This window comes from Vigna unguiculata, chromosome 7, assembly GCF_004118075.2.
Source record: "Vigna unguiculata cultivar IT97K-499-35 chromosome 7, ASM411807v1, whole genome shotgun sequence".
Lineage (NCBI taxonomy): Eukaryota > Viridiplantae > Streptophyta > Magnoliopsida > Fabales > Fabaceae > Vigna > Vigna unguiculata.
This window is the reverse complement of record NC_040285.1, coordinates 40464192-40743163: the sequence shown is the minus strand read 5'-3', so window position 1 is coordinate 40743163 and position 278972 is coordinate 40464192. Positions and strand designations below refer to the sequence as shown.

Here is a 278972-nt window from a genome sequence, read left to right as displayed (position 1 = left end):
AAGTACCACAACACAGCCCATGGCCGCATCAGAATCTGGTTTGGAATTCGACAAATCATGAACTCTACTCCTCGCTTGCTTATCGAAACAAGAGATGCTGCAACACAACTCAAAACTGGAATACACATGGTACCCACTCCTTTTCTTTTCTACAAACCTTTTACGGAAAAACAAGAACAATATAACCACTTCATTCTCTAACTTTTAGATCGAGTTGGGTGGGGCTGTTTTCATCAACAACATTAATTTGATTATTCAAAATGGCCTATACAATAATGGGAGGAGTTCTAAATCATTACCATTTATTTTTTTATTCATACTAGCAAGTGGTGTATTAAACTAGCCAGCGCAATACTTATCCACCAATGTCCTCACCTGACATGCAAAACTGTTAGCATGTTGCAGAGATACCGTATGAGAACCAACTAGTCAGGGATGTTCACAAAGTAGATCACGGAACTGTTACATACTTGGACAAGATAGATTTCCTTCAAAGCAATCTGCTAGCAGCTCACTCAGTTTGGCTTGATAATAACGAGGTAAATTTTTGCCCCTTTAAACATGATTATACCTCTTTCAACAAAACCTAATTCTGTTCTTAAATTTCTATTATTTTCTAACTTGTGGTGAGTTCAATTTTGGGTGATGCTGATATGCAAGCAAACACCCATGACTGTTTATTTCTTGATATGCACCACGACTAACTAAATACTTTCTTATTTCAAATTCTATCTCACAACTTCATTTGGCTTGCTTCAGATCCACATGTTTTGGGTTTCTCAGGATATCTTCCTGCCTGGTAGTTGAGAGACTGATTCCCACAATATAATTGAGACTCTTGTTATTTTTTCCCCATATCCAGTGGATTTTGGATCGAAACCAAATCCCTCTTTGTACTTAGGCAGACAGATTCCATCATTTACCTCTTTCCCGTTATAAGGATTTTATTCCGAGTTATTTTTTAGTTGGAAAGACAGAAGAGACAGAAAGCATAAACATAACCTTTCCTCTGCCACATTTAAAAGTTTGTTGGAATAGTAACCAATCCTCGAGTTAGTGTGATAAACAGTAATTATTCCTGCATAATATTTTTTCAGATATCTCTTCTTTCAAGATCAGGGGTCAAAGTGTCCCACTGTCCTGCTGCTGCAATGCGAATGCTTGGATTTGCACCTGTAAGGGAGATGCTTGATACTGGCGTTTGTGTCTCTCTGGGAACTGATGGGGCCCCATCAAACAATCGCATGAGCATCGGTTCATCTCAACTCTAAACTTTTGAATTCATTTTTACTTGCTTTATAATTGCACTAGATTCAACAATTTCGCATTAGTATTTAAGCAGTTTCTTCCTACACCTCATCATTTTGGATTTTACTTTTCGGAACGCATTAAATCATCCGGCAGACACTCACTACTGTACTCCTATTCTGAAAAAATATTTCCGGAATTGATTTAGTGCGGAAAATAAAATTTGGAATGATGAGTACAGGGAGGAATGCATGAAGAAACTGCCTAGTATTTACTATTTAGCTGACCCAAGTATGCAAATTTAATTTGTTATGTGAAGAATTTTTATTTACTTGTGTGAAGAACTTTTATTTTCAATATAGTATTAAATAGACCACAGAAGCAACCTACTCTCTCAAGGCAGGACAGGTTCATCTAAGATAATGAACACCAAACCCTCACCTGAACGTGAAATAGTGGGAGTCTCTAGCCGCATGGAAAATGTACACTTTTAGTGGATTGAAATTTTCATTTCTAAATTGTATTTGCAGTTGATGAGATGTACCTAGCTTCTCTAATTAATAAAGGACGGGAAGTTTATGCTAATGGAACTACAGATCCAACAGCATTGCCAGCTGAAACTATTCTTAAAATGGTTACAGTTAATGGTGCAAAGTCGGTATTGTGGGATGACGAACTAGGTTCTCTTGAGGTTGGGAAAAAGGTTCGTATTGGTTCACATCATTCGTAAAGTGTAATTATTATGATTTTTTTCTCTCCCTTCTAACTTTTTTCTTTATGTTGAAATATTCCCCTGTTAATCGGAACCGAAGCTGACAGTGTTTGTGATTGTGATTTAATAGGCGGACATTGTTGTAGTCAATCCTTCCTCTTGGACTATGGTTCCTGTTCATGACTGGTACGAACCCATTACATAATTGCTACTTCTGTTAATTATACAGACATTTTATGAGCTTATGAAATAATGTATTGGCTGGCTGCATTCAGCTCGCTTTACTATCACACCTTTCAAAGACCTTTTCAAGTTAGTACATTTACTGTCTACACAATGTGCAGCATTTCCAGCATAGTGTATAGCATGCGATCAGAAAATGTGGTATCTGTCATGTGCAATGGCTTATGGATAATGAAGAACAAGAAGATTATAAACGTGGACGAGGTATTATATTGGATAGTTTTTCTTATGTGGAATGTGAATCAATTCTATATTAGATTGAGAATCCATTCAATAATATTAATTGGCTTAATGAACTAACACTTAAATTGAATAAGGAATGAAGAAGGAATAAGAAGAAAGAAAATAGAAAGAATGAAAAAAGAAGATAAATAGAGTAGAATAAATGTTGTTTCACTGGTTAAAATGACAAATTAAAACTCCATTTATCTGGGTGAGTGAAAAATAGATAAATATACAAAAATCATCTTAATTAATCAAAATCCAAATTTAATTTATTATAAATCTATTAATTTTTAACATATAATTGCTCTTGATTTTTTTTTATGCTTTAAAGAATTGTTTTATTCTTTTTAAAGAAACTATAACATAAGAAAGGCTTCCGCTATCTCCTACTTTGCATGCCTTGAGATGAGTATTTCTTACTCCTCCTTTTCCTTTACTTTCTTCTTGAACTTGACACACGTAATTTCGCTTGATAAACTTACTAAAAAGATCATATAGAGAGCTCATATCAATTATGTTTCAATTGGCCAAGTGTTTCTTCTTTTTTCATTACTCGTCGGTCGCTGGAGAAGTTTAATTTGTATTCCATGATGACAGGAAGAAGTTATTTTGAAGGCAAAAGAAGCTTCTGTTGAACTTCTGAAGAGGGCAGGCATAACATTACGAAGCAGAATGAACATGATTTGAATATGTGGTAGTGAGTATATACACATTGTCTATGATAAGCGCTTGATGCAACACAGGAAATAATGTAGACATTACAGTATCTATGAACTTAGTTGTATGGATGATGATCTTACAGAGTGAGCGTTAGAGCTCTCAAAATATGTTGGAACTCGCAAGCCAATCCGGCTCATCACGGGTTTGGGCCGGGTTGGATTGAAATTTTTTTACAAATTTCAATACGGGTTGATTTTTATCCGGCTCATTTAGAACCCGGCTCATCCGGTTGAACCCGTGGTGAGTCGGGTTGGTGCTGATAAAAGGGTTACATAAGTCTTTTTATTTTTTTATTAAGTTGACTTTACATTTGGGTCATGTTAAGGTGTTTTTTTATTCAATACATAAATAATTTGTATTTTTTTATTTTGGTTTGTATTTGAATTGTATAAAAGTTTATTTAGACTTTAATTATAATTACAATTTAGTTTTGACTAAAAAAAATAAAAAAATAATTTTTTTTTAATTAAGTGAATCCGTGAGCCAACTTATTTAACCCGTCAATCCGTGGTGGATTGGGCCGGATTCGAATTTTTTTGGCTCGCTAAAAAGTGAGTCAGGTTGGGTTGGTTCACTAAATCATCAATTCATTGTGGATTGAGTCGGATCAGACCGGATTATCCGTTTTGACAATTCTAATAAGCATGCATTACTATGTAATTTGGTAAAGAGAGAGATTGTATCTTTGAAAATTATTTAGTTTTTCAATTATCTTTTACCTACTAGTTGTCAAAATCTCAACATACAATTACAATAAGAATACAAAAATTCCATACATGTATTTATCAATTAAACAGGTTATTAATTATTATTTTTAAATGAATTTCAACGACTATAACCGAAAGGAACAAAAATAGTCTATATAAAACTAAAATGACAAATATTGAATTAACAGGACTAGAATAAAAGTTTTTAAAACTAAGCCATAATACAATAAATAGTATTTCGATTTTAATACAATGAATAAAATTATAACTTTTGTAAGTTTTAAGATCATTAATTTTGTTTGAACTTCAATGGTTGATATAATTGATATTTAATGTTAAAAGGAATTCAAGAAACTTTTTACTCTTCATTAATTTTCTATTTCAATAAACACAATTATGTGTTCAATGAAGTGGTAACACTTCTAATAAAATTAAGGGATAAATAGTTTTGTTTTAAAATTATTTTTAAAAGTGATGCTTCGTATTTAAGCTAAATTTATACATATTTCGTTCATGTATTTTATAAAAGTACGTAAAGTATTTCTTATGTATCAAAGGAAGTTTCATACATTTGAATATATTTTACATGATTCTTTGTGTAATGTACAAAGATAAAATAGGTATATAATTTGATTTAAAATAAAAACACAAATGTTCGAAATAAATTAAAATTAAAACATATTTAATCTTAAAATGAATTAAAATTGTAAAGTTGTGGAAATAAGATTATGGTTTTTTAAGAGGATGGGATGAGTTGGATTGGAGGGATAGGATAGTAATTTGTGTGGTGACGGAGTAGAGTTTAAGATAGTAATATATCTGTTGTTAGATTGAGAGTGGCAGTGGCAGTTGCAGACTCAATCCATGGCAGCTGCATTTGCATCTTCGACTACCACATTCAGACCGGTAATCACTGCTATTCTCTGGTCCAAATCAACATTATTATTATTATTAGTAGTAGTATTAGTATTTATTATTTATGATATGATTCGCTTGTGTTTGCTTTGTCAGTCAAATCTTGCAGATATCAAAGGTTTGCATCTACCTAACCCTAATCCTAATATCCTCAAGCTCAGGACGCGGAGGTCTGGGTTTGGCGGTTGTCATGGAGTGACATTGAGTGTGAAAGAAAGGGGAGTTGATAGGGGTTTGAGGGTTCGGGCGAGTTCTTCTTCGGTGGAGGACGCAAGTGTTCAGGCCAAAGTGACTCAGAAAGTATTCTTCGACATCAGTATCGGAAATCCAGTTGGGAAGCTTGTCGGAAGGGTTGTGATTGGACTGTACGGCGACGATGTTCCCCAAACAGCCGAGAACTTCCGAGCCCTCTGCACCGGAGAGAAGGGCTTTGGGTATAAGGGCTCTACCTTCCATCGTGTTATCAAGGATTTCATGATTCAAGGGGGCGATTTTGACAAGGGAAATGTATCTATCTATCTATCTATCTCCCTATCTCTCTTTCTTTCTTCTCTTTCCCATTTTCCCATTCTAATTATTTTCTAACCATCATATATTTCAGGGAACCGGAGGCAAGAGTATATATGGTCGCACTTTCAAAGATGAGAATTTTATTTGTCAGTTCCTCACTCCCTTACTTCCCACTTTACATTTATTTCCCCTTCCTGCTTTCAATTTCTAAACACCTCGTAATTTCACCTGCCTTTCTTTTTCCAACTTTTTCTTATTCTTATTATTTAACAAATGCCCCTGCAACCTCTTCTCATTAGATTCCTCCATCTCCCCGCATATTATTGATATTGCAAATATATATTAATAATACTCATATCTACAATATCTCCAGTGTCTCATACTGGACCGGGTGTTGTTAGCATGGCAAATGCAGGTCCCAACACGAATGGGAGTCAGTTTTTCATATGCACTGTCAAGGTATATTCCTCTTCTTCTATATTTTCCAATTATCTATCTTCTTCTAATGAAACTCCAACCCACCACACCTAGACAGATAAGTTTGAGCCATAATGTTGTCTAACACTATGCTGTCTTTCAATAAACAGCTGTGCTACATTTCTAACACGAAGACTGTTTTTTAACTTTTAAGATTCCTGCCTTTACAAAACAAAAACGCTTGTTCTGCAACTCGTATCAACTTCTAACTTTATTGGCAACTTTTACGTATAATCTTTGCATATTATTCTGTGAAATTATGTTAAAAATCATTGGTTTCATATGTGAAAACCCCAAATGTAGAAAATAGCAATTTTAGATGTATTATAATCAAGGTTGTCAAGGTTACCATTCTACTTAGGATCAAGAGGGGATGCAAGATCATGAAATGTAGGATCGTAGTATCCTACCAAAATGTAAAGTTATACATTTATACTGATACCGAAATGGAAAAGAAATTATAAATGACAACACTAGAGAAGACTTAAAACTGAAATTTCATAACCTTAAATCCCTAGCATCCAAAACTAGTCGCAGTAATCACTTAGATATTAGATAAGGTTTGCTGAAAAATAATCCTGAGCTGCATCTTCATTAATCTCATCGCCACTTTCTCAAGCATTTGAACACCAAATTCATCAATAGGTGCAGCTGATACAGTAGAAGCACTACTAGCGTTCACGGTTGAAACAGAAAGAGGGTTGAGACTTGAGAGACTTAGAGATCTGATTGCTGGATAGACAGTACGCACATTCGCAGCAAGTCTGAATGCACAGCAACAAACAAATTCAGAAATCAGAAACTAGAGATTGAGAGAGATGGGAGGGAGTGACCAAGAGACAGAGAGAATTGGGTTGGCCGTGTAAGGTTCTTAGGTCTGATACTGAGAGAGAACAAACTGATTCAGGGATGAAAGTAAGGTTAAAATGCATTCAGGCAAATCGGCTTCGCATGATCAGAATGAAGTCTGATTCCGCAATCTTGCTCCAATCCTACTACAATGGTCCCACTGATGGATTTTAGTAATGATCCAGCTAGGGAGCAGATTTATAAGGTCTTGAAATGGAGCTAGTCATGGTTTAGCTAGTGATCCTGACAGCATTAATTATAAATTATACTTAAAAGAACTACGTGGTGTCAACAATCTAAAATTTATTAATACTTATGATGAAATGTTAGAAAACTCTTGATGTTTACTTATCTGAAATTGTTTCTGTTCCTTGGTTTTGATATAATCAATTGATTTGATGAATTGGCAGACACCATGGTTGGATCAGAGACATGTTGTATTTGGCCAAGTTTTGGAAGGTATGGACATTGTTAGGTTGATCGAATCCCAGGAGACAGATAGGGGTGACCGTCCTATAAAAAAGGTGACCATCAGCGACTGCGGTGAGCTTCCAATTGCTTGAGGTGATTCTTGTGTATTTTGTTGGTCACGGTCTTTTTCTTCTATTAACTTGTTGAGATTGAGAAAAAACTCCTGCTTTATGGAAATTTTTGTTCGACTATTCTTAAGAGAATCTCAGTAACCTTTTTTTTCATGCTGAACCTAAAACTTTTAGCAGTCACCTGTGTTCTGGTAGAATTACGGTCAAGTTCGAAAATTTAATACCTGTTTGAGTGGTGTCTCCTTAAGCCAAAGTGCAGATTTCATGGGGAAATGGATGTCAAATTAATATCGTTGCAAGTGACTTGTGCGAGACTTTTTTGTGACCGATTTTTGTGTTATCATCGAATTTGGATTTACTATCGGCCCTTGAAGAATGTCATATAATTCTACCCATGGATGGATATCCTTCTCTTGAGTTGTAACAATTTTATATTTTGGATTAATAATGAAATAAATATAAAATAATTAGCAGGAAAAAGATTTAGAGAGGATAAAAATAAAAGAATAAAGGGAAAAACCTGTGTTTTGAATCACAAGAGAAGGAATGAAATACTTTTTCCACCTGTGTGGATGAATAAGTTAAAAGGGGAAGGAAAATAAATTTCGTAAATGTTTTTCGTATCAAGTAAATTAATTTTGTACTGTTGTTTTTGAGCAAAATTATATTATTATTTTATAAAGTTTTTATATTATAAAAGAGTTATTTAATTTTTAAAAATATTTCAGTTACAATTTCTGCTGTGAGAAGAAATATAAGTCGGTGAATTTTAGATTCTAATTTTTTTTTCTCCTTTTAAATCACCCAAAACAAAAGTGAAGCCATTTTAAATGATTACCTTCTCTTGTTGAACCAAGTTGCTGCTGCTGCCGTTTCTTGTAGTCATTGTTGTTACTCTAACTTCTTCATTGCAGTTCTAACTGAACTTTCATTATTCACTAGATTCTCTGAGAGGAAAAAGAATAAGAACGTAAAGAATAAAACGTTGTGTTTCTAGTATTTTTCCTTTTTTATATTATAATAGATTTTTTGTTTGTTTTAATTTTCATATTCTTAATAATTTGTATATAAATTATTAGTCTAATTGTTATATTTTATTTTCTCTGCACTATTCAAAATTATATAAAATAAATATAAACATTAGTTTAAAATCAAGAATTATATGTTAATTTTTTATTTTTTATTTTGAAAAACATTAAATTGCATTTTAAATAAACTTAAAAACCAAATATTCGATTAAAAGAAAACGTTGATTTAATAAAAACAATAAAGATATCATGCGTACATGCATGCTTTGTAAAAAGTAAAAACAAAATTAGAAACATAATTTAAAATAAATATATTAAATAAATTAAAATTATGTTTCTAAGCACAATTTCAATAAAAGAAAAAGGAAAATGTTTGAAAGCAAAATTTTGCCAATGAAAAACAAATTAAATAAAACACGTGTTTGGAAGAATAATTTCTTTATTATTCATAAAAATTATAAAATTTGTCTATTTTAATAGTAAAAGAAATAAATTACAGCTCTCTGGAAAGAGAAAAAATGTGACAACAACATAAATTGATTGATAGCCACAGGTTAAGAAATTAGCAGTTAAATGATGTTTTGCAGATGTTTGTTGTGGTTGTCTTTAATATGCAAATATGCTATCACAATTAATGGAGCTACCCAACCTATGCTTCCCTATTCTATTCTAACCTACACATCCACTACCCCCATCATTTCCTTCTCTTCACCCCTTTTTTACGGAATTCAAAACTTTACCTAAAATCATTTTTAGATACGTTCATGTTTGTTTACATCATATCATATGAAACGATTCATTTAGGTTAAATATATTTTTATCTTTTAATTTTAAGTGAAAATTAAAATTAATTTTTTTTAGAAATTTTGAATCATTTTAGTATCTTATTTTTTAAAATGTGTAAATTTAATTATTTAAATTAATTTTTTTTAAATTTATTTGACATTTTAAACGTGTTTCTAAATTAATATTGAGGTTAACACGTGTCAAATCGTGTAAAAAAACTAAAATACTATAATAAAATGTATTTAAAATGTCAAATAAACTTAATAAAATTTGGTTAAAATGATTAAATCTATACATTTATAGAGTTAAATGACTAAATTGTTTCAAGATTTATAATAAGAATTATTTTCAATTTTCACTAAAAATTGAAAAACAAAAAATATATTTAACTCAAATTATCAATATTAACGTTGGATAAAAGTTGAGATCAGTGCGATTATTAGTTTTGGAACTCATGGTCTCGTATTCAACCTAACTATTGTAAAGGGTTCACAAAAACAAACTTACCCAATTCATGGCCTCACTCAAACCACTTAATTGGAATTAAGTAAGGTTGATTGGTTGGATTCTTATCAAGATTCATTGAAAGATAAAACAATCACCACTCTTGCTTCAAAATAATTTCTTTAAAATTAATAATTTTATAAATTTATTATTAGTTAGATGGTAATTAAGATTTGTTTATTTTAATAATAAATTATACGATCACTTTATTTAATATATATATATATATATATATATATATATATATATATATATATATATATATATTCAAACAATAATATATCATTTTATTATTCGACTCCTAAAGTTGCACGCCTGTACATGTATTTAGTTCCATCACAGTTTTCAATATAAACAACAAAGAAAAAGTATATTTGTTTACCTATTGCTCTCAATACTTTTGGAAAATTTGATGAAAAACGTTTATGACGGCAAGTGTTTGATATTCATTATAAAACAAAACAATAGAACATTGACTAAATATATGGAGAGTTAGTTGATATTTTTAGGGAATTGGTCCCTGATAGGGTAGTCATGAAAGGCCTATCTTTCTCAACAAGATTTTTTGATGACATCATAATCAAATATTTATTTTGGTGATCAACTTATATTTAGTGCGAAAATTGAACTTAAAAAAATAATTTTTAGATTTTGTAAAAGTTTGTGCTTCCGACTACATTATATATTATTATATTATATTATGATTATGAAAAAAATTTCGTATCTCATTATTTTATTTAAATATTTTTATTGTTTAAAAAATAAAATAAAAAATTAATTTAATAGATGTCGATTAATAAAAATATTAAAGTCATCAAAAAAAATTAAAAATTAAAAAAAGAGTTTAGTATTATATTATTATTGAAGTATGTTAAATTTATAATTCTCCTATTATGATTTTTTTTTTACCAAATTAGTATGAATCATAATTATGATTTTAGATACTTTTTTGTGAAATTGACATGAACAATAATTATATTTTTTTCTTAAATTAGTATAACCTTAAATTATAAAATTTATAAATTTTTGTATTTTTCTCTATGCTAAAATATGTATAATTTTATACATTATCTTGGACTATGAACATCACTCCACAAAATTAATTAGTTTAAGTGGAGGAGATGAAGAATTTTTTTATTTAATTAAAAAATAATTTATATATTAAAAATATAATTTGTCCAAATTTCATTAAAATCTTTAAGAGAAATTCACTAGGAGGATTCAACAACAATAATAATACTTGAATTTGACTCAGATAAAAGATTCTGACTATCTCCAACAAAAAAAAAAATTAAGACGATGAGTTTGACTGTTATTTCTTATGTATCGTGAAACTTTTTCATATCCACTTAATATGAGACTTCAACTCATAAATGTAAATTTTTCTATTATTTTCTTCTACTGATATTTAATTTTAATGTAATATTTTCTTCCCCTAATATTTATATTACCAAAATAAATTATCCTTAACCTCATTGATATGATATGTTAAATATATTGTGGTACTCTTCTTGATTTTTTTTTTCTTATCACGTATAAGAGAAATTTAATAGATAACCTAATAAATTTTAGTTCAATTTGAACTAGTTTCACGGTCTAAGTCTCCCTGTTATAAAATATATAAATTAATTTAAAAGGTTTTAGTTTTAATTAATTATCAATCTTTTGAATAAACTTTTGGTTACTTTTTTTAACAGTTTGATTATGAACACCCGCTAAATATATGTTGATAGAGAAATAAATATTAAAGGAGATTAGTATATGATTTAATAAGTTTTTTCTATCATTAAAATTGGATAAATATATTGAATATAGATTCATACTTACTTCACCCCTCTCACGTACAATACTATGTCACCCATCTTATGTGTATTTATATTTACATTGCAGTTCAAACTCGTTATTTAAAATCAAAGTTGCTGTCCTAAATATATGGATAAACTATTTATATTCTTTAGTGCTAGAAAATTCGCACTCACAAATTTAGTTAAAAAAAAAAAACACATCTATCCTCATTTTTTAACATTCCTTAATTTATTAATGTTTATACGGAAAAGATATTAGAGAACTTAAATATTGTCATACCTCAATCCTTAACTTCTTGAGCTGGTTCTTTCTCGACCTCTACATGTCATCTGCTAGCAGAAAGTCTCTCAAAGTCAAATCTCAGAGGGGATTAATGAAAAGCGTCTCTTTAACTGCTGAGGTTCACGTGTATTTATAGAGTTATTAATTATGTTTATCGTCTTTTGTGGGCTGGACTAATGTTTGGATTCTAGATGGGCCTGGACTTGGCCCAGATCCTGTGTTAGTGTTCGTTGGTACTAGGGACCTTGTTTGTGACATTCTAAGTTTGGTATTATCGACTTATTATTACATATTGTACTGGACGGCTTGGGCCACTATGTTATACTTAAATGGTTATCGATTTATTAATTTTATTTGTGGGACTATGCCTAGACAGTCTTGGCCGTGTACTTGCCTTAGTCCGCCTAGATATAGTACAATTAATAAAAGTCGGCCTTCATCTTTATACTTCCAATAAACTAACACTTACTTCACTTATTTTATTTTAAAATAACATATTTACTAAAACATGAATAAACAATTTATACAAAAACAAATTTTAAAATTTAAAATTGTTCTCGTATTTCCTAACATTGTATTTTAATATAAATTTCAAATTAAAAAAAATAAAATACACTAAATTTGAATTGTTTAATTTTTTTAAAACATTTTATTTGAATAAAATAATAAGTTTATTAAATTTTGATTTTATTATTTGAATATTAATTATAAAAAAAAGAACAATTATAGAAATTCACAAAGTACTAGTTTATGCTATTTCTTAAAACAATTGTTGCCAAAACATTTTTTTTAGCTACCATTGATAAGGGTTTCTTTTTGTTGATGTTGATCATAGTTGTTTTTATTGATATTAATCTATGTTGTTATTTTTTTAAGTCGTTGGTCAAAATTATTTTTTTATCAATTTTATAAAAAAGTTTCAAAGTATAGAAAACAATCTTCATCATGATTGACTAAAATTATTTTCCTAAAACATCAAAGAAAACATTATTAACTTTGATTAAAAATAAGTCTAATTTACACAGAAGGATTGACATCACCCTTAATTCAAAACCTTAAAATAATGAATTTATAAATCTTCATCCTTATATAATACTCAACTTTCTTAATTTGATTCAATATAAGACTTAGATTCACACTTAAATTTCTAATAATAAATAATATCTGCAAATATCGACAACCGAAAACTATAATCCTAATAGGTGTAAAAAGAACACAGTTGGTATTGGTTGAAAAATAATTTTATGAACATTGGTTGAAACAAATTCAGTAACATCAATAAAGAGCTAATTTTTATTCACTACAATGGATAAATAATCCCAACTGGCATCAGTAAAAATTTACCCTAGTTGATATAAACTTGAAAATTTGTATTTAATATTGATAAGAAAAAAACACTTTTGAGGTTGATATAAAAAGCTTTGATCAATGTTAATAAAAAATAATATTGGTTTATATCAATAATCATGAGATATTGACCGAAAAAATAATCATAATTGATTGTAATTGGAAAGAAACTCTAGCTAATATCAATTCAAAAATATGTTGATCTAATAATGTTTCGACCTTGATCGAACCAACGACATCTCAACCGAAATCATAAAATATAACCGAAATCATAAAATATATTTCAATCTTGATCAAGTTCTTACGAATAAATATAAAGAAAATAAACATACATATAGAGTAAATATGAAAAAAAAAATCTTATCTTTTAAATAAAATTTAAATTTTATAATTTAAAATAATTAAATTACTTTTAATTTTATCAAATTACATTTTTTTAATTTAATCGTTCAATTAATATTTTTTTTCTTCATAAACCATTTCAAACTCTTTCATTTTATGAAGTTCCTTTAAGAATTTTTCATCCAACACAATTTAAGATAGAAACAATCCACACTACAGAAAGTTTAGAGTCAATAATAGTAAAAAAAAAGAAAATCTTACATTGCACAAATATATTTTTTACACTTGCCAACTTACAAAAACAGTAACATTCTTGTAAGTTATTAATAACAAATATAATGAAGAAAGCATGTGGGTCAATCAAATTATTTCCAAAGACATAATGAACCCCGTCTCAGGAAACAATTAAGCAAAAATCTGCTGTTATTAATTCGTTGTGACCATCTTGTCGGTAAGCGGAATAATAAAGAAGAAATTAAAAGCTGATTTAAGGTCACCATATCCATCTCTGCAACTAGGTTACACTAAATTAACAATGCTTTCAAACTTTATTTTATCATAGTAACAAGCGTATTTAATAAAATTACTTTTTAATATAAAACTTAAATTATATAACTAATTAATAATATATTTTATATACAAAATGAATTTTATTTATACAATAAAACTTATGAAAGTATTTTAATTTACCAACTTAGAAGTTTATCATAGAAAACAATGAAAAGATCCTCATCAGTGGATTATGAGCTAATAACACAACAAAACTTACATTACCTTTTATTTATATATATTAATATATAGTTAGCTAACTTTTGAGATCTAATTTTCCGAACACTTGTGTTGTTGAAAAACAAATTTTATCAAACTATCGTAATTCCTTAAAGTAAGATTGTAAGGAAGAACTTTCCAACGTTTTTTTTATGATAATTCAAATAGAGTATAATGTGGTTAGTACCTTTACATATACCTCATTAATTTTGTATATAGTATTAGATTAAGCAATTGGTGAATTAAAAAATTGATAGAAAACAACATAAGGAGTTGATGGTTATGAATGGTAGTTTTGAAAAGTTGATGTTGGGTGGGTAAGTAGTTGAAGGTGAAGGAGATGAAGCTAGGCAGATAGTGTTAAAAGTTGTGTGTGTGAAGGAAGAGAGAGAGAGATTTATTTCCTTAATTATATGATACAAATAATAATAATGCATGGGTTGGGGGCAAACACATTAACTTCTGGGTCTGCTAATGTACAACACGCCACACCACACCACACCTCACACACATATACATAGCCATATGATATGCATGTGCATGCATGCATTGTGAAGTTAAAATGGAAAAGGGGAGGCATTTGGACTCAACAAATCAATCGGAAACTGAATTTTACTTACATATATATGACCAAACATCGATGGATATATGAATTATTATGTGCCTCACAGTTATTGTCCACCTTCCACATGATCGGATTAACATTGTTTAGGACCCCACAACCCATAAGGTTATGTGAATGTTGACATAGAATAACAAACAATCTTGTAACTATCTCTATGTTTTTCTCCTTTTATCACATACACATAATAACCAACCTCCCTTCTGGAATGCATCATTTCTTTCTCTCATCACTTTTCCTCACAACTCTCTCAAACAAAGGATGAAGGTGAGTAAAGATAATGAATTATTGTAGGATTATGCACGTATAATATTTTTCTAATTCTATACTCACCCACTTTTCTTTGCTCCAGTTACTTGGGTGGATGCACAGAAAATTTCGTCAGAATACCGCTGAACCCTTCAAAGACTTGGTCATCGGTAACTTTCGTTTCATATCATTCGGCTACAATTTTCACTCTACTTTGATTAATTAATTACATCTGCTTTTGTGTTAAAGGGACTTGTGATGATGAACACAACTACCCGAATCCCAAAGGAAGCTTTGGGAATTACAAACATGTGAAACAAAGTCAGAAAGAGCAGACGATAAGAAAATCTTTCGCTGGTGTGGAAGACGATGAGTACGACGAAGATTCAGCGGGTGCCATGTACGAGCTCTTCCACGGCTTCCTGGCGATTGGAACCCTGGGTTCGGAGCCCTCAACAACGCCAACATTTGCCATATCTGTGGAGAACATAACCGAAAAGGAAGATGAAGTCACTGAGAACGAACTGAAGCTGATAAACGACGAGCTGGAGAAAGTTCTGGGAGCGGATGATGAGTCGTCGTGTGGGAGAAACAGCCATGTGAGCAATGGGAGAAGCAGCCATGGAAGCATAATAACGCTGAGCGGGAAGCCGTTGTTGGAAGGTGGAGGAGAGTCAAACGGGAATGGAAGTGCCGTTTGCCCACTTCAGGGGTATCTGTTTGGATCGGCGATTGAGTTGTCAGAAACCACAACCGTGGCTGTGGCAAAGCAGAAGGAGCACAGGACTTCGCTCGGCGAGCTGTTCCAGCGAACCAAGCTGGCTGAGGAGAGCATTGGAGGAAATAATAAGGATGATAACAAGAGAACTGAGAGGGAAGCAGACAAATCTGCCATGCATCTCATGAAAAAAAAGCTCAAGAAAAGAATGCTTCACACTTCTTCCCGAACCTCCTCCACTGCACAACCTCCTGTTGATTCTGCTTCAGCTGAGAGAAAACTGCATAAGGTGCACTTTCACATTCTTCTTTCTCTTCTTCACACACACACACACCTATTTCCTCTATACTTTCTTAAGCAACGGCACTTAATTCAATGTTTTCCGATTGTGGGTCGCAGATTCTGCATATGTTTCACAGAAAAGTTCATCCTGAAAATTGTACGGGTGCACAGAAGTGTGATAAATACCAAAAGAATGAGAACAAGAAGAAAACAATGAGTGAGGTGGTGCAGGGAGAGGACGATATAATGATACACCCCAAAAGAGCAGTGTCAAAGGAAAACATCATGCGACAATATTATAAGATCCAACCAAATCCATTCCACTTTGCTCTTGGCTGTGAAGATTCATCTGACAATAAGGAGCACTGGATCAAAACAGATGCTGATTGTAAGAATGCAATTACGAATATCATAAATTATAATTCTGAAATACGTATATCATGAATGAGACTTTTAATTATACTGCAGACTTGGTGTTGGAGCTCTGAAGATGGAAGACTGATGTTGGGCTGCAGCAGCAATATATGATATGATATGATATTGAAAAGAGTACGTTTGGGAGAAGAAGTAAATAAGAGAGGTAGTCCCTCTAATTACCTCTTAGTAGTGTATACAATATAGTAATAATTAATAATAGACAGTATCTGTGGTTGAAATAAAATTGTGAATGATGTATAAATGAAGTATATAAAAGATAATGTATGTATATGGTGTGCAATGCAAGGACAAAAGAAACATTGGAGATTGAAAGGAGTGGTAGAAGACCATTATATATGTGTGTGCAGAGTATCTCAGTTGTTTATTTCTATGGATCTTTATGTTTGTTTCAAACTTACAACCTTATGTGTTTGGCTGCCTAGTCCTACATTCAATTCCATTCTATTATCTATTCACTATTCACTCCATATATAATACATTCCAATAAATAGATCATAAAACATTCATTATTAATTAACATTAATTATATATATGCTTAATTATTTATTACTAAATAAAGTCAAAATTATTTTTTCATAATATAATTCCATTACATTGATCTTTCTATTTAATATGTTTGTTTGATCTTTCTATCTTATACCATCTCTATAAAAAAAAGTCATCATCTTTCCATTACATTGATCTTTCTATTTAATATGTTTGTTTGATCTTTCTATCTTATACAATCTCTATAAAAAAAAGTCATCATCTTTCCCATCCAGATATCCAAATTCAACGGGTATAAAATTTTTATCTCATCCCCATCCCATGGGTAACGGGTATAATCTCTTACCCATACTCGTACCTGTTTTCTAACTACTTCAATATTAATCTTTATAAAAGAAAAAAAATTACTGTAAAAAAAACATAATATTATCAAATCTTCAATATTAGGACGACGATCGTTTCTTCCATATCAAATACTTTGAAATAAATTATAATTGTTTACATTTTATATTAGAATACCAAATAAAATTTCATGAGAACCAAAACATTTATTAAATTTGCAAACTACAAACATTAATCAAACTTAGTTGATAAAATTAAAAAATATTTTAAAAAATATATAAAAAGGAAAACAAATATTCAAATTAAAATATATTTTAAATGTTTGTTTACTTCAATTTTTTAAATTCTAATGAATATCTTTTTTATACACTAATAAAAATTATAATACATCACTTGATCAAAATGACACAGAACAAATAATAAACATAATAATAAAATTTTGACATAGATTTTGTATCTTCTGAACTACAATATATGTTGGATAGTGACAAAAAAAATTTATGGCAATTACATTAAATTTTTATATTATAGTAAATAAAAGTTATTTATACAATTAAAGTGAAAAAATTACAGTATGATTGATAATGAGTTAGGAAATAAAAAATAATTAGATATAATATGTCAAAATATTATTCTACATGATGAAAATAAATAATAAATAAAAATATTAAAAATTTAACAAATGTGTGTCTTAGACATAATTTGAGAGACTATTGAAAGAAATCGCACAAAAGGAATCAAATGTATAATTAAGGGTATAATAAAATGAAAAATATTTTAGAGATCTAAATTTTTTTTTCAAATATCAACATACATACTCAAGGTTGAAAAAAAATGAAAATTATTTTAACAAAATAAAAGAGTTCTTCAAATTAAACAAAAATTAATAATAATAAGTAAATAAATTTTTTTATATTACCTTAAATTGACAGTATTAAACATTCTCATGTGAAAGGAAAATATATAATAAAGAAAAATAGTAAAAAATAATAGAAATATTCAAATGTGAGGTGTAAATTTTTTTTAATTGACATACATCATTTTAACATAATTACATAAAGGTTATAATAAGATAAAAAATATATTGGAGATGTGAATGAGTTTCATGACAAACCAAATAATTAAAAAAAATAAAAAATAGAAAAAATATATATAGGATTATTTAATTAATTGTGAATATTTTAATAATTTAAACCAGAACAAAAATATGACGGGGACAAGTATTGTGGCGGGATATGTACATCCCATACTCATCCTCATACCCAATTGAAAAAGTTGGAGATTCTCCATACCCATACTCAGTCAATGCGGGGATTTTCCATCAAAACAGGGACGGGTTTGGACAATATCCACAGGGACGAGTTTATTTGTCATCTTTATCCATATTATTTTGTAAAAAATAATTAAACAAAATGTACCATAATCCACTACCTTACGTATAAAGTTTGGGATGTATTTAATTGAAGAGAATTTATCTTTGTAAATTTTACGTTAATAAATTATTATTTAAATATTATAATTATTTATTTATTTTCAAAGTTTAAATATCAAAATGTATAAATTTCGAGACTAAGAACGTATTCAAAAGATTAAGATTTATTATAAAGATAGTATAATATTTGTGTTAAAGTTGTTATTGCTTTTAAAATCTGAATAAAACACTTATTTAAAAGTTGTAAATACTTACTGGAGGATGAAGATGATAACGAATATTTATACATAACTCCATCCTGCCGTATATCATCGCTTTCAATCACTAAAATATTATATAATATTCATATAATTATATTTTTTTTAAATTTGAAATAGAAAAATGAAATTATATATTATTTTGACATTAAATATATAAAAATATCATATTTTATTTATTATTATTTTATTAATATTTTAAATATTGAAGAGGTAGATAAGAATGAAAGTAATAAACATATCTCTTGATAGGAACGAGGTGAAAAGATCTATATCTTTTACATATAAAAATGTGAATGCATTTTTACAAAAATACAATTTTTTAATTTACTAAAATGACAACTTTTAAAAAAAATAAGTGATATGAATAAGTTGTGTCTCGATTTTACTGTGAGGAAGTTATTTATAATAGGATGACACAACATTAATACAATATTTTTAAATTGATGTTATATTAATGTAGTATAATTTTAGTTCAGTATATATTAAATTAAAATTTTGTCAGAATTAAACATCTATATTTCATTTTTGGTATAAGTCATGTGAGAGTGACACAATTTCAACTTAAAATTATACAAGATGACATAACTTTAACTTTTAAAATGCTCTAAGGTAGAATTATTAACGTCGACACGACTTTTTTACAATAAATTCATGTCATATTGACATAATTTTTTTATAATAAAATTATATCACTTTAACCTAACTTGTTTACATAAAGTTGTCTAGCCTTAAAACAACTTGCTGGTATATATAATATTTTTAAAAGTTGTTTATTTTAATAAATTTTGTAGTATTTTTAAAAGTTATTTATTTTAATAAATTTTAAAAGAATCACATTACTTTAGTAAAATAACATAAGAAGAACGAAAGAATTTAGGTTAAACAAATATTATTTCAATCCATTTAAACATTACTTGTATTTATTATTTTAAATATCTACAAAAACGGAATCTGATAAATCAAAAGAATGTTAAAAGTGCCATTAAGACATTAATTAAGGAATCATTAATCTATATTAATATCATTATTTTTACATTAAAAACTGAAATAATGAAATACATTAACTAAAATAGCATAAATGCATATTACATATTTTTTTAAAGACAAAAATATATTTTAAAATTTTAGACAATAATTTTTTATACAAAATAAGGATTTTGGAATTTTTAAAGTCTTTACTCAAATTAATACTTTAATTATTTCTTCTTTTATAATTTTAGATGTTCAACATTATTTTTTTTCTTATTTTTCTATTAATATAAACTTTCTTATGTTTAATTATATTTAATTTTTAATAATATTAAAATATATTTATTTTATTATTTAATTTTTATTAATAAACATTAAATAAAATATAGAACATACTGTATAACATTTATGAGTATTTTTATCATTTAACTAAAATAAAATTGTATCAATAGTTTGTTAAATCAAATTTTAATTAATATTACATTTAATTATGTATTTTTATAAGATTTTGTATGTATTAACTATTCTTGACCGGCAGGTCAGCGAGAGCAATCTCGAAATGAAATGATGGAAATGTTTCTCGTGGCCTCCCGCAAAGAGAATAATAAATAATTAGTGGGCAAGGCCTGGCCCAAATAAAGATAGTGGGCAAGGCCCAGGCAATTCATTATTAGTCTCTTAGTTACGAAGGCTAAGGCGGCGCGGTGGTGGTGGTTAGCGGAAGAGAAATGCCGAAGAGAACAACGCACACGTACTCAAGCGAGGATGCGGCTCCGGAGGGTCCACACTCCGATCTCTTCGTCTATTACTGCAAGCACTGCGCTTCCCATGTCCTCATCACTGGTTCGTTTCTTCCGTTCTCAATTCTCAATTTCTCCGTTTCGTATCTCTGTCTCAATTCCTCTTTCGTCCACGCGAAGATACCCAATTGCAGAAAATGCCCAAAAGGAAAACCGACAAAGCTTATGTACTCGACAAGACCAAACATCTCGCCCGATTCAACATTCACCACGCCGGAAAAGTTCTCCTAAAGAGAGGCGAGGGCAAATTGGAGAAACAATACCGCATGAACTGTATGGGCTGTGGTCTTTTCGTTTGTTATCGCGCCGAACACGATTTCGACTCTTCCTCTCTCATCTATGTCCTTGATGGTGCCCTCAGCACTGTTGCTGCCGAAACCAACCCCCAGGATGCCCCCGTTCCACCTTGTATATCGCAGCTTGAAGGAGGCCTTGTTCAGGTTGCTATAGAAGTTGAAGATCGTGCACAACGTTCAGCAATCACCAGTACCCTTTCTCTTCCCTAGTAATTTCATCTACATATGCTCCACATCCCACTTTCTCTGCTTTTCGGGCTACATATGCAAATCTCTCATTCATTATCTTTTGAAAACCCCATGTGCTTCCATATTTCTATGCTTCCCACCCTCTCATATTTTCATGGATAGATTAAGAAACAGTATGGTATTATGGAACAATGATGTTTTGGAGGCCTTAATTAAGAAGAGGAAATCAAAATGGAGCTAAAATGAGAAATTTAAGAATAAATGCGCACATTTTCATCCACATTCTACCATAGAGTTGTAACTTGCTCTATATAATGCAATGCTTGCAGTACATTTACTGTGGAATGTCATATAATTTCTTGATAAAATCCCCGATGAATCTTGAGGATTAAATTTATATTGTTTTTTTGCTGTATCAGGAGTAAATGCCGATGATGTTCGAGTCACTGTTGCTGCTCCTGCTGCCCGTGGAGAGGCCAACAACGAACTTTTGGAATTTATGGGAAAAGTATATTTAAAACCCTCTTTGTTTCTTTTTTTATTGGATGTGGGTTTTGTCTTAACATCAAGGTTGTTTACCTTGTGACTCTGTGGTCACGGGATCCGGTTGCAAAGATGGCCTTTCTTCTTAGCTGCCTAGTGCCTACACTACACATGATCCTCCTTGAACTCTCAGGACTTTTTTTGTGGCCCTTTTATGTTATTTTGTCTCTTTGCTCAATCTTTCCCTTTGGCAGAAGACAACTGTAGCACTGACAACTTTCTGCTACACATTTTTTACATAGGTTTTGGGTTTGAGATTGAGTCAGATGACTCTTCAGAGAGGATGGAATAACAAATCAAAGCTCCTTGTGGTGAGTTACATTATTATCAAGTATACCAAGCATTCACATTGATATGAATTTGGGCTTCTTTCCAAACGATTCTATTCTGAATAATCTTATCAATTCCACTGGCTTAATTATTCTTGTTTCCCTCCTATAACATTGTCCCTTTGTAATTATTTTCGCATTTGACGACCGTTTCAGGTGGAGGATTTGACTGCTAGACAAGTTTATGAGAAGCTTTTGGAGGCTGTGCAACCTTAACGTTGTTTGTTTAGCTTTAGTATCCATGGTATCTGTCTGGCTTCTGTGAGGTTCATTTGCATTTCCCATATTAAGCCAGGTTGAATCTCATTTTTTATGCAAAAACGAGTGAGGTTTAACTTTTTCAGTTGTAATGTTGTTTATTAGATTCTCAACAAAGCATGGCTACGGTGCAATAGAAACCTTATTTGTCATGCTCATGTACTATAAACACTTGATTGGACGGCATTAAGTGAACAAAATCTACCTGGTTAAGAAACGCATCAATATCTTTCTCTTTTTTCGAAATATCAAGGGTAAATTATGTATTGCACTCTACTTTCACAGTTTGTTAAATATTTTTTAATAAGGTAATATTTTGACACATTTTTAACTCATTATCCTAATTAATTTTTAATTATCTATTTTGATTATTTTTAGTGGTGTGATATAATAATTAAAGGATGATTAGAGTAGTGGATTAAATATGGATAAAAAAATATCAAAATATCATTATTTTTATAATTTGGGTCACTTAATTTTTTTCTTCTTAACGTTGGTTTATTGTAAAATATTATTTAGTTTTAATTATTGTTGTTTATCTAGCTCATGTCAATAGAATTCAGTATGATATAGGAGAACTGTCCAAATTTAATTTTGATATGTTATCTGCGTAGTTTTTATATTATTTACTAATTAGAAATTGTTTTAAAAATTGTAATTTGAGCTTGTCGCATTCAGATTCTTTAAGTTTACCATTTGAGTTTTATAAAGAAATTTCGGTGGAGCATGTGAAGCCTGTAGAATTTAAGACTCTTATACTGTACAAAATAGTATCTTAAATTGTAAGTAATTTTTCAAGTTAAAATATAAGTACAAATTATAAAATTATAAGTTTTATAGATTATTTTATCAATAGAAGACCTAATAATCTTAAGTTTTTATAAATCTGAATTTTTTAATTGAGTTCTAAATAATTATTTTTAATTTATCGAGTATTTGGAATTTTTAAAATATTAGAAGACAAAATTTCTAATGGATTTAAATAAATGTAAGTTTACAACACATAAGTTAATTAATTATTTTAAATTATAATTTACATTTTTTATTTTTGCAATCAATAATTTTATTATTAAACAATTTAAAATGTTATTAATTTTAAATCACAAATTTTATTATACAAGAAATTAATATTTTTAAAAATTACAATATTATTTAATAAATAATTGTTACATGTTATTTTATGACCAACCACATCATAATGTAATTTATTATATTATTTAACATGTTATTTAATTAACGTAATAAATTATTAAAATTATTACGATATTTAATAAATTTGTAAAATTTTATCGCGAACTATACTACTTTGATTTATATTTACAAACTCAAAGTAAATAATTTATTTCAATAAATAGTGAATAGTATGTCATCTTAAATAAATTTATTGAAAAACGAGCTACTTTGAATAAAAGTTTAACTGTTATGTCATTTTTGTAATAAAATCAAATCCCAATTTATTTATTAGTTTTAGGATAACATTTTTATATACATTAGCAGGTTAAAAGGGGTTCATACAAAAATATTATTAATAGTTATCTTAATTTTAATGTATAAAAATAAGGTAATATTTTTGTTGTTTTTCTTCTATTTTTCTGCAATTTTTCTACCTACCGTAACTGAATTGTATCAATTAAAATATTGTAACTAACAATACTCATTATTTAAAGGAAATTATTTATAATTTCTTATTGTATAATATTTGCTAAAACAATGAAACTATCTGCATTTAACATTTTTACTAAAGTAAATTGTATTAATGATTAATTTAATCTCTGCTCAAATCTGTGATGTCTTTAAAATATAAATTGTTTAATATATAAAAATTAGTTTCTTGAAGATATACTAAGACAGAACGAAGCGATCTAATAAAAGTAGATAGTTTTATCATTTTTATGATATTAAAAAATGTTGGAAACCTTTATCGTTTTGTTATTTAATATTAAAAGCATGTATATTTATGTGGTAGGAACATTTATAATGAAGATTTAGAATAAATGAAGGTGGCATCCCATCCCGTGTTGTCTTCTTGGGGCACCAGTTGCAGTGTTGATGATAAGGAGATGTGTTTGAGCCTTGGAAGGGAAGGATATTTAGGGAAATTTAATAAAGTGTTTGGAGGCACGTGTTAAGGAGTTGAGAGGGAATGGGTGTGCACGTGTGTAATGCTCACACTCCAAAATATCATCATCTTCTTGATCTTGAGTAAAGAGGAAGAGGAGAAGGAAGAAGAAGAAGAAGAGTAGAAGTTAGTTTTACGTAATGGATTCTCTACGTGTGTATGCGTCTACCATGCGCCCATGCTTCTGTGTGTGTGCCCATCCCTCCACTCCCACTTCTTCCTACAAGACCCATCTCAGATTCGTTCTTCCATCGCTCCTTCCCCTGCGCCCTCTCCGTCTCCGCTTGCCTCCGCCAATCTCCGCTCTCTCCTCCCCCCAAACCCAAACCAGGTCATTCTCTCTCTTTAATGCTTCTTTTTATTGCTTACTCCTTCCAACTGACTACTCCCATCAATGCCAGGGACCAAGAACAAGAACAAGGAAACGGTAATCCTTCTTCCGTCTCCATGGACCGCAAAGTTCGTCTGCAAGTTCGATTAGATCACCAAGTTCAATTTGGCGATCACGTTGTCGTCCGAGGATCCGCCAAGGAATTAGGATCATGGAACAAGAATGTTCCCTTGAACTGGACCGAAAATGGATGGGTGTGCAACTTGGAATTTAGAGGGACCGATCACATTGAGTTTAAATTCGTCACTGTCAAAAAGGACTCAACTTTGGTCTGGGAAGGGGGGGAAAACAGAGTGCTGAAGTTGCCCGTGGCAGGTAATTTTACCACCGTCGCTACATGGGACGCAACCCAACAAAATTTGGAGCTGCAACCTTGCGATGACCAACCACAACTACAGGAGGAGGTAGGTAATGCATACGATGCTGCTACTTCTTCTGTTTCTGAAAAGGCAGAGCCAAGTCCCTTTGTAGGTCAGTGGCAAGGTAAACCTGTTTCTTTCATGCGATCCAACGAGCATCGATCCCATGAAACACACATGAAATGGGACACTTCAGGTCTTCATGGCGTGCCTCTCAAATTGGTTCAAGCCGACCAAAATGCCAGGAATTGGTGGAGAAAGGTACTTTACTTCATAATACTCCTTTCCCTCAGTGCCTTCTTTAGAAACCAGTACCTTTCCTTCTTAATCAGCATATTAACTTTATCCATAATTTTCACTTTGAAGCTTGATATCGTACGTGATATTATAGCTGAAGGTTTGCAAGGGGAAGATCGATTGGAGGCTCTCTTGTACTCAGCTATCTATCTAAAGGTCTTGTTCTGTCTTTTTCATTCAATCATCCATGTTCTTCTTTTACCATCTTCTGAGCCCTTCTTACATTATCTGTGCAGTGGATAAACACGGGGCAAATAACTTGTTTTGAAGATGGAGGTCACCACCGCCCCAATAGGCATGCTGAGATTTCAAGGCTTATATTTCGTGAACTAGAGCGACACACTACTCGGAAGGATATATCTCCACAGGTGATCTATTATTACTTTTGACTGTGGATCATGTGGTCCTGATTGCATTATAGATGTTGCCGATGTTTAACAAAAGTTATATGAGGGTGGGTATTTATGTCATAGGTTCTACATTGCAGTATATTTTACATGTGTTAGTGTATTTTACATAGGAGAAAAAAGTTGGATGAAAAAGTTATATAAACTTTTCTAGAAGTTCAAATTAATTTATGCATAAAGTTATCTCTTATCTGTTTTTTCTTAAACCTCTCTTTGCCTTGTACTTAAGTTAATCTTAATTTCTGTAGAAATTTATTTCATTGTTCTTGTTTTCTTCTCTTAAAAGCATTTATGGAGAAGTTTATTCAAACAAACTCTTATTTATATTTTTTGAGAATAGCATTATAGTTCAAAATTCAGTCAATTAGTTTCACATCTTCTTAATACTTTCCTTGTCTTTTTTGTTTTAAACTTTTGTAGCAATTGTTCTGATTTAAATTATTTGCTTAGTTCAGCCATGTCCTTTAAAATGTCTGACATACAATCAATGTTAGACGTCCGGGAATTGGAAATTTTTGTTTAAAAGTGTTTTTGAAAACTTGATATAATATTCCTATACATTTACCACCTTTTTTATATCTTGCTGTCCAGTAAAATTTAAGCCTTATTTCTTTCATTTACCATATTTTCATTAACATACAGGAAGTTCTAGTCATCCGAAAGATTCATCCATGTTTGCCATCATTCAAGGCAGAATTCACTGCATCTGTACCTCTTACTCGAATTAGAGATATTGCTCATCGAAATGACATCCCACATGACCTTAAGGTTTTTCTCTTCATAGTACATAAAGTATGAAATCTCATTGCCGTTCAATGTTAATAATAGGTCAACTTTTATCTGTGTTGTTTATTGCCCAGTTACAAATTAAGCATACAATACAAAACAAGCTTCACCGAAATGCTGGGCCTGAAGATTTGGTTGCTACAGAAGCTATGCTTGCTAAAATCACAAAAAACCCTGGAGAATACAGTGAACCGTTTGTAAAGGAATTCAAAATATTTCATCTAGAACTCAAAGACTTCTTCAATGCTGGCAGGTTTGACATGAATATGCAGAAGTTTTGGCTTCTTCTTCACATCAATTTCTCTTTTTATAATTTAAACATTATGTAGTTTTCTCTCAAAAACTCCCCATCATTATAATTTAAACTGCATGAACTTTTACTGTTAGCAGCAAAGTATTCATTATGAAGTAATCAGATTTTCCTTAAGTCAGAAAATCAACCGGTTAACACTATGTAATAGTTTTTCATTTTATGAGGTCCCATGTTCAATTCCGTTGGAAGCAACTTGCTGTAGAGGCTCCAATTAAAATGGTGATTAAATGAATTAGTCTCCTACATTGTAGAGCATGGGGAGTGTCGTACACTCCACATGTAGAGAAGCTGCTTTAGACTATAGAACTTGTAGGCTGTTCCAAGCAAGGTCACTAGACTAAATCTTCTTGTGCGAGGGCTTGTCATCTCTTGTGAATCCTGCAGTAGTTTGACAGGGTTTGGGGGGGAGGGTGGCAGAGGGGAGCCAACATTGAAGTATACTACATTTCCAGGATATTTTCAAATAATTTGGGTTTGTGTTTAATTAGTGACTGAAAGATCAGGATTGTTCACTTTTGAGTCAACATATTGTTCACTTTTGAGTCAACATAGTGTACTAAATTTCAAGGATATATTCAAATCATTTAAACTTGTATATACTAGTACTGGAAAATCATAATTTGATGCTTTCACGAATGGCTTCGTCATGTTGCGTGCAGTCTTGCTGAACAGCTAGAATCAATTCAGGAATCTATGGATGAATATGGCATTTCAGCACTTAATTCATTCTTGGAGTGCAAAAAGGTAAATTTTCCTGTTCTGATTTTCTTGCATTTATATTTCTTGATTTGGTCTCAATGTTTGCCACTAGAGTAAACTAATTATGGAGTAAGATGTCAGCTGACTCATGGTAGAATAATTAGTTGTTAGTGAGTTAGCATGTTGGGAGATGAGATACTCGGGAAATGATTAATTGCAATTTGTAGCCTTTCTGACAATTGTTGGGTTTTGATCTCTTGGGCTTCAATTGTGATAAGTGGGTCTCAAGCTTTCTTCCATTCATAATCAGGTCTTTTCATCTAGAATTCATCCAAAACTTAAAAAAATTAGTTGGTGCGGCAACCTACACATTACCCAAATAACCTGAAATGGAGCTCTAACTGCATTAACTCAATTGTCGTGTTGACAATGCTTGAGGGTAAATTATTGTTTTAAAGATAGCAATGAACGGCATAAGGAATGACTTAAATATTGAATGCAACTAGGATGGAGAGGGACTTGATTTTAAGCAGGAGAAACCTTTGAGGGACAAAATTGCACAATTGATGGCGGAGTAAGAATGTAATTAAGTAGTTAGAAAAATAAGTAATTTTTCATATAAATAAGAAAAAGTGTGTGCAAGGGAAGGACATGTTGTCAATTAGTGAGGGAATAGGATCTTTTGGGCATTCTGCGGTGTTTGTGTTGAAATTTGTAAACTGGGGAGTACTTCCTCACTTTCTAATAAATGATATTAGGTTCCTATCAACATTAATCAAAACTTTACACCATGTATTTCAACTGCAAATGAACAGTGTAATAATACTGACATTTTAGTTTTTTTCCTGAGAATCAAAAAGGCCCTAGGTAGTAGAACATGATGGGATGTTGGGATCCAATAGTAATTATGGTACTCTAGTCCACATTGGAGGTATGGAATAAGGTCTTGGACTCTCCTGCTGTAATGGATAACTTTTGTAGTGTGGTTCTTTCATAAGATTAGGAGTGTAAATTGATTGTATGCAGAAGCAATCTGACCAGTCTGTTATGGTGCTTGTACTGTAAGATTGAATTTTACATTTATAATTTTTTCCTCCAAAAGTCCTTATCCTCGTCCTTATCATTATTTTCATATCTTCAAGAATGGAACTTGAATTTACGATAGACGAATTGATTTAGGATAATACTTACCATATTCAATGATGCATTATCCTCTCAACCATTTTTCTCTCTCCATTCTCTTTAGTTGAAATACTTCTCAACAAATTATACATGTAGCATAAGAATCATGAAGGTAAAATTTTGAGGTTGTCAAGCTCTAGTTTGGATAAGAATCCTCTCTCCTTCCCCTTTTCATTGGGGGTGGGTGTAAATACTTAGCAATTATCTTATTCATGTGATTGTGGTTCTCAGTTGTTCTGATAGTGGCATATACTGATAAGGGACAATGTTTTGTAAATTTTCCAGAATATGGATACTGCAGCAGAATCAACCGCTGCCACAGAAGATGTAATTAAACTTTTATTTAAAACAATGGAATCTTTAAATGTTCTGAGAGAAACTATTGTAAAGGGTCTTGAAAGTGGCCTCAGGAATGATGCTCCAGATTCTGCAATAGCTATGCGTCAAAAGGTGACACTAGTTTGATTCAATCAATTAGCCAGACTTTGCATTTGATTTTCTTTAATAAAAATGATGGAACATCTTTTGATTCTCATCTTGTTTGGGGGAGGTACAGTGGCGCCTCTGTGAGATCGGGCTTGAGGATTACTCATTTGTTCTTTTAAGCAGGTTTTTGTCCTACCTTATTCTTAATTAAATTACTTTGTGAAATTGTCAGATACTCATAAGTTGAATGAATTTTTATGAAATATACGAAGGACACATGTTGTGAAAGGCATGGAGTACTTGTTAACTACTTAAACAGTAGTAGATAATACTAGAATATAGTGCATAATACTCAGTGCATTAAGATACATGTTTATTAGACCTCAAAGTTAGCTAAAGAATTATATAAATCATCTAATACTTTAAAAGGGCAAAAAATAAGGGTAAAATATAATAATGCAGTGAAGTCAAGCCACTTGATAAGGATGTATCATTGAACTGTGTAGAACTTCTTTGATGGACTTATGAAAATTTTCCAGCCAAAAGCTACTTGTAGATTGTATGACAAGGCCTTTCTATTAGTATCACATTAACTTCTAAACACATATGAATAGATTTCTCAACGAGCTTGAAGTTGTGGGAGGTGCTAGTTGGCTGGCCGCAAATGTGCAGTCAAAAAATGTAAACATGTGGAATGATCCACTTGGGGCCCTTATAATTGGAATCCACCAGCTGAAGTTATCTGGTTGGAAGCCAGAAGAGTGTGGTGCTATTGAAAATGAACTCATTGCCTGGAGTAAAAGAGGCCTTAATGAAAGAGAAGGTAACTTTCTTGGGTCCCTTCTCTGTTGTTTTTTAAAATCATTGTAAACAGTGTTGACTAAGTTTCATTTTAAATGTACTCCCTTTTATTCCAGGAAATGAAGATGGCAAGACAATTTGGACATTGAGACTGAAAGCTACTCTTGATAGATCAAAGAGGCTAACTGATGAATATACTGAAGAACTTCTTAAGATATTCCCTCAGAAAGTCGAGGTTAGAAAGTATTATTATGACGAGGATTTTAGTGGCCTGCAATTTCAATGCCTGGTGCCAAAGGATACTAAATAAATATGACATAAAATGAAGCCGAGATGCAACCAAGACCAGGGATTACACAAATTTAAAAAGTCTGCTCACTGGAAATATATAATTAAATAAGCATAGTTTGTTGGTCTTAATAACACCCTTAATAGTTGTGATGTGTGACCTAAAAATATTTTTGAAATAATTATTATACAACCTTTAGCCAGAAAGGAATCAGAACATGAGTGAAATTCAATTCAGAGAGAGGTATTTGGTTGTAGTTCTTCCTTCGTCTCAAAGTTAAATAATGTATGCCTCGTGATACTGGTACTGTTTAGTTTTCACAGTTGGACTCCTTCAATTTAAATGCATATATCTTGAAATACACAAACTTGTTGTTTTAAATGTTGCAGATACTAGGTAAAGCTCTTGGAATACCTGAAAACAGTGTCAGGACATATACAGAAGCAGAGATTCGAGCTGGGTATGTTAATGCATTGTCCTTCATATTTCTCTTTTGGTTACATTGTCCTTCAGGAAATATTCTAAAGCTTTTTCACCACTATCTGTGATTTTCCTTCATGATTATTCCTCAACTACAGATTTCGTTACCAAACTTAAGGAGTATATTATGAATATACATATTATCTGACTTTTCTGCTGTACATTTTCAGTGTGATTTTCCAGGTTTCAAAACTATCTACGCTTCTTCTAAAAGCTGTTAGAAGTACCCTTGGTTCTCAAGGTTGGGATGTTCTTGTTCCAGGAGCTGCTTTAGGAAAATTGGTTCAGGTACCACTACCAAGTTGCATCTAGAAATATCATGGACAATGCTATTATAATATTTACTGTGTTCTTCTGAGTATGAGAGAGAAACCTTTTACACAAAACCCTTAATGCATTTACAGAAGTAATTCATCCCTTGCGTAAATATCTTAAAAGGTAATTTATCCTTACACTAAAACTACTGCAAGATAGAGCTTAAGTGGTAATCCAGCATAACTTCAAGTCACAAATATTATGGTGTATTTTTTTTCATACATCAATACTTGACCATCAATATATTTTTTTACTGCAAAGAGAACTTGCAGCGTATAGCATATTTGTGTTGAAGTAATTGAACCGAAAGACAGATATCATATCTCTCCAGATCCTTCATTCCATAGTCTTTCATCACCCATCATGGATAAAAACCTCTGAAACTTCACTCTTTGGTTGATAAAGTCCACGAAAGCAGTTACTAATAAGAAGGAGACACATGGTGTAATAAAGAAATCCAAGAGATCAAGTAATTCCGTACTATCAATTATCATACAGAAGTCTGCAAGTTGAGGAAAGACGGAAAAAAAAAAAACAAATGGATACTAACAAGGGTAGGGATATCCTCATTCTTGACTAACATGAGTGTGGGTTTCTTTGAGCTAGGTTGAAAGAATTGTTCCTGGTTCACTACCATCATCAGTGGAAGAACCTATTATCCTTGTAGTTAACAAAGCTGATGGTGACGAAGAGGTAACTACATATATATTTGTATTTGAGAGTATATGGAAATATTAAAATATTAATATTTATAAGTTCATTACAATGACAGGTAACAGCTGCTGGGAGGAACATAGTGGGAGTTATACTTCAGCAAGAACTGCCTCACTTGTCTCATCTTGGTGTTAGGGCACGACAGGCCAGTCTTCTTTTTAAGTATCCAATCAATGATTTTAATGTTTGAATATCTACAATATGACATTCGTACTGCTATTGTTTATTACAGGAAAAAGTCGTCTTTGTCACATGTGAAGATGAAGAAAATGTTGCTGATATACAAAGGCTGATTGGGTCATATGTGAGGTTATATGTTCAGAAAATTTTCGCATCCATTATTAATTGTTTTTAAAACCGAACCATTTCTTTTTTGGTATTTTGACATGATCTTTTGAGCAAGATCTAACGGTATAATGGTTTCAATTTTCTCTCCTGCTTCAATTTAACTTTTCAGATTGGAAGCATCAACTGCCGGTGTTAATCTGAAGTTATCCTCTTTGGTTGGCACTGATGACAATTCTTCCATTAGAAGTTCTTCTGATGACAATGTTTCTGGAGTTGAAGTTCCTTCTTTCTCTTCTAGTAGAATCGCAAATTCTGATCAGGTAGAGAATGATAAATTATTCACTTTTTTTGGCTTTGTTGATATTTTAGAGATAACTTCCAGGTTGGTGCAAATGATGAGGTTTTCTTATGAAAAAGTATTTACTCTCTTTCTTATTCAAGTACCATTGTCTTAAATCTTCATAAAATTTGCCTCTGATGAATAATTATTCTTTTCAGATCAAGAGTGCTTCTTCTGGCGGAGTCATCTTGCTTCCTGATGCAGAAATACAGACATCAGGTGCAAAGGCTGCCGCATGTGGTCGCTTATCATCACTGTCTGAAGTTTCTGATAAAGGTGAGATTTTTTTAACTTAAAATGATAGTGCTATTATATTACTGTGTTGGCACCACAAACAAAAAGTTAAGATTCAATAAAAGCAACGAGTTGCATAACTATGTCTGACCATGGATATCGAAACGAGTAACTTCAACTCAAGTAGGGCCATTATTTTATCTTTCAGATGATATATTCGTTATGGAATAATACATTGTCCTGTTTAAGACATTTCTGAGTCTGATTTTTGAATGACAGTTTACAGTGATCAGGGAGTTCCTGCTTCGTTTCGAGTTCCTTCTGGGGCAGTTTTACCATTTGGTTCGATGGAATTGGAGCTAGAGAAGAGTAACTCCACCGAAGCATTCAGGTCTATCCTGGAAAAGATAGAAACCGCAAAACTAGAGGGTGGTGAACTTGATGATCTGTGCCATCAACTCCAGGAATTAATTTCTTCCCTCAAGTTACGGAAAGAAATGATTGAAAGCATTGGGAAAATATTCCCAAGCAATGCACATTTAATTGTTCGATCCAGTGCCAACGTTGAGGACTTAGCTGGAATGTCAGCAGCTGGACTTTATGAATCAATACCCAATGTGAGTCCTTCCAATCCAACAGTTTTTGCAAATGCCGTTAGCAAAGTATGGGCTTCACTGTACACTCGGAGAGCAGTGTTGAGCCGGCGTGCTGCTGGTGTACCTCAGAAGGAAGCTTCAATGGCAGTTCTGATCCAAGAAATGCTTTCACCAGATCTATCATTTGTGCTGCATACTGTGAGCCCAACAAAGCAGGATAATAATTTGGTGGAGGCTGAGATTGCTTCTGGGCTTGGTGAAACTCTGGCTTCTGGAACAAGGGGTACACCATGGCGTTTATCATCGGGTAAATTTGACGGGCAAGTGCAAACCCTAGCTTTTGCTAACTTGAGTGAGGAATTGCTGGTACGAGGTGCAGGGCCTGCAGATGGGGAGGTTATCCGTTTGATCGTTGATTACAGCAAGAAACCACTGACAGTTGACTCGGCTTTCCGTAGACAACTTGGTCAACGCCTCTGTGCAGTTGGGTTTTTCCTGGAGAGAAAGTTCGGTTGCCCACAGGATGTGGAAGGATGTCTTGTTGGAAAAGACATCTTTATCGTACAGACAAGGCCCCAACCCCTGTAGCTGTTGCTGGGAATCTCTTCCACTGCACATTCAATTCAATACAATACAATATAGAAAGCATATACATATTTGTTTATGGCACCAGGCTCCAGGCTCCAGTATTGTCGTCACTGCAATGGTTGAATATGAAGTGAAGTCACCCCTACCATTGTATCTGGTGTAAAATATGTAGATTTATTTCCTCAGAGACATTTTTCTGACTTCATACTAGCTCAAAACTTAGCCCCACCATAAATCTTAGTTTACTTTAAAGGCCTAGCTTTCATATTGGATACCTTGTACTCATTTATCGAAATAAAGTCTCGTTTTCAAATTTAATAAATAAAAAATATGTAAATGAGTGAAAATCTTTGTCGTACACTTGTCTTCATGTTATTAAAAAATCATTGGGTCATTCTTAAATATTAATAAAAAAAAGTTAAAAATATACATATTTATTTATCATTTCATTTTCTTTCTCTTATCATAACTTGTCTTTTTCTCTCCATTTAATTATATTAAGAGTGTAATTAAAAATATATTATCTTAAAATTTTAAAAGTGAAAGGTAAAAAAATGTAAATGTAGTTTTTATATTTATTTGCCAAAAGATAGTTTACTTTTAAAAAAAATGTAAATGTAGTTTGAAAAATAGTCAAGTTTTAGAAAAAAAATCGTTAAATTAAGAATAACTATTAAATTTAAAGAAAATAGTCATTTAAAAAATAAAATTAATAAAATAGTTATTTTAATTTAAAAAATATTAAAGCATAAAATTAGAAACTCTTTATGTAATAATAAAGATAGATAATGTTCAATAACTAAATAAGATACAATTACAAATGTGCATAGAGTAAATATAATTATAAATAACATAAGTAATTAAACAAAATAATATGAGAAACATTTTTTTGAACAAAGATAATTAGGAATGTAAGGTTTTTCTTGCTATTTTAATATTTTTCTCTTAGGTAGTGTTTGTTTCGATACTTGAACTATCGGTAAGAATAGATTTTTATTCGTTAAGAGTGTTTGTTTTAGATGATTCAGAAGGATATATGAAAGTAAATGTGAAGGGATAGAGACAAGAATTTAACTTGACATTTTAAAAAAATATAAATGAATGTACACTTCACTTTCAATATTTGATTAACATGACTTCTAGTAGTTGTATGTATTATTGAGGAGAAAACTCCTTAGAGGAAACCATAAACATGAAATATGTTAACAGTTTTGTACATTTCGAAAACTAATACGTTTCTTTAATTCCATTGAGAATAAAAAGTTGTTATAATAATAATAATAAATTGTTGTAATTTTAAATAACAATTTTAATTTTATTTTAATATAATTTTTATTATTTATATTTAAATTTATATCATCTTTATCTTCAAAATAAAATGATAATCACCTAAATTTATTTATTAAAACATTTTTTTTAACTTATCTCAAATCTAATCGAATCATATCATTTATCCTTTAATCTAAATATCAACATAATCCTTTTTTCATTTTCTGATATCCATCCATTCGTTCCTTCTCACATCCACTCTCTAATCCAAATAGAGTCTTTAATCCAAATCCAGTCTTAGAATGTTGGTTGAGATTCACATCTTCAAATTCACGACCACACAAACAAATCAAAAATTTACTTATTTGAATTTCCTTTTTTTTCTAAATTTGATTATTTGTTATTATTATGAATTAAAATAATAATAAAAATGATATATTTGAAATTAGAAAAAGTAAAAAATAGTAAAAAGAAGAATTATCCGAGTGGTAGTAGGAAGGTAATGTAGTTTTAGGTGGATAATGTTCTTTATCTGGATTAGGAAGGCACAACTAACTAACAAACTATGTAACGAACTATTGTAGTTTTAGCAGGATAATCTTCTTTATCTACATTGAATTGTTATAATTGGAAAAGGGTGGGCGAGAGTGGTAGTATAGGGCATGATATGGAAGATGAGGAGATTGACGCTGCAATGAGTTGTTTCTGTGCCAGGGATTAGGATTAGGTTATGTGTGGGCGTTCATTAGGATTGGGAAGAAGGAAGTAGCAGGGAGAAGTGTTGTGTTGTGTTGTGTTGCGTCGGAGTGTGTGAGAATGGGATCGTGCGTCTCCATGGCGGGGGCGCCATCATCGTTGCCTTCGAAGGAAGCCGGTGATGATGAGCCGTGGAGTGCAACAGCATTGTCGGAATATAGGATTGAAATGAGGGTCCACAGAGTTCCTGGCAGATTCTTCTTGAACGCTTCATCGCAGATTGCTTCCCTCTACGGCAAACAAGGCTGCGGAGGGATCAACCAGGATGCAATGCTGGTTTGGGAAAACTTCTGTTCCAATGACGACACCGTTTTATGCGGTGTCTTCGATGGCCACGGACCTAATGGCCATTTGGTTGCAAAGAAACTGAGAGATTCCTTTCCGTTAAAGCTGATGGCACAGTGGAATCCCCCAAAGTCTGACACCGCCAACACCAATACCAATTTCTTTAGCACATCCATCAACGACTTGGAACCTTGTACCGTTGCCCCGACCGACATGGCCAAGCTCAGACAATCCTTTTTCAGAGCTTGCAAGGTGATGGACAGAGACCTCAAACTGCAGAACAAGATCGATTGTTCCTGTAGTGGCTCCACGGCTGTAATCTTGCTGAAGCAGGTGATTATCATATCATATCCCATCCCTTCGCATTTTCTTCATTTTTTCATTCATTCATTCGTTCATTCATTGATTCATCCATACTTTTTAAGGGCCACGACCTCCTTATTGCTAATGTGGGTGACTCCAGAGCTGTGTTGGCTACCCAAGACCGCAATGGTTCCCTCACCGCCGTTCAGTTGACCACTGACCTTAAGCCGGATCTTCCAAGTACCTCTCTCTCTCTCTCTCATCTCTTTATTTATTATTTGCAAGGTGATGATCTTCTTACATTACAGTTTTTCATCCGTCAGGGGAAGCAGAGAGGATAAGGATCTGTAAGGGAAGAGTGTTCGCCCTTAAAAATGAACCGGGGATTTATAGAGTATGGCTGCCCAATGTTAACTCCCCTGGCCTTGCCATGTCAAGGTCTTTTGGAGATTTTTGTCTCAAGGACTTCGGACTCATCTCTGTTCCAGAACTCTCCTATCACCGCCTCACTCACAGGGATCAATTTGTTGTGTTAGCCACAGATGGGGTAATAACTCTTAACTCCCTTTTTTCATTTCTCAAACACATATATAAAGGATTTCTCTTATCATCTACATTCCTTCAAATCTCTTTAGGTATGGGATGTTTTATCAAACCAACAAGTTGTGTCCATTGTGTCATCTAGTCCACGCTCTTCGGCGGCTCGAATGCTGGTTGACGAAGCTGTTCAGGCATGGAAAACCAAGCTTCCCACTTCTAAGGTTGATGATTGCTCTGTAGTTTGTCTCTTCCTTGATTCCAACTCCGACTTAACACGATCAACTACCAACAACGACCGATCAAATGTCGTTGAGCTGTAACCACCACTACTTAGAGTGGAACCTTCACCAAAGTGCCCACAGTATCTACCTTTTATGTCAACCATCACTCTCTTTATTTTGAAGGACTATTTGGCTACATCCCCAATTTCAGAAATACACTCTCATCCTCTAAGGTTTAAATTTTCATTTGTCTCTCCCCAAATAAATCTCTCTCAATTTATATAACAAAATAGTTATATACTACCTATTAACACATGTCACTTGATCTTTTTTGATGCAGTTACAAGGATGAAGAGATGTAATGATGTAAATACATACGGAACACCAAGTATAATTTCATTAAACCTCAGGGGTGTGTGTGCAAAATGACATAATTTATCTTATATTTTTGCATGTACAGGGTAAAGGGATACTACCGTCTTTTTGTTTTTGCTGGAGACCTTTTCCCTATCTGTATATCCGGTAGATCTGAACTTCTGTATATTCAAGTCTCTAGATTTTGTTATGATGTATAGTTCATCCAGTGGGTTGCTTGAAACAAGAGAAATGAAAAGAATAAAAATCTTATTTGATGTTTCTGTTATTTATATTTTACCCTGTTAGTTATATTTTTCCCTTGTTATTTACTTTTTAATTTAAACACGATATTATAGCTCTGAACGTCTTGAGCAAAATGAGTATAACACATCGATATTATAAATTGGACATAGGAGAAATACACTTGATTTGTCATTTTCTGTCTATAATGATGCTGACCGGGTTATGAATCATAATTGGAGTGCTAGTAATTTAACTAAAACGTTTAAGGGTTGTAAGTGTAACACATGTATACTATGATACAACATACCCTAATGCCATGTACTGTCCCCTTGCTCATTCTCTGGTGTGGGTTAAGAGTCAAACGATTCCATTATCAGAAATGTTTTAAAACTTAAAAGGTCCAGCATGGCAACTGAATATTTTTTAGATAACTTTTTAATTACCACATCTAATATTGACTCAATATTTTTAAAACTTTTTTAAATGTGTGGATGTGTTGAACTGAGATTTTCACTTTATTACTTTTTATTTAGTAAATTAGAATTCGCGACTTTATTCGAAGTTAATTAAGTTCTATATAGCTTATCCAAGACCTTCGAAAAATGTCAAAAAAATAAAATATAAGATATAGAAATAAGAACCTTATGAAAATTTTAAAAAGCATATATTAGTTTTATTTATAAATAATACGAAGTGATCTATAAGGATAATATTTCATAATTTTAATAACACTCAAGAAGTGTGTTCTTAGATTAGGTTTATATAATTGCAATCTGTTTTAAATATCTACTTCACATGATCATATTTTATATATTTTCAAGGTAGTATGTCACCGTATCTGATAGTGCATCAGTGGATCATAAACAAAGTTAAAATCCTCAAACATAGTCATCAGAAGAACTTGTAATAGAAGAATTGTAATCAGTGTTCACAGAAGAGGATCACTACACCGCCGGTTAATGCTTCCGACCTGAAAAGTTAAACTGAAGCAAGAGAAAATCGAAACCATGGTACGATCTACTCACAAGATCATGTTAAAATATTTTTTAAAAAATGGTTCAGTATTAATGGTTTTAAGTGAAAGACAAATAAAAAACTTTTCACTGTTCTTCTGTGTACATTAGGGATTTTATCCTGTAATCTATTATACGGCTATTTTATTTTTCTTTTTTGAATTTCTCCACTATTTTTGTTTCTATTAATGGTCTTTCTTTAAAGACAAAGGGTAGAGTTTCTCCATAATGGCTTAAACTCGCAAGGAGGAGAATGGTAGAAAAAATAGAATGCAGAGCATGAACAGCAAACAAACACGTTTTAAAACTTCAATCCCACCAAGCAATTCATCTATATCAACAATATCGCACTGTAGCCCCCTTTTTATGTTACTCATCTTTTAGAGGTCTCTGAAACCTCTCACAAGTAAAATGAGTATAAATATTGCTATTAAAAATCAGGCAACGGAAAAATTCACCTTGTAATAGCCAGCCAGAATATTAATGTCATTTCCTGTTCTATAATTACGCTAATTGGGTTGAGTCATAACTGGAATGCTAGCAATTTAACCAAATCAGGGTTGGATGTCTAATACAGATTATGTCTTCAACCGGTAAACTATGCTACTACATACCCTAATACCATGTACAGATCACTCTTTTATCCAGATAGGTTCAAGAATAAGATATCATCAAAACATTAACTTTAGCAGAACATATGGCCAAGAGTCTTTGGTTCTAGTTATCCATATTGCAAAATCATTAATGGAAACTTTGGCCCCTTGCTCATTTTCCCATGTGGCTTAATATTCGGTTAATTATAACCTCCTTCTTTCCGGACATAGGAAGATTATGTGCGGTAAGATAAAATTTCAACTCCACCACAGTCAAGTCCTTTAACTGCAAAAAAATATCAAATGATTCCACATCAGCAATTTTAAAAGTTAAAGGAAAGAGCCGGCATTGCAAATGAAAATTTTAAGCCATTATTGCAACCCCCACCCCCACACCTGCTTATCCAAAATTTGAACTAAATTTCCACAAATAAGCACTGCATGAAAAAACTTCGAAGGATTACCTTTCCAGTATCAGCAAGCTCGCCCCAATCATATTGTTTACACTCTTTAATTGCAAACTCTACCATTGCTTTTCGTTTCTTTGAGGCTTCAGTTGGCTTCCCAATCTCATTCTCTTCATCATAATTATCCCCATATACCGCGGTTTTGAATTCTTCCGATGCTCTCACCACTCCTGGTCTGCAGGTAACACAAACTGGATTATCACTTCATACTAAACTCTTCATCAGCAAATAGATGAAAGGTCAAAGAGGACAGAACAGGTATACCTTCGTTCAGTTTCATTTTACAGTCTGCAATTCAGACTCAACAAAATGCTCAATTTATTATGAATAACTAGAGCTTACCTGGCCAAGCCTTCCTCGTCAGGTAATGTTTCATCTATCGGTTCTTCAACATCATCCTCTTCCAATGCCAATGCCTCCAGTACAGTATAGTGTCTTTGCAAGGCTGAAGATGAAAATTGCTTATTTTTTACCATCAGGAATCACAATATCTTTTCTTTTTTGTCAAATGGGAATAATAATTAGAGATAAACAAGACACAAACTGCAAGTAGCTAATGATCATACACTATCAAGGAATAAAATCAAAAATAAGTAAACACACACAAAACAGTAAAACGTTATTATCAAGTTAATATATTTCTAAATTTATTGATTTCATTGAGTAAAATTTCAACAAAAGGTCTAATTATTGGGTAAAGCTAATGGAATGGAGTATATAAATGCAATGCTTTTCAACAAAAAAATAATAATAATCTATCAGAGTTGAAGAGATGAAAATGTTGGGGTAGATGGGATGGGTTAAAAAGGATGAATCTGGCATATTAAGGAAAAGATGAGAGATTCTTGCCTTTGGTCATGCAAGGAGAAACCCTCAGAGGCCCAAGTAAGAAAAGCGAGTGAGATAAAAAGATTACCAAAAACAACTTTATGATTCATTGAACAAGCTCTTGATCTTTCCAAAAAAATAATGGTTTTTAAGATATAGCAAAGTGGCTTCATTTGATCAAGGTAACCAACCCCACCAAATGAGAATAAGCTTTTGATGCAATATATCAGGTTCAGGAATAAACTCTTCAATATATACATCATTAATATTTAAAGTCTGGTAACATTTAAAAAACATACAAGATCAGTAGAATATTTCTCCGAGCAAATGAATATTATATTTGGAGAAATTTTGCGTAACACTGCTACTTTTATTCGCCGTCAACCAGTCTTCATATAGAAATAACCAGCATGCTTAATCCTATATCTTTAAGTAAACTGTCCATAATTCAGTCAAGGTGAGTGTTTGTATTTAAGGTTTACTTAATGATGATGACAGAATGCAGCAGATGAGAGAATAAATTACTATAAAACCAATGAAGATTACTAGAAGTATATACAGAGTTGCCAAACACCAAGGAGACGGAGTAAACCAGAGAAAGGAAGAAGAGGCTTACCAGGGTTGGAAATTTGCAATACAGAAAAATCTCTCAAGTCAATATGGTTAATTAAATCAGCTGCCCTTTTTATTTGATCACTACTTGCTTTAGTCACCATCCCACTTGTATCTGAATAACGCTGTAAAAATCATACCCACCAAGATAATTTCTTATTTAAAATTTTCACTGTTTTAGACGTTTAAAGTTTAAACAAAGCCAAAATATTGCAATTTTCTACCTCTTCAACAAGTCTGATGTCATCAGAATATGGAAGATAAATCATCTGCAATCCAGGTGGCTCAATCTGACTACCTGATTGAATAACTTCTTCCTAATAATCATACATGAGGTGAGAATCCCATACAAGCACAATAAATGAATAGTTGAGATTACGATTAGATTGTATTGATTGCAAAAGTTTTATTGAGATCTTTTTAGAATAGATTAAAATTGTGTTAATTCAGGAGTTTGGAACGATTCAAAGTGGAGCGGATCACTGTGTTCTATATATGTTCTTCCAATCTTTGCATTTACTGATTTGTTTATATTGATAACATAATGATTGCATGTTATGATCATGATGGTATTGAATGCCTCAAACAAGAGAGTTTTGCTTCGAATTGAAGTAGCTCAGCAAAGGCAGGCCACGTATGTTCTGAATATTTAGGAGAGTGGCATGTGGATAACGAGTAATTTATTTCTGACAAATATGGTTTTAAATAAGTAATCTCATCTCATGGAGGAGTATACAGCAAAATGTTTTTGAGAGTTACAATGAAAAGGCATACTACCAGGCATGACCCTCACCACATATGGTCACGTGAGTGAAACAACTTCTTCATAAGTTACAATTTTGCAAAGGTATTGTTAAGTCGTCTTAATTGCCATAAACCCTAGCCCATCTTATTTGTCTTCTCTCTAGGGTTGTCTTGCAATCTTGAGGATGGTGATTTAGTCCCAGCTAGAAATATGGCTTAAATATAGCTTATAAAACTTAGGTTATTCTCACCTTACAAGTTAGTTTTAAAGGATTAAGGTAGCTTTACATGTATTTGCCACACTACAAGCATGTAGCCTGGGCATGACGAGAAATGTTGGAAAATCACCTTGACGGTAGCCCACCTCAGTTGTGATCTCTTTCGGTGCAGCACTAATTGTTAGTCTTAAAGGTAGAGATTCAGTCTCATTGATTAAAGATGATACAAATGAAAATTATAAAGCCTAGATTCAGTCGCAACCCCCACAACATGAATCGTTCGAAAACTCGTTTCCACTCCCAAATTAGTGTTGTATTTTTATCATTCATATCGCACTCGGAATCACAATTCTAACAAGAATCACAGCCTGATTTGTGTGTTAAACCAAATTCAGATCTCATGTCGCATGACCCGGTTTAAAGAAATCTTGAGCATAAGCATAAAGATCAATGACTAGGAAGGTATGAGTATACAAAAGAATGCAAGACACTTATAACAACAAAGTTGAGCTCTAAAGTTATTCAGAAGTTTAGAGACAATGCCATCAAACAGCTACGTCACATCAGCTTTTAAGCCAATAAAGCAATCATTCATTATAATGCCAAATTTCTAGCATTGAACATATTGTACCTGTGCAATGAGAGCAACTAATTGAGGGCAAGAGGAACTACCACTAAAAGCAACAGCAAAACTGCAAGAAAAATTAGATAATTACTTTGATTGGTAATTATTAGCATATGCTAGTGTCATTTAATATAGTCATGTTGCAACCACAAAAACTACTATATCAATCATGTAATACAAAATTAGCAATATTACAAGAGGATGCTTTATTTGTCACTTGTTTTTGTCACACTACCGAACTAGATTTCAGTTGCCGCTTTGACAATCCCTCTCTTTCCCTTGTCCAATTAACATTCATGCAACTGCCTCATAAATAGCAAAGATTTCTAGATGTAGAATTTGATTCAACATGCTACCACTTCAAACTCTGATTTGATAATAAGTAACATTTTAGGAAAAAGAAAATGCAGAGATACCCAATTGGAACGCACTTAGAATCAGACTACATTATTTAAGATATTAAATTTTCATAATCGCCAAAAACAAAGAATAAAGATGTTGATGTAGACATGAACAAAGGATGTGAAAGTGCAATTAAAAAAATCCATGAATCAAGGATACCGGTTGAGTTGTATCATGGACCTATGAAGGGCAATGAAAATGCACATGCTGCTGTCTGTACCCTGCAAAGCAAAAAGGCATCACAGAAGATTACTATGAAATAGAAAAAGTGAGAAACATACAAAAAACTAGAGAAGCATGTAAGATAGATTTGGTGCAACTATTATACAGGCCAGCATTTCGAAAAATACCAATAGACCACTAGATACAAATATTTTTTGATTTGTAATGGGGACACTATATGCATCCATTTGATGAGAGCAATTTATTGGTAGCAAAGTCATAGAAACAACTTGCATCAAAACAAGATTTCTGGTGACAAGATGAAGAACGCACATGATCTATGGACCAATGAAAGAAAATCACATTCTACCGAAATTACACATCAAATAGGGATATGACCGACATAGTCCTGATAAAGCTTGAGCAGTTGTTACCTTACTAACCAAATTTGTGAGGCTGATAAGCAAAATTTCTGAAAAGTGAGAACTTCCTTAAATCCTACAAGGACTACATTGATCATATCTCTAGCAGATATGATCTAAACACACCCATAATTGGTAATTTGGACATCTAGAACAAAGACAAATAAATGCTAAGAGTCAAACTTGACCCCTTTTAGAGATGTACATGTTAAACATTCAGTTATTCAACTGGATGTTAACTTTTCTGTTTTCTGCTATGTTTTTGTAACCTCTTTAGAGCCTATGTATGCTCAGCTTGTGTACTCTTTCTGTCATAAAGTCATACAGATTTCACAGATTTGTTGTAAATCCAGTGATTCCTTCGCACTTCCTTTTTGATGATGATAGTGTCTCAGGAACAACCAATCCTGCGCTATAAAGAATGGGAAGTCCAAGATCAAATCTTGCTTTCTTGGCTTCAAACAAACTGTCAAAGTCCTTCTTGTCTGGCGTTCTTGGAGCTGTTCACTTTTATCAGGTGTGGGAACAAATTCATGATCACTTCTTGGCCAAAAACAAGGCCCGTGCTAGACAGCTTCACACTGATCTTGAAGAAGCAGTGTATATGGTCCATCCTCCTGGATTTCAGGTCTCATAAATCTCAGGTCTACAGACTTAATAAAGTCATCTATGGCCTCAAGCAAGCTCCTAGATAGTGGTTTGACAAACTCAACACAACTTTTTTGAGGCATGGTTTTCGTTCTAGTTATGATCATTCCTTATTTACCTATCAACGTAACTCAAAAATTGCTTACATATTGGGGTATGTTGATGATATCATTATCACTTGTACATCTGTCTCTCTTACTTAGCAGCTTACTCACAAATTGCACTCTAGTATTTCTCTCTAGCAGCCGGGTAAACTTGACTATTTTTTGGGAACGGAAATCAACTATCGTTCAAACATGACTGTTGTCATGAATTAAAGTAAATATATTAGAGATCTTTTGCATAAAACTAATTTGATTGACGCTCAACCTATATCATCTCCTATGATCTCATTCTGCAAACTATCTAAAACCAAATCAGATTTATCTTCTGATCCCACTCTGTACAAGCCAGTTATTGGAGCCTTGCAGTATGCTACTCTTACAAGACCTCATATTAGCTAATCCATCAACAAAGTCTGTCAATTCAAATCAAACCCTTTGGATGATCATTGGACAGTGTTAAGGGAATCTTAAAGTATCTTAAGGGCATTATTTCTTATATACTTCATATGCAACCAGCCTCAAGAACTCAACCTTTTCCTATCACAGCCATGAGTGATGTGGACTGGGCCTCTGAGATCGACTACGAAGTTCTACTTCTGGATCTGCAATATTCTTGGGACTTAATCTCATTTTTTGGTGGTCCCACAAGCAGCGTGTCATTGCAGGATCAAAGACTGAAGTTGAGTATCGCAAATCTTCTTCAAAAATTCTCAAGATTCAAGATCTTTTGAAAGAACCATCTATTTCTTTCTCCACTCCTATCATGGTATGCGACTATCAAGTGTTGTTGCTATAGCACACTATCCTGTTTGTCACACGAGAACGAAGCATATAGAGATTGATGTCTTTTGTGTTCTTGACCAAGTGTTATCCAAACAAAACAACTTGAAGTTTATAATTTTCCTAGCTTGGATCAGTGGACAGATGTTCTTACCGAGCCTCTTCCTTCTGACCATTTTGAACTTCTTAGGCACAAACTCAATGTGCAGGTTTGTCTACAAAATTCCCTCACCTTGAGTTTGATGGCGTAATAAACAAACATATAAAACATTCAGTTATTCAACTGGATGTTAGCTTTTCTGTTTTCTGTTATGTTTTTGTAACCTCTTTAGAGCCTGTATATGATCAGCTTGTGTAATCTTTCTGTTTTAAGTGAAATAACATTCAGTCCTCCTTTTGTTAAGTTTTTCTCTATTTTTTCTTCGTATAGAAAATCGGATAACCCATAACCATATTGTAAGGTGAGAACTACCAAACCTTAGACAGCAAGGACTATATATGAAAAGTACCCAAACCTTGTATAAAATAAGGATTATATGTCAGAATTTCCGTTTTTCTGTCTTTTTAACTGATCATACCATCTATTAATATTACAAAGATATTCACAGCCATAAATTGCAGTATCGGCCCAATTATTCCAATTCCTATAATTAGGTAATCTAATGAATACACGGATTTCTAATTTAAAATAGACAGATTAGCCAGATTTCTAATTGTTTATTGACAATGTTGAGGTCTCATGTCAAATCTATATGAGCAATACAGTGTCAATCAGCACCAAGCACAAAAAGTTACATTTAAAATCCAACATTATGCATAACTAAAGATGCCATCAACAGTTCATATGAGACAAAAACCAGTAACCTCATGACTAGGATAAAGGAAAGTTGATGGCTTCAAGTTGTAATAATCTCTCAAGCAACTCAGTGGCTTGAACCCTAAAAGATTAAGCTGTCCGGTTGAAATTCTTTTAACTTCAGATAGTTGCTCCATCGAAAATATAACATTCTGGCTGAAAAAATAAATAAAATTATAATTAGAAAGAAAAGGAAACAACAGGATCTCAAGAAATAGAATAAGGGCATCTGAAGTATTTTTACAGGCATGCAAATAGAAATTTCATGTCAACCAGTCCAACAAAGCGATGCTTCCACAAATTTTCGGAGTTGCTTTGTACACTGTATATCCTACAGCTGGACTATGGTTGGTTATTCTAATCCCCTTTAAAAGCTGCAACTCTGCATCCATTTCAAACTACAAAAAAACTTCCACCTTTCTAAAATTATGGTCTCAATTTTAAATAAAAAACAACCACAAGAACATAATTTCCAGAAATTAAGTGAAAAAACACCAACTTTTCGACAACCAACTAAGCTTAGGTAGACCTGGGTAATGTTTGATCCCTTTTCTATTTTTCTTTTTTCAATTTAGTATATTTCACTTAGCATTACAGAAAAGACCACTTTATTTTCATTATTTCTTTAAAAATCCTAAAAATGAGAAACAAAATCAAAGAAAGATAATATTTAACATGTCACTTGAAAATGGAAACAGAACCAAAAAAAAAAACTAAGCCTTTTATTCAATCAACTAACACCAATTTCATTTTGTCAGTGACAGCTAGCTAGCTTAGTTTTGGCAGGCACCAAAAAGGGTTTGGTGATGGGGAAAACCCTTAATCCAGTTTAATTTTAGTCTACATAGAAGGAGATTGACAGAAGAGATGTTCTTATTCTTGATGATCACTGTGTTCTATAATTACTATCATCCAAAAACCAGATAGCAGACCATCCCCCAACCTCTCTGCAACTAGTGGCTTTTCTTTTAAGAACATACCCTCTCCTTAATCAAGCAAAAACATCTCAACAAGCATGATGATACATTACTACTCTTCCCTAGCACCACAGAAGAACACCTAAAAGTTTTCACCACCAAATCAGCAACCTCAACACGGATATAATAATTGTAAATGGAATTAAAGGTATTGGTGAACAAACCCAACTGAATATAACCAATGATAAATGGTCAACCATACAGCAAACCACCCTTCCAGCTACTCAAGTTCATAGATACCTTCTGAAGCACTGAATCCCAAAAATGAAAAATCCAATGCACTAAAACTCCCCCAAAAAAAATGTGATGATATTATTCACCCGTATATTTTCAAAAACTAAACAAAACAACCTAACATCTTCCTTCAAAAACATATTTGTCCCAGAACAAATAACTGGATATGTCGAGATCCCAAAAACTCCTGTTCTCAACAATGATAGCAATGCCTCATATGGTAGTTAATATAAGTTGTCAAAACAAATCTATATAGAAAAAATTGAAGTCCAGAAAATTGTCCAAACATGCAAACTAAATACAGATGAAAGCATAAAATGCATACTTTTTAACGTAAGAGTCTCTCTGAACAAGTGGCTCTTTTTAGAGAACCTAAACTTTCCTTAATCCAGCAAAAACCTCTTGACAACCATGATGCTACATTACTACTCCTTCCTAGCACTGCAGAACAATTCCTAAAACTTCTCACCATCAAATCAGCCACTTCAATTGGGATCTCCTAATTCTAAATGGATCAGAAGGTATTGCCGAACAAACCGAACTGAATATAAGCAACAATACATGGCCAACTACACAAAAAAAGCATCCTTCCAACTACTGCCGTTCTAAGATATCTTTGGAAGCCTTGAATCACAAAAATGAAAAAGCCCAAGCATTATCACTCAATAAAGATTGCAATGATACTTTCACCCCTATATTTTCAGAAACTAAACCATCTCACATCCTCCTTCAGTGACAGATTTGTCCCAGAACAAGTAACTGGCTATGATCGGATCCCAAAAACTCCTTTTCTCAGCAACGATAGCAATGCCCCATATAGTACAGTTAATATCATTTGTCAAATCAAATCCAAATAGAAAAAATTGAAGTGAAGAAAATTGTCCAAACATTAAAATTAAAAACAAATGGAAGTATAAAATGCATACTTTTTATAACGTAAAAACTCTTCAGTAGGTTCTTCCACCACTGCACCAGTATCAACACAAACGAAAGTTCTTTCAATCTGCATCATCAAACCAGTTTACAATTATGTTATACAGCTCTAAGAGCACTCAGCATTATGGTTTGACTAAAAGAATATAACCAATGGGAATTCAAGAACGTTGTTATTCCACAGATAAAATCATGTAACAAAAAAGGGAATGATTATAGAACACTAACAACAAGAAAAATAAGGCAGCAATTTAATTGCAGTAGCTTGATTTTCATGAAACTACCAGGAAGTCATAGAAAAAGTCCATAGAAAAATGAGGCTGCAATTTATTTGCAGTAAGAAACTACCAGGAAGTCAAAAAAGTCCATACACATTCTTTCTCCAAAGTAATGATAATAGTACACAAATGAATTTTAGAAAGCAGACTGATAGGATACGTCCTCCTACTACAAAGGTTTATGAAAGAAGAAATAAAGGAAATGGGAATTGAGCTATGTGACATAATTAAGTAGTTGGGAGTCAGTTACCATGACAGTAGAGCTAGCTAAAGAATAAGGGAGATTTGTAGAAATGCTTTTGGGGTATAGGGAAAAATGGAGGAAAAAAATTATGTGGGAGGATGCTGAACCCTTGAAGAGCCAGAGTTATTGTTTCTGTAATACTTTTCATTCACAGAAATATACGGTTTTGTCTGTTTTATCTCTGTAAACTTCATCTTCTATAAGTCTTCTGATCCAGTTTCCATACTCACCTATATCTTTCTTGGCAATCTATATACAATAGTTATGGATACGAGGATCATGTCCAATTTCAATAGGGAACATCATTTCATTGTTATGTAAATTCTACAAACAGAACAATATGAGTAAATTCTCAAATTTAAATTGTAACATTATACCATTCCCTGGAAATAGACTATTTTCAAATTTAGATTATCAAATTAATCACCTTCAGAGGACGATTAGTAACAGAATCAAGCCATGTGATAGCTCCTACACATCAAAAGCATGGAGTGTCATTAATTTAGGACAAGCTGAATATGTATAACCTATAATTTTCCAAGTTAAAAACTAAAGGAACCAATGAAAAAGCTTGCAGAGGCCACACTGGACATAACAAAATACTAGAACAATGAAAATGAATTATGCAAAAAATACCTTCTAAAGCAGAAAATGTATACAGTATAAATAAATTTCCAAGCTAAAAAACTTAGAAAGGACCAATGCAAAACAGGACAAAATAAAACAAAAAACACAAAACAAAATAATAACTTTTATAAGAGAAAGTGCCGTGAAATTCTTACCTGGGGCAGTGGGACGAACTAAAGCATAAGAGTTAAGTTCTATGGATATCCCATTAACTATGGTGAATTTAAGTCTTTTGACGATGCGCTTCTTAAACATGCGTTTTGTTAACTGATTTTTCATATACTCCAATCTGAAAGTCAAACACAAAAATTGAAAAAACCGAGACTTAAATTGAACTGCGCTTCAATAAACAATAACTTCTAATGTTAATCTAACTTTTAATTATTAGTTGCTCAACATCACAATCTCATTAAAAATATATAAATAATATTACAAAAACGTGAGCAGTTTTGTTCAGTGAATAAATAATTTCAAGAAATTCTACATGTTCATCCATTAAATAATTGAGACATAGAGCCTGTTTCCACATTGATATGTGGTTCACATTAATTAATTCCACCTCTTTTATTGGGGAAATACAAGTAAACTATAGAAAGATACCGATACACGCACCAATCATATAATCATATAGAAGTGTCCCTGATAATAAATTGGAGGATCAGCACCATAATGTCTGGTAATAAACCATGACTGTAAATAAATAACAAATCATATGCACCTGAAACCTACTTAATCATTTAGCTGACAGTTTTTTTATCATCTAAGTCTAACTATTTGATTTTATCGTTAACATCAATGTTTCTGCCATAACCCATTATGGCTTCCAATATATTTTCATAAAGGATGTTTGGGTTTCCTATATTTTTCATTATCCAATATTGATAACACTAATTGCATTTCAATAGATACAAACCTCAATTTCATTGAATCAAATAGTTTCTAAGGCATACATTTGACTATTTCTACTATTTTTTAATATTCTTATTTACTATTTACTATTTCCACATGCAAGCATCTAACTCTTGATCTCAAGTGTTGAAACACAAAAACTATTTGGTACTTTTTTTTTATATTTATGCAATTATTGTTTCTTTCTTTATATATTATATTGAAGAAAAGAACATATGTTAACCAATGGGGATGGGAAAACATTACATATTGATATGGGGATGAATTTTTACTTCGAGGATAGGCATGGGTCTACTCTTCTTAGCAAAACTTCTAGTTATTTCCACACATGTTCAAACTACCTACGGTAAGATTCTACCATCTTGTTTGCTACTTGTGAAAATTGATGGGTTTATATATTTTTTTCATATGGTTTGGTTATAATCATTGAGAGATTATGGATCTATATATATGACATTGATCTTACACATTTAAGACATTTAACACCACTTTTACCTCAAAACCTTAAGGCAATGGTGTTATGGACCTTTATTCTTATATAGTGTTTAACTTTGTCTATTTTATCTAATGTGGGACTTTGACTCACACTTGGACTATTCCCAACAATCTCCCCTCAAGGGTGAGTCCTTTTCTTTTTCTTTCATATGGTATATTTCCCTTCAGGCGTATGGTAACCCCTTTTTGGTTATGGTTATGTGGTCAATCACTTCTGGTGACCCCTTTTTTTTGTTATGGTTATGCGGTTAGTCACTCCGAACCCATCAGCTCTGATACCACTGATGAGTTTATATATTTTTTCATATGGTTTGGTTATAATCATTGAGAGATTGTGGTTCTATATATATGACATTGGTCTTACACATATAAGGCATTTGACACTACTTTTACCCAAAAACCTTAAGATAATGGTTTTATGGGCCTTTATTCTTATATAGTGTTTAACTTTGTCTATTCTATCCAATGTGAGACTTTGACTCACACTTGGACTATTCCCAACAAAAATCATGCTTCTCAATATATATTGTAGGAAGTCCTTTATTTTATCTTCGCAATAATTTTTATTTTTTATTATAGGTGTCTTCTACTATTAATACTAGGATTATGTATTTAAAAACAATCCCATAATTGAAGGGATTTGTTTCCTTAGAAATAGCTCTCTATATTTCCTAAAATAACCAGCAGGCTCATTTAGGTCCAATGGACTCATTATTGAAATATAAGAGAAATATATCACTCTTTCTAAATTTGAGACTACTATATAGGGGAATTGTTGGGCACTTAAGCCTGCATGTAAATACTCCTAGAACAGTGTTCTCCAGCAGTCATGCACTGTTATTTCTGTTGAGTGACTTTTCTGATGGTGCACTCTCTGCTGCACGACTGCATCTCATCCGTCAACTTTTCAGTTTCATTCTCTTGTGAGTATGCATACCTAATGGTTGTAACACAGATAGGACTGATACCTGGTTGAATAGGAATCAAATGGCCACTAGACCTCCTAGAAGGCAGACCCTTTGGCTCTTCAAATACTACCACAAACGCCAATTAGCAACTCTTTCAATTCTTGTTTTTTCCTGGTTATGTTGGTAACTGATTCATGTGATAAGGCTGATCTAACTTCTTCGGAGATAGTGTGTGCACACCATAAAATCAAAAATACAGCACAATCAAAAGCCCTTGGAAATTAGCTCATGCTGCTTCAGTAAGGCTTTTGGAGATACCTCGTTCCTATCTTGGGAACGAACCCCATCCAGCCATGCCTACTGTGCTGATTAAAGGTCATAGTAATTTTTTAGAGAGAGCCTTCCAATTTACCTTCATGTCTCCAAATGTCACCGACCATGAAATACCCAATACAATGTCCCTGCTGACACAAGGAAGTAGGTGAAAATCTTCAACCACTACAATCCCCTCCAGTTGCTTACAAAGCCCACTTGACTTTCTAATGTCCATCACCCAATCTGACTGTGAATAAATTCAAGAGTCCCCTCAACAAGTATCTTCAGAACCATAGCTAAGTCATGAAGCTCAGCTAGGAATGGGTCCACAGTCAACCATCACTACTACAGTCTTCTTTGTCACTACTCCTTACAACATCAGAGTGTTTGGCTGAGTAAAGCCTCCCATTGAGTACTAAATTCAATAGGTGGTGCTCCATCACAACTAACTACAGTTCTATATCCTCCTTTTTTTCTGCTCCTTTGTCCCCTATATTCTTCTTGTAATAGTTCTCTTCTTCCACCATACTCTAAATTGTCATTACAAACACCGGAGAAAATCTCCAAACTGTTGGGCACATAGAAAACACATGTCTGTGTCCGTCCATATATGTACCACTGGTATGATAGGTTACACACTCCTCTATCATGTTGCTCCTACTCATTGTAGTAAGTATCGTACGATTCGCGATACGAATTGTACGAAACGATACGATACAGGTGCATGGCGATACGAATCGCATGTTGTATCGTTTATGTTCATGAATCGTGTTCGATACGATACGATACAGGCCTGAATCGTACGAATCGCGATTCGAAACGCGATACGGGTTGAAATTGGTTTCTGAATTGGGTCAGGTCGACCCACCCATTTGAAACCCTAATTTTTTTTTCCCTTCTGTATTTTGGCGCGCTGATTCAGGTCATCTCCTTCACGTTGCCTACTCCCCTCGTCTCTCTTCTCTTCTCTCCTTGCTCGGACAAAGAAAGATGTCATTCCTTGGTGGGACATCTTGATGAAACAACTTATTTTTTGGATTGCTATAATATAGATTTTTTGTAGAAGCATATAGCCATAGTTAAAGGAAACTTATGCAACAACCACATTGTTTTTTGAAGGCTATGTTGCTGAAATTGTGAAATAATGTGGCATATACACATGTATACAATCACTCTATTTCACTATGAGGTTATTTTGTTCTTAATTGTCTCTTTGCATATTTTTATATCTTATATATTTAAGTATATGTTACATTTTTATAATGTTTTAAAATGTTTATGAATCGTACGATTCACGATTCAAAATTTAGGCTCTCCGATACACGATACGATTCACGATTCAACTACCATGCTCTTACTGCACGCAGTTGTTTCAATTGGAGCGATAGTTTACTGGAGAAATGTGCTCTGTGTTGGATCCGAGCATGGTAATGGGTTGTAAGTTGGTTGTTCTCCTCTCAACCTGAGTCCAATGTCACGGATCACATAACTCTGCTCCAAGCTCCCATTACCAACTCCTATCTTATCACAATACATCCCCTCTTTGATTTATATTTGATATATAATTCACAAACGGATCTGATGGGGATCAAGCAATAAGCATTGGGCCGGAAGAAAGGATTGTCCAAGAAGCATCCACAAAGCCCAAAGAGTGGATTGTTTACAAAAGAAAAGGGAAAAAATGAGCTGGCAAAAAAATTAGTTATAGAGAGAGAATAGAATCCCTTTTATTAAGGAGTACGAGAGTATGGGAAAGGAGGAGGAGGATTGACGTATTATGGTTGGACCGAGTAGTTGTTACGCTACTCTGTAAGGAGTTGTTGCTCTGGGGTATTAGAAGGAAGTATCCTTTCTAGTGCATGTTGTTCTTTTTGCCGATTTCGGCGATAAATAATACTATTCCCGTATCTATTCCACCTTTACCTAGTTCTTTTTCTATCTTTATATTATTTGATTGTGGCGGTCTGCATCAGGATCATTAGAATGTTGTTGATTTTCAGGACCCTCCCGCACAGGAAACTCCCAAAACTAAAACTCAACCTAAATTATCCCCATCTCCCCACCCCTAAAACTAAACCCTAAGCTCTTACCTTAAATTGAATTGAGAAGAATGTATACAAGTTTCTAACACCGACTGAAAATAAAACAACAGCCGGTAGGAATTGTACCCTCCAGGTTGTTGCCTTGATTCATCCGGGGCTTTTACTCTCCTCTTAATAACATTACCTTTTTATTTTATATATTCAGCATAAGTTATTACAATAATCCAACTCCAGAATAGATGCATTGCAAAACAAAACAGAACTCGGAACCAGAATTGTGCAATTGTTTAAGAACACTTGCTGACACCTCTGTAATTTATAAGCTTATGAAAAGTAAACCATTATTATGAACAAAATACAGGAAAAAAGTTCAAGCTCACTACCCCAACTAAGCAACAATTTATGTGCCAGAATTCAGAAGCATACATGTAAAACTAAAATGCCCAATTTCAATAACACGAGAGGAATAAGTCAGAGAACATCATAAATAGAAGGTCATACTTCTTTCCTGCTTCTGGCATAAAGTCAACAAGATCATCTCCTTCCAACCCAATCAAATCCTAAAAGGCATACAATTGACAAGAAAGCATGGAAAAATTATATAATCAGGATTGGTTTAGAGAAGAAATTTGGGGAGGGGGAAGCATAACAAATATATATAATAAATGTGCAAACATACAGCATAGAATTGAGATATTTTGAACACTTCATCGGTGGTGCAACTCAAGGGAAGAAGTTCAATAGAAATTCCAAGATCCTGTGCATCCTTAACAAACCAAAAAAAAAAAGTAATTATGAACCACTAGCATTCTTCAAACCTTATGGTTTTACCATCTATGCTATAAACAAAAGCATATGTTAATGGGTACTTTAGCTCTCTGCCGGGTCATTCTTATCATATCTGATTTTGCTGCCCCTTTGATACTACCAAAAGGATCATCATCATTTGTGAACAGAAGTATGCGTTTGTCAACTGTCTTTGCTGACCTGGTATAAATGTTTCCAATTATCAGTAACCAATACTCACATAAAAAAACTGTATGTAATGTGTGTCCATAGCCAATATAATACCCTTTACGAAGAAGTGCCTGAGCTGCCCAAATAGCATTGTACAGAGAATTTTCTCGAGTATCAGACACAATGCCATGCTGACTTCCAATGTGCTTTGAAAATGACTCTAGAGAAGATTGAAACAAACTATAGCCTCAGAATTATATAGTACATAATACACAAAACAAGACAGAATCTGAATAAGAAATTAATCCTATAAATGTATAATTCTCCATATCATACACTACATAGCAGTTCAGAAACTTACAAAAGCATTACATAAAGCTTATAAGGATTGAAAAAAGATAAAACATATACACTAATAATGTGTGTGTATCATGAGTTATTAGCAGACATAACCAGTGTAATCATAGGCTTCATTAAATTCACTACTTTACTTTTTCTTCAAAGTCGCATCCTCTCTCTAATTTACTCTGTCAATCATCAGAGTCAGAACAAAACTATTATATTATCCAAAAAAATGTCAAACCCTGGTTACAGATTCAAAAAATAAATTAAAACAGCAACAAGCAGCAACAGAAGTAACAAAACTTCAAAAGAAGGAAATTGGAATCAGGTAAACAATATTTTGCCCATGTTTGTACAATATCCTGCAGTATTTCATCTCGTCAGTTTGAAAACCAGTTAGTCAGCAAGCTAAAACTTAAATCATCTAGTCAGTGCTTGATGTGACAAAAATTAACAAATTTAACAAAAATACTACACCAAGTTCAATGGCATCTCTTATGAAAAGTAAATGAGTACAAGGTGGTTTAGGATAAATAAAGTCCACTAAAATGGTTCTCTATATCCACCACCACAACTGGAAAGCCCAAAAACTTACCCTCCAACTGTTCAAATTCTTTTATGAACCTTGCTGTTGGCCTGTCTAGAAACTCTCTTTCAGGAACATTAAATACATAAACGCCGTTTAAGTCTTGTAAATTCTTCTTCTCCCTCTGAAATAACAAATGGATTAAATAAGAGAGAGTGGAAAACTAGGTACACTGAATTAGAGTTTAGCCTTAGTAATATGCGCAATTGCCATCACATATTACTGAGGTAGCAAGGAGAAGAAATAATTATAATTGAGTTTTAAGATTTACCAAACTGAAAATAAGAAACCTAAACTTCTAATTTGTAATTTGTACCACACGTAAGAATCAAACCAAGTTTTGTGCAAGAAGCAAGAAGTGATGAGCAAACACTTACAGTATTGAAGAAGCATATGGCAACTTGGTCGTAGGAGTTGCTAATGATCTGAGTCTTCAATGCTTGATATATACAAGAGATGGCAATGTGGAAGTGAGATTCAAGCTCGTAGTCTTCTTGCTGCGGTAGCCATGGATAGTCAGTTTCTCATAGGCAAGAGAGTGAAAGGATCAAACGAAATAAATGAATGGAGAGAAAAGTAACCTCGGAACAATAGGTTTTGAACATTTTAGGTGAAGCATCGACCAAGTAAACCACGTATTCTTTGCTCGACTCATCTTTCTGATAAAAGGGGTTTCTTCTTAGTTGACATTTGAACAGAACACAACAGAACATAAAGAAAGGAAAAAAAGAAAAGAGAAAGTAATTTACAAGGACCGAGGCTTCAGCTTCGGTGTGGTCTTCGTCGTCTTTGAAGATATCATCAGCGTCCAACTCCATCTTGCACTGCCGTTTCGCTTCTCTTCTATTCTCAACTGTAATCAGCAAATCGAATTGAAACCCTTTTATCTCTCTCAAACACGCGCCCAAAACTTCATGGACCGTGGTTCTTGAAATTCATTCTATATTATTATTGTTTTAAATTACTTGTAGTTGCCGTTATTAAAAAAATATTTCATCTTCACAAATTTAACATGCATTTAATAAAATTTGTGTTATTTAATGTGTGAAATATATTTTTTTATACTATATTTTAAAATATTAAAAAATATTTAAATTGTATAATTTAGAATATAAATTTTATATTTTAAATTATATCTAGATTATATATTTTTAAATATAAAATAAATTTAGGATTGTACATTTAAAATACAAAATTTACATTTTAAATTAATACAAAATTATTGGGTGCAAAAAAAAATATATGAAAATGCATAATGAAATATCTAGAATTTTTTATTTTAATATTAACCAAAAACCAAATTACCTTATAATTGGTTTGATTAAAGTTTCTAAAAAGTAAAACATCAAATTGAATTGAACAAGGTAAGTAGATATGTATATAATTTAACTATTATATTTTAATTAATCACGAAAAACTTCATGTGCCAAATTAATTGAAAAAGATAAAATTCCAAAATAGATATGATAAAACTAAAATTGAAAAAAAAAATATCATAGAACAAGTATGTCAGTCAAATACGAATTATTTTTTAACCTTTATGTTAAATTATAACTGATAAAAAATAAGTAAGTGATAAGGGAGACCAAGAATGAACAACAAGTGACTGGAGATGAGAAACTGTGACAGAGAGGAAAAAATCGTTACCAAATATAAAAAATAGAGAGAGAAGATGAGAGGATAATGAAGATGACACAAGAATGACAGTAATATAGGAAGATAAATAAGAGTCAATTAATTTACCACTCAGATTAATTACTTTATTTGGATTTTTATTTATGGTACAATTAATTAGTGTAAAAAATATACAGTTGAAACAAAATATAAAATAAATTATAATTATTGAAATAAAAAAATATTAATAAATTCTAAAATATATTTATAAAAAAGCAACTAAAGAAATATATAAGTTTTATAATTCTTCTTCAAAATTTTAATTCAGTTTAGTCTTCTAATTTATAAGTGTGCGTATATTTAATTCTTTTAATCTTGTTAAATTATTTCAAACTTATCTCATTATAATATTTGAATTGAAAAAATATATTTCAAACATCAAATAAATTTTATAAAATTTAGTTAAAAAAGTTGTTCATTTTTAGAAATGAGGTACTAATTAATCAAAATTTTAAAAAAATAAAAATTTCAATTTCTAGGAAAAGTTAAGAAGAAAAATATATTTAACCTATTTTTAATTATCTATTATCTACCTGTATTTCTTTTTTTCACATAATTTTTTTCAATTTTACTTTTTAAATAACAATTACTTTAAACTAAATTTAATTATTTCTAATAAAAAATTATAAATTATTTACTTTTATAATTATTTTAAAAAATTATAAAATATAAATATTCTTTTACTAAAAAAACACATACACATACTACGTACACATATTTAGATGTTAAAAGATATTTAGAATTAATTAATTAATAATTAATTAATAAAATTATAAGAAAAAAAATCTATATTTTTGGTGCTACAGAAACTATAAAATAAAAAGTAAATTTTGGATTGTACATTATTGGGTGCAAGAAAAAATACATGGAAATACATAATAATGAAAAACTTTATTAAACGTGTCAAATTAAGTGAAGAAAAGAAAATTCCAACATATGATAAAACTAAAATTAAAAGTAAAAATATTAGAGTAAGAATGTTTAACCACAAAAGATATTTTCAATTAAATATTAGTTAGGTTGGGTTAACACACTCAAACAAGTTGAATTAGGTTTTAACCTTCATGTTAAGTTGCAAACAATAAAAATTAAGAATTAACTTTTAACTAACATAAAACATTTGAAGATGAATTCATATTTTAGAAACTCAATAAAAAGAGAACAGAAGAGAGAATATTATATTACAATGTATGTACCTATTTTTTCAACTCTTCTATGACTGTTAACTTCATTTCTTTTACATACATTGTATTACACACACACACAATATTAGATTCTAATATATTGTAATAAATGTAATATATTAAATATATATTTTCGGAATGTTGTTTATTTTAAGAAAAAATAGAAGAAACCTCATTACTGAGTAATCAACTTTCTATTTCTACAAACGCATTTTACAATAAAGCCATCCAAACATAAATGAAGTTCAATTAAACTCGCTTTTCACTGAACTTAAGTTACAAGGTTAAGTTTAACCAAATTTTTCTTCCTTTTCAACTAAAGTAAGGCCTCAAAGATCAAGTCAGTTTGAAGGGTAAAGTTCAAAGTTAAAAACTTGTACACAAAAAAATTATAAATATTATAAAAAAATAATATAACTGTTTTACAACGTGCAGCAAGCCACACTAGAAAGGCTTTGCACATCCCAAAACTGTTTTACTTTGGACTCAAAATTTTATACGACCAAAATGTAACTTAAAGAATTATGAAGTATTCCCCACCAAAAATTGCCCACAGAAGCAAGCCAACCTGTCTATGTGACAGGAGAGAAACGCCACAAAAACTCTCACTCATGAAGCCATTGCTGCACCAACCGAAGAACAGACAATGGTTGCCATAAATTGGAAACAGGATAACCGTCAACTCAACAAAATATAGAGACTTGAAGGGGGCGGACAATGAGAAGAATGGCCATTGGATAGCGCGAACCACCAAACTCCTCAATCCACATCCTCTGAAGTCAAAGAGAACTTCAGACCACCAAACTCACCTTATCAATATATCAAACCTGAAAACTCTTTTAAGTTCACAGGACCACTGAGCCAATAAATGCCTCACAAAAAAATATGTAACCATCTGCTTCTCTTACCAAGAACATACACACGCTAGAGCTAAGAATTCGTGACACCTGACGACTTCTCTAATTTTTCCTTTTCAATCTCTCCTCTTCTGAGCTCAGCATGCTGTGTAACACCATTTGCAAGAGCTTGATAAGAGAACTCGAGTGACTGGGTGAGGTTTTGAAATCCCAATGGATCTGATAATTGCATCACTACAGCCAAATTTATATTTAAGTCAGGCAAAAATTAAGGGACATTGATGAAACTTGTAACACGTTTTAAGAGACAGTGTCAGAATACCTTTCATCGTATCCACAAAGAAAACAAAAGGATCCACATCATCAATTGGAGAATGCAACTCTTCATCATCAGTAAAGTCATCATCCGAGTCGTCATCCTCATCCTCATCGTTGGGCCTAAATGTCTTTGTCTTCGGGGTGACATTGTAGAAAAGACAATAAGAATTAAAATTTCAAAAAGATACAATAAATTAAACTTCTATCCATAGTCAAAAACAATTTAGTAAACACTTATACTTAGTAAATACTCTATCGGCTGAAGATCACTTTATGCAAAAAGTGATTGACAGGGAATCAAACATTATCACCCACCAGCTGCTATAAAATGAAGCTGACAGTGCTAAAAAGTATAATGCAAGTCACATTATTTCACATTTATATTGAATCACTCAAATGTATCTATTAGAATGAATGAAGCTGACAGTGCCAAAAGTATAATGCAAGTCACATTATTTCACATTTTTATTGAATCACTCAAATGTATCTATCTATTTTAAACTAATCAATGGTATATGCCAACAAAACAAAAATTTATAAAATTAAAATGCTAAATGACTAAAAAGTATAATCTTACTTTTAACGCTCTATTTTTCTAGACACGGAATAACATCTTAAATTAAATTTCTTACCCACTGAACAATAAACTGCTCCCTTTTTTGTTTCAATATCTAGCTTGTTGCAAAAGAAAAAATAATAAATATTTTTGTAATATTAATCATGTTTCCGAATCAAATTGTGAACACTAGGATAAACATGTAAACCGCAAATTATTTATTCCTTATTGAATTAACACAGGCATAAAGAGGTGTTTAGGATTTTGTATCCACAAACCTGTTCAGCCAACTTCCTAAATTTACTACTGTCAGCTTCATCGCCGTCCTCAGCATCAATTCCCATTTCCTTCTCAGAACCATTGCCATCTTCATCTTCATCATCAGTTTGAAAGTCATCCATATCATCATCATCTTCAGCTTCTTCCTCTTTTGCAGCTTCTGCAAAGAAAGTGAAATTTCTGAGAATTGGATGATCATAAATCTCCTAAAAATAAAAAAATAAAAGTCTACTACTGGTGAACATGCAGTTGCAAGTCCCCAGTACCATAGTTACAGAGATAACATAAAGACCTGCAACTTGATCCTTGTATGCAACCAGAAGATCAAGAGTGGCCCGCAACACCTGGCCAAGAGCATCTCCAGGCAGTTGACCAGCCGGAAGTGCAAGTAATGATGTCAAACCAAGGCAACAAACCTTCTTGTCATGTTCCCTGCATAATTAGATATAGAGATATTGTCACACAACTTCTTTTGTTACAAAAAAGCATAGAAGGAGAGTGAAGAAAGGGGGATGGTGATGGGAGCGGGAAAATACAAACCTCTTAAAATTAGCACGCGTGCCATTCTTTTTTACTCCTTGCATCATATTAAACCAAAGATTGAAGATTTCTGATGCAACACCTAACTTTTGCAGTATACTGAGAGTCAGTGCTGCATTGTAGTAAAGAGCATCTGATATCTGCAGGAAGGAAGGTTCATTATTATGTCCTCTGAAATTGAGAAGTTTGGCTAAAGCACAAAAACAGATGAACTGAAGTCATTCTTATAGAAACAAAACCAATTATATTAGACAAAATTTTCACATATTTTAACTTACTAAATCATGCAAAGAAGTGCAATGTTAATAAGGAGAACATGGCAAGCTTCAGAAACTACTGGACAAAATTATACATATCCCATTTTTTAATAAACCAAGTAATGCATGTAACGTAAGTAAAGATTGGAAAACCAGAGTACTTCTGCATGGTTTCAATTAAGCTCCACAACAGAGGTTTTGGAAGAGAACAATAGTATAAACAGATCTAACGATCCAAAATTAATATAAGCATGTGATACCACAGTCATATCACAACATGAGGCCAATACTGGGAAGTTGTTGCACCATGTTCCCACAGAGCATCCACCACACATGCTTTCACATCCCAATCACACAATTTTGAAACTCGTCACAGCCATAATTGGCAAAGGAGGTTAAGAAAACCTTTGCCCCAGATTAACAGTGACCCATACCATTTTTGGGATGACAGCCATCAGACCCAGGATCTCAGATGCATTTCTATTTTTCAACCAACCCACAGGTTGAGATTCCAGCAAACCAACAGCTCTCTAGCAGCCTATTGTCTGTCTGTTCAGAATACAATCTGTTGTCTCTTGTTAGGACTTAAGCACACGAGTCTAATCTAAAATCTTAGTCTATTGGGTGCGAGAACCTCAAGTCGTAAGTATAATATCAAATAGTTTGCCTTACTAAATGTCAGAATCCTGACACTGTCACTTCCTTTAAGGACCAACGTCCACAGCAGCTTTCATTATATAGGTGGTAGACCTTTTCTCATTAAGGGCTCACACCAAACAATATTAAATTTACACCTATTTCAGCCTATAGTAGCCCTTTGTGTAGCCCAGCCCTCAACAAAAGCAATAGTTAAGCATGACGGGAAAGTGCAACCTAAAAGATTAGTCCACTAGGTGGGAGAACCTCTAGAACTAAGTACCACATCATGTAGCTTATCCTTCTCAATGTGAGACCCTAACATCTCTACTCCGTAGCTGTCTCTATTTTTCTTTATTCATATGCCTCTTATGTTTTTTCAATTCTCTGTGTTGTGTTCAAAGAGTCTTAAGTGGCTTTTTCTGGCTATATTTCTGTTTCCTTTCATGTTACTTGACCCTTGTTGTAATTCATTGTTTATAATGACTTACTACTAATTTTTATTGTCATCCATTGTAGGTCATTTTTTATGTTTGAGAATTTATATATAAATTTGAGCATCTATATATAAATTCCATGATAGCAGTCATCATGCAATCCACTATCCCATTATAGTAGTATTATTGGCACGGCTGATCCAGGCCACTATTCTCAAATAATGAATACAGAAAATCTAGCTGTTGAACATTTCAAAATGTCATAATTAAGGACAAGCAAATTATCTCATTCATGCATGATGTGTGTCAATATGGATCTTCATAACCCCTTACCACTTGCATGAGAAGACATTTCAAATGTGAATTTTCAGTTCGTTGCATGCGTTCAACTGTAACTCTGAGATATGGCTCAACCCATTGATCAACCTGCCCTTTGCAGTTCAGAAAGACAACTTCAACAAGCTTTGGAGCTGGTTCAATATCAGTGTCCTCCATATTTTTGTCTGCCATAACCTTCAATGTGAAATAAAAATCAGATACATATGTACAAGGAAAGAAGAAATATAAAATTCATTTTCAACATAAATCCTCTTAACAGGTGCTTGCTGAACTCATTCTAATTAGGCAAAGATAACTTACAGATGAAATCATATTCCATAGACTCTGTTGATAGTCAGGTTCTTTGCAAGTGAGGAAATGGGCAGTTCCCCTTGAAATATAATTGTCCAAAGGAACCAGAATATCTGAGGAAGAAACTAGACAAATAAATACAAAGAAAATACAAAAGTATATGGTTGCAAATTATAGACACAAACACCAATATAAACGTTGAGGCACTATAAGTGAACAAAACAGCCAAGCTATATAATTGAAACCAAAGATGTTCCCTGCCTTTGAATAGTATGGATATCAACTCCATACATAGAATCCATATTATAAAACAGCCAAGATATTTTATTGAATGCATAGCTGAGTTTATATTCAATATTACTGGGAGACACCAAAATAACTTAAGGTTCATATTAATGTATAAAAGGTATATCAAAAGATGGTTCAAACTACGTGCTAGACTATGGTAGAGCAAACAGAAATTGAGATGAATAGTGGCTAAAATGTAGTTGAGTGAGAAGCATACTTGGGAAGAAGTCAATCGCCCAATCTGCAAGTGCTTCCATCATCAGGGGCCAAAGAGTCCACATATCCAATGATATTGTTGGGGAGAAAAAGGTCATATATGATACAATCTCCAAAACTTCTTCAAAAACCTCTGCAAGCATTCACAACAGGTGATGAAAAAGAATCGAAGCAACCCAAGAGAAATTAAAATTTCAGAACAGCGTTTTACAGAATTTAACAACAAAAATGTGCATCTAATTTGAAAATCCAAGTGGAAAGTGCAAATTAAATCAGCATAAGTTGTTCTCAACATCACATTGTTTTAACACAAACTGAAGCATACTACTCCATATTAGCTAAAAGTACAACAGCTTTCCGAAAAAGTTAACACGGAGAGTGCTTATAATCACTTGATAATATAGCTTAGAACATCGAAAATACTCTCATCAGATTATTTTTAATACGAAAACCTAATGCATATATTCATGCAAAAGGTAAATGAAAGACATTATGACCCAAACCTTAAATTAGAATCACCTCTGCTTTAATAATGCGTATAAGTATATGAACACAAGACATTGACAAGAGGGGAGAAAAACATCATCAAAGTCGTCTGATACACATGATTCAGCAGGGAAAATACCTTGACCATCAGTTGTTAACATTCTCTGCATTATGGGAAGCAAGGTTGGCTCAAATTGAACAAATAGTTGAGGAAGACTGCTCACTGATTCAAGTATCGTGCTAATAGCCCGCAAACAACCCACAGCAGCAAGAGCACCTGGATCGTCAACTTCATCATCAGCTTCAGCGGTGTTCATGCACCTCCAAAATGCAGCTGCCTGTTGTAAGAAAGAAAATGACAATGATATAAAGCAGATACAACTTCATTGGAAGATACAAATGGTTAAAAAAATATATTACCAAATGTTGGCAAAGCCCGAGAGCATAAGGTGCCATTTCTTCCCCAAACTTGTCCACAATAGTTTCCAAAGTAAATACAAGGTCTTCATTCTCAATTTCATTCATAAGTTTGAAGAACTCTGGATGTATTTTTTGTCAGTTACTCCCACTCACCAAGCCAAATAATAAATGAACAAGAACAAACAATTTATTTCACATTCACCTACCATCAAGGAGTTGAGGAAGAATGGGTCGAATTTCATCCAAATCTGCATCAATACAATTGAAAAAACAAACATTATCAGTGCTAAGCTTTAGAAAGATTTATTGAAATCAAAAGTAGAAACGAAGACTATTAACCACCTTTGCAAGCCTCAACAAAAGAACGCAAGGCAAAAACAGAATCAATGCGAACAGGAAGCTCAGGATCTCGCATCCCACATACAACACACTGCAATGCCTTCCGGAAATTGTTCTGATCTGAGAAGCTAATGTGCGCATATTGTCCTGCAACCCATGCTGCCTATTTTTCACACAAAAGTCAACAGATAGCCAAAATCATCAAGAATAGAAATGGAAAACTTTACAACAAATGTCTGGTTCAAAATTAAAAATAATTACACACCAACTCACATAAATATTAAACTGCTACATAAATGTTTGTTTGGCTATAGATAAGTTATTTAGATAAGATTGCATCATTACCTACATTCACTGCCTATTAAAGTGATAGAGAAATGAAAAAAAAAGAGGATAAATTCTTCAATAGAGGCTCAAAACCCAAACAGGGGGGAGGATTGCAAAGAAAATAATAAGAGGACATTTCTTAGTATACATTTACTTTTTCAGCCAATAAATGTTGCATTTACATTATATTCTTGAAGAATTCATTTATAATAAATTTTAAAAGATGATACTTTCTCTGTTTTTTCTACAACATAAAACACTGAAAATATTAACACATTCAATTTCCCTTTTTAACGTCCTAGGATTAAAAGCCTAATATCATCCAATCATCCCTTACTCTCTGCCAAGTGAACCCAAGTGAAGAGAGTTTTACATTAACCATGCCATAAATAATAACTATTATGCTGATAAAGATATGTGTTACCTCTTATTCATGCAAATCCTTTACCTTCAAAAATTGTTAAACATGGGCAATTGTAAATCAAACTAGGGCTGCTTTTAGTATGGTATTCATTATATTATGCAATGCAAACTTAGCCTTTCCTAAAAACATTCTGCTATATGCCCAAAAGAAGGATAAAAAGAGGAGAGTGTCCGGCATGCAACAAAGTGTAATCATAAACTATATACAGAAAATGATACCTTGGCCCTAAGGTGGCCAACTGGACTGCTAAACTCGGGAAAGACATGTTGAACCAACATATGCTCAAGTTCTGACTTGTATGGCTCAGTGTGCTTTAATTTGTCACAAAGTGCTCCAATAGCAAGAAGTGCACCATCTTTCTGTCTATAGGATTTGTATTCAGGAGGTGCTTCATCATACCTAACAAAGTGAAAACCCAATTACAACACTATAAATCATCTAATTTATCAGAAAGCAATATATTTACCTTTTAAAAATTTCAACTATGAACTGAATAAACTTGTGAAGATTATCTTTCCCACGTTTTCGAATCAATTCACTAACAAAATCCATGGAAGCAGTTTTGGGACTATACAAGTCTTCAATAATGTCTGTAATTAAGAATTAGTACCTATAAGCATGTGCCAATGATTCACATGAAGTTTCATGTCATGTATAGACTTCAATGAGACTTACCGTAGCCTTTTCTCACATATTCATGAGGATCTTCATCCCAAAGCTTTTGATCATTATCATTAAAGCACATAAGAGGGAAAACTATTTCAAAAAGAAGAACATCAAGCCGAGGCTGCAGTGCAGCATACATGCTATTCTTCGAAATACTGCATACATCAAAAGAAATTAAGAGAAAATTAATTCAAGAATCATGAATATCCTGAAAAATATAAATAACAGCTTTCAACAAAAGATACTACTAATATTCTTAATATGTGCAAAGTGAAGACCTCAGAGAGGAGGGATGAGTGTATCAATGGACACAAAGCAACCCATTCACCTTTCCTTCCCTGAAATATGCCAAATGGGTAGGGTCTGGATACATGAACTTCAAGAAGTCATAGGTTCACAAGAACAGACTACCCGGTATTTTATTTCGGGGATGCATGTATATTTCATAACATCTCAAGATCACTATGACTTAGGTTTACAGGCATTAGTGGTTAATACTTATTTGGTTTAATAATATCAACCCAAACTCCAGAGGTTTTATATCTAGGGATATCAAGCATTGGGGCAATTGGGCTGGTCTCGTGTGAGAAATGGTAAAGAGGACTAGCAAAAATTAATTAATTAATTAATTAATTAATTAGGCAAAAAGATGTTGGTTAGCAAACATTAATGTATTAAATGGATAGAGAGAAATGATGAGTGGCACATTTCATGGGTCATGTTGAAAAACTAACACAAATTGTCAGCAAATTTAATGTTACTAACAACATGTAGCAATTCATAAACTAAGTTGATAGCAAAGCTCAAATATCCCAATAATAAAAAGATTTTATCGCGGATAGCTAAGTTAAGTCGAGAAAACTAATTAATGACAAAAACATGTAGCAATTCATAAACTAAACATGCGAGCATAATGCACAGAAACGCCTTCCCAGAATATGCATATCCCTTCGCAAATAAGAAAAAGATCAGACCTAAACACAAATAAATGAGCAAAAAATAATTGATGAGCACCTGTTGCTTAGATACTGAAGAACCAGGTTGATAACTCTATCTGGTAAATAGCCACCGAGTCGAACGATATTCAGTAGATTTAAGTAGCAGTCCAAGATCTTCCCAGCATAATGCTTCTGAAACATTTGGGCAAAGGCTTTGTTTTCCAGGTTTTGCAGCTTCAAGTCACCAAATCTAGAACAAGGTAATTTAAACACCAGTATAAATAGAAAATTAATCACTGGACAGTATAGCACATAATTGTCAACCAAATTAATTCACAACCTCAAACATACCGAGTATAGAGCCTATTTAGAATGTGAACTGTCCATTTTTTTACCTTCCACCAACCCCATGACTTGCGAAGCTCGGGATCGGCAGGCTGACCTTCCATGGGAACAGGGCTCTCTAAGACGTTTAAAAACAGCACCATCCACGCATTGAATACATTTTGATCAAACAAAAGCTTTGGCACCTCCAGCTGAATAAGTTAAAACAACGCACACAGAATTGCATTCATCAATTATGAACAGTTGGGAGGAGAAAAGGCATAAAAACAAGGAAGGCAACTGAAAGTGGCAATATCATCTCCCGTCGATTGAAGAGAGAGGGAGAGAGAAAAAACGTACATAGATGGAGGACCAGAAAATTTTACAGATAAGCTTGATCAAGTCAGCAACTTCGATTGAGGGATTGGCAATTTGGACTAAGGCGTTAAATATAGTGAGGAGCAGAGGAAAGGTCTGCTGGACAACGCCGTAAACCGGCGCCCGCTCTTCATCTGACTTGAACCTGCAGAGGGTTTTGTTATTAGTGATAGTAAGAGAAAGAAGAAGAAGTGAAACACAGAGATAGAGTGACTCACTCGTATTTTCTTGAAAGAATCCGCAGCACAAACAAAGCGGCGTGGAGTTGCTGTTGATCCTGTAAGTTCTGCTTGATCCAGTCGAGAAGATGAGGAAAGTGCTCCGGATAATCAGAATGGATAACTGTTTTGAGGCACTCACCGAGCTGCACCCTGTGGCAGAATAGAATGATGCAAAGAGGAGAAGGTGATAAAGAATGGTGAGAAGAGTGTACCTGAGGAGAGGAGGAAGCTGAGGGAGAAAGAGGAGGATGTGATTCCGGAGGAGGAGCTTATCGGCGGGTGCGATGGAGATTTCGGTCTGGTGATCGGGAGACCAATTCTTGGCGATGAAGTTCTTGAAATTGATGGCGGCAACTTGTCGAACGGCCATGTCGCGGTTGGTGTCGACGATGATTTGGAAGAGGCTCACCGGATGCTGTGGGGCGTACTGCATCTCCTCCAACCTCTGCTCAGCGCCCTTCCGTTCATCGGGATTCGGACTCAGAGCAGCCTGAAGTATGCTACCAAGATCCATCTTCTTCCCTTCGCTTCTGCTCTGAGTCTCTCCCTCGCTAGTCGCTACACACTCACACTAGGGTTTACCAACGCGCAAATGAAACCAATTTATGTGTTAGGGTTTACTAAGGTTTCAAATTACACTTTTTCACATTCACTTCCCATCTTTTTTATTTTTCACGATTTTCCAAATAATCTGTTAGGATATCGCTGTAATTTTACTCTCTCTGTTTTCATCCCACAATCAACGCACCAACCAACCCCGTTTAAGGATATCGGTTGGATAAGATTGCTCCTAAATCAATGTAAGTATAACATTTTATTCCATTAAGGTGGTTTTTATCTCAAGATCATACATCTTAAAGAATCATATTCTTGAACATTTCACTTCTTCCAAATTTTAGTATCCATAAGTTAAAATATCTGCATATTTTATTTTCACAACAATAATATTCAAATGAACAACTTTATTTCAGAAATTAAATGCATAATACATGTTAAATATAAAGAGTTGTCTAACAGGACTTCCAAAAGTTTAGAAGCATATTGGTTTTAAAATAATATTCTCTCAAATCTCATGATAAGTAATGCTAATACGAGAAAAGTGAAAGTAAAAAGTTTATCTAAAAATTGTTACTATAACTTAAATAGTTTTTTAAGTATATATGAGTTTAGATAATTGTGTCACTAAAAGGTTACAATTTTTAATTTAAAGTTATAATTTATTATATGACTTGTATCATTATATTTATAACAATATATAAAGTACTCTCTCTTTTCCATATTTCGTTATTTTAATTTTATAAGAACTAATTATTTTATAAATAGTTTACACGGTTAGCCTAAACATCACATTTGTCTTCAACTGTTGTTTTAAAAACCTCTCTTATATACATATTTTATTTTTTTAATTTTATATTTAATAACTATTTTAAAAATTCATTATATATTCTTTATATAAACTGAACCAAACCATATCGCATTGAACTAAACTGAACCGGACCAAATCGAATCGAACCGAACCGAATCGCATTGAACCGAACCGAACCTAAACGCACTGAACCGAACTGAACCACAATGAACCAAACAGGACCGAACTGAACTGAACATAACCAAACTGAATCGAACCAAATTGAACTGAACTGAACTGAAATACTCTTTAGTTTTGCTGAATTTTAAAATACCTTCAAAAAAATAGGAGAAATTTAAAGAAAATTTTTACACTTTCATAATTAATTAATATAAAACAAAAGGAGAGTCGCGTTGTAATGTGCGTAAAAAATGTCACACCCAAAAGTTTTTTCAGCACCAACACCACAATCGTGAGGTTCCTCTTAAATAATTGAAACATAATATTTTTCTCCAAATTAAATATAGCAAGTGTATAAATAATAACATGAACAAACTGTATACTTTCAATAAAAAAACATTCAAAGGACAAGCATAAATTTGTTTGTATTCATCTTTCACACAAACAACTATTTTGTCAAAGTGGATAACATAGAATTCCGAAATTGGTAAAAGCCTAAATATTTGAGAAAAATATTATAAGACGATAAAAAAAAGGTGAAATGGGAGTAGTGAAGCATTGAATACAAAAAAAATGCAAAAAAACATGTAAGAGAAAGATAAAATGTTAGTTAGGGTTTAGGTTAAAAAAAGACATACCAATTAGATGGAGTGCGAGATGTTAGAATTGCAGTACAGATGATAAGGTAGGATGACGAGAGCAAGGCAACATGACCTTATATAGTGGTGACGGGGATGAGAAGCTCACGATCATTGTCTCAATGGTGGTAATTGAATTAAATAATGGAGTGTACGCGATGTTTAGGATAAGAGGTCATTAAATAAAAATGAGAAAATAAAATACATAATTTAATTAGTGAGAAAATAACCCATAAAAGTTTAGTTTTTTAAAAAATAAACGATAAAAAAATATTATTTCATTTTTATTAATATTTTTATTATAAATAGTTTAGTTTTTTTTTGTTACTTTAATATAATACAAATAATCATAGCTAAACTTAGTTAAATTAATTGTTTTCATCTATAACAATATAAAAAGAGAATACCCTCTTTTGTGTTTATATTTCATTATTCCAATTTTACCCTTCATTATTATTTTAAAAACTAATTATTTTATAAATAGTTTACCTTTAAAAACTTCTCTTGTCTTCAACCGTTGTTTTAACAACTTCTCTTATGCACATATTTTATTTTTCTAATTTTAAATTTAACAACTAATTTAAAAATTCATTATAAATTTTATATTGAACTAAACTGAACCGAACCGAATCGAACTGAACTGAACCGGATCAAACCGAACTGAACCACACTGAACTAAACTGAATCGAACTAAACCAGACCAAACTAAATCACACTAAACCGAAACGAACCACACTGAACCAAACCGAACCAGACCAGACCAGACTGAACTGAACATAACCGCATTGAACTGAACTGAACCAAACCAAACCGAACTGAACCGAATCGAACTGAACCTAACTGAACCAAATTGAATTGAATTAAACTAAAATACTAATTAGTTTTGATAAATTTTAAAACACCTTCAAAAAGATAATAAAATTTAAAGGAAAATTTTACACTTTCATAATTAATTAATATAGAGCAAAGGAGATTCGCTTTCTAATGTGCGTAAAAAATGTCATCCCCAAATTTTTCTTCAGCACCAACACCACAATCGTGAGATCCCTCTCAAACAATTGAAACATAATGTTTTTCCCCCCACATAAAATATAGCAAGTGTATAAACAATAACATAAACAAAATGTATACTTTCAATAAAAAAAATTCAAAGGACAGGCTTAAATTGATTTGTATTCACCTCTCACACAAATAACTATTTTATTCAAGTGGAGAACATAGAGTTCCGAAATTGGTAAAAGCTTAAATATTTAAGAAAAATATTATAAGACGATGAAAAAAAAATGTGAAATGGGAGTAGTGAACCATTGAGTATAAAAAAATGAGAAAAATGCAAAAGACATATAAAGGAAAGATAAAATGTTAGTTAAGGTTAAAGTTAAAAAAAAAACATATCGGTTGGTTGGGGTGTGAGGTATTAGAATTGCAGTGAATGTGGTAATGTGGGATTACGAAAGCAAGGCGACATTACCTTATATAGTAGTGACGAGGATGAAAAGCTCACGATTATTGTCACAATGGTTGTGGTGGTGATTGAATTACAAAATGGAGTGTGTGCGGTGTTTATGATAAGAGGTCATTGAATAAAAATGAGAAAATAAAATACATAATTCAATTCAATTAGTGAGCACTTAATAGATAGAAGTTCAGTTTTTAAAAAAATAAACGATAAAACAATATTGTTTAATTTTTATTAATTTTTTTTACTTTAATATTTAATTTTTATTATAAATAGTTTAGGTTTTTTTGGTTACTTTAATATAATACAAATAATCATAGTTAAGTTTGGGTAGATTAATTTTTTCATTTATAACAATATATAAAGAGGATACCTTCTTTTGTGTCCTTATTTCGTTATTCCAATTTTACCTTTCATTACTATTTTAAAAACAAATTATTTTATAAATAATTTACTTTTAACCGTTAGTCTAAAAATCTTTTTTGTCTTCAACAATTGCTTTAAAAACTTCTCTTATGTACATATTTTATTTTTCTAATTTTACATTTAACAACTATTTAAAAAATTCATTATATATTCTTTATCAAACTAAACTAAATCGAATTGAACTGAACCGAACCGGACCAAACAGAGCCGAACCTCACTGAACCGAATCAGACCAGACCGAATCGAACTACACTAAACTAAATCGAACCACACTAAATCGAATCGAACCGAACTTAACAAAACCAAACCTCAATGAACCAGATCAAACCAAACTGAACCAAACCGGATCGAATCGAATCGGACCGAATCGGACCAAATCAAACTGAATCGAACCGAACTGAACCTAACCAAACCGAACTGAACCGAATTGAATTGAATTGAAATGCACTTTAGTTTTACTAAATTTTAAAACACCTTCAAAATAAAATGAGAAAATTTAAAGGAATATTTTACACTCTCATAATTAATTGATATAGAGCAAAAGCATAGTCGCGTTGTAATGTGCGTAAAAAATGTAACACCCTAAAATTAAATTTTTTTCAGCACCAACACCACAATTGTGAGGTCCCTCTTAAACAATTGAAACATAATGTTTTTTCCCAAATTAAATATATGAATTGTATAAACAATAACAGAAACAAATTGTATAGTTTTAATAAAAAAATATTCAAAGAACAATTTTAAATTGGTTTGTATTCACCTTTCACACAAATAACTATTTTGTCAAAGTGGAAAACAAAAAGTTTCAAAATTAGTAAAAGCCTAAATATTTAAGAAAATATTATAAGACGATGAAACAAAAAAGGTGAAATGGGAGTAGTGAAACATTGAGTATAAAAGAATGAGAAGAATGCAAGAATGCAAAAGACATATAAGAGAAAGATAAAATGTTAATTAGAGTTAAGGTTCGAAAAAAGACATATTAGTTGGGTGGGGTGTGAAGTGTTAAAATTACAGTGAAAGTGGTAAGGTGGGACGACGAGAGCAAGGCAGCATGGCCTTATTTAGTAGTGACGAGGTGAGAAACTCACGATCACTGTCTCAATGGTGGTGATTGAATTAAAAAATGGAGTGTGCGGTGTTTGGGATAAGAGGTCATTGGAGAAAAATGAGAAAATAAAATACATATAGTTCAATTAGTGAGCAGTTAAATGATATAAGTTTTGTTTTTTAAGAATAAACGATAAAATAATATTGTTTAATTTTTAATTTTTTTTTACTTTAATATTTAATTTTTATTATAAATAGTTTAGTTTTTTTGTTACTTTAATATAATAAAAATAATCATAGTTAAGTTTAGTTTGATTATTTTTGTCTTCTATAATAATATATAAAGAGATACCCTCTTTTGTGTCCATATTTTGTTATTCTAATTTTACCCTTAATTATTATTTTAAAAATTAATTATTTTACAGATAGTTTACTTAACAGTAACTCTACAAACCTTTTTTGTATTCAACAGTTGTTTTAAAATGTTAAGGTTAGAGTTAATGTTCAAAAAAATACATACTAGTTGGGTGGAGTGTGAGGTGTTAGAATTACAGTAAAGGTAGTAAGGTGAGACGTCGAGGGCAAGGCAGCATGACCTTATATAGGAGTGACGGGGATGAGAAACTCACAATTATTGTCTCAATGATGGTGATTGAATTAAAAAAATGAGTGTGCGCGGTGTTTAGAATAAAAAACCATTGAAGAAAATAAAATACATAATTTAATTAGTGAGCAATTAACTGATAGAAATTCAGTTTTTTAAAAATAAATGATAAAACAATACTATTTATTTCTTATTAATTTTGTTTACTTTGATATTTAATTTTTATTAAAAATAGTTTCTTTTTTTCTTACTTTAATATAATACAAATAACTATAATTAAGTTTAGTTAAATTAATTTTGTTCATTTATAAAAGATAAAATAATTTTATAAGAATGAGTATTCTTAAATTTAAAGAGAAAATAGAATAAACAAAAGATCATAACAAAAAAATAACAAAAATAACGTACAACTAAAAGAAGATATAAAAGATATTCATGAGACCTATCCTTAAATTTAAATTTATCATTTTTTTTTTCAAAACAACATATGCTTCCTTTTAATATCTTTTTATTTATTTATTTTTTAATTCCTTAAGTATTTTTTAACCTTTCATTACTTTTTGTTTTATTTCAAAATGTCCAAATTAAACTTTTTACAATCTTGATTCATCTTAATAATTTTTTAAGGATACATTTTTATATGATTGGTCGTACACATAATTCCATGTTATGATAAAAATAATCAAGTCTATTACTACTACGAGAGAGATATTAATCTATCCCAATGTAGATGTTAACTTTTGTCTAAAATAACTACAAATTTCTTCTACAATGACAAAATATTAAGGGTAAAGATCTAGAATTTATAAATCATTTTGAAAATTTCATTTAATAGACAACAACTAGATAATCAAATCAAAAAGATGAAGAAGCACATGACAAAGTTTATTTTCTTTTTCACCAAGCACGTGACAATGTAAATGTAATAAGTATGAAGGAAGGAAATCTCTAATACATTTAAAGGTTAATCAACAAGTAATTGTAAAATATTTACAAGAAGAAATAAAAAATACATTTTCTACTGTATTAAAATATCGTTAACTGATTATTGATTGTGTCTATTATTTACTAGTGTACACACAAACACTATTACATCTGTGTATGCACATTTTTTAAATATGAATGATACTATATTAAGTTAATATATAAAATAAATTTATATTATTAAAAATAAAGTGAGTGAATATAGAAATTAATTGTTCATGAATAAAAAAAAAAAGATAAAGAATTTTATAAAAAATAGGTAAAAATAATCGTTAATTTTATAATTTTTTTATTTACCATTAAATCAATTCATATTTTGAGGATCTTTCTAGTATTTTTGTTTTTTCACGATAATGTTTAACTCTAGATCCAAGTGTTCAATAAATAAATCCTTCGTTTACAAACTAATATGAAAAAATTATCCCTTCTATTATGTTATCATTAACTTTTGTTTAATCTCAATAACTTTTTTTTTTCTTAACAATTTTCATTATCTTTGAATAATTTGACTAGTTTCATATATGAAAAATTTTCTTACATATATAAGGTATTCTTATTTTATTTTACCCTTAGTTATATATATGTTTCTTTATGTGATTTTATTTGATAGTGTGTCAAATTGTTTCTAACACACATTTAATTATTTTTACTTATTTTTAATACTTTTATTTGTTACTTATTTTTATCAGATTGATTATTGTTTTAATATTTTTATATAATTTTTTTTATTTTTAAACTCATTATCATAAATTTAATTACTACAATATAACAATTTAATGCCGTTGTTATGCATTTTCTTTAACACAATCCAACATATATTGAAATTAAAAAGATAAAAAATCTATGCTAAATTTTTAATTTTTGTTCTTTGTATGGTTTTATTTAAATGATGTATAATAATTTTATTAGTATATAAATTCATTAGAATTTTAAAAATGAGGGTAAATAGACATTTAAAATGGTTTTAAATTTGAATATTTATTTTCTTTTTGTAACTTAAAAAAAATAAAAATTTTATCAAATTTGTTTCATTGATGTATGAAAATTTAATAAATGTTTTGGTTTTCATCGAATTTTGTCTGGTATTCTAATTTGAAATGTATATAATTATAATATTATTTTGGCCCTTGTTTTTGTCCATTAATGTTATTTTGGTCCTCTAATTTTTTGTTGTTGATAAGTTTTCTCCATTTTTAAAAAATGGCTTAATTTGTCGAATAGTAACCACTATTGTTTGGAAGTTTCAGATTGGTATTTGTTTTTTAAAAAGTTTCAATTTCGTCCAAACTTTTGAAAATGATAATGATATTTCAACTTACCTTTTTTGACCTATTTTTAATCTATCACTCTCATCACTCTTAAATAATTTATTTTGATTTTTTTAGTGATGTAATGTGATGATCTAAAAGTGACTGAGATGATGAGTTAAAAATGGATCAAAAAATGAGTTAAAGTATCATTGTCCTTTTGAAAAATTATTTTAATTAGATTATTTTTTAAAAAAACTATTAATGTTGTTAACATCGTGTCACGTGTCAACATCTGATTTTTTAATTTATTTTAATTTTTTTTGTCATGTGTCATAATGACTAATTTATTTCGAAATAAAATATTATGAAAAAAATCAAGGGTGAAATATGTTTTTGGTCCCTCAAGTTTCAGCGAAATTTGGAATTAGTCCCTCATCAAAACTTTTGACCAATTTAGTCCTTCATCTTTTAAAATGCGTGAATTTAGTCATTTTAACCAAAGTTTGTTAAGTTTATCTGACGTTTCAAGCGTATTTCATGATAGTATTTAAGTTAACATTGAAGCAAAAATGTGTCAAACAATATAAAAAATTTAAATACTATCATGAAATGCACTTGAAATGTCAGATAAACTTAACAAAATTTGGTTAAAAGGACTAAATTCACGTATTTTGAAAGATAAAGGACTAAATTGGTCAAAAGTTTTGATGAGGGACTAAACCCAAATTTCGCTCAAACTTGAAGGACCAAAAACATATTTAACCCAAAAATCATATAAGAAATAAATAAATTTTGAACTTAAAATTCTGTGAATTTTAGTTTTTGTTTTTTAGTTGACTTGGGACTTGTGCTTTCATTCCAATTAATGGTTAGATAGAAAAAGGTTAATCTGTGAGTTAAAGATGAGAATGCTTTTCATGAGGAGGGATTGAAGAGTAGAGAGCATGTGGATGGAAAGGCTATAAATAGGAGGGAGAAAGAATGGGAGAGACACAAGAAGCACCAGAAGTAGTAGAAGAAGAAGATGATGAAGATGAATGCAATAGTAGTGGCGGTGGCGATGATGGTAGCGATGGAGGTGCTGCTCACGGGGGCTGCCACTGACGCCATGGATTTGTGTGGCGTGCCGTCGTCGGATCTGATGAAGTGCTTGCCGGCGGTGACGCCTCCATCGCCGTCGGAACCTTCGAAAGATTGCTGCTCGGTGATCAACATAGTAGACCTGAAGTGTCTCTGCGGTTTCAAGAGTTCCCCTCTGTTGCCTGCGCTGGGAATCGATCCCAAACTCGCCCTTGAGCTTCCCGCAAAGTGCAAAATTGGCAAAACTATCCCCTGTTAGCTTCATCTCTCACTGTTCCCATTACCTTCTCTTTAATTATTAAATCATAAATAAAATACTTTTTTCTTTCTTTCATCTTCCATGTCGTTGGAACATTTAACCATTAGTGTAAGAAAGGTCCAAGTTTAATTGCTAACTAGATAATGGAAGATTATTGCATTATTTCGGACTACCTTTGTTGTTTCTGTAACAGATATATAACGTGAATTAACTTAAAATGAAATCCTCAATTTTAATATCCATACTCTTAAGTACAGATAATTATTTTATCCAAATCATAAGCTATAACTTAATTCATCAATATTAAATGAAATTATAAATTGTTTATTTATAAGTTAAAAAAAACAAGGATGTATATTAAATTTCAATATGAAACGTTTTAAAAATGGAATAATACCAGTTTAGATTATTTAATTTCAAATTGCCAGTTTAGATTAATTAACAATAATAGGACCAATTTATTAATTCATCAACATTAATGAGATTGTAAATTATTTATTTATAACACTAAAGTGTATCTAAAAGTAAGGATTTATATTAAATTTCAATACGAAACGTTTTAAAATTCAACAAGACCATTTTAGATTATTTAATTTCAAATTGTCAGTTTAGATTAATTTTAAGACTGATTTATTTTTTATAAATTTAATTATATTTTAAGTTTATGATAAATTTAGAAATCAATAAATTTTGTACTTTGTACTCAATAAATTTATTTATTTTAATTGAGTTATTGCTGTTAATTTCTTTTATCCGGATTATATAACTTTTAAGTGAATGATGTAGTTATTAGTTACCTTTTATCGTCACGTGTTATAATTTTATAATTTTATATATTTATAATTTTAATATTTTAATTTAAAATTTTGTAATTATAAAATCCTGATTTTGTGAAATATAAAAAATTATATTCAATTCTTACTTAAATAATAAAATCTTATTTTTATAATTATATAATTTTGAATTAAAATAATAAAATTATAAATGTCTAAGAATCACTATTTTAAAAATCGTTATTTTTTCATAAATATTATTTAGAAAAATTATACATGATAATTGATATTATAAATTTAAAAAATAAATAAATGTAAGTTATAAAAATATTAAATATATAACTACAAAATTATGATAAAATTATAAAATTACACAAAAATTAAAATTAAAAAATTTACAATTTAATAACTTAATAATTTCATATTTTTTAATTTTTATAATTTTGTAACTAGTTTTATAATTAATTAATATTATAATTTTTTATTTTTTATTATTTGAATAAAAATAAAACATATTTCATAATTTTATATTTCACAAAATCATGATTTTATAATTATATAACTTTAAATTAAAATATTAAAATTATGAAAATATAAAATTGTAAAATAATGACATGTGGTTAACAAGGTTACTTGATAAGATAATAATCACATTATTCACTTAAGATAATAATTTTTTAACCCACGTCTCTTGATCCACTTTTAATCCACTATTTAAATCACCTTTAGATTATCTATTCTGATTTTTTGTAGTGATATGTGTGATAATATAATGGTAATTAAAGTAATGAATTACAAATAAGTAAAAAAGTGGATTAAAATATCATTATCTATTCACTTAATAAACACATCATACCGCAATAGAAAAAGTTAATGACAAGAGCTCAATTGAAAAAATAGATTTATATGAGACAACAAAAATTGAAATCTCTTAATTTTATTAGGCACTATATATATATATATTATAAAAATAAGGATGCATAATATTTTCATAACTATTTTTCCAACATTTTTTATGTTCTATCGATTCCATCTTTACTTTCTAATATAATATATTAAATGGAAGGTAATAAAAAAAAAAAAGGCCAGGTAATGACTAAATATATAAAATAATTTTCCTTACTCTTTATTTGTTTATTTTTCTTTTTATCCCATCTCACAATTTTTAGAAATATATTTTGTACTATTTTTAATATATACTTTAACTCATTGTAGTACTAAATAATGACTGAAAGTACACAGGTAAACGACATATGTCTTATAAAGTAATTGTATAAATTATATATGTAAATGTTATTCATAAATAATAAAATGAGTATTTTTCTTCTAAATTTTACTGTTGTAACTTAAATACAATACCAAATTACTACTTAAACATTTTTATTTAATAAAAATAAAATATTCTTATGTAAAAGTAAACAATCAAATTAATGTATGTAGTTGGATGGAATTCATTTATTTTAATTCAATTTAACCTGAATCTCGAATAAAGTAATTGTAACAAATTTTAAAAGAAAAACATGAAAATAAATATTGTAAATGTTTATAAAATACAAAAGAATTGATATGATATAATTTTGTTTAGTAATGAAATTATTGAACAAGTAATAATTTAATTGAATTTACGTTAAGTGGGTATAGTGAATAAAGGCGAAAAGAAAAAAACAGTAAGAAGAAAAATTTAGAATGCATTAGCTGGAGAAGAAAGAAGGAAGAATGAAAGAATACAATAGATAGTTATAGTTATGGAAGAGATCCAGGAAGGAATGAATTGTGCGTACATTATTTCATTGGCTTTGGATCTAAACTTGGGGAGGCTGTTTGGCGTCGGGATTGGAGTTGCAGGAAGAAGGGTCTGCTTCGTAATTCCAAAGGATACTTAGCTCACCTCTTTTGCATCCCAGTACCACAGCCACTCCTGTCCATATATAAACAAATTGGCACCAAAAAACCTAACTAAATCATCACATCACAACCACTAAATTACTTACCTAGTGTGCACGGAACAAGGTACAGGAGTGCAGGTTGTCCATGACCGTTCATCAAATACAGCCCCAGATATGTGAAGAACAGCCCTGAAAAAGGAAACATACTCCCAGAATCTTAACTCATGTCATACCACCAAAATCAACAAACTTTCAACGCAAACTAACTTACCAAAGGCATAGCCAATTACCAACCAAAGAAAATATCCGCTTACCACCCCCTTTTTAAGAGCTTTGTCGAATCTGAGACAATCCAAACCCATAACATATGTTCAAAACAAGGCATCTTTTATAATGTACATTAAAAAGTAAAAACAAAAACCAAGGCCGGTATTGGAAATAAGTTTATAAATCTTCACTTATTAAAGTTTTTAACTGAATAAGAAATTCAATACCTACGAGAAAAGCAAACAAGCAAACCAGGAAACAGAATATCTCCAAATCCAATCATATCATAACCACCCCAAGGATCATTTAAACGAGGAAATCTCAAAAGCATAGGAATTGCTTCACCACCAGCCTTGTCACCCTTAGCAACCTACAAAATAAAACTCATAACTATAGGACACCTTTTCAGTGCAAAGACGTGAGGTAAGAATGAAAAAGTAAAAGAAAAACGTAGAATCTAAGGGCCTATTTCATTGCACTCAATAAAAATAGTCTGTATTTAGAAACTAAAAATTCTATATAAAATGTAATGATTTTATAAAGAATTTCAAAATAAATTAAAATTATACTTTTTTTTAATGATTGGATTATTTAGAATTAGAGAATTTTAAATTTTAACTAAAAAAAGAGTTTGAAATTCTTTAGTTTCTCAAATTCATGTCTTTTCTTTTTTTTAGTTTTCTTCTTAATTTTGATTAGGATGTAGTTAAATAAGACAAAAACATTGTTATAACTACTTTTCCATTTATGTCAAGTAGACATGTTTCTATTAATATTGATAGGACTTGGTCAATGTTGAGAAACTATCTTGAGAGATGTCCAATAATTTTGTTTTTATTGAAGTTTGATGTAGTACTATTTTTGTCTATGTCGAAGATGATTTTTTATTTATTTTTATCATCAACATTATTCTTGGTCAATAATTTGTTATGTTTTTTTTAAAATGTTGTGTGGAAAAGCTTGTGGTTAAATTAACTATGATAACAAAATTGACAAAATAACTTCAATAAACAGTATCGTATAAATAACCTCAATGATCATAAATAGTTCTAGTTGAAATTATCTAAAAACAATTTTGACTAACATCAATTGTGAAAAAGCCTCATCAATATCGGTTACAAAAAATCTTGATAAACTTTGACTAAAAATAAACAACAAACCAACTAATCAGTATTAATGTTTTCTAATTATAAACTATTGTTTGATATTTAAATAGGAAAAAAAAAAGATTTTTGACACTCCATCAACCACTTGACAAACCATTTTTAGGGGTAATATGGTCACAAAAAGAATATACCTTTGTATATGTAAAGAAAAAAAAAATGAAATGAAGAATAAAATAGCAAAGAAAAGTGAGTGTAAAAAATTATTGAGTGTCAAAATATCATTCTCCTTTAAATATTTGGTAACAATTGAAATACTTTATTTAAGAAGAAAATTAAAATAAATTCGAATAGCCTTCTCGAAATAAAATATTTGTAAAAGATTTGAAAAAGATCAATTTAAATGTCCTAAATATTGTGAAATGGTGAATAGTATAAAATAGTTTTTAAAACCAAAAACTGAAAAGATAATCTCAGTCTAGATATTTACAGCCAGATGAAAGACGGTTGTTGAATGAAATTGTATGTCTGTGACTTCAAAAAAATAATGACCGGAAAGGAATATGGTTTGGGTTAGGTGTATTGCAATGCATCAATCCAAGTTAAAGAACTACACCAGTATGAACAGAGACTTACCGTAATCATGACACTCTTTTGGAATATCACTGGAGATATGAATACCCAAAAAATGTCGTATACAAATGCACAACAAAGTAGGACCGTTGCAACCTACCATATCAAATTCATAAGTAAATAATGAGAGATGACAACAGATATATTGGAATAAAACGAGAAAGGAAACAACAGTTATAATATAAATACAAGGAACTCATTAAGGTACCTTAATATTAGGCAACCGAGCCATCTGTAATACTGTTATCATCAAACAGATGCCCTGTTAAGAATAAAGCCATATGCCAAGTAAGTTGCATAGAGCAAAACCCACAATTGAGACAACAAACAACTCTTTGGTGCAATGTCTGAGAAAGCTCACTACGGAATAAAAAGAGATACCAGTTTTGCTCTGATGTGAGCATTCATACATGTATATATGTAGAGAAGTTACTGTAATTAAATGTGAGCAGATTTTTTTTTTTTATAAAAATGAACATATCAACACTAGGCAGACACAAAGCTGGAAAGCACAGCAACTTATGCCATTGTTACAAAAATCAATTTCCTGGTTTCCTCTCGGGTTCTCTCAGCTCCTCCGATTAGAGACAGTATTCAGTGTCAACTTTCAAGAAAAGAGATTGGCATTCTTATCAAGCATCGCGATACCTTAAATTTCAATGTTTGCCTCACTGTCTTAAAGTTTAAATTTAGAAACAGAATGATGATAGAAAGACTTATGCACACGTACTAGATACTGGAACTCACAAGAAAATCTTGGCCAAACCATGCAAATGATTCGCGCCGAAATACAACCCATAAAACGGCAAACGTCACGCAGAATATCAGCACTGTCAGCGAGAAAATAGAAACCTCTCCAAATAAAGGTAAATTCACATTATTCTGAGCACAAGCTGGACGTTTCCTGCCCATATATTTGAGAAAAAACTTAAGAAAATGAAGATATATATAGCATGCAGAAAGAACATTGATTTCCCTTTTCATTAGAAGAAAGAAGATATCTATCGTACCTTAAAGCGAGGGTTACAATACAGTTGTGCATCCCCTGAAAATGGAAGCAAACTTCCATTAACGAAAAGAGGAATTTCAAACAAATAAGAAAAAAAAACAGATCAAATCCTTGTCAGCAGTTTATAGGTATTGGGTTTCAACTTTCTAAAAGATCAAAATACCAGTTAATGGAGAAGTGAAAGCACAGTCTCATGTATTTTTAAAAGAATAAGTGAATTTTATTAGACAGACTTAAAGATAAAATACAACTATAGCTAGAAGGTTAGGAGTAAAATTCATGAAAATGAGCAACCTTACCTCAACACCACCAATGCAGAAAAGTACAATCAGCACCCAGATAAACCAAGACGACATGAAGAAGAACAGTAGCACAAGAAAAGTAGATGCCGTAATGACAAACACGACAGCACCCTTTGTATCTATGTTAACTATTTCCTCAGCATCGTCTTTCCCTGCTTCCGATATGGCGCTCTATAAAAAAAACAAGAAGCTTATGTTACAGACTAATATAGCATAAAGATGTATTAAAATTGTAACAAGTAAACAAAATGAATGGAAGAAACCATTCTCTATGGCTTCGTTTAATAGTTAACTGACTGGAAGATCACTGGCTAGCAATACAGAAGGCAGTCAAAGATAAAAGGAAACGTAGGTTAGAAGTTAGCACGGAAGCCAACGTCACTCTTTAGTTACTGGTTACAAATGTCCCATTTGAATTGAACATTGTTGAATAATTGTTACTCACCGGAAGCACACCTTCGCATCATTAAGTAACTTAAATTACTTCAGTTACGTCAAACAACGAGAAAAGTTCAGATGGTTGCATTTGAGCACATATCATAAAGATTAAGATAGATAAAGGGTTGCATGGAAAAACCTTGGGAGACAACTCGTTATAGCGTTCATCGATTTGATCAGGAGCAGTTATATCTGCCCATAGTGAAGCACATATAACTGTTGCAACAGACATAAACCACAAAAATCCAACCGAGTAGGCTACAACTGGGCGTTTTGGAGTATATGGCAAAACCTCCACTGAAATGAACAACTCAGAATCAACCATCAGTATATTGTGCGAAACAAACTTGGCATGTAGCAGAAGAAATGCACTTGATATTGATAATGCAATAATACTTTTCTTTTATCTTATAATAAATGAGCATATGCATAGAAGAAACGCCTTGCAGTGCTAAAAGTTGGGTATTTTACCATTTACTGAATGTTTAATTAATTAATTCATCACAGAAGTGCATGTTAGGCAACATAAAAAAAAGTCCGTGACTTGGTATGAAACAGTATTCAAGTGCAATTGATTGCAACACGACACTTGCTACCAGCTTCATGGAAGGGAGAAAGTTCTTGATCAAATGGGGAAACCAAGGGTTCTATTCAGAAGTGGGTGAATCATACAACTTTTGACAAGGAAAACATAGCAGAAGGGCGTTCTTTGTCTGGAACAAAATAATAAAACTTTCAGTCAGGAGGATATTGACCGTCCAGGCACCCTTCTTGACACCTTGAGTTCTTTGAATCATGTTCCAGTACCAAGACGAGTAAGGGGCCGTTTGGTTTCGGAAAACATTTCCTATTTTCATTTTCATATGTTTAGGTTTAAGACATGTTTAGTTTGACTTTTTAATTTCTATTTTAAGAAAAAGAAAATATTATAAATGAATTTGATTAAACTATTTTCAGCAAATGTTTATAAAACACTTTTTTTATCAAGTTAACAAATAAAATTTCAATTATGAGACTATAATTATATCTTTATTAACGAACAGTTTGTGAATAAATAATTTTACATTATATCCTTAATTACAATATTATAAGTTGAACTTCGAGATCATAAATTACCATACAAATTATTCGAGTGTATAATTACCATTTATGTACTATCTCACTAAAATTGTGCATAAATAAATTCTTGAATTTCAAAGGATTAGGAATGAAGATTATTCTCGATTACCTCAAAGTTAAATATTAGGGTATTATGAAATTGTTTAGTGACAACAATTCCGTTATCAGCATTACCCATAACCCACTCCTCACAGAACAAAATACTTAGAAATAAGTGATACCAAACACTTCATCAAAGAGATGTTGGATGGAGGCACTATTGTTACAACACATTTGACTCTAAGCTCCAAGAGATAGATGTCTCGACTCTGGTTTAAGAAGTTGGAATTAATTGATATTCATTTATCAAGGAAAATATCCTAAATATCATAGGATATAGATGGTTTATCTATAGGATATTATGGAAGATTTATAAGGATAAACATATTATTTTATCTTAAGAATATCATGATATTTTAATTTCATTATTTTTTTTCAATTTCATGGTTATTAAAATCAGAATAGTTTAAGCAGGACCGTGGGGTTTGGGTTAAATTTTTTCCTTTTGATTTCCTTGCTCAAGATTTAAAAATCACAGAATCCTAAACAAGGAAATAGTAGGATGACATTTCTCTTGAAATCAAATTCGGTTTACTTCACTTCCGATCACAACTTTGGTCCAAACAAAAATTTATTTTTAATATATTTCTTGTATCCAAGTGGCGAAGGTCTTCACTAATGGAATTCCTATTGCTAGATTTCAAGAATTTGCAGGTAAACTGATGATATTCATTTACTAGCTTTTAAGGAAGAGAGTTATAAATATCATAGATAAATATCACAGTGAATCCGCACTTTTTTTTTCCTTAATTTTCTTTTTTCCCTTTCAAGGCACAATAGCTTACCCTATAAAAGAGAGATTAGAGAACGTAAGACACGCAAGTAAATGCAATTCTTTTCCTTTCAACTTAGTTGTTTACTTATTATTAGGATTTTATGTGCTAGAAAATAACTTATCTGGTTACTGTGCTCAATGTTAGGTTTTAACTTACTAGTTTATCTCTGGTTCCCTATTATATTATCATTACATGCATCTTAGACAAGTACGACAAAATGAAATAGAGACGTAAATACAAAATTCTTTCACAAAAAGCAGTAGTGGTATAAACAAACTACAAATAGAAGTTTAAGAAATCGAAGGACAGACCTTTCTTTTTAGATGTTAAAAGTTTGTTGAGAGCGTCTCCTACTGACTTTGTTATCTGCACAACTGGAATTGAAATCTTTATGCTTTTGTCATCGGAGCAGTCCATCTCAAAGAGTTCTGACATAAAATAAACAGCTAAATCTCAGACAAAGATGATCATATAAAACTTTATCAACATAGAAAGAAAAAAATGCAGTAAAGATAAGTTTCAGTTAGTGAATTGTAATTGTAATGCTAACACAATTAGGGGATCCTTTTTTCCTTTTTTTACTATATGTAACGGATTTAATAAAAACAAAATAATGCAACAATGCTTGTTATCATAGTTTCATTGCGAACTCCGATACAGGCTTCAGATGTGCAATGAGATTGGACTTCTTTTTACCGCTAACGTATTGCCCTGTTCCCTTTCTCATCTCCGTGGTTTTGAAATAGCATTAGAAAGAAAACATGATCAGTGATCATCCACTTTTGTACAGTTTATTATGTAAACCAATCTTTAATAAAAATTAGAGACAAGTAATATCAGGAAAAACAATGCAGACTGTTATGATAAACTACATGATTTAATTTTGGGCTATTGTCAGTGGAAAATATGATCAATCTAAAATCTAAAGGTGTCATGTGAACGCTCATTAATGTTTTTTATATATCTGAGAAGAGTCCATTTCAGCATGTAACATAATTCCACTCGTACAAAGCACTACCATTTAATGTATCTAAATTGGCAAAAGTAGTCCGATGATATTTCGCTTTGTTGTTTAGTGACAGTCTATTATGTTTCAATATTTTATAAAATTGAGCTATTTCCCTATTTTCAAGCACAAGAAACAAAGCAACACCTTATCCTTTCATAATAGCTTTACTGGAAAAAACGCATTAATATTTGTTCCTATACATCTGTATAAACTTAAAATCTTTATCCAGATCACAAGAAAGTGACAATAGTTGGCAATCGGAATTCAAACTATGCTTAACAACCCAGATTTAACCTTGCTACTGTTTATAAACCCCATGCTTAGATTCTGAGTACGCTCTATAGCATGCACGAAGAGATTTCATTTCAGTCTAAAGAAGAATCATGCGAGCAACCAAGCTGACAAATGACACCTCCTATACGTCTAATATACCTTCTTTAATATTCAGATTAAACGTAAAATGGAAACCATGTGTTTGAAGTGCTTAAATATACCATCCGCGTCGTTTATCATGAACACGGCAGCAGCACCTCCGGTCTGTGCAACTACAGCTTTAGCTGAGAAGTCACAAGTGCCTCGTACGCAGAGAGCTGCCGATCCAGATAACTGCAAAATGGAGAATGCAGAAGCACACTACTGAGGAAGCTGACATGTTATGGAAAGATTTTGAAATATAAACACGCGTGGAGTAAGAAAATGAATAAAGTTGGGGAAAACAGTTGATGCATGATATGAAAAAAGAGATTGAGAAAGAAACCTTTACGGTTGAAGCGGAACAGCAGTCCGCAGGATCGGCAAGAACAGCGGGAAGTTTGGTAGTTTCGACCGCTTCGACAGGCAAAATAGAGCCAAATTTTGCACTCATACCATTGTACTCTTCATCTTCCTTCCCATCAACCCAGCTCTGTGTCTTAACCTGCAATCACGTTCGATAATGTTATTAACCATGACACAAACACATCCAATAAGAGGCAGAGAATCGAAGAAACAGATATATTACCAATTGTGCTACGCGATTGCAAGAGTCTTCATCGGCGGCGGCCGCAGCGACGGCGAAGAAGAGAAGGAGGATTGCCGCCGGCAAAGACGAGGAGAGCATTTTTTATTACGAACTGAGGTGAGGAGAGATGGGAAGGATTGAATCTGTTCAGTTTTTTTTTTTTTTTTTTATTGTTTAGAGGTTTTGTGTCTACAATGACGATGAGAATGACATTTGCTTCCTCTCCTCTCCCTCGCTTGCTCGCATCCACGGAAATTTCGTGGCGCCAACAAAAAATTCTTTCATTGTTGGATTGTGCATTTTAAAATACTCTTCCCTCCTCTCTCTTAACCAACCGTTTCCACCTTTTTTCCACGTATCTTCTTCTTTTCTCATTTCCCAAACTTTTTTTTCTCTGCACCGTCAATTCCATACTTTCAAATTCAGCACAATCTTTTTTTGCCACAACCCTCAATTCCACGCCCAATAATTTCACTCTAATATTAGTTACCCACTTTCTTCACCTTGTCCCTTCACTTCACTCGCACTGGTAATTATCCTAATCTCTAATTTATTTCGGATTTAAATGAGATTTTTAACATAAAAAGAAAAAATATATAGAAATAAAACTGTGAAGTCAAATTCATTAACTATTAACAAAGAGAAATATCTATCAATTTCTATTTTTAGCTTACACAAATCATTACCTTCTTTATAATTGTTGTGTAATCGTTATTTTTGTTATCTATTTGGTAATTGGAAATCCAATTATCATCATCCCTAAAAAGTGGTATATGTTTAGTCAATGTGTATTCTTATTAATTCATACATGAAATCTAAAAATATTTGTTCATGCAAATTCAAAAAACTGTGATTATTTTTAAATTTAGAACATTTAAAATTACTAAATTTAGTTCCTATTATTTAATGAAGGAAAAAATTCACTACCTTGGATTTCATTAACTTAACTCATACTTTAATAATATATATTTAACATTACTCTAACATTTACACCACAAACTTACAAATCCTAATTTCATATAAAGAAACTCTAAACTCTAATGTAAAAATACTAATTTCTTAACTTTTTTACTCAAAATTTTCATTGAGGATAAATGTTTAGAAAGACAAAAAATATAAAAAATTATGTTTAGACTCAAATTTCCAAGTTATTCAATCTTAAAATAAAAACATCTTCCTATGTTTGGATATAATAAAAAAAACATAAATCATTAATAATGCAACATAAAACAAAAATCATAAAAGTCGTGAAATATATTTCTATTAATGAAAATCATTATAAACTAAAATGAAAGTTAAAAAACTGGTACAAAAGCTAATAACTTTTATTCCCAAAAGAAAAATTGTAAATCCTAACTTTTTCATACAAGTAAATAATCCGATAAGCATGATAAAGTCGTTATCACACTCTATCATTTTTTTTTGTGTATAATTCATTACCAAATTTATTTTTACAAATACTTAGAGCTGTCAAAAAGGATTAGAATCCGCGAGCCAATCTGACTCATTACAGGTTCGAGTTGGGTTGAAATTTTTTTACAAATTTCAATACAGGTTGATTTTTGACCCGACTTATCTAGAATCCGACTCATCCGGGTTGAACCCGTGGTGAGCCGGATTGACTCACCAATTCGCAGATAAAAGGTCACACAAGTATTTTATTTTATTTTTATTGAGTTGGACTTTACATTTGGATCATGTTACATTGTTTTTTTATCCAACACATAAATAATTTGTATTTTTTTATTTTGATTTGTATTTGGATTGTATTAAAGTTTATTTAGATTTTAATAAGAATTACAATTTAGTTTTGACCGAAAAAAAATAAAAAATTGTATTTTTTTTATTAAGTAAACCCGTGAATCAACCCATTTAACCTGTCAACCCCTGGTGAGTCAGACCAGATTCGAATTTTTTTGGCTCGCTAAAAAGTAAGTCAGATTGGGTTGACTCACTGAATCATCAACCTGTGATGGGTCGAGCCGGGTCGGGTTAGATTACCCGTTTTGAGAATACAAATACTAGTGAAAACATACTACATTTATTTTCATTTATTTTTAATAAAATATAATTAATTTTTACAAAATTATTATATATATATATATTTTTATTTTGTAGATAATTTTCTTACTATTTTAGTTTTAAAAAGAGGTTAAATTTGAAAAAGAAACAATTAAATTAAGCAAAAGTCACTTAAGAGATGAAACTAATTTTAGAAAAATATTACTTAAATGAAGATAAAACTAATAAAGCTAATTTTAGAAAAATATTACTTAAATGATAAAACAGGAAACAAAACGTAGACATCAAGAAAAAATCCTCTTTCTAAAATAGTTTAGTATACCTGTCTCATTTTATTATTTAATCCTTTTAAATATTACATATATTTAAATCAATTAACTATAGTAAAATTTAAAAATGACTTATCTTAAAATAAAATTTTAGTAACAAAGATGGTTAAAATCTTATACTATTTTTTATTTATTTGAATAACTATGATAAGACTAAATTTTGATTTGGAGGTAAGCATGTATCCACAAGTGGCGGATTGACAGAGGCATGGGAGCATAAAAGCAATGGGCGTTAAAAGCGGTTTGTCATTTTTGTTGTGTTGAGACCGAAAGACATTTCATTTTCAACACCATGGTTCCCTCCATGAGGATCGTCTTTGGTCTTCTCACTTTCGTCACCGTCGGAATGATTATAGGTATCTTCTCTTCTCTTCTCTTCTCTTCTCTTCTCTTCCTTTCCGTTTCTTGCAATCTCTTCACAAACCCCCAACACCCACTGCGGATCATGATGTATTTCCTCTCCGATTTCTTCTTCTTCTTCTTCTTCAATACACGCTCTCACTTGATCCACATTTCACAATTCTCTCCAACTGCAAAACCAAGATACCCTCAGAGACACCAGAAGCTTCCAAATACACGCTCTCTGGCTCTTTCTTTTTCTATCTTCCCGCACTGCCCTAAATCATCACATATCTCAATAATCATATCCTATTACTTTTTAATTCACACTCGCTGTTCTGTTCTCCAATTACATTACAGGTGCTCTCTCTCAGTTGGCTATCATCCGAAAATTGGAAGACTCGTACGGTATTCTATCCTACCTTTCTTCTTTAACGACTTGAAATGGAACAAATAGGGGACTTATTTTTTATATGCTTTTCTTGATTATTATTCTTATATTCTCTTAGCCTAACTGATTCATGCAGGCTCTGATTCTTTGCCATTTAGAAGATTACGTGGAGTCGAAGGTGACGGTTACCTTCAATTGCCAAGAGGTCCGTATTATTTTTGTTTTTCTTGCTGTATCACAGTCGTTTCTTTATGTAGAATTTCTCAAAGATTATTTCTTTGATTGCATTTGGTGCCTATTTATTTAATCTTTTTAGAGTGCTAGGACCTCGCTAAGTTAGTTCTACTGCTAACATTTATTTATCACATGCAATATATATTTAATTGTGTTTCCACCGTGTGCAATGCTATATCAATCTGTTTATTTTAATTCTTGACTGAGTCTCAAACGTTTCATGCCTGAGTCTTTTAGATATAATATTTGTATTTTTTTTTCAATCTTTTTGTAACACAAAAATATATTTGTTATCAGTTATTCCATCAGTGTATTTTAGTTTTACATATTTTTTAAGTTGTTAATAACTTGCAATTTTTTTCTTTGGAATTTCTTTTTCACCATTTCTTTTGATTTTCAGGTATTCCTTTTTGGAATAATGACAAGGAAGCAGAAATCTTACGCCTTGGATATGTATGTCTGTTGTCCTCCCTTTCTTGTGCTAAACTTTTATATTTACATGTTCTCTCAGTCTCATCCTCTATGATAGAATCACATACAGACCAGCAAGTAAAATAATTGTGTAATATATTATTGCTTATAAATTTGGTGTAAATGTATAAAATTGTAATGCCAATTCGAAAGATACAACAAGATTAAAGTTCTCTTCTCGGTTCAATTAAATGCTTGGGTAAAGAATACTTGATTGATTGCACTCTGGGTGACCAATATCTATGTCATTCTGTCTTATAATTTACTTTTAAAGCCTTGATGTCAGTTTGTGTTGTCTGAATAGCCAATTTATTTTATTTTTTCAGTGGAATTATTTTGCTATTCTCATTTTTTTGAGAATTGAATAGATTTGCATGCTTAAATTTGTATTATTATTCCTCAATTGTAGGTCAAACCTGAAGTGATTAGCTGGTCTCCTCGAATTATTTTACTTCATAACTTCTTGAGTTTAGAGGTATGCTGTCTCTACTAAATGCTGTTTTCATTATTAAAATGTTTCTTTAGGTCAAATACATGGGCAATTAACAATTCTTTTAAAACATTCTCCTGCTTAATAAAAACTGTGCTGATGATAACCATATGTATGAATTAAAATTTTATATTTACAGGAATGTGATTATCTCAGGGCTATAGCTCTCCCTCGCTTGCAAATTTCAACTGTGGTTGATACAAACACTGGAAAGGTACATTGACAGTTTCTGTTTGAATTTCAATTTGATTGATCATAATCATCAATACATGCTAGGTGATGAGACATGGTTTAAGTTTCATTATGCCTAAGTGAAGTATTGTCATATTCTCCAAGGGAAAAATTTTGTATGTATGATGAATTTGAAATAAAATACTAAATGCCTTTTAGGAAGACAATGTGCACATGCGTATTCAGGAGCTTGTTATTTTGTTGCATTTGAACCTTCTATATTGTTGAATTCTTTTACAACTACCTTAGCCAGTTCACTTTATGACTCTGGTTTTCATTTCTTCTCCTTGATGAATAAATTATATTTTTTTAAACTATTAAATGGTTTAATCTGTGGGTGGGAGAACCTTTCTCACAGAAAATATGCAACCTTGGGCTAGAAAAGAAGATAAGTGAGAAGTTTTCAAACTTAAAAAGAAGAATTTTATGCTTCAAATGTAGAGAGCTGAATCCATTTTAATAGTTCTTTAGAAATTATTGCCTGATCTTGTTTGTGGACTACCCCTCTATTTGGCAAGTTATTTGGTCCTCTCGACAAAAGTACACCACAATTGGAGATTATGAATCTTGTAGAAACCAAAGTCGTACAGAGTGGTTTAAGTCTATAGAGTCATTAACATGTATTTCTTCATTAAATGTGATATTTCTGTCCATAGGGAATCAAGAGTGACGTCAGGACCAGCTCTGGTATGTTTTTGAATGCTCAAGAGAGAAAATATCCTATGGTACAAGTAAGTTAACAATTTTACTCTCTCCTCAAGTCTTTTACTTCAGTCATCAAAGCAGTGTAAAATACATGGACTGTGTGAACATGTTTGGTGTTTATTAGTGACCTCTTTAGTTTTTGAAAGTTTAAATACTGTACCAACCCTGGTTTTGGTCACATCACAGTCATGAAGAGTTGTTTTTATTCCTAAATAATTAAAAAGACTGAAAGCGTTACCACTGTTTAAATCAAGAGTGGGCATGGTTTGGGTTTCAGTAAATCAGTTAAGAGCGTATTTGGATTCCAGTGAACCAAAGATTCAGTTTTAAACATATGAACTTTTTTAGTTAGTAAAGTACACACACGTATATTTCACACAATCAAAATCATACTTTATTGAGTAATTTTAACTGTACAGTCTGATAAACTATGGTCACCTTGCTCATCTAGGCAATTGAAAAAAGAATCTCTGTCTATTCTCAAATACCAGTTGAGAACGGTGAGCTTGTGCAAGTCCTGAGGTGAGAATATGACTTATTTTTTTCACTCTATCTCAACATGTGTGGGTTTTGCTAGTATTAAGGCTAACATCTGCAGCAGCACAGGTACGAGAAGAATCAATATTACAAACCTCATCATGACTATTTTTCTGACACTGTAAGTTGTATTTGCTCTTTTTTTAATTTTCAAATTATAGTCCATATGTGAATTTCCTTGAAGTGGCTTATATGAAACCCCATTTGCAATCTGTTCTGCCTTTCTTTTTTGAGACAGTTCAACTTGAAGCGTGGTGGGCAGCGAATAGCCACAATGCTTATGTATTTGAGTGACAATGTTGAAGGAGGAGAAACATATTTCCCATTGGTAAGCTTCTTGTTTTCTGAAAATTGTTATTTAACTTATTTTGGTAGTTGTTGTGTACTCTTTTTTGATTTTATCTTTACCGTGAGAAATATACTCAATTTGTAACATGCTAGTATTAACTATCTATTCTGTGTTAGGTGTTGCCTATTCTATCTGTCACTCTTTTTGGACATTTTGACTGTACTGATGGTGTTGTTTATAATATACAATATGATTCAGGCTGGCTCAGGTGAATGTAACTGTGGTGGGAAACTTCTCCAAGGGCTATCTGTCAAGCCAACTAAAGGAAATGCAGTGCTTTTCTGGAGTATGGTTAGTGCAGTTAATTTGCTTATTGTGGACGCTACGCTATCCATGTTAAATATGAAATAGGAACAACTATTTCCTTAATTGGTACTTTTCTGTGTCTTTAAGATTGTACATTTAGGCCAAAGTGATAGAATATGTATCTTTGATCATCTGCAAGTGCATGTCATTGCTAAAGAGCTCATGTTATCAAATAACCAATTACTGCAAAAGAAAATTACCAAACAAATTAGTATAAGAATAAGGCTCAAAGAGTAACCAAAATGTTTTAAGTGATAAATTCAAGAATCAGAGTTAAGAGTAGATTCATGTTTACCCCTTTTTACCCATTGATTGGTTTTGAATGATGCGTCCTATGTGGTGCCAGTGGTCATATGCCTATCCCATAGGTGAAAAATAAAGTAAAAGATAAAAAGGTGTGTTGCTGAAGAGAAACAGAAAGCGACGAGTGTTGAGATGGAGAGAACGGAAATGGAGTGGAAAATTAGTAGTGAATACTCATTTTTAATTCTCCTTTTTTTTTTCTTTCCAATCAAACAAACAAAATTAAATTCACTGTCGTCATTTTTATTACTTCCCCTCCTTACCAAACATATCACAAAAACTTTGTTGAATGAGTTCTTGCTTAGATTTTCTTAATGTTAACATTTTTTAATTACATAAACTTAGTGTTGTAGCATTTGTCCCCATAAATACACAAGCGCCGGTGCTTAATAAGAGCCTTTTACCATTACATATCGTCAAGAGCCGGTGCTAGATAGGAAGCAGTTTAAGAATCAAGGATAGAGATGCCTCTAGGTTTTCTTTTATACATTTTTTGAATTTGTACTCATCATTAGGATTTAATTGGTTTATCAATTGGGCATCACGTAGTATTTTTGTGATAGAAAATGGCAAATTATTGAATGGAGACTGTAACTGTTAGTATTGTGCATTTTTTCAAACGAAGATTTACGGTGAAAATTTGCGTATTTGATGTTGGCAGGGATTGGATGGACAATCAGATCCCAAAAGTGTGCATGGAGGATGTGAGGTAATCTCTGGGGAGAAATGGTCAGCTACGAAATGGATGAGGCAGGCCGCTCACTCTTGATTTCTTATAAAAAAAATAATGATTAAGATTAGTTATTGATATTAGAAATATTCAATAGTGTTTATCTTAAATTAATAAACTGCGGCGTAATCTCGTATTAGATGTTGTGTTTCTGTTTCACATTGTCAGGTTGAAGAAACTAACCTAAAGATTTCTCATTGAAATATTCGTAAATGAACTAAAACTTTTGGCACTTATATTCTTCTTATCCACCTTCATAATATAAATCCCCTGTCCCCTTACCATATAGTTATTAGGCTGTTAGACTGCGTAGGACGTGCCTCCCACACCATTAGCCAATATCACAACCAAAGGATAAAAGCACCCAAACCACTAGATTTGAACAGTATATTATTTCCCAAGCAAAACTTACCCATTAACATAATAAAATTCAAATTGGTCATTCAGGCAGTTTCAGAGAAAAATTACTGATAAATATTTGCACGAGAATGGTATTTTTTCTTAAAATTACACTAACACTAGGACCCATAATGCCATTATACCAAAGAAAAAGGGGTATTCGATTAATCACTATAATCTACACAAATAAAGCACCTTCCTAGTTACTTAGAAATGTGTTTTTCATATGTATCTACCCCACTTACAACAAAATTGTCACTCTCCCATGGTGAAATACGTCCGTCATTTGAAGATAAATGGAATTGTAAAAAAATAATAAACATGAGATGTTATGTATCAGGAATTGTATGCCCTTGTTTATGTTTGTCCTTTAAACCAACACCCGCCTGGTAACCATAGAGACAAATACGCAGACCACCCTGGATCATCGCTTCATAAAAATAGTTCTTGAACACCTCCAGGAATTCATCCCTGTGTAACAATCAGCGTCTAAATTAATGCAAAATCTTACAAGAGAGACGACAGCGTTACTTTAAAGAAATATAAGTAGAACAGATAGAAACCATGACCAAACCTGACTTGTGGAAGGGTCAACAACGAATACCCCTTTACATCAGGCTGCAAATCTAGCACGAGTACTTGCAACCTTGAAAGGTCTAACGCCTCAGCATCAATTAGCTTTTTTATCCTGAAATTGATATAAGACAGTAATTACGTGACTACAAATTTGACAATGTCAATATTTTAAACCACTAGTTATCAAAGGTATATCTAATCGGATGATTGATCAATAAAAAAAGTAGGGTTTTCTTTAGTAGCAGGACGTGGGAGAACCAACCTGCTTGGAGTGCCGCTAGCAATGTTAACACGGTTCTTTAGCAAAGAAATCTGCATTGATCACAAAGCAAAATCAGTTGGTAATGTTTCCACGACTTAGAAGAATAACAATTTATAACATCAAGAAAAGGATGGGAAAAATCAAGAAGTTGGAATGGAAAAGAAATCATGCACTGGTGAAGAACAAAACATTCAATTTAGATATAGATTAGCAGATTCAATTTTTTTTTTCAGAGTCCAAGGAGAAGGGCGTTAAATTTTAAGATTTAAAATAAAAATGGGAGCAGTTTGATCCCTCAGCCGCATGCCTATGAATTGTTGTCTGGTTTCAAAACTGGTACATAGGTATTAAGAAGAATTTACAAGTTGAAGTGGAGGGAAGTAGAAAACAAATGAAAGAGCAGAATTAAGAAGGTACCTGTTCCTGAAGCTTCAAGTGCTTAGCGAATAGCTTTGCAGCGTGGCATTGTTTAGTGAAAGAGCGAAAGCCCCTGCAGGAGAAAATTAGGGTTTTGGCATGTAAAAGGAATTAGGAATGGAGATGATGAGAGAGGGAGGGAGAAAACAACCTGAGAAGGTGTATGCATCTTAGGGCAGATGAAGATATGATGAGAACCGCGGGGCTTCCGGCATTAACTTTTCCCTCTACGACACTCCCTTCGCAGAGATGCTCCCTCCATGAGGACCCAAACACTGCCTTAACAGTTTTCCCCAATATTTGAATATCTGAGTGATTGGGTACCTCCAGAACGCAGTCTTGTCTGAGGGACTCCAACTCCAGCGATGAAAGCTGAAGACCCGTCGCCGACTGAAGGAGACGCAGAGCCTCCAACGATCGTTCCTCTGACTTCTCTTCGGCTTTCCCCGTCTCCGCCTCCTCCTTCCTCTTTCTCTTCTTCCTCACATCACTGTTCGTATTTCTCTTTCTCTTCTCCGACGCCATTCAAACCTCGCTCTCCTCTTCCTTCTCTCTATGCCCTTAATATCACAATTCTATTAACCTTTCCTTTTCACACGCTCCTTTTTATCTTTCCCCACCCCCTCATTTTCATTATGGGCCTCGTGTAGGGTGGGTAAGCCAGATAATGAATATTCGTCAATGATTAATAAATATATTTAAAGGTCTATTTGTTCAGAAATCTTGCAAAAAAAAAATAAAATTGAACTGTTAAGCTGGTGAAATTTTAATGGTAACGTAATGAATCATGCTTCTTAATTATATAATGAATTTCAGTGCATGGCAATATTGTTAAAACAATTTATACCTAGTTATATCTATATTTTTATTGGATGATATACAAAACTCCATAACTTTACACCTATTCATTAATATTTTTTTAAAATATAAAATTATTTTAAATCGATCAAATAAAAAATTAAAAATATTTTTTTTATTACTGGTTAAAAGTGAGATTTTTTTATAATTGTTTATTTTTATTTGTCTTTTAAGACTTTTCGGTACATGCATACTTTTTGAAAGGGAAAAAATAATATTATTTTCCTACATCCATGTAACAAGTACGAAGAATAATATTATATTGAATTAAGTTATTTATTTTAGTATTGCATATAAAAATAATAAATGAGTTATAAAGTGAGTAGATAAATGTGTAAAATGTAAAGAGATCAAAGACTTCCTCAAAGAGCACTCATAGTCTTTGAGGACCACTCAAATTCATATTCCCTCTTCACAATCGAATTTATTAATCTTCTATTCAATATTTTATTTATATTTTAATTAAATATATTAATTTAATGTTTATATTATCATTATTATTATTATTATTATTATTATTTGTAGTAAAAGGTTATCAACAAAAACAACAAGTGAAACTATTTTTCCCCTTTTGAAAATAAATACTTGCAACCTTCTCAATTAGAAGCAACTCATCACAACTCAAAATATTAATATTTTAATTAAATCCTTTTATTTTTTTAGTTTAACATATATACATATATTATTAAAACAACTTTGAAGTGGATATAATTTTACCAAATAAAATGTGTAGCTAATTAACAGGAAGAGGGTCTATAAGTAGCAACTTAATGATGTTCTCCACCATATGGTCTGGCCTTCCAAGTCCGTCTCCATATTGGTATGTGCAATGGGAAACTCTTGCCATGTTAACACATATTTCCATGAAACCTTTTGGGATTCTACCATCCAAAACTCTTTCTTCGTTCATCTTTTTCCACTCCTCATCGATCAAATTTCTCAGTTCCTCACGCGCTTCTTCCTCATTACTCTCATTCTCATGCATGTACGACGTTATTGAGTTTGTCGTTTCACCCCTCTCCAACTCAGCCTGCAGTTAAAACAGTTAAAACACACGTTTTCCATTAACAATTGTCAATTTAAGGTTGTCGTAAATCTATGTTACATACCGCAGAGGTTGCCAGATCATTGCAAAGTCTGAAAATGGTGCAGGAGGAGCGCACAAGTCCACCAAAATTAGTCAAGTGGTGCAGAGCTTTGTCTGAAAAGTCTTCTTGCTGTTGGCACACCAAGAAGTAGGAAGGAACAAGCAAAGTCACACCCGAGGAAGAAACCGATGCGTTTTCCAGATACTTACTGAAACCTGGAATGATTTTGTTGTTTGACCATTTTGCTTCTTGGAGGAACGCTTTGCATAACTCACCCCACTGTCATCAATTCACCAATTTCATTACTTCTGTTCACATATTTAAGCACATAAATTTACCAATTAATTCATCAATTATTACATACAGATTTTGCCAGATAGAAAACGTTGTCATGTCCCGTTTCTTTAAGGATGCTGTAAGTGGTGTCGTTGACAGTGTTGTAGAGTGCTAAATAGCACAACTTCATGTAATCTGGAAGAGTATTTATGGCATTCACGTCCCATCTGTAAACATATATGTAAACAAACACAGGTGTGTGTGACTACACCATATTATATACATAGTTGTATTGTAGCCAGATCAATTAACATGCATAAGAAAAAAACCTTTCAACAGCATCAGTGAAGAGTTGCAGTTCATCCAAAGTACCGTACACATCGTACACATCATCAATAATGGTGACTAGACCAAACATTTTTGTGACAGCTTTACGGCATTCACTTTGATGAGGATGAGGTGCCATTCCCAACGCCCAGAAATATACCTCCATTAATCTGTCTCGAACAAAATCTAGCTTCTTTGTCAACCCCATCTCCCTCCACCACCTATACCATACATTATACCATTCATTGGTAACTAAAGCTAAGAATGTTACATAATTTATTTTTAGAGAAAAAACAGTTAAAACTTATAAATAACCTTGATAGTTCTTGCAGTTCTTTCTGGTGCTGTGATTGCACCATATTGAAATCTAGCTTTGCAAGCTCCTGTAGCAACCGGTGGTGGGGTTCCTTTGCTTCATATCTGTCAAGATACCATCGTGCTTCGAGTCTGTGCAATCTTCGGTGATAAGGAAGTTCAAGTGCATGCTTAACTTGTTCTGCCACTTTGGTGTTTACTCCTTCTTCTAGGATTTGCTTGAGTTGTGTGGTTGAAAACAACCTTGCCTCGTCCAATAGATTTTCTCCCTCAAAGCCTAGATAGGACGCTTCATATAGACTCAACAATCCTTGCACGTCATCTTTATGTTCGATATTGAAACCCCCCTTGTCCTTGAATCTCTCAAACACGTCTGCATCATGTTAACTCAATGAGAAAATGACAAAACATAGTTTAATGTGTGTTTGGAACAACTAGTGGTAGCATGAGAATACCTTGGGATACATGAAAACCGTGTTGTCTAAGTAAACGAAACCTGAGAGCTGTGGCATGGAGTCCACTTTTGTGTTTTTCATTTTCATTCAACAGAGCAATCTTGTCATCAAGGGCTTTGACTATGTCCTCCTCAAACTTGTAGGTCAATCCTAGACGCTGGACATTGTCGATCAATTCTAGTAAGCTCAGTGGCTCTGTGTCTACCCTGTTGATCATGTGTCGTACCTCCTCCTCCAACTCTGTTGCTCTTTCATTCAGTTTTTTCTCCTGTGTTTGAATTACAATAAGAACAACATCATATTCTAAAACGAATGAATAAAGCTTACTTAAATTTATCTGAGTGATGTAATAGGAGTGAAATAATAAACTTAACAGAGAATCAATTTCCTTAAGATAAACTCTAATGCATGAATATGAGTTGAACTTTAACTCTAACAGAAGTAAAAAAATCAATTTGTAAGATTAAGTTTGCATAACTGATATACTTGAGAAATAAAATTTATTATTAATTGAAAATGAGAAAGAAAAAACCTTGAGGTCATTTCCCAGAGAGTGAAGAAGTTGAAAATTCCAGAGGTTTGGCTGGTAATTAGCTGAACGTCTGGTATTATGGTGTGGTGTCTGAGAGGTGTTTGCAGAGATAAGTGTCCTAGGTTTGGGATATGCAAGAAATGGTGGTTGTCTCAACTTTTTGTTTGTTGTAACCCTAGTGGTGAGTGTTTGTGTGGGATTAGACAGCCATAGAATCTGAGTTCCCATGATAACAGTACAAATGTTGTTAACAGGATCTATATGTCTAACACCAACAATACCATGTGAGGTTCTGTTGTGTGTGGTCTCATTTTATAATGGAAGGAGGATCCAATTAGACACCGTACCGGAAAGGTTAAATTACTATTTTGGTTCTTTTATTTTTCATGAAATTTCACTTTGGATTTTTATTGTCTTAATTTGATTCTTATTTTTTTAAAAAATGACTCAATTTAGTCATCGTTAACTTTGAACAAACAGTGTCAAAGTCAACGCCACATGTTAATTTCTGATTTTTTTGAATTTTTTTGATTTTTTTTACACGTGTCACTACACAGTTGTGCCACGTGTCACACTTTGACACGTAACACAACTATGAAGTAACACGTGTAAAAAATAAAAAAAAATTCAAAAAATAATTAAAAAATTAAAAAAAAAAATCTGAAATTGACACATTGCATTAACTTCAACCCCATCTAACGGTGAAAACCAAATTGAGTCATTTTTAAGAAAATGAAAACCAAATTGAGACAACAAAAAACTTGAGAACCAAACTGAAATTTCATGACAAATAGAGGGACAAAAAAATAATTTAACTTAATTTCCTTAAATATTATTGATGTATACTTTTCCTGCAACATGACTCAGAGAGTTAGATGTACTATTTAAACAAAGGACATTGGTATTTTGACATCAACTTTTTATTTTTTACTATCATTTGACATTGTCCTTCATAACTATTTACTTTTTCTTTTTTCTAAAAACATAAAAGTTAACTTTTGTTAACACTATTTTATCTTTATACAAGTTGTCAAATGTTGTCAAGGAATATTTTTTCTTAAACAAACAATTATAAAAATAACAAGTATCAATGCAGTATGTATTAGCATATGAAATTATGTACGGATTATTACAGTATGATTAATTTGGTTATTTTTTATATAAAAATAATAATATTATTTTGAACATAACATTTATATACAATTTTGGCTCACTTTGAATTAATATTATATTCAAATTAAATCAGTTTTTGTCTTTTGATTTGTACCGATTTTAGATTTTTAGTTACTCATCTTTCCCATTACTTTAATTCATTGACTATAATATGTTGCTGATTAAAATTTCTCATCTTACAGCTAAGAATGACAAATGAACTTTAAGTAAATCTTACGACTAAGAATGATAACTTAAAGTATTGTTTGAATGTTTCAATTTTGATAGAAAATGTCTGTATTAGGTGGATATAAGGTAGATATCAGTATACCTATTGTTTACGTTAAGTATAAGAATAGGATGTGTTAAGAATTTGAGTGAGAGTCGTCTTATATCAGTGATAAATGAAAAAGTAGAGTATTATATAAAGATAAAGACCTCTAAATTTATTATTTGTTTTGATTTGAAAGTAGTCTCGTGTAGTTGTGGTTGAACTCAGATTTTATTGATGTTTATTTATCATTGTCTTCTTTTAAATTATCAAAATAATTTTTTAATTTATTAAATAACATAAAAGACTTATATTATTATTATTTTTGGTAAACTTATTTTTAAGACATAGATTTCATATTTTTATTCTTTTTTTTAATTATTCAAATTTATATAATTATTATTTTATAATTTTATTTAATATTTATGCAATTATAAATACTTAATAATATCATATATTTTTTATTATGATTTTTACTTTTTATAAATAAATTATTTAATTAATATATATAAATATTCATATATCTTCTGAGTTGCGTATCTCTTACTTCCAATTTTTTTCTTTCATGTGTCAGTATAATGAAAAGAAAATCGTAAGACACACTTACGATATTATATGAAAAGGTCAATATTTGTCGATGATAGTCAATGTTCTTTAAAAATATTTATATGTTGTTTTGTTATATAAATTAGTTTCATACAATCTTGAATGATAGTTTATCATTATCTACCAAACTTTTATTAAGGACAAAATAGTGAGAGTTAAGTTAACAACATAGCAAATACGTAAGATGTAGCATCATAACAACACATCATATATAAAAACATTTTCTATTAAAAAGAAATTCCAAATCACATTAAAAAAATTGATAAATCATCCAAAATTTAATAATTAATTTTATGCGATTTTTTAAATTCAATTAATTAAATTGTGATTTAATTTCTTTTTTTCTTCAAAAGTTATTATGTGAACAAAATCATGCATTATTTGCAATTATTTATTTAAATAAAATAAATTTCAATTTTAAATAAATTTTTCAAATACAACTTTTTTATTTTTACAAAATAGTTACTCCATAATTAATCATCTTTTAATTTTTTATTTATATTAACTCTTATTAAATTTTAACTAGAAATATTTTAGAAGTTTATTATATTATTTAATTAATTAATTTTATATTTTGTCACATCAGTTAACCAACAACATTTTTTTCTCATTTTTTATTATCTAGTATTTATGAGGCTAGAATTTCCTTTTTATCTAAGAATACGATGTTTAAGTGAGCATCCATCAAATAAAGTAAAAAAGAAATAAAAAATCCGAGTGATTTTTATTTTGTCTACTTTTTGTGTGTGATGGTTGACTTAACTGAAAACACAACATTTAAAAGATACGTTTTGTTTCGAGGAAAATACACAGAGAAATGAAAATGTGGGACAAGAAGAATGAACGCAGTGGCGGATCCAGGAGGCCAAGTTAATTTTTCTTTAGAAGAAAAGTTATTCATTTTTTTCTTTTTATTTTTTTTATTATATTGTAAGTAGCATATTACGTACTAATGAATTTTTAAATATTATATGTAATTCTGAGGATTTTAGATATTTGTTTTATATTGTCTTAAATTCTTGGTTCTTATTAAATTTTTCAAGTTTAGTTAATGTAAATGCATTTCTTTTTAATATTTATCACAAACCTTCCTCTTTAAAAAAAAAAAGAATCAATTTTTTTACTTTTTATCATAATCTTTCTAAGATAAATTTATCACCTCTCACCTATTTAGACAAAAATAAAATTTATATTCACAAATCACAATTATCACACTGCAAAACATAACAAAACTCATACTACTTTAATTAAATAAGTAACACGGTATAAATTCAAAACTTAAAAAAAAAAAAACTTACCATAGGTAATGAAAAACACAAAATCCCTAAATTTCATAATTAAGGGTTATAATAGTTTAGAAAAAATTATAAGTAGGTTTCATACCAATTTCATAAAAGAATCCCTAAAATCATAATTATGATTTATATTAATTTGGGATAAACTTAATTTGGAATAAACATTCTAAAAAGAATCATAAACTAACCTAACATACATAAATCATAATAAGATACTAACATTTGATTTCTGATAGATAATGCAAAAATGTATACATCAATCTCAATATATGTGTTGTCAATCTCTGTTTCCCAATCTATCTCTTTGTATTTATCTATTTTCACACACTTTCATGATAATTTACATAGTGATAAGATTTTATAGTCAGAAAAGAAAACTCTAATCTCTTTTATAAATTAATGTCTCTATTAAAATTTATTATTTTATCTTTTATTATAATTTTTCAGAATATAATTTTAATATCAATAATATATAATATAATTTTAAAAAATATATAAATATATATAAAAAAAATTCAAAAAAAAAAATGGGGAGCCGTGGCTCCCCCGTCATCACCTAACTCCGCCATTGAATGAACGTACGAGGTTTATTTATTTTCTTTTCGAGATAAAGTCATAAAATAGTTCCAGACAAAAAAAATGATAATGATGCACTCTCTCTATGAGAATTTGTGGATCATGTAAGTTTAGTTTTTTCTTTTTAAAAAAAAAAATGCTTCTTACGTATTCTAGAGTTTCCTTTAAAAATATAAATAAACTTTTAAACAAAATAAAGCGTGTCAAACTTTTTAGAATTATTAAATAATAAAACTGCACACTTTACAAATATTCGATAAAGGATCTATCATTGATAAAGAACATTTTGTTTTATTAAATAGACAATTAAAGAGATAAATTTTTATCTCATGCAATTAGATGAATGGTAGTTTGATCTTTCTTAAGATTGGGTCGGGAAGTGCCTGCCGAATAATTCTCACCATCACCTGTGATATATATACCTGCATTGGATAAGAAATGTATATGATAGGTTAATATATTTAAAATTATATAGATTAAATGTTGTTAAAATAAAAAAATATATAAATTATTATCATCATAAAAATATTATTGTTTTATAAATTAGATGTTTCATTGAAAATATCAGTAGAATGTCTTAAAATATCGAATGCAAATATATGTCACACACACATATATGTTACACACACACATAAAATCCAAATTGAAGTATTGATAAAATCTTTATCCACCACCAAAGCATTTGATACTTACATAACTTTTGTTAAATATTACACCCTATGATGCACATATATAATACGTATATCGGATATGTGTCGTATCCGATACGTTTATTTTCAAAATAATAAGATACGATATGTGATATATGAATATTAAAAAAATGTACAATAATTCTTAAAAACGTAATAAATATGTGATTGTTATTGTGTGAATCTAAATTAAAACTATATTTACTAAAATTGCCAACATAAAAAATATAAATGATTGTCATTATGAAAGTACCATTACAAGAAAACTCATAAATAATGAGCAATTTTAGTAACAAAATATATGTTAGATACCAAATTTCTAATTAAAAACCAATTACTTTGGTAGTCAATGTTAGGTACCAATTTATAAACCAATTATTTTGGTAGTCAGAATATTTGTAGCTAATGTTAGTGACCAATTTAAAAACCAATTCATAATTAAAATTATTTTAATTATCAATTTAGGTATCATTTATAATTTTTTGAAAGTATTTTAGTTGTCAATGTGGTCACTATATAGTAACTAATTATTATTTTTAACTAAAATTTGTTATTATTCAAAGATTATGTAGTGCACTATAACTTTATAAATTAAATAATTCATTGATAAATATCAATAAAGAAATCTAAAGTATCTGACACGAATACGTGTCAGACATACCTAAGTTGAAGTATCGGTTACAACATTTAACATTCATTAATATTTTTAAAATTTTAATATTTAAATTAAAAGTTTTATATATAATTATATTAATATAAAATTACTTATTATTCAAAAATAAAATAAATTATATAGTATATACTTTTTAAGAAATATTTAAGTATAGATAATTATTCTTCAAATTTGTTAGCAATTTATATTCATTATTACAGTCAAATGAAATTATAACTTAATAGTTGAATCAATAAATTTACTTTTAAGTTATTTGCGTCTAACATTTAATAAAAGTCACACAATTTTAATTATATGTATATATAATAATAATAATAATAATACATTTCAATTTTAAATAACTTTTTCAAATACAATTTTTAATGATTAATCATCTTTTAATTTTTTATTCATATAAATTCTTATTAAATTTTAACTAGAAATATTTTAGTAATTTATTATATTATTTTAATTAATTAATTTTGTATTTTGTCACATCAATTAACAAACAACATTTTTTTCTCATTTTCTATCATCTAGTATTTATGAGGCTACAATTTCTTTTTTATCTTAGAATACGATGTTTACGTGAGAATCCATCAAATAAAGTAAAATAAAAATTTAGTGAATTTTATTTTGTTCACTTTTTGTGTGTGATGGTTGACTTAACTGGAAACACAAAATTTAAAAGATGTGTTGCCAATTTTTTTAGGAAAATACACAGACAAATGAAAATGTAGACACATAGAGGTTTCTTTGTTTTCCTTTTAAGATAAAGTCATAAAATAGTTCCAGAAAGAAAAACTAATGGTGCACTTTCTGCTAAGAGAATTTGTGGATTGTGTAAGTTTAGGTTTTTAAAAAAAGAAAAAGAAGCTTCTTACGTGTTCTAGTGTTTTCTTAAAAAAAAAAAAACAAAAAATAAAACGTGCCAAATATTTTAGAATTATTAAATAATAAATCTGCACACTTAAAAATATTCCGTAAAGTATTTATGACTGATAAAGAACATTTTGTTTTATTAAATAGACATTTAAAGAGATAAATTTTTATCTCATGTAGGTAGCTTGATCTTTTCTTAATATTGGGAAGGAAGTGCCTAATAAGTTCCACCTCCAAAGCATTTTTTAAATAAATTTTGTTAAATATTACACCATTTAGCATTCAATAATAATTTTTAAATTTTAATGTTAGATTAAAAGTTATATATATAATTATATTAATATAAAATTACTTCTTATTGAAAAATAAAATAAAATAGATAATATATATACTTTTTAAAATATATTTAAGTATAGATAACTATTCTTCAAATTTATTAACAGTTTATATTCATTATTACAGTAAAATGAAATTATAACTTCATTGTTGAATCAATAAAATTACTTCTGTACAAGTTATTAGCGTCTAACATTTAATAAAAGTTACACAAGTTTAATTATATATATATATATATATATATATATATATATATATATATATATATATTAACAATTGATTATGTTTATAATTAAATTAAAATCAATTTGTGGATAAATTTGATGAAAAATAACTTTAAAATAATTATTTTTGTTTCGTTACAAGAAAAAAAATATGACTGAAAATAAAAATTATAAATAACACTAACAAAATTTTAGAATCTAAATAACTTGTTCTATTTCTTTTAGGGATGGCAATTAGGCCTGGTCCGCGGGCCCGGACCGCAGGTCCACAAAAAAACGTGAGGCGGGTTAGGGTAGTGAGCTCGTAGGCCCGCAGCCCGCTCAGACTGGCCCGCGGTCCGCGCGGGCCCGCCCGTAAGCTCGCGTAAAATTAAAAAAAAAATTGCAAACTTGTGTATATTAATTACTTCTTTTATAGACTCTTTCATTAACGTTTCAAATTCTTGTATAATTGGAAAAGACAAATATTATGTAATTTTTAATGTACTAGAATTTAAAGAATACATTGTGTATGTCATAGTATGAATATGATGAAAATGTTGAATTATCAATTTATTATATAATTTCCCAAAGTCTTTACTTAATTTTGTGAACTTCTTAAATTTTTCCAATTTTTAACATTGAAAGTTTTATCATAAAAATTTTAAAAAAATTAAAAAAAAAGTGGGCGGGCCCACGAGCCCACGGACAAAGAAGTATGCAGGACGGGCCAGTGTTTTCAGCCCGCATAAAGTATGTGGGACGGGCCAGCCCGCGTTGTGCGGGCCTTATGCGGGCCGGCCCGCATTATCACCCCTAATTTTCTTTTTATAACTATATTTCAAATCAACTCAAATTTACATATATTATCAAAAGAGAGTTGAAATCTTAAAATTTCAGAGATTATAAAGTCAAAACAATTTCTTATATTAGGATCAAATTTATAACTGGGCAATAAATCCGATAATAGTTTTTTTTTTTTCAATACTTCCCTGATTAGGAAGGTTTTACTTATTCTGATCATTTAATAACCGGGAGTAGCTTGATCTTTCTTAAGACCGGGAAGAGAAGTGCCTAATAATTCTCATTATCTATAATTTAAAGATATAATATTGATACGTTATGCGTGTTAGATACAACATGTGTATAATATGTTAATATATTTAAAATTATAATTAAATATTGTTAAATTATACAAAAATTATAAATTATTATTATTATAAAAACATTATTGTTTTATAAATTAGATGTTTCGTTGGAAGTATCATTAGATAGAGTGTCCTAAATTATCGAATTCAGATACGTGTCAGATACAAATATATAACCCAAATTGAAGTATTGATACATTTTGTCCACCACCAAAGCATTTGATACTTATGTATAACTTTTGTTAAATATTATACCCTATGATGCACATATACGATACGTACGTCAAATATGTGTTATATCGAATACGTCAATATGTTTATTTTCAAAATAATAAGATACGATACGTTATATATGAATATTGAAAAATATACAATAATTTTTAAAAACATAAGAAATATATGATTGTTATTGTGTGAATCCAAATTAAAACTATATTTACTAAAGTTGCCAACATAAAAAAAAAAAATCATCACAAAAGTACCATTACAAGAAAACTTTTAAATAATGACGTAATAAAAGATATATTAGAGATCAATTTCCGAATTAGAAACCGATTTAGAGACGACTTACTTCGGTAGTCAAGATCTGGTAGCTAATGTTAGTGACCAATTTAAAAATCAATTAATAATTGAAAATATTTTAATTATCAATTTAGAGACCAAATATATTTTTTTTGTAACTATTTTAGCTGTCAATTTGATCACTATATAGTGACTAATTATTTTTTATGACTAAAATTTGTCAATATTCAAATATTTTTTTGTAGTATACTATGACTTTATAAATTAAATACTTCATTGATAATGTTCAATAAATAAACCTAAAGTATCAGACCCAGATACATGTCGAACACGGATACTTGATCCAAGTTGAAGTATCAGTTACACAATTTAATATTCAATAATATTTTTAAAATTTTAATATTAGATTAAAAGTTTTATATGTAATTATATTAATATAAAATTACTTATTATTAAAAAATAAAATAAATTAGATATAATATATACTTTTTAAGAAATATTTAAGTATAGATAATTATTCTTCAAATTTATTAACAGTTTATATTCATTATTACAGTCAAATGAAATTATAAATTAATAGTTGAATCAATAAAATTACTTTAAATTACATTTAAATTATTAGCGTCTAACATTTAATAAAAGTCACACAACTTTAATTAATTAATTAATTATATATATATATATATATATATAATAAATTTCAATTTTAAATAACTTTTTCAAATACTATTTTTTATTTTTACAAAATAGTTACTCCAGGATTAATCATATTTTAATTTTGTATTTATATAAATTCTTATTAAATTTTAACTAGAAATATTTTAGTAATTTATTATATTTTTTAAACAATTAATTTTGTATTTTGTCACATTAATTAACCAACAACATTTTTTTTCCATTTTCTATCCTCTAGTATTTATGAGGCTAAAATTTATTTTTTATCTTGAATACGATGTTTAAGTGAGAATCCATCCAATAAAGTAAAAACAAAAAAATTGTGAATTTTATTTTGTTCATTTTTTGTGAGTGATGGTTGACTTAACTGAAAACACAAAATTTAAAAGATGCGTTTCCAAATTGTTTAGAAGAATACAGACAAAAGAAAATGTAGATAAGAGGAGTGAACGTAAGAGGTTTATTTCTTTTCCTTTTAAGATAAAGTCATAAAATAGTTCCAGAAAGAAAAATTAATGGTGCACTTTCTGCTAAGAGTATTTGTGGATTGTGTAAGTTTAGGTTTTTAAAAAAAGAAAAAGAAGCTTCTTACGAATTCTAGAGTTTTTTTTTTTTAAATATAAATAATTTTTTAAACAAAAATAAAACGTGCCAAATATTTTAGAATTATTAAATTATAAAAATGCACACTTTAAAAATATTCCTAAAGTATTTATGACTGATAAAGAACATTTTGTTTGATTAAATAGAAATTTAAAGAGATGAATTTTGATGCAATTTAATCTTAGCTTGACCTTTTATTAAGATTAGGAAGGGAAGTGCCTAATAAGTTCCACCAATACTAACTTTTGTTAAATATTGCACCATTTAGTATTCAATAATATTTTAAAAATTTTAATAAGTTGTATATATATAATTATATTAATATAAAATTACTTATTATTAATAAATAAATAAATTAGATATAATATATATATATATATATAATATTTAAAAAATGTTTAAGTATAGATAATTATTCTTCAAAATTATTAACAGTTTATATTCATTATTACAGTAAAATGAAATTATAACTTAATTGTTGAATCTATAAATTTACTTCTGTACAAGTTATTAGCGTCTAACATTTAATAAAAGTTACACAAGTTTAATTATATTTAACAAAAGTTACATCTAATTATGTATTTAACAAAAGTTTAATTATATATTAACAATTAATTATTTTTATAAGTAAATTAAAATCAATTTGTAGATAAGTTTTTTAATGAAAAATAACTTTAAAATAATTCTTTTTGTTTAGTTACAAGAAAAAAAAAATATGACTGAAAATAAAAACACTAACCAAATTTTAGAATCTAAATAACTTGCTCTATTTTTTTTAACTATATTTCAAATAAACTTAAACTTACACATATTATCAAAAGAGAGTTGGAATCTTAAAATTTCAGCGATTGTAAAACAATTTGTTATATTAGAACCAAATTGATAACTGGGCAATAAATCTGATAATAGTTTTTTTTTTTTTTTCAATACTTCTCTAATTAGGAAGGTTTTACTTATTCTAATAATTTAATAACTCAAAATCAAGCAAAAAAATACACTCCCTCCAGTTTACTTATATATTGTCAGTTAGTTAAACAAAGTATATGAATTAGGAAAAAGTATTCATATAAGAACCGTAAATAATATTAATATATTGAATTAAGTTATTTAGTTTAAATAAAAACTATATTATTAAATATAAACACAACAAAATAAGTTTATTTTAATATTAACTCAAATAAATAGCTACACTAATATAAGTTTTTCATTGTTAATTATAAAGAATTAATGAATTAAAGAAAACTGTGAAGATATTTTAATTAAAAGAATTTATTCTGTGACTTATTCATTAGTTTTGTTATGTATGTGTGAGAAAAGAAGTTGTTTTGAGAGTGTGGTTGAACCAAATACAGTGACAGATAAGTGATGAGAGGTTGTGTGGTGGTGAAAGGCTTCTTCCAGAGAACTCCACCAAAAGTGACAGATACAATTCACGAATTGCAACCTTAACTTCAGTTCCTCATTTGTAAGAAATTACAAGACAATTTTTTATTTGAAGTACAGAATATTTTGAAAAACATTTATTCACTCATCCCCTGTCTATCTCCTCCTGCAGGAGCATATTTAGAAACGAAGCAATTTGAAATGGAATCAATTTAAGGTTAATTCATTTAAATGTTTTACAAACTGTGAAATTTCTATCTAAACATAAGTTCAGACAGTGTACTAATCTTAATCTTGATCTGTTCTAGGCGAAGAATGATTCCTTTTTCGGCAAAATATGTCACAGACAAAAATAGTCATTGCATATTGAAGAAAATAACTCTAAACATGAATGTACAAATTTTCTTTGACATTGGTTATAAACTTGTACTACAGTAATTCGTCAAACAATAACGAAGAGACAAAATATATTTCATTCCTAACTGGATCAAATTATGAACAGGATTGGAAGTTTCATTCTCTAATTCATCCCATTCTCACTTCTATTCTGGTCCTGACTCCAAAAATTAAATTAATCACTCATTGTACCATACTTACCCAAACAAAGGAATAAACAACCTCCAAAGAAAATCAACCTGGACTTTAAAAAAGGCAATTCTTGAAGAAAACGAACAAATTTTCCTAGACTACCATATTACAACATACACTGTACAATTGTAGAATTGACAATCTACAGACGTTCGGTTTCTTCATTATTCATTTAAGTAGGTCGGTACAAAATCAGTTTTCTTGCTTTGCCATCAAAACCTTGACTTCTATGCGCGTTTGCATAGAATCTGGTAAAACAAATGTTATTTGCTTTGTGTGCATCCGCAAGTGCAATTCTCAAGTTCTTTGTGAAGCTTCTGAAAGAGGGCGAAAAGAAAAAATCTTGTTATCAAGAACAGCAATTAACTAATGCTTGAATTATTCTGTGTAGCTCTTATTCTTCATGATATGTAAAACACTTTGTAATACAGATAAGGAAAACAATTCTGGAATCATGACTAAGGAGACCGCAATCTACTTCACATCCATCCTTTCTTATTCTACTGCTAAAAAAATTACAGCTTAAACATGTACCTCGAGTGTGATAGAAATATCGTATTGATAAAACAAAATTATACAAGAAGTTAAAGAACACTACTTTTTTCTTGTCCTCCTCGTGTTTGTATGAACTGTTGTTATAAACATTGGTTGTATGAATATAATTTTCTCTAAAGGATAATGCTACTCATAAATAAATTCTGTACAAGTAAATATTGATTAAGATGAGTAATGTGATAGAACAAGTTAAATTAATAGTAAATTAAAAACAATTACTTAAAAGGAGTAAACCTCCAATTCAGTATTTGAAGTTATAATTAATGAAATTAATAAAATAGCAATTTTATCCTTGAAAATGTACATTATCCATAAATTTAGTCCTTCAAATTGTAATAGAAGGTCAAATTAATGCCTGAAATAAATATAACATGATGAAACAGTCCTTAAATGTTATCAATCAGTTTAGTCTTTCAAATTGTATAAGATAAATCGAACCTTAAATATAAAAGCTTAAATCAATTATTTTTACCTGTATGTAGGCTTATATTTCGCTAGTAAATTAGAAAGAAAGTACAATTAAATATCTAGACTTAGGAATTAATATGTTTTACCATTGCAATTTTAAAGACTCGATTAATTGGTAATTAATTTTAAGGACCATATTATTTTTAATCAATTTCAGATATCAATTTGACCATCTATTATGTTTTAAATGACTAAATTGATAAATGTACAATTTTAAGGACTGACTTACTATTTTATTCTATTCATTTTAAAGAACAATTTAATAGATTATTACCGTTTTAAAGACTAAATAAAGCATTAGTAGTCTCCTCGTGTAAAAAGTGTAGTAAAGGTTTGTTGTTAGTGCATCACAGCTTATGGTAAATATACATATAAAATATTCCAGGGTAAAATTGTAGTCGAAGCTTATGTTAATGCATCGCTGCTTATAAATAAATATAAAATATTACAGTATTCGGTATGCAACAAAAAGATCATCATGCAAGGTGATACTCGATGAAACCAGCTGCCTGACATAGACATGATGTTTTAAATGTACACGTAACTGGAGTATTAATTAACGGACAGGCATAGCAAGTTCCTAACATTGACATTGCTAAGATCACCTACGTTACAATTTTGTCCTTTATCTTTGGTCTTAACTCCCAACGAGAAGACTTTTCAAGGCAACTTTGACAAAGTCACTTCAATGTAGTAGTGATGACCCTAACTATATTAAGGACTTAAGGTCGGAACAGCAAGGGAAGTTAAAACTAGTTTACCATGGTCCATTGCCCCTCGTAAAAAAGACAAAAAGTTGTTGAAGTTTGCAAAATTATCCAAAGGATGAAAAGTGTCCAAAGGATGAAAAGTGACTATCTGAATCCTAATGGAGCTAGAGTGCGGCAGCTTTGGAGAAGAGACAAGAGTTAAGGGATTGAGACTGGGCTAATTGGCTCGGGGAATGGAAAACTATTAACTCTGACAACTTGTAAAGATGTGTCTCACGCGCAAGACATGGGTGAATGGAGAATAATTCCGGTAGTCAGAAGCATTAGTTCTAGTCATGGTAGAAGAGAGTGAATGCAGTTGTGCTATATTGATTTGTTGTTTCTCTTTGCAGTCAGAAACTTTGATTATTTAGGATATGGTTTATGTTAGTTCATTTGGAATGTTACAGAGGAAGTGGTGATTGGCTGACGGGTTAATGATGATGGCTAGAGGCCTTGGTAGTGGATTTGCTTGCCAGTGTGGAAAGGTGCTAGCTACGTGAAAAAATAGCGTTGTTTGAAGTGACCATATAGCACAGCAATCTCAAGGGAGGACAGTAACATTGCCCTGTATCAGCATGTTGTTTGTTTTCAAGAGCTAACGCACGTTTTAGGGGTGCTAAAATATTGAAGAGCTAAGCTTGGTATTGAACTATTTTTTCATCAGCAGCTGAGGAATGTCCAGGCTTGACAACCATTAGCAATTTTTATGATTTTACAGGGAACTAATTGGTCGAGACGTCTGATATGAAATTCCTACGACGAAGAAACCGGGGAGGCATTTGTTCATGTATGTTGCGAAGATTTATCAGACAGAAAGTGGTCCCGTCTCGAATTTCCGTCAAGGGATCAGATATATGTTTGATACACCTAGGTTAAAGCATTCAGTGTTTATGCCTTCTCGTGGGCTCTTTAACTCAGTCTTGTTAATAGGGCACATTTTCCTCCAGCAATTAATTTATAGATTACTTCATATGAATATTTCTTCTAAAACTAACAACTCCAGACAGTAATTAGCATTTAATGAAGGGTAAGTTTACTTAATACTCCTCGTCCGTAAGGGTTGGTAAAAAGCTTAACACAACAATAGAGATAGAAATGGCAAAAGGGCAATTTTAATTGAAATTCAATTTAGCAAACAAAAATAATTCATATTTTACGGAAATCATACACCAAATGCAGTAACCTTTTAATACCAATGCTGTCCAATTCTCACACAAGCATGTTATAAGACACCGTGATTGTAGATAAATAATTTGTATAGTGATTTCATATATCGGAAACATTTAATTCATATTTTGTGAATAAGCAGAAGAATGAAAAGTATTGGAGAAAGAGATAGAGAGGGAAGGGTAAGGTTGTTTTACAGACCTGAACCTGTGTTTGAAGACCTTTAATATGCTGAACGGCCAAATCGAGCATGTCTGCATAGCTTGTTTGCTACAATGAATTAAAGACATATTGAAACAAGATTAAGAGAGCTTCCCTATATAAGAGAGCAGTTTGACACAAGAAAAGAAAGAGACGGAAATAGAAATAATACCTTATCCATATTAGGTACAAGATCCTGCAATTTCTTGAGCTTTCCACTTATTCTGGTTCTTCTCTCCTGTGTGTGAAGTGGATGGAATTGAATAGAAGAAGGAGGAACGAGAAAGTAAAAAAGGTAGGAGTAGTCGAGGAATTACCCGTTCGGCAATGCTGCGGGGATGAGTGGCACAGCCTCGCTTAGCACGGATTTTACAAGGGACGGAATCTTCAGGAATGTGCAAGAGCTTCTCGACCGTTGCCATCTCGAGAGTGGTCTGTGGAAGGCTAAACTGAGATTCCAAGGCGTTGAGGCAATGGAGAATGTCTTGATCGCTGGAGTTGGAGCTTTTGGAGCGCTTAGTCGGGGGAGCGGAAAACGCGATGGAATTAGAATGAGAATGAGAACTGTCCCAAGGCTCCATTCCGAAGGTGGCATGATCGCCGAGCACCACATTGTTAGTGTTATCGCCGCCGCAGAGAGATTCCTGGCAGTGACCGGTGAAGCTCAGCTGGGACTTCAACCGAGAGCCCCGCGTGATTGTGAATCCCGCTCCTGCGTTGCGGCGTTGAGTAAAGATGAGACACGTGGACAGACAGACAATTGGGCTGGGCCGGGCCCGCCCTCGAAGAAGTGGGCCCGGCCTAAAAGGATCATTTGGAGTAATAAAAATTGAGGAAGGATAAGTAAGTAGTTACCATTATGGTTGTGATTGGCGGTGGGGGCGGTGGCTGTGGAGGCGAGGTGGGAGAGGAAGCCGGCGGGAGAGCTTTTCTGGCGGAGCAAGGCGGATCCGAGGGCGTGGTTGTGATACGATGTTTGGTCTTTGCAGGTGGAGTCGGAAGAGTCTCCTCCGGAATAGTAAGGGGTGGGGGTGGGGCGTGATCCTCCGATGAGAGCATCGACGGTGGTGGTGAGGAGAGAGCCCGGCGCGGAGCCGTAGCGCGTGAGGCCTGTCGGCGCGTGGCTCATGGAGTGAGAGGAGGAGGAAGAAGAGGAAGAGGAGGAGGAAGAGGGATACATGGGTGGAGAACAGTGGAAAAGGGAGATGAAGAAAGTAGAAAGGAAGTTGGTTTGGTTTGAGCAATAAGCAATTTAGATAGAGATAGATGCGATGGCATTGGTGGGTGTATGCCACTTGTGGAATACTTTAAGGCTGCCTGCGCATTGTGCAATTGCAAATTGCAATTGCATTGGCCGAGTGGCATTTGGGTCACGTGCCACTTTTTTACAAACACGACCCCATTCGTAGTATCGTATGCCAATGCTTACAAAAGTCGCCCCCATTCCCATAGAATCTTTTGATTCCTCATCCACTCTCTCCCCCACCTCCGATTCTTCTCTCCTTTCTATTTTCCTTCATTTTTATATTCCCAATCTTTTTCATTTCTTTTAAATGTGTACGGATATTAAGTAAGATAATGTTTTCCAGTTAATTAACAGAGTCAATATAAGGTAAAAAAGAAACATATTCTGAACCATTTCAACGATATTTTGATATTATTTTTTAATCGATTAGTTTCTCTCGTTTTTGGTAGTTTTCGTGGTCACCGTGCTGTGGGATCATTTTTTATTTATTATTATTATCGTAAGATTGCAAGATGAAATATGTTTATTTATACATATGAGATTATGCGGATGCATTTAATTTTTATGTTTGGTTGGTTTTATTTATTAATTTAAAAGTGAAGTTGTGGTGGATTTAAAATAATGTTGTGTGTTGTGGGAGGAATTGGTGAGCGTTCCCGTGCATGGAAATGGGGAATTGTGAAGATGAAAGAATGGGGATGGATGATTTGAATTCTGATTGGTGCAGGTAACGGGTACGGGTATGGGTTTGGCCGTGAGAAACCTCAGCTGGTGGAGCTTGGTCGTCGGAGTTTCCAACATGGCGGTGCTTCTCATCGGCGCCTTCCTCATCTTCCAAACTCATCGTCTCTGCAATGGCAGCATCCCCGTTCCAGTCCTCCTCGTCTCCCTCGCCGCTCCCGTTAGGGTTGTAGTGATGTTCCAAACCGCATTCGCCCAACAAGCCGCGGCTACCCTCATCCTTCAAGACTCCAACGATCTCTTTACACGCCACCGCAGACGGGTGGGTAATCACATCTCCTTCTCCTCTTTTTTTCAATCTTCTTTCTTTCGTTCTTGATTTTCCATTCAATTGATTAACAGGCTATGTACAAGAAATGGCTCTGCTGGAGTCGATCTTCGGCCATCCTTGTCCTCCTTCAATTTCTCTTAGCGCTCTACTTTGTGCTCGATTCTATTCGCTATTTCTCCTCCCCCAATCATTGTCTTTTAGGTAGGTCGTAGGTGAGTCAGTTCTGGAACCCTCTCTTCTCCATCCTTCTTTCTACCCATTCATTCTGTAATCTTAACCATTGTAATGCAGATCCCCCATGGAACCGCACCGCTTTATTCGTATTCATCTCCCTCGTCTCTTTTGTTGCCATACTCCAGTGCTTCACGGGATCCGATGTTATCAAATGGAGGTCTTTCTACGAAGCCCATGATCACGCTTGGAGATGCCACTATAGTGAGGTCTTCGATTATGGCATACGTGAGACCTTGTGTTGTCTAGGCCGCTTCGATTATTTGTATACACCTATAACTAAACCTTACCTTTCTCCCGCAACTACAATGTTTCTACCTATATCTCACCTCTGCTCCTTTAATAACTAACGCAGGAGTTCGGCCGAAGAAGATGAAGTCTATTCAGTTGCACGATTACTTGGTGATCTTGTTGCTTATCGTGCTACCGGAACTGGCCATCTGGAACTCCTGGCAGGTTTCTTCTAATTTTTATCTCAAACTTGTTGCCTTTTTATGCTTTATATATGTCGCACAATAACATCGTTCTCAGGGCAACTTTTTTAGTTGAAGCCATAACACACATCAAATACTTGTCAAGAAAATGAACAAGGGTAACCACGCCAAGTAAGGCGGATTTAATATCCTCCTTGAGACAAAGCAGCAAAACCTAACACAGGATATTTACTACAGTTATCTAAAACCAAGCCTTATTAAAGATTTTTCACTACTAGAGGCCACTGGCTTGTTTAGTCGTCTACTCTATTCTGTCTTTCTTTTTTTCTCTTTTCATCATAAACTCAGTACATTACCATAATTGTTAAATGCTAACATATCAACTACCCTCCATTATGTATTGCGGTTTTCCAATGGTTGGATCAGAAGCAAATGTGGTTGACTTGATGAAGTTGAGGGATGTAGCCGGTGAAGGATTTATAGTGATCTAAATAGGATATTTGTGTAATGGGTCATCTTTCAGATGGACCTGTGGCATATTATTGCAATAATGTTGACCTGCACCAATTTAGTTTAACCTGCACGTCAGCTCTTTGCAATTTTATGACATTGAGTTTTTGTTTTTCAGCTTTAGCTTTACTTCAAAGCCATGGAAAATCTACCGAATACTATGAAGGATCCATGGAAGCACCAGAGATGCGAATTAGGGAGGCTGAAGATCTTCATAAATTTGCTGAAGCTGCATACACAGTATTACCATAATAAACGAATTCCAAACTAATCTTTTGTTTTTACTAACTTGCTTTGAACATCTATTTTGCATTCAATGATGAATGCAGGGTCCATTGCTGGATGTTGGACGAAATCCATGTGTATTTCCTTGTGCGTGGCTGTATAGACAAGGGATTTTGTCTCCCTGGACCCGAAACAGGTGGCATTTTTTTTTGTATACAGTTTTAAGGTCTTTATAACCGAATTCTCATTTTCTCAGTAGCATGAACTTTTTAATTTGATTGCTATTGGTTGAGTATTAATTATAACTTTGTGGTCAAGGTGGTCCTGATACTTGTTCACTGTAACTTTGAAATGATCAATAAACTTCAAATTGTATATTGCTTATCAATGCAAGGTGTTTGGAGAGTTCTACTTTGCCCGTTTTAATTTATTCTTCTCAAGTTTTTCCTTTCCAGTCAGTGTCTCTAAAATGGTACTTTCCGCTCATCTATGTAGCTTTTTTTCTTGTCTGTGTTGATATTTCTTCCGTCTTAAGAAACGAAAAAGTATTATTTCATCGTAGTTTGATTTATGAAATCAATAAAAAATATGATGTATCCAAATATATGTCAGTTAACTCCAAAAGCTTAAGTTTGTATAAACCGATGTGTACTCATTCTGTTTATTGGAAATTTTGATACAAGATCAAAATTCGGTTTCCTGATTTTAGTTCTGGGAGGGAATTATTTCCACTTTTGAGGTCTATGGTTTTTTTTTTTTGCCTTGCAACGTTTAACAGTTTCATGAATCATGAAACAAAAACATCATAGGCAAAGTTATATGTTAGTGGTGAATATTCGACAACGAAGTAAATGTGAAGAATGAAGAATAGTGAATGATTGAATTGGAAAAGGATAGGCTAAAAGAATATGCGAACAAAAGAATAAATGGCTGATGATGTACTTACTTTTACTCAATTACCACTATGCATACCCGTGTTTACAAGAGAAATTTCTGAATGGTTGTTGATATTTTTATTTAGAACTTAGTGGCGCTCAGGCATACTGATTTTTTTACCTTTGGTTTTCCTCTATTCTGTGTCTCCGTGTATCCCTTTCCATTACATCCTTTTCAATTAACAAATTAAAAAGTTTCGTCTTCAACATTGTGATTTTATGTTCCTGTTTCATATCTTCATAGACGACCTGTACTGGATGGTGATAACTGGTGGCGAGGTCATGCTGCGGCCTTTCTAAAGTACGTCAACTTGCCTCCGGAAGTGCTTAGACAAGGACGAGTCAGCCAGGTTAGACATGGAAACATATAAAGTTCTATACAAAAGCACTCTTTATGTTTTGAAAAAGTAAAGAGGGCATACATGGGCCTGAATATCAGTAATAATAAATAACATTACTTAAAAGATGTTGCCACCATTTATGTTTTAATTTTATTTACGGTAGCCCATCATCAACAAGATATTACTCATCAAAAGAGGAAGATGTCCCGAGTCAACAAAAAAGGTAGATTGATCATGTGATCGATGGAGAATTTCACAATTTGAAGGAAATTAAAATGCATTTAATTGATTTCAATTCAAATTGTTTTCATTTTTCAAATGTTTGTTTGGATAGGACAATTCAAATTTATTTAATTTTATTTTTGCTTGGATAGAATATTTTAATTACCACCAAAAACAAAAAAAAAACTCATTTTAATTGTAAGCAATATTAAATAATTTAAAAATATCATTTGGTTATGGCTTTCAACATACGTTGGGGAGATTATATTTTTGATGCCAAGTTTGTTTTACCTAACACCAACAAGGGTTTTTTTGATTGACACCAGTTGACTATTTTCAAATTTGAAAACAATTTTAACTACCCCATTTTTCTTTTGATTTGAACTCATCAGTCTATGTCCTTGTATTTTGATTCCTAGTGGTCGTAAATTTTTAATTTTAAAAGGTTGGGAAACTCAGCTCTATCCAACTTGAGATGATGACAATATACTAAATTTTGTGTATGATATATGAATATTTCTATTTTTATACTATACTGGCTTAATTATATTTAATTATTTAGATACCCATGCCAGGTCAAGTGTCAAGCTACATATTTTGTTGTGGTTCTACATCATCTACAATCTGTAGTAATTGCTATACGTGGAACTGAAACCCCAGAGGACCTAATAACTGATGGGTTATGCAAGGAATGCTCCCTTTCTGTAGATGATTTGGCTGGCTTGATCAAGTATTTTTCATTCTTTTTCCTTTCGTCCCTCTGACCATTTTCATAAAGATATATAACCCTAGGGTGGAGGTGAAACTTTACTAAGAATTCCCAATTAATTTATTGATAAAATTCCCAATTAATTGTGATAGATATTTTTATTTATAGTTGCATATTGTATAGGAACTATGAAGTGTGATGAATGAGTGAGAAAGAGAGAAAACCCAGAGTGAGAATACAAAATTGTGTTAGAATTGTGTTTATCATATTTGTTCTAAAATCACAAATCACAAGCCTATTGACAGGATAATACTTTAGGACAATATTTGTATCAATGCAAGCAATTTCTGTTGGAAGTGATTGATCAAGATTCAAGGACATCACTGTTTCAATTAGCTTAGGCCTGCGTTGTCACTGCTTATAATAATAACATACCAATACCCTGTGCCCTGAGAATGATGGGGCAAAGTGGGAAGCTTATGGAGGTACTACTAGGGTTATGATATTTTAAGCACCAAAAAATAGCCCAGTTTTGTTTATGGAATAACTTTTGTTGAATTAGTATACTGTTCTGAATCTTCTAGAACTATGCACAAAGCAAGAAACAATCCTCACAATTTTAAGATGCAAATCCTCTGGTATTGTTGCTGAATTGATTTTCAATGACAGACTCTGAAGGGGGGCCACATGCATATCCTGGAAAATGAATTATGACTTGTTATGCTATGCTGCATGATTATAAGCTTTTTATAAACAAAGGCTAATGAGTAATGACATCCCTACTGAGTTACTTTTATCTGCAGAAATAATCTTCTCTATATATATCTTGTAGTTTCAGTTCCAATGTGTAATAGTTTTATATTGGCCAAAATGTATAGATCCTTTCTATGGCCCAACACAATATTCTGGTTCCTCACTTAAATATTTTATGCCCTGTTTGCAGTTCCAACTACCTTCATTATGATATAAAGAAACATGTGGTTTCATCTTTCCCTCACTATGGGCATTCAGGGATAGTTGAAGCTGCACGAGAGCTTTTTATGCAGATTGAGGGAAATCCTGAAAGGCCTGGTAAGAAATAATTCAGGTTTTTTAAACTCGTGGCTCTTTGTTATGGAGAGTTGGTCTTATCAAACTGTTTCTTCTTCCTCTTTCCTACGCCATTGAGGTAATTAAGTAGGAAACTGTGTAAGGAATTAAAAGGGAAAAGTTTTTATTGGGATGCATGAAAATGCGTTCTCCTATGTTTTTCTAGTACATTCTCATGATTTCCTATAAAAACATTTTTTTTTAATCCTTTTATAAGTTCAATGCATAGAACTGAAATTGTATTTAATTTAAAAGCATTTGACTTGATTACATAAAATGAATTTCATTTTTGACAACAATTGTTTTTCGAAGTGGAAATGCAGACTCTGAATCCTATGGACTTCTTTCTAAATTACTGGGATTTGGTTGTGAATGCTTTGGGTATAATGTCCGAATAGTTGGACATTCGCTTGGAGGCGCTATAGCTGCATTGCTTGGACTGCAAGTACGATATTTCTCACTTCAATAGGAATAATTACTTACTATCCTTCTTTAGTAAAACATAATTTGCTATTTTATTGCTTCAAAGAACTAGGTATTCATTGAAAGTCTATTATGAAAACAATATACAGGCAAACAAATATTAGAAAATACAGATTGTAGATGCAAATATGAAGCTGTCTTGAGGACACAAGCAGGGGATTGAATTCTGGCCTTATCACAATGTTGCAAATCCTCGAGTTCTGAATCTTTATGAGATGTTACTCAAGTACATGAGTTGCTATAATTAAAACTAAAACCAGCATCCATCGGAAGAGATTTGACTAAAGAAAGTATGAGATATTTGGAGTTATACATCCCAATTGTATTGCATTTTCAACGAGCAAAAAATCTAACGCAAAACCTATAAATCGTGGACAACTTAAAAGCTAACTTACCTTGTGAATATGTAAAAGAAAATACATTCCTTTTGTTTCGACTCATTATTTGTCCTAAAATTAATAAAGGAAATTGGATAAAAGATTTATCTAAATTTAATTTTTTGTTGTATGCAGTGGATTGTTGGGTCCGTCACTACCTTGCATTTTTTTGAGAAATTTTTGTTATCTTATTTTTAGTAATTTTCATTATTAGGGTGAGAGATATAAAATAATTCATTGAATCAAATGCATCTTTCATAGAAAAGAAAAATCTATATATAATAGCAAACACATTAAGAAGCTGAACAAAAAAAGAAACAAAATAACTTATTATGTAATATCAATAAGATCTAATTATATTTTATTCTAAGATCTCCTTAAGTTTGAAAATACATGTTCATGGTTCACAACATGTTGATGAAACAATTGATGACAATAGCAAGAAGGACCTTTGTGAATATATAAACTAGTTGATGCTCAGTTCTGACATGGTTGAGAGTGAAGAATTGTTTTTCAACAAGTATATGTGTGGACATGGTGAGACGGGTTAGAAGCAAGGTGATAGACTACAATTAAATGCGTGTTTAATGGATTCTTTGTCTATTGACTTAGCTTGTGAATTGCAAAGGTAATTTCTGGTCTAGAAATGGTTAAGTACATAAGTCTTCCAATTAATCTTCTATGTACAAAGAGATCCTCGATGGGGTCATCATCATCTAGGTTAAGTTTGAAATTTGGATCCATAGGTAGTATACTTGGTTTGCTACCTAAGAAACCAGTATCATCAAGTAAAGATAAGGTATAATTTCTTTAACAGAAAGAGATACACTTGCTGGATTTGACAATTTTCAAGCTTATATGGTATTGGAGAGAACCGAAGGATCTTTAGTCTGAACGAAACTCAATGTTAATTGTACATTGTTAACAAAAGAAGAATTAGGGCTTGCTAGGATAATATCATTCACATAGACCAACAAAATGACCAATGAAAAACTAGAGCCATGAATGAACAAAGAGTAATTATTTTTAGATTATGGAAAACCATGGTATTGTATTGTTGAGTAGAACATGCATAACTATTGTGTAGAGGCTTGTCTCAGTCCTTGTATAGACTTATTCAACTTGCAAACTAATCCTTATGTTCTTGTTTTGAAACCTTGTGAAGTATCCATGCATACTTCCTCAAATAACTTACCATATAAGAATGCATTGTTGATATTTAACTATGGTAGGCTCTAATCTTTTGCTGTAGCAATGGCTAATAAGATCCTTACAAAAGTAAGTTTATTCATTGTTGAGAAAGGGGGTTTGAGAAATCAATCTGAACTTGTTGTGCATAGCCTTTGGCTACCAACCGAGCTTTGTATTTGTCAATTGAACCATCAACATTATATATAAATTTAAAAAACTCATTTGAACCCTATGCAATGTTTGTCTTCTGGTAAAGTTGTTGCATAAGCCAAATATCCAAAAGCTTTTAATGAGTGATAATCAAGTTTGGATCCATATAGAACCTGACAAGGTGATATCTGTTGTAGTACTGGAGAGTCAACCCAAACCCCCTTAATTAGAAAGGCTGCAATGGAAATACAGTCCCCCCAAAATTGGATTGACAACTTATATCGAAGTAAAACGACCACAATCATCAACCAAGGTTAGGAAAAAAATTTCTCTTGTCATCATAGGTAGGCTTAACATTAGCTGAGGTTCCCAAATGTCACAATGTAATATATCAAATAATGACTGAAACATCCTGTTGAGTGAAGTGAAAGATAATCTTCTAATCTTTAGCAAGAGGACAGACGTAACAATTGGAATTAGAAAAATTGTCTGCAATATCAAAAGGTATTTCATTACTCAAAAGTCGAAGGCTTTATCAGATAAATGTTCAAATCTAGAATGTCAAACAGAGGCATACTTACAAGAAGAATTAACATTCTAAAAGAAAAAACGGTATTTTTACTAGTGTTAGAGCAAACATAATAAATGATTATACATAATATTTATTAGATCTAATTATTTTTTATTCTAATACTGATATTACATAAGATCAAGGGGTTGTTGAAAAACTCAATTAAGCATTGAAAATGAAGGGCTAAAAAATTCACAAATGGAAGATTATTTAATAAAAGCAGATGCAAACATTTATTTAAGTCATTAAATCATCATTGTTTCCTCTAGTACACATCATTTTGAACAGTCAGTACTTATTATACTCAAAGAAAAATTTCCTTGCACTTTTTTGTCTTTTTTAGCTGCCGTCTTTAAGCATTTGATTTTATAGCACCAAATTAATTCTGGTCTTTCCCACAGCTCTATCACCGCTACCCTAATCTGCACGTTTATTCATTTGGGCCACTCCCTTGTCTGGATTTAGTTGTGGCAAGAGCATGCTCAGAATTTGTGACAAGGTAATTGTACTAGTAAAATGTTTGATTTTGGTCATCTCTCTTTTGGTAACACTTTTAATTTGGAAATGAATTTATTCTTTGTGATGCAGCATCATATTTGGAAATGAATTTTCATCACGCCTTTCAATTGGATCTGTTATGCGGCTAAGGGCAGCCGCAATCACGTCACTATCACAAGATCCTAAAACAGATAGTGCCATGATTTTCAGACTTGCTCGTAGGTTTCTATACCTAAGCAAATATCAGAGAAATAACACGAATGCCGAGAACGAATCCGAGCTCCAATCAGGGATCATCAAGGATGATCAAAATCATCAAATCCGCAGAAGCCAGTGTGAAACTGATAATGAAGGTGTCTAATCTTTAATAGCATATTAGGCATGTTTGAGAATATATATTGTTACCCTACAAGTGTTGAAAATGATCAAAATCATCGTAATCAGTTTGTTAAAGGTGCCTTTTCTAAAAAGATTTCCATTATTGCAACAGGTAGCATTGAACAAGATAATCAGACTGCTAAAGGGGGTCTTGCTATATCCAACTATGGTGAATATATGTCTTTCGATAGTGAAGATTGCCTCAACAATGAGCACGAAGAATGCTCACTTTGGTCTGACGCTAGGGCGAGGGATCATTCTGTTGGAATTGATAATGCCAAATTTACAAATGCTTTTGCTAAAGATGCACGTTCAATTGATGATCCAGTGTCTCAGTTTATAGAGACTGTTCCAGATTCTGAAAATCCGTCTTCCAATGACCCCCCAGAGCTGTATCTACCTGGTTCTGTGATTCACATTGTACTGGAGAAGCAAAGATCACAATCTGATCTTAGGGCGTTGTGGAGAATACAGGAGAGGGAAAAATGTTATAAAGCTTACATGGCAGATAGAGAAAGCTTCAAAGATATTATTGTTTCACCATCTATGTTCCTTGATCATCTTCCTTGGAGGTAAGACAGATTACAGAACCATAACCTTTTCTCATTTCTTAATTAAACTGTTTGACTAGTTCTCACCCAAGTTACTTGGTTTGGTCAATTGTTGGACTTGCCAGATGTCATGATGCTTTGCGAAAGATATTGAAAGCTCAAGCTGCCAAAGATCAAGTAACAGTACCTCACATCGTCTGATATATTTTTTTTGAACAGCAGTAGAACTTACTGGCATTCAACGTCAAACGAGCTGTACTATTTTTTTTGCTCTCGGTTCTTCCTACATTGATGCCTCTCGATGAAATCAAGATCTATACCATTTTTGAGAGAGTGAATGTGCTTATTCGTTATACTGTATATAATTTCTGCACTTGTGAGCATGGACAATAATTTATACTGTTCATTATTAGAAGTGTCACATGATTTGAAAGGGTCATTTGTATCATAGTTAATTTAATTAAAAAAATGTAATCTGTACTGTAATTAATTTGATTACTATTAAATAAATTCCACTGTAATTAATACAATTCATTTAAAAGGTAATTTGTACTGTAATTATTTTGACTATCGTTAGAAAGACATATTTTATAATAATTAATGTGATTTCTATTAAGAGAAATCATTACAAAAATTACAATGTTGAGTTACATAAAAGTTTATACTTAGATACAGGATAACCTTTTTTTTCATATTGTTGATACGTATTAATTAAATATAAAATTTCTTTTATTTTTAAGAATATTCAATTTAGTATTTTAGAACTTTAACTTCTAATCTCTATAATAATTTATTTATTAAATAATACTCTAGTTGATAATGCATAAAATCATATTGAAATGGCTAACTTTATAAACTATTGTGTGATTCTCTATGTATATGGCATGACGAACCTTTGTCACACATATGATGATTTGCATAGAGAACAATAAATTACTGGTTTTTTACTACCTCGCAACTCTGTCATCTCGGAAGAGTAATTTGACCGGATGCTCCTTAGTATATGGTGTTTGGTGTTTGGCATGGCTGAAATGTCATGATTATGTTTTCAATATTGTAAGTGAATATGATGCTAAGCAAGCTTTTTTCTAAAAGAAACTATCATGGCTAGTTGAATGAATACTCCGAATGTGAATTTTGGCTAGTTTAAATTAGTTTATTCGTAAAATAATTTAACTTGTAATTTTCTAAATCTTTTTTTAAAATGAATTTATGGGAAAACCTTCATCCTTGTAGACAGCAGAAGAGCATAACCAGTTTCTGGTTTGAAAGTTCCATGACTGCAACTCTGACATGCAAGAAGTGAGCTAGTTAGTCCATTCTGGCAGGAAACTGAATGAAAAGCTTTGAGAATTCAGAGGCTTTAACCAGTTTGGATGAGTAAAATTAACATGTGCATGTTTTATATTGGCCTTCCTTTTTGAGGTGGTACTTCCTGAGTTCAGCTCTGAAAATGTACTATGCATGCTGTACGTTGGATGCTACATGGAAGCTGCACAACTCGTTATGATCAGAGAAGAGGGGAAAAGAAAAGCAATTATATGGTCCTACTCTCATGATTAGTGTATAAAAAGGTGAAAGCTTGATTCTATGAAATCAAATATATATATTCAAATAAAATCTAAAGTGAGCCAAACTTTGGAGTGACACTGTGAGGTTTTGACAAAGCATGATGATTTCTTTGCGGTCAGACACCACGATGATGTCTTGTAGTTGTGCAGGCACAGAGCTTAATTAAGATTCTGTCTATTCACAAGTAACAGCTTTGGAGTAGCATTAATGATAGCAACTGATAACAAGTGGCAGTGACAGTGCTGGACTGTGTGAGATGGTAAGTGGGGTTCATCATCCAAACATTTTCTCCCTTTTTAGGATTCAGAGAATAAAAAACGAGGACATCAGAAAAAAGAAATGAAAAATGGAAGTATGTTACTTGTTGCAGCCAAGTGGATCGTAAGGATTTCTTTGTTGTCAGAACTCAAGATGATGTCTTCTGATTAAAGAGCCTGAGCTAAGAAAAGTGCTTCAGACAAAGCTATCAGAGCTTACAGTGATTTATAAATATGACCACATAAGCCAGGGCCTTAAACTTCTAAAATTACATTTGAAACTTTACATTATCATTTACCCAAAAATATTAGGCCCCCACATGAAAAGTACGAGTATTTTTTGTTTAAACACAAACGTTTTGGGTGATGCAAAGCTGCATAAGATCCCAATATAGCTTTTATTTGGTGTTATATAATGAATGGATTAGATTTTATCTGTTTTGGGAAAGCCATCATTTTCAATTTTTGTTAGCAGTCTACATGTGCAGTTAATCTACAAATGTAGCAAACATTGAAGGCAATTCATGTATGAAAAAATAAGAATGCCCTGTACCATTTGTCTTCCTCAACTCCACAAAATTCTAATCTCAATCACTCTTTCAAGAGTTAAAAACTGGCTAGGTGCACCGTTTTATTTACTGACAACAATCTTGGTAGAATGAGAAAATCCAGGTCAGAGGAAACATGGTGAAGACAAACTTGGCTCGTAATCACTTTTCTTACCAACAGTCATTACAATAGATATCAATACACATTTATCTTAGTCCATTTCTGACTTTTACTTCAAAAATCCATAAATAAAAGTTAACATAACATGTTGAATCCAGATTTTCTACTAGATTTTTTGATACTGTCTTCTGCTGCTGAACATTGATGTTAGTAGTATTTATTGAGATAGGCCTTGTCAAACACACGTTATGAAATATAGATTGTATGAAGGCAATTTTAGTGGAAACTGGATGAGTATAAACATTTAAGGCATGGCACCTAAGTTTGTTGTGGTGTGCCCACTTGATTCCACATTTTAGGAGGCATGAGGACAAATTTGGTGAATGTGTGGATAAAAGTTTGATACTTGCATTGCAACCTTGGGTGGGTCACTTTCTCTTTATTACTTTATGGACTATTTAGTATTTTGCGATTGACCATTCTCCTCATATTTTAATATCTTATATAGTACACAAGTTTTTAAACATCTTTTTGTCAAATTCAGATACTTTTAATGACAGATCCTCCTTAGTTGCAAGGCAATTGTGTTAACTGTGTAATTCCTAATTTGAATTTTTCGTTGGTTCCTCAATTATAACTCTGTATTACATTAAACTTGAGTTAGAATATTTGTTATAGTTCCACACAAGCAAAGCCAAGGAGATATAACGTAGCAGCCTCAAAAATTGACATATCTGTCGAAAGTAAAGGTGAAGGGTGAAGTAGTCAATTCACTGTGATTTTGGAATAATCAGAAGTTCAGAACATGACAATATGTTTCATAACGTTTGTTTTTCTTAGGAAGTTTATAAATTGATGGGTGTCCTTATCAGCGCACTGCAAACACAACTTCTGTAAGACCACTGAAAACGAAATAATTGAAATTGCAGTTTGCTTGCACATACAAAAAATCATTGCAAGTTTTAAAAAATGGAAATGGTATTAAAGAACTTTATGAAGTGTAAGCAAAATTTGATTTTGGGTCAATCCATGATTCACCTTTTGAAATTAGGGTATTTGATGAGGTGAGAAAGTAAAAAAAGAGAAACATTGGATACCAAAGCGAGTGAGAATTTTGAAGGGAGGTGAATGAGTTGCAGTAATTTGATACATTTTGAAAAATTGGAGGAAGCCAAAGACTTTTCAACCAAAACAGAGGAAAGTTCTCGTCTGGTTCGTTAAGGACATAAGAGAAAAGATTGTGACCTGTGATGATTAGGTTTCCATTTGAAATAAAATACTCAAAATGAAACCAATAGACTCCACGTGGGTCCAATTTTCACACAATATATCTTCATCTTCAACACCCCAACCCAATCATTTTACATTAAAATATGTTTTGTTTTGTTTAACTTGCTTTTTAAGATAGTAATGTTTCAATTATTGATCATCCCAATATTCTTCTCTCCTTAAGAACCTTCTCTCTAAAGCAACACGTATTTCATCTCCACAATACAATTCATTTTATAATGCATATCCCTCATCCATCTGAGATGTTCAATGTTTCTATTCCTTTTTCTTCTTTACTTTTTTCAAGAAAACACATGACAATCACATGACTTGATTCAACATTTATATCAAACTTTTTTAAAGCATGATTTAATCTGAGAATTTACCCTCCAAACATGTAATGTGCAGAGAATAACCGTAAGGCTTTACGACAAAGTGACAAAGGGTTTGGCTGTACCGAAATAAAAGAATAGTGTTCCTGTGGAAATCAATGAGTTGAATTCCGAAACTTACTGGCATACAGATGCAAAGCATATGGATTATTAAAGGGTACATAAAAAAATTAGAATGAAAACGACATGCTATACTTTTATGTTTTGTCCACCAACATGATTGAGTGATTGAAAATAATAATAATAATAATAGCATCACAATGACTTTTGTAGAATATACCGGGAAAGAAGAAGGGAAATTGGTATATAATGTAAGATATATCCATGTTATAGCAATGGGTATATCATTGCTGCATGCACGGTTTGAACTATAAAGATGAACACTTGCAATATTGTATCAGATTTTTCTCAACTGGGTAGCACACAAATCACGGGACTAAAAAACCATGATGGACCATTTATGCTATCTTTCATGTTATATGTCGGATCTGCAACAAGCATGAAATCTACAAATCTAATTGCTCCAAGAATAGGTTCAAATTAATAAAGTGATAAGAATTTAAATGCCTTGTTAGAAGGTGCAGGTAGCAGTGTCTGAGATCCATGTTTCCTTTTGTTGATTCATCTCTCTGTCAACAGCATCTGTTTTCTGATCTGTAGCTGAGCAGTCACATCTGGAATAACACGCGGAGGAGTGTTATCATTTATTGAACAAGCGTACATGTTTAGGCTACCATTAATATCATTAATTTCTCACCTAAACTCTAATTTTAAAATATCATCAATGCTTAAACTATGTATATGCTAATGAAACTGCACAAACCCCCATGTAAAAAAACAAAACTGCCATCATCAAATATACTCCTTGTAGAGCCAAGTTTGACCTTTGTAAGTTTCTATTGAAACGATGAAACACAGTTTATTTTGTTTTGTAGATTACTGTGAATTTGTTGAAAGTTGTAAACACATGCAGTGGAGGAGCGGAGAAAAGAGTTAACATAATATCCAAATTGCATTTTTTAATGTGGTGGTGGCCCCCGGCGGCTGAGGGAAGACATTGTGCTTTTTTGAGGCCTTTCATCATGCACGTGGTCCACGCCTCCCTAATTATGTTATGTTATGCCCTCTCTCACACTCACACACAAACAATTTTTGTTTCTACATACTAACTTAATCATCAAATCCTCCAATCTTTCTCATCTTCATATATCATACTGCATACACACACATACGCCAATCTCTTTTCTCATTTTCTACTAAATATTTCATCATCAAACTTAATCATTAAACAGTACAGAGTTGCCTTTTTCATCATCACAGCTGTATGCAACTATATATACTGCTATATTTTATTCATTTCCTCTTCTCTTTCTCTTACATCACTCACTCCAACTAATATCAATTCAATTCACCCTAAACCCTAAATCATTTTCCTTCACCCATGTATATATATTCTTCTCAAGTGATTCATTTTTCAATGAAAGAAGAAAAATGCAAATGAATTAGGACGACAAAGGGTTCAAAATTGTATCCCAAATTATAATTAATAACAGATTTTATGCCAGAATTAGTTAAAAGCTGGTTGGAAGATGACAACAGCATTTGGTGGTATTGTTGACTAACTGAAAGAAAAGGGTGGAGCTAAACTTGCACACAAGTCATAATGAAGATCCAGAAAAGTATACGAGGTTGATAATTTCCCTGTATGCACTGTATATGTTTGTATAAATGCTTGTATGACATAAATCTGAATGGTTTACTTTTCAAACACCAAGAAAACGATTCAAACACTTTATAATGGATAGATAATGATGTATTACTGGTTACTAATAATATATATAAAACCTAATTCATGAAGATACACAGCTGGCTATGAAGATATTAATAATAAAAATAATGAATGGTATTGTACCTTAGATTGTCCAACCAGGAAAAGCTGGTGCAATGCAATATCAGGCATAGATCTATCTTCTATATTCTATCCCTACTTTTTTACATATATATGTAACAATTTCATACCATGTCTAGTGGCACCTAGCTCCACTTTTCCTTTTATAGGGTTCAATATAAAAAATTAAAATCAAATTTAATTTTCAATTCATTAATCATGTGTCATTTACTTGTAAGTATTTTCTGAGAACATAGAATTGAATCACAACGGTAGAATTGAATCAGAAGCTTGAAAAAAATGAATGGTACTAAGATGATACGTTTTTGAAATAAATAAAAGTAAACAAACATATAAAATTAGTTGAATAGAAGGAGTTAAGCATTGACAGGGAATAAAAAAACAACTCAATCAAAGCCATGACAGAATTAGGTTAAAATCAATTTTCCTTCTTGGGAGACAACAGAGACAAGTAGAATCAGATAACAAAAATTATGTATAGAATGGGTTGAGAAGTGTGAAAATGTCTTTTTTTTTTCTTCTTATTGTTTACAATATCATACCTTTTGACATGTGTGCCAATAAAAACAAACAACAAAATTCAAATCTGACATGAAATTGCAACCTTTGGATATAATACAAGTAAACTGAAGAAATCATAGTTAAAGTTTATAATATATATAAATATTACTGTATACTCCTCCTGATTCTTCTACAACGGCTATTTTTTTTTTTTTTAATTTCTATGGTGTCGGTGAGTTTAGTATTATGTCTTTTCATGTGAGTTTAGTATTGTGTCTTCTTCATGTTCATTACATATATTCTTTGAATTATGCTATTCAACTCCTTCATTACTCAAGTTATCAAACTCAACTTGATCCTATAATATAATATATTAATTATAGAGAATCATCAACAAATATAATTAAACTCAAGTCTCGATTACAAATAATTAAATTAATCAATTGTAAATAATGGTTACTAAATATTTCACTAGCAAAATTTGCCACACCATTAGTTTTTGTTTTTTTTTTGTTTAAAAAATCTTAGTCAAAAAAAAAATTTGAATATTAACTTTCAAAATGCCCGCTTAATTTAATATTTCCTCCGATCTCAAATAAAATAGAAAAAATAATTTATATTAATTACAAGAAATTAGTAAGTAATATTTAATTCTATTAATTTCATTTCAATAAAAGAGTTTATAGAATATCATTTGTTTGAAAATAAGGCTCCAGTTAAATAAATATATTTTAAGATATAATCTGATTAAGTAAGTCATTTGAGATTTGTTCCTCTTCTTATATTTGATTCAAGAGATAACATCCAATATTTTTAATTAATTTGTTTAAGAATAATAAGTAGTAAATGATTTTCATAATTTTAACATGATGTAAATATGTTTCTTTTATCAAACATTTTTTTATTCCGTGAGTTAGGTGAACTTCTGTATATTGGCACTTGATTTTTATGAATATAAAACATATATTTTTATTTTATTAATCAATATTTTAGGAATGCAATTTAATACATTAAAAATGTTAACAGCTGTGTCTCCAGGACATTATTTAATACAATTTTATCAACACACTCTAACTATGTTTTTTAATACAACTTCATTGTAATTTTAATAATTTTTCTTTACTTACTACGAAAAGAACGTCTTTAAATATCTCAAAAATAGAACCTAAAGTCATTTTATAAATACGTTTTTAAATATTTATAACATTCACTGCATAATGATTTTACGAATATCGTTGACGAGCCACAGTGAGAGTGGAGCATTGAATTTCAGGCAACTATATTTATCATCATATGGTTGAAAAAAAAATATACACAAATATATTTTAATATTTTTATAATTATTTTTAGAAAAATCTCCAAATATTAGCCTTCTTGTTTCCGTTCGTTTCATTATTTGGTTGTCGATCTAGTTTTATCTATCTCATAATAATAATACTCAATTTTTCTATAACTTTTAATTTAGTTTATATAAATATTAACGAAAACACGTACATTTCTAGTATTTACATGAATATCCTGTCTATCTAATGACATAAATATATGAATTTTATTTTAATTTTGGATTTCTTTACCAACTTTACAGATAAACAATGGTAAGAGTGTTCAGTCCGCTTTTTTTGTTTGATTTTTGGTTAAAAATATATTTAAATTAAATCCTAAACCTTAAATAAAAAATATATTCAAATTAAATATACAAATGTACGTAGTTTTGAAGGGAAAAAAATACAAACCATATCAAATCAATGTGATTTGGATTTTAGGGTTTTCAATTGATAATTTTATTTTTATTAAATATTTGTTCTCAACTTTTAAATTAAAATATAATAATAAAAATATATCTTGTTATTGGTTTTATATATGAATAGTTATATATTAAAGATATTAAAAATACCTAAGATTATTGTTATGTAAAATAAAGCATTATAAAATGGTATTAAAGTATTTGAAAGATTAGGAGATTTTTTAATGTGTGGTAATTAAAGGATAATTATGTTTGTAATAGGTAATAAGAAAATTCAAATGAGAAACTCATTTTGTAAGTAAATAGATTAGGTCATCATATTGCATTATCTTTTCTTGTTCTGATATCTCATTATCATTATTCAAAATGAAGAAATAATTATGATCAAACTCTTTTGCACTTTTATAATTATGAATTTAAGTATGATTAACATTTATAGTTATATAGATAAATTTTCATTAAAGGCTTAAATTTAAGTTTGATGTGAAATGGTTTTAGAAAACAAAATCATTTGTTCACATATCGGATGTAAGATAAGCTTGAGATCATTTAGTATACTAACTCTTATTTTGCTAGATGTAAAAATAATATGAAATCATTGAACTATTATTTTTAGAGATGTTATATTGTGAAAAGTGTTAAATAATCTATTGTAGTTTCTTTTAATGTGACAATTGAGTTCATAGGTTATTATGAGACATCTAATCATGAAATTTAGTTGCAAAATTTTGTTATATAATAGATGATATAGACATACCACTTAACTATTTACTTTATGATAACAAATAAACAATTATAATTTTCGGTAACAATATAAACATCAAATATTTCTTGTTAAACAAAGTGTTCAAAGTAAGTAATTGTCAATAAGATATTTTATTTATTTTTATTTTAAACAGTAACGCACATTTCAAAATAATAATAATAATAATTTTATTTAAACTAATCACTCGCCATAATTTATTTCAACTTAATTTCTATCTATCTCACTTGATTTCAGTAAAATTTTATCATTTTTTTAAATTTTAAATCATAATTCACATATCATTTTAACATAATTTACATTTTTTATATTTTATTTTAATTTATTTTCTATAATCAAAGCAAAAAAAAAATTCCAATTTTAACAAATAAAATATTGTTTTAATTTATTTAATCCATAACATCATTTACAAATTTTTATAAACATTCATTTCAAATCATTTCATTTCGTATCAAATTCACTCTCTCAAATTCATAATTACAAACAAACAAACAGGATCTAATAAAATTAAACATCTTAACATCACACAAATTTATACTACACATCCATATCATGATATGGATCCAAAATATTTATATTTCATTTCAAAGAATAAAATTTTCTCCTTCTTACTTATAAAAGAATAAATTTTAAAACTAAAACAGAAAATAAATATTTTAAAAGAGCTAAAAAAAAAAGATTTTATTATGTACTGCCTTTCCCTAGACAAATGTTCACAAAAATATCCTTGGAAAGAATAAGGATAAAAGTGTCTCCTAAAGTTCAAAATCATGTGCGGGTCAACAATAATGCGATTGATACATTACATGCTTGTGCTATCCAGTGAATATTACATAAAATTAAAACAAATATTTTTATTAAGAGTTAAAATAAAAGGACACCATATAAGACACTGTACATAATTATTCTCAATTCTGATTTCATCTTTTAAAGACAACTATAATTAAAAAAACACATTTTGCATTTAAACATTGGAAGACAAATGTGCACTTGTTCACCAGTTTTTAAAGACATCTGTGCTGCTGCTTCTCTGTCTCACTTCTTGTTTTTACTTTCTATTTCTTTATATTTACTTTTGCCAATGCCCAAACAAATACAAGTACATGCATTTCTTCAAGAGGTTTTTAAGGCCACCAGAAGAAGACACCAACTCAGAAAACAATGCATTTAAATGGCAAATTGGTAGTGTTATGTTACTTGCATTAGGGAACTTTTATCAACGTTTGGGAACAGAAAAAAGACGAATCTTGGTTATTTTTCCTGTGAATTTATCTAAAAGCAAATCAGGTCAGAGGAGATAAAAGAATCATCCCATTCTTTCATGGCTGAATCATGTGAGAGTGTGGATCAAGAAACTTTAAAGAGGAATACATAAATAATAAAAGAATAAGAATCAGATACTGATACTGATACTTTTACAGAAAAAATCACCATTCATATATACATACATACATAATTGTCATCTCAGTCAGCAGCCATCAGCCATCAGCCATCACCACGTGCAAAAATGAACAAAATTATTATGCCATTTTAAATTGCAGTCAAATTTTGGCCTCATCACTCAAACAACACAAATTTTTACTGCTATGCTATCCCATATTGTACTTTCAGTCTTCACCATCACAGAAACAATTTTTCTTTCAAGTTTTGCTTACTCACCATTCATTTTTTTTTTTCCAGATTTTAGCTTTAACATAGTTTGGTCAACAACTAATTGTGATAAGCATGCACCTGTCACTGTCAGCATGTTCTTCATAATGTATTGTGTCCTTTGTTGTCATTTTAACTTCCAGGGTGTTGTTTTCTGTTTCGAGTCTGCTACGGCTAATGCTAATAACCCTTAAGTTTCGTTATTGAAAGATCAAGCAGAATCAATCATTATGTATATCATGCACCTAAAGTCTTTTTTTTTACATTCATTTTGGTCCTGCTGTTTTTGATTATTTTTGCATTATTAGGAGGTGGTTAAGTCAATGTCTCTTTAGCACAAAAGAAAGAAAGAAATTTCATTCCACTTTCGATTTTACCTTTAAGTCATCACAATGATAATAACAACAGATATGTTTACAAAATTCACAAAGATGAGTAAAGACTACTCAAATCAAAGCATTTGTTGTACAGATGAATCGGTACTGCATAAACAGTTTTTGCTGTCTCAACAACAGAACAAGACCAAAGTCTGAATTTTTAACTAGATAACTTCATAACTGATCTGATTCCCAGGAAAAGAAGAAAAGAAAAAGGGAAAAACTTGCAATCACAGGGAGATGAGATGCTGAGATTAACGGGTGGATGGAGATAACTTGATTCTGCATATTGCAACAACCTGCACCACACCTAAACAAGAGAATTTGAGGACCAAAAGTGGTTGATGGTGTGGTCCTCCAAACATGTTCGATTCAATATAATAATCATATCATATGGTCTTAAAAAGAAAAAGTCTTTGTTTGATTTGTTTTTTTCACTGTGATTTACTCCTATCATTCCTACATTATAAGCACATCGAAAGGGACTCACGTTTCCTCTATCTTATAATTCCCTTCCAAACTGTTCGCCACTGTCAAATCCTGCTATCTGTGCATTACAACTTTTCCACCCCACTATCACTACCACATCTCCATCTCATTATGCATGCATCCATTATCCAACTCAGTTTTTAATTTCCCTTCAACTCAACAACCCTTTACGAATTTTGCGTTTATTTACACCCCAATTCAGAGACGTTACAGTACACGCCATTGACTATCATAAACAATGAGACAGAGATGAGATGGGTGGCTATTAGAGATTAGAAAAATAGGTACAAGTAGGTTCACATGGGGACACAGTTAATGCACGCACCATGTTTTAATCTTGACCAATGGGGCATATAATTACAATGCCCAAATGAGAAAAGTTACCACATTTCCCTTCAAAATTCAAGAACTGGGCTTCTTCTGTAAAAATCACTTGTTAATCTCCATTTGCTGAGAAAAGGGGGAATCTTGACTCTTCAAACCATATGAAACTAGATATGTCCGGAGCATCATAGGGAAACGTACATGATTTCTCCTACTCTTGGACAGTAGGGCAATTTTTAATTGGGAAATGCTTAGTTGTTGTTCAATTATATTATATTATCCCAACAGGGCCAAACACAGTTTATGAGGGAACAATAGTGTGCACGTTTCATTCATTCATGTTACAGTTATTGTTTGTTTATTCTTGTCATAAATTTTGTTACATGACATTGGTCAATTGCCAAACCCGATGCACAGGGCAAAGATTTATCTTTGAACTCCTCTCTCAGATTCACCCGAGGAACATCTATGTTAGAGACAAAAGCATTTATGAATTAACAAGTGGCTAAAGTTGAATGTAGAATACACGAAACGAAATTAATCTGGAAATCACCATTTTCCCCTGGTTACTGTTTTTTACCTTTTTTTTCTTTTTTGTTTCCCTCTAAAGTTTTTGGTACCACGAATTAGCTGCAAAAGCAGCAACGTGCACTTCATGCTGGTGTTGACAACATCATCACATGTTAATCTCATCATTGAGGAATCACATGGCTGAGGAAATTCTTAAGGAAAGAGAAAGAAAAGAAAAAAGGAAAAAAAGCATTAACAGGTGAAGTGAAGGAAGTGGTGATGAAGTTGTACTCTTCTCATTGCAACTTCTCATTCTGTCTCCTTCTTCCCACTGGAATCAACTCATTGGGACAAATTGATTTCTGTATTTGTATAATTGCGGATATACGGTATATGAGAGATTAAAGAAGTGGATGATAGTTGTGTTGTAATGGAGTTTAATTTGATTTGTATAGGAGCCCCACGAACACGTGGAGGTGTAGCAAATTAAGCCAAATTTGGATTATTCTTGAGCAGAAACCGCCAAAAGGTTGAGGTCGAAATGTACAGAAAAAAAAAATAGTATTGAAAAGTCAAAATATCTTGACCCTTAAAGAAAAGAGCATTGGATGGAAAGCTTGCAATGGCTGCCATCGAGGAGCGGAACAAAAATGATGGGCACTTATGGATCCGTGATGCAAAACACATTATTGTTTCCCTTCTCTGGAAAACAGTAGAAAGATAAAATTATGAATAAAGCATTTTGGAGTTACTTTATCGTCAAGATAGGCAACTGGGCAGGGAGAGGGAAACAAGTGTTGAATACTATTGTGGAACGTATAAGATGGTGATGCATATTTTAATCGGTAGTTGGAGAATGGAATAGAGGGTTATAAGGGTGTGGTCATTTGGAGGAAAACAAAATAAGCAAGAGTTTACCAAAATGTGCTTAAAGAAAGTCACAGGGCCAGCTGGGGAACCCTAATTTAAAGCATTTTAATCAAAATGAAAGGCATTTAATAGTTTGAATCGGTCCCTCATGACAGCTCCCCTTTAACGACTCACTCTCACTATAAGTAGTAAGTATTTTGATGCAGCTTTTGTCAGTCATCACTAACACCAAACAAACACCTTCTCTCCCTTCCCTCTTCTTCCTCCACCAAATTCAGTGAGGAGGATCTCAGAAGAAGCATTGGCCAGAGGAACTCGGCTTTTTCCTTCCACGCATGACTGCAAGGGGCAGAGACCCCATAAGGGGTCTTCTCCGGCCACAAATGGCCCTCGCATTTGCCATTGCTCTTCTCTCCATCACTGTGGTTTCCGTCAATGCTGATGGTTACCCTTACTATTCTCCTCCTCCACCCTACCAGTACAGTTCACCACCACCACCTCCTTATGAGTACAAATCACCACCTCCACCACCTTACGAGCACAAGTCTCCACCTTATGTCTACAAGTCACCACCACCACCCTCTCCTTCACCTCCTCCTCCTTACGTCTACAAGTCACCACCACCACCTCCTTACGTCTACAAGTCTCCCCCTCCACCACCTTATGAGCACAAGGCTCCACCGTATTACTACAAGTCACCACCACCTCCTTCTCCATCTCCTCCACCACCTTACTACTACAAGTCTCCTCCACCACCCTCTCCCTCACCTCCTCCTCCCTACTACTACAAGTCTCCACCACCTCCTTCACCATCTCCTCCTCCACCGTACTACTACAAGTCCCCACCACCTCCTTCACCATCTCCTCCTCCCCCGTACTACTACAAGTCTCCTCCACCTCCTTCACCATCTCCTCCACCACCTTACTACTACAAGTCACCACCTCCACCTGAAAAGTCTCCGGCTCCAACTCCTTACTACTACAAGTCTCCTCCTCCTCCATCTCCAAAACCGTACTACTATAAGTCTCCACCACCACCATCTCCAACTCCATACTACTACAAATCCCCTCCTCCTCCATCTCCAACTCCTTACTACTACAAGTCTCCACCACCACCCTCTCCAACCCCATACTACTACAAGTCTCCTCCTCCACCACCACCTTACTACTACAAATCTCCTCCTCCTCCATCTCCAACTCCTTACTATTACAAGTCTCCACCACCACCCTCCCCAACTCCTTACTATCCATCCCCCACTCCTTACTACTACAAGTCTCCACCGCCACCATCTCCAACTCCCTACTACTACAAATCCCCACCACCACCTTCCCCAACTCCCTACTACTATAAATCTCCACCGCCACCATCTCCAACTCCTTACTATCCATCCCCAACTCCCTACTACTACAAATCTCCACCACCACCATCACCAACTCCCTACTACTATAAGTCTCCACCACCCCCATCACCAACTCCCTATTACTACAAATCTCCACCACCACCGTCACCGACCCCTTACTATCCATCCCCAAAACCGTACTACTATAAGTCTCCACCACCTCCTTCACCTACTCCTTACTACTACACTTCACCACCTCCACCCAAATATCCTCCTCCCTACTACTATAGCTCCCCTCCTCCACCGGTTGTGTACCCCCCACACCCCTACCATCCCCACCACCACCCCTTGATCGTCAAGGTTGTGGGTAAAGTCTACAGCTACAAGTGCTACGACTGGGAGTATCCCGAAAAGTCTCACAACAAGAAACACCTCAAAGGTACGTACACACCACATTCATTTTATTCTTTTCCATGTTTACAATGTTTTACCATTACACTCTGTTTTACCATTACGTGCTTCTTTTTCCTATGTTTCCATACATGTCTTTGTTTTTTAGAATTTACTCCTTTCACTGCCATCTTTTCTTATTGTCTAGTTAACCGTTTATGTTAATTAACGTTTATCAAGATAGATATTTCTCAGGTTTGAGAATAAAAGTTCAACAAAACGTATAAGTTTCTAAACTAGAGTGTCTATAGTACCTTTTTGAAATACCTGCACTGGTGATCGTTTTATGATGTGGTTAATAGGCATTTCAAATTATAAGGTCTACCAAGTTAAATTATTGCTAGAAAGCATCTTATTTCCGACCCTTTTTATATTTAGGAGGATTACTTTTCCTTCTGATTTGTCCTTTCAAAAGTTGAATAGAATATTGATTATTATAATTTTAATAATATATTTATCTCAATTAAAATATTAAATATTTTAAATTGAAAATAAAACAAACTAAAATTATATATGGGTGACTATCTCAAAATAGGAGATCCATAAAATATAAAAGAAAAACAGGAATATGATTTATTAGAATCGGCTACAGGCTGTAATACATTAAGAAATAATCAACTAGACAAAGATAATTTAACATGATATCAATCTTTATAATATTCTCACTGATATAATATGCTATCTGACAAAGGATAGTATAGCTTTAGTAAGGGACCAATATAGTATTGTTTTGGTTTCACTTTAATTATAACTCCCTGCATGTTAGAATTTATGAATTGTAACCATTTTGGGTAAATGTAGGTGCTACTGTGGAGGTTAAATGCAAAGCAGGAAGAAACATCATTAAGGCTTATGGTGAAACTAAGAGCAATGGAAAATACAGCATCACAGTTAAGGACTTTGACTATGCCAAATATGGTTCCGTAGTGTGCAAGGCCAAGCTTTATGCCCCACCTAAGGACTCGCCCTTCAACATACCTACCAAGCTGAATGAGGGAACAGACTTGAAGGTGAAATCTAAAGATAAATATGAAGTTGTGCTGAAGGCTAAGCCATTTGCTTATGCTTCCAAGAAGCACTTCAAGGACTGTGAAAAGCCTAAGCCTTCACCAACTCCATACTATTACAAGTCACCTCCTCCTCCCTCTCCAGTTTACTATTACAAGTCACCACCACCACCATCACCTACTTATGTTTACAAATCACCACCACCACCAGTGAAGTCACCTCCCTATTATTACCAATCTCCACCTCCACCATCACCAAAACCTCAACCACCATACTATTATCACTCTCCACCTCCACCATCACCTAAACCATACTACTACCAATCTCCACCTCCACCATCACCATCACCAAAACCTTACTACTACCAATCTCCACCTCCTCCATCACCAAAGCCCTACTACTACCAATCTCCACCTCCACCATCTCCAAAGCCTTACTACTACCAATCACCACCTCCCCCATCACCAAAGCCTTACTACTATCAATCTCCACCTCCTCCATCACCAAAGCCTTACTACTACCAATCTCCACCACCTCCATCACCAAAGCCTTACTACTACCAATCACCACCTCCTCCATCACCTAAACCTTACTACTACCAATCTCCACCTCCTCCATCACCTAAGCCTTACTATTACCAATCACCACCTCCCCCATCACCAAAGCCATACTACTACCAATCACCACCTCCTCCATCACCTAAACCTTATTACTACCAATCTCCACCTCCTCCATCACCTAAACCTTACTACTACCAATCACCACCTCCTCCATCACCAAAGCCATACTACTACCAATCTCCACCTCCTCCCTCACCAAAACCTTACTACTACCAATCTCCACCACCTCCATCACCAAAGCCTTACTACTACCAATCGCCACCCCCTCCATCACCAAAACCTAAACCTCCATACTATTACAAGTCTCCACCTCCCCCATCACCTTCTCCACCACCTCCATACTACTACAAGTCTCCACCTCCCCCATCACCAGTACCAAAGCCTCCTTACTACTACCAATCTCCACCCCCACCATCACCAAAGCCTAAACCTCCCTACTACTACCACTCTCCACCTCCACCATCCCCTTCACCTCCCCCTCCATACTACTACCACTCTCCCCCTCCACCATCCCCCTCACCTCCCCCTCCATACTACTACAAATCTCCCCCTCCACCATCACCAAAACCTAAACCCCCATACTACTACCATTCTCCACCTCCACCATCACCCTCTCCTCCCCCTCCATACTACTATAAGTCTCCACCCCCACCTTCACCATCCCCTCCTCCTCCATACTACTATAAATCTCCACCACCACCTTCACCATCCCCTCCTCCCCCTTACTACTATAAATCTCCACCTCCACCTTCACCATCCCCTCCTCCCCCTTACTACTATAAATCTCCACCTCCACCTTCACCATCCCCTCCTCCTCCATACTACTATAAATCTCCACCACCACCTTCACCATCCCCTCCTCCCCCATACTACTATAAATCTCCACCACCACCTTCACCATCCCCTCCACCACCTTACTACTATCATTCCCCACCCCCACCTAAAGAGAGCACACACCCTCCCTACTACTACCACTCACCACCACCACCATCCCCATCACCGCCTCCTCCATACTACTACAAATCCCCTCCACCCCATCCCCATCTCCACCACCTCCTTACTACTATAAAAGTCCTCCTCCACCATCTCCCACTCCTCATCCTCCCTACTACTACAAATCCCCTCCACCACCGACGTCGTATCCTTCACCTCCTTACCACTACGTGAGCCCTCCACCACCTTCTCCATCTCCACCCCCACCATACCATTACTCATCACCACCTCCTCCCTCCCCAGCTCCCGCTCCCAAGTACATTTACAAGTCACCTCCCCCTCCAGCTTACGTCTATGCTTCCCCACCTCCACCTATCTACAAGTAAGCTCCCACTGTGGAACCACCATTCACGATAAATCATGTAAGTTCACCATCATCCTTACATTCACAAGTAAATATATACATACACGACTGAATTTTAGTAATTGAAATTTGTATTGATTTTATTTTCAGGTTGTAGTTTTCATCAAGGAATAAAGGCAAGCTCCATTTGGAGTGAAGTGAAATATCTATCTTCCTGTCCAAGTTCTTTGAATAAAAGTCTGAAGGTGTCATCTACGTGCTACAATATCTCAGATTCAGACCCGCTTGATTCTATTTGTTTGATGGCCATCTTGCACGTCCTCATCTTATTGTGTTCAAGTCACGGACAAATCAAAACAAGGAAGAGAGATTTAAAGTGTAAATGCCAAGTCAAAAGTACAGTCCACTCTTAGTCATCTCTTTAATTTATTTGTTCATAGATTAAAATATGGCCGTGTATGATTGCTTTTCTATTTATCGTGGAATTTTTGTATTTTACCCGTTCTTGTGTTTGCAATAAGTAATAGTAATAAAGCAGCAATTCAAATTCTGCTCTCAAACCACTTCAGATCACAAGTTTAAGTAACCAAAAACAACAACAATCACTCTTTTTTAGAACCTTCTGTTCTCTGCCATAAGGGAATCACAGTTTTCGATTATTAGCCTTGAATCAGTCACTCTACCAAACTCCAAACTTTTGGCCAATATCACGTTTCTCTCTCTTATATTACTTAATTTTCTCCGTGTATCGTGTTTGAAGTTTTCTTTCAGCTTTAATGTTTTGGTGATAAACTGATAAGGTAAAGAAACAATCGCTGTACATTATTTAGACGCAACAGCAAATGATGTTTCCTTCTTTGGAATCTTGAATCACTTTCATTCGGAGTAAGTAGCAATTGTTAATTATTAATTTGGCTAAATTTTAAACAAGTCTTCTTCTAGTGATATCCAAGCAGGCCCCATTCTGTAATTAACAGAAGTGGACCCACCCACCTTCCCCATTGTCTAATTAAATAACCATGAATAATCAGATACAATCCTCGTAACTGATTCGTGGGTCCTTTCTTCTAATTCATGAAATTTCACTAAACATATGCAGATTAATTTAGTCCTTCGTGTAACAAAACAAGACACAATCATTCTACCGTTGATCTGTGATCTAAATTTTGCAAGATTAAACCACACACAACTTTTCATGGCTGCAATTACATCAAAAAGCTACCCTTTATGAAATCCATCATTTGTCACGGATATTTACTAAAAGACAGATCAGAGAAATTTATATCTGATTGTGTTTTCCTTGTTTCACCCTTAATTAGACTCTAAAGTATACTCTCTGTTATCATCAAGATGAATGAATGAATGACAACAATGCATTATTGGTCACTTTTTTTTTCTGTCAGTGATCGAAATCACACCACTACTCACAAATCACTCCACCAGCATCATAGTTACTTCATTTTATCATGTCAAAATTTGAAATTGTGTCACGACTTGACTTTTTAAGACGATGATAAAATGAAAAGCTGTAACTATTTAAATATGAATTAATAGTTTGAATTTAAATGATCATATATCCAGTTATGATTAGCGCATGATTTGTATTATGCTAAAATGTTTACCTAATTAGCACAACTAAAAATTGAAAATGGGAACTCACAAACACTAATTATTGCTTTGTTTATAAGAAAACAAAAGTGGTATAACTAATCTAAGAGAAAGTGGCAACTTGCTATATAAAGGGAGACATAAATATAGAAAAGGGTTGAGGCTAATTTGTTGTAGGTGCTGTCATGCATCAGTTCTGAATAATCTATTTTTTTAAGTTATATAAAAGTACAAAGAGAAAGATGCCTCACCCAACAATCATCATAAAGAAGAGGTCTAGCCACTATTTAAGGAACTGGTCATCATCACCTAATCTAAAGAATTTTTTTTTTTAAAACACAATGATTTAAAAAGACTATAAAATATTTTATAATTTTTCAAACTACTTAATAGTAAACATAAAATAATTTGTATGCTTAAACCAATAATATTTTCTGAATAAGAAAAAAAACATTGTGATGCTCATGTTTTATAAACAACTTTATTAAGAAATAGACTTTTTAGTGGCCATTTTTTCTTTACTGATGAAGTCTTCGCAAAATTTTCCAAAAATAATTTAGGTTGTAACTTATTTGATTTGAATAATTAATTATGACCCTATGCTAATGTGGATCAACTGTGGATTAACTTTAGTTGTTGGTAGTAATTTTGTCCCTTTGCTAATGTAAAATAAAATTATGTTGATGGTTCACCATGCAAAACACATTGTTGGGTCCAACATGCATTAATTTTTAATAAAAATTGACTTAGAACTTTTTCGTATATATATATATATATATATATATATATATATATATATATATATATATATATATATATATATATATATATATATATATATATATATATATATATATATATATATATATATATCAGATGTAGGGGTCAAGTACCTATCTCCAACACTTAAATTACTCCAAGTCTTTTTGTGTGATATTCTCCTCAGCTAGCTTGTTCAATCTTTTCTCCTATTCAAAGTCTTTCTCCTTCAGCTCAGCGATTGGTGTATTTGTGTATTTGTCTACAAGGCTTTGATAGTCAGTTCAAGTCCCATCGTGAGATAGCAATAAATGTTGTAATAAATGTGAGTTAAATGTCCTTACCAACTTATCTTGGACCTCTATTTATAGTTTTTTGTATGGGTCCGTGATTAGGGTTTCGTAATCATGGCCCAATTGTTTTTTAAACTTAATTATTGACTTGTGTTATCTTAATTTACTTTTAACTTACTGATCCAGTTTTGGTGTGGCTATCCAATCGGCAGACCGTGCAGCCTGTCGGCTGTCCTCATGAATGAAGGTCTCCACAGAGGTGGAGACAAAGTTCAAATGGAAATGAACAGAGAGGGTGTTTGGTTGTAGACTCCCTTAAAACACTCTGAATAGATTGTCACATCAACGTTCCAAGGAAAGGTTCGCATGTAACAGGCGGCCTATGACCGTTTGTCCTTGGTCCGCTTGACCGATGCTCCAACATTGGACCATACAGTACAATAAATAAATAAATATATATATATATATATATATATACATATATATATATTTCCTTCTAGTTAACTATGATAGTAATATTAAAAAGTTGTTATAATCAACACCATAAATTAGTATCACATGTCCATTCATTCTATCATACGGTAAAGAGGTGAAAACTTAGATAAGATTCTTTCGTGTAACATTTCTGTAGGACTTCTTTCACTTTTTATGTCCCGCAAAAAATGGTTTTATTATTTTACGTTGTCATTATGGAAGACACTATTGTTATACATTAGGATACATTTGTTTTCTTAGACAAATATCTTTTTGGCTTTGTAATGATTTGGATACTTCAAAAGTAATTTTGCATAAGTTTATTATACGCTTGTATACAAATATTTTACCGCTAATTTTAACCTTTTTGTTCGTTCATGGAAATTCAAAAGTGTTGAATAAGAGAAATAATAAATGATTATTAATAACAAAAAGAATTCAAGATAATAACTGATTGAAAAGAAAAACACACAAAATTAGTTCAATTTGTCATCAATCTACACTCAATTAATCTTAGTTGGATCTTTCGTCAAAGCATTAAATTATCTAATTACAATAACTAGAACAATAAATACAAACCATTCCTTAAAATAGCTTTTAAAAAAGATTTACCTAATGCAAATATTCAATTACCCACATGTATCAAACACTACTGTAAAAATAAGAAAATTAGTTCATGGGATGTGACAGATTTATAATTAAAAATATATAGGTAATTAAATTGATTTCTAAAGATAATTATTATACACCGCAAGAACAACATTTCTTAATTCACAAAGAATTCAACAAAATAAATCACACTCAAACCAAAACATTTATATTATTAACAAGCTCCGGATTAATCTCTAACAAACTCTTTACATTTATTCTAAAAACTTACATGCAAAAAAAAAAAAAAGAATTATTATTCAATGAAAATGAAACTAAAGAATATAAATTAATAATTTACAAAATTAGAAACCAATTCAATAAATTGTTATTAATAGAATGAGTTGATGATTTTGTTTTTGCATATAACAATTGGTGAAGTTCTGAGGTAGACTTATAGTTGTCGCCCAACAAACTTTGACATTGCCTCTGAGAAGAACAATTAAGGTAGATAGAGAGTGACGCATGTTTTGTTTTTATCCTTGAAAGATACTATATATGAACCATCGTGTACAATGTTTCAATGAGACACTCAATATTATCTATACCCATGTCATAATTTTGTATTCAGTATTATTAAATTTTAATTTAATTTAATAATAGCAATTTGTTTTACTCTGTTATAATCTAAAAGAAATAAAAATCCAGACTTTCTTCAAATGGGAATAAAGTATCAAACTTTCGTTTTCTTTTTACCGAGTCAACTTTTTGAACCCATTTTGCTTGCAATGAAGAAATGTAGTTATTTTGACTTAATCGTGATGAGAAATAAGATTGACCGATACAAAGCAATAAAAAAAATTGCAATAGATATGATAAGAACTTGAAAGTTACCATGAAAGTAGATTAAGAAAAGACCTCAAAAGGTTATTATTATTGAATTCCCTTCGAGTATGTTGCAGTGGGTACTGTAAATTTTCTTTGCTTTCAACTGGGAATCGGTAGAAAGAAAAAATGACGGCAAACAAGAAAGACACCCTTTGTATTTTTCTCTCCCTTTCTCATTCTTTCCCTCGTAATCTTAGTTTTCAGACAACTCACAGAAGTATTGCAAATTGTAACCTGGTTATTGCTGTCTTCCTAGTAATCAAAATTTTCTCTCTCTTCATTACCTTCCCATCCACCTTCAGTTTCTGGTTTCAGCCGACTAGTTTGATCAGGTTCCGTTTACCCAGATCTGCTTTTGCTACAATTTATTCACTTTTTTCATTTCTTGCATCTATTGCTTCTATTTGATATCCTTATTCTATCTCAATTTCAAGTATTTCGTGCCAAACTTCTTCTGGGGGCCCTTTTGATCTTCCTTTTGTTGCTTAGTTTCTCGCATAATTTGCTTCTTGCTTCTTATTTTGGCTCGGTATTTATAAAGATTTTATCTTTTATCATTTCTTGGAATTATTTATTAGCTTGGGATTTACGTTTAGTTGTGATGGTGCCCCTCTTTAAGTTTTCAATGTTCTTTCCAAATCAGCTTTGCTTGAAGAATTATATAGTGTCCTCTTCTCTTTATTTTTTTCTGTGATTTCATTCATGGACCTTTATTTTATGTCTTTCCATGTTTTCTAGTACAATTTGGGATTGTCTGAACATTGATTGCTATTAGAAACGATGGGTGAAGTGAAATTCATGAGGTTTGACCGTGCATAGCATTGATCATTTGCATGTTTGAGAATTTGGATTGATCGTTTAAAGTTCTTGTCAGACTTATTTTCAGATAGCGATGTTGATTCTTTCTCCGTAGTAGAATTTGGCATGCAACTCTAGTTAAGTTTTGATGTTGCTTCCATCTCCCAACTACCAAGAACTAAGGACATACATATTTAATGCCCATTTTCCTGATTGTTTCATCATAAATTGTGCAAACATTGTACTTCTTGTTTCTTCTTTCATGAATAATAAGTCAACTCTAACTAACTGATTGTTCAGCATTCAAGTAGCTGTCATGTTGCTGAGAAAATGTTTTTTTCTTGAATTAGTTTATGACAAATGTTTGAAAAGGGATATTATTTTTACTTGGCAGTTTTGGCTCGCTAATTCTGAAGATCGACTACAATGAAGAAGGCCATTGGTCAAACTGTTAGGGAACTGTAAGTCTAACAGTTTAGGGTGGGGTTTGTTACTATTTTTTAACTCAGCCCTATTTCATAATTCCTCACTATCTTCATTATCCTTGCAGTAAAAGAGAAGTAAATAAGAAAGTACTTAAAGTTCCTGGGATAGAACAGAAGGTAAATTTTTGTTCTCTTAACATTTACTGTAAAACTGAATTGCATATAACTCCTAACAAGGACAATGGTGTGAGGATTTATGTGAAGTCTGCAATCTGAATTTACTTTTCTAATATTTGCTCGCAAAAGAAATTGGTTTACACATTATGATCCTTCTGTGCAAATTTTAATTAGACTGGTCTCTCACCTCTTCCAGGTTCTTGATGCTACCAACAATGAAGCCTGGGGTCCTCATGGATCACTTCTAGCAGATATTGCACAGGCTACCAGAAATTAGTAAGCTTGAATTCATCAGTTTATGCTTGATATTGTATAACAAATATCTCATTTCTTTGAGCTCCCTTGCAGTTATGAATGTCAAATGATCATGACAATAATCTGGAAGCGGATTAATGACACAGGCAAGAATTGGCGGCATGTCTATAAGGTTTGTTGTACCTTTTTATGTTTTAGATGAGATTACACTTGAATTTTTTTTTTCTTTTGTTTATTGTCATAACACTCTTCTTTTTGGCCTTCAATACTTAAACGCATCCATGAACTGAAGTACACTGTTTATGAAATTTGTCTTGATACTTATTCAAGAACTCTGTCTAGCATTTTTTGCATTAATTTTTTATCATGTCCTCTTGGAAAAGAACGACACTAACATTCATCTAGTAAATGTTCAACAACAGGCTTTGACAGTATTAGAATACATCGTGGCTAATGGGTCAGAGCGAGTCATAGAGGAAATCAGGGAGCATGCTCATCAAATATCGGTAATCTCAATTCTGTCAATTGCAAACATTTATAAATTGTTCAGTCTTTTTCACTCAAACTTTTAATATTATTGAAATGATATAAAAATTAGAATGCAACTGTTAATATTGTAAATGTTCATATCAACAGACATTGTCCAATTTTCAATATATTGATTCCAGTGGAAGAGACCAGGGAAACAATGTCAGGAGGAAATCACAGAATCTCATTCTTCTTGTGAGTGATAAAGAAAGAATCATAGAGGTTAGACAGAAGGCTGCTGCTAACAGGGACAAGTAATTCTCCTCTTATTAGTTTGACTATTATATATATTTTGAGGAAGAAAAGATATTTCTTTTACCTGTATTTTGTAATGTCCATCATTCGTGTATTTGAATTTATTTTTGTTTTCTAGATCACAAATGTAAAACACTGGGTATAGTATGCAAATATTTATGTGGGTTTCTGAATCTAGAGGAGATATGTAATTGCCCCACATGATTGACCAGGTTTCGCGCCAGTTCAACCGGTGGAATGTACAGGCCTGGTTCACATTCTAGCAGTGGGTCTTATGGGGATAGATATGAAGATGATCGTTATGGAAGCAGGGAGGAAGATAGAAGTGATCATGGCTATGGCAGAGAAAGAGAATGGGGCTATAGAGATGATGATCGGTATAGTCGTGAGGGAGATCGTTATGGCAAAGATAATGAGGAACGCTATAGAAGAGATGGCTATAGGGATGACGAGTACCGTAGAAGAAGTGTTGATGACGACCAATATGGCTCAAAAAGTAGGAGCTCTGACAGAGATCATGATCATAATTTTGATGATGATGGTCAGCGTTCATCTCGGTATGTGCCTGAGATAGCCAACTCTTTCTTTCTTAGGGGGTCAATGATGATGATGATTGATCTTGATTATAGTTCTTGGGGTTCATTTGGTTTTGGATCTAACATCCATGCATAATGACCATTTAGCATTATTTTTGTTCACCATGTACAATTCAATGGACAGGTTAGAGCGAAAACTTTCTGAGCAAAATGTGGGTGCTCCTCCCAGTTATGAAGAAGCTGTTTCTAAAAGCCCTGTACACAATGAAAGGTATGAATTTAATAAGAGATTACTTATTCTGAAGATATTTGTTACTATATCACTTTGATTGCAGGGATGGGGGAATTTCAGCTGCATCTGCCCCAAAAGGCTCTTCTCCTGTAAGTAATAACCCACCACAAACAACTGCTGCTGCCACTACTGCAACATCTGGAAACCGAGAAGTTGAGGCTTTTGATGAATTTGATCCTCGTGGTCATCCTGTATCAGGTGTGGCAAGTTCTTTGTTTCTTTGTTTTGAATTGCATAGGGTGGGGGACAACCTGTTTGTTATTCCTGAATGTTTTACCTCTTGTACTCTGCTCCTAAGTATGCAATGTTCTTGTGGTAACTACCATGTAGTAGGAGTGTTCAAAACCAAACCAATCTAAAAACATAACAGAAAATCGGTCCAAAACAATTTGTGGATTTTAGTTCAATTTTGATGATTTTTAAGGGCTTCTGTTATTATTTAATTATGCTTTCTTAGCGAGAAACAATTCTTATGCTTTTATATTAATGATATCTTTATGTTTCTTGTTAGCTTCGCGAGCTCCTGCTAATAATGTTGAAATGGACTTGTTCGGCTCCCTATCTGAATCATTATCTTCAAATGCACTGGCTCTTGTGCCTTCTGCATCAGAAACAACAACCTCTCAAGGCAACGCAAACCTTGATTCAACTGTGGCCTTTGCACCACCACCATCTGCTTCTAATAATATCAATCCGGTAGGAATTTGCTTGTTTGTTTATACCTTCACTCTAAGAAAGTATTTGAATACGCTGTATTATTGATAAGAATAAAGTTGTGTATGGCTTGGAATGATTTTCTTGCACGGCTGATTGCTAACAATTAGGAGGGTACAACTTCATGTTAAGAAATGTAGCATACTAATTACTGTAACATCTGTCTGTGGATTATGATGAATGGAGGGGAACCTAAAAACTAGAAAGAGTTGTGTTACTGAGGGGCATATTTACTGTGCTTATGCTTCGAATAATTTTTGTATGTGCTTCTGCAGCTTAGTGCGTGTAAAACATTTCCTTTTATATCCTTTGACGAGAGTTCATCTCTGTTAATCCTGGTTTTTTTATGGTTTAACTTTTGCAGGTGTTTGAAGACCCGTTTGGTAATTCACCGTTTAAGGCCATTCCTTCCGCTGAAACTCCTCCGCCTCAACCCCAGATTCATCAGAGTCCATCCCAGCCAAGTGGTTCTAACACAGAATCAGTCTCCAACTTTGGGTTTGGAGACTCATTTTCTGCTCCGCCCCAAGCCCGTGACACTCATTTTTTGTCACCATCACAAGAAACTGATATTCTTGCAGACATTCTTCCACTTCCGCCATTACCTGGGACAACTTCGCAGCAGAACATTTCAGCTCATCCTGATGCTCAAGCCTCATCCTCCTTTTCAGCTTCATCAGGGCAAATGGCAGCACAATCCTTTTTTGCAGAGTCTGGACAACATGCGCAGCAAGGTTTCTCGGCTGGAACCAGTCAACCTGCCACAGAGGCCGTTTCAGTTCCTGGAGGCCAACTGCTACAAACCCTGTCATCGAATCCCACTGGTCAACAACATACACAGCAACCCTTCCCATCTCACACCCACCAACCCGTGCAATCAGGTAGTCATGTATATGGTGGATTCCCTCCCCAGGCTGGTTCTATGACTGAAGGAGCTTCCGGCACGTTCCCTCAAACGCAAGGTGGACACGTGAACCAGACCTATGTACAGGGATCTATGGCCCTTATTCCTGCACACACGGCTCCTCAAGTTTCAATGGGGCAGAGTGCCAACTATTTGTCTTCTCAATCCCCCATTGATCCAGCATCACAGTTTAACAGCGGAAGCTTAATGGCACAACACCAAGTACATGCTTTGCAGAATGCTGTTTCTCAACCATCCTCCAAGGACAAGTTTGAAACAAAATCCACAGTCTGGGCAGATACACTAAGCAGGGGTTTGGTTAATTTGAATATATCTGGACGTGAGTGTTGTGCTTACATACCTTATCACACTGTTTCCAAGTTGGGTTCTTTTCTGGATGGATGAACACTAACTTCTCATCTTTTTCATTTGCAGCTAAAACAAACCCTTTAGCAAATATTGGAGTGGACTTTGATGCAATTAATAGGAAGGAGAAGAGGATGGAGAAGCCCACCACTACATCGGTAACGTCAACGGTAACCATGGGTAAAGCCATGGGATCTGGTTCAGGCATGGGCCGGGTTGGTTCTGGTGCTCTTAGACCACCTACCTCAAACCCATTGGGTATGGGTATGGGAATGAGAAGCTACGGAGGTATGAACATGTCTATGGGGATGGGTATGAACATGAGGGGCATGGGGCAGATGCAGCCACCAGCTGCACCTCCCGGAGTGCCTCCTGGGTCTAACATGCCTGGTAATTATAACTCCATGATGGGAACAGGTGGTGGTTATCCTCAATATCCTTATGGCCTTGGTGGCTACCGATGAGATTGACCATTGTACCTAGATACCATTACCGATGTCAGACAAATTGTGTGAGATTTATAGAGCATTATACTTAGATAGTAATATCAAAGTGTATGAGATTGATTGAGCATTATACCTGGAAGATAGGATAGCATGTCAATACCTCATTCGTGGCATCATCATTGTGTACCAGGGAACGGATCAAATATCACTACTAGAGTTTTCACCTTTTTTTTTATTAACTAGTGGTACGATGTTTAATATGTTATTTTCCCTTTGCGCCTATTCTACATCCATGTTCGAATTATGAACTCGCAGTTAATAATATTGAATAGTTTTCCAATATATCTATGTGTGTTTATATATATTATAGAAAATTGGACAATCAAAGAAAGATCGATACCTTCTAACAACTACTCCCGATAACAGATAGAAGGAACGCATTCAAAATTGTCAGAGGACGATCCCGAAACAATTAATTTCGTAAGTCATTTCTTATTCATTTTGAAATAGACGTTTCGAACTGTATTCTAATTTCTTGAGTCATTTCCGATATATTTTAAGATGGACTTTCCAAAATATATATTTTATACTCCTGAACAGATGAGATAGTGGCTCAAAACATTCGTGGAGTGTACAAAAATAGATCCTTAATCAACCCAAAATCTATCTTAAAAGATTTTATCTTCGAAGGTAATTACAATGTTACATTTAGCAAGCTTTTATTGCTGACTGGATTTTAGAATTATGTGAAATTTAGCACGCTATTATTACTGACTGAATTTTAGAATAAACATTAAAAGAACCGTCCTAAACACTCAAATTTCCATCTACACAAATTGAATCGAATCGAATGCTTCTTGTTTTGCAATCTAGGAATGCAAGTAAAATGTCCATCTTTGAAGGAGACTCTTCCTCATGGTTTTACCCTTCAAACACCTCTTAAGGTGTGCTTAGTTTTTTGGAGCATCCGGCCCAGGTGCTATTATTATGATTTACCTGAAGTAGTAGCTTCTTCATCATGTTGTCTTTGGTTCGCATCTTCAGCAAGATGGAGATGGTCTTCATTCTCATTTGTATCACCACTGCAATCAGTTCAGCGACAACTTCGTATATTAGAGAAATCAAAATGCAGTAGGCACCTCACTCTACTCGTGAGGAAAACTTGACGAGAGGACTGTATGAGCTACTGTACAGTGATTCAGCATTAAAAGAAAGTAAATTTATGAGTACAAAGTGTGAAATTACATACCCAGAATAGATAATAAGACCTACAACAACAGCACCAAAGGCCACATAGTACATCCAATCAACCTGGAAAGCAAATTTGGCAGTTGAAATATTAGTAAACTCTGCATGCCATTCATAAATTGATTGGAAAAAAATTGCAACATTCAAGAGTGATGTTAGACCTTCTCATGGTAAGCGAAGATGCGAATTAAGACAGCCCACATGTCCGAGGTCAATAGAGACAAATTTAACATAGTGGAACCATTGATCTGTGACAAAACAGAGAATATTTTAAAATGCTAGTTCTCAATTTGGTGAACCTAAGCTAAAGCTAAACTGTAAGCTGGTTTAACGCCACCTAACAATTCAATACTGTGAGCAACGCAAGAGAGATGTTGTCAAGAATCAGGCGGGTATGAAAAAAGTACTACGCAAGATTCTCAAGCAACTTCAAGGGTGAACAATTTCTTACAATGCTAACAATTATTGAATAGTTGGATCAAAGAAATAAACCTAAGTGTAAAATTAATAGAAAAGTATTCAATAGAGTAAATAATAAAACCAAAAATTACTTCCATTAAGTGTGATCACTTTCTTTACATTTAGTAACCTACAATTTCAAGCTACAAAATCTGCAGAATCATTGTAGTTTGAATCCACACCTTTAGTAGGACAGGGACTAAAGAGTAAAACAAAAACATAGCCACCGCAAATCCAACAAAAGGAAGCGCCTGCAGTCACCATTCCAAGCAAGGGTCATAAATAACATAAATAATAAATTGCCATGTTGCTAAATCATAAACAATTTGATGTACAAAACAGATAGTATTTAAGGGGATGTAGTAATATGTAAAACAAAACTAGAGAATAGTCTATAATCACTAGGCCACTGTGAGCAGGGATGGTTCTAAATATTTACCCCTGATCTCAAGAGAAAGGGGTACATCACCATTGTTAGGACCAAATTCATTGTTTCCTTCCAAGATTGCAAACAAAAAGCAACTCGGGATTTTATGGTTCTTCCAGACATAAAGAGAAGGGCCATGGGAATGAAATCAACCACAGACATCTAAGACAGATTCTTTCGGCCTTGCAGACATCTTAGCCAAAGTGAAACTTTGCCAATTACTCAAATAATAGTGTGCCAGTGTGAGTGCTATAATTCAGAGAGAGAGAGAACTTACTGCCCCAGCTGACCAGTGAATAGATTTTAGCTCATTGCGCTCAAGTATGCTTCTGTAGTACGTTAATCATTAAGACCAAAACAGGAAAAAGAAAACTAAGAATGTGACGAGTGTAATATATACAAATGTTTTCTACCTTTTCTTTTACTGTCTGAATTTACAAAGAAACTTTGATACCAAAAATTATCTTTATCTCAGCTTATTGTAATTAATTTAAAAACTACTCTCTATTTTAACATTTCAGAGTTAATTATAAATTAAAATTCCCAGTACAAAATGACATAGTTCGATTTATTTAACCAGAGTAAAGCAGTTGCAATTAAACACTTCAGCTATGCAACGGGTGAATGGAATGAAGATGTATAGAAAGTCCAAATAAATACAACTATGTTATAGATGTTGGAATTAATGTTTGAGCAAGTAACATAAAATGGATTCCTCAATGCAAATTTAACAAAGCACAAGACTGAAGACGAATAAACAGGTACAAGAGTTAAGAAATATTATTCAACAAAAGGATCTAAGTCTACTCTTAAATTAATTTCAAGGATACATTTGAATGGCACTGATAATGCCACCGAAGACACCCAACATTGCCATCAACTCAACTCTATCGGCATTTTTCACTAGAAACTCCTGTAAATGGAAAGAAATAACAATACCAAAAGATATTACTCATAATGAAATATTAATTGTGGATAAATCATGTGGGAGCATCTCAATTAGCCCAAATGCATCATATTCTTGCTTTGCTGTCAAGATCTCAGATTCAAGCTGACTTGAAATTTGGATCAATGAGATAAGATTTTCAATATGATTATATGCACATACTAAATTGAAAATTGCAAAAATGTGTTAAAAGTAGAAGTGCAATCAGTTTACCTCGCTGACATTGCTGACAGCATACAATGTAGCACCAGCAATAACAAGAAGATCCCCTGTACGAGGGTTGCTTCCACCTATAGCATGTGCACATACGATTTGACAATTACCATAAGGAGAAAGATATACTTTACTGATGACAAATGACAAGGTCAGCATGTACTAAAACCCATTTGAAAAACAAAGATATTGAACACACAACTCTAGCTTTCTAAATGTGTCTGTGTAGTGTTAGTGTTTACACATGCACAAGATATAGGGGTCAATCTCAGAAATTATAAGCCACCAACCTGCTCGATCGCCTGCATGGACATCTGAAAATACAACCAGGACAAGGCCGGCAAGGCAAACAAGTACACCGGTTATCTTCAATAGTCTATATTTTGTTTTTAGGAAAATCCACGTAAAAAGCATGACACATGGGATGGACCAGCAGTCAAGCAGCATCACACTTGTTAGTGATGTGTATTGATACGCCTTCACAACTGTTCAACGGATGAGAATTAGCATGTAATTCACCAAAGTAAAATGATGCAACTCAATAGGTAGCTTGCTTCAATAGAATAAATACGAATTTCCAACAGTAAATGTACTATAAAGAAAACATTAAAGTTATACTGAAGTAATCTAGATTTGGAAAATTAAGTTTGAGGCAAACAGGCTTGAGCAGATTGAATACAATTATATTAATTTCAATTTTCAACAATGTTCTCCAAGTACTTACTATATCTTTGCCATCAGAAACACTTACCAAGAAAATTTGCTTCAACATCAACCAAGCCAAGAAGTATGTAATAATACCATTTTGCCTGCACCAATACCACATGGATTAGTGAAATTAACTTGGGATGTTCAATGCTCAAAGGAGAACAGAGTGAAAGGATCATATCAATATATCTTTTAAAGAAAGTCGTCTCGCACCTTCTGGTTGGAGGTTTATTCCTTTTTACCAAGGAAGAAGTTAATGAATATTACATCTCATGCTATGAAGTAAAAACAGTATAATAACATTATGTGTCCTAAATTGTGGTAGTTTATATCTCCATAACAGCTTTCCAAGAATATTGTCAAAATTTGTAGATAGGTAGGATCATGCAAATAGATGGAACTTTTTAATACAGGCTAGAGATAGCACTGATCCACAATTACAAATGAAAAACAGAAATAGAAGATTCATAGACATTTGAGATACCATTCTTATCCAAAATTCTTTTTATTCTAATTCTATGTGAACAGAGCTTTTTAATTATACAGATACCCCTCTATTTCAGCAACATTCTGGTCACCTCTGGATCTACATTATAGTCACCTCTGGATCTATACAGTGCTACATCAACACTTCTCCTTACAAACTCCAAAGCAACCAAATGGCTCTGCAAATTATTTGTTTCTTTTTCTCCACTTCAAGTGATTTTCTTAAAGCAACCCTTTCTTATAATAAAAGTAATAATAAACACACCACCAATACCAAACCTTGAGTCACGTGATGTTCATTATTTAAAATGACAGCACAGTATGAAAGCACAGATAAAGTGTAGGCATACAAGCGATAATACCAAGTGTCATCTAAGGAAAGCACCTGCTTAAAATGAGATAAAGGTAATATGCACAAATCAGATTAAAGAATGTTTCGAATATTCTTCCTTCAATTTCACACAAAAGAAGAAAAAGTTAAAAATATTAATTATCTAAGGCAAAAGCATCATGTATTCAAACAAAGCAAAGCCCTGGTCTATAACCTTAAGTGCTTCCCTTCTGTACAGAACAATGCTCCCGTAGACAACTGCCAAAAATACGTAGTTTAAAAACGACTGTGAAGTTGGTGCATTAATCCCTGTAAGGTGAGGAAGAACATAACATGTTAAAATGAAATTCAGAAAGTAAAACCTAGTGATAAAAAGACACGTTTACAGTAATTAACGATGGAAAAGACCCGTAAAGAAAATCAAGTCAATCCAAAAATGTTCTTTAACCAAAGACTTCCGTGGACTAACAATCAAGAACCAAAAATAAACTACAAGAGAGAGAATTTGGGTGAATCTTATGAGAATGCAGCCAAACCTTTTTTGGCCAATTCAGAAGAGGTGAAACCAGTTGAAGTGATCAGAAGAGAGAGAAACTGTCCCAACCCAAGACCTATTAACGTATTTTTGTTCCTGAATTGGTCCAAAGTGAGCATCTTTTCCTATTGCCCGGGAAAAAGAAGTCCAAATGTAAGATGGAATGTGAAGTTCAGCTAACACCCTTTTATTAAGGATGTTCCAAAGGACCGAACTTTCAAAGGAAGTAGCATAACACACTCTCTTAGGAGGTTTGGTTGTGATTGGGTGAAATCAGACACAAGAACACTGCGGAGTTTACAATTTATTAGGGTTGTAAGTGTCATGATAATATCATTTAATCTATTTTTTATCAAATTCAATTAAATTGATGGGTCAGTTTCACGTTTTTTATTCACCAACATGATCCAATCAAAGTCAACTTAATTATAATTGAGTTATATCAGTTAAATAATTTATTAAAAAATACTTAAAAATAAATTCTATCAATATTTTTTAATAAATATAAAGTGATAAAAATATTTATGGTACGTAAATAAAACTAAGCAGATAATAAAATATAAATCCTTTATATGAATAATATTTTCGTTATATATTTGTTTTCTGGTTATCAAATTTGAAATTTATGAATTATTTACTTAATTCATTCTAATTGAGTGTACTGATAAAACCAATTCATTCTGAGGACGTAACCTGATTCACAAAAAATATAATATAATTGGATTGGATATGTTGCATTGATTTCTGCCGAACTAATGTGAAAAATTGGTGAGAGACAGCATTTAATATATTTTTTTGTTAACATCTAAATTTAAAAAAAAATAAAAGTACTAGCATAACACGTTATTTTTTTATGAGTAAAATGATATTTATATAAAATATCATTCAACAAATGATCGTCTCTCGTTAGACTCATCTCCCATTCAACAAGCACGTCAATCATCTTTTAATCCATCTTCACCAACAATTAATCCCTAAACGGAACATAACATTAATATTAATTTTATATAACCTAGAACAAAATTTATTTTTATTACAATGATTTGTAGAAAAGAAATGTGCAATTCTTTTTTAATTTTGATAATATTATTGTCATTGATCAATACTTTAATTTCACAGTTTTTCAAACAAATATATAATATTATATACATACATATTATACAATTAAGATAAAAAACAACAAGTTATGAAGATTAATTACGAATATCTTTTTATCGAAATATTTTTATAAAACTGTACAAAAAATAATAATTTAATTAAAGACGTATTTATTATCTTTTGAACTTTTACGTCAACATATATGTTATTGGATGGTAATAAAAAATTTATAATTATCATACTCAATTATTATATCAAGTAAAAATATTTTATTCGATTAGTGATAAAATTATACTTGTGATAATAAATTTATTTTATTTTTAATAATTTCATTAATTATTTACTTCTTTAAAATATTTTTATTTCTACAAATAAGTACATAGATCGAACTCGTGTATTTTAGTAAAATTTATTAAACCATAAATTTGTTTAAATAATTATAAATATATTTAATTGTATATTTTTTTATCATAAATAATTACTTAAATTTAAAAAATACTTGTTAAAAGAATAAAATGGTAAATATAATTTTAATTTATAAAATAATTAAAGTTAGATTAAATTTATGGTATTGAAAGAATAAAATTGAAAATAAAAAAAATAAATAAATATATATATATATATATATATATATATACTCACCAAAAAACGAATATATATAGATAACTAAAAAATTTATAAAACTTATTTTTTTATAATTATTTTATAAGAATTATTTTCACAATACATAATAAATTTTTAATAAATTTATAAATTTTTGACTGAGTCTCGATAGATTTTTATAATCCATATTTAGTACACAATTAATTAATATTATTCAATTAATTGAATTTCTATTATTAAAAAAATGTCGTTATCTATGTTTACGAAGTGAAGTTACTATTTATGTATTGACTTAATTGTTATATGGGTTAATATGTATTTTTTTCATAATTTTCGGTAAATTTTATAATTAGTTTATTTTAAAAATTTGAACAAATTTAATCTTTTATTTTTCAACATACATGAATTTAATTTTTTTTTAATAAAAATTTGTTAGGTTTATTTGATGTTTCATACACATTTCAAGATTGTATTTGAGTTGTGTATATTATTTGACACATTTTTTTTTAATGTTAAGTCAAATACTATTATGAAACGCGCTTATGTCAAATAAACTTAACAACATTTGATTAAAAATACTAAATTCACGTATTTTGAAAGATAAATGACTAAATTGATCCAAAATTTTGAAATTGACTAATTCCAAAATTCATTAAAAGTTAAGGGACCAAAAACACATTTAACTCTTGTCATATTATCATGTTATCTAAACTGAAATGTTGTTACATGTTATTTTATTATTTTAATCTATAATTTATAATTTAATACCTATAATTTTATAAGTTTGTAAATAACCATAGTTATTTTTTAATATATTGTCAGATTGTTTAGTAAATTATTGGTTTAAATACTACGTAAGTAAGTTGTGTAGGATTTTTTTAGTGATGTTATGTGTTTTTAAATAAAATAAGAAATTAGGGTTAAATACATTTTTTGTATCTTAAGTTTTAGAGAAATTTAGAATTAGTCACTTTAAATTTTTTTGACCAATTTAGTCATTCATATTTAAAAATGCGTAAATTTAGCTATTTTAACCAAATTTTGGTAAGTTTATTGCACGTTTTAAACGTATTTCATGATAATATTTGAATTGTTTGCACTGTTTGTCACATTTTTGTTTCAATATTAACTCAAATATTATTATAAGATACGTTTAAAATGTCAAATAAACTTAATAAAATTTGGTAAAAATGACTAAATTCACGCATTTCTAAAGATGAATGACTAAATTGGTATAAAGTTTCGATAAGGGACTGATTCCAAAATTCACGGAAACTTGAGGAACAAAAAACATATTTAATCCAAAAAATTATAAGTTAACGAAAAATTTAAAAGAGAAAATTAAATCAAAAGACATAAATTTATTAAGTATCAAATATGTTATAAATATTTCTTAACAACTCAATTAAATATTTTCAAAAAAAAATTATCAAACTTAAAACATAATTAAATCTTAAAATAAAAATACGAGATCACATAAATGATTTACCATTATGTGAACAATCATGGGTTAACATTGAATTATTTATTTAAATAAACTTTCAGTAGTAATTTATATATATACTTTTAGTCTACCTTTAATTAATGATGAAAGAATTAAATTTCAATTAAACATCTGTTTATTTTATTAAATATCAAGAATATATATTTTTATTTATATTTTTTCTTAAATTTTACTACAAAAATTTATTAGTATAATGTAGTAAATATATAAATTATTTTTTATATTTAAACATTATTCCATTTAAATTGTGAATTATGTGTCAATTTGACATTTTGACACTTTTAATTTTAATCATAGAATTATTATTAATTATTTTTAATTTTTATAAACAAATTTATAACATCCAAATACTTTTTTTATAATAATCATTTTACCGTATATTATTAAACATCTTAAAAATACTTCCGATAAATTATTTTCAACATCCAAAACATGAATTATCAATCACAGACATCACAACTAAAATTACTAAATTAAGAATCTTTTATTTATAATATTTTATACCACCCAAAATAGTATTTGTTTTATTTAAACCAGTACATTCATTTTTGTAATTCAAAAATCGGATATTGAAATCATATTTTCTATTATAATTTTTTTTTCAACAAACCAACAGTAATAAATTTAACTTCAAATTATGTTATAAAAATAATATTACGAAATAATTTTCTTTTTTATTTTGTTCCTTCTGTTAAACTAATTATAATTTAATATTAAAATTTGTAATCAAATATTTTAAATCAATCTTCTCTAATTTCAATTTCAATTTAATATTTTATATAATTTTTCCATTTAAAAAAAAGTCCCGTTTGAAATTTGTTTTTTTACAAGTTAAATCCCCATAAATTTCTTTTGAAAAGATAAAAAAATTAGTTGAAAGTTTTTGAGATTTTGGTTCTCCAAACATCAAATTCTCAAATGATATATTGGTCTAGTCGGATAAATTTTCTTAAAAATATAGTGGGAGAAAGATTCTGGTTCTAACACTGCATTTTCAATAGATTTTCTAAAATTAAAATTTCATTATTTCACTCTACCAAACATATAAAAATATGCACACCTTCTTTTTCCGAAAGAATACAATATCTATTAAAAATGAAATTCTAGATTATATATATATATATATATATATATATATATATATATATATATATATTTCAAAGAATGAATATATCATTTAAAAAAAGAAAAAATACACCTCCTCTTCAAACTATATTTTTTTAGATGCATGTTTTTGAAGAAGAGAAATATTGTGGTGGAAGTATGTGATATTTACACATGAAAATCATCTCTCTAAAATTTGTTTAGAAATTATATTCCTAAAATAAATAAAAAAAGAAACTCAATTTTGAAGTTTTTATAATATAATAAAGATGAATGTTTGATGAAAAAAAAAATGAGAAAAGGTTGGTGAGATAAGAAAGAGATAGGGCATGATGTCCATAGATCTAAGATCATATATACAGGGAAGAGAGAGAAGGAGATGAGGTAAAGAAGATACATACGTACCCTCTTGCTCTTGCTCTTGCACTGCCACATCCAAAAATATTAGGGTTAGGGTTTCAGCTCAAACCAACTGTCACTCGATCTATTCTCTGCTGCCTCTGCGTTTCGCCGCGTCGCCATGGATCATCGCAAGAGGGGGAGGTCTGAAGCTGCCTTCAATGTCAATGGCGCCGCCAAGAAATTCAGGCCAGGTTTGTTTCTACTCTTTCATCACTTACCGTCTTTCCCTTTTCCTTCTGCTTACCACTTACGCACTTCCATTTTGGTTTCATTTTCATCGTTCTTTTGCTCTTTAACTCTTCATCAATCTTTCCGAGATGCGCTGCCCGTATTTTATTCTCTTTTGTTTTCATCTGCGCGCCCAATGATTAACAATGGAAGAGCGATGAGAAATCTTGATAAGTGTTAAAAAATGTTAGGCAAATTTCGTTCACGGTTCCATCGTTCTTTTCTTTAAAAATATTTCTTTTGTTTTCTACGAGATATTTATTTAAAACAGTTAAAATTTCATATTCTCTTTCACCGTACAGATACAGTTTTGTAAATATTTCACCTTTCGATATTATCACAACAATTTACGTTATGTCGTGGTAATATGTATGGAATGTTGAATTATTGTCTCGGGCACCTTCTCCGAAAACACTCTGGTATACGTTAGCTTAAATGAGCTGATATTGGTCAAAATATAATAAGAAATAGCTATTGGATGTTATCCAAGTTGAATCATAAAAGATCAACGGAATTTTAACTGAGAGAACTTAATTAATGTTCTGTAACAGAAACGGACTCCTTTCCAACTGGTATAGGAAGCAAATCGAAGCCATGCACAAAGTTTTTCAGGTTCAAATCTTTAACTTATCTAAAATAAAAATTTAATGCACTTTCATATATGTATAAATTTTATAATGTTTTGGATAAAATTGATACACAATCTCTTCAAGCTGAATCCATATGGTTTGACTAATGAATTGGGTAGTTAAAGCTGTGATACAGGTTCTACTTCTAATTATGATAACAAGACTATGAACAGAAATTGTTGATTTCCAAGAATGATCAGTTCTATTAAGTGCTTCCTGGGCAATATATAATTGAAAGCAGTTCTATGGGATGCATAACTTGATCTACGTAATTGGTAGTATACAATTTTCTGCAATCTTTTCAAGTAAAGGGGTGTGACGCCAACCACTGAAATGGCTAGAGCAGTACATGGCCTAAGACATATATATCTATCAATACTCCAAAACATTAGTGGATGGAATGGTGCTTAAAAGCATTCACAACACGCTTCTTTCTTATTTTTGTATGGAATTTTGAATTGATCTCTATGATACAATGATGATAATGTGGTTCTTACGTTGACTATACTGCTTTGCTGATATATGCTGTTGTACAATTGTTTGGTATATTACTATCCCAGCTGATATCTGCTGTATTTTCTTCGCCTTAATTATATTGAAGTCTGAAGACTTCCATTTGGTTTTGAATGCTGAATTTGAAGATTAGCCATGGCTTGGAAACGGAATGCCTAAATTGATAGAGAGGATATTGAGCTTCAAGGACAAAATAATGTAGAGTTTGTAACCATGGAAACTGGAAAGGCTTTAGAGTTTTAGGAAGAGCATAGTGATAATTTGAAATTATTGACGTTCTTTACTTCAGTTGAATATAATCATTCTGCTTAAGAGCCTCCCACAAACAATATTCTGGTTGTTCCATGGGTGACTCATAATATATTGGATTCTCTTCACCCTTGCAGATATACAAAACTCATAACATCTTCCATTAGCAATTATTTTCTTTTGCAAATATTCTCAACTGTCTTTTGCCAAATAGTACTTTAAATACACTGCAAGGTATTGTACCTTGAGATTTTCCATTAACTTAGCTTAAATATCTTATCTAGGCTGGCATAGCTGTTGTCATGTATTTGTTCTAAATCCTATTCAATCAGAATTCTTCCTTGTACAGATCAGTCACATTCTTTGTCCCTTCCTCTCTTTCATTTGCTGTGGAATCGAGAACAATCTTTTGTTGTATTCTTAGTTTGTCAGTTTTAGTGGCATTTTTGTCAGCTTATATTAATTTAATTTTAATTATTTTTTATGGCTAAATAATTTCTTTCTATAACGGTTTGTTTTTGCTGATTGAAATCTTGATTCAGATAGATTTAGTCTGTTTATGGTTAGCGTTAGTGCTAGTTCCATTATCTTGATTCATAATCAGTAACTATTTCATAGAAGTTTGACATCCTTCTCTTGCTTGACAGTGAGGAAGGGCAAACTATGTTCATGACTTGATAGTGAATTTTAGTTTGATAATTTGCAATATCTTTCACCCATCTGTTCTAGGAAGCGGCCCCTGCTGATTGGAGCTTAATACATGTTTTTAGATCCTTTTATGATACATATTCTGTACCTGATTTTTTTTATAAAAATATATTTTACAATACATATGAACATTTGTTAAATATTAGGATTAAGCCTTATACCTGTTATTTTTTGGGCTCAAGGTTTGATTTGTCCTAGTCTTTACTCGTGATTTTATGGTTATCTCTGGCTTGAAACATGGAGAGATTATGGGTTTGTATACTATGCTGACACTTACTTTAAACTGAGGTAGCTGCTGATTTGCAATGTTTCACGTTTTGGATTTCTGTTCAAGTTCATTGTCATTCCTGGTTTATACCTTTGATTATCTCTACTTGAATTGAAGATGATGCTTTACTGATATCTGTATTTATGAACCATTAAAAATTGTGACTTTGTAATCTTTTCTCATTTGCTCTCTTCCTTAGAAGATACAGATAAATGCTGGGAGTGTTTGTCAATTGTCTAGCAAGTTTGAACCCTTGCATGCCTTGGTAGTCTATATTATTGTATATGATTGCTTGTTTACATTAGGAGTGTGATCCTTGACTCTCTGCTTGGTTAGAAATGGAGTGGAACGAAATAGAGAAGGGAGATAAGATACAAATATCAAATTTCCACTATTTCTAAATTCATCTTTTTTAAGTTTTCTCTTGTAAATTTGTCTTGATGTTCTTGTATCCTCATTAATCTGTGTTTTTATCTATTTACTCGTGAGTTTTCCCCTCTCTTGTTTTCTTTGTTCCATGTGTCTATGTTCTGTTTGTTCTGTCTCTGGACATCCTCATTAATCTGTGTTTTTATCTGTTTACCCAGGGGTTTTTCGCCCCTATTGTTTTCTTTGCTCCATCAGTCTGTGTTCTCTGTTTAGTTTCTCTCTGATATGAGTCTAAGGTATGCCCTTTTGGTATATCTACTCCCAAAGACCCAAATTATTCATTCCTTTTTCTCCATTTCTTGGTAGTCAGCCATGACATTTTTGTTACTAATTTACTTGGATGATTGCTTAGGGAGGAGACCTATAACTTCTTATTGATAATTGTGAACATGTCAAGATTTTGAGTATTTTGAAAATTTATATGTATTTAGTATGAATTATATAAAATGTATGAGAAACATTAAAAATATAAGTCATGTTGCTATGCACTGTAATGTTTTTGTGTTTTTGGGGACAACTGTACGGTTTACTTCCAGGATTGGTAGTTGTGTCCTCTCTGGAATCTGAACGGTTGCTTCTAATTCAGTCTAGAGTGACCACGGTTAATGCATGTTTATGTTGTTCCTTGTTGAAAGAACATCAGATAGACATTACAAGTTACATAGAAAATGGATGTATGTGAAAATTACTTACGAAGACTATTTTCATAAAACTCATGTGACCGTGTCACATGGATCCTAGATTTTCCATTATCTTTTGTTAATGCGTATTCTTAATGTTCATTCATTTGGTAATTTGATGTTTGTAGCCCCTCTATGTTTGTTGCCTCGACTATGAGAAATCCGATTGAGCATTGTTGATTGCTGAATCTTATTACTTTAGACTTCAAAATGATATGTAGTTTCTATATTGCTGTGAATTAGACATGCCATGCTGTAGTTTGTTTCGTATGTTTTCTTTTCTCATAATATGTGCTCAAATTTCTTTGTACTTGATTATAATGCTCCTTGCACTATTCTCTTATTTTGTCTTTAGAATAATTTGCCATCTTATTTATGAAATACTTACCAGTCTAAACCTGCTTTTTCCCTCTGTACTGTCAGTGTCATTGGGTATTCAAAATTGTTTGTTACTTCGGTCATCCATCATTAGTATTTGCACTGCTAAATTTATAATTCCCATATAATGATATATTGTATTTGCTTAACAAGAGATGTTAATTATGAAAATAAAGAAGAAAAGGCATCGGTTTTGTAAGGGAAAACATTCTTGATACATTTTAAATGAATCATCTTAATTCTTAAACGATGCTACTTTGGTGTATATTATTTGTCTGTCTCTTTTTAGGCTAACTTTCAGTTCATACTTCATAGAGTGAATTAGCATTTCACTGAGAGGTCCCACCTCTACCTGTATTAGCTTTGGAATCTTACTGGTTGGATGTTATTAACCTCTTATGTCATCTACTTTCCTCTATAATGCAGCACCTCTGGCTGTCCATTTGGTGAAGGATGTCATTTCCTGCATTATGTTCCTGGTGGCTTCAAAGCAGTCTCTCAGCTGATCAATGTGGGAAGCGATCCTGCTATTCCTCATGTTGGTAGAAATCCTATTCCACCATCCTTCCCTGATGGGTCATCTCCTCCAGTTGTTAAAACCCGATTGTGCAACAAGTTTAATACGGCTGAGGGTTGCAAATTTGGTGACAAATGTCACTTTGCCCATGGTGAGTGGGAGCTTGGCAGGCCTACGGCCCCATCATACGAAGATCCCCGTGTTATGGGACAAATGCCAAGCAGCAGGATAGGTGGACGTGTGGAGCCCCCACTTCCAGCTCATGGTGCAGCTGCCAGCTTTGGAGCCTCGGCCACTGCAAAAATTAGTATCAATGCTGCATTAGCTGGAGCAGTGATTGGAAAAGGTGGCGTCAACTCAAAGCAAATTTGTCGTGTAACAGGAGCTAAACTTGCCGTAAGGGATCACGACACGGATTCTAACCTCAGAAACATCGAACTTGAAGGCAGTCTTGATCAGATCAAACAAGCCAGTGCAATGGTACATGAACTTATTTTAAATCTCAGTTCTGCCTCTGGGCCTCCAATGAAGACCTTTACTACACAGACTTCTGCCCCGACAAGCAACTTCAAGACCAAGCTCTGCGAAAACTTCGCTAAAGGTTCCTGCACTTTTGGGGAAAGGTGTCACTTCGCTCATGGAACTGATGATTTGCGCAAGACCGGAATATGATAGTGTTATGATATATAGCTTAAATGGTTTTAGTGAGGTTGAATTGTGCAAAATTTTCTAGCTTTTCAATTTTTTTTTTCAATCAGCTTCTAATTTGCTACATGATAACTAATGGTGAGTCTTACCACAGCTTCTGAAATTCGATTGCCTCTCACTGTCACTATTTTATATTTCATCTTGGCCACTTCCTTCCATTATTTGTTGCCACATTAACTTTTAAAATGTAAAAAAAAGAAACATGGTCATTTTCGCTTTCTTCCTCTCGCTGTTCCACTCTTCCCTGTCCAATTTTACGAACTTTATGTGAGAGTCATGGTTATTTATATTCCCCACCCCTTTTTCCTTTTAACCGATTCTTTGTTATAGCAAGAGTGAAAAAAAAGGTTCGTGGTGTCTCCTTGGCCAACGCTGAACATTCAGAAGTACTGTGTAATTAATGTTTTTCAATTGAGACTCTTTATTTTGAAAATGAAATGAATGTAGTGTCGATAACTCCCTATACTTAATATAGTTGTAATTTTAAAGTATTAGTGTTACTTTAATCGGTTAATTTACTATAATTGCAACAATTTTATCGTTTTTTCTTTCCTCTAAAACATTCCTTCTTCGCACAATCTTTCATCTTATAGCATCTTACTCTTTCGTCTCGTTGTCTTTATTATCTGTTTTTTTAGCATTATTCTTTTCTAATAGGTTTACACTATAGTAGTTAAAAAAGACGACAATAAATACGACGATAACAATGGTATCCATGAATAAATGAAAAAAAAGAACTCTAAAATTAATCAAACGGCAAGACCTTATCTAACCTATGAAACAAGAAAAGTACGGCAATAATGAAAAAACCTGATGATACTTGAGTTAGACAAATTCTAATTACAATTGCTTCATTAAAGTTCACTTAATGCTTCACGGTTGGATTCACAGCTGGATTTATGAACGAGAGAATCGAAATAAAAACTTCTTAACTTTGATATATATATATATTTTTTTAAAACAAGTTACTTTACTATGTTAGAATTAAAATTTTTTACGTATACACTTATTTATTATTTAAAAAAACAAAAAAAAATTGTATGCGTGGAAGGACTTTATTTCAGAGGAACACCCACACCAAAACATTAAATATGGTGTGATTCTTTCAGAACTAATGAAATTTTTGTACTAATTAATCGAATAGCTGTGGAACATATATATTTGGTTCATTATCTGACAGAGAGGTTTTGTGAGGAATGCATGAAAATGTGTAAGCTTCATTAATTTGCAGTGTTGAAGATGATGTGAGAAGACGCAGACATGACAGCTTAGTATGTGATGGATGGAGGCAAAGAATTGAAGGAATGGTTGGAATCTTGATGTTCTTGCACATGTCTTTGGCTCCTTCATACATTCTTCTCTTATCACTGTCTTCATGTCTCCTTATTCCTTCTCTTTCAACTACTCTAAAGTGTTAAGCATAACATGTTGTGTATTAAATCAGTTTTATCTGCATCTTATCTTATTAATTAGGTCATATAATACAGAACAGATATGAGTAAAAATGTAATAAAACAATCGTTGTGAAGAATTTGGTAGTATAATCGATGGATCCAACATTATTAATTTTGACAGGAGACAGGAGAATTTAATGTTGTGGTTACATGTTAGAGTGTGTGTCTTTTCAAACTGTTTTGAACTGGTAAGATTGATTGTATGCACTTGACATGACAAACATGAGGTGGAATGGCTTCAACCACTGCTTCTAAACCTTAATATTGGCCAAACAAAATATGTGGATGCTTAGTCAAAGGATCATACCTCACAAAATCGACTCACTTCTTGCACTACTTTTATATTTTTAAAATCATTCTTGTCAGCTTAATTTGGTATCACGTGCGTTACAGATTTTATTGGTCCCTCTGTTCATCAGACAGTTTATATATATATATATATATATATATATATATATATATATATATATATATATATATATATAAAATAAATATTAGCATGTTGTAGATTATAATAGGTTAATTATGTTTTTTTTTTCTCTAACTTATAACTTATAAAGTGATCTTGATTTTTGTTCTATTTCAAACTTTTATCTTATTAGGTTTCCATACTTTAAAACGTGTACGTATTTTTCTTATTCGATAGTGTTAACTATATTTTGGTGTGACAAACATTTTTCTCCTAATAATGTCTTCAAAAGTTAATGTGTTTCTTCATTTATCACATCAAATAACAGTTAACACCGTTAGACGAAATTAATTCTATCTGTACATTTTTGTTAGTATTAGGAATTTAATAGGATAAAAGTTTGATATAAGAAGAAAAATCAAAATCGTGATATAGTTTAAGCATTAAAAACATAGTTAACCAAATTATAATATATTATTTTTAAAGTGATGTTTTCACTCTCTTAAATAGGTAAATTGACGACTTTTCTCTTCTTTCAATTGTTTCAACTAAAATGCATTAGAACTACTTACTACTTACTATTTGTACTCTTTCATCTTTATCAATAAATTAAATTTTAATATTTAAAAAAAATTATATCCATTAGAGACAAAAATCAATTTATAATATATAAATTGCACAAATCTCACATTACTGACTTTTTATAAGATTAAGTTAGACTATATGTTATCAAAGTATAATATGGCATGAGAGTTATTATAATAATCTATCTTATATAATTAGGTAGAAGTTTAGTATTATGATTCATGGGTGTGCCAAAATATTTTGAGTTCATCAATCTAGTTTCCTTCATATTATTCTGAGATTAACAATATCATTGTTGAATTTTGCCATCTTAATCTTGAAAAAATATTTGTTAAAATCTTTGATCTAGAAATGACTACAAAAGTGTTATTTGATTTATAAAATATCATGATATTAGTATCTATAAGAATAATATCATAAATTATTAAAATATAGACCCAACATTTGAATTACAATAAGAGAAAAAAATATGCCTTCGACTCATATCAAATGATTGAGATAACTTTAATGAAAATGAATTAGACTTAATTTTACCATTTTAGTAGATATTTTTATAATTAAAATAACTTTAAATCATCAATTAAACTATAAATATATAATTTATATACTCGAAGTATTCTAATAATAATCACCAATTAAACTCTAAATATAATGTATTTGTCTAAAATATTTATTTATAACAAATTGGAAGTATATATATATATATATATATATATATATCATTTAATTGGAAAATACCGATATGGAAATTGTTTTTTATTCAATTATATATTTCCATGTACGATAAATTTGTATTCTTTTTATAGTAACTAGATAGGGAAATGCGATACACGAGTTTTTTGAATAATTTTATAATAATGTTAATTAATTTTTTATTCATAATAATTAGTGGAAAATATAATTTATTTCACTAAAGTAATTGTTTTATTTATTTTAACCAATATTTCAGGAAGAAAAACAATAAAAATATAATAAGTCATTATATAACATATAACTGACACTATTATAATCAACTAAATTATTTGAAACAGTTTGTAAAACAAAAAGAAATTAACTTGTGAATTATTAAACAGTTTATTCTTTGTATCGAATAAGGATTACAAAAAAAGTAAAAAAATTAAACATGAATTTTACATTAAAAGCAAATAAATTGGACAACACCTTAAACTTAAAAGTAAATAATAATATTATAAACTTACCTTGTTTTATAACTTTTGAAAACATACCTGTAAAACAATTAATGATGGTTGTATATTATTTACATTCACTATTTATGACAGATAAGTTTTTTTAACCACTGAAATTGTTATATATAATTGTTTATGAGAAAATACAATTTATAGAAAATATATTATATACTTTAAAGATGAATCCTTGAGTTTTGTAAGCAGTCTAATGAAATAATAATGAAAAAGTTACTGCATTGAAATGTTAAAGAAATCCTTGTCGCAATAAAACAAATTGATATAAGTTTAGGATGTACACATTTTTCGAATTATGTTTCCTTCAAAATCATATAATCCTTTTTGGTATGATTACTTTTATTTCATTGCACAAACTAAAAAGATTAATTTAATTGATGATTTAAAATAAAATCATAAAAAAATGTAAGTTAAGTTTTACTAAATATGAAAAGATTAATTTAATGTCTACATATACTACTGTTTGGATAAGCTTCTCTAATAGGATTTTTATGACAAAAAGGAAAAAAAAATTAAACAAACTTTTAGATAAGTCAGAGAAATTATATATAAGAAATGGTACCAATAAGCTAATTTTAACGTATGAAATTATTTGATCTCTTAAAAATTATTTTATGCACTTTAGAATAATTATTATATGAAATAAAGTTATAAAATTTAATTCCTTAACATTTAATTAGTATAATAAAGTAAAAATAATAATCTATTTTTGTATGGAGAAGTTTATTAATTGCAGATTAGATTATATTGCAAAATTAATTAGTTATTTGTAACTAATTGAGAGCGTAAATTAACATTCACTATTTGGGATGTTAATGAGGCAGATAGAGTATGGGTAGTAGTTCTTTCGTACCCTATTCGCTGGATAAATATTTATCCCGTATCTGTACCTATATCCGTCGGGTATCCGTTATGCGAGTATTCACATATTTTTTTCATATCCGGGATATCCATGGGTACCGCATGTATTTACAAAAATAGTTAAAAAACCAAATATTTAATCATAACTAGTGCTTTGATCAACAAATTCATTTTCTCCGATTAATTAAAATATCTAAATAAAAGTGTTAATTTCATTACCTTTATGAGCCGATTTTAACCATTGGCTGATACCAATAAGACTTGAGCCCAACAATGTAAGACACTGTCACCACTTTCAACCCAAAGCATTAAGGCGATGGATTTATGGGCCTTGATCCTTATATGGTGCTCTACTTTCTCATTTCTGGTGAATGTGGGAGTTAGACTCACACTTGGATTCCTAACATAGCGGATATCCATTTTTAATATCCATTTCTTATCCGTTGTGAGTTTTATTTGCGGATACCCACGGGTAAAAATTTTTTTAACATCTATATTAACTACACATAAAAATCAAACTCTGTAATTTAAGAGTTAAAAGAACAAATTGCTAAATAAGACAGCAATGAAGACAAGGTATTTATAAATCATATATATTTATTAATTTTAAATGTACACGATTAATTAATTCTAAGGTAATGATGAAACTAAGGTATAAATGGATAATGTAACCAGCAATTAACAAATCACTGGCATGCTTATCCTTTAGCCAAAATTCATGACAAACAGAACCCTAACACTGTATGGTTGCCACAAAGAGAATGCAGTTCTTATTCACTGAATACAATAATGCTTTGGAGAGAAAATAAATACTCAGCACACTTCCATTGGACATGTTCAAACTCTCAAACCTTGTTGTTTACATCATCATGCTCATGTTCATGCTCATGTTCTTCCATGTCACCATCTTCAACATTGATGTTCTTGTACCACTTTGCACACAACAAGTATAGCACAAAGTCAAAAGCAGCTAACCCTGCAAGCAGAAAGAAGAACCTGTCCATGTGCCCTGTGTTCAAGTTCTCAGGAATCCAACCTTTGTTTTGGCCCCTTGCTGTTATTATCATCACCATGTTCACCAGCATGCTGCTTACATAGTTTCCAAGAGAAATTGAAGCCATGCAAAGTGAGCTCCCAAAGCTTTTTATGCCATCAGGGGCTTGTCCATTGAAGAACTCCAATTGACCAACATACATAAAAACTTCTGAAGCACCAACCAGAACATACTGTGGGATCTGCCAAAATATGCTCAGGGAACTAGTCTTCTGGCCATGAATAATTCTTCTGAGTCTTGCAATCTCTGTGGCACCAGATGCAACCATTGCAAACATACCAATGATCAGGCCAATTCCCATTCTTTGAAGCTCACTCAGTCCCTTTGGATTACCACTTAGTTTTCCTGCTAATGGAACAAGGATTTGGCGATAGATTCCAGTGCATACAAGGACACTGCAGATGTCAAACGCAGACATGCTCGCTGCTGGCAAATGAAAACTTCCTATGTACGAGTCCATCACATCCCCTTGCTCAACAAAAAGAGAAGCCATTTGTGTAAACACTACTGAGTAAATGATGGTACATAGCCAAACCGGTAGCATTCTCAACACGCATTTTGCTTCCTCCACTTGTGTCACAGTGCAAAGCCGCCATGGATTCTTTGAACTCTGCTCCTCGCTCTCTTTGATTGTCGCTGCCTTGTCCATGAATCTACCCAATTTAAAGAACAAATCACAGATATAAGTTTCAGTTATTCATAATCATGTTTATCAAGTAGGCGTGCTAATCCAATGCAGCCGGGTATTAAAAAATCAATCTTTACGTTTTCTTCCATCTTTTATAGAAAAATCAAGCAACCCCAGATGAAACAAGTACAAACCAGTATACATTTTTGTGGTAAGAGTAATTTCTAATGAGTTGATGTTTCTGGAAAACAATACTTCTGCAGAAAGACTGTAGAGTTGAGTTCTTGGTTTGGTGTTCAAATGTTACTTTTTACAAAAGAAAACAATCATTTGTAATCATACAATTTGTTGTTAAATCTGAATACTTACTCAAAATCATCTGTGTGCCGAATCTTTCTGCTGCCTTTTATAGCAGATTGTGATCCTTCGACCTCAAAAAGTTCTTCTGCTTTTGCTGGAGCAACCTTCCATTTCCTAACAACAGCAGAAAATACCTGAGCAACCCTCACCACTGGGTTTCCGCATGGCTTTACATACCTATATCTCGGAGTTCCGAGCAAGAAAGCCAAAAAGGCTATGACAGCGGAGACCAATGATACCAAGAAACCCATTGTCCACTTCCCTGTATCCTCGTAGTAGACCAGTACAGTGTTGGAAAACAAAGAACCAACATTGAGGGCAAAGTAAAAGTAGCAGAAGAAAGCTACTTTTGCACTTCTCTCTTTTGGATTTTTCTCATCATATTGGTCCGCACCAAACGTTGCTAAGGTGGGTTGGTGCCCCCCATAACCAAATGCTACTAGATATATCGACAAGTAGAAAATGTCGTCACCAATTGATGAAGGTTTACAAGGAGTATTGCCATCGCCACAACCAGCTGGGTTGATCAAGAAACGCCAAGAGGACAACGAGGACAGTGCTAAACCCTGTTAAAATTCAAATTTTCAGATATGCTAGAAGAGTTGATAGCGTTGTTTATAAAAATGTCAAAATAAAAGACCAAGAGTAAAATACCAGAACGAAAACAAGCTGAAACACCGTGCAGGTTAAGTATCGTCCCCAGTATGAATCACTCAGAAATGCTCCGATCAATGAGAACATGTAAACAGTTCCTATCCACTTGCTGACATTATTAGCAGCACTCACATTGTCTTGTCCAAGAACTCTGGTTAGGAACAGAACCAAGTTCACTCCCACTCCAAAGAAGGCTAGTGTAGCTAGTGCTTGATTCACTGACAACAAACCAAAAGTGCATTCAATCACGGATTATCATATACAATGGATTTATCGACCCTTCTACTAACAACTGTAAAAGTTATATTTGAAATTATTTCTTGAAAATTGAGAAATGAATTAATCGATCATTTGTTCAGTACCTAGCAAGAGGCTTGCGACTTTCGCTCCTCCTATTTTCTTTTCATCCGCTCTGCTACTTCTCTCCATGACAGATTCCTCTCTGTAGCTGCTATCTCCTTCTATTACCTATTTCAAGCAAATATCATATACAAAAGTAAAAGACAATTAATTTTCCATTTTTTCCCATTAAAGATCAACGATTTTATAGTGCATGTACTTAGAATCAATGCGTCGTACATACAAATACAATCAGTTATTTTTCACCATGTCTATTACAGGTTTTGAAGTCAAAAGTGGATCTATGTGGACAGTGTAATTCAAAATTTTTGGAATCAGCGTTGAATTATTTGACACGTTAGACACCCTGTACTTTTAGACGTGTTAAATATGAGTGGAGCTGTTCAATACATGTTTCGAAATGAATGTGTAGAAATAATTGTATGAATATTATTGTGGTACCTTGTTTGTGGCAATATTGGTGGAGTTGGCAGAGAAAGAAGAGGCCATTCTTGGCAATAGCTAGCCAAGAGGAGAAGTTAACTGATTGGGAAAGGAAAAGACTTACAAAGCGAAGAAGAGAAGAAATATGAAGATGAAGAAAATGTTGAAAGGGTGAAGAAGAGGGTTTGTTGATCGTATAGTTGGATTATAGCATGCAATATATAGAGGGTGTGAGAGATATCAGTTTCAAAGTAAGGTTTTATTATTGACGTAGCTGAGCCAAAAATACGGAAATCTTAAATGATTGGAGTTGATAAGAGGAGAGAAAGTGACAATTTGGATGAGAATAGTGGTGAACACTGAAAAGGGAAGGAAAGAAATCTTAAACTCTAAAATGGACGACTCTGTGCCACAAACTGGTCACTTCAGCCATAAAATACTAACAGTGTATGTAGGGACCTGCCGTTTCTTTTCCACCTATAACACTGAATCTGACGTCTTTTCGTCCTTTTCAACATTTTTATTTTCATTCAATTTCTGGTACCTTCACTTCCATTTCATTTTTCAATTATTCAAGCAGTAAATATAGTCAGAAATCTAAGCATAAATCTAAGTCTCAGTATTAGTCTATGAACTGATTGTATAATTAAGGTTTTAGATTGGAAGTGGTGTGAATACATGAACTTTATTGAACTTTATTGATTCTAGTTGTTGTATCTCTATGATGAATCTCTGATGAATGACCATCACATATTGTTTTTGAACTTCTCAATTATGTATTGCAAATTTCATTCATCATCTCAACCATTCAGTTTGACATAGTAAGTGATGTGTGATTTTCTTATGATGAAATGTGAATCTACCTTCGTAAATTGCATGCAAGCAAGCAAATCTCTAGTTTTTGTGGTTCTGTTAAGAGTTGTTGACAGTTGATGAAATGGTTATTCCACTTTCAATATCTGTCCACAAGCTGATTAATTGCTTGAATTGGACTTACCTACAACAGCAGAGTTCCGAATCATGTTACGAAATGAAATCTCGTATTATCTTATTCATCATCTTTGTTAACCTGTGTGGTCATGTAAGTAACAGTTTAGTGAACTCATCACCTACAATGCAGAATGTAAAGTTGACATCACTTTGCTTGGTTTGAACACAAACCATTCTGTGGAAAAAAAAAAAATACAAGGAAAAGAGCATGACAAATCAATAAAATCTCACATAATTGGTGTATAATTGAGTTTTTCAAAGATACTGTTTAGACTTGGATTGTGAACAGAGAAATATCAGTACTGCACTGCACACTCAAATTATTAACAGTCATTTATATTGGTATAGAAAAATACGTTCCTTATTTGTATATTAGAGATATACACACACACACACAGTATTTTTAAAAACAATGAAATGAAGGAGTTACATATAATTTCCTGAATAAAAAGATGAAAATATAAAATTAATACTAATTTTAAGGAGGTCACAGTGGCATCTATTATTAGAAATAGACCAGAAGTGACCATTTCAAAAATAGGCGTCAAACTATTTTCATTTCAATTACCAGAAAAGAACATATATTTTTTTGAACTTACAGTTCACACCTAATATAGAAAAAACAAAAAGAAAATGTCAACTCATGAAGGATCAGGAGGAATTGAAAGTATACGAGTTTTAAAAAGATTTTAAAAGTCATTTATTAACCATTACCATGTTTTACTGTTTTGTTCATTGACCAGCTAGCTAGTGATTTTGAATGGTTTTTAGATATTCGTACATGTTAGGCTAATTTGCAATGCTCCGACAAGACAACTAAGGAAGCATGAAATGTTTAAGATACATTTTTCAACCATATTGTGCAAAACTAGATGGTAATGAGGTAAATAATAGATTACTGGTTTTTCTAAATTAAGGCAAGGCCACTTCAGATTTGCTTCGCCACAACTTCAAATATTGTTTGAACTATCTTGTTCCGTTTTCCAACTGCGCTGTTACTACCACCAAATTTAGTTAGTTCCACAGTTGCCATCTTCGTACAACAGAATTAACATCACAATTATAGGAATCAAGAAACTGAGAAACAAAGTGTCTATCGTCTTCTCACCATTTTCTTTCTGTTAATTAACGATTTGCGTCTCTTCCATTAGCTGTTGGATTCTCAACCCCTTTCAAATTCAGAGATAAAAAATAAACAATGTAAAAGGTGTTTTTATCTATATCTTTCGTGGAAGATGGAGAAGATTCAAGCATGATCTCAACCCTGTGATGACGAACAGAAACAGGGAAGGTTATTCAGATTGCAGCGAGATCAATTTTGCTGCAGCATTTGGCGCCATGCAAGAAGACAATAACGCAGCAGGGGCGTTGGTTCAGAAGTTCAAAGGCGTGGTGCCTCAACAAAACGGGAACTGGGGTGCACAGATATATGCAAACCACCAGAGAATCTGGTTGGGGACTTTCAAATCCGAAAGAGAGGCTGCAATGGCTTATGACAGCGCCAGCATAAAACTCAGAAGCGGAGACAGCCACAGAAACTTTCCATGGAACGATCAAACGGTGCAGGAGCCTCAGTTTCAGAGCCATTACAGCACAGCAAGAATGCTGAGCATGATCAGAGATGGCACCTACCCATCACACTTTGCCACATTTCTGAGAACTCGTGAAACCCAACAAGGTGGTGTTCCGAAGCACGTAACTTTGAAGGGTCACGGCACGGAGCAGCTTTGCTGCACCCAGCTTTTTCAGAAGGAGTTGACACCAAGCGACGTGGGGAAGCTCAACAGGCTTGTCATCCCGAAAAAACATGCAGTCACCTATTTTCCTAACGTGTGTGACGGTGGTGCAGAATCGCATGAAGAAAATGGGAGTGTTGTTGACGTTGAGGTTGCGTTTTATGACAGGCTCATGAGATTGTGGAAATTCCGATACTGCTACTGGAAGAGCAGCCAGAGTTACGTGTTCACAAGAGGGTGGAATCGGTTTGTGAAGGACAAAAAACTGAAGGCTAAGGATACCATTGCGTTTTTCATGTGTGAACCTGTGGATTGCAGAACGGGAGAGGGAAGAGAAGCTTTTGGATTGATTGATGTAATCTATAATTCAGAGGAGAGAGGTTTTGGAGACATGATTTGCAGTGAGGAAGATGAAGAGACCAAAGATGAAAACACCGAAAAGGGTTTGAGACTCTTCGGTGTTTTTATCAAATAGTTTCAATTCACTTTGCATACAAAGTTTATTTTTAACTACTTATAAAATAAACCTAACTAGTTATGTGGTAATTAGCTACATAATGAATTCACTTTGTAATATTTTTTTAAATAATTAAATGAGTGTATATAATATATATATATATATATATATATATATATATATATATATAAAAGTGCCGGTGCAATATTTTCAAAGAGAAAGAAAATATATACTTATAATTTTAGGCTAAAATATTTTCTTTCCTTCAAATTATTCAATTTAGTTTTTATATTCTTTTTAAATTAAATCTGAATTCTTGTTAAAACAATTTAATTAGGTATGTAAGATTTGTACAACCTGACGTTAACATTGTGTTGCACATGTCATATGTAAACGACACTAACACCATTTATACACATTTAACAAAAATGTCTTGATATCGTATCAATAAAAACTAAGATTTAATTGAAAAATAATAATAAAGAAAGTTTAGTTTTAGTCATAATTTTAAGAAAGTTTAAATATAATTAGTAAAATTAAATTTTTAAGGAAAGTTTATAATCAATTGAATTCTTCTTGAGGAGAGAGAAAGTAATTTTGACCGAAGCGGGAAAGTGAACCGCGGTTGAAATTTCCCCACTCATCAAAATTCAAATCCTAAAAGGGGTTTCCAAGATACTACTTCTAAAATTGGTTCAAATTTCAAGCAAACCCCTTTCCTTCCAAAATTAGGGTTTTGGAGTTTCACAGAATGAAACGTTCGCGCAGAGGCAATGCCGATGCCGAAGTGGATGCCGACGGCGAGGGAGGTGCCAACAATAAAGCGGCGAGCGAGCAGAACCCCGCCACTCGCAGGGTCATACGCTCCCAGTTCCTCAAACTCAAGACTCTCATCAGCGGTAGGTAACGTTACCACTCACTCTTCAATTTATATACAACGCAAAATTCAATTTTTATCCCTAATTAGCTAACCCTAAACAAACCTAACAGAGAAAAAAGATGATTTGATGAACACTGAGTCCGACAACTTCGACAACATTTTGGACGAGTTCGACAAGTTACACGACCAAGGTAGGTAGCTGTACTAGTAACTTTGTTTTGTTCTCGGTCTCGTTCTCGTTGTCGTAACACTAGTTCCTCTGCTGGACGTGTGGTTTAACCTTTCAGTGATTGGTTTGGTTGAAATGGAATTTTTGCAGTTGAGAAGCCCAGAGAGCAGGTTGCAGATGCAGAGGCACTCTTGGATCTGACGCGCACTCTGTTAGGATCTGTTAGGACTTTGGCGAACGAGGGTGTCACTCCTTCACAATTTGTTTCCTCTTTGCTCATACGCTATGGCCAAGGTCAAGGCCAAGATTCAATCGATTGGCAGAAACTTGGCCTTGCGGTGTCCCCAATGTTCCTCTCCGTTCATGGCTCTTCTACCATGTCAGTTCCTCTTCTCTATTCCTTTCACGATTCTGTAATGCTTTCTTACTGTTATTATTCTGCTTTTTTACAGGCTTGGACCTATGGACAACGAAATCAAGAAACGAAGAATCGGAGTGCGCAAACAACGTGATCCTCGCGCACTCGTAACTACTAGACCCGAACAGGTCACTTTCCTTTTCAAATTCCTAAGCCATTCCTACGAAAGTGTTTGACAATGTCGTTAGTACTTGTTTTGACTATAGGACTAATGGACACTTTTAGTTCAGTGTTTGGTGACATTCTTTGGCTGTCGTGACACAGATTGATTTATCTATGTGTTTTATGTTTGTGAGTGCGCTGGTATTAATGCATTGCTGTTTGTTTCGAGCAGCTTGATGAGGCTGGTGCGGTGGGAAAAACTGATACTGACAAAAACATGGCAACGATGTTTGACATCTTGAGGAAGACAAAACGTGTCCGACTTGAAAATTTAATTATCAACAGAAAGTCTTTTTCTCAGACCGTGGAAAATTTATTTTCTCTGTCATTCCTTGTAAAAGATGGTCGTGCTGAGATCAGTCTCGATGAAAATCGTTGCCACTATGTTTGTAAGATGTGTTTCCACCTCAATCAATTTCTTACTTGTTTAGTATCTCTTTTTTGTACCAGGGGTGCTTACGCTGTCTTCTTTTTCAGCTCCTAAAAATGCCCCAGCTGCTAATTTAGTATCATCAAAAGAAGTTTCTTATGGTCATTTTGTATTCAGATATGATTACCAAGATTGGAAGGTATGGATAGGTATATGAATGTAAAGTAAGAGGTGGAGGATATGATTGACGTTTTTATGGGGTTGCAATCATTTAGAGTCACAACATCATTGTTTAAAAGGAAAAGTGTTAATGATATCAAGCGGGTTTTTAATCCTGACAGTATGATACAACATAAATTGATATTGCAGACAGTTAATTAAAAGTATATGTACGTTGTTGGTATTATGAACTGTTGAATTATATCCTGTTGGCAAATATTGCTATAGTTCAAATGAGTTTTTCATTTAAAGGCCTGGACATTAAATTACAAGTCTCTATATAAGTCTTCCAACGTTGTTTACAGCTTATGAAAGATGTTGTGCCGGAAGGGGAAGAGTTGATGCCACATCGGGTTCAATGTGCTACCCTTGCTGACCCTCAGGAAAGGATGGGTGTGGACGATTCCCAACCTACTTTGGCTTTAACACCTATCAGGAAGCTATCGCGGAATCGAGGACTGGTTGTGCAGGAAGAAAGTGTTGTAGAAGAAACTCCTGAATGTGACGAAGAAAAGGCTTCCAGAGAAGGGGCTATTCGTAGGTGTAAGCGTAAACTTCATTGAGAAATGGCATATTAGGTCTGAACAACTTCAAATTTACATGAATGTTTTGTTCAGCTCGCCAAGCTGACCTTTTAGTTATATATAGAGAGAATGTAAATATTTGCAGGTCCATGATGCCATGCATTTTGAAGGCTGGACGTATTGTTACCTTCCTTTTGTGTCTATATTTCATCTGCAACATTATATTATTTTGGTGAAAAGGGTAACATAATAGATCCAGCCGTTTGTGTTTGGTTTTCAAATGGTTATGCTCTAATCGTCAGTCTTTACGTTTATCCAAAACGGATTTTACCAGTATTAGTACTCTGCAGGCAGCGTTGTGCAGGTACAAATTGTTAAGATGGATTTATTAAAATAATCAATTAATCTTTAATCCATGTTGATGTGTTGGTGAACTTTGCAAAAAAGCTTTTGCCCATTCCCTCGAATTTGAGTAGTTTAAAATGTAAAGAATAATGACCTGGGAAGCATCTAAAAGGTTAAATCACACACTAACAAACGGCGAACACTGGTTCAGTTTCTTTAGTATTTTTGTATATTGTTGAGCACCCAAGCCTATGTCAAAAGAATACCTCGAATGATGTGTGGTTGATGCAACGTTATACATAACATCTTAAAAAGATGACATCCGATCAAACGTTATAACACCAATCAAACCATTTTTTTTGACAATCTTACATAACTACTGTTTGCAGACCATAAAGCTGTGCAAGGTAAATCATTTGCACATGGCTCTGGTGTCATAACATCGTTATTCATTTGCTGTAGTAGCTCCTCTATAAGGCACTGGTATGACTTTCAAAGGAATGGCTTTCCTTAGCGAGATTCCCATTCCCTCAGTCATGTCCATCTCCTCTGGTTTGAGGCCATCTGGCAAAACCCAATCAAAGGAATGCAAGAGGGAGCCCAATGCCAAGGTAAGCACACGAGATGCGAGTGGCATGGCTGGGCACATTCTTCGACCCGAACCAAAGGGTATAAACTCAAAATGACGTCCTTTGTAATCCACCACCGTGTTTGGCTCCAGAAATCTTTCAGGCCAGAACAACAACGGAGCATCCCACACTTTCCAGTCCCTCCCTATTGCCCAAACATTCACCAAAATCTGTGACTCTTTGGGAATATCGTAGCCAAGCATGTTGCAAGACTCCATAGCCATATGAGGAACCATAAGAGGAAGAGGTGGGTGAAGTCTCAGTGTCTCCTTTATCACTGCTTGCAGGTAGGGAAGATCCTCCATGTCCTTTTCCTCCATCTTCCTACCGGGCCCTATTTTCTTCCTCAACTCCATCTGCACTTTCTTTAGCGTTCTTGGGTTCTGCACAAGCTCTGCCATCGCCCATTCGATTGTGCTCGTTGTCGTGTCTGTCCCTGCAGTGAACATTTCCTGCAACCATGTACTTTATTTAGTATTGTACCTCCAAACAGTAGTTTACAGGAAGCAAAACCCAGTAGAGAGGGACTCACAAAGATTATAACGTTAATAGTTCTTGAAGAAAAGGTATAGGGCTCAGCGGAACAATCCCCACGAAAGGCCAACAAAACATCCAAGTAATCTTTGCTTTCCTTGGATCCATCACGACCCTTTTCCATCCTTTCATTGATGAAGGATCCTGCAATGTCAAAGGCCTGGTTTACGTGGAACTGTGTCTTCCTCCTTATACCCTGAGGATCAAGCCACTTGAGAAATGGCAAGAAATCCGCCATGTTTGGCTTCCCAGCATACTCCATAACCTTAAGTGCATGGTAATAAAACCTATCCCCTCTCTCCGTTTCAGACTCCAACAAGTCCTCCGAGAATACGAGGTTCCCAATAAGGTTAAAATCCATCAAGAAAACAAACCTCCCAACATCAACCGCACGTGTGCCACCTTCACCAGCTTCCTCGATCAAATCCAACATGCGGTGTACACATTTTGCACGCACACCCCGCATCGCATCTAAGCGACTCGTGACGAAGAACTCAGAGGTGCACAAGCGTCTCAGCATGCGCCAGTGCGAGTCGTACTGAGAAGTTACGAGAGAACCCTCGCTGCCATGTTCCCCTCTCATGGCCTCGTAAATCTTCCTCCCTGCAAGAGCCACGTCATGGTTTTTGAACATCTCACGAGCCACCTCGCTCGACGAGATAACCACCGTGCACATCGACCCTAGCCAGAGCCTCATGATCGGACCGTGTTTATGAGCCAGTTTTGCAAAGGACTCGTGTGGTGACCACCCCAGTTGGAACATGTTACCAACCACTGGCCAACATCTTGGTCCTGGTGGAAGCCGGTGCCTTCCGTCCATAACCTTCGTCCTCACCACCATGGCCAACACCACCATGGCCAACACCACCAACACACTCACAACCTCGTATTCCATCGCAATTTACGTTGTTGTTTGCTTTTCACGTATGTTCCTTCCATTGTAATGCTTTCTTTATAGCTGCTTCATACACACACATGAGAAAAAGAAAAAAAAAAAAACAATATTTGCTTCGTGTCACCTTTTTGGTGAGAATATATCTTCCTGGGATTTGGATTCCATGTTATTATTAATCAAAAAAATCAAGTGATTGTAACATTTGTCGAAATGCAAGATGTCGTGATTGATTACATGAAAACTTGAGGGTTTTGTATTATCGTACAAACAAAATAGTTACGTCACAGGAATGGATACGGATGTGGTGAAGAATATAAATTAATGTGGTGTTAGTTTAAGCTTAATTTGAAGTTGTTTCTTAATTATAAGTATCCGAAGATGAATTATGCAAGTAATGAGCTATGGTCGAATAAAAACGATGAATCAAACAATGGATGAGGCTTGTTAATTGGCGGGCGAGTACGGTAACAAGGGGACCGCCGTTAGGGACCATATTGTTATTTAATATTTCTATCAATTGTCCGATTGCAAATGTTGGAATTTACATCACGTCCCTTTCGTTTGCTCCTTTCATATCACGCTCTACAACATCCATTTATATGTTTTTATTATTCAAAATACTTATATTTAAACATCTCTGGAAAATAAAAAATATTATAACACAACTTCCTCGAGATCATCAAGTAATATACGGATATTATTTTATAATTTTTTTTATTGGAACCCAGAAATGAACAAAATATCCGATATATGTCTAAAATCCCTTTATAAGTTAAATATATTGCAAAAGCTACCAAACTTTTTTTTTAGTTAAGATGCTAAGTGTTCTCACATAAAGTCTGTCTCAGATGAAGACTAATAAGGAATTGAAGGTTTCAAATCACAACTCCACCATGATTTTATTCTTGAATTCAAAATTTGAAGAAAATAGAAAATAGAAAATTATATAAAATCACATTTAGTATTAACTGAACTAAAGTAAAAATAGAAATATTGTAAATTCAATATTGTTGAATTTCTAATATTATATTCGAATATTTTTTAAATTTTTATACATTTTGATTTAAAACTTTAAAAATTAATGAATACAATAACTTTAATTTTTTGAGATTTATTAAAGAGTATCACACGTTAACATTGAAGTTGGAAGTACAAACAACTTAAATATTATTCTATAACTTACATGTCAAGAAAAATTCAGTACAATTAAATTAAAAAGATTATGATTATTATTTTTTAAATATAAGACCAAAATATATCAAATTTGAAATAGTGATAATTTTTAGTTTTACATGTACAGTTAGGAACTAAAACCATGATTAAGTATTATGAAAATTATGTTTTAAAAATTTAAAATAGGTAATCTGCACCGAATGAAAAGTAAAATCATTGTTTTAAAACTCCAATAAAAGATAAAATGATGATTTTAAAAAACTTGAAAGATAATTAGAAATTATGAGAGTGTAAAAAGAAAAAGCCCCCCTGATAGTGTAAATTTATATCGGAAAAAACTAAATAAACCTAAAAAGGGTTGAATCAAATCATATTATTTTAATTTTATTCTATTCATTTATAATCCAATTCACCAAGTCACCTATCTTTTATTGTTACATGTCTATTGGGTTGAATTAGTCCTCTTATGTTATATAAGGTCGTTTTCGCAACGATACCTACCCGAAAATATTATACATATAATATAACTTTGATATTTTATAAATAGATTATTATCAATAAATTAATAAATAATCCTTGTAAAACACAAACTTTGTCCCATTGTACTAATATTTTGGGTAATGTAAATGTCAGAGTTTTAAACATGTATGACCAATCAAATGAGCCAGAAAACATGTCTTCCAACATCGTATTTAAGTTTTCATTTTGTTTTTCTTTATTTTTGTTTACTCATGCAGTACATTTTTGTTTTGATTTCCTTTTCATTTTTGTTTATCCTATTCAAGAAGTTTTGGTTTTCAATCTCATCTAATGTTTAAAGTGTTATTCAACCCTATAGTTGTTCCGCAATATCCTAACACCGTATTGTTTTCACTTTCATCACACGTTTATTTATATTTTTCAACCCTACATAACAAGATATAGATACAAAAATAACAATCACTAACCAAGTTAAAAAAAATAAAAAGTAAAAATGTAACTTTTTTTAGCACTCCATGATTTTTTTTTAATAAAGATTCAATTGAAAATATTCAATTTTATCAAAGACTTAAAACTTAGTTAAATTAAATATTTTCCATGCATCGTTAAATAATATTCTCACAACTAGAAATTTTTACGAATGTTCAAAATAATAAAATTAAAAATATTATTTATATTTTAAGAATTAATTATACAATATTATCGCTAATTTGTATATATATAATTGTGGTACAATTTTCTGATTATTTGGCTGACGGTCCACTGTAAATTTACGATATTTATTTTAAACAGTGTAATTTGGAAGTTTTTATGTGGACTGAAGAATAAATAAATATTCTTATTGATATTAACAAATATTTTAAATTACAAACTAGGTTGAAATAAAAATAACTAATAAATATTGTGTAAGAATTGGTTGGCCCAGCCCACTGTGGCCAAGCCATCCATTCATCCAACTTCCAACTAACCATCCAACTACCGATTTGTTTTCCCTTCCTATAACATACTTTTAAGAAAAAAATAAAATAAAAGAGAAATATAATTATTTAAAAAGAATAATTCTTTTACAAATTAATATCAACTTAGTTCTAAATTAAATTGTAAAAGATATGCGTCGTCTCCAAATACTCTTAAAAAAAGAAAATAAAAAGAAGTTAACTTTTCAAGAAATCAAAATAATTTTTTATATATAAACTAAAAATCAATCTGTAACACATTTTCTAAATTTTGAACTTTATTTTTCTTGGTGAGAGTGTGATTAATAACATTGATTCATATTTGTATTCGATAGGAAACGCTATTGATTTGAACTCATTTTTCATCTTCATTGCTGTGGCTGTGATGTCAGACAACAACTACTCGCTGGAGTCGTTCACGGTGGAAAGCAGCGACGGAGTGAAGCTCCGTACGAGGGTGTTCAAGCCACGAACACAAGGAAACGGCAATTTGGGGATCGTTTTGGTGCACCCATATTCCATTTTGGGCGGTTCCCAGGGTCTCCTCAGAGGAATCGCTTCTGGGTTGGCTCTCAATGGTTACACCTCTGCCACCTTTGACATGAGAGGTGTCGGCAAATCCACCGGCAGACCTTCTCTCACTGGTTTCGCTGAAGTTAAGGATGTCGTTGCTGTCTGCAACTGGCTCTCCAACACTCTCTCTCTTCCCAGGATTCTGTTGGTCGGTTCTTCCGCAGGTATCGTTTCCCATCTCTCAGATCAGATCTGTCAAATTCATCACCCTCCCCCCTTTTCAATTTTCTCATCCTGATCCGCTCTCTCACAAACACATCTTCCACCTACCACTAAATTTCAGTGTGGGAAAAAAGTTGCTGCCTTTAGTACAGATTACCTTCTTTCTTTATAATCTCTGAACTGTGTGGATTTGGGTATTCAAAGTGTTTGCTGTTTGTGTTGAGGGTCTGTGATCTCAAAACTTCAGTCGCAGCTTTATCTGCTCAGGTTCTAACCCTGTTGAAAGTATGTTTTTGGTTCCTGGTTCAGATGTAGACCCATTTCTGAAGTTGCTTTCCGTGTAAGTGTTGAAATGAGAAACTAAATAGGATACGTGCTTGTGTTTACATATGAGCTGCTAGGTTAGACTTGTGGTGGTAATCCACATGCTTTTTATCTGTATGACAGATTTCACAAACTGCAGAAGGTGATGTAGAAATTAGCAGCACAACAAGTTAAAGTCTGAAAGAATTGGCATATGTTTAAGTTGTTTCTTTTATTACAGGTGCACCTATAGCAGGGTCTGCCGTTGATCAGATTGAAAAAGTCGTTGGCTATGTAAGCATAGGTTACCCATTCGGAATCACTGCCTCAATCCTTTTTGGACGACACCACAAAACCATCCTACAGTCCGCGAAACCAAAACTCTTCATTATGGGAACGCAAGACGGATTCACAAGCGTAAAGCAGCTGAGGAATAAGCTTAATTCTGCAGCAGGACGTGTTGAAACACATCTAATCGATGGTGTAGGTCATTTCCAAATGGAAGGGCCTGCTTATGACGCAGAGATGGTGGATCTCATCATTAAGTTTATTGCAACACTGTGAAGACGTATAAGTGATTGCTGAGTGTGAATTTTAGCATCTCTATTGGGATTAATTTGTGTACATAATCTGACTTGTTAAATCTGCATATTAAACTCTTGATGTGTGTCCCCTGTTCCGCCTTCTAAATCAAAGCAATCGGATATAGACAGAGTAAGCATAAAATCCATGTTTTCATGATTTGTAATTTACATGTTACAGCTACATATCACTAGTTTCTATAAAAAAAAATATAACATTTCTAGTACACTGCTTAACATAAAAGTTAAGAAAAGAAATCCACGATAATACACATAGCATGTTATGATAGCCATGCGGTGTTGCCAACTTCGTATACATCTAAGATGGAACACTGGTCCGTCTTGGTAATTTATCGCTATCTGACCCATCGAGGACTCTAACACCGCCTGGATTATGCTTCTTCCAGAGTTTTTTCTGATTCGAAAATGGAGGTTCTCCATCTGGTTTAAGCAAGAGAGTTCAAGGAACATAAAGTATGAAATACAATTGTGATCAATAATCTAAAATGGAATAAGTTAGTCAATAAGGAAATACGAAATACATGTGGTATTTCATCAATAAAATTATATGCTTGCAAGAAAACAAAGAAAAGAACCCACTGCAGTATTCACAGCCTTGTATTTCATCATCTTATAACTTGACCACTGCAGTGGCAAAAAAGTTCATAAAGAAAACCCCACTCCCCAACCCGTTTTGTTGGTCTACTAGCAATATCCAAAAATTAGGATACAACAGAATGTGGTGAAAACCTTAAAAATTATACATGAACAAATTTCTAGTTACTTAGTTATTACCACTTTCTCCCTCAGACACATCTCCGAGCATGGCAATTGCATTAATAAGAGCCTGTTCATGTTCCTACATTTCAAAAGGAGAGCTATCATTATTGTAGTAATTAAAAATAGACAAAATAAAGCTGGAATTGAGAAAATGGATGACACCCACTTTTAGCATTTTCTTTGCTTTCTCCATTTCAATGGGATCAGGAGGATTGGCAGTGAAAACCTTTTCAACCTGTTTTGGTTCCATTCCGATAGTTAATATTAAGGAGACAAATATTTGCATCATACAGAGTAGCCAAATCTAACTAACAAATTTGGAAATTTGTATTGCATGTGCTTATACCTCTTTGATAACTGCATCTGTATGGAGTATCCGAATATTATCTGTAGGCTTTTTCCTGCTCCCATTTTGTGATGAAATCGAATCTTTCTTGGGCTGAACCTTTGTCACTCCCCTACCTCTTCCAGCACCACCAACTCCACCATGAGACACAGACTTCTTCAATCCTCTACGCGGAGGTGGCTGGCCAACTTTACGAGATAGAGACATTTCAGGATGTTCACCCTCCCAACGAATGTCTTCTGGAGATATCTGCCATATTGAATAAATACTAGACAGTAACTAGAAATTCATCATTGATTGAGTTGATATTTAGCAACAGCGACACAAACTCTCAATACTAAATGATAAAAATTAATGAATAGAAAAGTAGAGACAGTAAAAATCCCTTACTATAATAGAAAATCTAATACATTTTTTGCACACAAAATTAACTAAAAAAGTAATAAATAACGGATGCAATCAAGAAATCAAGAGACCAAGCTTATTCCTATTTCTTTGTGCCAAATTGTGACAGAAAGCACTTTTTTTAACAAATGAAAATAGAAGAATTCACCAATGCCAATGCTGGTCCATGATAGCCAAGGACGGTGACTAATGTCATTCCCTTCAACCGGAAAACCAACTAGATTTTAGTTTTGGGCACGGAAATGTTTATTTCATCATGCATCCTACCCCAAAGAAATGAGATTATGAGACACGTGATCACCGTGGGAAATGTAGGATATGCGAAAACTATAAGTTTACATGTCAGGAGAAAAATATTGCTTCCAAAGAAAAGAAAAAGGCAAGCTAAAGCTAGGTCTAAATGAATGGTATGCTATTATAATGAACATGAATTAATATTAATATTGCAAGAATTTTACCTCTTTTAGATTGACCCATTCCCATGTTTCATTTGCAGAATTCATATCATAGACCAAAGCATGCAGTCCCTACAAAATATTTAAATAGAAATATCAAAAGGTCTGTGCTCCTCAGTTTTTATAGTATGCTACAAACGCACCTCAGCAGCATTATAATCAGTTATAACAGCTTCATAGAAGTGGTTGTCTTCCGGCCACCTTGTCCAAACCTTCCTTCCAATACAAGGATCATAAGAAGCTCCTTCAGCAGGTCCTTTACCTGCAAAAGCACCAGAAGACCTCCCCTGATTCGTGACCTGGCTTCGGCTTGTAATTCCTGATGAAGGGAACTGTATGGACTTCAGTGAAATGCACGAATCAATGTTTTTTTTTTTTTGTTTGAGAACGGGAAACAATGACCATAGAGGAAGTGTAACTCATTTTCTTGATATCCCAAAACCAAAATGCTTACTTACTGTTTTTTGCTTTTTGGTCTGCGTTCCTGATGGAGGTCCATGCTTTAATGTGGATGATGATGGTTGCATAGGTCGACGAACTGTGGGAGATGGTGCACCCAAGGGTAATGAAGCCACAGATTGAGACGCCTTTTGTTTCTTACGAGATGCCGAAACGGTAGGGCTGGTATTGTGGTTGTGAACTTGTTCAGCAGTATATACAGTTCCAGATTGGAGTCCATTTCCCTTTCTCCACTCCCTAACAGCACAACTGGTTACACCCCACATTGAAATGCAGAGCAAACCACAGTTTGCTCGATGGTATACAGAAACTTCTCAGTAGAATATGACAAAAAATAATATGACCTTATCCTGTGAATCATGTCATCAGAATTGACTCTTGATAGAAGTTCTCTGTGTTCTTCATCTGATACTCTCAGCTCCTTTCTAAGCTCTGTAATTAAACTTTCTTTTTCCTGTAGTACACAGGAACAACAGAACAGATCATCAATACTATCCATCATACTTTATAGAAAGACAAACCGATGAATCGAGACAGAATTACCCAAGTGACTGCGTCTGATTGAGCTTTAAAAGCCCGCAGGACAGAGGTGTATGCTTCTTGTTCAAGGTTATGGATTTGTGTTTCCATGTCATTGTGTATCCTAGGAAATGAACCAGAGCCTATGATTGCTGATCTTCCATTTCCAGGTACAGCAACATGATCTGGATATTGAAATCTATTTTTCCGTTGATGGGATGGAGGAAGATCATCATCTGTTCCTGTTTCATAATATGAAAATTAATAAGAAAAATGTTCATTCAGTCATTATTCATCACACAATTGAAATGTTCATTCGTATCATTCTGATATCTGAGAAAAATTAGAATGGTAAAGCATATCACCATGTCTGCATTCAACACTGTGCACTACATTGTACTAGTACGTGATTGCAAAAAATTTTATTGTCATGTCTCCTTCTCAGTTAGAATAACTTTCTCCAACATTTGGATAATACCAAAGTTACTATAAATGTGTTCGCTTGAAGGATTTCAGATACACATAAATGACACAACATGTAAAAGTCTTTTAAATGAAGAGTGGAGATCACAATCATGGCATTGAATGAAATGGAAAATAAGATTAGTATGAAGGGAGGAGAAAATGAAGGTATTCAGGTGTCTTGCTTAACACATGCATATATTGTTGTCAGTAACAACAATAATTCCTACATGTCAACTTACCAATTCAAAATAAATAGATCAAATTTCTAATTTTCAAACTAAGGTCCAAACTCATTCTAGCCAGTGTCTATCCTACACCTTATGTACCCATATAGCAAAGCAGTTACAGTTATTCTGAATATTGAGTCAAACATATCAGATGAAATTCAAAAGTTGCAGTTTCAGATAACAAAGTTTCACCTTCCAAAAAGTAACAATGTTCAATCCAGTCCAATGTCATTATAGAAACACAATACAGGGTAAACAAAAACACAGTAGATAAAGGTAGGATAGGGTTTGGTGGCCACCTAGAAAAGACACGACACAACACACTCTACCTAAAAATAAAACCCTAGAAAACAAAAAACAAAACTTTGAATTAACCCACCACTGCTATCGGAGGAGAGATCAAATTCCATACCGCGCCTCAAGCGTCAAAATTATAAAACCTACGGATTAACTTCTCTTCAAGCACGCGAGTTCCTCAATGCTGTTAACAATCAAAAAACAACAATTGGGAACAAAACGCGGTCCAATTCGAACCCAGTGAAAAATAATTTTGAATTCGGGAACGAGAGAGGTACGTTTGCTTCATCAATTTTCTTCCCCTAATTAATTCGTTAGTGTAGAAAATTATACCTGTCAATAATACAGAAAAATCACATATAATTATTTTGAAATTCTGCTATCATGTTAACAATAATAATTATATAAGAATGATAGTAATAATGGCGTTATAATGAAAATTGGGGTAATAATTATAACTATAATTAATTGATATTACTGGTAGTTGTCTCAAGACTTTCAAAATAATTATTATGATATAATATCTGGAACATTGTAACATTAACAACAATTGTTACAAATATAATAGTATAATCATGATGGTGGTTACTGATATTTGGATATGATAATAAAATTCATTAGGAAATAACAATCATAAGTATTCTGATGAAACAATTTTAAGTATTAAAATGTAGGTTAATTAAATAAATATGGATGAATTGAATTAACTTTACCACAGTTTGAGATTCAATTTGACAATTAAGTTGTTTACCAAATAATTGAAACTGAGTTAAATTTTAATCCGTTAAATAAATTATCTTAATTTGAATTATGCACAGTTATGGTTGCATCAATTGGATTTCTAGGGTGATTTCAATGCTTCCCTGTATTAGTAACAATTTATGTATGACATTCATCAATAATATAATTAAAAAGTTAACAATTATAATAAGATAAAAAATTAAAATATACATAACTAAAATTTCATATTTATGATATCTAAATAACACAATCCTTATATTTAAATTTGAAGAGTTATTATTGCCCAACATGAAAACCTAAAAGCGTTGTTAAACTTATAAATAATTATCACGAAAAAAATCTCTTATTCTATGTTTTTATTTATTTATTTTCCTTTATTTTCACCTTTCATTTTATTTTATTAGTACGTGGACTCGTGCTCTTCGCTAATGATAACCATGCTGAAAGACAGAATAATTATTTTATATATGTAATAATATGTAAAAGAAATTTAACCTCAGGAAAAAAAATATTTATATATAAAGATATGTTTTTTAATATTTAATTTGTTAAGGTTGTCTACATATTTCTAAAATAAAAATGAAAGAAAAAAAAAGTGTAAGAATACAAAAATAAATTGTATTGAAGCAATTGATTTAAGTAAAATAATTTTGTGATGTGTATTTGTAGTGTTGAATTGGTATACGTGTGGTGTGTGATGGAGAAGAAAATAAGAGGAGAAATGTTAATTTGAATTGAAAAAAGGGTTAGGATTTTGGGCACGGCATCGCATCCCATCACACCCTACCGGACCGAATGCGCGAGAACGGTTGACCCGAAAAACCATATCATATCATATCATCAACACGCATATGGGAAGAGCGCTGTTACTCACCCACACCCACCTCTTCTCTCCCAAATCTCTCTTTCCACCCTCTCTCCGCCACCGCCCCACCGCCGCTACCGCCACCGCCACCAAGAGGATTTTCCATTTCTGCCCTCCGCTTGCATGCCGCTCCATGGACCACTCTTCTATCGAATCCGTCACCCAACGCCTCAGCAATCACAATCTCCATAGATTGAGCCTTGAAGATCTCAAATGGGACCATTCCTTCGTCAGAGAATTACCCGCCGATCCCCGCTCCGATTCTTTTCCCCGAGAGGTCTCTTCATCTTTCTATTCCCTTTCCGTTTCCGCATTTCCAATTCCTAATTTTTATGTTTCTCCTTTCAGGTGCTGCATGCTTGCTACACTAAAGTCTCGCCCTCTGCTCAGGTAGAAGACCCTCAACTTGTTGCCTTCTCCCACCCAGTTGCCGACCTACTAGATTTGGACTATAAAGAGTGAGTCAGTTACTTCCTCACTCATTCATTCCTTCCGTGTTTATGTTTCTTAGTTAGGTTGATCTTCAAAATTTCCATTCCATTGCAAACATACCTGCACTATATAGGACCAAATCTTTGCTCATAATGGAGAGGCTGAGCAGCACAAGCACTTGTATTCTGGGGTTTAACCTCTAATTTCGTGTTGTTATGTTACTTATGAGTATTATTACCATGCCAAAAACTTTTTTCAGTCCGATTGGGGCTTCCTCGCTATTTATTTTGTTGTTTCCATCTCTTTTGTAGGCAAAAGTCGCGTGCTTTACTCGTGCACCGACTAACCATTCTTGTTTTCTGAGTTTCAGATTCGAGAGGCAAGATTTCCCCCTTTTCTTCTCTGGAGCATCGCCTTTAGTTGGAGCGTGAGTGCTGTAACTATGTCTGTGGGTTTTTGGGACTGTCAATAATGCTACAAATGGGCGTGATTGTGATTGATCCCTCTTCTGTACAGGTTGCCTTATGCTCAGTGCTATGGAGGGCATCAATTTGGTATGTGGGCTGGGCAGTTGGGCGATGGTAGGGCAATTACGTTAGGGGAGATACTGAATTCAAAGTCTGAAAGGTGGGAACTGCAACTCAAAGGAGCTGGGAAGACTCCTTACAGTCGCTTTGCTGATGGCCTTGCGGTGCTGCGCAGCAGCATCAGGGAGTTCCTTTGCAGTGAAGCAATGCACCACCTTGGGATACCGACAACTCGTGCACTCTGTCTTGTGACCACTGGAAAGCTGGTCACTCGAGACATGTTCTACGAGTATGTTTGCTGAACTTTCACTAATGCCTTTATGGTATACTATTGTTAAAATGTCCCGAATTTGTTGTGATCATTTAAAATTCCTGCCTCTGCTTAATTAGATGATGACCAAATTGGCAAGTTCTAAATTTTGAAATGCCAAGGTTCATAGACTTTGGGGCAGAATGATTCCTTTTTTCTCCTATACAACTTATATATAATGAAAATATTCTGTATCTTAGCATTTTTGGTACTTCTTGAAATTCTAGTGTCATATGCTATGCATAGTGGTTGCTGAGAAAGGGGGGAGTGGGGTTTGTGGGAGTTGAAGCTGAATTTTAGTTTTGAATAACTGGAATTTTACTTTGGTTTGCGAATTTGTATCCTGCTCATTTTAAAAATTAATTACATGAATAAGTTGTTAATATTGCACGTGCAGTGGCAATGCAAAGGAAGAACCTGGTGCAATTGTTTGCAGGGTCGCCCAATCTTTTCTACGCTTTGGGTCCTACCAAATACATGCTTCCAGAGGTGAGGAGGACCTTGGCCTTGTTCGTGTTTTGGCAGACTATACTATCAAGCACCACTTTCCTCATATTGAAAACATGAGTAAGAGTGAAGGCTTATCTTTCTCCACTGGTGATGAAGATCATTCTGTTGTAGATCTTACTTCAAACAAGTATGCAGGTATTATTTTTTTTTTTTGTAGAATTAATGGCAGTGACTTTTTTACCTTGAGATTTATAATGAAGGGAACATGGTTATTCATTTTGAAGTTTGATCTGACTAAACACTTTTGGGTCGTTATTTGGTATTGCTTAAATTGCATGCACCTGGTGATTGTGAGCATATGCCAGGTTATATTCACGTGCTGCTGCAATATAAACAGCAGAGTGACAAAATTATGGAAAAAATTACAAGACTGTGTTTAAATAAATGACTTTATTATGGTGAAATAATTCCTTTTTTTTTTTTTTTCTGTTGTCAGTTTCTTGGGAGCTTTGAAAAAATCCCAAAAACGAAAGACGTGACCAAACATGGGCTGAATCCTTTTCATTGACTAATTCCTGAGTTTCACAACCTAATATATTACTAAAATAACCATAGGAGTTGAAACATGATGCTAGCTAAATAAGTTAACTATGCCTGCCTACATACTAAACATAATAATTCCATATTTAAAGGCAACGAGATGTTACAGTTTAACTTAACATCCATACTAATGAATTTTTTGAATCTTCAAGTTAAGCTCATCTCTTCTGGATTATACTGCTGCCTTCATCATATATACGAAACCTGAATGTTGACCATGTATCCCTTCTTTTTAATGGTTTTTTTTTGGTCAGCATGGGTGGTGGAGGTTGCTGAGCGTACTGCTTCCTTGATTGCTAGATGGCAGGGGGTTGGTTTCACTCACGGTGTGCTGAACACAGATAATATGAGTGTTTTGGGTCTTACGATAGATTATGGCCCATTTGGATTTTTGGATGCTTTTGATCCTAAATTTACCCCAAATACTACAGATCTTCCAGGTCGAAGATACTGTTTTGCAAACCAGCCTGATATTGGTTTGTGGAATATTGCACAGTTCACAACAACACTACAAGCTGCTCATTTAATAGATGAAAAAGAGGCTAACTATGCTATGGAGAGGTAGTAGTAACACTTATGCTATCCTTTTTTTCAATCTTAGAGGAGAAAATAGGATTGAAATTGCCTTTGAATGTTTCACCTGATTTTGTTGTGTTTCAGATATGGAACGAGATTTATGGATGACTATCAGGTCATAATGACAAAAAAGCTTGGCCTCCCCAAGTATAACAAGCAGCTGATTAATAAACTTCTTACCAATATGGCTGTTGACAAAGTCGATTACACAAACTTCTTCCGTACACTTTCAAATATTAAAGCAGACACAAGCATTCCAGATGAAGAGCTGTTAGTCCCACTAAAGTCAGTACTGCTAGATATTGGTAAAGAGCGTAAAGAAGCATGGACCAGTTGGTTGAAAACATATGTACACGAGGTACAGTTATTTCATGTTTTTTCTTTTGGTTAAGTTATCCACTTGTGGTAAAAAGAATCATGTTGACTGATTATGAGCGTTGATTGTGGGTTTACTTCTCTTTATCTATGGGTTTGCATATGCATGAGTTTTCTTAGTAAATCCCGCCATTTTTTAAACTGTCAGTTTTCTGGTTTGGTAGGTATTATGTTGAACCTCTGGAACTCTTCTTCTTTGCTTCTTTATGCTATTTTTAGCTTACTCGTCCATTTGAAGAACCATCCCCGTTTTTTCTTCAATTTCTTTTCTCATGCCTAGAGTTCTGGATTGTTCCCCTTGCATCACATAAATTGACTTTTACATTACTTACTCTATCTGGCTCATTTAAAGGTTCCAAGTGACAGAATCTTGGATGAATAGAGGGCGAAATTGATGGTCCATTTATGTTTATTAGCCTCCTGTTTGCTAGAGGCATACCCATTTGCAACCTTTCTCGTTCAGATTTCAGAAGAATGAGCAACGTCTCAGTTAATAGTTGACTTGCATATTTTTGGGCTTTTGAAGTATTTTTCATCTAATGTTTATACCTTCTAAAAATTTTATTTAATTAGGACTCTCATCATGACCGAATATTTTCTTTTTACTAAGCAATGGGTAATGTTATACCAAAGAAAAACGAATGGGTGGTGCTACGACGAAATTGCTGATACCACAAGAAGTTGAACTTCTTGTGCCATAGGTTGCCGCAATATTTTATGCAGGATCAAATACTTGTTGTGGTTTTGTGACCTAACATCATTACTTGTGATATTGCAGTTGTCTACCAGTGGCATTTCGGATGATGAAAGGAAGAGGTCCATGGATGGGGTGAATCCTAAATATATACTGAGGAACTATCTCTGTCAGACTGCTATTGATGCTGCAGAAATAGGTGATTTTGGAGAAGTCAACAGATTGCTCAAATTAGTGGAGCGTCCCTTTGATGAGCAACCAGGAATGGAAAAATATGCTCGCTTGCCCCCAGCTTGGGCATATCGACCGGGGGTATGCATGCTTTCTTGTTCTTCTTGATAATATTCCAGATACCAGATATAGGTCAAAATCCAAACTGCAAAAAAAAAAATACAAAAATGAAAACACAAACTCTAGGAAATAAGAGGGAAAAATATAGTGTGTTTGTATTATAGATTTAGTCTTTTACATGTTTTTCCTTATTTTCTATTTTTCTTACCGTTGTTTTTTTTTCTCATTGTTTCCAAAACACTGCCATGAGTATTGTGTAACATGTACAATTCCAATTACGAGAGTAACTGTCTCCAATGTAATATTTGGTCGAAGGATTTGTTTGAGGGTTGGTTGTAATTTTAGTGTGAAAAATTGTTTGTATTGATCTAATAAAATGACGCTATTGTAGGGCACAGAGAGATAAAATAAATTTGTGATGGGTAAGAGAAACCAATTTTATTAAATGCACGAGTGTTATAGGATGATGAAGCTTTAGTCTTTGTTCTCACTAGATGTTGGAAAGGGAGAAGAAACAACTACGATGGAATCGACGATAATTAACCGGTTAGCCATGATATGACATGATTTTCGCATTATTTAACTTGTTTGATACGACATGGCAACGGTGTTTTAAGAAAACTTCACGAGATTAATAAATAAGATGATTAGTTTTAAGAAATAATAATGAAATTAGAATTTGAATGTTAAAGAACAATTTAAGATATTTTAAAAAATGGTAGAGATAATATTATATATATATATAATTTTAGTAAACTAAATTTATATTTTAAATATTTAGTGATGATATTCTGTTATAAATTTCAGTTTAATTATCAAGTATTTGCCTTACCTTTTCATCTAATTATGTCTAGCTATGTGCGATTTAAAAAAAAAAAATCCTCTTTTTGTTTTTAATTGCAAGTATTTTTGCTTTTTTTTAAATACGTAATTATTTTATCTTCTCTTAACTTTTACGGAAAATAAAATTAATATATAATGCACCAAATAATGTTTTAAAGTATAAGTAATGTATTAAAATTAAAATTTGGTCACTGAATTAGGATAAATATGTTTTAAAAATATTTTAGAAAGAAATACTCTGATGCTATCGAGAAATAACTGATTTATAAAATCTGTTTCTGGTTCGAATTCAAAGTTCTCAGTTTTTGTTAAGAAGGTCTTAATATTTTTAAAATTATAAAAATCGTCCTTCGTCTTTCATTTTCTTCTTTTATTTTTGTTTTTTATTTTTAAAATGCTTCACCTTTGACTCTGGTTAAGCAGTCCATGTCCACAGCCCATTCATACTTCAAAAAATTAATTTGTATATTGAAAGAGTTTCATTATTTTTGTATTTAAAACTGTTAAAAAAACTTGAAATTAATATAATTCACTATAATTTTTGATATTAAATACAAGTATTTTTTGATAAAAATTAATTCTATTCGAGTAAGACAATCAGAAGTAATAAAGTTTTTTTCCAAAGCAATTTAGAACAATAATATAACATTGGAATTTGGGAGTTCATAATATTATTTATTTATATTTGTAACATTTATAACGAGCAAATGAACAAAAAGAAGAAGGGTGGAATCATAAATTTCAAAGGATCAAAATCAAATCAAATCATAATGTTTAACAGTTTTTGGTGGGTACATTAACTAATTTTAAAATGGTTAGAAGTCTTTTAATCATCTCTAAATGACCAAATAAATAAGAAAAAAAATAATCAATTTAAATATGTAAACTAAAAAATTTAGAATAGTAAAGATTTTGAAATTAAATATTCAAATAAAAAGAAAGTCTTAGTTATTTTTGGCACATTAATACTCAGGACAAACATTTTTTTTTTTTGTTGAGGAGAGAGGAAAGATGAAACAAGGCCCATGAAGGACTGAACGTTGCGTTTCATTGCCTAATAAATTGGGTATTTGGGTTTGGGATGAGACTCTTCTCTTGTTACCACAGGGCGGCTAGGGTTTTACTTATCTTTTTTCTCCGTTGTGTTCTGTTTTGTTTCTTACTAGACTCCACTGCTGTGAGAAATTAGGATGGAAGAGTTGTCGATTATGAAATGAGATAGGTTTCAGATTGAGATTGAGATTGAGTTGGCGTAACACATAATTAGGGTTCTGGATTAAAGAGGGATCGGTGAAGAAAATGGCAAGCATGAACCCTTTTGATTTGTTGGGTGATGACGCAGAGGACCCATCTCAGCAAATTGTGGCGGAGCAGCTCAAGGTCGTCACTGCCGCTCCTAAGAAACCACAAACGCAGCCCAACAAACCTGCTCAGCTTCCTACCAAGCCACCCCCTCCTTCTCAGGCCGGTCTGTGTTCTTCCCTTCTTCTTCTTCTTTTGCATCGGAATGTGCAATCTAGCACATTCTTTCGTGATTCTCCTTCTGTTTGAGATGTTTTTACATGCACTCCTTCAATTTGCATCTCTGATTTGATTTTCTTTTTGAAATATGCCGTTTTTTCTTTTTATTTGGGTTGGGATATAAATAATGGCTGGTGCCTTGTGTCGGGATAATTATTTGTCGTTGTTGTTGTTGGAACACTGGGGCTTTGAAGTTCTTTGAATGGATGGAATATATATTTATGGTTGATTATTGATTATTATCGTAGCTTTTATCGAGAATCTTTTTCTCATTTCTTAATACAAATTTTCAATAGTAAACAAGTCAAAGTCAATAAACATGGCTTATTTATGATCTCCCCTAAAGGATATTGTTTTGGTTGTGTTACTATCCGCTATCTCAATCCCTTCGTGCTCCCTGTTTATTTGTTGTTCATTCATGGTTATTTTTTTCATTAATTTTCCTCTTTTTTTTGTAATAGTGAGGGAGGCAAGGAGTGACTCTTCACGCGGTGGGCGTGGTGGTGGTGGACGTGGAAGTGGACGTGGTCGTGGCCGCGGAGGCAGTGGTTTCAACAGAGACTTCTCCAATGATGAGAATTCGTTTGCTCCCCATGCTGGTCAAGGTGCTCTTGATGGAGAGAGTGGGAGGTCTTCAGAAAGGTCTGGCTATGGTGGACCTCGCGGTCCTTATCGTGGTGGTCGTGGCGGACGTGGAGGTTTCGGTGATGGGGAAGCTGGTGAAGATGGGCAACCACGACGAGTCTATGAACGTCGCAGTGGGACTGGACGCGGGTAACCGTGATATTTGTAGCATATTTCTGGGTTGTTGAATTGACTTTTGGCTCTTGTATTTAATGTTAGATTGTTCTATTTTGCAGAAATGAATTCAAACGGGAAGGTTATGGGAGAGGAAACTGGGGACTACAAACTGATGACCTTGCCCAGTAAGGGAGACCCCGCACTTCCCTTTCTACATGATTTCTGCTTAATACTATTTTGACGGATTTTTATTGATGCTTGTTCCTTTTCCTCTTTTGAATTTTACTTAGGGCAACTGATGAAGTTAATGAAACTGCTAAGAATTTTGGCGAAGAAAAGCCTTCAGGTGAGAATGATGTTGCTGCTGATGGAAACATGGAGAATCCTGCTAATGAGGCTGAAGAAAAAGAGCCTGAGGATAAGGTGAGTGTTCGATTTGGTCTCAAGTGCTTTGATTTTCTCTTCATCAGCTTTTGTATATCGTTAATTTTTTTTATGACTTTATCTGTATACACTTTTGTTTCAATTATAATTTACTTAATATGAAATCATCACTTTGCATGTGACCATGGATGTAAAGTGAGTTACAAAGTGTAGGAATGATAATCCAATAAAGTTTTAGCTTTGTCTGTAAGCTATGGGTTCTCACTCATTGCTTAGGATGCTTTATTCTTTATTTGGTTTTTTTGTGGTAATGTTATTTCTGTCCACACCTAAATCTTAACCTTGGGTTTTGAAAATATCTGTGATTGTTCACTCGATATTTATACATCCGCAAAAGAAAGTCTCACTTTGATTATTTTCTTAATTATAAAATTATAATTTTCCTTTTCAATTTTGGGTTACATCTGCTATTGTGTCAATGTGTATTTTTTAACAAATAATTATTTTTGTGGTTGTATGAGGAATTCTTTAATTAACGCTGGTTTATTTTAATTTTATGGCTGAATTGTATTTTTCCTTTTGGATAGGAAATGACTCTGGAGGAATATGAGAAAGTACTAGAAGAGAGAAGGAAGGCTTTGCAAGCACTTAAAACTGAGGAGAGAAAGGTAGATACCAAAGTTTTTGAATCCATGCAGCAGCTGTCAAACAAGAAAGACAACGATGACATCTTTATTAAGCTGGTGAGGTTTATGACTTTATGTTTCCATTATTTTTGTTTGTAATATTCATATTTAATTTGTTGTATAGCTGACGATATCCTTGACCCTTGGAATTTTTCTTCTTCGAAGGGATCTGATAAGGATAAGCGCAAAGACACTCTTGAGAAGGAAGAGAAAGCCAAGAAGGTGCGATTTAGTTGCTCTTACCTTATCTTTACTGGTGAATTACGTTTTTCATATTTGGCTTAAATTGTTATTTATGGTCAAGTCTTGTACTTGTGTTCTTATTTATTTTATTTTATTGCTTGTGATATTTGTTCAATTGATTGTATGGATTAAGGGTGGAAACAGAAGTTATCTTTTCACCCTTTTACTCTTCTAGTTTGGTTGTTGTCGCTTCCATTTCATCATTGTAATTATCTGTAAGATTGGCAGGTTTACATGCGATATATTTTTTCATTACTTTTGAGTCTTGTGTACATGACCCAGAATATTTGTCTTTCACATATGACATATTTTGTTGACTTTTTTTCCATTTTTGTTTATTGGATTTCATGCTACTAGTCTGTCAGCATCAACGAGTTTCTGAAGCCACCAGAGGGTGAAAGCTTCTATACCGCAGGTGGGCGTGGACGCGGGCGTGGTCGAGGACGTGGTGCAAGAGGTGGTTATGGTGGCTATCCAACTGCTAACGTTCCAGCTCCATCAATTGAAGATCCTGGGCAATTCCCTACTTTGGGTGTCAAGTGAGCATTTCAGTACTATGCTGACATTTTTATGTACCTTGTCTCAATTTTGGTTCTCTGCTTTGAAGCAGGAAAAAGGACTATGGTAATTGGATTTCCTGTATGGGCAGGTTTTTAATTTAATTTAACGTCTTAAAATGTAAATTTAGATTGTTTATTTGGGCCCCTTATTTCCTTATATGGACGAAACGTATCCCCTATTGTTATGTTTTCTTTTAGGGTCATTTTGCATTCCGGCAGAGACAAACGAGGCTGTTTTTCCTTAATCTTTGTTTCGTATCGAGCACAACACAAGGTCCATGCAAAAAATATCATTAAGTTTTATCTATTCATTAAGGTTCTTGGCTCAAAACCGGACAGCACGTTGAGCGTTTAAAACGATATTATTGTTTATCAATGTTTTAGTTGTCAGATAAAAGATTGGTGATCATTAATTTCCAGTTAACAATGTGCAAAATAGGAGTGTGATATAATTTTATTATGATATTGTATGGCATGTGAAGTTCTGTCTATGCATAGTTTTGCTCATATAAAAAAATGTCCTCTTTTGTGGCACTAATTTGAGAATTTGTGTACTATTATTTTATGTATTTTTTTTGAACAAAATTGCTTATAAGTTATGTTTTGAAAAAAAATTGTCCTTGAGTGCGGCTGAAATATTGTTCTAGTGTTTTACTGGGAGTTCCAATGCGTATTTTCGAGAGTTGGAGTGTATATAATACGTGTGGATGTGTTAAATTACTTAACAAAGTTGTCAGACGAATTTTGTTAGGCTTTTGGTATAACTTTTCTACATTAACTTGGTTTTTTTGTTTTCTTATCTTTTACAAAATTCATTTTACTTGATAGTTTTCTAACTTTTACCATCTCCGTATAATTAATTATGAAGCTAGATTGTGAATTTTAGAGTGGGGATGGCATAGGTGTCTAATTGGTTAATTGTATAATCGAAAAATTGTTAATCTTTTTACAGACATTATCTGTTGATTTTTTTTTATTTAATTTTGTACAAAACTACCATAGTGTTTTACTAACTCGTCCAATGACTATTTCAGAAGTTATATGAACAATAATTTTGTTTATGCTGCATAAAAATTCTACAATATATTTACTTGAACCAGTTAATCTTACAAAAGTTTTACAATTTATATGAGAAAATGTATATTTTTTACTTTGTAACAATTATTAATCATGAATAGTGTTGATTAGTGTTATAAGTTAAACTCCCATGACTTTTTAAGTCCATAATAAATGATATATTAGAAAAATGCATTTAATATATGTAAATTGAACCTTTTATTTTCGTGTTGATAGTAAATTTGGTGTCTATGTCACGGCCATCACCATCTAATGTAACCATCTAAAGTAAATTTACATCTAAGATAGCAATCAAGTGCCTTTTAATATGATCGAAATATATGATTTCAAATTCAAAAGTCATTTTAACGTGTCGTGCAAATCGAAGCGAGACTCGGTATAACGCGTCTTCTCTCACTTGATCAAATGCCACTGTTCTGCTGACAAGTCAGAAGTGCGTTTCATTGAAAGTGCGTTTCAAAAACATAGCATGATTTCTTGAAATTCCAGTTCCAATACATCTTTGCTTCCACCCACAAGCAAAGATGAGTGCAAAAATTGTTCTTGTTTGTCTCACCACTGTTATACTTCTTCCTTTGTTGCAACTACCACACTCCTTTGCCTCTGCTAAGACTAATGTTAGCATTGGTGATACCCTTATCGCAGGTAATGAGGGTGCGCAATGGCTTTCTCCATCAGGAGAGTTTGCATTCGGATTTCATCAGCCAGAGGGTTATTCCCTTTTCCTGGTTGCCATAAGATACCAAAACATACCTCATCCCTCTTTCATTTGGTATGCAAATGGAGACAACCCTGCTCCTAAAGGCTCAACACTGGAACTCAGTAAAAGCAGAGGGCTTGTGCTGAAAACCCCACAGGGTGTGAGCTATGGACATCACAGCTCATATCAGGTACAATTTCCCATGGACTAATGAATGACACAGGCAATTTCCAACTTGTAGATGAGAATTCACAGATGTTGTGGGACAGTTTCAGCAATCCAACTGATACCTTGGTGCCAACTCAAATCATGGAGGTTAAAGGCACACTTTCGTCACGCCAGAGAGAGACCAACTACACACGAGGAAGGTTCCAATTTCGCTTGCTTCCGGATGGTAATGCTGTACTTAATCCCATAAATTTGCCTACAAACCGTACTTATGAGGCTCACTATATCAGTAACACTTATGATCCCAACAATACAACAAACTGCGGTTTCCGAGTGATGTTTGATAATTCAGGATTTTATGTATTGAAGAGGAGCTATGAGAAGGTTTATATTACCAATCAAAATGATATGCTCTCAATTGATTCCTATTACTATAGAGCAACCATGAATTTTGATGGAACTTTCACCATATCCCGTTACCCCAAAAGTGGAGCTTCAAATCCAAGCTGGTCAGTTATAAAGACATTGCCAGATGACATTTGCATGGATTTGAAAGCAATCACGGCTGGTAGTGGGGTCTGTGGATTCAATAGTATCTGCACTCTGGAAGCTGATCAAAGACCTAAGTGCACTTGCCCCGAAGGTTATTCTCTTCTTGATTCAACTGATGAGTACGGCAGCTGTAGACCGAATTTGGAACTAGGTTGTGGAGGAAGTGGACAAAGCTTGCAAGAAGATATGTACTTCATGAAGGAAATGGTGAATACAGATTGGCCTGAATCAGATTTTGAGTTGTATCTACATTACAACTCAGAAGACTGCAAGAATTCTTGCTTGCAAGATTGCTTATGTGCTGTTTCTATTTTTAGAGATGATAGCTGCTGGAAGAAGAAACTGCCTCTCTCAAATGGAAGACGGGGTGGACGAGTTCAGGCATCTGCTTTCATTAAGTTGAGGGAAAATGATGCCGTGTCAGATACTCCTTCAAATTCATTCATAGAAGAGAAGGAAAATGAAAAAGATCAAGACACTTTGGTAACTGTGATAGCAGTCCTTCTAGGAGGTTCTGTCTTTTTGAATCTCATGGTGATCAGTGCAGTATGTATTGGCTTCCACTTCTACTACAAGAGAAGTTCTACAAATAATACTGTTGCAGAAACCAATTTGCGCAGTTTCAGCTTTAGAGAGCTTGTGCAGGCAACAGATAACTTCAGAGAAGAATTGGGAAGGGGGTCGTGTGGAATTGTCTTTAAAGGAAAAACGGATTTGGCTACTATTGCTGTCAAAAAACTGGACAAGTTGCTCAAAGACAGCGATAAGGAATTCAAAACAGAAGTGAATGTAATTGGCCAAACTCATCACAAAAACTTGGTTCGCCTGATTGGATATTGTGATGAGCTAGAAAACCGGATTCTGGTGTATGAGTTCATGAGCAATGGCAGTTTGGCAAATTTCCTATTCAGAGATTTCAAGCCTAACTGGAACCAAAGAGTCCAGATTGCCTTTGGGATATCAAGAGGGCTGGTTTACTTGCACGAGGAATGCTTCACCCAGATCATCCACTGTGACATAAAGCCTCAAAATATACTTCTTGATGAGCATTACAATGCAAGAATATCAGATTTTGGGTTGTCAAAGCTACTAATGATTAATCAAAGCCGCACAGAAACTGACGTTCGAGGAACAAAAGGGTATGTTGCACCAGACTGGTTCAGGAGTGCGCCAATCACAACCAAGGTTGATGTCTACAGTTTTGGTGTGCTGCTTCTGGAGATCATTTGCTGCAGGAGAAATGTAGATGATAAGTTTGAGATCGATGAGAAAAGCATTTTAACTGACTGGGCTTATGACTGCTATAGGAATGGAAGAATAGACATTCTGGTTGAAAATGACGATGAGGCTATCAATGACATAAATAAGTTGGAAAGGTTTGTGATGGTAGCTATTTGGTGCCTTCAAGAGGATCCCTCTCTCAGGCCAACAATGAAGAAGGTGATGCTTATGCTGGAAGGAATAGCTCCTGTCACAATTCCACCAAGTCCCTGCCCTTATGCCTCTGTTACTGTTAGTTGTGGTTGAAAAACAGTTTCATTTTATCTCTTGCTTTTTCGTGGTTTTGTGATTAGATGTTTGCTATTCATTTTACTTCTCCTTGTATATGTAGCTGAGTAGCTTCTCAAGGATAAAAAGTTACAAAAGTAATCAAATAGTAGTAATATAACACATTGGCTCGGCTTTGCCATACCGTAGTACATGTTTGTAGAACTTCTGAAAAAACTTCAGAGATTGTTGGGTAGAAGTCACAAAAATAAGTGTTGTATCTGTATAATATACGTTTCAATCCAACTCATAAAAATAAAAGAAAAAGTGCCCTTATGTTGTAGAAGCATGCTTTTTAAAGGCATTAACGTTTTTATGTTTTCTTTGCTAGAAATGTTAATTGAAAGGTAACTATTCTTGTAAGGTTACCATTGATTAACGTTTAAACCTCTGGAACTGAAACGAAAATGATCATTTGCGAAGTATGACCATTGAGAGTAATGTCAGAAAGAGATTGTATAACAGAGAGATCTCATAATTAATGAGCAAAACGATATTCAACATCAATAACCCAAATGAAAATATCTTTCCAAGACTTTGAATTAAAATTTCATGGACACAAAACATGGATCACTCTCCTCGTCTTACTTACTCACTCAATAGAGAAAAAACTTCACTGATCCATCTAAAAGTAGAGAGAGGATGAGCTTGATTGTCATAGATTGGTACACTAACTAGGAACTCAAAGTTGCGTTTTCTGCACATTTTTGTCCTTCCCATGGACTCTCTCGTTCCAAATGTTTGCCACTTCTTCAAACGTCAACCCTTTGGTCTCAGGCATACAAAATATCACAAAAACAACTGCAATGACAGATACTCCCAAAAGAATCATGAAACTCTCACCAAGACCTATGGCATCAACCACAGATAAGAAGCTGGTGGACATTATCACACTACAAATCCAGTTGACAGTTGCTGACATGCCACCACACAACCCCCTGTATTCCTGAGGATAAATCTCTGAATTCACAGTCCATGGCACTGGACCCATTCCTGGGGCATAAAAAAGAATATACAAAACCAAACCCAAGATAGCAATCCATCCAAGTGTTTGAGTTGCGTTGCCATGTCCCATGAGGTAGCAAGATGTGGAGAGGACGACCAAGGAGATAGTCATACCAGACAAACTAGCAAGAGCGAGCACCTTACGACCAGCAATGTCAATGAGGTAGATGCCTAGAATCGTGGCTGCTGCATTCATGCCAGAAACAATGAGGGAGAGGAACAAAGCTGATTGGTTTGATCTGAAGCCAGCCATCTGAATGATTATGGGGCTGTAGTACATTATGATGCTGATAGCAGAAAACTGTTGAAAAGCCTGAAGTCCACCCCCACAAATGAATGCACATCTAATCTCTTTCTTTTTGAAAATATCACTGTACTTCACTTTCACCTCACTCTTGCGTTCCTGCTCCAGGAGTTCTTCCAGAATTGCAATCTCGTCCTCCAACCGGGGTGAGGAGTAAATCTTAGAGAGCACACCAACTGCTTCCTCTTTCCTGTTCTGTAACAATCAAACTCAAATTATTTCATCAATCAAAGCAAGGGTTTAGACATGAAATGGATTGAAGAGTTAGAACAGGTAAGTAAGAAAAGAAAACCAAAAAGTTTGTGATTTCTAACTCTTTTATTTCTGGGATTTTTACCTTCATGTAAAGCCATCTAGGGGATTCTGGGAGAAAGGCCATGAGGACAAACTGAAGAACAGCTGGCAAACTTGCAACTCCAAGCATCCAACGCCATGTCCCAGGAACCTGGATTAGATTTTTCACAAACAGTTTAATCATAAACATTTGTAATAAGCCAAGTAATAATAAGAAACAATGAAGTACCCTGGTGAGTCCAAAATTAACGACATAGGAGACAAATTGTCCAGCAGTAATCATAAGAGTGTTTGCACTGACTAATCCTCCTCTTATTTCAGACGGTGATACTTCTGCAATGTACACAGGAGCAGTGACAGAGGCAGCACCAACACCCAGCCCCACCAGAAAACGACCCGCTATGATCACGTAAGGATTTGGTGCAGTAGCCATTACTACTGACCCTGCGCCAAAACATATGTCTGCAATGATAGTAGCACTCTTACGTCCCAGATGATCGTTAATCACACCACCAATTGCAGCACCGAATATTGCACCAATCAACGCCATTCCAACAATCACTTCCTGCATCACAAAATCATTATTTTTATATGCTTCATCTCCCAAACTTAATTAAATATGTAATATTCATTAACATTTAATAGTACTTAACATGATACCTGAAGAAAGCTACTATTCTTCACCACCTCAAAATCCTCTTTTATGTACAGAAGAGCACCTGACACCACACCTGCTTATTGCATGCATGCATGCATGCAACCATGCACCAACATATAACGTAAGAAAGTGTTCTTTGTTCATACATGTAACGTTAGTGTTTATGTATAACAATGATACTCACCAGTATCGTAGCCGAATAGAAGACCACCTAGGCCTGCGGCGAAAGTTATTCCTATGATGTAGGGGTTTTGGAAAAGAGCGATTTTGCGTTCTGGATGCATCTCCAGGTAACTGGAGCTTCCTGCTCTCATGGACATGCCCATTTCAGCCACCATTTTTGTGTTCTTGTTGGAGGAATAATAAATAACTTTGTCAGTTTTAATTAATGAAGAAGTGATTAAGGAATTGAATGGTGAAGAGATGATGATTGCATGAACATTTTTATACACCTTAGAGCCACCAAATTTGGAGAGATGCATTAAGTTTTGAAAAACAAAACGGCTTTGAAACGAAAAACAACCATTGTTTTGTCTGTCTTTGGGTTAATTATGTTTAAACGATTCCCTCACACCTCACTTCAATCATTTCCACCTCAAACATTCAATGTGTCAACGCAGCTTTCATTACGAATACTAAACTACATCTTTTAACTATCCTCACTGTCTTTCATCTTATTCCACATCATAATAACGGTTGTTATGACTAATTAATTAGTTTCCACATCATAATAACGGTTGTTATGACTAATTAATTAGTTATTTGTTATAAGTTAAACTAAAATAAATATGTGATGTGAAAAATATTTGATAAAAGAAACTATTAAACTCTTGTAATGACATTTTTTGTTCTTATATTACAAATTATATAAATTACATTTTATGAGAATAAATTTAAACTTTTATAATTTAAATGCCCCGTAAAAATATAGAGTTAGAAAATAAATAAATTTGTTATTTGTGATTATGATTAAGAATGACATGAAATTTTTTGCGAAATTAAATATTAAAAAGAAAATACAATCAATTATAACTAGACATAAACAATGGCATGCATTTTATTTAACGAAAAAAATATTGTTGTGTGTAGTAAATGAATTATCAGGTATAGATAGATAACACTTGTTGGTATTTTTTTTTCTACATAAAGTAAACATGCATGAATAATCGTTAAAGTCAAAATTCATTTAGTATTTCAGTTATCTATATTTTTACAAAATTTAATACAAAATTTAATACTCGTTAATTATATTCTAAACAATACTTTTAGGACACTGATTAGATTAACCATATTTTAAAACAAAGATAAATAAGAATGATAAATGATAAGAGTATTTTTTTTTTAATTAGATAAGTAATAATATTCACTTAATATTTTTTTTAATTCGAATAAGGGAATAAGGATATATATATATATATATATATTAATTAATTAATTAGAATGTCTATAATTTATTATGTACTTTAATAAGTTGTTATTAAATTTTATTTGATCTTTAATTTCATAATTTATTTTTAAGCCATACATTTTATTATTTTTATTGTAATTGTTTAATATTTATCCAATTGTTATTTTATATTTATATAATTATAATTCCATGAATTTTGAAAGGACGGAGATTATTTAGAACAAATTTTAGAAGAGAAACTAAAACTAAAATTGCTTTCAGGAACCAAAAACATAATTAACCCTTAAAATAATTGATTGCTCAAGGTTTGAAATTAATTAAAAACTAAAATAGTAATTACTATAAAATATGTATCTTTCAACTAAATTAAATTATTCATAAGTTACTTCAACTACAACTTTAGTAAATATTTCATTAAACAATTATAGCAAGTTTCACTTATCGACATTTTTTTTTTACTTTTTCTGTTTTATTTTTCCTTTTTTAAGTTTACTTTTCCAATAGTGTTACAAAAATACAAACTTAATGTCACGTTAAAGTTACAAAAGTTGACAATAAAAATGTAATGCTATTTTGTATAAGAAACAAGTTACATTGTGTCATTCACATATTAATTCATAAATAAGCATTAAATATTGAATATAAAGATCAAATGGTTGGTTTAACCTAATTTAGAAAAAAAAAAGTTAAACACATGAGTCACTTTGATCACCTAAATATCTCGACTATTTCAATCAAATATAATCAGATCAAATATAATTAAATTAAATGTTATACAAAATTTAATTTTCTTGAACACGTACATGTCTTAAATGGTAGGTATACGAAGACATATTAAAATAAAACGTATTTTCTTAATCAAATAAAATGATGATTTTCTTTTTGAGAATTTAATTCAGAAACATTCTGTAAACCTAACCAATGACCAACGAAAAAGCTTGACTTAACAAATTTAGACAAACATCTGAGAGAAAAAATTGTATAAAGAATAAATTTTGACGGTTAAAAGTTCTCATAAAGTACAAATTTTCAATTTTTCATTTGATGTAGCTAGTAACACCAATGAAAAAAGGGGTTTAGAATAAGTAGATTTCTGAAATTCAGAAATTAAAAATAGATAGTTTTGGAAGAAGATACAAATAAAAAAGTAAAATTTAAGAAGCTAAAAGTGTAAATGAAAAAGGCTGCACCAATAACAGGTGTGTCTTGTAGCAGAGGATCATGGCCGCAACAATGAAAAGTGAAAGATAGCTGTGAACCTATAACGTAAGACACTGTGTAATTACCGTGTCAGTGTGTATCTCTGATACAGTGACAAAACCATAAACATAAACAATTAGCAAAACAAACAAAAATTAATGAAAATACAAGAAGATGCCAACACAGGAACAGTAAAATACAATTAACGATGAATCATGTCAAAGCACCGAAACATTATAAAAATGGAAAAATGAAAAATATTAGTTATTGGAAACACAACAATACGTCTTAAAATTGGACCGATCCTTCTTCTCTCTCTCATATAGCCCTCTTCCTTTCACTTTAATCCAACAATAATAATTATTCACCAAAAAAAACTTTGAACAGATACCATCATCATTCATCATCATCACCCACATCATCAGAATTTCAAGGTGGGTTCCCTTCATTCTCTGCCAGTATTTGGTAGCATCAGTGAAAGCAAAAAACTTTATTTTTTATTTTTTTGCAATTAATCTTCTTCAGATTAGATTTGGTATTTTCTTTTTTTATTGGTTTGGGCATCCATCAGGGGTTGCTAGGTTGGTGTCAAATTAGTCTTTTGCTTGTCAAAGTGTCCTGCTTTGACTTTTTTGCAGTTGCAAATTATCGTTTTCCGTGAGTTTAGCTTGTGAGCACACTGGATTGTTCCCATTTTTTAATCGCTTGAGCTACTACAGTTGAGTGTTTTTTTCTTCAACGGTTTCAGATTTGTTTTCTGTTACTATCTGAGGAAGTCCAGAAATTCTCTAGATTTGAGTTGTTTTAATTTTGTCTCCGTCGAAGTTGAGTCTGCTGACCATCCCTCATGGGCAGAAGAAGCATGTGAAGAGTTTCTTTTGCTATCAATGTTTTTGATTCAGAGTCGTTTTGCTAGTGTGCTTCCACTGAAGCAAAGACTGTGTTTTTTATTCTGTGAATTGTTTTGGTCATAAATTTCAGGTCTTGAGTTTTGTTGGGTTGCAAGGTTATTATTGAAATATGATGGTGTGTGTGGAGTAGAGCTGTGTTTGTGTAGAAGATGAGAAGGGAACAGCAAGAGGGATGCCGAGCTTCAATTCACAACAGCCCAATTCCAATGCATGGTATATTTCCTCTTAGCAGTTACTCTTAGTGTTAGATTTAATAATGCTAAATCTGTCCGTTTTATGAAATGCTGGTGCATAGTTTCCCCAACCTAGATTTCTTTTGTTCCCATGTCGTTGCTTCTTTATTGGGTATTTAGATTCATTGTCGTAGCAACAATAGAACATTCACGGAAAGGGGAAAAACATCTTGGTTACTAGTCTATTAGAATGTTCCAGTTTTTGTTTTTTGAATCCATCAAGTTCAGAAGACTTAGGTTTTATGTGCTGTTTGTCTGAAAAGATATATGTTTGTTTTTTTTCAGCTATACAGAGGGAAGCACGGTTGATTCTTTTCGTCTGTCTGACTTTGATCAATCAGTTGGATATCGCATAGAGGATGCTGTTGCCTTAAGTGGAAGTAAGTATTCTTTTGTTGAAGATTCTGCATTGCTTACTGGTATAGTGTATATAATACAAGCGAGGGCAACTACTCTTAACTCCATGAGCAACATGACTGGAGTGTGTTAGAGATCTAACACTGACTATTGATATAACCAAAATACTGTGTATAAGTGAGGGAAACCTTCACATGATTTAGCTTTTGGGGTTGAGTTTGAACCAGAATTAAATTCTAATGTGGTTGTACTAGTGTATATTCTATTGGTTATTGTTGAGCCTACTAGGACATCTATTATTAGATCACACACATGTGTTTTTAAACTTCACGCTTGAGGTGCTTAATTTTTGGCCTGAGAAGGGTGTTTTAGAGATCCTTTATTGACTAGCAATCCTCATTTCATGAATTGGCTTTTGCGATTAAAGCAGGGCTAAACCTAAATTATAATATAATATTAGAGTTTATCCTACTGGTTATTGTTGGGCTTATTGGGACACCAATTACTGGCCACTCAAAATTGTCCAGTTTTGCAGATTTCACACTCGACACGAAGAGAATGTGTTGGAGATTTTACATTGACTAGTGATATAATATATATAAGCATGGGGGCTGGAAATCCTTATTCCATGAGACAATTTATGGGTTTGGGTTCAAACTCGATTCATAGGATGATATCAAAGTCTATTTTAGTTGTTGTTGGGCTTATTGTTTCACTTGTTATAAGATTGCCTTTAGATATCCAGTCATATAATTTGAGATGTTTGCTCCTTGATATGGGGAGTGTATGTTGATGATCTCACATTAAGTAGTGATATTATCAAAATAATTTATACATGGTAGGGATAATCTTTACCAATGAGTTAAGCCTAAATGCAAATTCTAAAGACTTATTATTAAACTTGAAGAACTATGTGTGTAAATGTTGCTTATTGTTTGTCTAAAATGATAAGTATTGTTGGTAAAAGTTATGGGATGGACTAATAACCAGTAATATCCACTTTTGCGGGACAGAAATTGCTAATATTATTAAGAAGAACTGTAGATGGCTTATTTAGAGAGAATAGCCATTTAATTTTACTTAATGAACATTAATACCATTAATGTTTCTTTGCTACTCGCCGCACGTGGGTAAAAGATGGCCATTCAATGAAAAATAATCACTTCCAAATTTCTTCATAATTTAATGTAACTTTACACATGTAGCTTGATTTAATTGTGTGTAAGTTTATGTATAGGGCTTCATTTACCATAATTAACCATTTAACCTAAAATCGATAAAACGGAATAGCCACTCAAATTTTATTTCCCAATTTCCTGTTACTTTAGAGATGGAAATTCATATAAAATTTTTAGCCACTTAATGTTAACAAATATCCACTTAATAGAAAGCAACACATAGCAATTCATGCATTTCTTTGTAACTCTGCATCTAATGCTGAATTTCATGTTTCACAGTAAGTCATTCGGTAGTAACAAATTAGTATGACCACAGAATAAAAACCAATGGCCACTCACATGATTTCTTCTCAATTTCATCTAATTTTACAGAGCTTTATTTACATCTGTTAGCCACGTAGTGGTAACACATAATGACTCAATAAGAAGCAATATTCATTTTAAAATATCTTCTTAATCTCATGTATTATTACTAAAATTCATTTACTAATATTTTCACTGTGAGTGGTCAAACTTGACTTTGTGCATTAAACATTTGCTTTGAGCCTTCCCTTAGATTCAAAGCAATATTGTGCACCAAGTAAAAACATACAAACCTTTCCTCGGTAAATTCACTTGTTGTTCTACCTCCAACTAATATGGCTATGTACGTGAAAATAACAAAAACTTGTCAGAAATGGGGGTATCGTATTGTCTTTCCCTTTCAAGAGAAAGCTAGCACCACCTTAGTACACGATAGAGTATATAATTAGTGTACTATTATTATACTGCTGGATATGTTTTTGTTATGACAGGTGTGCAGTAGAATAGAGGCAGTTTCTTTGCTGCAATCAGTTAGTCTGTAGAAAAGAAATTTTGGCTTGTGTAAGTTATGAAGATAGGAGTAGTGGTTCATTAGTGAGTATTGTTCCTATATTTGTGGTTTTCTTATTACTATAAAACCAACATCACAGCATGTTGTTGCAATGATTGAATATGAAATCACTATTATTAGATTATCTTATTTCGGTGAAAATTAAAAAAGAAATCAAGTGGTAACAACTTTGCAAAGCAAAATCAGTTGTGAAAGATTGCAGCAAGTCTGCAATCTCATGGTTGTGATACGGATATTAAAAAAAAGGTGGGAGAGTCATACTGGAGTTAGTGGATTTAGTTACTGTATGTAAAAGGAAGGAGAGAGATGAGAGTTTGATTGAGTTATAATTTTAACCATAGGTTGAGTTTAAAATATTGTTAAGAAATAGACTTTAAACCTAACTCAGTTTCACAAAACTCGGCTTGTAAGGTAAGGTTTGCACCCATATAATGTGAGACTTCTAACAAATATAATTGATGATTGAGATTTGTTGAACAACATATCTCCAGTTAAAAATAAAAGGAGAGGATCTAAACCCTAAAGAAAAGAACACATTTAAAAACTTATCAATTATCTCTAACAGATTGTCAATTGTTTATGTTTGATAAGAGGGAGGAATAGGGGAGTTTAAAGTATTTCTAAGTGTTGTGTGGCACAATAAGAGAAAGGAACGTGTAATTATTATTAGTTTTGTTGGAGATCTCACATTGTCTAAAATATGACTAAAATAGAGCATATAAGCAGTAACACACATTACCTTTTAAGTTGGTTTTGTAGTGTTAAGTTTGACTTTAAGTCCACATTCTAAGATGGTTTTAGAGTTTATTCTAATAATTCTTATTGCACCTATTGTGCTACTCGTTCTCTCGGACTACCCATAAATATATTGTTCTAAGAGGGTAAAAGCATTTTGTTTTGGCGATCTTTATTTTAACTCTCCCCATTTTATAATAATCTTTTTGTTAGCAAAATTTTATTGGATTATTGAGTTGTTGATATCAGTCAATGTGTAAGTTCTCATAATCTCACCAATTGCATGACAATAGCATTGATAAAACATATAACTAAGTGCTGTGAAAGATAACAAAATGGAGCAGTAATACATTCACAGCTAAAATATATACCGGCCTTTTACTCTTTGGGTAAAGAACTAGATGTCTAAGTTTATACTCTGACTACTATTATTTCTATTCTTGATAAAATGTAATCTTTTCTCCACTTTTTCATTCTCTAATAATGTTATCTGATATGTGATTCAGACTCAATTTTAGACTCACTTAAAGTAAGTAGCCAGACAATTTCTCGAGGTCCTATTCAACTTGGTTCCTTTGATAAGGTGAGTTTTTCTAGTTCTCGTTATCCATGAAACATTCAGCTTGATAAATTAGGTGATTGCTGGATAAAACATAATCCTCTTATTTTACATCTTTTTGTTTTTTTTTTTTAAATTTAGTTGCCAACTTCACTTGACAAAAGCATATTAACAAACCAAACAGAGCGGCAAAGCTTGCAATTCCAAAAGGTTCACACATCAAATTTAGTTACTGGTGATACAGAACACCAGGAAGAGTTTGCCATGGCTGATGCCAGTCCTAGAACTGATATTTCTACAGATGCTGACACTGACGATAAGAATCCACAGGTGCAGTTTCTTTTTACCTTCCATGCAATTTTCTTCTTGGTTTTTAACCTATTGAACCCATCATCAAGGAATCAACTTTTCCATTCAGTTCCTTAAAGCAGAGGTTATTTAGTCAACATTCCTTACAATCTGACATTTGCAATTCCACGTGTACAGTTTGATAGAAGTCAGGCCCTTGCTGCTGTGGCTTCTGACTCCAGTGACAGATCAAAGGATAAAACAGATCAGAAGGTAATATTTTGAAGAGTAATTGCCATTTTGGTCCCTCCAATTATATATAACATCAAATTGGCTCTCAAAAGATGCAACATCTGGTTGATCCTTAAAGAACTAAGTGATGCCATCAATAAACATTGATGTACCAATATTGATGTCAATTTATAGATGGAGGACCAAACTAATATTTTGTATACCATTTAAGGACCAACAGAAATATTTACTCTGTTTAAATTTATTTTGCTATCTAAGATTTTTGATAAATATTTGTTACATGATCATTGGCTTTTAATTTATCACAGACTCTCCGCAGGCTTGCTCAGAATCGTGAGGCTGCAAGAAAAAGCCGACTGAGAAAGAAAGTAGGAATATGTACTTTTTTTTTATAATATTTGTTGTTACAAATGATTATCTATTTTCTTCTTTCTTCATATAAATATTGGCATGGCTTCATTATAACTCAAATACAGGCTATATATTTCTCATCTGTGTGATTGTATGTATTTGAATGATCAGTTTAGTCCACAGATTACGTGAGCCTACTTGTGAACTGAGAGGGCCACGGACATTGATTATGTTAAAGTGATAATATAATAGATTTTTTAATAGAAAAATCAATTTGTCAAAGGGAAAGGTGGATAGAACATTTAGAGGTAGAATAGGATATCCTCCAAAATGGAAAGTTGTAGGTAAAACAAGGAATATGAAATAATCAATAATCCAGCGAGACTGCTCCTGGTTGTCTGTGCTTAATTTTCCCACTGGCTTCTCAACAATGCGGCTGAAGTATACTTCCTTTTATGGTAACTAAACATATATTTTGGTAACTTTCTTTGAGTCCAACTTTCTTTGAGCTCTGACTAATCTAAACATTTATTTTGGTAACTAGTTAGTACCTCTGTGATGTTATATCTATGGCAATTTTCCGTATGTTTTTTCTTAACTGCACTTGGAAGGGAAGTTGTAAAATGATAAATATGGATATTCAGCCTTTATAGAATAGAGCACTTTGGAATAGTAATTAGTTATTTGTAATGAGTATGGATTGTATTGGAATACTATGATACTCGTACTGTTTTTATTTGTTTGATCTCTTTGATAGATTTTAGGAATAATTGTGTTTGCATCACCCCATTTGGCCATAAAATGCAAGACTTGATACCAAAATGTTGTTACTCTTCTTCAGGCTTATGTTCAACAGCTGGAAAGTAGTCGTTTAAAGCTGACCCAACTGGAGCAAGAGCTTCAGCGAGCTAGGCAGCAGGTAGGGTGCAATTATTCCTTGGAAGTAGATTATGCTCTCCTTTTTAGTGAAAACTTTGCCAACCTATGCTCATATTCAATTTAAACTCAAATCTCTGATTTCTTTTCCTACAGGGAGTCTTTATATCAAGTTCAGGTGATCAAGCGCATTCAATGAGTGGAAATGGTATCCTTTTTTCTTAAAATATGTTATTCATTCCACAAGTTTTAACATCAAAATATGTTTATAACTTGTGCCTTATTGTACCAAACAATTTCGGGAATGTACAAATTTCTCATCTTGTGCATGGGATAATCCATAACTATGTTTTTGTACAGGGGCCATGGCATTTGATGCAGAGTATGCAAGGTGGCTGGAAGAGCAGAATCGACAAGTTAATGAGCTAAGAGCAGCTGTAAATTCTCACGCAGGTGATACAGAACTCTGCATGATTATCGATGGTGTAATGGCACATTATGATGAGATATTTAGGCTGAAGGCCAATGCAGCTAAGGCTGATGTCTTCCATTTGTTGTCTGGCATGTGGAAAACACCAGCCGAGAGGTGTTTCCTATGGCTTGGAGGTTTTCGGTCTTCTGAACTCCTCAAGGTGAGCTGATTCTGACCCTTTTCTTTGTTATGGCTTTTTTAAGCACTGGTTTTTCATTGTAATTGTTAAACCACCGGAAGAGAGAGATATTGAGTTGAAACCGTGTCTTTCTCAGCTATTGTGTACCTCTAGTACATTTACCTGAAGTTATTGTTTGATAAAGTGAAGTTTTGTTTGTGACGTGCATGAATTTGAGGCTTGACTAGAGTGACATGAATTTGGTTGCAGCTGCTGGTAAATCAGTTAGAACCTCTAACAGAGCAGCAGTTAGTGGGTATCACAAACTTGCAGCAATCTTCCCAACAGGCAGAAGATGCATTGTCTCAGGGCATGGAAGCATTGCAGCAATCCCTTTCTGAGACATTATCCACTGGATCACTTGGCTCCTCTGGTTCATCAGGGAATGTGGCCAATTACATGGGTCAAATGGCTATGGCCATGGGCAAATTAGGGACACTTGAGGGCTTCATTAAGCAGGTAAAAACTTTTCTAATCATTTTCATAGTTGATAAAATTTTCTCACACTATGCACCAGCATGCATATATAAGAAACATCAAAGTTAAAGTAAATTAATCGAGTGATGTCTAACATGACCTTATTTGAAAGTAAATTAACCGAGTTCTTGATTTGTGTGGTGATGATTTGAAGGCTGACAATCTGCGGCAGCAAACACTGCAACAGATTCATCGGATACTGACAACTCGGCAATCTGCACGAGCACTGCTGGCAATACATGACTACTTTTCTAGGCTGCGTGCTCTTAGCTCTCTTTGGCTTGCTCGCCCAAGAGACTGATGCATGGTAAATAGCGTGTCATTAATTTTCATGGCTCTGACACTGCTTACGATTTTACTGTGTTGTAGTTTTCATATTACTGATGTTAGTTTTTCGTTAAGTTATAATCTAGAAACTGAATTGGTGACCAGGGTATGTATTTTGTTTATTACTAATGTAACAATATTCTCTTTCTCTCCACTGTAACGCAGTTTAAGAGATTATTACATTATTTTATACAAAATAGTTGGAATGTGTCCTTTCCATAATTGATCTAGAATACCCTCTTGGGAAGCCAAAATGCATAATATCAAAAATGACTTTTTTTTTATTATTATTGTAAGGTAAATAAATGTTTTCTTGAAGCTTTTTAACATGTTTGCATTTGCATCTCATTTTCAATATATATATTTTTTTAATTCTTTAAGCATACGATAGTCCACATTTGTCACATGTAATAAAATGACGATTTCGACATAAGAAGGGAAACCCAACAAAAACAAATACTGTACTAAATATTTTCAGAACACAACCTTAAATTAAAATACAGGCAAATATGTGATTTCGCGGTCCCTGTTTCTTTGGAATGGATCAACTATTTTTCTTCATAATCCTCATTTTAAGATCTTAAAATTAAAATATACACGTCTTAAAGTAAACTAAGGCCATCTTAAAAGTTTACTTATTCAAATTTTCGAACTGGATTTGATAAACACATTTATTTTAGTGGCTTGTGACCTTATCCTCAATATTATAATGCATGTTTTTTTTTATTAAAAAAAGGTTGAAACGGGCCATTTATAAAAGAGACATGATTGTCAGAAAACGCCGTTACCTATAAGATTTTGGCAGTCTTAAAAATGGTAACAATAGATGTTGGGAATCCTCTTAGGTCCAACCAGAATGCATGCATGGCATCGCATAACATATCGTGTCGTTTCCCTTTTGAAACACCCAAGAAACAAAAGGGAAAACGCTAGAATCTGAATGGATGATCAAGTTTTCTGGGGAATGTCCAAAATTTGCAATATCCATTGAGAATTGGTGAAGGTTACTGTACCCCCATTGAATTCGACCACTGCATCGTGAATTTAATAATTTGTTATCATTATAATTAGGTTTGGATTATATTAAAAAATTGGGGAAAATGACGACGAGAATGCAATCGGCACCAGGAAGCTCAGGGTATTTGGATGTGTATCCCGACCGAAAAATCTCGTTTTTTAAGAGTCCTTTTATTCTCGGACTCACTGCTGTCGCTGGTATTGGTGGCATGCTTTTTGGCTACGACACGGGTACCTAATTTCTCATTTATTTTAATATTGTGCTTTTCATTTTCTCATTTTCAACTTTGTTCCATCCCTTCTATTCTGTGTTTCTTTTCAAATTTTGCAGTTTGAACAAGTATTGCTAGGGTTTCATAGCTTTTGAAATTATTTAGATAAAAACTTGTGTGCACACTTCAAAAATTAGAATGGTAATGTATGTAAATAGTAATGAAAATTAAAAAAATTGATGATGTAATATTTTGAAAAATATAAATGAGTGTTAAATAACAGTATAATCACGTATAACTAAAAAAGTATATAGCATCCATATATGAATAAGTGTAAAATTACATGTGATGGCTGAACATGTTTTTGAAAACACCCGTGTCCCTGTTCCTAATGTCCAAGTTATTTTCTCTGTAGCTGAGTAACATTCATTTTGTCACAGGTGTCATATCAGGAGCACTTTTGTATATTAAAGATGATTTTGAAACAGTTAAACAAAGTAATTTTCTTCAGGTACGATTAATCCTTGTGATCTTCCCATGTGATTGAGTTCAGAGTTTACAAACAGACATTCATGTATATAATATGATGTGATATTTATCTGTTTACAAGTTAAAGTAAGTATTGGAATTATGGTTTGATGCTATAGAGATCCATAACTGAATCAGAAGAAACAATTATGAACTCATTAGGAGTTTCAGCACATGATTGGAAGTAAATGAATTGTAATAGTATGATTTGGCAGGAAACAATAGTGAGCATGGCAATTGCTGGTGCAATAGTTGGAGCAGCAACAGGAGGATGGATAAATGATGTTTATGGACGAAAGAAGGCCACTCTGATTGCTGATGTAATATTTATTTTAGGAGCAATTGGCATGGCAGCTGCAACAGACCCTACTGTTCTCATTCTGGGACGTTTATTGGTTGGTTTGGGTGTTGGTGTTGCATCTGTTACTGCTCCTGTGTACATTGCAGAAGCATCACCATCTGAAATAAGAGGCTCATTAGTAAGCACAAATGTTCTCATGATAACTGGTGGACAGTTTCTTTCCTACCTCGTAAATCTTGCTTTCACACGGGTAAATAATCGATTACTTTGTTTACCATAGAATTTAGTTTTCTTTTTCAATATGTCTCAATTATTGAACCAGGTTCGTGGGACATGGCGATGGATGCTTGGGGTTTCAGCTGTGCCAGCAGTGGTTCAGTTTTTTCTCATGCTTTCTCTACCCGAATCCCCAAGATGGCTCTTTATGAAGGTTCAGACAGCTGCAACATTCCTCTGCTCTTATCAGTAGTTGTCATGTTTTGTTTTGTGATCTTGTGTTGTGTTGTGTTGCATGTGCAGAACAGGAAAAATGAAGCTGTTGATGTGCTTTCCAAGATCTATGACATCGATCGCTTGGAGGATGAAGTTGATTTCTTAACGGCTTTGTCAGAGCAAGATCGCCAAAGAAGGAAGAACATAAAATTTGGTGATGTTTTTCGATCAGAAGAAGTCAGACTGGCATTCCTCGTTGGAGCTGGACTTCAGGTAACATAAAACACATTACATTACATCTAGTATCATCACTAAACTCATTTTCAGTCTTAGAATTGAGTTTTCTTCGTTAGATATCTCCTAATTTTAATTTTATCGATGAAGATACATATATTTTATTTTTTTATATTATTATCAAATATTCATATATTATAATGATATATTAAGTTTTATTTTATTCCTTATAATATGACATATTATATTTTATATATTAGACAAATTTTCAATAAATTAATATGAAAACTATTGCTTTTCATCAAACATTTCTTCTGCATATCGTTGTTTTTCATAATTTATATATATCTATCATGATTTCAGAATTAGGACATTCTTGTATGATATCTAACATTCTTTTTTCTCTATTGTCAATCATCTGTGCAGGCTTTCCAGCAGTTCATAGGTATAAACACAGTGATGTACTACAGCCCAACAATTGTTCAAATGGCTGGCTTCCGCTCTAATGAGGTGGCTCTTCTGCTGTCCCTTATAGTTGCTGCCATGAATGCCGCTGGAACAATTCTTGGCATATACCTAATAGACCACGCCGGGCGCAAGAAGTTGGCTCTTTCTAGCTTAGGAGGGGTATTTGCTTCTTTGATAATCTTGTCTGTGTCATTCCTAAACCAATCATCAAAAGAACTCTATGGATGGCTTGCAGTGTTGGGTTTAGTTCTGTACATTGCTTTTTTCGCCCCAGGGATGGGTCCTGTGCCATGGACTATGAACTCAGAGATATATCCTGAGGAATACAGAGGAATCTGTGGGGGCATGTCAGCCACTGTGTGTTGGGTTTCAAATTTGATTGTGTCTCAGAGCTTTCTTTCAGTTGCAGACGCCATTGGAACAGGTTCCACTTTCTTGATTCTTGCGGCCATTACAGTTTTTGCCTTTCTGTTTGTGCTGTTATATGTTCCAGAGACCAAAGGATTGACCTTTGATGAAGTGGAACTGATATGGAAGGAGAGAGCTCGGGGCCATAACGCTGACTCACAGACCCTTCTTGCTGAGGGAACTCAAAACTAATCTTAACCACACACTCACATCATTTTATATCTTTCGGATTTTCTTAATTACATATATTTCTTTTCACGTGTACATATGCTCCCTCTCGTGTATGTATGTACACTACTTTTACCTGTACAAGCGACTGAATTTAAAAAAGAAAATGTTTATTATGTAATTTTAAGTTTATGAAAATATAATATATGTATTCTATTTTAAGTTTATGAAAATAATAATGTTTTATTTCTTTTTTTATTTAAGTTATTTATATATTTTGTAAATAAAATGTGTTTTTATCATACAATTATTTCAAAAACATGTGATAATTGAGTCGATTAAAATAAATAAACTTATTAACAATCTCACACATTATGATATTAGTTAATCAAATCTTCTCCTTTTTTTTACGAAAACTAATAATATCTACCAACTTAAAATAAGTTTGGTAACAAATAAAAAAATCATCACTTTAAAAAACACGTTTTCTTAATTTAAACAATCTCACAATTTCATTGCCTTTTTCTCATTTTCTTTCTTTCTCTCCACTCCTTCGAGTCCATTCCTAAACCAAATATATAAATACACTTAGAGTTTGGTTAAGCGTGAGGGAATGGTTAAACAGTAATGGATTAATGTTGAAAGTGGATTAGATTTGAAGAAGGTGCATGAGTAGTATCAGAGTCAGATGATAAGAACATGGAAATAATAATATACGAAGTGGACCACACCAGACAACAACATGCAACGGAATGAAACCACTGTTTGACTTATGTCCTGTTCGTCCCTAAGCAGTTAATAAGTTTCCATTCCCAAGCAAGTAGAAATGGAATTAGGAAACCCATGTCAGAGTGTGGAGTGACTTCCAAGTGTTTGTGATTTGGTCTCACTCTCATCTGGGGGATCAACTTTCGACCATTGTGGGCACCGCACGCACGGCGACATGACCATCACGACGATAACCCATTCCATTCCGGGAAGCTCAGGGTATCTGGACATATACCCAGAGAGGAAAGTCTCCGTCTTTAAAAACCCTTACATCATAGGACTCACTGCTGTCGCTAGCATTGGTGGGTTACTCTTTGGCTACGACACAGGTACCTACTTCCGCACAAATTTATTCTGATTTTATTTTAGGATATATTTTTTCTTCACCCGAGAATGACATTTCATTGCATTGCAGGTGTTATATCAGGGGCCCTTCTCTATATTAAAGATGATTTTGAGGCCGTCAGACACAGCAATTTTCTACAGGTACTATGCCAATACCTATTTCCTTATTCAATCTTTTTATCAGTCCTACACTAATGCAACTGTTTCAACCAAATTTTCATATTTGACCATTGAATTCGTACAAAATCAAGAATGCTACTGGTGGAATTTGATTTTTCTTTTCTACTGGGCAATGCCAGTTGTTATTGTGGTTCTACAATCAGTTTCTCTACTTTTACTTTTAGTGGTTCCTGCGGCAATGTCTGCTTTTTAATTTTCCTCTTCTGAAGTGCGTGTCAGATTTTTTGCCATAAATATATTTATCTGATTAAAATACTCTAAATAAAAGATTTTAAAAACCCAAGCTTTCATAAAAGGCTTGAGTAAGTTCCCTGTTCTGTTCTAGCGGTTCTACCATTTCTACTGACACTTCAGAGGAAAATAAATTAAGAGGATGGAGCTGGTTTCTTTTAGTGATTGCTGTGTTATCCATTAAAGATCATGACGAGAGCACACAAAAGATGAACTTTCATTCTGAATAAAACTTTAGGGTGGTTATGTATCACAAAATGAAATTTATATATGAAATTCAAATGGATGAAAAAAACAGTTGGCTAATTGTCATTGGATCTGTCTAATTGTATTGAGTTGCAGGAAACAATTGTCAGCATGGCACTGGCGGGTGCGATTGTTGGGGCGGCAGCAGGTGGTTGGATTAATGATGCTTATGGAAGAAAGAAGGCAACCGTCATTGCAGATGTTATCTTTACCCTGGGAGCAATTGTCATGGCCGCTGCTCCAGATCCTTATGTTCTCATACTTGGCCGTTTTTTTGTTGGTTTGGGTGTGGGTATAGCTTCTGTTACTGCTCCTGTTTATATTGCAGAATTGTCACCTTCAGAAATAAGGGGAGCATTAGTAAGCACAAATGTGCTCATGATAACTGGTGGACAGTTTCTTTCCTATCTCATAAATCTTGCTTTTACACAGGTTTTTTTTTCCATGCTTTGTTTTTATTCACTTCTCATGAAATAAAATAGCAATAATGTCAATTATCCAGCGTCGTTTTGTATCCAATTAAACAATAAAGGGTAAAATTCATTTTTTTCCACCAGTGATTTGAACTCCATCACTCCTCTTGTTAGTATTTCTCAAATGTAGTTAGTGTTTCTTCTTGTTTACCACGTACATTTCTAATAGAATCAACATGAGAAATCGTGAACATCTCTAACCCCCTCAATATACAGAAAAAGAAAATAGGCAAAGCAGAGTTCACTACGGGAAAATGTTTTAGCTCAAAATATCATGTTCCTGTTTCTGAGTTGAGGGTATTATTTCAATGACTACCCGTATTCTTAATCAAGCAGGTCCCAGGAACGTGGCGGTGGATGTTGGGAGTTTCAGGTGTGCCAGCAGTAGTTCAGTTTTTCCTTATGCTCTTACTGCCTGAATCACCCAGATGGCTCTTTATTAAGGTTGTATAATTGTTTTATGTTTTAGGTTTGAAAGCTATTTCTTTTATACAAGTCTTTTCTTTCACGTGTGTGCAGAATAGGGAAGAGGAAGCCATTACTGTGCTAGCTAAGATCTATGACTTTGCTCGTTTAGAGGATGAAGTTAATTTACTTACTACTCAGTCAGAGAGAGACCACCAAAGAGGTGATAATATCAGATATCGGGATGTTTTCAAATCAAAAGAAATTAGACTTGCATTCCTTGCTGGAGCCGGATTGCAGGTAAGAAAAACTTCATATTTGGAGGCAATGTGGTAGCAAAACATAACTTCTCTCATATTGGAAACAAACTTGTGTTGTGATTTTTGCTTGAATTATTTATAGGTGTGCATTAATAACATGAACGCTCTTCTTGAGTAATATCTTTCCCAAAATAGAAAAACCAAAATGAAAGAATAAATGAACATGCTTTCACTATTTTATATTGTTAGGATGAACTGTGTGATGTCTGCTTGTTCCGTGTGAGAGAAAAATCGCATGTCTGTCATCTTTGTGGTTTCATTTCATTATCCTTGAGGCCAGAAACACACTGAGGGACTATGTTCTTACTCTGAACATGCAAAATGAAGTGTGTTCTTATACCATCCCATGGTTGTACAGGCATTTCAGCAATTCACAGGCATCAACACAGTGATGTACTACAGCCCAACAATTGTCCAAATGGCCGGCTTTCACTCTAACGAGTTGGCTCTTCTCCTCTCTCTCATAGTTGCCGGCATGAATGCCGCCGGAACAGTTCTTGGCATTTACCTTATAGACCATGCAGGGCGGAGAAAACTGGCCCTGTTTAGCTTAGGAGGGGTAATAGCATCTCTGATCATCTTGGCCTTGTCATTCCTTAACCAATCATCTGGAAGTGGTTTGTATGGGTGGCTTGCAGTTCTTGGTTTGGTGCTATACATTGGTTTCTTCGCCCCAGGAATGGGAACTGTTCCTTGGACTGTTAACTCAGAAGTATACCCTGAAGAATACAGAGGGACATGTGGAGGCATGTCTGCTACTGTGAATTGGATCTCAAACCTAATTGTGGCACAGTCATTTCTATCGGTTGCTGCAGCTGTAGGCACTGGTCCTACATTCTTAATTATTGCTATTATTGCTGTTCTTGCCTTTGTGTTTGTGCTTGTCTATGTTCCTGAAACCAAGGGGTTGACGTTTGATGAAGTGGAGCTGTTATGGAAGCAGAGAGCTTGGCCCAACAACCCTGAATATGCTCAAAACCTTCTTCACAATGCAAATCATTCCTAGGAATGCAAAGCATCCACGCTTATGTGTTGTTGTGCAGTGATTCAGTATATGCTACATGTGATGTGATACACTTATAGTATACATTATTTTTTACACACTGTATATCGATTTTGATGCACTCAAACTTGGTCCACACACCTCTTTTATTTCATACCATTGTCGTTGCTACTTGGACATTATGTCAAAAATGTTATGTTGTAATGCATTTTTTTTTTATATGAAGAAAAAAAGAAGGTTCTTTTGTGTTAAAACCGTGCCTCTTTTGTTCTTCGTGCGTGTCTACTGTAAAATACGAATATGACTGTAGGGTCACGTTAATAAAATTCATCAATTTGAGACGCGTCACGGATGATGTCATCAATTAAAGTGGTTATTTAATAATAAAAACACTTGGAACACGTTGCACTCTTCACGCGGTTACGATTCAACCACGTGTTCATCATCATCTTCTTGTGGTGTGAATGGTTTTCACATGGTCAAACTGACGTGGAATCGTTTATCCAATTCATGAAACAGTCATTTTGTTTATTACTTATTCTACATCTTTCAATAATTTATTTTAGAAAAAAAAATATTAATTCTTTCCGCTGTTGTTTCTCGTAAGAACAGATTTAAAAATTGAGATTTCTCTTAAAGTTGTTGTATTATTGTTTGTTTTACAAAATAGTCTTGTATAAAAAATATAAGCCAGTCAACATTAAATGTGACAAATTAATATTTTAAACTCTCTTTCTCATGGTTATAGAAAAAGGTCATCTCACCAGCATGAAATAACTGTTTTTTTTTTCTCTTTCTTTTTACAAAATTCAAATTTTCATATGCACAAAAAAAACAGGTTGTAATAATACAGAGAATAAAAGAGAAGAGAGAAGACAATATGAACAAATGATAGGGCCAGAAGCAAGTTAGGTCCTATTCTGCTTTTCATATACGTTCTCACTTTATGGTAACCGAATCAAGCAATCAAATTATTGGGATATTAAGGATTTTTTTTTCTTGTATAATTTAAGTCGAATTCATTTTCATATACAATTATTTTTAAATTATTGTCTAAATTTAAAATGTTTATTTGAATCAATTATTCTACACTGAATTATGTTGTAATAAAGATAGTTGAATAAAAGAGTGAATCAGCTTTTGGATGTGTTATTGAGTGATGGGGACTGGCCACGTGGGTTGTTGGCCTGTTCTTGTCCCACTCATTGCCACCAATAATACACTTACTCCATCATCTCATGCCATACCAATTACATTCATTTCATACATACATACATCATCATCAACCACCATCATTCTGAAACATCTTCATTCATATTTATTACTTCTAAATACTCTTATTGTTTTAGCATTATCATTCAAAAATTCAAAGATAACTTAAGGAATGCAACTGCAAAAGCGGCGTCAATGATCATTAATTCTTCATTGCTTGAAGTGTGTGTCCAATTTAAAGATGAACATATTTTTGTCTCCTAATTGAAATAAAAAATTCAGATGGATGGATTACACATCAATCATATACAACAGTTTCTTGATTGAAAGCAAGAGTGTTGCTTTGAACTTTAACTTTGAATCACATACACGCACTACAACATCATTAATTTCACACCAGATTTTACGGTATCTGATTCAGGTTGGAGGAACCATGTTTCGAAAGATTCGTGTTTCTTCAACAAAAAAGAACAAACATTGTAGTTCATTTTCGTGCGAGTTTCATTTAATTCTGAGGCATGAACAAACTTACAAATTGTCTTCACTTACTGAATTTTACACAGACCCACATGTTGATCCCCAATCAGACAGATTCAAGAGGGTTTCATCCTCCTTGTCTGGAATCAGACACAATGCAAATTGCAAAGGCTGTGATGTTCTCTAATGTATAATGCATACCACATATTCTACAAAACGTTTGGTCCTGGAGGCGTACACAATAACCACTCTTTTTTTCTTATTAAACTGAACTGAATATGCTTTACTTTTTCTAAATTATGCAGATTCCGGGGCTCTTGGTGCACCTGTGAAAAGAAGAAAAGACATGAACAAGAACAACTGTTTCATTTGCTGGTTTTATCTTCGGATTATTGACTTTGACATTGTTTTAATGCATGGCACTGTGGACGATTGCAATCATTTTGACAGTTGGTTATAAGAAATTTGAATTCCAAGGAAGAAAAGAAACATTTTTTTTTCCTGCAAAATAACTGAAAACAAAGGGGTTATGTTATGTTATGTTTATATATGGGTTGGTAAAATATTGGATCTGAAAAACTAAACAAGATTGGAGTAGATGAACAAAACCCTGTGCTATGTAGACTTTTAAAAAAGTTGTGTTTGATTTGTCTGTTTCAATAATTTGCCCTTGTTTGTGTGGATTGTATGATCTCCTCACATGCCTATTCCTTCAAGGGAATTGATGCAAACAAAAACCAGGGGACCCACCCACCTTTCACACTCTCAACTCCATTTTTTATTTTATTTTTCTGTATTTATATATTCAAATAGCTAATAAAAAAGGAAAACTTGATGATATAGATTATGGAATTGATTTAAGATTTAGCAGTACCTTTTAAATAAATAAAATGTCAAATCTCACATAATACGTTGAATAATCCGCAAGAAAACACAGAAGCTTCTGGAATCTGGGGCCTCGCAGCTGCATTAAAATACCTACCTGAGAAAAAAAAAACAAAATTATTAGGAATTAGAAAAATAAGAAAGATGAGCTGGAATATGATGATGGTATGGGCATGAGATGATGGTATGCGACATGCATAGCGAAGGTGGAAGAGGAGAGAGAGAGAGGTATTTGGGAATAGATAAATAGCGGAGTGGAAGGAGAGAGAGAAGAGAAGAGAGTGAAGATGGAAAGAGAAGGAGAAAGAGAGAGAAGGGTGGAGAAGAAGGGGAAGAAGAAGAAGCAGGTGCTGTTGGAAGGGTACGTGGAAGAGGATCTTGCAAGGAGCAAGAGTCTGTCGGACGAGGATCTGGAGGAGTTGAAGGGGTGTTTGGATCTGGGGTTTGGCTTCAGCTACGACGAGATTCCGGAGTTGTGCAATACCCTGCCGGCACTGGAATTGTGCTATTCCATGTCTCAGAAATTCATGGATAACTCGCCGCCTTCACCTTCGCCGTCGCAGTCGCAGTCGCCGTCGCCTCAATCGCTGTCGACATCGATTGCGAATTGGAAAATCTCGAGTCCCGGTGACCATCCGGAGGATGTGAAGGCGAGGCTGAAGTTCTGGGCGCAGGCCGTTGCGTGCACTGTGAAACTGTGCAGCTGAGTATTCTTTCAGCGATTCCTTCATTGATTCCTTGATTTACCTGGAGACGACGGAGATGCGATCGATGATGGGTGGAGATGAAGGGTTCTGTTTCTTTTCGCCTCTCAGAGTAACCCTAACCCTCATTTCACAATATTCACAGCCTTAGGCGCAGCCCTGGGCACCGGCATCATCTTGTCACTTGTTAATTAAGATCATATTTCAATAAAAATTTTATGTTCTATGTTTCGGATCTACTACTTCTCATGTTGTTCCTTCTTCTGTTGCAACTCGATTCAAACCAACCGTAGATACTGTTTTTTGTGCAGCGGTTCGGCATCTACTTGTTGCATCACCCTAGGTAACTAACCTAACTGCACTAACGTCTTTTCGATCTTCGCTAATTAATTAACCCTTGTTAACATCTAAAATCAGTGTATGTTGTCGCCTAGGGAGGAAAAACCAGGTGAAGTGAAGCCATTGGCATTGCTTGCTCCCAGATTTTCCCTCACTCTGGAGACCTCAAAACTAATCGGAGATGCAATTCTGATAACTCAATCTTAGCGATGATGGCTGCAGCAGTATAATTGAATCTTACAAATCGTCTCGTTTGATAAAAAGAAAAAAACTTTCGTTTCTACCCATCATGATCAGTGACCAGAATCTATGGGAAACGACAAGGATTCTTCACGAGACGATTCACGGATGTTCATTTGTTAGGAGTGCGCCTTTTCAGACAACGAACTGATTCGATGTAATGAGCTTTTGTATTGTACATAAATGTCTCAGGAAATTAGAATGTTTTGGCGTGTCACGTGATCCATAGTGAGTTGGAGCAAATAATGAGGAGTGCCTTATGTTGATACGTGATACTTTGAAACAGATAGATGCCAATTCAGATCAGAAAGACAAAGTCTCACACAAGACCCAACACCTGTCTTAGACGTGAAGAACTCAAGACAATAATAATATATAATAATAATTCGTGAATCTAGAGCCAAACCAAACCGATGGACTTTGTCATTACTAATGATACGTGTTAAACTCGTATTAGAGGACCATTTATTTGTGTTTGAAAACATGGTTTAAAACTAAACAAATGTTTTTCTTATTCAACCAATAATTTAACAATTGACGGAATCCACGGAACAGCAAAAACAAGTTGTGTTTATCTGACTGTTGTAATGATTTTCATAAAAGAGCGTGCGTTGTATGTAGGACGAACATGATTAGATAACATGTTGCCCCAATTAACTTTGTCAGCATCGACTTTTTATATCGGATTATGTCTGCATCCACCACTTTCATACAACTCAACTCACCCAGCCATCATTTTGTCTTTGAACACAGTTTTACTTTTGTTTTCCCGTTGATCCTTTCTTCTTCTCGCTTGAATGTGTTTTACGTATTCTGACACCAAGGCATGAAATTTAGGACCGATGTTGCTACTGTTCCTCTTCAAAGTCCTGGCAAGGTGCTTCTGAGCCTTGTGAGAGTGGACAGTGCAAAGAGCTGGAACAATGGATCTCAGAATGGGTTTGCCACAAGTTATGGGTTCAGCTTCTGCACTGAAAAGTGAAAACAAAAGCCAAATAAGTGTGGATAGAAGTGGCACATTGAATTGAATGGGTTACTTTAAAATAATATTTAGTTATAATGGAGGAACGGAACAGACATATCATATCTTAAAAATGTATGATTGAAGATTCTATGCAGAAAGAGAAATATCATGAATACAACTTTGCTCAATAGATTATTGATTAAACTAACGAAATGCTTTTCCATTTCAACCAAACATCGTGGGTTTGATCCTTCGGAATATGCGAAACAAAAAAGACCTAAACAAAAAGCAACTGAGGTGGTTAGTCATCTTGCTAATTTGCCAAAGCAAACATATGATTGCAGGTATCATCCACGACAGCTGCAAAAAAACAAATAAAAAGACCCAAACGTGTAACCAGTTTATTCGTGCATATGACACTGCAGGGTCCGCTGAATCCATCTCACTACTGGAACATTCAACATCACAAAAAAAAAAAAAAAAAAAACTGTCTTTTGTGCCATGTCCCTTCTCAAACACTTCCATCACAGATCATATACAACGCAAGGAATTGACAGGATTAGTTTGACATAAACGATTGAATTCAAACAACAGCTTATACTATATCATCAAATTTTTTTTAAAAAAAAAAAATACCTTCCCTTCAGATTTGGTTTCAAAGGAAGTGGAATAGATACTGAAATTGAAAAACATGAAACAAGGCTTGCTTACGCTATTCAATTATGCATGATAACAAGAGAGAGAGAGAGAGAGAGAGAGACCCTTTGATAAGATAATTGCAGGGCTTATAGAGGTTCTGGTTGGAATCGGAGAGAATGTGAAAGTGGCAAAAGGAAGTGAAAGGCATGGGGTTGAGGTTGCAACCGAGGAAAGCACATGTGGGAAGGTGGAAATGGCTAAAAGGGTTGAGAGCATAGTGATAAAGGTAGTGTCTGTAGAGGGTCTTCACGTCTTCCATCAGGTGCCAATAGAGGTCCCTGTAACACTTTGAGAGACGCTTCAGATTCTGGAATCGCCGTTTCAGAAGTTGAGACCGAGTAAGGTAAGAAGGCTTAGGCTCATCCATTGGAACTGTGATTCGGTTCATTCTTCTCCCAACTGCCGCAGCCGCTTCACCACAACACACCTCAACGCAAAAAGGGGTAGGGAAAAGGGAAAATAGGGAATAACAAATTCAGAACTAGGAAATACAAATGTAATGTTTAAATAATTAAAATTTGTCTTCCCTTTATTTTTCTAAACAATGAGTTTTACTTCTTTTTTTCCTCATTGTGTTTTCTTATTTAACATGTGAAAAATAATACCTCTCAAAAAAAAACACCCACTTAACAATTCTTTTTGATAATATTAATAATATATTAGAAACTTTTAGAATAGGAGTAATGACATTTTAGCATCAAACAAAATCTTAACAACTTGATTTTAGGGGTCATTATAATAGTTAAACTTCTGTAATTGAAAAGAAAAAAAAAAGGACAAAAAAAAAGATGAAGTGGTGGATTTCAAGATATCATTACTTTTTAAAATAAAAAAATAAGACAAATATAAGGATTTTACAAAATTTGGATTTCAAATTTTTCGTCTTCTTAGAATAGAATTTCATCTTTCTTAAAAAAAAGTCTACTAGAAAAGCTTACAAATGGTGTTTTAATTTCTAGAAAAAAAATATTAAGAATACAAATAGGTTTAAAAACTAATAAGTTTGTACTATCGGGTATATAGAAAGAATGAACGAATTCACGCTTATTTAATCACTGTTATCATATTCTGTCCATTGTACACTGTTTGTCTTAATAATATTACATTCAATTACAGTCAAGCATGAGATGATGCCCAACTTACACCAAGACTCACTTGTGACTGCTAAGGAACTAAACAACTTCTACAATCATTCTATAATGGTAGGTACCCCACCAAACATTCCATTAAATAGAAGACGTTTCAAGTTTATCTGTGCAGGAATTATTCCGTATTCAAAAGTTGTCACATTATATGCATAAGTGAGTTCTCTTTATCTACGCGAAATTATATAAAATTGGTTAAGACCGAGAGTATATCGAACAGCCGAGACAAAACAACGTATGTAAAAATGATATTTCCCATTGCTTTTTATATGCATCCCAACAGCATTTCCTACAAAGGAACTCACTTTATTTAACTGTAATTTCATAAAGATGAAATGCCAAAATCATGTAATAAATGTAAATAATAACACAATAATTCTTCTAGCCCAGGATAAGTTGAGAAAGAGAAATATAATGTCCAAGAAAAAAAAAATGTAGTACACGTGAATCAACATTGATATGCCAAAAGCTCTTGCGAAGCCATTCTCTATGCTCTATCAAAATCTTCAGCAGCTGAAAGTCATGGCTTGTTCACCAGCTACTGAAGTCAAGATTCCATGCCTTTCTTCATGAACTAAGTAGAGAGAATCCCATCAGAGGAAAGCTATCCCGGAAAGGCAGAAATAATTCTCTTTTAACTTTATTTTGACTTTAAACTGTGTGACGTGGTCATATGATACCAGTAATATCACCATTTTTTTTTTATGAAAACTCCTGCGATAATATATACCGAAAATGATTGGATTGTTCATAGCATAAAAAATGGTCATAAACCTCTGGAAAACGGGATAGTTCAATTGACAAAAAAGTAAGATATTTATCAGTCCTAACACAGGTATAGGTTGGGCTAGAAATGGAGAGAGAACGTACAGTAGATCAATCTAGGAGGGAAGAAGTGGCTGTCTTTCATCATGTCCCACGCGATGAGAGGCCTGTAAATATACATATTAACAACAAAACCCTGGTCAATCACAATAGAAAGCATAAAACAACTCAGTTATAAAACAATGAGATAACAGATCCACACCTCCTCATTTGCTCCAGCTGCCATATTTAGAAAGGAATCCTTTGATCTGGAATGAACAAAAGGTATTGGGTCAATCAATCAAATACACAATGACCAGGAAAAAATGAAAGCATTTCAATTGTAGATTTCTCTGGAACCCAAAATAAACATATCAGTGACTCAGCTAAAAAAGGAAAATCTTGATATCGGTGAAGAAACTAGCAGTACCTTTGTCTGTCATGAACATCATGCAGTTCCAGCACACCGTTCTGTTCATCTTTAGCTTTTGAAAGTGGTGAAAAGAACTGAAAAGAAAGCGTAAACAGTGTGATACAAAAAGCACATTGTTTAAATTGTCAGATACCAAATAGAATCGTCCAAATTCAACTTACCTGGTGCATTGAGATGAATACAATAGAAATGCCGATAACGAAGTTCATTGTTAAAGTATGTCCAAATAGTACAGCAGATGCTATACCGGTAAAGATTGTGGCTACCGTTGATGAGTACTTCTTCAAAATTGTATCTACAACACATTAAATAGGTTATTGAGAGAACGGACAAATAGCATGTCAGTCTGCCAAAAACATAATTTAAGATAAATTATATTATTCCAGCATTTTGTTTTAGATTCTAATAAATGCAGAAATAAAGAACAAAAATGTATATTTGAATACTGACCTGCATATTTGAAGAAGAAAGAGGATAAAATCCCTTGAGCAGCGTTGTTTGCGATCAATAGCATTGTGGCTTTTGAATGACCTTGTAGGATATCAAAGCTGCTAGGCCCTGGAAATTTTAAAATCGGTTAGCTTGAGCATCAGAAAAAGTAAACTATAAGGCACAAACAAGTTCTTCTATCAATAGAGATTGAATAAACAAACAGAATTAATCCATCACCGATTGTACTAGATAGTAGAATCAGCTTACAAGGAAGCACAATGCAGCATATAAAAATGACTATTTGTTGCCAAATTCACCATGAAAAACACAATGATTTATGACAAAAACAAACAAATATCCCAAAGCATATTTATAAAGTGCTTTGGGATATTTGAGTCTCGTCTTTCTTTTTCTCTCAACAGCTTAGTATCATATTTATAAAGTGCACACGAGTATCCAGAAACTAGAGATTTAATTCTCACCTTTGAAAATAACAGTCCCAAGTATCCCAAGAAAATTGAATATAGCTCCATATCCATATAAGAATAGGTTCTGTAAATCAAGAAACAGAGAATTAATGAGTGATAAAAAGATATAGTTAGAGAATCCTAGCATACTAGCACCATTAAACTGCTGTTCTTGAAACTACACATTTATTCTATTGTCCTCCAGGAAGTCAAAATGATTTTTGGAGTTAGTCGCTGAGCACCATTGTTAGTTTCTTTCTCTTAAATTTCCACAAACATTTTATGTCAATTTTCAAAGAGGTCTACTTAAAATCCCATCCAACCCCCAACCTTATAAGCAAAGCCTCGGGCATCAGTGACCAATCGTTGGTCAAAACACGAAAAGGCAGAACTAAAGCTAAGTAACACCGTAGGCAGAACAGCTTTAGGAGGAAATCATATTCCCCATTCCTTGCAGAATGAATGAAACAGAGGTTCAATAATGAAAAAAATTGCAATTCCTAGTGCTTCACCTGCAGATAAATGCTTGTATCATATTGGCTCTTCAATGCGTACTCATTATAAACAGAGGCCAATGATGGAACAGTGACCTGCAAAAATAATTCCTAGGTTAAAAAAGTCAACGAATTATAGCATAGAACCAATTTTGTTTTTGTAAACAAAAGCACAGCAATAATATATCAAACAAATAAATAACAAATCGCTTACAAAGATCAATGTATAGAGATATGCACCCATTGTGACAGGAAGACCCAGAGCTGTGGTTCCTTCAGGTAAAGATCTTAGCTGATTAACACTTATACCAATGAGCAAGAGAGCAAGAGCTTCCCACTGTAGTAAAACCAATAAATCAATTTTTCAGTAAAAATGTAAGGATAATAAGAAATTGGGATTTATATAAAGATCACAACTCGCCAAGGTTCAACAGTAAAGACCAAATAACACACTAACCTGAATGACGGAAAACTGGCGCTTCATAATGACCTTTAGCAAAAGTGCTATTACTAAAACCTGAAACATGCAAAGTCAAGAGACTACTTTACAAACTGATTCAAATTAACCAAACTATTAAGAGAAGAATATGTTCAATTGTTTCAAGGAATAGTTGTCAGAAAAATAACCAAAGAAAAAGAAATCAGTCAAGGCTCGAACAACTGAGTATAAGTAATCATTTGCTTGAGAGGTTTCAAGCAGCCATCACAAGGGCTATACCACATGCAATGGATAGGCAACTTATTACTTAGCTGTAAATAATACCGAAATTCAACCATTCAGAAAAGTGAAATAGAAATTACCTTCAAATTACTTAACATCTTCACAGTAGCAGGGTTAAAATAAAGCTGCATGAAATGTGAAATCAACTTGTAAGTTACCTTAGGTCGGATAATTCCTTAATAATGTGACTGAACGATAACAGGTAAGTCATGAATTTTCATCACATGATTCAGTTTAAAATAACAGGTTACTTTTAAAATAAAAAATATGATTCTATAATCTGGCTGAATATCAAACATATATAAGTGATAACTAACAAACCGAAATTCTGAAAAATCAGTAATCCTAGTATCAAAAAAAAGCAATGAGCAATCCATCGTGCTTTTATAATAACTTTCGGCATCTGTCTTTCTCATTTGGAGAAGCAAATCAACAATATGCTCTACCAACATCTATCCACTTAGGGCAAAAGCCCATGAATTAAAAATAAAGTTACTGATTATTGAACTTAAACATTTCAGCAGCAAAAGAAAGATCTCTAGTGCAAGCATTTTAGCCTCAATCCTTACATATGCAAAGTTTATGGACTAATTCTACATACCTGCATGATAAACTTCAGATAGTTGTTTATAGCATACAGAAGTGCAGGAACTGCTAGAAGGGCATTGCTGCGAGCTGCCTACAAGTGACAGAATACCAGATACAAAATAAATATCCAAATCTTTTGGAAAAAGCTACATATTGAATTTGGAAGATGCTTAAATTTGGTGATAAATAAAGAATAAATACTAAGAAACTTAAAAACAAGATGCTATCACACATTCCATATTTACTGTATTGAGAAACAGGAATAAACACAGCGCTACAAATGCACTCTCTAAGGTAGTAAAGTAGTTGGTGCCTATTTGTTGATCTTATACAAAATATGCTTATACTATGTGACCTGAGTAATCCAGTTCAATCCCAGGAAGCAGGGAACCCTACAGCTAGCAATTGAAAAAAGCTTAAGAAATTATCTATATAAAAATGTATATGGGTCTCACAAATCTGTTAACTGATGCAGAATTTAAATTATAAATCATTGTACCTGCACAAATGTAGAAATTGATAGAAGGGGCTTCTCTCCAACTTTTTGATTCCTAGCCTGCACAATCAACAAAACATTTACACTTTACATGAATGTAAAACGATTATGAGTTTCAAGAACACTCAGAAAGACTGGCCTATTTTCTTTTACAACTAATAATATGTTTCCTTTCACTTATCAACCTGTCCATACCGGTTCTCTTTCACACAAGACATTAAAAATATTTTTCCAAAAACTGAATTTGTTTTGTTTAAATATATGCCATATCATCAAGCCTTGATCCTGATCCCAAAAATTACCAGTTGGCACCTTGGTCCCCACTTCATTGCCTGAAAATCATTTATACCTTTACAAAGTAGGACATAATTGGCAGAGAACCAGATCGCTTGATTATGTTGACCAGGTTCAATTCATAACTAAACTATGTAAGAAAAACCTTTGTTGGGAGAGGCAAAACTCACTTTGGGGATCTACAGCCCTCAAAGGGATTACTTTTTGTTGTTGAACGGTGCGTACACGGTACACCAAAGTAACTAGGAATATTATCATTAAAAACCAATAAGTCATCATTTCCACTCTTGTTTTGAGTTTATAAATTGTAATATTCTATGATCTAATACCACAGAAAATTAGGGCATGTCCTGCCACAATAGAAAAAAACAGTAAATCCTAGTAAAACCTCAATTTACTAATGATTTACTTCAATGTATGCGCTGGTGTCTCCTCAACAATTTACTTCTCACTTGACACATGCTTTAATTGTAAGTAATTGAAAAGACAGAAAATATTTGAGTATAGACAAAGGGAAAGTGATCTTAACCTGGAGAATAAGCATAACAATAGCAAAGAAAACCTTTGTAACCTCGGTCAAAAAATTAACACTAATTGGGCTAAAATTGAACTTCCCATCCACCTTGGACATATAGACAAGGATAGGCTGCCAATTAAAGAAATAACATTTGTCAGCCGCTAAACAACAAGCATAAAACTCGCAAGAGTTATCAAATTAACATCAGTGAACTCTTTAATGCACGTCAGACCATTAGATTAGCAAATATCGAAAAATAGATCTGCAAGTCAATGAAATAAACCACGCATATGATGCAATTTTTTTAAGGTTTGTAATATGCTTCATCACAGCCATCATTGCATCCCTAAGTTATTATTCACAATGCCAAAGCTTGAGTCAATTTCTTTCAGCCTCTCTCCTAAAGCCTTGGAATCCTGCTGCATAAACTCCTTGATTCCTTTGCAAAGTAGACATAACGCAAGAAATGACACTTCAAGAGATTGGCATGCAAGAATATCTTCTGAATAAGTTAAACCATTCATGTATTTTTATTCCACGCAGATATGCAGAGTATATTCACTAGCAGAACATGGCAATAAACACCAGTGCAAAAAACATAGCTACGACTCCAAAGAGGGTCCAACACATCACAATGTGCGGGATGTGATTTATTTTTCACACTAGCCATGTCATAAATCATAATGTCTGTATCAAGTTGTGTGTCTTAAGAAATATGAGCTTCATAGCTATTCAATCATATTTCCATTTCATTAATTTAACATTTGAGAGGAAATATTCAATTAAGATAAGGTAAAATCACCTGGAAGCCTACAAGAACACAATCACCAACAACCAAAAAGACATTGAGTACACGTTGCTTGGATGTTATCCTATTTTTGTGGCGATCATAAGCCCTTGAGATAGTTTTGGCGGAAGGGGAAACCAATTTGGAATGGCAAACACTGCATTCTATCATCCCGTTCTTCATATACAAATTCCCACACTACCAGGGTATGAAGAACTCGATCTGCAACGGAATCAACAAAAAGTATTCATTATAAGCTCCTTTATACACTCTGCCAAACAACACAACAGATCTTGCTCTTCCAAAACAGCCTAAGACAACGTAAACTAAACTAAAACGAAATTAAATGCGAAATCCAAAAGAAAACAGAGATCCCTACGATAACAAATCCAGACCTACGAAATCAAGCGAAATATGACTACGCAGAACTGAGATCTTGCACAGAATGAAACACGAGAAAGAAATCAAGCCGTCACCGACACAATATTAATGCGTGAGAAGCGTGGAATTCAGATTTGAGGAAGCATAGACAAACCTAAATCGAGTCCAAAAGGAGCATTCAGGTGAAACTCGATTTGATCTGCAGCTGCCGGCAAGCGATTCGAAGCTGCTCAACGGAAAAACGAATGCGACAGCGAATTTCAGACAGAAAACGATTCCGGTTTCACTGTTTTCCTTCCTTCTTTCCTTCTTTCTGTGAATGGAAATGGAAATTGGATTTTAAATTTGCAAAGAGAGAGAGAGGGAGAGAGATTTAGAAAGAAAGAAAGAAAGAGAGAGAGGGAGAGAGGACTGCGTTTTGTTTTTGTTTTTGTTTTCGTGATTTGCGATTTGGAATAAAAGAGAGAGCGTTTTATGGTTTTATTTGTTTGCTTTGAACTCACACAAGATGAAAAAATAAAAATAAAAATAAAAATAAAAAATGTGTGTTTGGGTGTAAAGTTGCAAACGACGGGTTTCAAAGTAAGGGCCAATGAGGTATGTGTGAGAAAACAAAGTGGAGTCAAAGGGGGATTTGTAGTTTGGTGTGTCAGTGTCGCTGCTTCCGTTCGGTTCGTTTCGTTGGGTGGAATTACCCCTTCTCCATTATTATTATTTTTTTTTTTTTTATTATTATTATTATTTTACTTACATACCAAAACCCAAACTATTCATTCAGGTTACACGTTTCTTTCGCTTCAACTTTCAGATTCTGCTCTCTCACTCCCTCCACCAAAATTTACACAATAAGCTTTCCTCTTATATATAAAATAATAATAATTAACTAATGAAACTTTTATGCATAAAAACCTACCATAATATTCTTCAATATGCCCATATTTCTTTCTTTTTTTAAAAAAAAACTATTCACTTCTTATGTAAATGTCAAAATTAATATTTACAATCAGATTACAATAATCTTGTTGTAAGAAAATATCAGTGAATATACTATCTTTTGTTATATTCTCTACCCTTTCCTAAGTTAATTATATTTTATTCCTTTTAAAAAATAATGATTTCAGCTAAAATTGTGAAAATATTATTTACAAGTTTAAATATTATTTCAGCAAGGGAGTTTTAGTACAGTTTGATTTGTTGATTAGTAAGATTTTGTCCACAAATACAACTTAAAAAAAATCATTTGTCTCATTCTCTTGTAAGAAAATATTAACATTATCCATTATCCATTGTATTATTATAAAATAAAATTATGACATATACACAGATGTCAGGAATTAATACTGTATTTTATTTTTCTTTTGAAATTTTACTGAACCTTTTTGCTTTTCTAAGCAATAAAAAACATATAATTATGTTAATCATAGTAGTTATGATTATTATAACAAACACATTTTTTTACAAAATTAATCAAATAAATTAATAATGTGTTGCGGATTTATATAATACATAATCAATTTATTATCTTTTTATGGAATTTTTTTTATAACTGTGATACTTTTTTAGTAACAACTTTATGCCCTCCGGTGGGATTTCTCATTTAAAATACTTTTACTTTTATTGATATTTGATTTTTTTTTTCTTTCTAGTTTCTGAGTCGGACTTAGTTACTGTTGAATGCTTTATCTTTATAAATGTTTTTCTCTTCGGATTTGACTTTGATTATTGTTGAGTCTTTTCTTTTTGTTTGAATCTTTCTTAGCTTTTATTAAGATGTTAAAGACAAAAGGTGTTGTGCAATAAAAAGGAAGTCATCACCACTTTTCTTTGAAGATATTTGTTCATACTATATTGCATCTAAAAATTATTAAATTAAGCATGCTCAAAACAGTGTACATTGCAAGTATAATCTTGAATTGTATTATTTCACCATTATTAATTTTTGTGGGCATATATCGTTGTATGTTTTAATAATTTTGTGACTTATATTTTTATAATATTATTTTTCAAATTTTTGGTGTTGTTTTTTAATTTATTTAAAAATATATTATTTTGATATTTCAAAATATATTAAAAAATAATATATCAAATCATTGTAGTTGAAAGCATAGTAGAACATAAAGAAGCTGACTAAATTTATTATCATCCAAGTATTTGAATAATAAACGAAGATCCCGAGTGTTTGTTTATTCAAATACTCTCTCAATTAATTAAAATTTTATAGAAAAAGACAAAATAATCTATTTGATAAAATCTGTTATTTTGTATCTTCGTGCTTTTTACACTTTTGTTTTAATATAAATTTGTTTGTATTTTTAAATTTGTAAAAAGAAAAAATACAGATGTGCATACAAAATTTAGTAACATTTGATATGATTGAAAATAATTGATGAATGTGTTTGTTTCTTATCTTTGCAACGTCTTATTCTTCTTTTTCTCAACAATCTTTTGCAACCTAATTCCACCCTTCTCAATCTTCATTCATTGCATGTGTTTGTGTTTTTTGTATAAAAAATATTAGAAAAAGAAAACTCTATTTGCATGAGTTAGATAAATATTCCTATCGAACAAATATTTAAGTATTTTCCCTATGTAGGAATACACGATTCAGTGGTTTTTACTATAATAGAAACAAATGCCTAAAAAAAATAAGCAATGGCAACAAAAGATTGTGACTACAGATAAAAATGGACCCACATTGATTCAAATGTCAAAGGTTCTTCTCTGTCATCAATAAGAAATTAATTCATGTTTTGCCAACATGACATAATATGACTCATAAAATAAAATAAGATGTATGAGTGCTAGAATCATGTAATAAAGAACAAAGTCATAAGTTTAATATCTAAGTATTATAAACAAAAAACTACAATAAAATGTTAGAAAATAATATATTCTGTTGAAACTTATATAGAGTAAAATTAAACCTCATTTAAAAAAATTACAAATGACTTTTATGATATATCATAAAAAAAAATAATCTTCTTCTTTTGTTTAACTTAATAAATAAATAAAAACATATTTAAAACATAAACAATGCTCATAGGTCTTTAATTGGTAGGAGTAAGTAGATTTATACTGGTTCATTAAATTCTTGAAAGGATAGTTTAGTATTCCTTCAACTCTAGAAGTGGATGACTTGAGTGTGAGAAAATTGTTATTACTAATCAATTAATTATTAATTCCCCTTAATGATAAGTCATGGAGTTAGTTGGTAATTATTAAGGTTATGTGCCCTACATAGGAGCATGGAACTTACTAATCTTTCACTAAATTTAACCTATCAAAACTTCTCATTAAATAAAATTAATTTTTTTATTATAAAAAAATATTAAATGATAACCAATTTACTAATAAAAAATAATTAGTTATTATACAGACAAAATTATACATTATTTTATAAATTAAAAATCATTTTTAATTAAAATTATTTTAATTGTTAATAAAAATATATAATTAGTTAGTAAATCAGAGTCTAAATTAATTTTTAACATTAATTATCAAAATTTGAACAATTTATTATTTTAAAATTTTAAATTAATATCTAATAAATATTTGTAAGAATGAAGCAAAAGTAAAAATAAAAGGTAAGAGCACACGTAATTATTTTTCAATAAAATTGGTTATTTATGTATTTTCTATGGTTCTTAATTTATTAATATAGATTTATTTTGTTTTAAATATATGTCAATAAAATAGTTGTTTTTGTTGTTTTATTGAGTCTTTTATATTAATTTACTTTTTTTAAGTTTGAGATTAAAATAAATGATCTTGGGACCTTTGTAAGACTGCAGCAAAATGCAAGAGCCAGCATAATAATCATCTTTTAATACAGTTTGTGATTCTTGCTTGAGATTGAATATTTATTATTTATTTGGTAAAAGTTTGCTTTTGTTTAAAATATATCTCAGTAATGTATATAAAACAAAAGTTTTGTACAAGTTTGTAGCGTAAATCAATATTTTATATTTATATACTGTTAAAAGTAGTGAAAGTTAAGGTACAAAATTAATTCTCTCTTGTAAAGAAAATACAAACAAAGCAATATATTTATAATGAAAAATAATAAAGAAAATTATGAACTTAACTCAATACACATAATATTATAATTAATATAAGATATTGTAACCAATAATATTTTATAACTAATGAACATTTTATATTTATATCATCGATAACTCTCAAACTTATCTAAAAAAGAAATTAAACTTTAAAAGATTTTGGAAAATATTTCCAACGATCAAGATAGAAGAATTTTAAATTTCTTAAAAATATAAAAAATTCAAAATTTCACTCATTTTCATTACTCTCACTCTATGTATGAAGATCGAGTTGAATTGATTCAAACTAAATGGTCAGTCAAGTCAACTTAAACAAAAGAATTCAATTGAATCAACTTGAATCAAAAGTCGAATTGAGTCGTTCAAAGTCAAAAGATGAATCAGGTTAATTCTAATTGAAAGTCAACGGGCGTCTGATTGAAGTTCGAGCCTTATCGACTAAGATCAAAGATCTTTTCAGGTCTTACCAAACCAATCAAACGGAAAGAAGATAAGTATTTTGGAATGGTCAAGATGAGTCGAACTAAATTGAAAATTGAAACGAGTTAATTCAGACTAACAGACAAAAAGGTTTAACCCAAAATTAAGGACAATATATATGACTCAAGAGAAAGGTCAAGTCAATTTCGTTGCACCAAGATTCAAGTCAATTTTAAAAATGATAAGTAAAATTATTCAACATGCAACCATTATAAGAGAAAAACTAATAAAATTGGTGATTTCAAGTACAAAAGATATAACGGACTAGGTGACAATCCTACTGTGAACTTATCATATTCGTTGGTTTTATTTCTTTAATTAATTTCCTTGTTTTTGTTGGTGTATAATGAAATTAATTCATTTTTAACTGTCCTCTTATGGTTACATTTTAAAAATCCAAGTTTATAATGTAAAACATACTACTGTGGAATAAAGATGTACACAAATTACAAAAATTATTAGAACGTCAATTGGAGTGTTTTTATTTTAATTTACTTTTGTGAATCATAATTAAAAGATGTGAATTCCCATAACAACTGAAGTTTTACTGTCCAAATACATATACTTAATTGCAGATTCAGATGAATAAGAAAATAAAAAGAAAATACATTATTTCCTAACATAAAGAGTGAATAATGAAAGTATCTTCTTATTTTGATATCATTAAAAAAATTATAGATTTATTTCAATTAGAGTTAGAAAAGAGCTGAATTCTTTTATACAAAGAATTACAAAATATAATATATATATATATATATATATATAATAACTATATATCAATGTTGGTAATTATCTATTATTCATAATTTGAATGTTATTTTCAATTTTTTATTGTTTTAATATGAACAAGTACATAATTGAGTGATTTTTTTATAATGTAAAAATAAATTAAAATAAAATTTCTAATTAAATATAAAAAATAAAAAATAAAAAGTAAAAAGGCCCGTGCCTCCGCAAGGATCTCGAACTAGTTTCAAACAAAACAAGATACTGCATTTATCCATTTACCATTTGTTTCATTAATTAAATTCAAAATATATTAACCAGAATCCGGTAGGAAACATGATTGTAAATATAGCAAGAAATGAAAATATTAAAATACTAAAATGCAGTTAAGTGAATAAAAAACTTATTTCCTATTAATATTAATATTATTAAGATAATCCTTACAATTTACAAATAATCTACCACAAGCAGAAGCAAGATGATTGTAACGAGACAGCAGTTAGTACATGTGTAATCTAAGGCAAAGTATAAAAGAATTGTTTAACCTGGGTGTCTCTGCATACCCTACACGTCGCCAAATCTCATCGCGTCACAGTCCCATGCAAATCACCACTCCTGTAAAACATTTTCATGTTTTCATGTTAGCAATTATTCGTAATTACTTATTTTAATTAAACCTGCTGTGTACTTTATTCTTAAACAAGGACCAACCTGGTGCCCGCTGTCATGGTTATCTGTTTCTCAAATGAAACTAGCTGTAACAGTGAGGAACTGACATATTTGCTCTTTAAATTTCAATACTCATAAAAATACAATAAAACCATTAAAATGCTAGCATTGGAGACAATAAAAGAATTGTCTTACAATAATATGCATTGCTGAAATAAAACATTTAAATATTATTGACTAAACAGATATAATAAAAAACAATTAATCTTGTTTATATTTTAAAGGAATGCATCTTCAGTCGGTTGTTTTTCCCAATCGAGGCTGAAGGCGGAGATTAATTTTCAGGGAGCGTGGTGTCATCAAGTTGGTCAGAGCAACCATTTTGGGAATGCATCTACATAAAAAAAACGGAAAAGAGGATATATGAGTGGGCAAAATATGAAGACCAGAAGACCGAATAATTGCTTCCAGAATTTACCAAACCTTATCAAGAAATAACACAGCACAACTATCATGAAAACTCAAAAGAAAAAACTAAATTTCCACGCAACAGATGAGTAGCATTGCTTTTAGATATTTGCAGAATTACATCTTCATATCACCAGTTCATTACCATCATGCACAAGCAGAATGTAACTGAGTGCCAAATCAACAATCCAGTATAGAAGTAAGTTCGAAAGCACTAACTTCGAATACGAATAAAACACAAAAACCCCCAAGCGTGTCAATAACAAAATATATTTGAGATTTAAAAGCCTTCGTATTACTCAACGGGGGGAACATTCTTTAAGACGCAATAATATTACAAATAAATTCTATGCAAGTAATTATCAGTGCAGGATCTATAAAACAGGATAACAGGTTCGCACCAAACCAAGAGCTTCTCTTGCAATCCTATGACTGTCTTCGCCACAAACTTTACCAAAGAGAAACATAAGGTGTTGCCTTTGTTCCAGTTTCAAGTGCTTTTCGAGGCCCCGACTAACCATCTCCATTTCAGGCTGCATAGAAATACCACAGTAAGTGCTAGTAGAAAATGGCAAGTCAATACATAAATCATATGCTGCAGATATCTTTCTCTCTACCGAACGCCTCATCCTAATCAGCACGGCACGATAGCACGTGACTTGTCAGAGGATTTTGCTTAGTAATCTTAGGTGTACTGCCAGCGGTTGTTTTAATGGAGTTGTCATTTCATACATTTATAGATAGAGAATATTTGTTCCACTTCTTAATTTATTTTCGTCCAGTGTATTCTGTTTACTCTATAGTTGGGGGATTTCTTATCCTTTCCCTCCCCGTACTTTCCCCTTTTTTTTCCTAATAAAGAATTCAAAAATGATAACCGAATCCAATGATTGGTTATTTGGTACTTGTGCCCTTAAATTCTCCCTACAAATTATTCATTCTTCATTAATGCAAATATTAAGAATTAACAGGGGAATTAAGTTCAGTGAAATAAAAAAAAAAAAACACGATGAAAATATCAAATATCTATACAGAATACTACATACAAATGCCACTTGTCTCCAGTTTTAAGTTGAGTGACTTTTCACTCAAATTTTAAAAACTAATCCCACAAATTATCAGACAACTTTTTATATCTTTAAATTGGGTCCTCACTCACGAGTTAACTCTGAATTACTTAACAATGATTAAGAGTTGGTTCTCACACCACACGACCCTCCTTCAATGGTCTAGCAGCTAAGATGGTCCTCAACTTTAAGAATAAACTTAATACCTACTACAGGAGAATCTCTTGCATATAAGTTGTTCATCCAAGGAAGTGGGGAACTTTAATGGGAAAAAATGCAAATTATTATTGAAGATACATACTGACGACTCCTCAGGAGGAAATATTCGTAGAAGAAGGCATATCTTTGACAGTTCCACCATAGCCTCAACCTGCTTGCCTTGCATTTCCAGAGCCTGTAATTGAAAACAATAACAAAACATGAATTTAAAAGTGCATTCCAGAGGGAAAAAAACATTTTTTTTAGAGAACAAGAGGTCAACTATGAACTTTATGAAAAAGTGACATCTGAATGAAGCGAGAATTTCAGGCATTAAGTTACAATACTTCAAAGTTCGTCACTCAATTTTAAGACCTCCAAATAGATTCTACATGCATGCAAACCAGTGACCACCAAAGAGAAGTTAACAGGCACAATGGTCATGTCTAATGGCGTGAAGTTCTAATATATTCATAAAAGATTTATATAAAGAACAGTTACTATAAAAAACTATTTTAACTGAAAATATAACTGCCCTCACTAATGTTTGTTCCAAAAAAAATGTAATTTTGAAAACCCCAAATGCTTAAACGCAATATTACCATATCACTCGATTTAGAGTAAGAAAATTACCCAAGCCTGTAGAAGACAGGAGCGTGTGCGTGCAGCAACAGCGGCAGACACAATTGTTGCAGCACGAACATTTTGAAGGCCAATATTTTCAGCAAACCCAGCAAGGAAATGCGAAGCATCCTCACCATTAATATCAATTGAAGTAGAGTAAGATGGTGCCCTGAATAGAAACAGAGTGATCGCCAACAAATTTCACAAAAATAGGAGACAGCATGATTAACAGATGCCGTTTGGCAGTGAACAAAGAGATAGACAAGAATGCAGGGTTAATAATGTCACACCTGCTGCACACATTTAAAACAAAGTTAACAGATGCTCGATACAAGTTGTCCCGGACATTTGTTGGTTCAACAGACACTTGCACACCAGAAGTTCTGCACAGTTGACGTAACTGTTCATGTGTGTGGGCAACAAACATTTTAAGTGTTATCAGAAGAGACACAAACTGATTCCCTTTTATTATAGAATTTTTTTATTATAAGCACTCATTTATAAAAAAAAAAATCAGAAACCATCAGTGCTTATTTTTTATTAAAATAATGACAACAATCACAATACAACTATGTTACCATATCCCAACACAACACAACTCATTATATACATTTGATAATTAGTAAATCCCCTGGAGAGAAAAAAAAGTTGGAAAAGAACTCACTTGAATTATATCACTCTCCATGATGTCATTCCCGGCCAATCTACTGTTTGTAATTGCTGGAAATCAAGTGGGTGAGTAGCAACTTGTTATAAAGGATGGCAAAACACTAGAGAAATTATTAAATGTGTATCTATACCTACAAAAAAGCACATGAGCAGAATCATTATTTATCCCGAGATTGGAACACTAAGAAGTAGGACGAACAAACCACATTATAGTTGCTTTCAACAAATTATATTACCGTTAAACAATGCATTTCGATTAACAGGAATTGAAGATAAATGCTTATGGCCCCCGTTAAAGGGAGCCACTACGTCAGCAACTTCTATGATAATAAGAAGCTGAAATAGAATTTTATTCCATGTTACTATAATTAATTAAATGCACTGACTAAAAAAGAGAGATGACATCTCAAATTCTCAGCCTCAAACAAACAACTTTACCTTGTTTCATGTAATCTTTCTATGCTTCTTTTCCAAGGAAAATAAAAAGATAAATGAGTAAAAAGAGAAAACAAACCTCGAACCACTCTGTAAGCCTCTCTCTTGTATTCCTCCTGTTCACCCGCGTCAAAAACATAGCCGTTGGCATTGACAACGGTAGGCCACCATTCGGGCAATTTTCTTTGAAACCGAACCTTATTCTTCGCGGAGCGCTTGACAGAGTCCCGAACCGTGGGCGATAACGGATTCGAATTGCTCGTCTGGCCCAACGCAACAACCACCTCTTTTCCGCCGAGACTCCGGTCCCTCCGCACCACAAGAGGCCTATTGTAAGACGCGTTACGACGCCACGACGAAAACCTAGAAATCAATTGGGCCAAAACGCCGAAAACGGAAAACGTGACCAAGGTCAAAGCCGCCGAAGTACCGAGGAAATGCACCGTGGAAGGGCGGCAAGAAACGACGAGTCTGCGGTTGTGGTCGAGCGTAAAGAGGGTTTGCAAATCGAGGTAAGCATCTCTTCCGGAAAGTATGAATCGGCGAATGTCAGATTGTAAAGCGGTCAGGGGAGTGAGGTCAATGACGGCTTCGAACTTGTGTTCGGATGAGTAGGAGGTGGAGGTGGTGGCGGGGAGGGAGACCTTGTTGTGGCGTCTGCGGCTGCGGCTCCGGCGGCGGAAGGAGGAACAGACGACGGTGAGGCGGCAGAGGCGACGGCATGGGTAGGGTGGAGGGAATTGGGAGGGAAGAGTACATGTGCTGACGGAAAACATATAGCTACTTTGTCTTTTCCTAACACAACAAAACAACTCTTCATCCTCCCTCCTCTACCTTTATTTATACTTTCCTCAAAACCATAGGCCCAAGCCCAAGATGTAAAAACCAACGACCGGATCAGCCGTCTCTATATCCGTTAATTTCGCAGTCTTATATACACCATGTATGTAGGCAAGCAATTTTAATTCTAATTAACTAGAATTAGAATTTGCAAAATCTTTTGATCTCCACTGATAATACTTACTTTCTAATTAATTTTATATACTTGCATCAGAAAGTGAAGTACAACAACTGTTTATTCACGTCATTTAGACTTACAAGATTAGATTTATAAACAAAATCTCACTAAAATTATCTATAATTTGTCTCGTGCTTCTCTTAACTTTAATTAATGTTTTCCCTCCTTAAAAAAATTATTAAATTTCGATTTTGTCGTGCCAATATACATATTCGCACCAAAAGAATATAAAAGCAGAAAGTAATATAAAAAAAAAAAATCATACTATAAAACACTGTAAAGTTATAGCCATAGCACGAGTCTCATCGGCTATATATCCCAATTCCAAAAACAGAACGTGTCATAACAGAGTTATAGAGTGGTTATTCAGTTCTCAGATTGTCCAAAATATCTCCCCGAAATTGTAGCCAATATATTCAACATTACAACCTCGTCATCAAGGGCAACCTTTCCGGCACGGATGCTAGCACACCTTCGCAGCAGACTCCTGAGAGCAGCACAGGTGTCTGCGTATAGTGGAGTATCAACTGTTGCACAGAGAGCAAAAAGCCACATGCAATCATCTCTAGTAACAGTGTCTGCAGCCTCTAGTAAGCGAATCCGTTTCAGCAGAGTTTTTACCCGGGTTACAGAGTCCATTGCTAAGATTGCAGAAAGCAAAGGAGAACTGGGGGAGCTGCTGCTTGTTTTATCAACTGAAGTTTTCGATTCAGTATTCTCTGGAGACACCGTTCTGTCCTTATCCTCAGCGGTCAAGTTAGCGGATGCATTATTTGTCTTGCCAAGTAAGACATCCTTGTTCATAACACCAGAAAACTCTCCACAATCATTCCCAACTAACTGCGAGTGATGAACACCAAGGTTTCCATCGAGGCATGAGAGATTCTGGAAAAAAGGTTGGGAAATAATGAGAGCACAATGTGATATAAAAAAATTTAAAGGACTTCAAATACATCCTGTTGCAGTTAAGAACTCCAAATGGGTCAAAGAAGTGGTGCAGGAATAGCACAACTCTTGACCCCTGGTCATTTCAAATAAAAAGAAAAATGAGGAAAAATTAAGGCCCGTGCAATTCATGATGAACTTACCGTTCTCAGTGTTGAAAATTCAGCAAGAAAGACATCCTCCCACTGTTTCAATGGCAACAGATGATCTGGACACTTGGCAATATCAGGAATCTTGGGCATGTAAGGACTCTGTTCCTGGTTAAATTTGCCTCTATCAAGTTTTGCAATCTTTACTTTTGGAATATGATCTGCCTCCCACCTGCTCAAGAAAACAATATACAGATTAACAACCACGTTTTTTTCACTACAGCGTCATCATTTAACAGACCAAAGATATAGAGCTTCTCTAACTTCTAACAACATTGAGAAAGAATAACAGAAAGCAGAGAGAAACTATCACAAAGGGAAAAAAAAATTATGCTGCTGACAGTTATCACTATACCTGACACGCCTAAGATATTCCCATCCATCTTCTGGTGGACCAGAATCAAAATTAGGTTCTCCATCAACCAAAAAGGCAGGCCTTTGGATGCTAGCATAATCATCATCACTATCATCATCTTCAACACACTCTTCTACAATCGAGGCCCCATCCTCAGTTGTAGAAGAGTGTGACGTAATATTTTCACTACTTCCCATGTGTTGTAATTCACCATCCCTACTTTCACAATAAACTGCACCTGAAAGCAATTACAAAAACTCAGTACCAGCACTGACAATTTGCTAATAATTTTATTAAGGGTTAAAAAGGAATAAATATACAGTTTAGAGTCTGTAAATGCAACAATGATCAAATAAAGAAAGTATGTTCTTCTCATCTAGAACACGACGTGGGCAAGAAATTAAAGTTCGTGTTGAAAGATCAACAATGTACTTGTCAACATACAACAAAGTAAAAATGAAGTAAAACAACAAAGCATCGTCATTACGGCATGACCAAAGTAATTATTCAAATCTACAATCAGACTACTGCACAAGACTTTTCCTATACAATCTTTACACAAGAAACCATGCACTGAAGTCAGTGCCTAATCAGAACATAGTCTACAGTCAACTAATGTTGCATATTAGATATGTTCCAGGTTCCTTCTGCTCATTCTTCAATGTACAAAGACATTCATATATCTCCATCTTCCGTTCGTAGCAGCCACACCTGTCCATCACAGAAATTGAAAACATCAAATTGACACAATATGAATTACAAAAATCGGAGCAATAATGTTTTGCACAGTTTCCCCAGAAAGAAATGCTTGTACTTTGCAGAAAAAATCATTTTATACCAACGCCCCCTACCACCAAAAAAGTAAAGAAATCTCATTGATAAAAAATAAAACTCGGACGCCATTGAAACCACAGTGAAAAGAAATTTGAAATATAATGCAATGACATAATCAACAAAAACCCAGACTTATCCTACTGTGTGAGGATATACAACTGAAGTCAAATTTTTAAAACATAAAACTTATACAAGTTGTCCGTTGAAACTTACAATCAAAGTCAAAATTTCAAAACCTAACATTTATACAAGAATCCATTAAAAACTCCAACAGAAAAACCGGAGAAGAGAAAAAGTATAAAAATGGGGGGAAATGGCAATTATAAAATGATGGATGCAGTTACACCATGAAGTGATGAACGGTAGAAGCAAATTCGACGAAACATTACTCTACTAATTGTCAAGTGAACAACAGCAAGGAAAAGCAACTTCACCACCAAATCACAAGGTACAAGCAAGAAGCAGTCAACAGTGAGGATTCCGGGTCAAACAAAACACCGACACAACAGAGAACCAACAAATATTTAAATTACAACAATTTCAGAACATTATTATCGATAAACAAACAGAACACGAATCCTGCAACCACTAAATAATTGTTCCGTAAAAAGACAACTAAAACGAAGAGCCGCATATTCACATAAAGATTCCGTTTCTTGAATTCCGAAACAACGAAACCGAAAAAAAAAGAATGAAAGAAAGAAAGAACGACTTACTGAGGATAGGTTTGTTGTGCGGAAGAGGAGTGGAAGCTAAAGTGTCGTACTCGCTGGCCACCGTGCTTTGAAACGCAGCGTGTATTGCTTTCCAGAATTTACGCTGTTGTGTTAGGTTGACGAATCTCAGAGCCTCCAACTCCTTCCGCGAATACTTATTATTCCCATTCTTGAGCGTGGACTTCAATTTGGGCCTCTCTTCGATCTTCCTCAGACCGTGACCGATGTTGCTGTTGTTGTTCTTGGGTCCTCCTCTTCTTCTTGAAGAGGGTTGTTGCCTTGGTCCTCCGTTCTTGACGACGGAGTCCAGCAGCGCCGTCTCGTCGATGACCTCGATCCCTAACGCTAAGGAAGCAGGAAGCGCCGTTACCGTTTTGACACCGGCGTCTTTGGGCGCCAACGCAGATTCGAGCTCCTCCAGCAATCGCTTCTTCTTCATTTCGAGTTCAGCGGATTCAAGAACGGGTTGTTCTTGGGAATCTGAAGCATCACCCATCGCAATTCAAATCTTCCACTGCGCTTTCTCTTTCGCACACACCAAGTTAGGGCGAAAGCCTTTGCACACTTCAACTTATAGCCATCTCCTGAATACGTTTTTTTTTTTTTTTCTTTCTGAAGCTAACGGTACGGCGCAGTCAATTTCACTTCCGAAAATATTGTTTTAACTTTCGGCCCAACAAACTCTCACTTCCCCATTTTTATAAATTAATCTAAATTTTACGTATTTGTTTTGTACTTATACGTATGTATATGTATTAGTATTAGTATTAGTCTGACTCTACGGAACTTGTTTATATAATAAGTCAACGTGTATAAATACTATAAATTCATTTAACTAGATAGTGGAGAGATTGGATTGGATAAAGATATTAAGTTGGATTTTCTCTGCAATTAGATTAAGTTTAGCATAACTCAAAACCTATACATAAAAATAAATTAAATAAAAATACAACAAAATGAACAAATTCAAAAGACCACCAAAAGAACAAGATAAAAAAATGAATTCAAACCAATTAGGAAAAAACAGTGTTAAATGAAGAGAATGGTTTATGAAACAAAGAGAAAGAAAGTGTTGCAGAGGTACGGTGAACACAGTGTTAAAAATAGTAATAGTTGTTGGGTCGATAAAAATTAGACATTAGTGACAAAAATTGGAAAGTTTATGAAAAAAATCCGCATTGTAAATTGAAGTTAATGTGTAAAATAATGATTTCACATATTCTCTGTCTCACATTTTTGTTGTTGGTATTTTTATTTTGTTTTTGTAGTTTTGGTGTGCTATGGGTCTTAATAAATTTAATCATCAATATTATTATAATTTATTGCAAAATCAATCATTTATATCAATGAAAATTATGAAAAATTTATTCTTTTTTCTTTTCATCCGATGTACATTTGTCTACCTCCAATCAAATTGAATTACTATTCAGACTAAAGAATATTCAAGTTGATGGAAAATAGTGAAAATTATCTCAGAAAACATTCTTTATTACTCTTGGTGTTAAATGAAGTAATACTAATTCAATCATGATGGAATGTGCTAAAAGGATCCAATTATTGAAAACATATATCACAATCACAATGTATTCATAAAGAGGACAATTAGTCAACTAAAATCTTAATAGAGCAAACATCACTATCTAGTTCAAAAGTTTACCCTATGTTACAGACAAAACCTCAGTAATTAAAGACAAACAATTATCATGTCATTCATACTTAAGATTTTCAAAAACGATTCTAAAGGAAAAGATATTGAATTTTAACATTTTTAGTTATAGTTGATAAATGAATCAAAATAACACTAAACATCCATTATTTCTTTTTTCAAAAAGATTCAATTTTCCTTCTTTACAAAGATTTCCAAAAATTATTTTTTGGATATATACTCCTTATTTTCTAATCTAGAGACTATTAAGTTGATGAATATAGGACAAAGTATAACTAAAAGAAAATGTAGATATAAGTGCCGATATTCCTATTAATATAAAATTTAAAGAACTTCTCGAATTAAATAAATACGGCAAAAAGTTACTTAAATATAAAATCCAAGTGAAAAACAAAACCCCACTTGTAATTATATTAGACAAAAATGATGGTATTAAATATAACAGAAGTGAGTGCTATCTATTTTTTATCATCTTTATATTTAATTAAATGTTATGTAATTAACATTATGTTTTAATAAAAATATTATGTTTTATCAATGTTAATATTTAATTATTTTTCACAAAAAAAAAAAAAAGTAATTAGCTTTTAATGAATTCACTTTGATAAATGTTACTGCATATACCATACTCAAATCAAAATAAAGAAATACAAATAAGTTGCTTAGAAATTTTGAAAACCCATTCTATTGAAACTGGCATGGGAATATTAGAAGAAAAGATTCATAATACGTTACCACACCGCAGAACAAGAAAAAAAATAGATAGAAGAAGAAGTGATGGGTTTTCAAGACATGTATCAGCTCAGTTTGATAGCAAGAAACAAATAAAGAATATGGGGGCATTAACGTTAACTGACAAACAACATTACCCACAGATATGCACCACGCAACCCAAACCTATGTGGCATCATGGCTCTATATATGTCAGCAGACTCGGCACAACAAGTGCGACGCCATAAATACATGGAATTTAACAATGACATGAAACGAGCCAATTAAATCCTACACATCCAATCTCAAACAAAAATAAAAATATAGATATATCTGCAGTATTTGATGAAATCTGGAGATAATTGAATCGAGCTGTGCAGAAGATGCAGAAACCAAAGTGAACCATTTCATTTGCTTTAACTTTCTGGAGCAGGAGCAGGAGTCTTCAGAAGTGGTTGGAGTGCTTTAACAACAATGCTCATATTCGGCCTAAACTCAGCTTCATACTGCACGCACAGTGCTGCAACAGCTGCAAGCTGCATGGTCAACGATAAGTAGTGTTAATGTCGGAATCAAATCGAGGATCCAGGCACCAGAACTTTATTCATGAGTCAATAAATAATCTCTGCACGCACATGAGCGTGTGCAAGTAGCGGGAGAGTGAAAGAGAAACAGATACCTTAGCAACTCCTTTAGGGGGGTATTCTCCCTTCAGTTTTGGGTCAACGCACTGTTTCACTTTATCTTCACTCAATCGTGGAGTAGCCTACAAAAACACCATGTCAACAAGACCATCAATCAAATGCATGCAGAGACAAGGTATAGATTTAAGCAGGAGCACTGACCCATGTGACAAGACTCTGCTGTCCTCGAGGCATGGTGTGGTCAACAGGTTTTCTTCCAGTAAGAAGCTCAAGAAGAACAACACCAAAACTATAGACATCGCTTTTTTGAGTCAACTGCCCAGTCATTGCATATCTGTAAAGTTTTGGCAACACAGAAGCTAAGAATCGATAAAACCAGATAAAATTTCAAAGGAGGCAAAAGAACCGAGATGACCAACAATAGATTAAAGATGAAAAACTTAGCTAAGCAGCCAAAAATATTAATTGTTTTTCAAAGTTTCTCATTAAGTGGACCAGAGTCCAAAACAAAACAAACCATATATACTAATAGAAATGATGAACAAAATACTTCGTTCAACAACATGCTGGGTTAGATTGTAGGGGTATTCATCATATTTCAACAGTGAATATAATGCTCAGAGACAACATAAGCACAATCAGACTCTAAAATAAATGTCAATAAAGACCTTTCAAGGTAAGCTGAATCAAGAAAACGAGATACACTGCTTATATTTCCTTTATATCAATTTAATTTCAAGCAAATTTAAGTCAATCGTGGAAGAAAAAACTGGTTCACGTCAGAAGCCAGTATGCACTCCTCTTACAACAACTTAACAAATCAATACTTGCAGGTTTATCATCAGGTAAAATTGAAAGATTGCACATTTGAATTCATACAAAAATGGAAAGGGAAACAAGGTTAAGAAACCGTCAACAAATTTATCAGACGACTACAAGAGGAATTATTCAATGTCAAATTCCACTTTATACGGTGTGTTTGGATTTCGTTGGGAACATCCAAACCAACTTTCAGTTTCGTTGAATACTGTGCCAACATACTTGGTACTTTTTTTCAAATTTTGTCAGAAGAAAATTCATCTCAAGCCCCAGTTGACTTAAAAGATACGAGTTATTTTGCAACTTTAGTTGATTTTCAACTCGAATTGATTTTCTAACTGAAATCCAAGCACACAAATAATCCTCAGTAATAAATCATGAAAGCTTATGTAAAAAGACAACGCCACAGGCAGCACTAGAAGTGTAAACATATAAAAAGGTTTCTTTATAGTACAGGATAGCATGCATATGAATTCAAAGGAAATACGAAAGCAAATATAGATACAAAATGAACAGCTAGCAGGTTCTCGAAGCTTACTCTGGAGCATGATAACCAAAAGTTCCCAATACACGAGTTGAATGAAGGCGTGCAGCCATGTCAGGGGCCTGATTGGAGAGGTTAAAGTCAGCTATCTTAGCCTTGTAGTCTTCAAAGATTAGCACATTACTTGATCTGATATCCCTGTGTATAATTGGTGGCTGAACTTTCTCATGTAAATACTCCAATCCCCTGGCCGCATCAACTGCGATTCTAACTCGCTGGATCCAATCAAGTGTTGGCCCTGGTTGTGCACCTTGAACTCCCTTTCTACCTGTAGCAGAAAGACAAACAATATCATCGACAGAACTAAATGAATATGAAATACAAGTTAAGATGGGACATCAAGATACATACCGTGCAATATGTCATGAAGAGAGCCCATAGTAGCAAACTCATATGCAAGCACACGGAGATTTCCTTCAACACAGTACCCGTGCAACTCAACAAAATTATCATTCTTCAATCTTGAGACCATGGAAACCTGAAATAGCAAACATTGAATGAGAGAAGACTAATAAATTGAAAAAAGAATCTAGAATCCAACATACTTGCAGTGTATAAATTATAACAGTTGGTTTAGCCTAGTTGGCAGGAGAGACATGCCTGGGTCAAAAACTCGTTATTTGATTCGGGTTCAGATGAAACATCAAGCTTTTTCACAGCCACTGCTTTTCCATTGTTTAAGGTTGCGTAATACACCCTTCCATACGATCCTTCACCGATTAATGCCTTCGAACCAAAGTTGTCAGTCTTTTCCTTCAGCTCATCTAAAGATAGGGCTGGAGCTTCAATAGGCGGTGGTGCCTTTTGTGTTTCAGGCTTGACAGGAGCTGACACCTTTGAGCCTTTTTGGTTGCCTGGAGCAATAATAATTGAAACGAGTAATCATTACAAGGAAATGAGCCAATGATCTAATATGGTGAACTACGGGTAGTAAAATCGTGATCTAGTGATTGTCGAAGCATCTGACTGAAGTCATCATTATATATCGGATAGTAATACTAATAGCAGCTAACTCTAAAAGCGCTGGCGGGAAGGGGGATGATACCTAATTTAAATATTATAATACAAGCTACATTAATATAATACTACAATCACGGGGGATGATACCTAATTTAATTATTATAATACAAGGCTACATTAATATAACCCAATCACCGAAGATCAAAGAAATTTATCATAAATAACGAACCACAATTTACACACACAAGCACCGTCAATTTTGGAGCACTGTGAACATAGTAAATGGGAGGAGATGGTGAAATCAATAGAAAAATAACATAACAGAATAGACTAAAAAAATAGAAGAATGTTGACTGTTTGGGAGGTCAAAAAGGAGGAAGAAAAAAAATGATAATAAGAAGTGTAAAGGAAACAGAGGTCAAACCAGAAGTAACATTTTGTAGAAGGTCATGGTAGAAGGGTTTAACATCAATTACGTTTTTAAAGCAAAAATAAATAAAAATATTAGAACATGAGGGAAAGATCAAAGTTTGCCCAAAAATTCCCCAAACACAATGTTTAATTTTCTGTAAAATTGGGTTTTTGAAGCCTGTATCACGGCAGAGAACAGTTATACGGAAAAAGCCGCTGGTGTCGCCTATATGAATGCGAAAATCGCTACCCTAGGGCACACCGTTGGCTACTACCAAAAAAGCAATGAAAAAGATCAAAGGAAAATAAAATGGAAGCTAAAAGTTTAAGTGACTAGGGTAAAGAAATAAGCCAAAGATATTCCTGAAGGAAAAATTATGAGCCTTTGGGTATCTAAATGGTAAGTCTAACCGTAAGTCAAAATCTTACTAGAATACACAAAATTAAATAATATATAAAAATAAAAATCTATAACACCATTATTTTAAGATTTTAGTCTTTTAAGATTTTAATTTAAGACTAAAGTTATATATATATATATATATATATATATATATATATATATATATATATATATAGAAAGCACAATAAGGCAATGATTGTAATCAAACCATATGAAAAAATTATAAACCCATCATAAACTCACTGTCTCCATAATTCCTTGGGCTCTTCAGGTGTTCATTCTCGTTCGATGGGTAAGACTCCTCCACCTGACAAGTGCAACAAAGCCACCGACGCATCCTTGTCCTCTTCCTCAAAAATAGATCGTCTTGATAAGTTGTATTCCCCTGGCGGACAAAGTAATCAGGAGGAGACGCATGTGCCTGCATATATAGTCACAGCAAGAACCATAAATATCCCAAACGTGACGTCATAAGTGAAAAACAAGAAACTCTGAAAACAGGTGTACAAATAAATAAACAAATAAATTTAAGATATTTAAGCGTTAAAAAGTAACAGTGCCTCATCGCCAGCTATTCGATCACACCATAAAAATTAACGACCAGTGACAAATGAACCGGGGCACCAAAACCATGAATTTTCAAAAATCAGACAAGTCCCATTTATCACACGCGATGCCCGAACAACTCAAAACTCAATGCCCGAGAGAAAAAAAAAAAAAAAAACTCGCGCCCTGCGTTCTGCCATGACCATGAGCATGAGCATGAGCATGATCTGGTGAATGGTGCATCGCCTTTAAAAATCGCAAATCGGAAAATAAAAATTACAGAGGCAGATATGTTGAATTGGAGAGGTAATTGCCCCTGAAAATGGAAGCGGTGGGTGAGAGAATTGCAGTGAAAAAATGGAAAGGGAATTCTCACCAAATGAGCAGGACGGTGGTGGTAGTCTCTGCGGTCCATCAAAGAGGGGAACAATTGAAAGAGAAAAAGGAAATTATAGACGAATCCAAAAAAGGAATGGCGGATTAGAAGCCAAATCGGATTCGCGTAAGCGCAGAACACCCGAAGAGGCCCAAAAAATGAAGAATCGAAGAAGGAAAGAGAGGGAAATAAGAGAAAGGGGAAAGAAACCAAAATTAGGCATGCAAGGGAAGAGTAGCGAAATTAGAGGTGAAAGGAACGGGAGAGAGAGAATTTACCTTAAAGATTATACGATTTCAAGTGAGATGAGAGGAGATTGAGAGGCTTCGTCTCTAATGTCTTAGGGTTTGTTTGTGCCAACCCAAGCAACGAATAATAAACAGATTCAGACCCAAGAAGAGAGAGAAAACCTTCTCCTCTGTTCTTTTTATTATTTCTTTTTATTTCATAATAATTTTTTATTTTACAATTCGAGACATCCACCCAAACAACGCGCAAAAAACCCTTTTTTTCATTCCCCACCCAATCATTTATTAACTTTAACAACCACTAATAATAATTTATACCATCAAATCTGTTTTATATGCTTAGTTTTATGCATAAACATTTCCGATTAGTTGGCTTTTACACTTGCAATAATTATTAACCTTCGTTATAAAACACATTTACTAAAATCTTTGACTTTTAAATGTTGATTTAAAAATGAAATTATGCACTTTTGATTTCTTGACTTGGTAGGAAAGAAAATGAATGATGAGAGGAGAAGGTATCTCTGTAGCCAACTGTTACTCTTTCTATTTTTAGTTTTTAATTTTCTAATTTTTTTATTGTGTGAGAATGAGACCTTTTCTTTAATTTACCATTATTTTAGGCAATTATTATTATTATTTTTTTAATATTGGTGTCGACCGTTGTAATCATGGCCTGAATAAATTTGGAGCACATGCTTTTCGATTTTCTTATATGGAAGGAGAATCTGTTCAACTAAACCACTGAAATAACGGCTATATTTTTTCCTTTCAAGTTAAGTCATTGTTATCTAAATAAATACCTAAAATAATTGCATTTTTAAATCAAGGAAAAAAAAAACTCAAAGGTTGACAACTTCAAATAGTATTATTATTATTCATCTTATAGCTAACATGAATTATAGGGAGTCAAAGTAGCTTACTTTTTGACAACTCCACAACCAATGAAATGAAACCATTGCACAAATTCCGTGTATTAAAGTTAAATTGTTGTTAAAAATATAATTATTTTAATTGTGAGAGAAAACCAAACTTCCAAATGTTTTTCTATCTATAACAGGCTTGTTTGTTATCACTTATAAGACAAAACTTTATTATTTTTATATTTAATATGAGATAGGAATTTTCTTAATATTCTATTAAATAAAATATTTATAATTTAAACTTATTTAAATACATGTTTACTATATTGTTTATTTTTATTATTATATTATTACAGGACTATAATTTTGAGATATTGGCAAATTGTAAAATTGTTTCGTTTTTTTATTAATTTTAAAATATTTTTTATATTACATTGTTTCCGCTCAAAGAGTTTACCCATTTTTTTCTTAATGAGTTAAAATACATATCTCATTCGACTCACACTATACAAAAATTCAAACCTATTATTCATTGTACCAACTCAAATTATCAAATTTAATTAAGATACCTGCACCTATACAACAATTTAGTTTAAATTTTAATATTTTTTTCCTGAGAGGATTTGATCTTATAAAATAACCTGAAATTGATAACATAAATAACCTAAATGAATAAATGGACACTAATATTAAAAAGTTCTGTAACATTAAACACTTTCTATTTAATAAGTCATCTTAATAAAAAAGCAACATATATTTAGAAATATAATAGTAATATTTGGCTGGAAAAGCCGACACGCATAACTAGTTGGGTTAGTTAGTTAAAAAAGATAAATTAATATATTGAATAATAATTGGTACTTATAGCTAAATATGTATGAATCAAATTGTCCACTAATTGCATGCAACTTAAATGGATCAAGCATGCTAAAAAAAGTAAAACATGATTTTTCCACTGTACGATTTAGATTCGTAAGTTATTTTATTTTTATTTTTTTTTAAGAAAAAAATTTTAGATTACATAATTTGAAAGCTGAAAATTATTTCTCAATATATAATTTGAACAATATTTTTTTCAATTTTTTTAGAATACATTGAAATATAAAAATAACTTTTGAATTATATGTTTTGAAAGTCAAAAATAACTTTTAAATTACAAAATAAAAAATAATTTCCAAATTATACCATTCAAAAGTGAAAATTAACTTTTAGATTATATAATTCAGAAATATCTTTTACTTTTAGATTGTATAATTTAAAATTTTTATTAAAAAAAATACTTTCAAATTATGTAATTTAAAAATATTTTAAATTTTTAAATTATAGAATTTAAAAATTATGTATACAATTCAAATATTATTTTTTATTTTTTGAACTTAAAAGAGGAGAAATAGGAATTTTAATATTGATAGAAAGCAAGACAAAAAATAAGAAGGTGCATTAAGAATTTGCACAAATTTATGGTTTAGCCCACTTTTGTAGGGTTGGAGTCTAATAAGCCATCTGTGTTGGTTAGTCGTGACATCATAATCAATATAAAAATAAATAAAAAGGTTAGAAGGAATTAAAAGTTGGGAAAACACAATTTTTTTTAAAAAAACTAATAAAAGTCAAATGTGGTCACCTGCTTATGATAAAAAAGTATAAATGTTTTTAATAAAATAATTAGATTTATGTATTTTATTTATTTTATTGTTAATGAAAATATACGTGTCATATATATATATATATTATAATTATTTTTTGATTTAGTTTTTATCATTTAATTTTTTATTTAATTTTTATCCATAAATATTGTTGTATTGTATGGCCTACCATCATTCCTAGTCAGACCATCGGTCAGGCGACCTAAAGATAAGAGATCGCAGGCTGCCTACTACAGGTGGACGATTCTTTAAGTTATTAATGTGGTAATCCATCTAAAGTTTTTTGAGAAAACTCGCGATTGAACGGCTTTTGCATTCATTCCAATTGAACTTTATCTTTATATTTATAGAGACAACCATCAAGACGCACGATCCTCCGGTCGGACGATCGCTTGTCCTTTGATCGCCTGACCGATGGTCTGGCTAACGGTAGGCCATACAATACAATTATAAAATTATATAAGTAATATAAAATAATATTAAATGATAAATGATTTATATTATTTTTATATAAAATTTGTTGAATAAGAAAAATAATAGTATCAGCAATGATAATGAAACATTCACTTAATAAAATGTTAAAACGACAAAAACTTGATTAAAAGTATAAATATAAACGTTTATTTCCTGTACTAAATAAATTTAATATTGACTCAATAAAACAAAATTTATGAAAGCTTAATAATAATAAAAAATTAGATTAATTTTACAAAAGTTTAATAATAATTTAGAGTCTCGAACTGGAGTAGCGAAATGAAATTATTTAACCAATTAAAATTAAAACGTTTCTTGCTCAAAGGGACAAAGGAATTTGGTGAGATATAAAACTTTGCGGCATCAAAACCTTGCTCAACTTCACTACCTTACATAGAAGAAGAAGAAGAAGAAAACGAAGAAGAATTAGAATCGGACATGGAGTGTGTATTCGGATTGGTTGGAAATGGGTTCGCGATCGTGGTGGCGGATTCATCGGCGGTGCACAGCATCCTCGTTCACAAGTCCAACGAGGACAAGATCATGGTCCTCGATTCTCACAAACTCATCGCCGCTAGCGGTGAACCCGGAGACAGGTATCTAGGGTTAGGGTTTCCTCTCCCACTTTTTCAATCTTCTTCTTTTCTCTCATTCCCTTTCGTTTTAGGGTTCAATTCACAGAATACATTCAGAAGAACGTCGCCTTGTACCAGTTCCGTAACGGTATCCCTCTCACTACCGCCGCCGCTGCCAATTTCACACGTGGCGAACTTGCCACCGCTCTACGCAAGGTATCTTCCAAACCCTAGTGCCCATTCTTTTAACGTTCGTAGGTCCTGTTTCGATTAAGTAACTGCACGAATCAGCATATAAAACTGACTGAGCTTCTCCTTAGAGCTAAATCAATTTATGCACTTAACTTCTGTAGAAGCTATCTCATCTGATTCCCCCGATTTAGCTAATAGGAGCTTGATTCATTTTGCATTCCTACTCAGTGTTTATGGAGAAGCTTCTCCGAACAATGCCTTAGGCTATGCAATTAAATTGGTGTCTCAAATCTTAATCTGTCTTTTTGTTTAGAACCCGTACTCCGTGAACATCCTTCTTGCTGGATATGACAAAGAGACTGGTCCTGAACTGTACTACATTGACTACATTGCAACCCTTCACAAGCTTGAAAAAGGGGCTTTTGGTTATGGCTCCTATTTTTCGCTCTCAATGATGGACAGACACTACCATAGTGGAATGTCAGTTGAAGAGGCAATTGATCTCGTTGATAAGTGCATTATGGAGATCAGATCCAGGCTGGTTGTTGCGCCACCCAACTTTGTTATTAAAATTGTTGACAAGGATGGTGCAAGGGAGTATGCATGGCGTGAATCAGTCAAGGACACTCCTGTTCCTTCCGCTTGAGTAACTGTCCCTAATTTTCATCGGACTTCATTCCATATGCCTGTGTTTTTATCTTTTTACAATTTTTTTACTGGTTTTGTAATGTCTCTGAAAATCATGGTCTATAGATTATGCACTGAAGTAAGACAGTTTATCATTTGAATTAATGTGAACGATGACTAGTTCTCTGCCAGAAATGAATTTATAATGAGGTAGTCTTGATTTTTATGGATTTGGATACTGGGTCTTCCTTGTCTTTGCTGTTGTGGAATGATCTTTCAAGTATTGTATTCACCCGAGGATTTTAGTTATTTAGGTTGTTGGGCAATCTTACTTAGCACAGTAAAGTAGCAAGTTATGCAGATGCAGTCATGTTGGAAAATCATTTGAGAAAAGAACTTAGATAACTCAGCGGTAATGGAGTGTGTGTATATGTGTGTTAATAACATTCTTTCTTTTAAATATTGTTAAGAAATTAATATGCTTGTGCATTATAGAAAATCCCACTTTTATTTTCAAATAATAAGTATAAATTTTAAAGTAAGCAAGGCCGTCGCCCCCAACAATGACTAAGTCTACCATTCTGGCTTTCCGCATCAAATTGTATGTATTATTAATAGAAACTAAATGAATACTACACGATCCATTTAGTGAATACTATACACAACCCCTTTAGATTTCCAGGCATTGAGTGATTTCCACAAACTAAAAAAATGTATAAATCCATAGTGAATCTGTTTGTATCTGAATGATTTCTCCAAACAGCCTCTGCATAAGCTTTAGGATGCTGAGCAGGTGAAGAGGAGAATAGTTTACCTTGGGAAGTTGTTCCTTTAAGGCAGGTAAAGAAATTGTGCACTTGTTCATTCGAGAACTTTTGGGTTAGCCATGATATTGGAAGTAAGAATTTTTTGGCCTAGAAATGATAACGTATGGCAACCTTCCAATCACTTTATAATATTATGAAGAATTTGGTTGTAGCACCTTCATGGACATTTCCCTTCATTTCATTAGCAGAATTGGTGGTTTGCAATGAACGAAAATAGTATCCTCTAACATTGATACTACATATTTTCCTTAGAACAGGTATATTATTTGCTTGGAGTAAGCTAAATCAATGCCTGAGAAAGTTCTTCAAGTTGCCAAGGATTTTGTGTTTGAGATAGTTTCTTGAGATGTTGATTTGCTTGGTTGCTATTGGATTTAGCCTAATTATTATATCGTCTACATATACCAGTAGTGCTACATAACCTGGCCCCAATTCGAAATTTTAAGAGATGAATAATTAGATTTAAGATTGAGTAAGCATTGGCCAAGGATAGCCGCTGAAAACTTGGTAAACTGTTGTTTAGAGGCCTGACTTAATCCATAGATGGACATGTGTAATTTAGAGACTGTATTATCCACCTCAACCTTCTACGAGAGAGGAAGATCCATATAGACTTTCTCGAAAAGATTGCCTACAAAGGCATTCTTGATGTATACTTGAAGTAACTGCCAGCCTTTTATTGCTGCTGCCAAAGACAAGAACCCTTATTATGGTTAATTTTACAACTGGTTTGGTGGTCAACTTTACTGATCTATCTGCAACTTATAAAATTTGTACCATAAGGTTGGACAACAAACCATGTATTATTTGTCTCCAAGGCTGATAACTCTTCTTGCTTTGTTACCTGCCATTTAGGAAGCTTGGCAGCTTAGGGATATAAAACAGGTTCATGGGTTTTGGATACTTGCATCCCAAAAGTGGCAAATTATCATAGGAATTGTGGTGAAGTTATAGGACAGTATTGTAGTGGTAGTTCTGGAGGTAAGTTTGGGGTTTTTTGCGCCGGGTTGATATTCTAAGAGGCTTGCCAAGTGGTCCATGTAACGTTTTATACTGCCCAATTGGTGTGTTAGGCTGTTTTGGGTTGCTGGAGCTGTATGAGTTGTAGTAAAAGATTAGAGAGGATCAGTAAAAAGATCTGTAACATTATAGGGTTGATGAAAATTGTCAAAATGGAAATGTATCTTTAAAGAAGAGAAAATCTTGAGATATGAAAAAGATTCTTGGTCCACATTATAGCCAATATTCTTTATAACCAAAATAGGTAGCCGACAAAGATTGAAGGTAATGTTGGCAAAGCAGGGCAGCCGTAGACCGTGGAGTCCATATACAGGCGGATCCTTCGATAGTAGGTGATAAGGACACTTCTGAAGCAGAACTGATGTAGGTGTTCGATCGATGAAGGTAGTAGTAGTTCAAAGCATGTACCCCCTTGAATAGAAATAAACAGACCAGTCCACATTTAAGAGTTGCTGGTACTTTATTTCCACCAGATTGTTCTGTTAAGTCATTACTTTTCACGGGTGAATTGGTGTTATATCCTTTAGACCAGGTAAAGTCAGCGCACTAGATCAAAAGGTTGACAAGAGAAATGGTCAGTTCAAGCAAAAAGGTACATGTAGTATAATGACTATTAGAAAACCATACGGAATATTAAAATTGAATTTTTAATGCAGTATTACTAGTTTTATTAGAAGGATGACCAAATCTAGCATGTGCTGTTAAACCTTTGGTGACATTTTAATGAATGTATTACAAGAAACTGAAAATATTGATTGAAGGTGACACAAGGTGAAACACGTAATTGCCTTGTTACAAATCAAGTCACCTTTGGCATCATCTTCAAGGATGGAGTATATAGTAAAGGAGTGGACAAGCCTCTATCAGAACTATTTGCTTGAATATAAGACGTGTCAAATTTTGATTCGGTAACACGACATTTAATTTAAAGTTCCCCCTTATTAGAGTGGAAATCACTCGTATAGATGCAATATTACATTGCAGATTTTATATCAAAAGAATGTCAATTAATATTATATTCATATGTATATTAATGGAGTGAGTAAAATTTAAAAATAAACCAGGATTGTTAAAGCCTGAATCCTAGAATATGTTATACAGGAATTATTATCATTGGTCGTGCTCTCACTAAAGCAGGAAGCAAGCAAGAGCATCAACAGGACTTTACTTAAATCGAGTAAAGTGCTAAATTGATTTGAAAATTATCACAGAATTTTTTAACAACTTGCACTATAGAAATTTTAACCAATTACCACAGCTTATTATAATATAATATAATTATAGTTATAATTTTTAGGTACCAAAATGACATGAAAAAATAAAACGAAAGATCATAATCGATTAGTACACCATGATAACCAAAATAACATCAAAATTTGGATGAAGTACAAATACCGATAGTCCGGGACACTTATCACTGAGCAGTACGTTTTAATTGACGAATCAAGGATAGAATAATTTCCTTAATAGCATTTTGTCGGTACAAAACCGTTTGAAAAGGAAATATTACTCATTTATTTAATTAACATTTAAAAATAATTTTCGTTGGACCAAAAGATAAATATAAATAATAAATTTATATACATTTTAGGGACATGATAAAATGGTACGATCCTGATTCAATAGAAAAGAGCATTTTAGAAAGCTCTACAATTGGTTAAGTAAATCTCTAATTTTAATTTTGGGAATAATTTGCTTGGACTTTCGAGTCAATTAGGTATTTATTGGATATTGGAAGTGTTACGTCGTCAACCCAGAGACATTGGAAGAAATAAGGCATTCTAACCCAAAAAGGTGGCGCCAGAAATCGTAGGATATTATCGTTCGATCCAAATTTATGTTTATGCTCAAACTCGTTAAATATGATTGAAGCTACACGAAGCCAAAATTATAACCCTTGCACTGTGGTCAAAACTGAAATGAGTGCAAAAAATCCTGATCCTATTTTGAAACTAAAGAAAAGTGACAACTTGTTAATTCAGCCTCTGCTTACTCTTGCTTCTTCTCATCTTTGCCTTAAATCTTGATTTCGCCATCAGAGTCTGTACTGTATTTGCAAAGTTTCCAACAGCCATTAAGACCAACAAAACCCCGCAAAATATTACCTGCCCAAGAATTTCTATTATTACAAGTCTAAGGCTAATCTAGGCCAAAAAACATTATTGGATTTATTTGCTTCTGTTCCAATCAACAAATTGATGAACCAAGCGAAGTAAGAAAGCAAACACAAATAAACTAGTACCTGCCACTCAGAAACAACCCCAACAACTGCAGTCCGGAGCAACAAAAGTCCAACATATGCCTCAAATCCCTGAACCAAGATAGGAGCACAAATATATTAAGGCAATGACTTTCAGAATGTTAATAAAAACACAACAATTTGTTTTAAAGCAAATTAACACAATATATGCTTCCCAAATAACATCTGTCACACAACACAATATAAATCATGAACATTATAGGAACTTTAATATCAAACAAGAATATAACTAGTGTAACGTATATCATAGCAGCCATGTTGTTACCTGCAACGTGAAGAGTATGGGACACAACAACCACAGTTGGCCGTCCACGCCAGCTGTTTCCCCCCACACAACATCCATCCTCTTAGCCTAAAATAAGAAAAACATATATCAAAAATTATATATCTATTTTTAGACCAACTCTTTAACTACAAAAATAATGCAACAGGGAAAAAAAGGAAATTTTAATCATATGATTGTAAACAAATTTGTAAAGTTATGACCAGACTTATGTAACAGGAAATAGTGAGTCAAAGAGTTTGTGTGATGGCGGGCAAAATATAACTAAAATAGGAAAGGAAATACACAAGTAAAGAAATAGTATTTTCAACGCTGGCACCTTTCCCAGGGCAATACGAGTGTAAAGTCTTTGGCGTTGATATCTATTTTGCAAAAGCATTGCAACTCCTTGCATCATAGCCCACTGTAAGAAAAGTTGTACACCTCTCTACATGCATTGTTGAAACATGAATAATAGTTACAACACGATCAAGTAAAAGGAAGAAAAATCTATATTCACAGGCGTAGGAACTAACCTGCTTTTTTGCACAATCAGGCTGTCCTTTAATCTCCCAAGTGAGACTTACGAGGGCCATTATCATAGCACAATAATGATGATATATCCACCTGTAACCGCACAAAAAGTTTATTTGCCAAAAGATTCTCTTCCATGTAAACCAATCTCAACACTCCACCCTCCCCCAAAATGTCATGCGAGGGTGACCACGCAAACTAAATACGATTCCTCTCCCCTTTTTTTTAATTTCATAGAACATGGGCAAGGGGCGTCTCGTTTGTAACTTTCTCTCCAGATGAGGAGAAATTTTAGATGGGAATTGAAATTATCAAGAAATGGAAGATACCATCTTTACAGAAAATGTCAAAGAAAAAATTATTAGCTCTTAGTGTTATACTTGCTTTGTAAAACAGACATCAGAACGCACTAAAAACCAAGCTAAGAAAAGCTGTTGTGCAAAATATAAGAGAATGAACCACAGAATATCTGGCATTTGACAACATTCAACTGAAACCAAACACCAACCAAAATAACAGTTCTGGAACACTATATTCTGCTAACCAGCAAAACCTCAAAAGCAGCTGGAGGAAAATGACCTTTAAGTCAGATGCACATATTCAACACTCTACAAATAGTGCAAACAATTAATTTATCTCTAGTATGTACAAGCTACCTGACAACAGAAAAAAATATATTCCAATTCGTTAGATAGATTTTATAACACTACAAATTTCAATCGAAAGTACCTTCTGATGCCTACACATGCGTCAAAGAATCAGTGTTAAAAAAGTCCTAGTGTATCACAATACCAAGACATCAATTTAGTGGTTGCTTAAGCTGTTCACCAAGATATTTGGGAAGGTTCAAGAATATGTGACCATTAAGGTGGACAATACAAGAGATGGAGATCTTGAGAAATATATGTAAATAGCAGAGAGATGGATACATACAAATATGTATATATAGAGAGAAGTCACACAAGTGAGAACACTAGACTTGATTATTAGGGGAAATGAGAGCAATGGATATAAACCATTACATTCTATTTGAGGGGTCAAGAATCAACAAAAATAAATGCATTTAACGTTTTACGTGATGTGACTACTAATTAACATTTAATCTTAACCAATTAAGTGCACTCTAAATAACAGTCACATTCTTAAAATGAGAACTGTTATATGTGTGGCTGTGTGTGGAGAAATCAAATTGTACCGGTGTGAATAACTTTGTTAATTTTATTGATCCAACAGTTAAATTATAATTTCATATCATGATGATTATTCATCTAAATTTTTGTTAAAATTGAACTATAACAGGGTGATTAAATGAATCATATTCTAGTATATTTTGAAAAGTAAACGTTATATTGATTTTATTCATATAAACGAGGCATCAAATAATTTATATCAATATAAAACTGTATATATCATATTTATGTGAAAGGAACTTTAATCTAAATGTTAGTTTTGAAAAACTTTGTCCAATTGAAAAATATTGAGTGGTGTAGTGTTTGGTAAAAGTTATATCATTGTAATTTGAGCTCTCCCCATGTAATACGTACATTCATACACACACACACAAACATATGTATATACATATATGTATGTATGTACGGGGAGAGATAAAATTATAGGGATATAATCATATAACTTTTATCAAATGTTATACAGTGAATAACTTCATAACTTATATCAAATTCTGTCAATCCAACTGTTAAGTTATAGTTTCATATATTATCCATGACAAATTTTGTTAAAACTGAACAATAATAACAAAGTGATCAAGATGGTGTAGTATTTTAGTATATTTTGAATACTATATTACTTCAATTTTGATCTATATAAACGAGGTATCACATGATTTATATGAAAATAAAATTTTGTATATATGATCATAAAATTGAACATATTTTAGTGTAATTTCTTATAATCATGATTATCCATGTCAAACTTTGTTGAAATTGAACAACAAGAAGGTGATTAAATGATTCATAGTGTAGTTTATTTTGAAAAATAAGCCTTACACCAATCTTGATCTATATAAATGAGGCATAATATAATTTTACCTTTGCATAAAATTTGTATATATGATTTCTTTCAATGGAAAGTTTAATCTAACAGTGAGTTTTGAAAAAAAAATGATCCAATCTAAAGATATTGTACAGAATAACATTTGGAAAAATACACCAGTGTAATTGGATCTCTCTCCATATATACACACACACACATGCATACATACATATGTACATACATATATGGTTACCTAATAGCTTAAGTTAGGATAGTTGGTTCACGTACAAATTGCAAGGTAAGCACAATAGCACAAGATGAAAATACTGCAAAAGAACCAAAATAATGGATCCCTAACCAAAATTCTCTTAGGAATGGAATCGTACTACTGTAGTACCTTCCATAGAAATAAAAGAAAAGAGTGGTGAAGAGATAAATTAAGTAGAATAAATCCAACAGTAACATCCACAGCCACACTAATAAAACCATATTTCCTCTTCATCAGCAACCTACCTTCACACTAGGGAAACTTCTATGACTCAATATTCCTAAAGCTTAATCCTTCCTCTATAATAGGCTTATGGATTACACACACAACCCAACTAATTAAATAACGTCTTCTACTATCCACCACAGCACAGCCAAGTTGTAGAGTATGAAGGGAATACAGTTTTCAGTCATTTGATTAAAGAACAACAAAGCAACGAGCATGAAGCCAAGAACCCAATACACATTAATTAACTATTATCCATGCAAACATTGGGTTTAATGACTGTACCAAGGACGAATATCACTTCCGTTGACTCTCAAAATGTTCTCTCGCAATGCCAAACCAGTGTAAAGGAATAGCAGCCAGGCCTGATCATGACAATGATAATACTCAATGACAAGTTACCAACAAATATTTCATCATGTAAGCAGGTAAATATACTAATATAACATCAATCAAGATCAATTTTAAAGAAAATACCTGGTACATCTGAACAGGAAAAGCTGGCAAGCACCCAGCCCAAACCCAAGATCTTAGAATAAGCAGGGTTGACGGAAAAAGCAAGAAAAGCAGGGCAGTTCTATCCTGAACAAAAGAAGTATCATTTTCATAAATGTTAAATATTTTTCTGTGCATGGCAACAGGTGTTTGTGTGAGGCATGGCTGTAAATGGCAGAATTTCAATGTGCAGAGCAACAACTTGTGTTTCCAAACATTTGATGATGCAACCTTTTAATGCTGATTTATGAACTTTGATTCCCATCCCCATCCCAATTAATATTGTGCTTCCTCACTTATTTGAGCTTTACCATTTTCCAGCAAATCCACTGTCATGTTGTGCTTTTACCAGCAACTCCTGTTCCGTTCAATCTTTGTTCTGAAGATTTCATAAGGCTTGAGTGTGCTCTTCATGACTTCCTACGTTTTTTGTGTCCTCCTTGAGTTAAACTTATTTAAAATTTAATGCTGTACTCCCCGTGTTCCTTGACCGCCGTAGTTAATTAATGTGAATAATTAATGAGTATTTCTTCAATGTTGGCTAATATTTTGGTTTTTGAGCATTTATATGATTGTGGTACCACTTATTCATATCCTATACATAATCTTTGTATGGTGCTCACCAACCTAATCTCTATCCTGTTTCTAGGAAGGCCACTCAACACCGCTATCTGGGACCAACAACTATAGCACACAGATTTAACCAATTTCATGTCAACCATGCTATTTTCACGCAACACCTTTTCTTTCTTTTGTACAATAGTCATTTTAATGCGCAAAAACTCTGCAAGGATAAATAAAAGAATTGTATACAAAAATATGAAATCAATCAAGCATGCAATTTCGCACAACCACAAGACAAAATTCGACATCCTCCACAAAAGGATTTCAACAAGCTGCATGCCGCGACGGTGAAACAAGGACATCAATCAAGATGAAAACGATAGGAAAAACATAACTGCTTGAAAAAATCCTACAGCACAAAAAAGTAAAAGCGTGGTCTGAAACTAACTGTAAACAATTTTTGACATAGCCATGTAATTGCGTGACACAAGGAAAACGGCAAATGTTTACAACTAAAAACGGTGCATGAGGAGAGAGGGAGGTATATGAGTACATATTTATACCCTGTAACTGTTGTATTCTTCTTTGACCTTGAGCTGAACATCCTTCTTGGAGGCACGCACGTTGATAGGTCCAAGAAACATCCTCAAAAAGCTTCCTAAAGCAATTTAATTCGAATCGATAACATAAATCACATTACATGAAGAAAAAAAAAACAGTTGATTGATTACTATAGATGCGGAGAAAAGTTACCTTGTGCATGGCCAGGAAGAAGCGAAGAAGCTTCACTGTCGACGATGATGCATCTGGCTCTCTGCAAATCTTCATCCAACTGCAACCAAACAGAGAGATCCATTAAATGACGGAAGCAGCAATTGAATTGTGAGAGTGTTTGTGTGTGAATTATCAATTAACCTTATCGGCTAAAGACGGAGCGATGAGTTTGTTGGAGAGAAGAGAATCGAGAGAGGAACGGAGCGAGTGGATTCTGGAATCGACGAGACGAACACGCTGGCGGAGAGGTTCCTCGTCGGAGGAAACTTTAGAGATGTGCGCAGAAACTGCTTCCTGAACCTCCTTCGCTTCTTCGATCACGCTCGCCACTGATTCCTCAATCGACGATTCTTCCATTGCAACCACCAGCGCAAACGCTCTCCCTCACGCTCACGCACCCACCCTCACTGATACTGATACTGACACTGATACGCACGCACACGCAACGCAACAAACAACTCCACACCAATCCAATCTTACATTTTCCCTTTTTATTATTCTTAACTGTTAAGCCTCACAGTTCAACCAATTGAAACCTAATTATATACTCAAATACTTCAATTCAAGCAGCATTTCCTATTCCAATTTTTCTTAATCTTGAGTGAAAAAAAAAAATTCTATACATGTTTTATAACAACAATAATAATAATAATACAGTTTTACAAAAACATAACTAAATTTAATAAAAATGATTAATTAATTAATTAAGTGGATCCTTATTTATTAAAGCATCCTCGTGACACTGTATTCTTTTGGAAATGCT

At 32.9% G+C, this 278972-nt stretch overlaps 39 protein-coding genes, 1 long non-coding RNA gene and 1 pseudogene across 54 annotated transcripts in view; 22 read left to right on the top strand and 19 right to left on the bottom strand.

Annotated features, from left to right (window-relative positions):
• Nucleotides 1–3345, top strand: part of LOC114192107 (5-methylthioadenosine/S-adenosylhomocysteine deaminase-like) — a 5638-nt gene extending 2293 nt beyond the window's left edge. The window contains exons 3-9 of the mRNA XM_028081697.1: nt 1–129; nt 396–539; nt 1098–1254; nt 1779–1951; nt 2091–2146; nt 2305–2407; nt 3026–3345. The exon at nt 1–129 is cut by the window's left edge and continues 21 nt beyond it. Coding sequence (XP_027937498.1) covers nt 1–129; nt 396–539; nt 1098–1254; nt 1779–1951; nt 2091–2146; nt 2305–2407; nt 3026–3115 — 852 coding nt within the window. The 3' untranslated portion in view covers nt 3116–3345. The remainder of the gene's footprint in view (nt 130–395; nt 540–1097; nt 1255–1778; nt 1952–2090; nt 2147–2304; nt 2408–3025) is intronic.
• A 1269-nt stretch (nt 3346–4614) lies between these two features.
• On the top strand, nt 4615–7401 carry LOC114192307 (photosynthetic NDH subunit of lumenal location 5, chloroplastic). Its single transcript, XM_028081996.1, has 5 exons — nt 4615–4761; nt 4867–5277; nt 5372–5426; nt 5654–5739; nt 7017–7401. Exons 1-5 carry the CDS (start codon nt 4720–4722, stop codon nt 7167–7169), a joined length of 747 nt encoding a protein of 248 aa, XP_027937797.1. The 5' UTR covers nt 4615–4719; the 3' UTR covers nt 7170–7401.
• Nucleotides 7402–14723: 7322 nt separating this feature from the next.
• On the top strand, nt 14724–16725 carry LOC114190639 (protein LAZY 1-like). The gene is made up of 5 exons (XM_028079600.1): nt 14724–14900; nt 14986–15052; nt 15132–15889; nt 16000–16270; nt 16351–16725. The coding sequence occupies exons 1-5, from the start codon at nt 14895–14897 to the stop codon at nt 16368–16370; spliced, it is 1122 nt and encodes a 373-aa protein (XP_027935401.1). The 5' UTR covers nt 14724–14894; the 3' UTR covers nt 16371–16725.
• A 3713-nt stretch (nt 16726–20438) lies between these two features.
• Nucleotides 20439–22449, top strand: LOC114190107 (UPF0235 protein At5g63440). Its single transcript, XM_028078875.1, has 5 exons — nt 20439–20652; nt 20730–21095; nt 21514–21602; nt 21880–21948; nt 22123–22449. Exons 1-5 carry the CDS (start codon nt 20538–20540, stop codon nt 22180–22182), a joined length of 699 nt encoding a protein of 232 aa, XP_027934676.1. The 5' UTR covers nt 20439–20537; the 3' UTR covers nt 22183–22449.
• A 1802-nt stretch (nt 22450–24251) lies between these two features.
• LOC114189766 (phosphoglucan, water dikinase, chloroplastic) lies at nt 24252–34195 on the top strand. The gene is made up of 19 exons (XM_028078447.1): nt 24252–24674; nt 24745–25354; nt 25460–25546; nt 25627–25758; nt 26440–26565; nt 26658–26836; nt 27556–27640; nt 29063–29227; nt 29334–29386; nt 29818–30026; nt 30121–30239; nt 30683–30753; nt 30944–31061; nt 31695–31781; nt 31861–31947; nt 32035–32111; nt 32260–32410; nt 32589–32706; nt 32944–34195. The coding sequence occupies exons 1-19, from the start codon at nt 24484–24486 to the stop codon at nt 33846–33848; spliced, it is 3570 nt and encodes a 1189-aa protein (XP_027934248.1). The 5' UTR covers nt 24252–24483; the 3' UTR covers nt 33849–34195.
• A 1487-nt stretch (nt 34196–35682) lies between these two features.
• LOC114190839 (probable protein phosphatase 2C 33) lies at nt 35683–37575 on the top strand. Its single transcript, XM_028079886.1, has 5 exons — nt 35683–36491; nt 36584–36701; nt 36785–37008; nt 37097–37455; nt 37563–37575. Exons 1-4 carry the CDS (start codon nt 35934–35936, stop codon nt 37319–37321), a joined length of 1125 nt encoding a protein of 374 aa, XP_027935687.1. The 5' UTR covers nt 35683–35933; the 3' UTR covers nt 37322–37455; nt 37563–37575.
• Nucleotides 37576–39237: 1662 nt separating this feature from the next.
• On the bottom strand, nt 39238–57069 carry LOC114191952 (ATP-dependent DNA helicase 2 subunit KU70). Its single transcript, XM_028081426.1, has 19 exons — nt 56893–57069; nt 56725–56802; nt 56521–56640; nt 56153–56267; nt 55330–55435; nt 55128–55245; nt 54938–55024; nt 54760–54818; nt 49745–49878; nt 49390–49433; nt 48434–48510; nt 46305–46452; nt 43484–43545; nt 42929–42989; nt 41560–41652; nt 41340–41460; nt 40238–40340; nt 39893–40070; nt 39238–39714 (listed from the first exon to the last, which is right to left on the bottom strand). Exons 1-19 carry the CDS (start codon nt 56959–56961, stop codon nt 39601–39603), a joined length of 1887 nt encoding a protein of 628 aa, XP_027937227.1. The 5' UTR covers nt 56962–57069; the 3' UTR covers nt 39238–39600.
• A 2306-nt stretch (nt 57070–59375) lies between these two features.
• LOC114190306 (importin beta-like SAD2) lies at nt 59376–69151 on the bottom strand. The gene is made up of 20 exons (XM_028079138.1): nt 68751–69151; nt 68536–68688; nt 68300–68462; nt 67967–68151; nt 67692–67865; nt 66687–66832; nt 66478–66601; nt 66230–66410; nt 65264–65423; nt 65128–65169; nt 64922–65040; nt 64641–64839; nt 64017–64148; nt 63521–63624; nt 63215–63394; nt 61552–61691; nt 61304–61443; nt 61011–61171; nt 60181–60310; nt 59376–60092 (listed from the first exon to the last, which is right to left on the bottom strand). The coding sequence occupies exons 1-20, from the start codon at nt 69050–69052 to the stop codon at nt 59932–59934; spliced, it is 3096 nt and encodes a 1031-aa protein (XP_027934939.1). The 5' UTR covers nt 69053–69151; the 3' UTR covers nt 59376–59931.
• An 11105-nt stretch (nt 69152–80256) lies between these two features.
• Nucleotides 80257–88483, bottom strand: LOC114192030 (signal peptide peptidase-like 5). Its single transcript, XM_028081578.1, has 14 exons — nt 88228–88483; nt 87985–88143; nt 87722–87833; nt 86530–86646; nt 84364–84521; nt 83784–83957; nt 83486–83520; nt 83223–83379; nt 82684–82737; nt 82479–82571; nt 80967–81109; nt 80744–80814; nt 80578–80661; nt 80257–80504 (listed from the first exon to the last, which is right to left on the bottom strand). Exons 1-14 carry the CDS (start codon nt 88324–88326, stop codon nt 80389–80391), a joined length of 1572 nt encoding a protein of 523 aa, XP_027937379.1. The 5' UTR covers nt 88327–88483; the 3' UTR covers nt 80257–80388.
• A 2270-nt stretch (nt 88484–90753) lies between these two features.
• Nucleotides 90754–95902, top strand: LOC114192031 (prolyl 4-hydroxylase 1). The gene is made up of 12 exons (XM_028081579.1): nt 90754–90934; nt 91278–91325; nt 91445–91513; nt 91943–91995; nt 92423–92488; nt 92643–92717; nt 93391–93465; nt 93891–93961; nt 94046–94097; nt 94215–94304; nt 94524–94616; nt 95596–95902. Exons 1-12 carry the CDS (start codon nt 90871–90873, stop codon nt 95701–95703), a joined length of 864 nt encoding a protein of 287 aa, XP_027937380.1. The 5' UTR covers nt 90754–90870; the 3' UTR covers nt 95704–95902.
• A 263-nt stretch (nt 95903–96165) lies between these two features.
• Nucleotides 96166–97906, bottom strand: LOC114192032 (uncharacterized protein C3orf26 homolog). The gene is made up of 5 exons (XM_028081580.1): nt 97470–97906; nt 97319–97391; nt 96902–96951; nt 96638–96751; nt 96166–96534 (listed from the first exon to the last, which is right to left on the bottom strand). The coding sequence occupies exons 1-5, from the start codon at nt 97841–97843 to the stop codon at nt 96393–96395; spliced, it is 753 nt and encodes a 250-aa protein (XP_027937381.1). The 5' UTR covers nt 97844–97906; the 3' UTR covers nt 96166–96392.
• An 899-nt stretch (nt 97907–98805) lies between these two features.
• LOC114190704 (isoprene synthase, chloroplastic-like) lies at nt 98806–101460 on the bottom strand. Its single transcript, XM_028079684.1, has 7 exons — nt 101170–101460; nt 100638–100905; nt 100183–100555; nt 99870–100088; nt 99629–99767; nt 99286–99543; nt 98806–99206 (listed from the first exon to the last, which is right to left on the bottom strand). Exons 1-7 carry the CDS (start codon nt 101395–101397, stop codon nt 98910–98912), a joined length of 1782 nt encoding a protein of 593 aa, XP_027935485.1. The 5' UTR covers nt 101398–101460; the 3' UTR covers nt 98806–98909.
• Nucleotides 101461–112567: 11107 nt separating this feature from the next.
• LOC114191680 (transcription factor bHLH128-like) lies at nt 112568–117175 on the bottom strand. Its single transcript, XM_028081023.1, has 5 exons — nt 116749–117175; nt 116211–116605; nt 116066–116131; nt 115894–115962; nt 112568–113067 (listed from the first exon to the last, which is right to left on the bottom strand). Exons 1-5 carry the CDS (start codon nt 117071–117073, stop codon nt 113014–113016), a joined length of 909 nt encoding a protein of 302 aa, XP_027936824.1. The 5' UTR covers nt 117074–117175; the 3' UTR covers nt 112568–113013.
• A 469-nt stretch (nt 117176–117644) lies between these two features.
• Nucleotides 117645–127592, top strand: LOC114191679. The gene is made up of 14 exons (XM_028081022.1): nt 117645–118142; nt 118223–118352; nt 118443–118647; nt 118738–118838; nt 119445–119566; nt 119656–119747; nt 120731–120836; nt 121625–121779; nt 122702–122829; nt 123171–123292; nt 126021–126118; nt 126208–126470; nt 126608–127067; nt 127172–127592. The coding sequence occupies exons 1-14, from the start codon at nt 117882–117884 to the stop codon at nt 127245–127247; spliced, it is 2319 nt and encodes a 772-aa protein (XP_027936823.1). The 5' UTR covers nt 117645–117881; the 3' UTR covers nt 127248–127592.
• Nucleotides 127593–131582: 3990 nt separating this feature from the next.
• LOC114190897 lies at nt 131583–133225 on the bottom strand. Its single transcript, XR_003605882.1, has 2 exons — nt 133118–133225; nt 131583–131879 (listed from the first exon to the last, which is right to left on the bottom strand). It is a non-coding gene; the product is annotated as an uncharacterized LOC114190897 (long non-coding RNA).
• A 7309-nt stretch (nt 133226–140534) lies between these two features.
• On the top strand, nt 140535–145617 carry LOC114190065 (annotated as a pseudogene). The gene is made up of 3 exons (XR_003605763.1): nt 140535–142121; nt 142934–145115; nt 145208–145617. The product of XR_003605763.1 is annotated as an extensin-2-like (transcript).
• Nucleotides 145618–149730: 4113 nt separating this feature from the next.
• LOC114189550 (clathrin interactor EPSIN 2) lies at nt 149731–155628 on the top strand. 3 transcript variants are annotated; one of them, XM_028078143.1, is made up of 13 exons: nt 149731–149999; nt 150860–150926; nt 151016–151067; nt 151264–151343; nt 151416–151494; nt 151745–151828; nt 151959–152104; nt 152318–152662; nt 152826–152912; nt 152977–153131; nt 153445–153629; nt 154012–154891; nt 154987–155628. In XM_028078143.1, the coding sequence occupies exons 2-13, from the start codon at nt 150892–150894 to the stop codon at nt 155379–155381; spliced, it is 2523 nt and encodes an 840-aa protein (XP_027933944.1). In that variant the 5' UTR covers nt 149731–149999; nt 150860–150891; the 3' UTR covers nt 155382–155628. The 3 variants fall into 3 exon arrangements, with proteins under 3 accessions (XP_027933944.1, XP_027933946.1, XP_027933947.1); XM_028078145.1 differs by having other exon boundaries at nt 149743–149821; XM_028078146.1 differs by lacking the exon at nt 149731–149999 and adding an exon at nt 150581–150602.
• Nucleotides 155629–156097: 469 nt separating this feature from the next.
• LOC114189551 (solute carrier family 35 member F1-like) lies at nt 156098–161016 on the bottom strand. Of its 2 annotated transcripts, XR_003605690.1 has the most exons (12): nt 160718–161016; nt 160396–160490; nt 159408–159465; nt 158947–159141; nt 158657–158733; nt 158328–158410; nt 157775–157826; nt 157510–157609; nt 157253–157321; nt 156773–156859; nt 156613–156674; nt 156098–156445 (listed from the first exon to the last, which is right to left on the bottom strand). XR_003605690.1 is itself a non-coding variant. In XM_028078147.1 (11 exons), the coding sequence occupies exons 1-11, from the start codon at nt 160833–160835 to the stop codon at nt 156349–156351; spliced, it is 993 nt and encodes a 330-aa protein (XP_027933948.1). In that variant the 5' UTR covers nt 160836–161016; the 3' UTR covers nt 156098–156348. The 2 variants fall into 2 exon arrangements, 1 of the variants encoding a protein (XP_027933948.1); XM_028078147.1 differs by lacking the exon at nt 157510–157609.
• Nucleotides 161017–165351: 4335 nt separating this feature from the next.
• On the top strand, nt 165352–170953 carry LOC114191755 (zinc finger CCCH domain-containing protein 14-like). Its single transcript, XM_028081131.1, has 3 exons — nt 165352–165618; nt 166207–166267; nt 169936–170953. The coding sequence occupies exons 1-3, from the start codon at nt 165546–165548 to the stop codon at nt 170696–170698; spliced, it is 897 nt and encodes a 298-aa protein (XP_027936932.1). The 5' UTR covers nt 165352–165545; the 3' UTR covers nt 170699–170953.
• A 4888-nt stretch (nt 170954–175841) lies between these two features.
• Nucleotides 175842–179005, bottom strand: LOC114190633 (protein NRT1/ PTR FAMILY 7.1). The gene is made up of 5 exons (XM_028079592.1): nt 178743–179005; nt 178304–178409; nt 177942–178159; nt 177297–177853; nt 175842–176952 (listed from the first exon to the last, which is right to left on the bottom strand). Exons 1-5 carry the CDS (start codon nt 178788–178790, stop codon nt 176091–176093), a joined length of 1791 nt encoding a protein of 596 aa, XP_027935393.1. The 5' UTR covers nt 178791–179005; the 3' UTR covers nt 175842–176090.
• A 1978-nt stretch (nt 179006–180983) lies between these two features.
• LOC114191462 (AP2/ERF and B3 domain-containing transcription factor At1g51120-like) lies at nt 180984–181925 on the top strand. The gene has a single exon (XM_028080634.1). It carries the CDS (start codon nt 180984–180986, stop codon nt 181923–181925), a length of 942 nt encoding a protein of 313 aa, XP_027936435.1.
• Nucleotides 181926–182521: 596 nt separating this feature from the next.
• LOC114190145 (non-structural maintenance of chromosomes element 4 homolog A-like) lies at nt 182522–184930 on the top strand. 2 transcript variants are annotated; one of them, XM_028078928.1, is made up of 7 exons: nt 182522–182810; nt 182898–182978; nt 183107–183335; nt 183409–183502; nt 183709–183925; nt 184014–184105; nt 184431–184930. In XM_028078928.1, exons 1-7 carry the CDS (start codon nt 182681–182683, stop codon nt 184686–184688), a joined length of 1101 nt encoding a protein of 366 aa, XP_027934729.1. In that variant the 5' UTR covers nt 182522–182680; the 3' UTR covers nt 184689–184930. The 2 variants fall into 2 exon arrangements, with proteins under 2 accessions (XP_027934729.1, XP_027934728.1); XM_028078927.1 differs by having other exon boundaries at nt 182523–182806.
• Nucleotides 184931–185327: 397 nt separating this feature from the next.
• LOC114192674 (cytochrome P450 76A1-like) lies at nt 185328–187063 on the bottom strand. The gene is made up of 2 exons (XM_028082452.1): nt 186156–187063; nt 185328–186075 (listed from the first exon to the last, which is right to left on the bottom strand). Exons 1-2 carry the CDS (start codon nt 187050–187052, stop codon nt 185440–185442), a joined length of 1533 nt encoding a protein of 510 aa, XP_027938253.1. The 5' UTR covers nt 187053–187063; the 3' UTR covers nt 185328–185439.
• Nucleotides 187064–189943: 2880 nt separating this feature from the next.
• Nucleotides 189944–191447, top strand: LOC114191084 (uncharacterized protein MT2364). The gene is made up of 2 exons (XM_028080252.1): nt 189944–190398; nt 190941–191447. Exons 1-2 carry the CDS (start codon nt 190047–190049, stop codon nt 191261–191263), a joined length of 675 nt encoding a protein of 224 aa, XP_027936053.1. The 5' UTR covers nt 189944–190046; the 3' UTR covers nt 191264–191447.
• LOC114191083 (protein EMSY-LIKE 3) lies at nt 191415–195569 on the bottom strand. Of its 3 annotated transcripts, none has more exons than XM_028080249.1 (10): nt 195316–195569; nt 194269–194486; nt 194070–194179; nt 193725–193962; nt 193410–193607; nt 193270–193338; nt 192407–192655; nt 192227–192295; nt 192076–192139; nt 191415–191721 (listed from the first exon to the last, which is right to left on the bottom strand). In XM_028080249.1, the coding sequence occupies exons 1-10, from the start codon at nt 195344–195346 to the stop codon at nt 191600–191602; spliced, it is 1368 nt and encodes a 455-aa protein (XP_027936050.1). In that variant the 5' UTR covers nt 195347–195569; the 3' UTR covers nt 191415–191599. The 3 variants fall into 3 exon arrangements, with proteins under 3 accessions (XP_027936050.1, XP_027936051.1, XP_027936052.1); XM_028080250.1 differs by having other exon boundaries at nt 194269–194480; XM_028080251.1 differs by having other exon boundaries at nt 193410–193598; nt 195316–195567.
• Nucleotides 195570–196676: 1107 nt separating this feature from the next.
• On the top strand, nt 196677–201471 carry LOC114191669 (UPF0061 protein azo1574). Its single transcript, XM_028081004.1, has 8 exons — nt 196677–197116; nt 197188–197297; nt 197642–197698; nt 197788–198087; nt 198506–198753; nt 199413–199719; nt 199819–200092; nt 200888–201471. The coding sequence occupies exons 1-8, from the start codon at nt 196826–196828 to the stop codon at nt 201140–201142; spliced, it is 1842 nt and encodes a 613-aa protein (XP_027936805.1). The 5' UTR covers nt 196677–196825; the 3' UTR covers nt 201143–201471.
• A 1549-nt stretch (nt 201472–203020) lies between these two features.
• Nucleotides 203021–206317, top strand: LOC114189789 (RGG repeats nuclear RNA binding protein A-like). Its single transcript, XM_028078475.1, has 7 exons — nt 203021–203405; nt 203920–204232; nt 204319–204384; nt 204490–204622; nt 205171–205326; nt 205435–205491; nt 205870–206317. The coding sequence occupies exons 1-7, from the start codon at nt 203237–203239 to the stop codon at nt 206053–206055; spliced, it is 1080 nt and encodes a 359-aa protein (XP_027934276.1). The 5' UTR covers nt 203021–203236; the 3' UTR covers nt 206056–206317.
• A 1003-nt stretch (nt 206318–207320) lies between these two features.
• On the top strand, nt 207321–210402 carry LOC114189788 (G-type lectin S-receptor-like serine/threonine-protein kinase RLK1). Its single transcript, XM_028078474.1, has one exon. It carries the CDS (start codon nt 208060–208062, stop codon nt 210094–210096), a length of 2037 nt encoding a protein of 678 aa, XP_027934275.1. The 5' UTR covers nt 207321–208059; the 3' UTR covers nt 210097–210402.
• A 118-nt stretch (nt 210403–210520) lies between these two features.
• LOC114191461 (inositol transporter 1-like) lies at nt 210521–211630 on the bottom strand (the record flags this gene model as incomplete). The annotated part of the gene is made up of 1 exon (XM_028080633.1): nt 210521–211630. A coding segment is annotated over one exon (831 nt), but the record flags the coding sequence as incomplete, so codon positions are not given.
• On the bottom strand, nt 211542–212749 carry LOC114192727 (inositol transporter 1-like). Its single transcript, XM_028082524.1, has one exon. It carries the CDS (start codon nt 212289–212291, stop codon nt 211650–211652), a length of 642 nt encoding a protein of 213 aa, XP_027938325.1. The 5' UTR covers nt 212292–212749; the 3' UTR covers nt 211542–211649.
• Nucleotides 212750–215252: 2503 nt separating this feature from the next.
• LOC114191668 (transcription factor TGA6-like) lies at nt 215253–223278 on the top strand. Of its 4 annotated transcripts, none has more exons than XM_028081000.1 (12): nt 215253–215420; nt 215968–216110; nt 216416–216510; nt 219781–219857; nt 219975–220163; nt 220320–220394; nt 220682–220741; nt 221566–221643; nt 221757–221808; nt 221961–222232; nt 222461–222709; nt 222882–223278. In XM_028081000.1, exons 2-12 carry the CDS (start codon nt 216070–216072, stop codon nt 223026–223028), a joined length of 1335 nt encoding a protein of 444 aa, XP_027936801.1. In that variant the 5' UTR covers nt 215253–215420; nt 215968–216069; the 3' UTR covers nt 223029–223278. The 4 variants fall into 4 exon arrangements, with proteins under 4 accessions (XP_027936801.1, XP_027936804.1, XP_027936803.1 ...); XM_028081003.1 differs by lacking the exon at nt 215253–215420 and adding an exon at nt 215445–215704; XM_028081002.1 differs by lacking the exon at nt 215253–215420 and adding an exon at nt 215445–215846.
• Nucleotides 223279–223890: 612 nt separating this feature from the next.
• LOC114191667 (inositol transporter 1-like) lies at nt 223891–226982 on the top strand. The gene is made up of 6 exons (XM_028080999.1): nt 223891–224302; nt 224724–224794; nt 225027–225362; nt 225435–225542; nt 225632–225817; nt 226205–226982. Exons 1-6 carry the CDS (start codon nt 224155–224157, stop codon nt 226844–226846), a joined length of 1491 nt encoding a protein of 496 aa, XP_027936800.1. The 5' UTR covers nt 223891–224154; the 3' UTR covers nt 226847–226982.
• A 435-nt stretch (nt 226983–227417) lies between these two features.
• Nucleotides 227418–231047, top strand: LOC114192026 (inositol transporter 1-like). Its single transcript, XM_028081566.1, has 6 exons — nt 227418–227919; nt 228006–228076; nt 228689–229024; nt 229402–229509; nt 229585–229770; nt 230149–231047. Exons 1-6 carry the CDS (start codon nt 227766–227768, stop codon nt 230794–230796), a joined length of 1503 nt encoding a protein of 500 aa, XP_027937367.1. The 5' UTR covers nt 227418–227765; the 3' UTR covers nt 230797–231047.
• Nucleotides 231048–232488: 1441 nt separating this feature from the next.
• LOC114191467 (INO80 complex subunit D-like) lies at nt 232489–236793 on the bottom strand. Of its 2 annotated transcripts, none has more exons than XM_028080641.1 (4): nt 236376–236793; nt 235376–235621; nt 233357–233464; nt 232489–232994 (listed from the first exon to the last, which is right to left on the bottom strand). In XM_028080641.1, the coding sequence occupies exons 1-3, from the start codon at nt 236699–236701 to the stop codon at nt 233461–233463; spliced, it is 576 nt and encodes a 191-aa protein (XP_027936442.1). In that variant the 5' UTR covers nt 236702–236793; the 3' UTR covers nt 232489–232994; nt 233357–233460. The 2 variants fall into 2 exon arrangements, with proteins under 2 accessions (XP_027936442.1, XP_027936443.1); XM_028080642.1 differs by having other exon boundaries at nt 232489–232808.
• LOC114191468 lies at nt 233620–235043 on the top strand. Of its 2 annotated transcripts, none has more exons than XM_028080644.1 (2): nt 233620–234414; nt 234489–235043. In XM_028080644.1, the coding sequence occupies exon 1, from the start codon at nt 233655–233657 to the stop codon at nt 234072–234074; it is 420 nt and encodes a 139-aa protein (XP_027936445.1). In that variant the 5' UTR covers nt 233620–233654; the 3' UTR covers nt 234075–234414; nt 234489–235043. The 2 variants fall into 2 exon arrangements, with proteins under 2 accessions (XP_027936445.1, XP_027936444.1); XM_028080643.1 differs by having other exon boundaries at nt 234506–235011.
• A 901-nt stretch (nt 236794–237694) lies between the features above and the next one.
• Nucleotides 237695–244351, bottom strand: LOC114192124 (CMP-sialic acid transporter 3-like). Of its 2 annotated transcripts, none has more exons than XM_028081730.1 (16): nt 244027–244351; nt 243507–243713; nt 242717–242833; nt 241897–241953; nt 241411–241488; nt 240890–240934; nt 240546–240605; nt 240303–240425; nt 240107–240184; nt 239610–239679; nt 239146–239253; nt 238857–238990; nt 238693–238769; nt 238486–238531; nt 238329–238390; nt 237695–238032 (listed from the first exon to the last, which is right to left on the bottom strand). In XM_028081730.1, the coding sequence occupies exons 2-15, from the start codon at nt 243672–243674 to the stop codon at nt 238340–238342; spliced, it is 1212 nt and encodes a 403-aa protein (XP_027937531.1). In that variant the 5' UTR covers nt 243675–243713; nt 244027–244351; the 3' UTR covers nt 237695–238032; nt 238329–238339. The 2 variants fall into 2 exon arrangements, with proteins under 2 accessions (XP_027937531.1, XP_027937530.1); XM_028081729.1 differs by having other exon boundaries at nt 237695–238172; nt 244027–244346.
• A 5507-nt stretch (nt 244352–249858) lies between these two features.
• Nucleotides 249859–254127, bottom strand: LOC114190817. The gene is made up of 7 exons (XM_028079866.1): nt 253346–254127; nt 252827–252882; nt 252453–252562; nt 252172–252331; nt 251642–251734; nt 250675–250806; nt 249859–250199 (listed from the first exon to the last, which is right to left on the bottom strand). The coding sequence occupies exons 1-7, from the start codon at nt 254040–254042 to the stop codon at nt 250140–250142; spliced, it is 1308 nt and encodes a 435-aa protein (XP_027935667.1). The 5' UTR covers nt 254043–254127; the 3' UTR covers nt 249859–250139.
• Nucleotides 254128–254521: 394 nt separating this feature from the next.
• Nucleotides 254522–257928, bottom strand: LOC114190816 (gem-associated protein 2-like). The gene is made up of 4 exons (XM_028079865.1): nt 257284–257928; nt 255734–255971; nt 255373–255550; nt 254522–255169 (listed from the first exon to the last, which is right to left on the bottom strand). The coding sequence occupies exons 1-4, from the start codon at nt 257777–257779 to the stop codon at nt 254651–254653; spliced, it is 1431 nt and encodes a 476-aa protein (XP_027935666.1). The 5' UTR covers nt 257780–257928; the 3' UTR covers nt 254522–254650.
• Nucleotides 257929–259693: 1765 nt separating this feature from the next.
• LOC114191823 (PTI1-like tyrosine-protein kinase 3) lies at nt 259694–264815 on the bottom strand. Of its 2 annotated transcripts, XM_028081233.1 has the most exons (9): nt 264642–264772; nt 264364–264391; nt 263685–263862; nt 262268–262521; nt 262019–262145; nt 261662–261935; nt 260506–260638; nt 260340–260426; nt 259694–260196 (listed from the first exon to the last, which is right to left on the bottom strand). In XM_028081233.1, the coding sequence occupies exons 3-9, from the start codon at nt 263776–263778 to the stop codon at nt 260077–260079; spliced, it is 1089 nt and encodes a 362-aa protein (XP_027937034.1). In that variant the 5' UTR covers nt 263779–263862; nt 264364–264391; nt 264642–264772; the 3' UTR covers nt 259694–260076. The 2 variants fall into 2 exon arrangements, with proteins under 2 accessions (XP_027937034.1, XP_027937033.1); XM_028081232.1 differs by lacking the exon at nt 264364–264391 and having other exon boundaries at nt 264642–264815.
• Nucleotides 264816–267905: 3090 nt separating this feature from the next.
• LOC114189872 (proteasome subunit beta type-2-A) lies at nt 267906–269224 on the top strand. Its single transcript, XM_028078593.1, has 3 exons — nt 267906–268190; nt 268262–268385; nt 268675–269224. Exons 1-3 carry the CDS (start codon nt 268033–268035, stop codon nt 269005–269007), a joined length of 615 nt encoding a protein of 204 aa, XP_027934394.1. The 5' UTR covers nt 267906–268032; the 3' UTR covers nt 269008–269224.
• Nucleotides 269225–272597: 3373 nt separating this feature from the next.
• LOC114191787 (transmembrane protein 120 homolog) lies at nt 272598–278763 on the bottom strand. The gene is made up of 10 exons (XM_028081180.1): nt 278351–278763; nt 278189–278267; nt 277999–278093; nt 276854–276958; nt 276662–276741; nt 273894–273984; nt 273698–273805; nt 273361–273447; nt 273078–273146; nt 272598–272940 (listed from the first exon to the last, which is right to left on the bottom strand). The coding sequence occupies exons 1-10, from the start codon at nt 278564–278566 to the stop codon at nt 272809–272811; spliced, it is 1062 nt and encodes a 353-aa protein (XP_027936981.1). The 5' UTR covers nt 278567–278763; the 3' UTR covers nt 272598–272808.
• Between the last annotated feature and the right edge of the window lie 209 nt (nt 278764–278972).

Bases quoted from the DNA above. Each gene is read 5' to 3' on its own strand.
- LOC114191084 (XM_028080252.1), top strand. From the start codon at position 190,047: ATGTCAGACAACAACTACTCGCTGGAGTCGTTCACGGTGGAAAGCAGC. The intron at 190,399-190,940 runs GTATCGTTTCCC...CTTTTATTACAG, and splicing joins GTTGGTCGGTTCTTCCGCAG to GTGCACCTATAGCAGGGTCT.
- LOC114192727 (XM_028082524.1), bottom strand. From the start codon at position 212,291: ATGCAGGAAGTGATTGTTGGAATGGCGTTGATTGGTGCAATATTCGGT.
- LOC114189551 (XM_028078147.1), bottom strand. From the start codon at position 160,835: ATGCTCACTTTGGACCAATTCAGGAACAAAAATACGTTAATAGGTCTT. The intron at 160,491-160,717 runs GTTTGGCTGCAT...CTCACCTTACAG, and splicing joins TTCTGAATTGGCCAAAAAAG to GGATTAATGCACCAACTTCA. The intron at 159,142-159,407 runs GTAAGTGTTTCT...TCCGTTGAACAG, and splicing joins TGTTGAAGCAAATTTTCTTG to TTGTGAAGGCGTATCAATAC.
- LOC114190639 (XM_028079600.1), top strand. The intron at 15,890-15,999 runs GTGCACTTTCAC...TGTGGGTCGCAG, and splicing joins CTGAGAGAAAACTGCATAAG to ATTCTGCATATGTTTCACAG. The intron at 16,271-16,350 runs GTAAGAATGCAA...ATTATACTGCAG, and splicing joins GATCAAAACAGATGCTGATT to ACTTGGTGTTGGAGCTCTGA.
- LOC114191668 (XM_028081000.1), top strand. From the start codon at position 216,070: ATGCCGAGCTTCAATTCACAACAGCCCAATTCCAATGCATG. The intron at 220,395-220,681 runs GTAATATTTTGA...AATTTATCACAG, and splicing joins AGGATAAAACAGATCAGAAG to ACTCTCCGCAGGCTTGCTCA. The intron at 222,233-222,460 runs GTGAGCTGATTC...ATTTGGTTGCAG, and splicing joins GGTCTTCTGAACTCCTCAAG to CTGCTGGTAAATCAGTTAGA.
- LOC114191952 (XM_028081426.1), bottom strand. From the start codon at position 56,961: ATGGAGTTGGACGCTGATGATATCTTCAAAGACGACGAAGACCACACC. The intron at 56,268-56,520 runs GTAAGTGTTTGC...TTGTTATTTCAG, and splicing joins CCATATGCTTCTTCAATACT to AGGGAGAAGAAGAATTTACA. The intron at 55,246-55,329 runs GTATTATATTGG...CATTTATACCAG, and splicing joins CAGGCACTTCTTCGTAAAGG to GTCAGCAAAGACAGTTGACA.
- LOC114191468 (XM_028080644.1), top strand. From the start codon at position 233,655: ATGGAAAGAGAAGGAGAAAGAGAGAGAAGGGTGGAGAAGAAGGGGAAG.
- LOC114191669 (XM_028081004.1), top strand. From the start codon at position 196,826: ATGGGAAGAGCGCTGTTACTCACCCACACCCACCTCTTCTCTCCCAAA. The intron at 198,754-199,412 runs GTATTATTTTTT...TTTTTTGGTCAG, and splicing joins TACTTCAAACAAGTATGCAG to CATGGGTGGTGGAGGTTGCT. The intron at 199,720-199,818 runs GTAGTAGTAACA...GTTGTGTTTCAG, and splicing joins GCTAACTATGCTATGGAGAG to ATATGGAACGAGATTTATGG.
- LOC114190704 (XM_028079684.1), bottom strand. From the start codon at position 101,397: ATGGGAACTCAGATTCTATGGCTGTCTAATCCCACACAAACACTCACC. The intron at 100,089-100,182 runs GTTATTTATAAG...TGTATGGTATAG, and splicing joins GAACTGCAAGAACTATCAAG to GTGGTGGAGGGAGATGGGGT. The intron at 99,544-99,628 runs GTATGTAATAAT...AATTGATGACAG, and splicing joins TTTTCTATCTGGCAAAATCT to TGGGGTGAGTTATGCAAAGC.
- LOC114191467 (XM_028080641.1), bottom strand. From the start codon at position 236,701: ATGAACCGAATCACAGTTCCAATGGATGAGCCTAAGCCTTCTTACCTT. The intron at 235,622-236,375 runs GTCTCTCTCTCT...TTCACTTTTCAG, and splicing joins TGCAATTATCTTATCAAAGG to TGCAGAAGCTGAACCCATAA.
- LOC114190817 (XM_028079866.1), bottom strand. From the start codon at position 254,042: ATGTTTTCCGTCAGCACATGTACTCTTCCCTCCCAATTCCCTCCACCC. The intron at 252,332-252,452 runs GTGTGACATTAT...GTTTCTATTCAG, and splicing joins GTTTTAAATGTGTGCAGCAG to GGCACCATCTTACTCTACTT. The intron at 250,200-250,674 runs GTGCGAACCTGT...TTTTTTATGTAG, and splicing joins CAAGAGAAGCTCTTGGTTTG to ATGCATTCCCAAAATGGTTG.
- LOC114189766 (XM_028078447.1), top strand. From the start codon at position 24,484: ATGGATTCTCTACGTGTGTATGCGTCTACCATGCGCCCATGCTTCTGT. The intron at 25,355-25,459 runs GTACTTTACTTC...TTCACTTTGAAG, and splicing joins CCAGGAATTGGTGGAGAAAG to CTTGATATCGTACGTGATAT. The intron at 30,240-30,682 runs GTTAGAAAGTAT...TAAATGTTGCAG, and splicing joins TATTCCCTCAGAAAGTCGAG to ATACTAGGTAAAGCTCTTGG.
- LOC114191083 (XM_028080249.1), bottom strand. From the start codon at position 195,346: ATGGAATTTGATCTCTCCTCCGATAGCAGTG. The intron at 192,296-192,406 runs GTATAAGCACAT...GAACCAAAACAG, and splicing joins CAGATGCAGTTATCAAAGAG to GTTGAAAAGGTTTTCACTGC. The intron at 192,140-192,226 runs GTGGGTGTCATC...TTTGAAATGTAG, and splicing joins AAGCAAAGAAAATGCTAAAA to GAACATGAACAGGCTCTTAT.
- LOC114192031 (XM_028081579.1), top strand. From the start codon at position 90,871: ATGGTTCCCTCCATGAGGATCGTCTTTGGTCTTCTCACTTTCGTCACC. The intron at 91,326-91,444 runs GTATTCTATCCT...TGATTCATGCAG, and splicing joins AAAATTGGAAGACTCGTACG to GCTCTGATTCTTTGCCATTT. The intron at 91,514-91,942 runs GTCCGTATTATT...TTTGATTTTCAG, and splicing joins TTACCTTCAATTGCCAAGAG to GTATTCCTTTTTGGAATAAT.
- LOC114192026 (XM_028081566.1), top strand. From the start codon at position 227,766: ATGACCATCACGACGATAACCCATTCCATTCCGGGAAGCTCAGGGTAT. The intron at 228,077-228,688 runs GTACTATGCCAA...ATTGAGTTGCAG, and splicing joins GACACAGCAATTTTCTACAG to GAAACAATTGTCAGCATGGC. The intron at 229,025-229,401 runs GTTTTTTTTTCC...TTAATCAAGCAG, and splicing joins TAAATCTTGCTTTTACACAG to GTCCCAGGAACGTGGCGGTG.
- LOC114191679 (XM_028081022.1), top strand. From the start codon at position 117,882: ATGGGTTTGGCCGTGAGAAACCTCAGCTGGTGGAGCTTGGTCGTCGGA. The intron at 118,353-118,442 runs GTAGGTCGTAGG...ATTGTAATGCAG, and splicing joins CCCCAATCATTGTCTTTTAG to ATCCCCCATGGAACCGCACC. The intron at 121,780-122,701 runs GTATTTTTCATT...CCCTGTTTGCAG, and splicing joins GATTTGGCTGGCTTGATCAA to TTCCAACTACCTTCATTATG.
- LOC114190633 (XM_028079592.1), bottom strand. From the start codon at position 178,790: ATGGCCTCTTCTTTCTCTGCCAACTCCACCAATATTGCCACAAACAAG. The intron at 178,410-178,742 runs GTACCACAATAA...TGCTTGAAATAG, and splicing joins CCAATATTGCCACAAACAAG to GTAATAGAAGGAGATAGCAG. The intron at 176,953-177,296 runs GTAAGTATTCAG...TAAATTGGGTAG, and splicing joins CGGCACACAGATGATTTTGA to ATTCATGGACAAGGCAGCGA.
- LOC114192674 (XM_028082452.1), bottom strand. From the start codon at position 187,052: ATGGAATACGAGGTTGTGAGTGTGTTGGTGGTGTTGGCCATGGTGGTG. The intron at 186,076-186,155 runs GTGAGTCCCTCT...ACATGGTTGCAG, and splicing joins CTATTAACGTTATAATCTTT to GAAATGTTCACTGCAGGGAC.
- LOC114189788 (XM_028078474.1), top strand. From the start codon at position 208,060: ATGAATGACACAGGCAATTTCCAACTTGTAGATGAGAATTCACAGATG.
- LOC114191462 (XM_028080634.1), top strand. From the start codon at position 180,984: ATGACGAACAGAAACAGGGAAGGTTATTCAGATTGCAGCGAGATCAAT.
- LOC114190839 (XM_028079886.1), top strand. From the start codon at position 35,934: ATGGGATCGTGCGTCTCCATGGCGGGGGCGCCATCATCGTTGCCTTCG. The intron at 36,702-36,784 runs GTACCTCTCTCT...TTCATCCGTCAG, and splicing joins CCTTAAGCCGGATCTTCCAA to GGGAAGCAGAGAGGATAAGG. The intron at 37,009-37,096 runs GTAATAACTCTT...AAATCTCTTTAG, and splicing joins TTGTGTTAGCCACAGATGGG to GTATGGGATGTTTTATCAAA.
- LOC114190306 (XM_028079138.1), bottom strand. From the start codon at position 69,052: ATGGATCTTGGTAGCATACTTCAGGCTGCTCTGAGTCCGAATCCCGAT. The intron at 67,866-67,966 runs GTATGTTTGAGG...ACCTTGTTCTAG, and splicing joins CTAAATAGGCTCTATACTCG to ATTTGGTGACTTGAAGCTGC. The intron at 60,093-60,180 runs GTATTCTGACAC...ATTTGGCTGTAG, and splicing joins CTTTGTGGATACGATGAAAG to TGATGCAATTATCAGATCCA.
- LOC114189550 (XM_028078143.1), top strand. From the start codon at position 150,892: ATGAAGAAGGCCATTGGTCAAACTGTTAGGGAACT. The intron at 150,927-151,015 runs GTAAGTCTAACA...TTATCCTTGCAG, and splicing joins GGTCAAACTGTTAGGGAACT to TAAAAGAGAAGTAAATAAGA. The intron at 151,068-151,263 runs GTAAATTTTTGT...CACCTCTTCCAG, and splicing joins TTCCTGGGATAGAACAGAAG to GTTCTTGATGCTACCAACAA.
- LOC114192030 (XM_028081578.1), bottom strand. From the start codon at position 88,326: ATGCTCTCCTCGTCTTTGCCGGCGGCAATCCTCCTTCTCTTCTTCGCC. The intron at 82,738-83,222 runs GTGAGTTCCAGT...TATTCTTAACAG, and splicing joins GGTTTGGCCAAGATTTTCTT to GGCATCTGTTTGATGATAAC. The intron at 80,815-80,966 runs GTATTGAATTTC...GGATTGTCTCAG, and splicing joins CTTGTTTGCTTTTCTCGTAG to ATTCGACAAAGCTCTTAAAA.
- LOC114191667 (XM_028080999.1), top strand. From the start codon at position 224,155: ATGACGACGAGAATGCAATCGGCACCAGGAAGCTCAGGGTATTTGGAT. The intron at 225,363-225,434 runs GTAAATAATCGA...TTATTGAACCAG, and splicing joins TAAATCTTGCTTTCACACGG to GTTCGTGGGACATGGCGATG. The intron at 225,818-226,204 runs GTAACATAAAAC...TCATCTGTGCAG, and splicing joins TCGTTGGAGCTGGACTTCAG to GCTTTCCAGCAGTTCATAGG.
- LOC114191823 (XM_028081232.1), bottom strand. From the start codon at position 263,778: ATGCGTCGGTGGCTTTGTTGCACTTGTCAGGTGGAGGAGTCTTACCCA. The intron at 262,146-262,267 runs GCATGTCTCTCC...TTGCTATTTCAG, and splicing joins ATAACGAGTTTTTGACCCAG to GTTTCCATGGTCTCAAGATT. The intron at 260,427-260,505 runs GTCAGTGCTCCT...GTGTTTTTGTAG, and splicing joins AGCAGAGTCTTGTCACATGG to GCTACTCCACGATTGAGTGA.
- LOC114191680 (XM_028081023.1), bottom strand. From the start codon at position 117,073: ATGTATCCCTCTTCCTCCTCCTCTTCCTCTTCTTCCTCCTCCTCTCAC. The intron at 116,606-116,748 runs GTAACTACTTAC...GCCGCAACGCAG, and splicing joins CGCCAATCACAACCATAATG to GAGCGGGATTCACAATCACG. The intron at 113,068-115,893 runs GTCTGTAAAACA...GCCCTCTTTCAG, and splicing joins GTCTTCAAACACAGGTTCAG to AAGCTTCACAAAGAACTTGA.
- LOC114190145 (XM_028078927.1), top strand. From the start codon at position 182,659: ATGAAACGTTCGCGCAGAGGCAATGCCGATGCCGAAGTGGATGCCGAC. The intron at 182,979-183,106 runs GTAGGTAGCTGT...GAATTTTTGCAG, and splicing joins CGACAAGTTACACGACCAAG to TTGAGAAGCCCAGAGAGCAG. The intron at 183,926-184,013 runs GTAAGATGTGTT...CTTCTTTTTCAG, and splicing joins AAATCGTTGCCACTATGTTT to CTCCTAAAAATGCCCCAGCT.
- LOC114190816 (XM_028079865.1), bottom strand. From the start codon at position 257,779: ATGGGTGATGCTTCAGATTCCCAAGAACAACCCGTTCTTGAATCCGCT. The intron at 255,551-255,733 runs GTATAGTGATAA...TTTCTTGAGCAG, and splicing joins GAATATCTTAGGCGTGTCAG to GTGGGAGGCAGATCATATTC. The intron at 255,170-255,372 runs GTAAGTTCATCA...CCTTTTTTCCAG, and splicing joins AATTTTCAACACTGAGAACG to AATCTCTCATGCCTCGATGG.
- LOC114191787 (XM_028081180.1), bottom strand. From the start codon at position 278,566: ATGGAAGAATCGTCGATTGAGGAATCAGTGGCGAGCGTGATCGAAGAA. The intron at 276,959-277,998 runs GTATAAATATGT...TCTTTTGTTCAG, and splicing joins AAGAATACAACAGTTACAGG to GATAGAACTGCCCTGCTTTT. The intron at 276,742-276,853 runs GTATTTTCTTTA...TGTCATGATCAG, and splicing joins TTCCTGTTCAGATGTACCAG to GCCTGGCTGCTATTCCTTTA.
- LOC114190107 (XM_028078875.1), top strand. From the start codon at position 20,538: ATGCCGAAGAGAACAACGCACACGTACTCAAGCGAGGATGCGGCTCCG. The intron at 21,096-21,513 runs GTACCCTTTCTC...TTGCTGTATCAG, and splicing joins ACAACGTTCAGCAATCACCA to GAGTAAATGCCGATGATGTT. The intron at 21,603-21,879 runs GTATATTTAAAA...TTTTTTACATAG, and splicing joins TTTTGGAATTTATGGGAAAA to GTTTTGGGTTTGAGATTGAG.
- LOC114192124 (XM_028081730.1), bottom strand. From the start codon at position 243,674: ATGAAGAACGGGATGATAGAATGCAGTGTTTGCCATTCCAAATTGGTT. The intron at 239,254-239,609 runs GTGAGAATTAAA...TAAAATTTCCAG, and splicing joins TGGGACTGTTATTTTCAAAG to GGCCTAGCAGCTTTGATATC. The intron at 238,770-238,856 runs GTAAGTTGAATT...CTTTCTTTTCAG, and splicing joins TATTCATCTCAATGCACCAG to TTCTTTTCACCACTTTCAAA.
- LOC114192307 (XM_028081996.1), top strand. From the start codon at position 4,720: ATGGCAGCTGCATTTGCATCTTCGACTACCACATTCAGACCG. The intron at 4,762-4,866 runs GTAATCACTGCT...TTGCTTTGTCAG, and splicing joins CGACTACCACATTCAGACCG to TCAAATCTTGCAGATATCAA. The intron at 5,740-7,016 runs GTATATTCCTCT...ATGAATTGGCAG, and splicing joins TTTTCATATGCACTGTCAAG to ACACCATGGTTGGATCAGAG.
- LOC114189789 (XM_028078475.1), top strand. From the start codon at position 203,237: ATGGCAAGCATGAACCCTTTTGATTTGTTGGGTGATGACGCAGAGGAC. The intron at 204,623-205,170 runs GTGAGTGTTCGA...CCTTTTGGATAG, and splicing joins AAAAAGAGCCTGAGGATAAG to GAAATGACTCTGGAGGAATA. The intron at 205,492-205,869 runs GTGCGATTTAGT...TCATGCTACTAG, and splicing joins AGGAAGAGAAAGCCAAGAAG to TCTGTCAGCATCAACGAGTT.
- LOC114191755 (XM_028081131.1), top strand. From the start codon at position 165,546: ATGGATCATCGCAAGAGGGGGAGGTCTGAAGCTGCCTTCAATGTCAAT. The intron at 165,619-166,206 runs GTTTGTTTCTAC...GTTCTGTAACAG, and splicing joins CGCCAAGAAATTCAGGCCAG to AAACGGACTCCTTTCCAACT. The intron at 166,268-169,935 runs GTTCAAATCTTT...TCTATAATGCAG, and splicing joins CCATGCACAAAGTTTTTCAG to CACCTCTGGCTGTCCATTTG.
- LOC114189872 (XM_028078593.1), top strand. From the start codon at position 268,033: ATGGAGTGTGTATTCGGATTGGTTGGAAATGGGTTCGCGATCGTGGTG. The intron at 268,191-268,261 runs GTATCTAGGGTT...CTTTCGTTTTAG, and splicing joins AGCGGTGAACCCGGAGACAG to GGTTCAATTCACAGAATACA. The intron at 268,386-268,674 runs GTATCTTCCAAA...CTTTTTGTTTAG, and splicing joins TTGCCACCGCTCTACGCAAG to AACCCGTACTCCGTGAACAT.
- LOC114192032 (XM_028081580.1), bottom strand. From the start codon at position 97,843: ATGGCGTCGGAGAAGAGAAAGAGAAATACGAACAGTGATGTGAGGAAG. The intron at 96,952-97,318 runs GTACCTTCTTAA...TGATCAATGCAG, and splicing joins ACTTGAAGCTTCAGGAACAG to ATTTCTTTGCTAAAGAACCG. The intron at 96,752-96,901 runs GTTGGTTCTCCC...TATCAATTTCAG, and splicing joins GCTAGCGGCACTCCAAGCAG to GATAAAAAAGCTAATTGATG.